Here is a 288,358-nt window from a genome sequence, read left to right on the forward strand (position 1 = left end):
TCAGCGACATATTTTTCTAAAAGCAATTTTTTTACCTTCATTTTACAACTATTTACAATCAAGGAGGGATCATTAAAAAGCTGGCCCTGGTCAATACTTGTTAAAGAGTCTTTCACATATTTCAACCAGGGGATTTGTAGGGCCTTGTCTCTTTGTAAGCAGTCTGTAATTATTTCCCTGGTCAGATTTGCCTCCGGGTTAGTCCAAGTTCTCATCCATGCCATAATTGGCCTTAGTTTAACAATATCACGAATATATGGCATCCCTAATTCATAATGGGCAATTTCAGCAGGGATGGCTTGCGGGACTTTTAAGATTCTCCGAAAGAATTTATCTTCATGCTGTTGAAGTTGCTTACAGTCCCTAAAGCCCCATATCTCAGCACCATAAAAGGCCTTAGCTGTACCGATTGAGGCATATAATGCCATTATCTGTTCTGATTCCGCAGTGTTTTTTAGGGTAAAAGGACATTAGTAATTCAACAACTTAGGATAGTGTAGTGTTTTATGGGGTATTAAGAAAGTGGTAATTCAATGACTTGTGATTCTGTACTTTTGTTTGGGGTATTAGGGCATTAGTAATTCTACGACGTACGATTCTGCAGTGTCGTTTGGGGTACTATAAAATTAGTAATTCAATGACGTATGATTTTGCAGTGTTGTTTGGGGCACCAGGACACTAGTAATTCAATGACCGATGATTGCGCAGGGTTGTTTGAGGTACTAAGACATTAGTAATGTAATGATGTATGATTCTGCAGTATTGTTTGTGGCACTCGGACATTAAAAATTCAATGACGTATGATTCTGCAGGGGTTTTGTGGTACTAAGACATTAGTAATTCAAGGACGTATGATTCTGAAGTGTTGTTTGGAATACTAGTACATTAGTAATTCAAAGATGTATGATTCCGCAGTGTTGTTTGGGGTAAAAGGACATTAGTAATTTAACAACTTAGGATACCGCAGTGTTTTATGGGGTATTAGGAAAGTAGTAATTCAATGACTTGTGATTCTGTAGTTTTGTTTGGGGTATTAGGGCATTAGTAATTCAATGATGTAGGATTCTGCAGTGTTGTTTGTGGTACTAGGACACTAGTAATTCAATTACATGATTCCGCAGTGTCGTTAGGGGTACTATAACATTAGAAATTCAAGAACATATGATTCCGCAGTGTCGTTTGGGGTACTATAACATTAGTAATTCAAGAACATATGATTCTGCAGTGTTATTTGGGATACTAGTCATTAGTAATCCAAACACGTATGATTCCGCGGTGTTGTTTGGGGTAAAAGGACATTAGTAATTCAATGATATTTGATTCTGAGGTACTCCCGAGACTACAGCACCATGTACCCAGTCTTTACAACAGAGTAGCTGGCGTTAAAGTGAGATCCATCAGTCTTGTGTCTGGGCAGATACACTAACGCAACCAACCTTAACCTTTGATCTGCAACACCTACTCAGAGGGTCTGCTGCTCTTCAGAAAATAAAAATACTAGCAGGTCAACAACATGCAAATACAAACAAAAGAAAAATTTAACATTTTAAAACATCTGTAATTGTAAAGGAACTTGAATTTGTAGCCTAACAAACAAGCTGGTATCCCTTTCATTGTGCAGGATGTGCAAATACAGCAATGGGTCCAGCATCGATGATTGGTGACCTCAATCGAAGCAAAGATGTGTAGCAAGGTAATAACACAAAATACAAAATGCTAAGCTAGGGTCCATCATATGACTTAATATTTTCCAATTTAATTTACATTTTGAAGAGTTATAGCATTGCCCTTAAAATTAAAAATTGGATTTTTGCACATGAGTTTGTTTATGAATTAAATACAATAGTTCATATTTGTTGTACTTGTTTAATGTGCATTTGTTCTTATTATTTTGTGTATTGTTTTGAAGTACCAATCATAGTAACTGTGTAGGTGGGATCCACGGTTTCCAGTAGTTAATCTGTAGGGGTTCACAGAAGCCAAAATGTTAGGAACCACTGCTCTGATGCATTGCAGCTCACTGGCCTTGTTGAAGGAACCCCTGTTTGCATGTTACAAAACACATACACAACATAAAATATGTTTTTATTTAGTTTCTAACAAGCAATGTTTTGTTCCTTTTCCGGGGATGTAAACTCCGAACTCATTCTTCAAAAGTATTTCTTCTACAAAATTGTTTAAGTCTGAACGAAAATTAATTATAAAAAAACTTAAACGTTAATTGAAAAAGATTTACAGATACTCGGATTTTTATCAATCCAAAGGTAAGATTGATGTTTTGTTCACAAATTACAAAAAAAGTGTCCTGCTGTGCTCTTATTATAATTTTCATGCAGGGCAATCTTTTTAATTGCTGCCTAGCCTCTGTGCTTATTTTAATTAGAACTATTTAATTCCTGCCAGCTTTGAAGCTCGAAATCAAAGCATTTACATGCAAGCAAGTTTCAGTAATTCATTCTTTGAAACAACCCTTATATTTTGGAGAGACTTGTGTACGATTGTTGATTGAAAGCAGATGATTACCTTCTCTGCTCTTGGTGCTTGTGTGTAAGTATGTGTGTGTACGCGTGTGTGAGTGTTTGTGTGTGTGTGTACGTGCATGTGTGAGCATGGGTATGTGTGCGTGTGTGTGTACGTGCATGTGTGAGCGTGGGTATGTGTGCGTGTGTGTGTGTACGTGTATGTGTGTGTGTTTGTGCATGTGTGTGTGTGTGTGTGCGTGCGAGCGCGTGTGTGTGCGAGTGTGTGTGTGTCTGTGTGTGTGTACGTGCATGTGTGAGCATGGGTATGTGTGCTTGTGTGTGTACGTGCATGTGTTAGCATGTGTGTGTGTGTATGTGTGCGCCTGCACACATGCAGCAGGTTGCTCAGCCTACCTACCTGTGACCTGAAGTTCTCATATTAGATTAATTTTTATGGGAAGTGCACAGGTCTATAAAACAAGTAACATTACAATTAGGGCTAAAAAGTAGTGACAAATAGCTGAATTCCAGGTCTGGCAGCTAACCTTCAGTGGGAATGCACTGGTGGCCCTCAGCATGTTAAACTGGCACAGAACCTAGGCTGGGATTGCGCAGCAACTGGTGGGCGTGCATTCAAAATCTCTCCAAAGAGGTTGGCATAGGTGTGCCAGTCTACAGCATAGTTACTGATTCTCTGATTGGGTTATCTGGAATAACAAAGACCTACCAGGCTACTCTCAATATGCGGCAAACCAAAGAGTCAACTCAAAAGCAGGTCTCCACGTGACAGCAGAAGGATGTTCAGGATGCTGACATGGAATATCCCTTAAGTGTCGGTCCTCTCATATTCACTAACCCATCCCCCCTCACATGCCTCTGAATGAGTTACATATCCACTCCAGAGATACGTCTATAACTTAAATGCAACTCCTGACATAACTGTATATGGTGGTGAGTGACAAAGCTTGTACTCGTCTTCCTTGCTGAATGTGCTTCACATGGAGAGGAAGATTGCAGTTGATGCCTTTTGTGAGTGAGGGAGGTTTGTTTTGCTATTGCCATGCTGTACCTGTTGTGTGAGAAAGCACAGCATGTATTGATGTTGCTGATTTGTGTCTGTCTTGGGCTGCTCTAGCTAGACCAGTCCTCTAAAGGAGGGAAGCTTACACAGATTCTGGCAAAGGTGCATTGGTTCTGACAAGAAGGAGCGTTTCCACTGATATTATTCCATTTTGTAAAACAGCAAAGGATGTGTTAAATGCACTTGATTAACATGCCCCATGAGGCAGAGATTGTCTCACAGTGTTTGATGTGAGATACCTTTAATCCTGAGGAAGGTGCCTGAACTTATACGGAACACCGAAACATGTCAACAGAAAAGAGAGACAAGGTTTGTTGCTTGACCCTCCAGTTTTAGCCTAGACCTTTTGAGTTTTCTAGAATTATATGTATAGTATACCTATTAATAAGGCCTTTCAGCCAGCCCTCTTCTTCCATGGGTCTGTCATTGTTTCCTACACATTTTTATTCTGCACAGTACAGCATAAGGCGGCAGTCCAGCCCACTGTGGCCTCAGATACTGCCTACCTTCTCTGTCAGTGCCATCATTCTGGTTTTTCACACAGAGCACATCCACACAAAGAATAGTGCTAGGAACTATGTTGTAAGATTAAATAATTTCAGTGGCTGAGGTGTAGATAGATGATGAAGGCTTATTGAAGATGTTCTAGATGTAGATAGATAGATATAATGAAGCCGCACAAGGAACAGCTAGCTCCCTTACTGCTCAGCCCATACACCAATGACCCTCATCCACCAGGCATCCCCAACATTCCATTACCTCACCATGCACCAGCATTTCACAACACATCCACTCTGGCTGAGCAGCAAGGCAGAGAACCAGGAAAGATGCATAGCACTGAGAACCAGGTACAACAGACTACTATGTAATCTGTGCTTTTTGAAACCACAATTTCTTTTTTTAGATTGATGAGGGCCCAGCAGCTCCCCAAACAAAGATTTATTAAAAAACAAATGGTTCGTGTACAATGCTAGACCTGTTGCCTTTGCTGAAATTTTTGGGGTTGGGAGATACTGGTAAAACCATGTTTATCTTATCCAAATACAATTTTAATATCAGTCAGACAGTTTCTCAAAGGGAAACTTAAATGTGGATGTAAGGGACATTACCTTAAGCATGGCTAGGAGACAGTGCAACAACAGTAATACTCGAGGATGTATCCCATTACAGGATGTGGAACCCAGTGATGAATCATAACACAATAGGTAGTTGAGGCATCACCTCACTGTAGCAATACACACATGTATGACAGTTCCATAAGAGGTCTGGCTCTTTCTTCAAGGACTGTAGTACTTCTTCTATGTCATGTTTGTTTACAGAAAGCATACTACAGGTCTTCAGCACCTCTCACTACCTCTTTAGTGGATTAGTTACCTGTCCTTTATGTGTGAGAGAATTGTGTGTTGTTCCTTCGGCTACTGCCACAAGTCATTCAGTTATTCTTTGTGTTAGGCAATATAGAGTGAAATATAGAGTGAAATCTCATAAAACTTGCGAGCAGTTTACGTTTGGTTTTACATGTAAAATAAGCTGCGTTTTATTTAAAGGACTAGAAAACTTTGGCAAATTTTAAAACATAGCTGACGAGTAGCTGCATGTCGTGTGTGATATGTTTGGCCAAATCTGGCATTTCTTTGCAACACCATTTTGCATACCAGAGTTTTGAGCCCATCGTGAGTGTGACCGTGAGTAGCATGTGATTCCAGAAGAAATCCAAGGACAACTTCAAATTGAATTAGAAGATTTATTCATCATGGGACCCACGACCAGCACTTCTCAGAAGCAGTGCTATTCCTTGAATGATGCATGCCAGCATTCCCCAACAAAGTATTCTTAACATAGAACATTAAAGATATTAACATTCCTAACATTCCTTAAAGCGCCCTACTAGATAAAACAGCTTACCGTTATTACATATTACACTGTGATAAGCAAAACTACAATCTCCACACTGGCCCATGATTTTGGCTGAAAAGCATGGCAACTATTATCAGAGACAAGACAAGCAAAATCGTTTCTAAGCCTAGTTCGCGATAAATATCGCTACTCGTTGGTAATATACCCCTTAGTTCCTTTTTTGTGCACGTGCTGTCTTGACTGGGAACAGTTCAGTGGCATACATTACCCAGCCGGAGCCGCGGTTCTGAGCTGCCACACCCACCAACCTATTTAATGAATGAAGTCTACACCTAGTGGAGAATTGGGGCACAAGTTGTCAAAAGATAAGCTGAAATTCTAAAGTGTTAATAGCCTTCTCAAGCTCTGAACCTTTGTAAGATTTGTGTTCAATATCTGCTCTGTAGAGTATTAGGATTTAACTGTTTATAAGGGCCGGTACACTGATAACAATCTTTTATACAGCACACCATGCAAAGTGATTTTTAAAACGTAATAATAAGGGGTTCGACCAACCTTTCAACAATGAAAGATTGAATTAAAATCTGCAGCAATTTATGCGTATGCCCCGCAGTTTACATCGAACTGTGACTTGGTGATTATGCTGTAAGGGTTAAGGAGGAGGAGATTTACAACAGGCAGCAGTGGTATACTACAACCTATCATAGACTTGCAATACACTAGACTGCGCCCTGACTTTGTATATGGCAATCTGGTAGCATTCTGCCCAGATTGTGCCAACGGCAGAGCAGAGTACCTCTCCACCTCCTCAGAAGATTGATTTAATTGAATCCAGAACAAAGGCAGTGCAGGCGTGTCCATGCACAACCACACCATCTGGCCCTGCAGATTCTGCACCGGTGTCTCTGACCGACATATCTCATTTAAAGATCCCTGAATCCCTCACTGATCCACCCACACCACTGGACTAAACTTTCTTCAACTCAGTCTGCTTCCAAAGAAGGACAGTGCAGACTGGCCTTTCCTGGCCATCCCAGCTTCCAGAAGGTCTGGCTTTGGTACTTCCTTTGGTCCAGAGAGCCAGGTTCTGTAACCTGTTTGTGACCGAACACTTGACCTACTAGGATGGGAGAAGAGTTCTGCATGTTTCTGGGAAATCGAGACATCCATATACATGTCTACGCAGCACCCCATGCGTAAGTGCAGCCACTGCAGACACACATCAGAGTAACACCGCTCTGCTTCACTCCTGCGTAAGTGCAGTAATAATATCCTTTTGACCAAATTGGAGCATCCCTTCAAACCACTTGCACAACACCTCATGCTGCACCACACTACAAAACCATAGTCTACGGACAATGTACAACAAGGGTATGGCACGCTACTCACGCAGACTTGTGTGATGAATAGTCTAACACTTTCACCTCTTTTGCCCTGTTAGAAATGGGATTTCTGGTTGGCTAAGGCTTGCGCCAAAGCCAGGCAGAAACCACCACTCTAGTCAGGGAAAGGGAGTTACACGCCAACGATAACCCCTGCTCACCCCGTTGGTAGCTTGGCACGAGTAGTCAGGCTTATACTGGAGGCAATGTGTAAAGCGTTTGCACAACACAATCACAGCAGCAACACAATAGGCACACCACAAAAAGGAACTCTACACAAGGTTATATATACAAAATAGCCTTTGTATTACCATAAACACATTAGATCATAATCACACAGATACACTGTGCCAACTGGCAGTGGGCAGTATTTACACGGGATTATTTACACATGACAGGGCCACGTGGGCCACTGTCAGAATCAGCACTTGGTAGAAATAGTACTTAGCACAAAATAAAACTTGTAGGACACAACCAGTAACCACTGGTAAAGGGTAGGAACATGCTACGAAATTCTAATCACCATAGGCATGGATCATGCAGGGACACATAAACTGGCTAGTATAAACTATACTAGGCAAAACAACCTCCTAAGCATGAAAACACAGTCAGAGTTCTAAAACAGCCATAAAGGCATTGCACGCAAAAGTCACATTAGGCATCAATCAGAGTACCCCAAGTAAGGGTATCACACATGAGAAACTGTCCCCAGGGCCAACTGGCCTCTCCCAGGGCCAACGCCCTATGTCCAAATAGTCAGGGCAGGCTGTGCAGGCAGCAAAAAGCAAAGATGCACAAGAGTCTGGGCCTAAATTTGGCAGCAGCCCACTAATTGCTGGGCAGCTGTGAAATCACACAGGTGGGCACTGGTACGCACTGTGCCCAAGAATGCGGCAGCTGCCCTCTCACAAGCGGGGCAGCTGTGAATCGTGGCCACACAACAGGGGAACAGTCTGGACCCCTCTGGGCCCTCAGTATGCCTTCTAAATAAATGGCACCACACGTTGGAGCCACACGGGGCTCAGTAAATAACTAAAGTGCCAAGGGGAGCCGGCTAGGCTCTGAAATAAACTAGGGCCTCGTTGGGGCCCGCAGGCTCTATGAATAATGGTGCCCAAAACGTTGGCGCGGCCCGCTGCCATCTGGGGCCGCTCTGGAGAATGGCACCACTAGGGTGCCTGGGCAAGTGGCGGGACACTGGCCCTTTAAGAATACTCAGGACCAACGATGGGCATAGTGGCGCGCTCACTGAGGGGGCTGTTCAAAGCAAAACAGCAAGTAAGGCTGGCCCCGGTCACGGGACTCGAGATGGGCCCCCTCCCCACCGGTATTACTCACCGGAGTGTTGCTCGCAGGCTTCTCTTCTCGCCGGTACCGCTGCGCTTCCTCAATGCGGCAGGGGGCAGGAACCGACAACGTGCCTCCGCCCCCCTGCGCCGTGAGAATGCCTCACTACTACTGCGGGGCTCTCCCTCAATCTCGGGAGCCCCGCATCACTCCTCGCGCTGACCACCGCTCTCGTGGGGCTTCCCTTCTGTTGCGGACGCCCCGGCAACAAATGCACAGCCTTGCCTGCCTTCCTGGTCGCGCTGGGCAGCGGCCCGGGAGGGATTTGATGTGCGGCTCGGGTCACGTGGTGATTCGAGGGGTAGTCTCCCTCGATAATAATAACAGGAAGTGGGGTGGGCACCTGCCCTCTAAATAAATACAAAAAGAAGGGCAAAGTTGCGGGGTAGGCACCTGCGCAATTCGAATCAAAAGCAAGTGGCCATAAATGGGGGGGCACCCGTAATTTAACAAAGGACACACACATGGCCAGAATGCAGGGTGGGCACCTGCCAGATGTCAAAACAAGGGGGGAATACCCAGGCAGCCTCTCCGCATTGCAGGCCACCAGCAGTCCTCCTGGGCCGAGCACAGTGCTCCTCAGGACAGCAGAGCCCCCTCCTAGGATGAAAAACAAAACGATCCGAGGCGCTATAGGCAAAAGAAGTCCAGGGAAAGTCCTTCAGGGTGCAGGGGGGCAAAGGCTGGGCCCAGGGGCCAGCTCACAGGGCCCTCCAGCAGGGAGGCAGCACCCAGTGACGGTCCTCCTGGCGCCCAGCAGCAGCAGTAGGCCCCCCTCAAGTTTAGGATCAGAGAACCACTTTACAAGTGGTCACAGCCCCTTTTTATACACATTTTCCCTTTGTCTCAGGCTGCAGGGCAGGGGTGAACCAGTTACAACTGGTTCTTGAGCACTTTGTTTTGCTCTGGCCAATCCCAATTCACAGGACAGGCTAGTGACATCAGATGCACCACAGGGGGCGGAGCCAGCATTGTGGAGGGAAGGCCCAGCCCCATTCAGGTCCCAGGTGTACTCCTCCATCCCATCAGCATGCAGATCTCACCATGCACCACCGGGGCAGACCCATCCTGACTCCTGGAGCCAGGCACACCAGCCAGCTCCAGCCAATCACAAGCCAGACATTCAATTCACATTTACCACACAGACATGCCAACTTCTAGAAGTTGCAATTCCACACCAGACACATTAAATCCGCGCACACCATCGCGCAGCATTTAATCTCACGAGTGCACACATACCAAACTTGCCCCTGCACTCCCCACACATCAGGTACTACCATGGACACACACATTCCCCATGCATTCCTCTGGAAGGGCAGGCCAATCTCACCACACGCACTCATACTGCGCATGCACTTTACACTGGGACACAGGGTTAAAGTGTGCAGAAGCAAAAAACAACTAGTATCAGGTCACAATTAAAAGCAAAAAGTCTAGGGGTGAACCTGCCAAAAGGGCCAAGTCCAACATGCCCTATCTGTTGTCCCTGCATGAACCATCCGACTCTTTCAGGCGCATGTTCAACACTTCACTAAAGGTAATCAATAAATAATGTGTCAGATACATTTAGACTCAGCAAAACCCTGTTAAGATATCAGAATGAGCTGATAATCTGGTGAGCCTAAAAAGATATGTGAGACACAGTGTGAATGACTGCAAGTGGACTTTGAAACGGATATGGGTGTGGAGAATGTGTACTGTAGAATACAGTGTTCAACACACCAGATATTGAAAGATAAAAGATGACACATTCTATGTATGGGTCACCCCACACTGAAATCTGCAGAGCTCTACTTATTGCCCCTATATTACTGATACTCGCAGTCAGCAGTGTTGATTGTGTGTGTGTGTGTGACTGTGTGGTAGGATGTAATAGGTTATCCCGCCCTGAAAGGTGCACTACTCTATTTAATGCTCCTATATTACTCATACTAGCAGTCAGCAGTGTTGACTGTGTTTGTGTGTTTGAGACTGTGTGTGTGACTGTGAATGGGTGTCATAGGTTATCCCACCCTGAAAGGTGTTGTGTGTGTGTGTGTGTGTGTGTGTGTGTGTGACTGTGTGTTTGACTGTGAATGTATTGTAGGGTGTGATAGAGTATCCCAATGTGCATTCGTCTGTTTAAAGCTACTACGTTACACATACCCTGAACCAGAGGTGTTGAGTCTGTGTGTGACGTGTGTGACTGTGTATGTGTGGGAGATTGTAACAATGATGAAGCAATAGCACGTCGTTATTCCTTTCAGGATATGATTGTTGCATAGCCACGCACCTATAATTAATGGATGCGAGTGACAAAAGAATCACGGATCGTTCTCACCAAGCACACAAACATTGATAGGTGTGCTAGAAAGCCATTCTGGCTGTATTGTGCCAATACGCTATTTTCATGTATTTGAGCAGCACAATGCACTTAAATAGTCCGCATTAACTCAGTGTGGGATGACTCACAGAGACAGCAGATTTCGTCACTTCACTACGTTGCAGGCACGTAACGAGTTTTCTTGTGACTTATACTCTTTCTCTTTACAGGTAATTTTTTATTCCTAGCGTAACCACCCTCGGGTTACAGCTTCTTTCGCCCTGTAACCATTTTTTGTTACTAGGGAACAAAGGAATGCAGGTATGGCAGGGCGTTAGTGTACCCTGACCACCCATTTCCTTTTTTGGTCCTGAAGAAAAACCGGCATTTTCTATTACGGTTTGAAACATGTAGACCTTCCACTTATATTACAGATACACTTGATCATAATTAAACCTATTATTGTATCTACACACACGTTTTTAATATTGTCCAGTAGTCTTAAGAATAAAAATGTTCTCCTATAAGCCATACCAGGACAATTTTTAACACACTTACCTTTTTTTCTTGCACTCATCACTCATATACCAGCTCCACTGTATTCCAGGTGTCGCAGCACACCTTGATGGCACTCGGCTGTCAAGGTGGCCCCGATGATGAAGCATGTCACCGACTAGGTCGGTGAGTGAGGGGTTTATTAAAACCAAAGAATGACTTTCTTCTTTTTTTCATTAGAAAACCATCCCACCAAAATCGCTTTTTGAGCCTTTTTCTGGTGGTACTCCTCCTTCCTGTACCTCAATCAGCAGTGTTGAGAGTGTGTGTGTGTGTTTGTGATGTAACCTCAAACGCCAAAAATTAAACAGAGATGATTACTTTTGATGTAATAAAAAAAAAGAAGAGTAAAAAAGATAACAATATAGTGGGTGAATTGCACAGCGTGAAACCCGCAAACTTACCCTCATTCTGACTTTCCACTTGTCTAAAGTGTGTGATCCTAGGCAAAAATATTATTTCACCATGCCTCCTTTTTTTTCTTCATTGTAACACAGTGGAGAATCTTCAAATATGTGAGTGCATTGTACAACAACCTCTTATGTTTGATTTAATAGACTACAGTGTTGTTTCGTTTGTAATAGGAACCTCAGCCACAATCAGGGTGCACATGTGAACTGAATTCACTAATGCCATTGTTGTAATGGTGGGGGTGTTGGCAGGGGCGGCCTTAGGCATGTGCAAGCTGTGCACCTGCACAGGGCAACCAAACTCCAGGGGCCACCACGCCAATATATATGTCCTTAATATAATAATCCCCTGAGGATGGATACATAATTGCATGGCGGCCCCTGGCAGGGATTTGGCGGCCTCCGGCTCTGTTCACTTCCAAACACCTGCCCCCCTTCTTCACTGGCCTCCGCGCTCTGCCCCGCCCGGACCCCCTCTTCCGGGGCCTCCTACCTACGCTCCCTGCCCAGGGCCACCATGAGCCTGGTGTTGGCACGAATGTCTCTAAGGTCACGTTTAGGATTATCCCTTTCAATAAAAACCTCTCAGGTAAGTGAGACAACCTGATGTTTTAAGGCCCAAAAAAGCTTCTGCATGTTAGAGAAATGCACTTTTTGAATTAAGAAGAGGCTTTATCATATGTTCACATGATGTTGGTTGCACAATTTACTTGGGTAACATTTTCATGTGTCGGGTCGTACATGGATACTAAGGGGCAGATTTACAAGCCCCTTGCACCTCTTTTACGCCGACTTTGTGCTGCGGGGTATTTACAACATGACGCATCAGGAACGCCTTCTGAAAGTAGCTGAGTGAAATCTACAAGATTTCACTCAGTCACTTTTAAGACCATGCTGAGTCAAAACCCTGCGCCTGCTTAAAGCAGGCGTAAAAATTGACGCAGCATGTTAGGGATAGGGCACCACCGAGCCTTGCTGTACCTGCGTCGCGCTTGCGATGCAACTCCAGCAATGCGCCACCTTTCCGATGGGGGATGCGACACGCATCTGCCCTTCTGTGCACCACGTTGCGCCGCAATGTAAATGCGGCGCACGGATGAGCAGATGCATTGCAACTCTTTGGGTACAACCCTGCTGATTAGCAGAGATGCACCGGAAGTAGAAAATCTGCCCCATGGAGTCAACAAGCCAGACCTTTGGCTTGGCTCCAGCTCCTCTGGCCTTGTTAATTTGAGTGCTCTCACACATGTAGTGTGTATGTGTTTTGTAGGTCAAACCACATTAAAGTGTGCAGTATTCTGGTTAGTGGTGCTGTATCAATCACACATCCACTAGATATCTGTAGGTACCCCCTCAAATGTTGCTTCTATGTCTGTGATAAAGGGGGGAGCAAATCAAAAGTTAAAGTAATGAAAACTCCCACACGACCTATCTTTCTTTGTATAGGTTCACTAAAGCTCTGTGGGGCTGTCCATTGTACAAATTGAACATGCCAACCTTGTACTCATGATAGTATTTGTCTTTTTATTGTATTTCTTACATTATTCTTATTTTTTTTCCCCTTCAATTTTCTAGTGTACAAAAAAGTAAAAAACCTGTTTAGAATTGTAATTGGCTCAGAGATGCAATTATTCTATCTAATAATACACATAACAAATACATTGATGGACTTTAACATTGCAAAGAATGTTACATATATAGAAACATGTAATATGTCCCCCAAACATTATCACACAACCATTCTAACCTCTCCTACCACCACACATTACCACTCTCTCATCACATACATCCACCACCCTGCCAAGATCCACATACACTGTGGAAATCACGGTAAAACAATTCGACAAATGCCTGCGAAAGTGTTGTAGGCTTGGGTATCACAACAGCCAGGTCAACACACCTTTCGGTGGAAATTTTCAAATTGCAACCACTTTCATCAGGACCACCCATAAAAGGTTTAAGAGTGAGTGGTTGGGGAATAACAAATGTCAAAGACAGCAAGTATGAGCTTCCACTCCTTGCAGCCAAGATTGAAGTGTAAGAGAATCTGATCCACTGTTCTCTCAATATGGAATCCAAGAAAAGATAGCCACCAACTTTTTAGAATCTTTTAATCTCTCCTTTTCTGTTTTCAAAGTTTTCTAAGAAGGATTAGTCGAATATATTACTTTGTTACCATGTTTATTTTTAGGAGGTCGACGTCGCAGATAAGTGTACGGGCCGCGTCCTGCACCGCGATCGTATTACAATGACGGGGGACACTCACACATCCAATCAGCGGAGGTCTGGGGCATTGGGTGCACGTCTATGTGTTTTTGTTTTGGTGATTTTGTCTTGCACAACAGATTGTGAAGCATGGTGAAGGAAACAAGTGCAACAACATGTTTACGGATACAGTCTCATAATGAGATTAATTGCTAACACATTATTAAAGCAGTAGTGTTACCTTCCAAAGAGGCGGCCAGGGGAAGAATGTGGAGAATGTAGAGGATGCTCATCATGTCACTCAGTCCTTGTGAAAAGGTGATGCACATAAACAAGCTCCAGCTATGGAAGGCTGCGCGCGCCGCATCTGGGGCGTCTCGTGGCTGCACCATCTGAACCACAGGGAGGCGGAGTGAAGGGCATCATCCCTCGGATCTGTAGAAGCAAAAACACATTATATCCAGGAGTGTGAAAAATACATGCCGTGTGGCCACCAGGACCATGCTCAAAGACTAACCAATAAAGATAACCCTTGCTAAGAAACAAACAAGCACTGACAAAGCCAATAGGTTGGGCGTATATCTGAAAGCACCTCTTACATGATTGGTGGGTTGTGTTTAGAACTGCAGATGATTGATTGGGTACATGTAAGAACGTGCAACACACTAAGCCTATGAACTCCTGGGGGAGGTAACTAGAGGCACGGGGCACTTGGAGCAAGCTGGCCTCCAACCTAGCATGAATATACAAAAAGAAGCTGCTCACAAGTTATAAGTGACCGAAACTGCATGTGACCAAAACTACATGTGGACGCTGGCATCTCACAAAAAATTAAGGACTGTCCTCACACACCACCAGGTGTCATGCTTCATCATCGGCAGTCCTCACTCTCTAAAAACTAGGTTTTACTGAGAGCGGGCCTTCACCTGGAGACCGGGAGGCACTTCTAAAGCTAAGTGGGGGCCCGTCAATTGTGAATAAAGTATTACGAATCAGTATAATTGCCAAATTTATATTTATTCAGAAAGTCAATTATATGATTTAAAAAATAACAGGAACAGTGAAATGAGGGGAGTTACTGCCCCATCACCATAGTGGCTAAATTTGTCGACATGTTTCTGCCTATATGGTCTAAAGGATCCGCGGCATTCATCAGGACCAACATTTAAAGTGGGATCCTTTCTCACCAAATTTACTCAGTATGAAGTTACCACTAGGTAGGCTGACATGTGCCACTCTACCAACAGAAGATTTTCATGAAACCCTATGGTGGTTTCCTACACGCCACATGGGAGGAGAGTGGAGGAGAGACCCCTTACATCAAGGTGCGCCTCTCGCTGTGATCCTGGGTGTGCTTGCTCTCCCTCCCTGACTCTGCACCTTGATGTAAGTTTGACTACAGGGGTCTCTCCTTGACTTGGTTTGGAATTGTGCAGTGATCTTCGAGAAATTAGTATTTACAGTGTGTTCTGGTGTGGGCATGATTAGATTTACTTTTAGAGATAGCTGGGCCTTGAATTCATAGATCCTCTGCAGATTTTTCTATTTCGTGGAGGGTTCACAAATCACAGCACAATGTTGGGAAAAGCTAAAAGGAGAAAGAACTAAAGGAAACATTATGAACTTACTCTGATCCACTGGCCCATGTGCGGGTTGCTAGAAAGGGATCCTTCCTTTTAATAAAACAACAAGGAAAGAAATCATAATAGGATTTGCAAATCCTACTCTGGATTCATGAATTCCGACAATTCCTGGGTTCACAGCTTCCAGAGAGGTTCCAAGATTGGTGAACCAAGCATCGCACAAATGGAAAAGTATTCAGTGCACTACTTTGATGCTTGGCATATGTCCATGTGTGGTTATTTGCCACATGCTGCAGGCTGGAAACAAAACCTGGTCACACTCGAGTCACTGCGGCTAACCCTCACTGTGCACATTTGAAGGCCTTGTGTGGGGGATAGTTACATGCTGTGAACTGGACACTGGGCCTGGCACCTCTGGCCAAACCCTGCAGCTCATGGCCAAAGTATGTGATCGGGGGTGGGGTACCTCTTGTGCAGGGTTCCATGCAGTGTCTGGTCAAAGACCAAGTGTTGCAGTCTGCCATGCACATCCAAAGACCCTGTTGTTTTGTCGGGATTGTGTGAGTGAGTGAGTGAGTGAGTGAGTGAGTGAGTGAGTGAGTCAGAGCATTTCTATGGCTTGGTATATTTCATAATGCATTTGCAGGCATTATAGCTCATGAGCAAATTGACAAAGATTTGTCCTAACAGTTAAACATGAGCTTCTTAAAAGGGACTAATTTGTTATGGTTTTTAGTTCCTGATTTACCATACGTTATGTTATGTTATGTTATGTTATGTTATGTTAATAACATTTATTAGGCGCAACAGCTGCCCCAGCGAAGGGGCGTCCTGGCGCCTGATCATGTGCACAACACAACAGATCAGAGCTGAGAAGTAGGGATATTAGATAGCAGAGATGAACAGGTGGGTTTTGATGGCCCGTCTGAAGAGAGTCAAGTTGTTGAGGGCGCGAATGTGTACAGGAAGGGAATTCCATAGATCAGCCGCCAGAACACGGAAAGAGCGTCCTCCCATCCTGCTAAGCCTGAACCTAGGCTTAATTGCCAGATGCTGAGCTTCGGATCTGAGGGACCGCGTGGGGACATACGAAGAGATAAGGCCCGTCAAGGCCGGGGGAGAAGAAAGCTTCAGAATCTTGAATGTCAGACAGAGAGCCTTAAATTTGATTCTCTGTCTGACCGGAAGCCAGTGTAGAGAGGCCAGGACAGGAGAGACAGAGCATCGTCTCGGAAGACCTACAATGGCCCGTGCAGCGGCGTTCTGCACCCTCTGAAGCCTAGTCGCCTCGGCCTGGTTGACTCCAAGGAGTAAGGCACTCCCGTAGTCTATCCGGGAGAGGATAGAGGCCTGAACCACCAGTTGTCGCGTGGGAGGGTCGAAAAATTTGAGGATTGGTCTAAGACCTCGCAGAATACCATAACAGGTGGCTGCTGTCTTCTATACTAAACCCTTCCGGTATTTGAATGTAAAACTAGGGGTGAAGTTTCCCAGAGTTTAACCCACTTTGCGCTCCTTCTGGAGTGAGGAGTTTTGGAAAAACTCCACAAACCGCTACATGGTGGAGATTTTCTTGTGCACAGCACGTCAACGTTAGGTTGGCGAGCACGTGAAAGAAAAATTGCATGCTAGGTTACGTCCTGGCGCGATTTCTCAACATGGATGATCGAGGCAGGTCGCTATCATTCACGTTGAGAAAGTTTCGCTCAAGTAGAAAATTTCCTAGAGTGACAGAAAGAAACAGTGCCCTCTGGCACGGTGTGTGGTGCCTTTTGTGCTGATTTTACAGTTTGGAATAATCTTCCTGAGCTAAAAATCAACGCAAGCAGCGTAGCATGCCTTATTTCCACCACTTATGGATCTCCATTGAATCTTGCAGTGTTTAATGTAACTCTGTGGAATTCTGCAGAGTAAAACGCAAAGAGTTCCACCCACTCCTATGTACTCCCTCTGAGTCAACAACCCTCACATTTGCTGGCCAATCTGAAATGAAGTTGGTTCAACAGTGTTTTATTAGTTAGCCCTCACTGTTGACCACATTCATAGTAAGTAATAGTTCACTAGGAACTCTGGGGCATGGACCTGAACTATGCAGTGAATCAAACATGGAGATTTAAGCAAAACTCTTTGACTGCCACCTAGTGAAGATAAGCTTTCATGCATGGCCTCTTCCTTAGCACAACAGTTAAATGCAGAGCTGCATGCCGCTGGTTAATGAATTTTCCCAGCAAAACTCTGCAAAGTGAATTGCAACAGTACGTTCTGGAGTTCACTAGAAAAAGAGTGACCACTGCTCATAATGTGTTATGATCTGGTGCATATGGCAGATAAACCTATTGACTAACCTTTGTACTGGACTTCTGAATTCATGGATTCCATACAAACCATCTAGGCAAGGGGTTAATTGAGCTAGTGTTGCTCTTCAGGCCTGTGGGTAGTGTATCCTGCTTGTTAGGCTTATGACAAAGTTAATGCTTACATTTGACTTTTTGAATAGAGACTGCAGGTTGTTCCTTTCACCACCGTTCCTTGATTACTAAATTAAAGGATGGTCAGCAGGGCGTGATGAGACACTGTTAGAGGGGACTACATGTCCTGCTATTTCACTTGTGGGGCACACACAAAAACTGCTATCTGATGGCTGATCCTATATGTTAGGATTCAGAAGCACTTTGCAATGTTAGAAGTTTTAGAAACAGATGTTCAAGGAGCTGAAAGGTTTAGATATGAAAAGACATGATATGTTTGAAGGGGTTTGACTTGTACTGTACTTTGTAGATTGCACGGAAATCTCAGAATGTCTTCTCAACTATGTATACTAGGATAAGTGAGGCATCTTTTACACATGCTTATGAGATAAACACTCATTCCTAGGCAGGGAGAGAAGGCACCGCCATCAAATATGATGTTACGGATGCCCCATGTGGTCAGGCCAGGGCCCCACGTGGGGCCAAATCAGTCTAACACAGTTTTGGGCAGTCATATCCTCACATGAAACCCATACTTTAGAGTATGTGGGGATGTGTGAGGGAAGAATAGCTGTAACAGCTTTGCAGGCACAAGAAAATAATTTGCAATGCCAGACAACCAGAATTTCAGGTCTGATGCACTTGGACTCCTAATGACAGACTGCTGGCCTTCAGCTGATCAAGGACTCCCCTTAGGCCTGGACCCACATGAACACCCTACATTCTGTAGCCAAAATACCATGGCTTGGTCCAGTGGGGACTCTGAAGCAACAGTGAATTTCATTGGCTTTCCCCAGAAGGGAAGCATAATAGGCTTTACTTCTTAAGACTTCCTTGTACAAAAGTCAGTGGATCAATCAAGAAAAGAAAAAGGGTCCAAACTAGAAACCTATTTAAGGCTATTCATAAATAATTAATTGTGAGCTGCGCCTTAGGTTATCCACATCTGATTTTGGTAAAGTGAGAGTTCAGTAAAGGTCTGTACAATTTGACCTCATGTCAGAGACGTCTTTCTGGCTCATTCCATCCTCTCTCTTGAGGATGAGGTAACTCTATCTGAGTCAATTTACAACTGTATTAACCCTGAAACATCCAAGCCTCTTATTGTCTTCGTTGAGGACAACAGGCAGGAGTTCCCTCGCTATCCACAATCTTTAGGATTAGAAAAACAGCAAAGACACAAATAGGGGCATTGTCAGAATGCTCAGGAATTCCTTCCACGTCCTGCCAGGTGGTAAAGTGCTGAGCAGGGCTGTTTGCACCTACTCAGTGCTGTCGCATAAAGTCTGCTGTAAGTGCAAATCAAATATCTATCTAGAAAAAGAATCACATACATTTCATGATTAGGGTTCCATCTAGACACTGACATAATTCATTATCTACAAGCAGTGGATGACTAAAGTGTGCACAAGTGTGGCCTCCAAACATTTATTTAAGATAGTCCATGTTTGATTCTTCATTTGGAAAGTAATCTCAAACCCACAATGGCTCTGGAAGTGTAGATGCAGCTGCCACTTCCAAACCACTCAGCTGTGGGTCTGTACACCCAGTGCCACCCTGCCTGTATGGTCCAGACGGAGACCATGATAAGCTATCGAGAAGCACATTGCACAAGATGCACAACATGAACAAGCATGGATGAGCCTCCACACTGTCAGTGAACTTACACTGCTCTGGTTATTACTATCTCACACCTCACAGGGATAGACAAGTTTCTTGCCAGATGCAAGTCCAGTCCCAGGCTAACAGGTGCTACACTGGAGTTGTAAGATCATCTATTTAAAATGTAAATATTGGGGTTGGGGCTTGACAAATAAGCCTAACTCCCTGGTGGAAGTCAGACACAACAATATCAAAAAGCCACATGCCTGATTGTTAACCATGGACAAAAGGAATGGCTTTGTTTTCAATCAATGGTTGCAAAATATTTACTCATCATGGCCATGTTTGGCTGATTGCCTGGTATGTAGACAAACCCTTATGCACCCTGAGTTCTGCCAAGTAAGAGTTTCCAAAGATGCCATCTGGGCTGTTGACAGCAGAAATAAGAGACACAAGGTTTCCATGTTTTTATTTTTCCACTCTGTTATTCTTCAGTTGTTGAAATGCATGCAATGCAGGTGTGTTACAAAGCCAAATACCATTTAGTATCAAATCAGTGGACTATGGTCTAAATATGTAAAGGTAAATGTGTAAGAACAAGGAGGCTCTTCCACAGATACCCATGATGGGATGGGTTGGGAGAGCATAAAATGCTGGGACTGCCTGGTACAACCACAACTCTGGTTGGTGCATATTTTGAGTTGTGTGGGGATGTCATACCATGCACTTTAAACACCTAAGAGGCACATTATGTGATTGAGAGCTTAAGAATCCCCACATAAAGATTAGATATTTGGGTGCAAAGAACAGCTGCTATGGTTTGGAGAAGAAGGCAATCTATTGGGAGAAGAAAGCAGAATATCCTGCTGCAATGGGCAAAATTTAGGGATACAACTGAAAGCAAGGTATGAAGTAAGCAAAGAGAAACAAGTGAATACATCTGAAGTGATGTGCCCTTCATTAGAACATCCTCATATATGATGTAGTAGGAAGTCACATCACAGGAAGCATCCCTTACTTCACTTGGGATTGAGATCCCTTGACTCTTCTATGCGCTGACTGCCACAATGGAAAGGGCCCTTTATAAGGTATGGCCTCCCCCACTTTCTGGAAATCATGGGGTTTATTTGCAAAGTTAAGAAGAAGCCCATGTTTGGTATTTTACTTCTGGGGTCGCTGCAACGAGCCCATGGTTCCTTGACATTGGCCACATCGGCATTCGGTTGCCATTGACTTCCAGCTGAAAAGTAATGCATGTCAAGTGTCAAGGTAAACTTTTAATGTGTGGGGTTTAAATGTTAAATCAACCAGCTGGGCAGAATGCAACGCATCCTCCACCCATCATACAATTCAAATTTGTGTCACCGGTTTAAGACCTGCAGTGCCCATGGAGACTCTTCTGACACAGGACAGCCATGCCAGAGAGTTAATCATTGGATCGCTTTCACCGAAGGCAGGTGGGTTCAGCCGGTGTCTCTCTAACTCTATAACTGACTAGTGAAAGTTGAACAAGTAGGGGAATCAGCTCTAGGAGCTGGGCTGGGATTGGATCACCCACTGTGCATCTCTATTCTCTCTAGTAGGGATTAAAGCATGACTCTCTCAAGCAAGCTTCACTGAATTTTAGCACATAGAAGAGGCAAGGTGTAATTTGGGGAGGTACAGGAGATGCTTTCTAGAGAGTCTCTGGAGGTATTATCCCTCCACCCCACCAAAAGAATTAGAATATCACTTCTTCAAGACCTTATTTCTTGCAAATAATGAAAGAAGCATTCAAGGCCATTAGACACACAGGGCCCGATTCACAGAACTAACTTAAGACAGAATCCTAAACTTACTACTTTTGGTATTCACAGAAGTTAGGATTTTGTCTTAAGTTTGTCATAAGACAGACTTAAGACAGACTTAAGTTAGGATTTTGTCTTAAGTCTGTCTTAAGTCTGTCTTAAGACAAATTTAAGACAAAATCCTAACTTCTGTGAATACCAAAAGTATCAAGTTTAGGATTTTGTCTTAAGTTAGTTCTGTGAATCGGGCCCACATTGACTTATGACTGTAGATAAATCAAATGGGACTCTACTCTACCTCTTCAGTGTTCATTCAACCAAGTTTACTACACAGCTCAGAATACGTCACAGAAATGCTAGTATTTTGTAACCCTGGGCGGTGAACTCCACTCCGCTGGCAGTTTGCGGTGTTTCCTGCAATCCAAGTGAAACTTTGCTTAGCGCAGCAGAACAGAGTTTTTTCCTTGCTCGCATTCACTAACATCAAGTTGGCGAGCGCAAACGAGGAAAATCCACCTCTCGGCAAGATTTTTCCTACTTCGCGTTCGCCAACATCAAGTTGGCGAGCTTGGAAAAAAACCTCCCGGCAAGGTTTCTCATTCCGAGTGCTCGCATATGCTCTTAACTGCTCGCTTTGAGAAACTGCACCGTCACATTGAAAAAGTTGCAGCTCGAGTAACAAATCTACTAGTGTGGCAGAAAAGGTAAGCTTGTGCTGTGCATGGTGCTGTTTGCATTGACTGTACAGTGCAGACAAGCTTGTGTAGCTTCGCGTAGTGCAACTCAGCGAACTCTGCCCAGGGTTAGTATTTTGCCAGTATTTGCCATACACGGACTTACCAAAGCACGACTTAAACAATGACAAGCAGGAAACAGAATAAAAAATTGAAAAGTCTGAGCCATCAAGAGATGCATTTAGGAAATAGGTAAATTTCAATGCCGAAGTCTCAAAACAATAATGGGAGTTAATTCCATAGTATTCATTATACATATTAAAGGCTGAAGTTCTGTCGATATGTTAGCAAAACTGTTTGGTAATTTTTGGGCAACGTGCACTGGACGAGGACAAGGCAAACCATGCTACTGATTCTTTCCATGCAAACGCCGGTGTCAACTAATTGGAATTCTCCTTGAGGCATAAAGTATGAAAGGGTTATTATCATCAAATCAGTGGAAGATCATTTTAATGATGTGGGTTAAGATGTCTTTCCTCTGGCCAGTAACAGGCCTGGGCCACATGACCCCAAACTAAATTGAGAATCTCAATCGATGTCTATGCCCCTCGAATTTAGTGTGGTCAACTACTTACCCAACTCTCTACTGGCCGGAGAAACTGAGGGGCATATTATCAAGGAACGGCGTTAGAATTATCGCTGCTTTAGCGGCAGGAAACTGCCGCTAAAGCGGCGATAATGGGCTTGATAATACGCCCTTGAGCATTCCAATAGAAGCCTATGTTCTAGGGTTAACATGGGTTTTTATTGGGATTCTCTACGGCATATTAATATCAAACCCACTATCTGCGTTTTAGCTGCAGTTTCCTGCCGCTAAAGCGGCAATCATTTTATAGCTGTTCCTTGATAATATGCCCCTGACATTGTAATTAGAGTCGGTCTCATACTGTAGTGCACCGTAATCAATGCATGCTCTGTAGTAAAACACATCCATGAATCTGTGATCTGCTGTTAGAAATGAAACTCGACCTTCTACTTATCATGTTGGACTAGAGATACTTCTGATTTTGAGATAGGCAGAGCTTGTCCAGAAGTCTACAGATCTGTGCACCTCCCCAGTCCCTCTCGAAGGGGTGGTGGGGTAACACTACGTGTTAAAGCCCACTTGAACCTTAACAAGCTAGCATTCAAAGAATTCACAGTCACAGAATTGTTACCTAGGATTTTCCCTATTGGCAACCAGCGTCCAGACACTGACAGGTCTCATCGGGTATTGTCCAGGGCCTCAGCTGCCAAATTTGATGACTGATTGTTACTGGTATTACTCCACTGCTCTTATCACTCCTTGAATCTCTATTACCAGCCGACTTTAAGATTGGGTGGACCTCTCTTCCAACCTCCAAGCAATGGACCCAATCAATTCTCTTGGTCCCGTAGAGCTTGGTCAATTTGTTACTGGCCACAAACATAAAGATGGCCATGCACTGAGTCAGTTTTTGGTTTTGCTGATTTAGTGACCATAGGAGGTATCTCCCCTCAAGCCTGGACAGATCAATTTTTAGCTCAATTTAGCATACTTCTGGCAGGCAAACATTTACAGTATGGGTCCATAAGAGGCAATTCTATTTCTACTCAGCCATGGACCAAATTGAACCCTGAAGCCCATGAAAAATGTTTAGCCAGTACAACCCCCTCCAACTCCCCCACCACCAGGCAAGCTTCAAAGAGATGCTCATCTGGCAGTCTCTAACCAACGGGTAAAGTCAGCCCTTGACACTGTATGTTCACCTAGTTTGACCATGTAATTGCCTATCAGCTGCATGCTATAATTAATGTCAATGTGAGAGCTGCCAAGAGAGACATGGTACAACTGTTGAGAAACACTGGCGAGCCATGATCCTAAAATTAGGAGCTCAGGACAGCTCCACCAAATTACAAAAAATCTAATTATGTCCACCAAGGCTGACTCCATTGTCAGAGAAATTCTTCAGGCCGTCAACCCTTGTGAAATAGTTTTTTCCACTGCTCGTTCACTGGCAAATCCACGCTGTATGTCACAATCTTTACTTCATATTCAGTTTATCATACTCATTGGCTTTATCCTTTGATGAGATGAGGAGAAATTCATTAATATTGTGAAAAGTTTGTAACAACCAGGAGCCACCTGTCTCCCTTCTTGCATTTTATCAGCTAACCTAGTTGATTTAACTGCTCCTTCATGTGACTTCAGTGAAGCTTCCCCTATGTGCTTGGATTTTGGCCAGGTTAACCCAGAGAGTTTTGTGAAATTGAACATGATTATTTCTTTTGTCTTGACCCTGTTCCTCCTAAAATGCAGCCACAACTAGTGCTTTTGCTAAAAGACCCTCTACTTTCAATGTGTAATTCATCCATTTCCACCAGATCGGCAACACACGAGTGGAAAAAGCTATTTTCATTCCTTTACTTTACAAACCTACATCCAGCCCTTTAGTTCTCAGCGACATTAGGCTAATATCTCTTCTTCCTTTTCAGGTGAAAATCCTTGAAAAATACATCAATAATCTGCTATTGGATTGCTCGGAGAACGCCCTGCTGCTGATCTTGCTCAGTCGCATGTTTTGTCTTTACATGACACATAATCTGCTTTCAGGTTGGCAATGGATGATCTTCCAATGGCGGCTTTGTTAACCTTGATTTATTAGGTCTTTTGGTTGCCTTCGCCATGGTCAGTCATGAGATGTTGCTATCCAGATTTGCAGAAATTGGTATTAGCCATTCTGCACAGAGATGGTGCTGATCCCATTTAGAAAGTCAAAGGCAAGTGATACATGTGCCACCATTTTGATCAGGTTCCAATGCCAGCAGTCAGGTAGTAGCACAGGGCTTATCCCTGAGCCCTACTCTATTTATTATCTACCTCTGACCGCTGGCCCAGATGATCCAAGCCAAGGGATCTCATTTATGAACTATGCACATGATACTCAGTTAATAATCTCAGTGGACCCTGGCCTCTTTTTAATCTCTTCACTCCAATATGAACAACATTACAACTTGGCTGACTCACAATTTCCTTAAATCTTTGACTACTCAGGTCAACACATTGCCATTTTCTTGCTTTGTCTTATTAAGAACCTTACACAAGATACAGCAATTACCTACCACAACATGTAGAGCCAGTAATCATCCAGGCAAAAATCTTGAGCAAACTAGATTATTGAAATTCACTATATTTAGGGGCCCCTGATTTGCTGCTTAATCGCCTTAATACAAACCATGGTGGCTCTCTTGTCTTTTTCTCTTACACCTCTGACCTCATCTTCTACTGCTTTGGGCAGGTTACACTGGCTTCCTGCGCCCAGAAGAGCTGTCTTTAAATCTCTCTGATTGGGTTGTACATTGGTTTGGCCTTATCTACCTCCAAAACAAATTGCTCCGTTATTACCCGGCATAACTGCTGTGCTCAGATGGCTCCAGTAATATTATTATTATTCTTATATCAAATTACAAGTTCACATGCATTGGTGGCAAGTCCTTCACAGTCCAGGCCTCTTGTCTTTGGAATACCTTGCCACCGTCCCTTCGATCTATGTCAGATCTACTGTGATTTTGTAACTCATTGATGATTTGGTTTTATACCCGCTAATAGTGTGAGGCGAGCTAGTCCAATCTCTGCATATTTATTAATAGCACTGGATGACTTTTTAGGTCAGAGTCATGCTTTACAGATAGTTAATATAACATATTTCTCCAGGCTGTCCTAGAAAGAAAATCACACGATGATGTAACATATTGGTCTACAAAAATATGTACCATTTGAACAGGGCATTTTAGCTGACCGACTGCATTAGGTGAATTGAGCGGTGTCCTCATAGAAGAGTCAGAAGATGATGTTTGCATTGTGAGTGGTGAACTCACAAGGCATGAACAGCAAGATATTGAATTGTAGACACTTGGGACAAAAAGCCAGTATTTTCTTGCATCTCTAAAAACCTATGTCTGTGCAAATGCTGACATTGTGAACAAAAAATCTGAAAAATCAGCCATGTTATTATCACAGCAATGTAAAACAAACGAAAATGCAAGTACAATTAGTGGATACCACTGTAGGTGGCTAAGCCTGCAGGAAATGTAAACTACAGACATTTCTATTAAAGATTGGGTTCAGAGTAGTGAAGCAGAGCATATGAAGCCGACTCAGAGGAGGAGGTGTTGCTAGTAACATCAGTCCATTAGAACAAAAAAAAACACTCTATAAATTGTTGTCCAGTCACTGCTCTTTAAAAAAAAAGGAAAATTATTTTATAATACCAACAGTACTAAATACTATGCCCTACATTACAAATGTATGCCTTCAGGTAGATCGAGGTGCCTTACTGGTCATCTTCCTGTCACATTACACCCCTAGTTGGTCTTGTACTTTATAATCTGGATACCCCCACCTACACCAGATGCAACATCACAATATAAGCAAGGACTATTTTAAATAAGGCAGGCCTATTGGCTTTCTCAGGGTGCCACAACTTCGTTGCTATTACCAATAAAGCATTCAAAATCAAAACCTGTGTCTCTAAGACTTTCTTTCATGTTAGTGAAACTGCCATTGCAGTCATAGGACCAACAAAGAACATGTGGAAAAGCACAAGGTCAAGGAGAGCTTGTATATAATAAAAACCTCTCCCAGGTGCAGGGATTCAATTCCCAGGAAGAGATAGAAAGTCTATAAGGAAACACTCCTGGGGGCTGCTGCACTCTTTGCAGCCCCCTACAACACTTGGACATTACGTGGTGCCCCTGCCATTCCTTGAAGTTGAAAGAAGTTGAAAGAAATGTATTGAGCGCTCGATGACCAAGCGGTTTCTTGGCGCTAAGGACAAATGAAAGGGAAGAACTACTCACTCAGCAAAGGCTTGGGAAAATAGCCAGGTTTTCAACAGTTTGCGGAACTCCATGTAATAAGCTGTGGTTCTAATAGTAAGCGGTAAGGAGTTGCAAAACGCAGGGGCCAGATAGGAAAAGCACAGACCGCCATGTTTCTTCCTTTTAAAGCGGGTGGCATGTAGTAGGTTTTTAGTGGAGGAGCGAAGATCACAGGTGGGAATTTAAGGCCTTAAAGGTTAGACAGCCAAGCTTAAACAAAGAGCGTTCAGTGAGGGGTAACCAGTTAAGGGATTTAAGAAGGGGAGTAGTGTGGTGGGATTTAGGAACCTTGAAGACTAGCCGTGCGGCTTGATTTTGAATGAGTTGAAGAAGGCGAAGCTCGTAGGCGGGTTTACCGACATACAGAGCATTCGCATAATCAAGATGCGAGATAACCATAGCTAGCAAGATCAATTTAAGCGCCTCAATAGAAAAAAACGAGATATCTTGCGTATAATACGCACATTAAGAAAACATGAAGACACCACCGCGCTGACTTGGGGATGCATTGAAAGATCACTGCTGATGTTGATGCCTAGACTTTTAACAATGTGGGAAGGGGAAGGGGGAGGCCAGAAAATAGAAGACCAGGGACTAGGGGTACCACCAGTAACCACCTTGGCGCACTAGGAAAAAATATGCACGTTTTGGCTACTTTGTGAGGCCTCATGCATGTTGTGTATATTTAATTAGCAGTTTACCACGGGAGGGGGATCTTTTCATCTGCGGCTTGGCTCTGTGTTCTTAAGTAAGTGTGCAATCTTACGCTGCGCCCCTTTTTTCATTTCTTGATGCCCCACCCTGGGTACTTACATACAACACAGGTTGTCCGGGGCTGCAAGGGTGTCCCATCGCCCCTGCATCCCCAGCTCTCTCCCCTCACTAATCAGGAGCCAGCATCTACTTGGTGCTCCCACTGGGTGGAAGCAGTATTTTCTCTCAGCTCCAGTTTGTAATAGGAGCAATGAAACCCCCCTGCACAAGAGCATGGCAGGTAGGGAGACCAGAGGCCAGCACACCTGCTACCCCCAGACATGGGCATGTGCGGCAGTCAACCCTTCTGGTATTATGTGCCTCGCTTCCGGAGGATGAGGTTCTTGGGTCCTAGATTACATGTGCTGGCCCCTGGGAAGTTGGGGCCCTTCAGTGTGTGACTATACTGAGGGAGAGCGGTCCACACATGGCACCTCCCAACAATAATAATTAAATACAGAAAAACCAACCCCTGGGCCCTGGCCCAACTGAGGGAGTTTCAAGCATCTTGCAGTAGCTGTAAGCGCTCATTTTATTTTCAAGGGGATAAGACTTCAAAGGACTGTTTCTCTTGCCCGTTTTTAAAACTAATTGGACTCATGTTGCTCCTGGTGGCCAATCCCAGCCACCAGTAAACAATTTTTCAGGCTTCCTAACTTCTAAAAGGGTTGTAGTTTTCAGGGCTCCCTGCACCAGTCCTGAACTCTGCTTGGCTTATTTTGCTCTTCTCTTGTTTGTAGGTGCAACTTATGCAGCAACCACCACGCCTGCCAGCAAAACACCCTCTATGCCAAACTTTTCTAGGGTCCAGAGCCCCCTAACTTCTTCTTGAAGAGCACCTGCATGCCAGTGGAGTTAATGGCCAGTGAACAGAGGGTCCTGAAGAACCATCCAGGGTTCGCCAGCAGATCCATTCCACCAACTGTTCCTGAGTGGGCATAAAGGGGTCAGCACCACTGGCCCTGGAGAGACCCACCCTTGTCCTTGGAGTCAGCTGGAGTCAAAGTCCCAAAGTTATTCATTCCTGGGCTTCAGATAGCTTCTCCTGCCAGCTGGGCATTTGTTCACCATTGTTGCTCCATGGTCCAAAGTCTTCTTATTGCCCTCTCTCTTGTGCACAACCTTTTAAGTGAGGGCAGAAATCTCTAAAAGCCAGGCCCCCTTGCCTATCCTAAGAGGCTGCATCAATACTCCACCCCTGTCCCCAACCTTCTGCACAGCATTCTGGTGCAATCCAAAATTTGATTTTAACTTGTCTGTGGAAAGACCTGCCCTGAGAGCCTCAGCTCAATGACTAGGTTCCACAGTTGCCTGATCCCTTCTCACCAAAACCTCAAAGGCAAGCCCCTACCATGTGACTCCATTCCTTCCTCCTTTGTTTCAGTGGGCCTGCAGTAGCCCAGCTCAGCTGCAGTGTGTCAATCTCATTACCAAATGTAGATGTCCTTCCCACTCATTTCTTTCCCAGGAACGGAGTCAAGCACTGTTAATTGCTCTATTATTCACCGCAGCACAGCGGCTCAGATGCCAGCATGGAACATTTCTCTGCGACAGGCTCTGGTTGAACTCCCTTTGATGTCCCCTCTCATATGGCTTGAAGAGAAAATTGGGATATATGTCTTCGATAAGCACCATTCCAGATAGCTGGTCGGCTAAAATGGCGTTGCCAACTTCTACTGGTGTATACCGTGACTTTGTTTTTTTAGTTTATGGATGTACCTTATCTGGGCTTCCTGCTTTTTTTCGTTACAGCGATTGGTACTATGGGCAGATTTGACAATGTTGGTTTCGCCTTACTGGTTGGGTGGTGCAGGGACAATTGCTATTATTTAGTTTGGTTAATTATCAGTTTGGACACAGTCATAAACCACATTGAAGTGTACTGTATGCAGTTTACATTCAAACTCCAACACCAGCATGGCCCAACTAGGTTGCATTAATGGTCCCTCAGATCTATCGTTAATGACATGGAACGTTAGGGGCCTTAATGATAACCGCAAGAAGCACCACATACTTCACTATTTGCTGCACCAAAGAGTAGACATAGCTTTTTTACAAGAGTCACACTTGTCCACATCTGATCCTGCTCACTTCGCTGCCAGCTGGGGCACCCACAGATATTTTGCAAACTTTAGTAGCTATTGGAGAGGCGCCACCATTTTCACCCACAAAAAGGTTCCCTATTGCATGCGCACGATTGTCAGTGACAACGAGGGTAGATACATCATTGTAGTGGGAACATTGATGGCACATGGGGTAGCAGTGGTCTGCGTATATGGCCTGAACACGGACTCCCCCGACTTCTTCCACTCCCTCCTCATCCAACTTCTGAAACTTGGCCCTCTGGCCTTTCTGATAGGTGGAGACTTAACATTGCTCCAGACCTGACCATTGATAGCACCTCAGTTGCCTCAGATCCCAAACCTCACACATGCGCTCACATCCTTATGAGCCATTAGAAGTAATGGGGTAACCAAGTAACCCTCAGAACCTGGGTAAGGAAACTAAACAACAACAATGGTTCTGTTGGGGATCACACTTAAATTGAAAGACGTATTGAATACACAAATAAAACAATATATACAATTAATGATATATGAAGAAACAAACACTGATCACAATAGTAATAAAGGTAAATCTAGTATTAACCTTGTAATGAATCAATTCACAATTCTTTGAGTAGCTGTCCAAAACAAACACAACATATGGACTGGTCTGGTTATACATTGGGTGAGTGAGTCGTGACTGGTGACAAAGTGGTGTAAATTATTGAACGAAGTGCCAAAATAATCATACATATAGACGAAACATTACATTATGAGTGTCCACTTTACAATACGATTGTCTCAAACTGATAAATTATTTCTTTGCTTCGTCGAGACTCTGTGTGGATGGATACATAAACAGTAAGTTGACTAAAAGAAGGTAGGACACCCTTATTAGAGGTGAGTATTTCTTCCTACAGGTCCTTCACCGTGACGGTGGAGAACGTCAGCCGACAAACTCCATGGTCATGTATTTCTTGTTTCTTTTTACGCAAGCTTCAACACCAGCCGGTGGGAAGATCGTGAGAAGCGGTGCCGCCATGGCAATCACAGGTATAGCAGCGAGGACGTCTCAATCCATCTGTGCGTTTCGATGACTGACTGACAACCATTGTTGTTGTTTAGTCACGTACTTATGAGAGCAGTTGTCTCTATTAGATATAGGACGCACGCTCAACCCAGCCCATACAGACTTTACTCATTACACAGGCTGTCACAACACCTGGACCAGGATTGACTTCTGGTTGATCTCCCCATATATTGCCAATTGGTGTCACTCAGTCCTGACTCTCCCTCTGACATATTCTGACCACTCCCCGTGTTGTTGCATCTCAAGATCCCCCCTGCCCTGAGGGATTCGAGAGGCTATGGAGCTTCCCTGGCAGTGCTCTAGAGGATGAATTGTTTCAGCATGAAATTCAGGAACCAATTGAGGACTATTTCCCATTATACACCGGCTCGGTTGATACAATGGCAGTTCTTTGGGAGGGATTCAAAGCATACATACGGGGCATGTGTATTGCTAAGCATGCTGGAGTACTCAGCGATTTGCGCACCACTTTGTCCCGATTTGAATGCGAGCTAACTAATTTAGATGTTTCATTGTGACAAACGCATGACCCAGACATTGAATTTAAGTGTGTGACCCTGCTAGCGGACTACAGAGACACTGCGGAAAGGGAGATCCTATTCATGGAGAAATACCTACAAGCTAGGCAGTACGGAGAAAGTGAGCGACCTCAGAGGGTTCTTGAACATATGCTCAGACCTCCATACAGCAAGGCATACGTTCCTTAGTTACAGTCTTCTACAAGCCAGTGGCTTACAGACACGGCGGAAATTTGGGATGAATTTCTATCCTATTTTAAAACTCTTTATGCCTCCAGAATAGGGAGTGATAACTCCAAGCAGGAATCTTATCTGTCTGAGGTGGCTACTTAGAGAAATATATGCAGGACTTCCTGGTGGAGCCCATCTCTGAACCTGACGTTATTACCGCCATTGATGCTCTTCGGTCATCGTCTGCCCCGGGTCTGGACGGGTTCATGGGCAACTTCTACAAGACATATAAGGACTTACTAGCGCAGCAACTCATCGAAGTCTACGCGGAGGCTCTGGAGAGACAAATACTTCCCCCCACCCTTCACGAAGCAGTCATAATTCTTCTTCCAAAGCCTGGCAAAAATCCACAACTCTGTGGTTCCTAAAGGCACCTATCATTATTAAATTTGGACTATAAAATTCTAGCCAAGATAGTCGCTGGACGGTTGTCCCAATTAATGAAATACATCATCTTGCATGCCCAAACCGGGTTGGTCCCCCACCGTTCCACATCGTTTAATTCAAGAATGCTTTTTTTCCACCCTAAAAAGAATAAATCCAGAAGTACCAGTGGCCCGAATACTGCTTGACACTGAAAAGACCTTCAATTCACTGGAATTGCCCTTTTTCCTGTCAATTATGCGCCGCATGGAATGCCTATGGGATTTGTGGCAAACCCAGTGCTGCTATATCGCTTCCCAATGACTCGACTTAGGTTAAACGGCACGCTGTCCAAACCCTTCATGTTGACACGGGGCATGCAACAAGGCTGCCCGCTGCCGCCTTTATTATTTATTCTTGCTATGGACCCCCTAGTTAGCCACTTCCAAGAAAAGCGCGTACACAGAGGCCTGCAATTTACCATGGGCCCCCTCCTAGTCTCCTTGTATGCAGATGATATTATTCTTAATATTCAGGACCCAAAGGTGAATCTGGACCCTCTCATACTTGAAATACTCCGTTTTGGAGGACATTCGGGCCTGAGCATTAATTGGCACAAGTCCGTGATTTTCCCTCTAACTCCCAGCACAAAGGTTTGGGAGCTCGAGTTCCCACTGGAATGGTGTGAAGAATCTGTCAAGTACCTGGGCATACACATTCATTTAGATGCGGAGCAGATCACCCGCCATTGACACCCTCGAGACCCAAATTGACAAGTGGCTGAGATTGTTCTGTCCATTGCTGGCAATTATTAAGATGGTTGTCCTCCCTAAGTTTTAATATCTCTTCAACAACATTCCGATACCCCTCCCGAATTGCTTCTTTTTGAAGCTCCATTCACGCCTAATAAGGCTGGTCTGGGGGGATAAACGGGACCGTGTCCGCTGGCAGGTCATGACTCTTCCCTATGAAAGGGGTGGATACGGGGTTCTCGATTTACTGTTGCATTATTTAGTCGCTCAGTGCAGCTACGCATATGCCGGGTATCACCCAGACGCCAGGATCCCTTTTCTACGTCCAGAGGCGGACCTTGTCCTACCTGAGCGATAAGCAGCTGTCTTCCCAAGGTCTCCCCCACAACCTGAACAATATCCCGACGGTCTCAACGACTAGTTGGGCTTGGGAAAAACTTTGGCGGGTCACCAACATGACCATCCTGTACTCCACCGCTTTACCACTCCCAAACGCCTGTTGGCTGCCGATTACAGGTGAAAGAGTGGTACAACGCATCTTAACTAAATTTGCCATTACAAAAACCAGTGACTTGTTCCCTGACGGGCACTCCTTTGAGATAGGTGATGACACGCGCTTCCCTAATGCTACCTTCATGGACAGGTTCGTGTTGAGGCAACTTCACTCTGCTATGCACGCCGCATTACCTGGCTTCCCCCTCGAACCAGAGTCCTTCACTCCCCTATCACTAGTCATCGAAAGCAACCGGGGTGTTCATCTTTTCTCCAAACTATATAAAGTTTGTGCAAACCTTGTCCCAATCAATGATGACAAGATTCGCAGGGACTGGGAGGGAGATCTGGGAAGCCCGATAATGGACGATCAGTGGGCAGCCTGCTGCGCAGCCACGAAAAATGGTTCCCTCAATAACAGACACAAGTTAATTCACTTAAAAGTTTTACACAAAATATACATTAACCCGGCCAGAGTCCACAAAATAGACCCCTCCAGGCCCCATAACTGCCATAAATGCAAAGCCCCCCATGCAGGCTTCACTCACATAGCATGGACCTGCCCTCATTTACAATTCCACTGGGAGGCGGTACACAAGACACTGGGAGAAACTTACCAACTGACCCGTTACCTGAGATTGCCCTTTTAGGATATGTGGTTAACTTTCCCAAAAAGGTACGTACGCTTTCTGCCCTGTGTCTACTGTTGGCCAAGAGAGAGGTGGCCATTCACTGGGGCAGTAAGACAGCACCTACAGTTCAGGGCTGGTTGAGCAGCTTGGCATTGTGTAACACTAGGAGTGAGGTGTATGCCACTACATTGCCATCTACATCACGACCCAGGGACTATGGGGCCGCGTAAAAACTTACTTCGCATCCCAGCAGCGAGACTCGGCCTCGCAGTTGACACAGGGCATGGTTCCCACTGGAGTTGGTAAGTGTACCTCTCTTGCGCACTCTACAAACCACATGGTATGAATACATGAGTGGCCTGCTGCATCATTTACCGAATGCCCAAAATTGATGCACTTTGTTTAGGATGTGAAGATTTCACAATACACTAATATGACGCATACCTCTGAGGGTATAATCAGTTAAACAATAAGTATTGTAAAGACAATGGGCTGTTTATTCTTCTGTTATGCATATTCGAACCGAACCAATATATATATTTACAGACCTTTACTTTGGCTAATGTAATTAACTGTGATTATCGGTGCATTCCTGTTAACTATGTGACAAACTGATAAATAAAGTTTTTTAAAAATGCTCTATTATTCAGGGAAGCCTCTGATCTTTCTATTGAGGAGCAGAGTAATTAACTTCCCCTATTATGGATATAAAAGCCTGGAATCTGACCAAGTGCCATGTGGAATTTTAGGAACTGTAAATTCACTCCTGAGGTGCTTCTTTATCCCCAGAGTGGTACTTCACTGGACCCTATAAGCGAAGCAAAACTTTTCTTTCGGACAGATTTTGCTTATAATGTGTAGCACAGTGGAATCACCACAAGCCTTCAGTGAGCACTACAGATCTTAAATATGAATGCCCAACCACATTATAAGACCTGATCCAGGTCAGTACTAATCTCCAAAAATGTCCCATCTATGACAAGCTACCTGTGCGCAGAAACCAGGATGTGCAAGTAAACGCGTTCATGCATGCAGCCGTCTATGCACTTACATACCTGTAACCAGCCCAGAGACTCTTACGCTAGCTGTTTGGCAGCCATCCTCCCTTAAAAGACAGACACTGGCAGTTAGCACTCAGTCCAGTGACCATAAATTTACTGTGAGTGAGACTCAGAATGTAAATCTCAATCACAATAAAATTCCAAAAACCTGGTAATCAATTCCAAAACAATCATGGGAGACTAAAAGGCCAGAAACTATTTGCTACAACTTCCTAAACAAAAAAGTCATAAAACAGCTATTTAAATAGCATTGCTTGAGTAACGTGAATACAAAGCATCAAGGAACACTCAATGGCGCTGACACGTCAATGTTGCATCTACAACCAAAACATGGACTTTGGGGCATATTAGCACCAAATAGCGATAATTATCACTAGATGTGCTTAGCAAATTTTTTTTTATCGCTGGCTATTGCCGAATATTATCCCAGAGATAACGTGCTATTAGCAACTGCCAAAACACTGCCACATCTCCCAGCACCTGCGCACACTCCACTGGCTCCCCGTCGAGGCGAGAATCACCTTTAAGATGCTCACCCACGCACACAAGGCCCTCCACGGCACCGGAACAGCATACCTAAGCAGCCGACTCAAATTCCACGCACCCCAAAGGACCCTACAATCAGCCAGCTATCCTACGCCGAGGTCCCCCGCACCAGTAAGACCAGATCGGGAGGCCGCTCCTTCTCCTTCCTCGCCGGCCAAAGCTTGGAACACCCTTCCGCTCCACCTCAGACAGACAACATCGCTCCAAATCTTCGCAAGAAACCTCAAAACATGGCTCTTCGACAGACCCCCTCCTTGATGGAATGGAAACTGCACCCCCCCCCCCCCCACTCCTCTAGCGTCTTGAGACCCTTACGGGTGAGTAGTTGCGCTTTAACAAACTTCTGGTTGATTGATTGATCTCCGAAGCGATCAAATATCCAGCGATAGCAGCTCAATGCGTGAATATCGCTGGAAATCCAGCGATATTCAGGCATCATCACTAATGGGGACTTAACCTAAATATCCACCTCCCATTGGATATACAGTTTAAGAAGTGGTCTGAGCATGCTTTAGGTTTGGCGATAATCATGCTTAACTCGAGTTTTTTTATCACTTCGCCTGCCTTGCTTATAGGCGATACCTGTGTTAGCGACTGCTTTTAGTCGCTAACAGGTTGGGTCCGCCCACTTTGCATGTCATTAGCGATAAATATCGCTGACATGCAATGCGGGCCCCAAGCCTGAAGGTATCGCCTACAAGATGTCACTAACTGTTGTTAGCGACAGCTTGCAAATAGGGCGATAAAAGCATTGCCGCTTTGGCTGGAAAAAATCCGCTAAAGAGGCAATGTCGCCCTTGCTAATATGCCCCTATTGTAACCCAGCCACCAAAAGCTTAATGAGGAATCAAATGGAAACATGTGACCATCCATCAAATTAAATGGTCTTGAGGAGCAGCCCATCCAACCAATGCCAAAAACTGAATAACACATCATGGGCAATGTTTGACCCATAGCCAATTCTCTCTCTCTTCTCTCTCTCTCTCTCTCCCTCTTTCTTTCTCTCTTTTTCCATCTATGTCTCTGTATCTCTATGTCCCTTTCTCTCTCTCTCTCTCTGTCTATGTCTCTCTATCTTTCTTTCTCTCTCTATCTTCCTCTCTCTCTTCCTCTTTCTCTCTTTCTCTCTCTAGCTCTCGTTCTCTCTATGTCTCTCACTATCTGTCTGTCTGTCTCTCTCGCTGTCGCTTTTTCTCGCTCTATCTCTCTCTCTCACCCCCTTTCTGTTCATCTCACTTCCTCTCTGTCTTATTAGCATTTTTTGAAGAGTTGTTGACACAGATCAACAATGGGAAAAGTTCCTCGAAATGTCTAGATTAATCCTGAGCTGCCACAGCAACAAATAATTGTTAGAATGTAAAAATAGGGAGAACAATATTTTAATTTACGCAAATAATGTGTTTTTTAAAGTATTGTAATTATAGTGAGTGGGCCTAGCCACTGGGCAAAGGAGTACTCCACATAAAACATCTCAGTCTAATATAGAAATATTAGAATTTTAAATAAAACAACATTGATATGTTGCCGGGATCAAAAAGAATGGTTTGAAAAATGAGTTTCTATACCTTTGCAAAAGGCTAATATCTTTGGGTCGCATCTTAAATGATGAGAAATGGACTTCGAAAGTCCTGGAGCAAACCATGAAAAGACCTGTTTGGAAGTTTGTTTATTTTTATTTGTATTTAATTTATTATTTGGGGATTTCGAGGACCAGCCTGCTTCCATTCCTTGTGTTTCCCTGCCCACCCATGAGTTGCATTTTGCCCTTGAGGTAGGAGGGCAGTCAATTTTGAATCTTGAAGTCAAGAGGATTGCTTTAGACAGGTGTGGTAAAGTTGAGATTCTTGGTGCACCCTTGAAAAACCATCTAATCAAGCAAGACAGCAAAAAAGCCCCCTGGTTCAATGATGAACTTAAGAAATCCAGGAAGTTCTGTCGTACTCTCGAGAAAACCTGGAGAAAAAACCCAACCACTGATAACCTAGCCACCTTCAAGAACGCCACCCGCAAACACCACCAACTGATCCGATTCACCAAGAAATCAGCATTCAAGGATCGACTTGACAACAATGCCCAAAACAGCAAGGAACTATTCAACATCGTCAAAGAATTTACTAAGGCCACCGCCGGTACCAGCGACTATTCTCCCTCGCAAGACCTCTGCGACTCTCTATCCTCTTTCTTCCACAACAAAATCGCCGAAATACATAACAGCTTTGAAAACCAGTCCGAAGACACGTCCACTCCACCCATCTCCGAACCAAAACCGCACTCTAACAACCTTTGCACCTGGAACCCAATCACCGCCAAAGCCACCGTCCACCAGATGAACTCCATCCACTCTAGATCGCCAACCGACCCATGTCCCCACCACATTTTCAACAAAGCAGGCTCCATCATAGCACCCCATCTCCGCGATGTCATCAACTGTTCTTTCAACTCCGCTACCTTCCCGGAAATCTGGAAACATGCCAAACTCAGCGACCTTCTGAAGAAACTCACAGCAGACCCCACCGAACTTAAGAACTACCGCCCCGTCTCGCTCCTCCCATTCCCCGCCAAAGTCATTGAGAAAGCCGTCAACAGTCAGCTCGCCGCCTTCCTCGAATCCAACAAATCCCTCGACCCTTCACAGTCCGGCTTCCGAACCAAACACAGCACCGAAACCGCCCTCATCGCAGCAACAGACGACATCCGAACACTACTGGACAACGGAGAAACAGTTGCCCTCATCTTACTTGACCTCTCCGCAGCCTTCGACACAGTCTGCCATAGCACCCTCATACAACGCCTCAGCAACGTCGGAATACAAGGAAAAGCATTGGAATGGATCATATTGTTCCTTGCCGGAAGAACCCAGAGAGTCCGCCTCCCCCCCTTCAAATCAGAGGCCACCTAAGTCATCTGCGGCGTACCACAAGGATCATCCCTTAGTCCCACCCTCTTCAACGTATACATGAGTCCCCTCGCATCCATCGCACGCCAACACAACCTCAACATCATCTCCTACACAGACGACACCCAGTTGATCCTCTCCCTCACCAAAGACCCAAACACCGCCAAAACCAACTTACACAAAGGAATGAAAGAAGTAGCCGAGTGGATGAAGAATAGCCGTTTAAAACTGAACTCGGACAAAACGGAAGTCCTCATCTTAGGGTCATCCCCCTCTGCCTGGGACAACTCATGGTGGCCACCGGCCCTGGGAACCGCCCCCATACCTACAGACCACGCACGCAACCTGGGCTTCATCCTGGACTCCTCCCTCTCGATGACCAGACAAGTCAACGCCGTCTCATCATCATGCTTCAAAATTCTACGCATGCTTAAAAAAATCTTCCGATGGAGCCCCACCGAAACAAGAAAGACGGTCACCCACGCACTGGTCACAAGCCGATTGGACTACGGAAACACCCTTTACGCAGGAACCACAGCCAAACTACAGAAAAAACTCGAACGCATCCAAAATGCCTTCGCCAGACTCATATTGGACATCCCTCGACAAGCTCACATTTCCGGCCACCTGAAAGATCTCCATTGGCTTCCTGTCAACAAGAGAATAACGTTCCTTCTCCTCACCCACGCACACAAAGCCCTCTACGACCTAGGTCCCGAATGCCTCAACACGCGACTATCCTTCTACACCCCCTCCCGCCAGCTACGATCGTCCAATCAAGCCCTCGCCACAATTCCGCGCATTCACAGATCCACCATGGGAGGAAGATCCTTCTCCTACTTAGCAGCCAAAACGTGGAACTCCCTCCCCACTCACCTCCGCCTTACACAGAACCACCTCTCCTTCAGAAAGCAACTAAAAACTTGGATATCCGATAAGAAAAGCACCTCCCTCCCTCAAGCGCCTTGAGACCCTCTGGGTGAGTAGTGCGCTATACAAATCTTGGAACTTGAACTTGAACTCATGGTGCATTGCTTTGAGAGGAGCAGTGCAGGATTTGGAAGGCCTTCCAATGCTGCACTGAACAGCTGAACAGCGCCGACATCCAGGCAACAAGAGAATCCAGTATTTTTAAGGTACCTGCTAGTATGAGCATTGTAGAGGCTTCTATATTGTATTTGAGACAGGATCCAGATTGGTGGAAGTTTAGGAGGATGTTGACTGTGATGTATTTTAGGAGTTCTGTGACAACTAACTGATCTTTCCAAGATAATGTAGTTCAGGAACCGGTCTGAGATTTTAAAGATCACTGGAATATAGTTTTCGTTTCATGAGGAGCAGAGCGATTTGTCCAATTTTCAGAGTCCAGCAATGCGTTGACTGTTTCGACCATGGATGGAGAGCTGCCTTGCTGCTCATTAATGTTAGAGACATTTATTATTATTATTATTATTATATTTCTTATACAGCGCCGGAATCGACCCCCGAAGGGGTATCTCCGCGCTTTCCTTGGGAACCCGTCCTGGCTTTTTCCTGTGAGATAGCCCCTACAGGGCATCCCCAAGGTGAAAGCCAGGCATCCCGCCACGGGGGGCCATTGTGAAGATTAAGCAAGCTTAATGCCCAGAGTTGCAGAGTGTGAACCCATGATTAGGTCAGGCACCGAAGCGAGAATTATCGAGTCCATGGACATTTGAGCTCAAGACCCTGCCGCGTCGGGAATTGAACCATGGTCCCGGGTCTGACCTCTGTTTCAGGGTCTGCCTGCTCTAACCAGTGAGCCACACTTCTCCACTGCACCCTGCGACACACACTGTCCATTACTAAGAGGGAAGCAGCTCAGGAGCCTGCCAACCACGGAAACAATGGAGATCTTTTTATACACACTGATGTTTTAGAATTGACCCATTCTATTTATAGGCATTGACCACCCACTACTAAGATGGTCGCAACAGTTTTATAATGACTTCTATTAAGGATACAAAATCAAGAAGTACTACATATTAAGAGATGCCGGCATTGTGTTGTTTGCGTAGGAAGGTGAGTCGGTGGAGGAGGCAATATGTAAGATATAAGTATGTATGTATTTGGAGTTTTTAAAGCACATCATCATCCCTAAGGGGATTTCAAGGCACTACAGCATACTTTGCTGGTTCTGACTATAGAGTCGCACAACCAGCTTGAATAGTCTTTAGTTTTTACCATACAGTACCCCAGGGCCATTCTGTTCACATCTGAAGCAAGAGAGTCATAATTGTCCCTGCCAGCCCATAGACAGGATGGGGCTAACATTGTCTAGAGAGTCCGCCTCCCCCGTTCAGATCCGAGGCCACCGAAGTCATCTGCGGCGTACCACAAGGATCCTCACTCAGCCCCACCCTCTTCGACGTCTACATGAGCCCCCTTGCAGCCATCGCACACCAACACAACCTTAACATCATCTCCTATGCCGACGACACCCAGCTGATACTCTCCCTCACCAACGACCCCGCCACCGCCAGAGCTAGCCTACACGAAGGAATGAAAGACGTCGCCGAGTGGATGAAGAACAGCCACCTGAAACTGAACTCAGACAAGACGGAAGTCCTCATCCTGGGATCATCCCCCTCCGCCTGGGACGACTCCTGGTGCCCCCTGCCCTGGGTACCACCCCCAAGCCAAAGGACCACGCACGAAACCTGGGCTTCATCCTGGACTCCTCCCTCTCGATAACCAGACAAGTCAACGCTGTCTCGTCATCTTGCTTCAACACCCTGCGTATGCTCCGTAAGATCTTCCGATGGATCCCCACCGAAACCAGGAAGATGGTCACCCAGGCACTTGTCACCTGCCGACTGGACTGCAGGAACACCCTCTACGCGGGAACCACTGCCAAACTACAGAAAAGACTCCAGCACATACAGACCACCTCTGCACAACTCTTTCTGGACATCCCCCGCCACAACCACATCTCCGGCCAACTGAGAGACCTGCACTGGCTCCCCATCAGCAAGAAGATCACATTCAGACTCTTCACCCACGCACACATGGCTCTCCATGACCTGGGCCCCAAGTACCTCAACAACCGCCTCACCTTCTACGCGCCCACCCGCCAACTGCGATCGACCTGCCTCGCTCTCGCAACAGTACTACGCATTCGCAGAGCCACCGCCGGAGGAAGATCCTTCTCCTACCTGGCGGCCAAAACATGGAACTCCCTCCCCATCCACCAACGGCTGACCCACGACCATCTCTCCTTCAGGAAGCAACTCAAGACCTGGCTTTTCGAGCAGTAACGGACCCCTCCCTCCCAGCGCCTTGAGACCCTTCCGGGTGAGTAGCGCGCTATACAAATTGTTTGATTGATTGATTGATTGACTGTAGGAAGGGGGCCAACTGGGACATTCCGCAGCTTTGAAAAGTAAAATAGCGACAGGGCTTAAAATAAACAATTAGCCTCATAAGGAGCTTCCACCTTAAAGCTTACGAGAGGTGATGCAAAGTTTTTTTGATAAAAAATTCACACTTTTTTATGTTATGCTGTTAAGCACCTGCCAAAAATAGATCTCGTGGTCAATGGTTCCTCATTTCAAATGTATAAAAGGCCTGCTTACTCTACAGTTTGTTGACAATCGTACAGTGAACCTTTGAGTCACTACGCGATGGTGCTCCAGGTAAACGGTTTTATTTAGCATTTTTGATTGTGGTTGTAATGCTTCATTGCATTTGGTTATTCATTTTATCTGTCTCTTTCTTTTTCTTTGAATTGCCGTGATATTAAAGTTACTAGATTGCATGTTTTTGTTCCTGACCTGCAAGGTGTTTTTGACACTTGTTACTTACTAGATTGCATAGAGTTATTTTTGATTAATGATGTGTCTTTGACATTTATGGTCTAAATTGTTTGAATAAATAGTGCCACTCTGCCTCAGTTTCTGCATTTCATACGGGTGTCTTGTTATATTAGATAGCACATTTCTGCGGTAAATTATGTGGTAAAAATTCACCTCGAACAGTTTCAATTTCTTTAATGAACTTTCCTCAAGAGTGGGAAACGAGAGAAATGCACTGAAAAGAGTGTGTTATCTTATTCACGGTGCGGAGTGTGTTATCTTATTCACTGTGCATAGTTTGTTATCTTATTGACTGTGCAGAGTGTGTTATCTTACTCTCTGTGCGGATTGTGCTATCTTACTCTCTGTGCAGAGTGTGTTATCTTATTGACTGTGTGGAGTGTATTATCTAATTTACTGTGCAGAGTGTGTTATCTTGTTGACTGTGTGGAGTGTGTTATCTTACTCTCTGTGTGGAGTGTGTTATCTTACTCTCTGTGCGGAGTGTGTTATCTTACTCTCTGTGCACAGTGTGTTATCTTCCTCTCTGTGCGGAGTGTGTTATCTTATTGACTGTGTGGTGTGTGTTATCTTATTCACTGTGCAGAGTGTGTTATCTTATTGGCTGTCTGGAGGTGTTATCTTACTCTCTGTGCGGAGTGTGTTATCTTATTCACTGTGCAGAGTGTGTTATCGTATTGACTGTGTGGAGTGTGTTATCTTACTCTCTGTGCAGAGTGTGTTATCTTACTCTCTGTGCGGAGTGTGTTATCTTACTCTCTGTGCAGAGTGTGTTATCTTACTCTCTGTGCGGAGTGTGTTATCTTACTCTCTGTGCAGAGTGTGTTATCTTACTCTCTGTGCAGAGTGTGTTATCTTACTCTCTGTGCGGACTGTGTTATCTTACTCTCTGTGCAGAGTGTGTTATCTTACTCTCTGTGCGGACTGTGTTATCTTACTCTCTGTGCGGAGTGTGTTATCTTATTGACTGTGTGGAGTGTGTTATCTTACTCTCTGTGCGCAGTGTGTTATCTTCCTCTCTGTGCGGAGTGTGTTATCTTATTGACTGTGTGGTGTGTTATCTTACTCTCTGTGCGGAGTGTGTTATCTTATTGGCTGTCTGGAGTGTGTTATCTTACTCTCTGTGCGGAGTGTGTTATCTTACTCTCTGTGCGGAGTGTGTTATCTTACTCTCTGTGCAGAGTTTGTTATCTTATTCACTGTACGGAGTGTATTATCTTACTCTCTGTTCGGAGTGTGTTATCTTACTCTCTGTGCGGAGTGTGTTATCTTACTCTCTGTGCGGAGTGTGTTATCTTATTCACTGTGTGGAGTGTGTTATCTTACTCTCTGTGCGGAGTGTGTTATCTTACTCTCTGTGCGGAGTGTGTTATCTTACTCTCTGTGCGGAGTGTATTATCTTACTCTCTGTGTGGAGTGTGTTATCTTACTCTCTGTGCGGAGTGTGTTATCTTACTCTCTGTGCGGAGTGTGTTATCTTACTCTCTGTGCGGAGTGTGTTATCTTACTCTCTGTGCAGAGTATGTTATCTTACTCTCTGTGCGGAGTGTGTTATCTTACTCTCTGTGCGGAGTGTGTTATCTTACTCTCTGTGCAGAGTTTGTTATCTTATTCACTGTACGGAGTGTATTATCTTACTCTCTGTGCGGAGTGTGTTATCTTACTCTCTGTGCGGAGTGTGTTATCTTACTCTCTGTGCGGAGTGTGTTATCTTATTCACTGTGCGGAGTGTGTTATCTTACTCTCTGTGCGGAGTGTGTTATCTTACTCTCTGTGCGGAGTGTGTTATCTTACTCTCTGTGCGGAGTGTATTATCTTACTCTCTGTGTGGAGTGTGTTATCTTACTCTCTGTGCGGAGTGTGTTATCTTACTCTCTGTGCGGAGTGTGTTATCTTACTCTCTGTGCGGAGTGTGTTATCTTACTCTCTGTGCGGAGTGTATTATCTTACTCTCTGTGTGGAGTGTGTTATCTTCCTCTCTGTGCAGAGTGTGTTATCTTACTCTCTGTGCGGAGTGTGTTATCTTACTCTCTGTGCAGAGTGTGTTATCTCACTCTCTGTGCAGAGTGTGTTATCTTACTCTCTGTGTGGAGTGTGTTATCTTACTCTCTGTGCGGAGTGTGTTATCTTACTCTCTGTGCAGAGTGTGTTATCTCACTCTCTGTGCGGAGTGTGTTATCTTACTCTCTGTGCGGAGTGTGTTATCTTACTCTCTGTGCGGAGTGTATTATCTTACTCTCTGTGTGGAGTGTGTTATCTTCCTCTCTGTGCAGAGTGTGTTATCTTACTCTCTGTGCGGAGTGTATTATCTTACTCTCTGTGTGGAGTGTGTTATCTTACTCTCTGTGTGGAGTGTGTTATCTTACTCTCTGTGCGGAGTGTGTTATCTTACTCTCTGTGCGGAGTGTGTTATCTTACTCTCTGTGCAGAGTGTGTTATCTTACTCTCTGTGCGGAGTGTGTTATCTTCCTCTCTGTGCAGAGTGTGTTATCTTACTCTCTGTGCGGAGTGTGTTATCTTACTCTCTGTGCAGAGTGTGTTATCTGACTCTCTGTGCAGAGTGTGTTATCTTACTCTCTGTGCAGAGTGTGTTATCTGACTCTCTGTGCAGAGTGTGTTATCTTACTCTCTGTGCGGAGTGTGTTATCTTATTGACTGTGTGGAGTGTGTTATCTTACTCTCTGTGCGCAGTGTGTTATCTTCCTCTCTGTGCGGAGTGTGTTATCTTATTGACTGTGTGGTGTGTTATCTTACTCTCTGTGCGGAGTGTGTTATCTTACTCTCTGTGCGGAGTGTGTTATCTTACTCTCTGTGCAGAGTTTGTTATCTTATTCACTGTACGGAGTGTATTATCTTACTCTCTGTGCGGAGTGTGTTATCTTACTCTCTGTGCGGAGTGTGTTATCTTACTCTCTGTGCGGAGTGTGTTATCTTATTCACTGTGTGGAGTGTGTTATCTTACTCTCTGTGCGGAGTGTGTTATCTTACTCTCTGTGCGGAGTGTGTTATCTTACTCTCTGTGCGGAGTGTATTATCTTACTCTCTGTGTGGAGTGTGTTATCTTACTCTCTGTGCGGAGTGTGTTATCTTACTCTCTGTGCGGAGTGTGTTATCTTACTCTCTGTGCTGGTCAGGGGAAGGAGCAGACACCGCACGGAGTCTTGTCGACAGTAATTTACTCTCATCCTTGCAGCCTCTTATCATGAGTTCACACATCAGAATCAAGACACTGGAGCCCAGCGCATTGATGTGAAACAAGGCAGAGAAGCACTGGTCCTTCTGCCCCAGTGCCCACGCGCAGAGGATCTGAGCTCTGCCTTCCCATGTGCTCTGAGAAGGAAGATGCGCCTGTTCCATCTCTAGAGGATGAGAACAATCGCAGATGGGTTTCTGCTGCGAGGGACCAGTCCGTCTGATCCGGCTGACATGCTCTTAGTGTAATGAAGCTTGAAGGAAGTGAGCAGCAATCAATGACAATCTTATCTCAAGTGTACACAAGTGAGGAAAACACGTCCACGGAAGGAAGCAGAGGCAAGCAAACAATCCCCCTGGTCTCTGATGCTCTAAACAACCCCCGCGCAGCTCTCACGAAATGCTTCCGCCTCAGAAACAAGGCATGGGGGAGCAAGGGAACTCTTTTGGTGGAGCACACACTTTCTTTTTTAAACATGCAGAAGAGAAGACCACAGGGGTTTCAATATAATCTGAGGTAGGTCTTCCTTGAGCATTATTTTTCATGAAAAGCATTTCTTTGTGCAGGTTATGAGGTAAAGCAAACCTCCCCACTACTCTAGTTGTGAACCAGGATTAATTTTTTTACAATAGTACATTTTTAAAATATGGAAGGCAGCAGTCAGCCAGGGCTGGACTGGGGAACCACAGAAGCCCAGGCAAAAATGTTCCAACCAGCCCCACTCCCTTCTGCTGCCTGCTTACTTTCCATCCATCCATCCATCCATCCATCCATCCATCCATCCATCTATAAAGCCAGCCATCCCATCTCCATCCATCCACCCATCCATCCATCCATTTATCCATCCATCCATCCTTCCATCCATTCATCTATCCATCCATCTATACATCCATCCAGCCTTCCTTCAATCCATTCATCCATCCATCCATTCATCTATCCATCCAGCCATCTATCCATCCTTCCATCCATCCATCCCACACAGCCATATGCATCCATCCATCCATCCTTCCATCCATCATCCATCCAGATATCCATCCCACCTACCCATACATCCATCTATCCACCTACCAACCCTTCCTTCCTTCCTTCCTTCCTTCCATCCATCCATCCATCCATCCATCCATCCATCCATCCATCCATCCATCCATCCATCCATCATTCCTTCCTTCCTTCCTTCCTTAGTTCCTTCCTTCCTTCCTTTCATCCATCCATCCCACACAGCCATATCCATCCATCCGTCCTCCCATCAATCATCCATCCACCCGACCATCCATCCTGCCTTCCATCCATTCTTTATTCCTTCGACACACCCAACCATCCATCCATCCACCCACCCATTCTTCCATCCATCTATCCATCCATCCATCCACCCTTCCATTCATCCATCTAGCCGTTCATTCAGCCATCCATCCCACCAATCCATCCACCTACCCACCCACTCACCCATCCATCCATCTTTGATTCCTTCCTTCCATACATTCATCTATCCATCCATCCATCCATACCTCCATCCATCCATTCATCATTCCCTACTTCCTTCTTTCCATCGATCCTTTCATCCATCCATCCCTCCGACAGAGCCATATCCATCCTTCCATCCATCATCCAGCCATCAAACCCTCCACCCACCCACCAACATCCATTCATCCATCCATCCATCCATCCATCCATCCATCCATCCATCCATCCATCCATCCATCCATATTTCCATCCATCCATTCATCATTCCCTACTTCCTTCTTTCCATCCATCCTTTCATCCATCCATCCCTCCCACAGAGCCATATCCATCCTTCCATCCATCATCCAGCCATCAAACCCTCCACCCACCCACCAACATCCATTCATCCATCCATCCATCCATCCATCCATCCATCCATCCATCCATCCATCCATTCACTCATCCATCCATCCATCCATCTATCCTTCCTTCCTTCCTTTCTTCTACCCATCCACCCAGCAATCCATCCATCGACCCACCCATCCTTCCTTCCATCCATCCATCCATCCATCCATCCATCCACCCATTCATCCATCCATCAACCCATCCATCCATCCACTCATCCATCCATCCATCCATCCATCCTTCTTTCCTTTCTTCTACCCACCCACCCATCAATCAATCCATCCATCCATCCACCCATCCACTCATCCTTTCATCCATTTATCCATCCTTCCTTCTATCCATCTATCCATCTTTCCGTCCATCCATCCATCTATCCATCCCTGCATTCATCCATCCCATACACCCATATCAATCCATCCATCCATTCATTCATCCATCCATCAATCGTTCCATCCTTCCTTCAACCCATCCATCTATCTATCCATCCATCCACCCATCCATCCATCCTTCCTCTCATCCATCCAATCATCCATCCCACCCATCCATTCATCCATCCATCCATCCATCCATCCATCCATCCATCCATCAATCCTTCCATCCTTCCTTTTATCCATCCATCATTCCTTCCTTCAACCCATCCATCCATCAATCCATTCACCCATCCATCCATCAATCCATCCTTCCTTTCATCCATCCATTCATCTATCCATCCAGCCATCTATCCATCCTTCCATCCATCCATCCCACACAGCCATATGCTTCCATCCATCCATCCTTCCATCCATCATCCATCCAGATATCCATCCCACCTACCCATACATCCATCTATCCACCTACCAACCCTTCCTTCCTTCCTTCCATCCATCCATCCATCCATCCATCCATCCATCCATCCATCATTCCTTCCTTCCTTCCTTCCTTCCTTAGTTCCTTCCTTCCTTCCTTTCATCCATCCATCCCACACAGCCATATCCATCCATCCGTCCTCCCATCAATCATCCATCCACCCGACCATCCATCCTGCCTTCCATCCATTCTTTATTCCTTCGACACACCCAGCCATCCATCCATCCACCCACCCATCCTTCCATCCATCTATCCACCCATCCATCCACCCTTCCATTCATCCATCTAGCCGTTCATTCAGCCATCCATCCCACCAATCCATCCACCTACCCACCCACTCACCCATCCATCCATCTTTGATTCCTTCCTTCCATACATTCATCTATCCATCCATCCATCCATATCTCCGTCCATCCATTCATCATTCCCTACTTCCTTCTTTCCATCCATCCTTTCATCCATCCATCCCTCCCACAGAGCCATATCCATCCTTCCATCCATCATCCAGCCATCAAACCCTCCACCCACCCAGCAACATCCATTCGTCCATCCATCCATCCATCCATACATCCATCCATCCATCCATCCATTCACTCATCCATCCATCCATCTATCCTTCCTTCCTTCCTTTCTTCTACCCATCCACCCAGCAATCCATCCATCGACCCACCCATCCTTAAATCCATCCATCCATCCATCCATCCACCCATTCATCCATCCATCAACCCATCCGTCCATCCACTCATCCATCCATCCATCCATCCTTCCTTTCTTCTACCCATCCACCCATCAATCAATCCATTCATCCATCCACTCATCCTTTCATCCATTTATCCATCCTTCCTTCTATCCATCTATCCATCTTTCCGTCCATCCATCCATCTATCCATCCCTGCATTCATCCATCCCATACACCCATATCAATCCATCCATCCATTCATTCATCCATCCATCAATCGTTCAATCCTTCCTTCAACCCATCCATCTATCTATCCATCCATCCACCCATCCATCCATCAATCCATCCATCCTTCCTCTCATCCATCCAATCATCCATCCCACCCATCCATCCATCAATCCTTCCATCCTTCCTTTTATCCATCCATCATTCCTTCCTTCAACCCATCCATCCATCAATCCATTCACCCATCCATCCATCAATCCATCCATCCTTCCTTTCATCCATCCAATCATCCATCCTTTCATCCATCCAATCATCCATTCTTCCATCCATCCATCCATCCATCCATCCATCCATCCATCCATCCATCCATCCATCCCTCTAGCCATCCATTATTTCTCTCCCTTTCTTCTTTCACGCTTCTTCCTCTCTAATTGCTTTTTCTCTACCTTCCCTCTCTCGCCCTTCCTCCCTCCCTCTCTTGAAACCTCCCCTGCCCCTGCTTTAATTAACCTCGGGGAGCTTGGGATGTAAGGGACACAAAGTGAGTGGCCCCCATGTCAGCGCTTAATTTGTAAAAAAAACATAAACGCCAGGATCCTGGTCAGGAGGCTCCTGCAGCTTGCACCACCCATTGCCAGCGCTGACAGTATCAATACCGACACAACTACTGACCACCACACTCCTACAGGTGTGACATTTCAGACTGTTCCAGGCCCTTAAACTATAAGAATGGCTTGGGTGGCCAGAATTAGTTGTTTTTAATGAATGTTGAATTAATGATGTCATCGTTACATTACACATACAGCGCCAACCATGTGGCAGCTGTCATAAGTGCTTGTGTTGGCCATTTTAAGTGATGGTGCTGAGCACCAGAAAACACTGGCTCAAATTAAGCACTGCCCTTCGCCCTAAACATTGAACCTCAGGGGTTCCAGCCCACCAAGGATATGCCTGATGAAATAAAAGCACTGTTCAATAACACCAAGGGTGCAGGTAAGCGCAGTGGGGCAGGTGGGATGTCGATAGAGATGACAGAATAGGATTTATTTATTTATTCAATTTTCCCTATTCCGTCATCTCTCGACATCGCCCCGCACACCCCACCGCACTCACCTGCACCGACAGCCGCTGAATTACACCGGTCAGTAGAGCAGCCGTGTGTCAAGGACCCCAGTACAAGAAAAGAAATGAGCCTCCTGGCTGCTGTTTGAATTATAAAATATAGAAATAATCAATGTCCAGTGGGCCCTCAGGACCTTGGACCCTGGTGCTACTGCACATGCTGCACCAATGGAAGCTACACCCCTGAAACTAGTACATAGAAGGGTTGAACGGGTGAAAGTCGCACGGGCACTGAGAACAGCAAGAGTGAAACAAAGAAGGCTGATTACAACGCAGCCTTGGTGAGGGAGGCGTCCCCTGGGTCCTAGAGGCAGTAGGCTCAGTGAACCCTGCTACATAGGCAGGTGAGACCTTTATAAATTAGCATTATGACTCAGCCCTGGTCATTATTCCACAAACTGTTCACAGTCACCAGTGTATCCTGCGTGCCAACACCTTTCTCCAGACATTGGACTAGAGCAGACGAAGGAGACAGATATTTCACTAGCCTAGGACGGAGGAGGGCCAGATATTTCACTACCCTGAGATGGAGGAGCGCCAGATAGTTCACTACCCTGAGACGGAGGAGGGCAAGATATTTCACTTCCCTGAGATGGAGGAGGGCCAGATATTTTACTACCCTAGGATGGAGGAGGACCAGATATTTTACTACCCTACGACCAAGGAGGGCCAGATATTTCACTACCCTGAGATGAAGGAGCGCCAGATAGTTCACTACCCTAGGACGGAGGAGGCCCAGATATTTCACTACCCTAGGACGGAGGAGGGCCAAATATTTCACTACCCTGAGATGGAGGAGCGCCAGATAGTTCACTACCCTGAGACGGGGGAGGGCCAGATATTTCACTACCCTAGGATGGAGGAGGACCAGATATTTCACTACCCTACGACCGAGGAGGGCCAGATATTTCACTACCCTGAGATGGAGGAGCGCCAGATAGTTCACTACCCTAGGACGGAGGAGGGCCAGCTATTTCACTACCCTGAGATGGAGGAGGGACAAATATTTCACTACCCTGAGATGACGGAGGCATGATATTTCACTACCATGGGATGGAGGAGGGCAAGATGTTTCACTACCCTGAGATAGAGGAGCGCCAGACATTTCACTACCCTAGGACGGAGGAGGGCCAGATATTTCACTACCCTGAGATGGAGGAGGGCCAGATATTTCACTACCCTAGGATGAAGGAGGACCAGATATTTCACTATCCTGAGACGGAGGAGCGCCAGATAGTTCACTACCCTAGGATGGAGGAGGACCAGATATTTCACTACCCTACGACCGAGGAGGGCCAGATATTTCACTACCCTGAGATGGAGGAGCGCCAGATAGTTCACTACCCTAGGACGGAGGAGGGCCAGCTATTTCACTACCCTGAGATGGAGGAGGGACAAATATTTCACTACCCTGAGATGACGGAGGCATGATATTTCACTACCATGGGATGGAGGAGGGCAAGATGTTTCACTACCCTGAGATAGAGGAGCGCCAGACATTTCACTACCCTAGGACGGAGGAGGGCCAGATATTTCACTACCCTGAGATGGAGGAGGGCCAGATATTTCACTACCCTAGGACGGAGGAGGGCCAGATATTTCACTATCCTGAGACGGAGGAGCGCCAGATAGTTCACTACCCTAGGACGGAGGAGGGCCAAATATTTCACTACCCTGAGATGACGGAGGCATGATATTTCACTATCATGGGATGGAGGAGGGCAAGATATTTCACTACCCTGAGATGAAGGAGGGTCAGCTATTTCACAACCCTGAGACGGAAGAGGGCCTGATATTTCACTACCCTGAGACAGAGGAGGGCCAGATATTTCACTACCCTGAGACGGAGGAGGGCCAGATATTTCACTACCCTAGGACGGAGGAGGGCCAGATATTTCACTACCCTGAGATGGAGGTGGAGGAGGGCCAGATATGTCTCTACCCTGAGACGGAGAAGGGCTGGTTTAATATGATGTCACTGATTCCCAATACTTGTACTTTTCCATCCCCAGAGATAAGGGTATCTCGGGGCTTGTACGCATACCGCTATGGAACCCTTCCTGGCTTTTCCCTGTGTAGTGCCCACTCCTGAGCACCCCCAAGGTGAAGCCAGGCATCCTAGCATTGTTGGGGCCGTTGTGGAGATTAAGCAAGCTATTGCCCAGAGTTGCAGAGTGGGACCCCTGATTAGAATAGGCACCGAGTCGAGAACTATCAGGTCCGAGGAAATTGAGCCCAAGACCCGCCGAGGCGGTAATTGAACTCTGGTCCCGGGTTAGACCTCTGCATCAGGGTCTGCCGCTCGAACCATTGAGCCACACTACTCCACTCTTTATGTATGCACTCTACAAGTGTCTAACCTATTGTGGCTTACCCAAGCTTTTTTTTTAAATTTCACCTTAAATGAATGGGTAACAGTGCTAATACTCTTACCTTACATGTTTCATGGTCTCAGTATGCAACCTGTCAAATAGTGACCAGTATATCTTAAACAAGCTCGGCTAATTTCCTGGCATTTTCTGCCTGTATACATTGAGATGTGGTGCCACTAAGGAAAGTCATCTTTATCGATAAATGGACACCTAGAAAACTTCCATTGCAAGGAAGGCAGCATCTTATTAAACCAGAAGTTGATTGTGGGCATGAATGTTTGCTTCATCAGTGGGCAATATGTTCTTAGCTGTAACCAGCAGGTGGACAATCATCACCCAGTCTCTGGGGCTGTAGGCTTTCCCATGGGGGCTGAGACCTATAAGAGTAGATTTTGAACTATTTAGTATTTCAGGCCCGATTCTTTTCCTTATTGTGGCCATTTCTTGCCATTATTATGTGATCTTGGGCACTACTACCAGTATGAATTGTGGTTTCCTCTTCCCAAGCAGCCATTTGGACATTTAGTGGAACCCCAGAAACAATGTCCATATCCATTCCAGGGGGAGACCTACATGCCATGATCTTAAGTGCTTATTCTCTTTGTTGTACTGGACAGTATCTTTTCATAGGAACTCGATTACTTTCGACTAGGAATTTGCCTAGTCGCGCTGCGCGAAGCTCCGCAAAATGGTAAGAAATCTCAGCTAGCCACCAGAGTTCTGCAAACACGCGGAATTGCTTGTTCCGCTTGTTTGCAATGCTTTTTTCCTGTTCGCGAATGCTGTTTGCATGCTCGGGGGGAAATATCTTGCAAACACGCATTTGAAAGTTCAAACAAGCAAAAATTCTGCAAAGCCGCGGATCCCAAAATTTGTGGCAATTCTGCATTCTCCGCGTGACACGAAATTACCCAAATTATGCAAATTTCGCGATCGGAACCGAATTTACGGCCCAGGCCTACTTTAACACCACTTCTTCATATAGCCCCATTTAGGTCCCTTTAGCAAGTTATATATTTTGGACTGCTCTGCTTGCTCCATCCAAAGAGGCTTCTGCTTTACTGATTGGGTGCACCCTTCAGTGCCGGAGCTAGTAGCAGGTGAACCAGTGCAGTTGATCCGAAAGCTTGTGTACATTTCTTGAATGTTAGCCTAGACCTTAACATTCTCAGGGGCATATTATCAACACATAGTGATATTTATTGCTATGTAGGCTTAGCGGCAAATTTTTTATCGACGTGCATCGCCGGATTTTATCGTTGAGATAACGTGCTATTAGCAACGTTTATCTCAAAAGCGATAAAAATCCAGGCGATAGTGGCAAAATCTGTCAATATCGCTGCGATATTCACGCATTATCGTTAACAGGGTCTTAGCCAATATATCCACCTCCCATTGGATATAATGGCTAAGAACTGGTCTGAGCAGGCGTTCGTTTTTGGAGATATTCGCGCTTAGCGCGAATATTCCACCCATAATAATATGCCCCTCAGTTTTTTCATGTCTGTCATAGGTACGTTCAGTCATAGAGAGGCTGGATTTAAATGGCCGAATTGATGACGGCTTTCTCCTGAGAGCTCCTTGACCGAGGACGAAGTATCTGTCTGAATCCATGATTACCTCCTTCCACCCCCTCTAACTATCATAAGGACTCAAAACCCGCCAATGCAGATGTCTCCTACCTGCTGTGGCCAGTGTGCACTGTAGTCCTTGATTTCGGAACAGAGTTGAGACAGATTTGGTCCAGAAGCCCTCATTCCTTCGAACCTGGTCACTGGACTTATCTTGACCCCAAACCGTGTAAACATCAGCACCCACATCATCTGGGCTCATACATGAAGCTCTCCTCTGTGCACCAAGCACACTCAGGCTTTGCAATTCTAGGCGGCTCAGGCAGTGGCGGCTGGTGATTGTGGAAAGTGGTGAGGCTTATGTCTTTATAAATTAAACCATGTAAATCACAAGTGATCATTGTAGACACTCAGCACTACCCTGCACAGCAGACCACAAAATAAATGACCTGCTAATGAACAATCATGCCAACAACACTGACAACCTTGCACCATGGTACAAGGATGCCTGCGTTGGTGCTCGCCTGCAAATTTTGTGCCGGCAAAAAAGAACAGGAATGCAGCATAACTTGTAGGTACGGCACTTTCCTGCCCTTTCGAATTGGCGTAGGGCTGCGCAGCAAATTAATTTGTGGTGCTGTCGCACATCAATACTTTGTAAATGAGGTCCCAGTCTGAGGAGGAGTCTGGTCTTTTGTTAAAACCTCCACCCACTCTGTAACTTTTAAGTCGTGTCATAACGTACACTGCCATAATCTCCCTCCACATCTACAGGTCCAGGGGATGAACCTGAAGGCCCACCTTTCAGTGACAGAGTCTAGGGCTACAACAGAGGCAGTGAAATCTTTCAATTGAATGTATTTGTCGCACAAACTACTCACAAACGAAGACCTGCAAAGAGCCGCACAATGCCTGCAAAGCTCCCGCAGATCTCAGTAATAGGGTTTTCCCTATCTGTCTGCCACCAGGCGTACAGAGGTGAGGTAAGGGTGTTGCTTGGGGAGTCATTTAGTCGAGTCCAGGTACCTGGTAGCGTTGAAGGCCGCAAAGAGTTGGGTTTGTGAGGATGTGCTCACCCGCAGGTGCACTTTGGCCTCGCTCACACCAACTGGTTTGGCGGTAGTAAGGAACTGGCCTCGCCCGCCTTTCCATAGAAGTCAGGATGTGCTACAAGCTCTGTGTCCTGACCCATAGGGCCATACATGGACACTCCTTCAAATCTAGCAGGCCCTTCAGCCATCTCAGGAGGATCCAAGGGACTAAAAGGCTGGCTTTTGATAGAGGTACCCTAATGTAAGTCTTCAGTAGCTGGAAAGCAATCCGTTTCTGTCGAGACTGGTACCACACAGAACTCTCTCCCTGTAACCCAGAGAAAGCCATCGCATCTCGCTATGTTAAAGAAGCAGCTCAACACACATCTATTCGGACAACTTCTGGATGGGTGCAAGCAGGGGAATAGCTTGGTCAGCAAGATTGGGGTGGGGTGAGCTTCAATTTCTCTAACAATCACACTGGCACATCATAGTAAAATACATTGTCTGAGAATCAGGGCATGAGTGGGCTTAAAGGGCAGAGGAAAGGAAAAGCAATGCAGATTGTTAAGGTTATGTAAAAGACACAATGTTGTAAAGCAACCAACACTTTTAGAGAACTTCAAAACAGAGAGACGAGATTGTGTGAGTGTACTTTTGTCTGTGTGTGCATGCAAAAAGCCCAGGTGAAATTCAACAGCCACCTCACCATACCCAACTGAGAGCACCTGTTCCCAACTATTTGCTAGAGAATACATTTTTAAGGGGATGTAACACCCCCAAACACCCTCCTGAAGCTATGCCACTGGGTGGTAGCTTATTCCTAAAGATGCATACATCAATATAGACAGTAATATTTTGACATTCACTCTATTTACTCAGCACAAAACATTTTGATTAATAGATCTGTACACACCCCAGGTTCAATAATCATTGTAAATTCATTTGAGTCTTCCCTCTGTTGATATATTCTGTGTAGTAGTAGTGTGGCGGGTGGCATGCCCCTCTGCATCATATGTGCAAACTACATTAAACAATCTGTGTAAATTGGGTGTTTGATACTTCTTCTTTGTCATCTGAATTTGCACATACACCAAACACAAGAAACAGAAAACCGAAGACAAAGGCCCGTGCTAGGCCTGACACCCTAGGTCAGGGGTCTCCAAACCGGTCCCGGCGGGCCGGATCCATGCCAGATTTTTTGGATATCCCCATTGAGATACATGTAGTAATTTTAAAAATCTGGAATGGATCCGCCCCTCCAGGACCGGTTTGGAGACCCCTGCCCTAGGTGGTAGTCCCCCAAACATTTTGCCTTCACCCCTCCTACTTAACTGAATTCGATTTTGTTGGCTTTTGGACTCTGGACAATTTCCACTGCTAACCGGTGCTAAAGTGCTTGCACTCACTCCCTAAGACATGGTAAAATTGGCCTCTACCTAATTGACATGTTTAATTTACTTGTAAGTCCCTAATAAATTGTACTCTCTGTACTTAGGGCCTGCAAATTAAATACTTCTGGTGGGCCTGCAGCATTAATTGTGCAACCCATGAAAGTAGCCTTGTAAAATGTCTCAGACCTGCTACTGAATTTTATCTGGTGAAAAATATTTTTTGCCATGCTTAAACTTTCCATTTTAATACTTATATGTTACCTCTAAGGTAGGCCCTAAAGGCTCATGCAGCAGGGGGAAAGTGTGACATGTGTGTTTAAGATTAATATGTCCTGGGAGTAAACAAAACTCCTAAAGTCATTTTCCCTTTTGCAAGTTTTGGCTCATGGTGACCGTGAACAGGCGGGTGCATACTGAGGCTCTGCTGTCTGTGACGACCACCAATGGGGAGCCCCTGAGACCCCGACTCTTCGGGCTACAATGACGCCTGTGACAACCAGCAACACGCGCTCTGCACTTTGCGCTTGAGCAACGACAGGCAGTGGTGACCTCCAACGCAAGCCCCAGCAGAGACTGTCTGCAACGCATGACCAGATCTTCACCCTACAGTGATGACAGCTTGCGCCACCTGGTCTACTCTATGCGCTACAGCGACGACCATCTGCAATGCTCTCCGTGCTACTTGCAGCGTCCTCTGCCGTGAACTGAACTCTTTGCGAAGGTAACTATCCCAGCGGGACTTACCTGCTCCCTGTATGAAGCTTGTGATCCGTCGCGGTCAGCCTGAACTTGCGACATTCCCCCGTCTAGCACAGCGAGATCACCGTGAAGGGTGCTTTGTACTATTAGGCGCTATATTTACCTACAACTTTGAAATTCCATATCCCTGGTTCTACTGAGTGTGATTTTATTTATTGAAATGTTTCTTGAGCTGTGTTTTCACTTCATAACTCTTTGCGCGCTGCAAAAATAATGTACGCTTTGCCTCCAAGTTAAGCCTGGCTGCTTTTGTGCCGGGTTACAAGAGGGCTCAGCACAGGTTAATAGGTTAATGTATTGACGTTTGTGGTTTACCCTGGCAAGGATTGTGTTTATTATTTGGCTGCGGCGTCCACCCCCCCCCCCCCCCCCGTTAAAAATGTGCCCAGTTTCCTACAGCCCTGTTGCTCTGTGTTCCAGTCTTTGTTCATAGCACGTGACTGGGTTTGCTGCCTGTTTTAATCCGCTTTAGGGGGCACCTGTGTTAAGCAGCACAGACATAGGGTCAGAAGCAACATCTGCTTTGCAGCTGCTAATAAAGGGCGAAGATAAGCTCCGTGGGTGTCCAATGCTCACACAGTGGTTCCTCAGCAAGCAAGTGTTAATTATCAGAAACCATAATTAAGAAAAATAAATCTTAATGCCATTGAGCAAGGATTGCGATTTGTGGCATTTCCAAGGGTAGCTTTAGGGAAGGGTCTATTTATTATCGAACTAACATCCCTAATATGCCCGTCCTTGGACCGCAGGTTTTGGGGGGAGGGACTCCCTCAGTGATGCTTTCTGCATAGTGCACCACGCTTTATGCTTGTGAAGCCGCTGTGTGGAAATCGCAGGAGAAGGAAGTCTTCCGGAAGAGTGACTGATGTCTCCTGGCCAATCATGCGCAAGTAGAGCAGGATTTAAGGACCGCAGTTCATCGCCTCTTTCCGACACCGACCAGCAAGAGCTTACTTTTTTTAAACAGCTCCGCATACTCCAGTTTCAGCTGTTTCTAAGCACTTTACAGAGCAGTAGGTACTTGTGTCCTATTTAGTGGTCCTGAGTTTATCAGCTGCAGCAGGCCTAATTGGTCGTGAGGGTTCCAAGCACGTGACCTCCAGATCACGCCAGATGTCAACAGCAAGCACGTGACCCCTTGAGCCCTCATGCCAGCTGTTAGCAAAGGCTGACATGCATGAGGAAGGGGGACTTGAGGTACTGTGACAACTGACGAGCATCTGGCCATCGAACACCAAGGGTGATGACGTTTTGTGTCACCCTTGACGTCCAACAGGTGAATTTTTGAAACCCTTAGATATTTGGAAAATAAATATTATACATTCAAAAGGATCCCTTTGTGGACAATATGTGTAATGAAAGGAATGCAGTTATTTCTGGTGCCTCATTGTTTTTCCAAGTGAAGTGAATTTTTCAACTTGGTTTTCTCCCAGGGCATCTTTTATGGGGTTTTGGGGAAGGGCAGCACAGTAAGGCACCCTCATGTGCTGCCTTACGCCATGTGAAAGGGCAGGAATGCACTGCTGTGCTTACCCCGTGCACCGGTGAAGTTTCGTCAGCCTAGCTCCAAGGGTGCCTGCGTTGCATGCAGGATTGCGTTTGTGCAGGAAGGGGCACCTTCCTGCACATAAACAGTCCTAAGAGGCGTTTCCCTCTTCCGTGTGTGCTGCAGGATGCGGCACACATGGAAAGCGGGAAACACGAGGATCATGTTTGTTGCCGCTAGAGTCTGGCCTGCCTGGCTGCCATCCACCTTGTACTGACCTTGTACTCCCCCAAATGTGTTTGCTGGATTTCTCTGCATTATGATCGGAACATTGTATACACCCAGTTATTTACAAAATGTTTCACCTCCTTCTACTCCTGCTTATGTTTTTTATTTCTTTGACTATTTTATACTTGTATACAATGTGTTATCCCTGTGAAGCGCTCTGATACCCTAACGGGTCCTGTTTGCGCTCTATAGAACAATAAATAAATAAATAAATAAATAAAATAAAGAAAGACATAGAAATGATTTCTCCTCGTTACCCCTCACTTCGGGAGGCGTACGGAGCTGGTCCTTCCCCAGGTTTACATCACTTTGTAAATCTGAGGCAGCGTCAAACTCCATGGATGTTTTAAGGAAGAAAACACCCACCTTAGCGCCCATGGGACTCCTCCTGGGCGCAGCGTAAAGTGATGCAGTGATTTGCGCTGCGTTGCCTAACTCATGATTTATGAGGCTTTCAAAGCCATGTAGGGAGATTTTGCGTGGCTTCATAAATCGAAATGAGAGCCATGCGTCACGCATGTACCACTTTACGCGGTGCAAAATTGACGTAGGGCTCTCATAAATAATCCCCTGAATCTAGATCACAGGTGACAGAAGGTGCTGACAGATGTTCATGGCCTGGCGCTGGAAGTGTGGGAGGATTTCTTCAGGACCCTTGAGTTTGTGGGTTTGCATCTGAAGTAGGAGAGAAAGAACGTTCAGCACCATGTGCACCCCAAAAAGGCAGTTACCACTCTCATGTAACAATTTGACAAATTCAGAAGGAAGGTGGCACCACGAAAAGCAAAAAACATCAATGGCTTCTTACTAAGTGTCAAAATATCATTCTTAATTATTAAGTACTCTGTCTTTATTTATTTATAAGAACATTTTCTAAAATGTGCTTCATAAATTGTATTCGATTGGACAAATCATCAGGCTTAATTCAAGTGTTTGCACTAAAAAGGATCTCTTTGGAGACAATGATTTGTGAAAAAGCTCCTTGTTACAGACCTGTTTTGGTGCACACGTCACTTTCTCAAAGATGGACCATTTACTCCAATACACAGTGACTCCGATGTGAATGGCAGATATATACTTCTGCGAGGCTCGCTAGTTGGCAGGGAGTTTGCTATTTTAAACACATAGGCACCAAATACAGACAACCCCCCGTTATTCCCGGTCACTCAGTACCTATTATCCAACAAATTGAACGTCCCATACGTATAGATGGGTGACTTTAATTGTGTTTTAGACCCAGTCCTTGATAGACATCCCCCTAAGGCAGGAACAAAACCAAATGCTTTGGCAGGTCATGCAAGAACTTTTGACTGGGTGTGAGTGTTTGATTGATTCAGATGCTCCGTCCATCACCACCCCCTTTTGTACCGCTTTTGGCCGCCATAAGTGTGGCAGGGTATGCTCAGACGTGAGTCCCGTGCTCACTTTACCACTGGATTCAAGCAGGCCGGGCTGAAGATGGCTGGAATGCCAGAAACCGGTCCTCGGAAGCTTGTTTCCGGTCCAGGGAAGACATGGCTTGGCAGTTCGGGCTGGACTGTTCCCATGAAGCACAGGGTCAGACTGATTTGCATATAGCCATGTCTGAACTGGGGTGGCAGAGTGGGCTAAAGAACGGTGATGGATTAAACCCAGATCTTTTGACTGGGTGTGAGTGTTTGATTGGTTCAGATGCTCCGTCCATTACCACCCCCTTTTCTACCGATTTTAAACACATAGGCACCAAATACAGACAACCCTCCGTTATTCCAGGTCACTCAGTACCTATTATCCAACTAATTGAACGTCCCATAGGTAAAGATGGGGGACTTTAACTGTGTTTTAGACCCAGTCCTTGATAGTCATCCCCCTAAGGCAGGAACAAAACCAAATGCTTTGGAAGGTCATGCAAGAACTCGGGCCCGTGATGTGTGGAGGGAGACATCCTAAACGTCCTCTCTTCATATGCCATTCACTTACACACAAAACACAGAGCAGGCTAGATAGCGTTCTGATATTGGGTGTGCCGGCCTTCCCAGACGCAGGGGTGACACTCTTGGTGCATTTTCTATCAGACCATTCCCCTGTACATGGCCTGTTGAAGTGGGGGTCTCCCATACTGGGGCTGAGGTGCTATACAATTATATGTGGCCCGCACACAAAAAACAAGAGAGTCCGTTCACTCAATGATGAATTACATCAATCTGTAATTTTTCAATCTTTATTTCCTTATTTAAATTCTGCAGTAGCCAACGTGTTTCGTCCTTTTGAAGGACTTCTTCAGGGCTGTAAACTCATATATTGGAACGCATATTGAGACGCGATTATTCCGTGGCATCCAGATTGAGTAACGTAGCTGCCCGCAAAGAGTATAAGCAGGCCATCCTCTCAGCAAAATCTGAGCATTTTACCAACAGAATTCTCTCTGCTAATAACAAATCTAGAGAGGTATTTAAGATCTTGAACGAGCTTACCTCAGACGATAGGACCCTCCTAGCTCAAACCCCTACCATAGAGACCTGTGATGCCCTCAATCTTTTTTTCATCGAAAAAATTATCAAAATAAAAGATTCTATTATCTCCCCTTCACAGCCACCACCACCTGACACCTTTTGTAATAACCCATTGTCCTTTATGCAGTTTCCCGCCTTGGATCACATCACCTTAGCAGAACTGGCTACCCAGACAAAATCAGGCTCCCCGAATGACCATTGCCCTCCCTCGGTGCTGCGAGACATCTGTCTAAAATTGCCTGAGTGTATACTACCCCTGCTGAACAGATCTCTCTCTAGTGGCACGCTTCCCAGCTCCTTCAAGGAGGCCATTCTTGTGCCCCTTTTGAAGAAGCCTGGCGTGGACTCTACAGAACTCACCAACTATCGCCCAACATCTCTGTTGCCATACCTGTCTAAACTCATCGAAACTCATGTTACCAGATGTCTCTCTAATTTTATCGAGAGTTCACACTTCCTCGAACCCAATCAGGCGGGCTTTAGACCGGCCCACTCCACGGAAGCTGTAATTCTGGCTGTTCTGGATACCCTGAGGAGGAATGCTGATGCGGGAAGCCCTCAGGCCCTGGTACTCCTGGATCTATCTGCCGCGTTCGACACGGTGGATCACAACATCCTTCTCCACCGTGTCGAACAGGCTGGCATCCAGGGCCCCGCTCTTGGGTGGGTAGAGTCATTTCTTACTGGCAGAACCCAAGCCGTTCGTTTGGGATCATTCACTGCGTCCAAAACCCCCATTACCTGTGGTGTCCCCCAAGGTTCCTCCCTTTCCCCCTTATTATTTAATCTGTACCTCCGCCCCCTCATCCACTCACTTCAAAGATGGGACGTTACAGTTTTCAACTATGCGGACGATCTGCAGATTGTCCTCCCGCTTCATTCTTCACATGCTGTCAATAACTTTCACTCTAGTATGACCCACATTCAGCAGTGGATGAATCATGACCAACTAAAACTTAATCCTGGGAAGACTGAGCTCCTTCTCCCTGGCTCCAGTGTTGCTTACTGGGGTCAGCAGTTCTGGCCCAGTGAGCTTGGCCCCCCTCCTGCTCCTGCCAAGACGGTGAAGAGCCTTGGAGTTACAATCGATGCCGAGCTCTCGCTTAAAGCCCAAGTAGGTGCCACGATCTCTTCGTGTATGTTCCAGCTCCGAAAGATCCGGAAGATCAGGCACCTACTACTACATGCGGCACTGGCCCAGGTTGTCATGTCCCTGGTTCTTTCCCGCCTGGACTTTTCTAACTCCCTCTATCACGGACTCCCATGTTCTCTTGTGGGCCGTCTCCAGGTCGTGCAGAACCAGGCAGCCCGCCTTATTTACAAAGTCCCAAAATGGCAGTCTGCGAAGCCTTTGCTTCATAAGCTCCATTGGTTGCCAGTAGAACAGAGGACGGCCTTCAAGCTGGGCTGTCTTACGTTCAAATCTCTCCACTGCACCAGTCCAGCTTTTCTTAATTCACTGATCACTCCGTATCAACCTGCGCGTAACCTCCGGTCAGCTCATCATCACATACTTGTCACTCCCAAATTCAAAACCAGCAAGGTCGGGGGCCGTCGCGTTGCCCACCTCGCACCTAAATTCTGGAATTCTCTTCCAATGGCCATTAAATCCATTAGTTCCCTACTCCAATTCAGGAAGCTCTTAAAAACGTTTCTGTTCTCCAAAACCGGTTAGTTTCTGCCTTGGGACTCTGTTTTTGTTCTGTCAATTAGCGCCAAGAAACCTCTGGTGTCAGTGCGCTTAAAAAGTGTCATTTAACATAACATAACATAACATAACATTGGGTCCGTCACTTTCCTTTCAACCAAGTTCAATTCACCCCAAAGTGTTGCACAGTTTTCAATGCCCACAGCGGGTCCTCGGCCCATAAAGTATTCAGCCAGCTATGTATACTACGAGCTCCTTCGCAATTGATATATGTTCACTGTCGATCTCTTCCTGTATCGGTAAACAGGTGCCCGTACCAAGTCCTCTAGGCGAGTTTTGTTGGTTTTTTTACCCCAGAGACATTACATTGCATGACCCCAAATAGATCAACCTCCTTCCCCAGGATCCATGAAGAAAGGGACAGCTAGTTGCATTTGGTTTGGGAATGCCGCTAGGTCAATAACTTCTGGTCGGAAGTAGTGGACGGATTAGAGGCAGCAATAATAGACGAGTGCAATTGACACCCATTCACTGCTGGGATAATCCGAAAACCCATAAAGCAAAGTAAAATGGTTTATAGGCTCCAGCAACTACAATTGATGCTAGCCAGGCATAGATTCAGAAAAGGGGGTGGTGAAGGACAGAGTTTCTGAATTAAGCAGAACACTCCTACCCAGTCAACAGATCAGGGCTTGATCCATCACCGTTTTTTAGCTCACTGCACCATCCCAGCTCAGAACCTGGCTACATGCAAATTAGTCTGTCCCTGGCCCAGTGCATCATGGGAACAGGGCAGACCAAACTACCAAGCCAATTCTTTTACTGGAAAGGAAACAAGCTTCCGGGGACCGGTTTCTGGCATTATAGCCGTCTTCGGCCCGGCTTGCTTGAATCCTGACGGTGCAGTGAGCAAGGGACTCACATCTGAGCATACCCTTCCACGCTTATGGTGGACAAAACAATTCAGAAAAGGGGGTGGTGATGGACAGAGTATCTGAATTAAGCAGAACACTCCTACCCAGTCAACAGGTCAGGGCTTGATCCATCACCGTTTTTTAGCTCACTGCATCATCCCAGCTCAGAACCTGGCTACATGCAAATTAGTCTGTCCCTTGCCGAGTGCATCATGGGAACAGGGCAGACCAAACTACCAAGCCAATTCTTTTACTGGAAAGGAAACAAGCTTCCGGGGACCTGTTTCTGGCATTACAGCCGTCTTCGGCCCGGCTTGCTTGAATCCTGATGGTGCAGAGGACAATTGATTACTTTGCAACTCTGCAAAAGGGTTTAAAACATTAGGTTTGTGATTGTCAGCCTTTATTCTTGGAAGCCATCACAGGTTATTCAGTGAAGTGGTGAAAGTACAGAGACTGCATTTCATGTGCAGCAGGTGTTAAAACTCTGGCGCTAGCGGGAAAACATTCCCACTCTTCTGAAACAATGAGGCTTGCTGAAAGCTCCACTGCCTGCCAGAATGAGAGCCGCCCCGGGGTGTGGGCCCAATGTTACAGCATCAAATGTAACCCCAACCACCCGTGGGTACAGTGCGCAGCCGAATAACCTGAATGGGTCTGAACTGGAAGAATGACCAGAAAGCCTCACTGCTGGGCCTTTGTTCCCATGCAGAAGCCAGTCTGTACTGAATAATCTGGTTCCCCAGGAAGTGGCTGGTGTCAAGGCTGTGTATTGTTGTGGTGCATGCAGGTTGCCATCTAAACTGAAGATCAACCTGCTCTGCTCTGAGTTCAAATTCTCCACCACAGTTTATCCAAACAAAAGGAATCACAGATTCTGGGCGAGCTGTGAAGATCTTGCTACTGTCTATATTGTGTTCCGTGGGTGCTGTGTTTGCAGTTTTTTTCGATTGTTTTCTAGCACCTGCTATCGCGTTCCTTTTATCCAGCAATTTCCAGGCACTAAATACACATCAAGATAAGTTTACCCCTGTGATTAATGTTCTTCCTTGAGAGAGAGAGCAGAGTTTTATCTATTTTAGGTTTTGACACACTTTAAAGTAGCACAGAGGATTAATATGCCTGTTCCAAAGAATGTGTTCCATGCAGATTACAAAGTGCATATAATATAAATAGGTCAGTGGGTTAATGCTTTTAAAACAGACATCCTTTTATTATTTGCAATTTATAAGTTAAAATCCAAATATAGCACAGTGAGCTAATAACGTCCATCAAAGAGCTGCATGCACACAGCAAAGTATAGATTAGAGCATAGATTAATATTGCAAAGAGGGATAATTTAGGTAGAAATCGATTCTTATTATTAAAGAGAAACCCTGGCTATGGTGTTCCTCTTTAAATTCGCCTAGAGAGCCATGTTCTCCAGAAACATCTACTAATGGGGGCCATCTTTTCCAGAGACATCTAACAGGGCCCGTCATCTCCAGAGACACCTAATAGGGCCATCTCCTCCAAAGACATCTGCTAAAAGTGCCATCTTCTAAAAAAACATGTCCTACAGGCACCCTCTTTTGCAGAGACATCTCCTAGCAGGGACATGTTCTCCAGAAACATCTGCTAACAGGGGCCATCTTCTCCAGAGATATTTCCTACCAAGGTCATCTTGTCCAGAGACATCACCTACCAGGGGACTATCTTACCCAGAGGCCTATCCTAGCAGTTTAATCTTCTCCAGAGAAATATCCTATCAGTGACCATCTGCTCCAGAGAAGTACTCCACTAGGGATTATCTGCTCCAGAGATATCTTCTGCCTGATGGCCTACTGGGTCATCTCCTGTAGAGACATCTCCTACTGGTGAACTTCTCTCCAGAGATATTTCCTACCAGGCCATCTTCTCTAGAGACACCTCCTATTGGTTCCCTCTTCTCCAGAAATATCTCCTACAGGGGTCCACTTCCTCCTCCTCCCTTCCACTGGGTGTCAATGTGGTCAGAGCTCTGGCTTCGGGTTTGTTCGATGCAAGCGGTGCACACTTGTCTCTCACTTTAGGCCTACACGCCAATCTGCATCTGCATTTTTGGTGCGTGCACTTCACTTGTGTCCTGTGCCGGGACACTCACGAGTATCTGCGTGTGTTTCAAATTAAAATAACATACCAAAACATAAATTCATGCTAAATGTATTTTCCTTCACTGATATCTGTATAATCTTTGAGGTGTCGAGCACTTTAAATACAAGTAGAGATGAACACTTAAAACTAATTGATAAATATATTCCTTATGCGGCTTGCACTTTTAAAAGCACTTTACCAACAATTTGCCCACATTTTGAACCAACCCATCCACACCACAAACAAACTTAACTTTGACTTTTCACCTTTATAAGCAGGACATCGATGCATCACTGGGTGGTAGGTCAGAACAAGCAAGGATCTTTTGGTATATCCTGGACTCCTACAGGCCCAGGTGGCTCAGTGTCTCCACGACAGCCCTCTTGCATCCCCTCAATCTAACACATAATCCTCCCTTGTGAGATCTCAACTCGTATCGGAGCGGGGACAAGATTTTTCACCGGTAGAGGGACTGCCCAGGATTAATAAGGACGCCGCAGCATTATTGATCCTGATACCTGCACACACATTGCAGGAGATTCAGAAGTCCAGTGGCCCAACTGACTAACCATGTCAAATTTTTGCAACTCGCTGATATACTGATCCTCCCTATAAGAAATACCAGGATCCTGCTGGGAATTCCTTCTGTGATATTAGGAATTGATTTGGGAACATACAGCAGCAGTTTGGCGATTCCGGCTCTGTATATACTAGCTCTTTTGATGATCTTAATAGTCCAGTCACAAACATTGCACCTGAAACAAGTGTTCATGCCTTGAGAAAGTCTTACAAAAAGACGAAACACGTGTCAGCAAACCATGTGCTGGGAGTTTTTTACGTTTTCTATATGCAAATGAAGGATTTCTGAAAAACAAGAATATTGACCTATCTGGATCTTTGTTCTCTGATTAGTGTTATTGATTTGTATCAATTGTCCATTAGGGGGTTACTTATAGCCCAAGAAGTGCTGATTATAATGAAGACTGAATAGGGACTTAATGGTGTGCTGCAAAAAGCCTTACTCTGCAATAGGGAAGTGTACCAAGAGTGTTGTGGTGGGTTTTCACACGCAACACCAATGGAGTTTGATGCTTCTCCAGATTTACAAGACTATGTAAACCTCATGAAGTGCCAACACCTTACGACTCCCGAGGTGAGGCATAATGGGGAGAAAAACTTTATTTCGCCACTTTTTTCCTGTTTCTCTGTGCGCTGAAGAAGGAAAAGACCTCTGAGGATTGTTTTTGTGCAATAAGGTGCAATAAATAACAGAGTATGGCACTCTTACAGAGTGTGCCATGATCTAGATGATAATTTATTTGTCTGTCAAGACTTTGAAGTCTGGAGTTGGTAACGGAATAGTTGAGTGACAAAGCATAGCGATCATTTATTTTTTCGTCTCCCAAGAACACTGTACTTTTAAGGGAGAAAACATTGTTTCTCATTTGTTATATCCATTTTTTGCAGTTCCGTCCAGGACCCACTGTATCAAAATACGGCTAGTGGTAAACTTTCTTGCTTGGTTATTTAGTGGTTTATTTTGTTGACACAATAACGGAAGGCTTCCCCTCATCGCCCCAATGCCAATGGGTTTAAAAAACGATCATATCTGGCATGCAGGTTGTAACACTTTGACCCACTGGAAAGGTGATGTCAGATCACCGCCAACCAGCTCACCACCTTCCTTAGCCAGAACCCTCCCACCAACACAACGGACCCCAACGAAGCAGCCCGCAACCTCACACAGTGGCTCACCAACTGCGCCGATGACCTTGCACCACTGAAGAACCCTCCCAGCAGACCCAGCAGCAAGAAAGCCTTGTGGTTCACCAACGACCTCAAAAACTCCAAGAAAACCTGCCGCACCCTCGAGAAAGCCTGGCGCCACGAACCAGACAACAGAAAACATGACAGCCCTCAAGAACGCCACCCGCAAACACCACCCGCTGATCCGCACCACCAAAAGGACAACATTCAAAGAACGACTGGACAACAACACCCACAACAGCAAGGAACTCTTCAGCATCGTTAAAGAGCTCTCCAACCCCAGCGCCTGCAACAACGACATCACACCCTCGCAAGACCTCTGCGACTCACTCGCCTCGTTCTTTCACCGCAAGATCGCCGACATACACAACGGCTTTGGCGCACAGACCACGTACCCAACCACTGAACCAGCGCCCCCACCACCACCCTCTGCACCTGGACCTCGGTCAGCACCGAAGACACCACCCGCAGGATGAACACCATCCACTCCGGCACCCCTATCAACCCATGCCAGCACCATATCTTTAACAAAGCTGACTCCATCATCACACCCCAACTCTGAGACATCATTAACTGCTCCTTCGCATCCGCCACCTTCCCGGAGAGCTGGAAACATGCAGAGCTCAGCGCCCTCCTAAAGAAACCCACCACGGACCCCACGGACCTCAAGAACTTCCGCCCCATCTCGCTCCTCCCTTTTCCTGCCAAAGTAATCGAGAAGACCTTCAACAAACAACTTTACGCCTTCCTTGAGACAAACGGATCCCTCGACCCCTCTCAGTCAGGCTTCCGAGCAAACCACAGCACCGAGACCGCCCTCATCGCAGCTACTGACGACATCAGGTCCCTGCTCGACAACAGGGAAACAGCGGCCCTCATCCTCCTGGATCTCTCAGCAACCTTCGACACCGTATACCACCGCACCCTGATACATCGCCTCAACAACACTGGAATCCAAGGAACGGCCTTGGAGTGGATCATCTCGTTTCTCGCCGGAAGAACCCAGAGAGTCCGCCTCCCCCCATTCCGATCCGCAACCACTGAAGTCATCTGCGGCGTCCCGCAAGGATCCTCGCTCAGCTCCACCTTCTTCAACGTCTACATGAGCCCCCTCGCAGCCATCGCACACCAACACAACATAAACTTCATCTCCTACGCTGACGACACCCAGCTGATCCTCTCCCTCACCAACGACCGCGCCAACGCCAGAGCCAGCCTTCAGGAAGAAATGAAAGACGTTGTGGAATGGATGAAGCTCAGCCGCCTGAAACTGAACTCAGACAAGACGGAAGTCCTCATACTGGGACCATCCTCCGCTGCCTGGGACAACTCCTGGTGGCCCCCTGCTCTGGGCACCGCCCCCAAGCCAACAGACCATGCTCGCAACCTGGGCTTCATCCTGGACTCCTCCCTCACGATGACCAAGCAAGTCAACGCCATCTCGTCAACCTGTTTCAACACCCTACGCATGCTCTGAAAGATCTTCCGGTGGATCCCCACCAAAACCAGGAAGACGGTCACCCAGGCCCTCTTCACCAGCCGACTGGATTTACGGGAACACCCTCTATGCTGGAACCACAGCCAAACCTTAGAAAAGACTCCAATGCATACAGAACGCTTTGGCACGACTCATCCTGGGCATCCCCCGGAAAACATCTAAACCGCCTGTTTTATATGCCCAAATAGACATTGAACCTGAAGCACATCAGCGCACCAGCGCACAGGTTAGGAGATCAACCCCAGAGTAGTATCCCCCCCCCGTGGCATTTCACTAGAAGGAAGGCGAGGAGCGATCAGAGGTGAGAATGTGTGCTTTGACTGTGTGAGCCTATATCTGAAACCACCACTAAAATGTAACGGAGGCAGTAGAAAGCCCTTCTTTGTTTTATCTAATGTGAAATCATGTAAATATGGTATGGAAGAGATGAAGTGCACCAGCAAAGGGTAGACTGGCCAGATAAAGAGAAAATGTCTAAAATGTTGAAATGTCATCTTGAAGTTTACATAATTGTGAAAACCATGAGGGGTAAAATAAATTGCATGTAGTGTATAAGGATAAGAAAAGTCTCTTAAGCATGTTATCCCCACTGATATCTATCTTCTGTATATCCAGATGGATATCCTATATTTTGAAAACGGTGACCCCAAGAACTGTCCTGTCCTGAAGAAGGTGTTATGATATCTATGTTTTTGACACCGAAACGCGTTGACGCACTGGTTTGAAATAGAATCCAAGTAGAGCCCAGGGAACAACAGATATCCATAAATTATTGGTACTGTAGCCCCTACAAACGAATATAGAAAGGCTTTTTTGGATCAAGTAAATACGTAGCAAGAACATTTTGAGCTACTTGTAGAAAGGGGCTTTGTTTGATTAACTGATGTATTGTGATTTTGTGATGATTAGGTTCTCTCTAAGTTTTAAATTATGATTTATTGATGTACTGTGATTTTGTAATGAATAAGTTTCCCAAGTTTTTTTAAAATTTAATCTGTATCCAACCAATGAGATTTTGTGAATATTTGTCCATAAGGTGATGTACTGTAATTGTGACAATGTTTTAATCATGTATGTTTTTAAGAAGCTTTTCTGAATTTTAATTTGTATGTGGAAGATAAAGTTTTCATCCATGTTTCATGACCAAATAAAGAAGAGTGTAAACGTTACATTTTTGTATAGGAATTTAACATTTCTACTTATAACCAGGTTTGTTTTGGATGTGTGTGGTATACAACACATAAGAGAGTGAATAAAAAAAAGTAGTATTTCCAGGGATTCCCCTTTGACTTTGTCATCCCCCGTCACAACCACATCTCTGCCCATCTGAAAGACATCCACTGGCTCCCCGTCAGCAAGAGGATCACGTTCAGACTCCTCACCCACGCACACTAGGCTCTCCACCACATGGGCCCCAAATACCTCAACAGCCGCCTCACTTTCTACACAACCACCCGCCAGCTCCGATCCGCCAGCCTCGCCCTCGCCACAGTCCCACGAATCCACAGAGCCACCACCGGAGGAAGATCCTTCTCCTACCTGGCGGCCAAGACATGGAACTCCCTCCCCACCCACCTACGGCTGACCCAGGACCATCTGTCCTTCAGGAAACAACTCAAGTCCTGGCTGTTCGAGCAGTTGCGACTCCCCTTCCTCCAACGCCTTGAGACCCTAACGGGTGAGTAGCGTGCTATACAAATTTGTTTGATTGATTGATTGATTGAGTGCAATGGCTGTACATTCCTCTGAGCCAGCCATGCGTGGCTTCTCATGATGAGTGAGGAAGGCCTGGCCATGGGAGCCATGAAATGCCTCAGCACCTTCAGATACTTAAATATAGGGGCGGCTACCCGTGGGGCTCATAGCTGGCCTAGGGGGCATTTTATTCATTCCTTTTCGGACTGTCATACCCCCTCACTCCTATTACTGGCCCAGTGGCAAGAAGGTCACAGGACTAATAAGAGGAGGGTGCCATTCTCCAAATTTCTAGGGCACTTTTGTAAAAAGTGTGGCCTTTTTACAAAACTGCACATTTCTCAATTTTTTTGCAAATTGCGAAATCCTGGAGACTCTGTCTAAGGAGACATTGCCTACCAGAACCCACTTCTCCAGAGACATCTGCTAACATGGCCATCTTCTAAAGAGACATGTTCTACCAGCATCCTCTTTTGCAGAGACATCTCCTAGCGGGCCATGTTCTCCTGAAACATCTGCTAACGGGGGCCATCTTCTCAAGAAATATTTCCTACCAAGGTCATTTTGTCCAGATACATGTTCCACCAGGGGGCTATCTTATCCAGAGGTACATCATATCAGTCATTCAAAGCTTATGAGAGGAAATATATATACAAGGTAAATCATATAGTAAGCGCAAAAAGCAAAAAAAGAAGTCCACGTTGCTGTATGTAGCCTTAAGGTGTCTTTATTATAGATGTGCTTGGAGTTTTTTTACACAAATGCATATTGCCTCTAACACGGATCATCATAACGAAGACGGAGACTTGAGGCCTCTCACTAATTGGACTATTAGTGCTTCATTCAAAAGAGGTTAACACCTCTTTCACCCTATGTCCCGACGCGGATTTGAATAAGATGCGGACCTAACTAAACTCCCCTGGCGAGATTACCACATTTTGAAATCACCCTGAAGAAGCCCATGTCTGGGCGAAACGCGTTGGCTGTGGCTATCTACTTATGAAAACCAAGCACATCTATAATAAAGACACTTTAAGGCTACATACAGCAACGTAGACTTCTTTTTTTCACTTTTTGTGCAAACTATATGATTTACCTTGTATATATATTGTATGTATACTTTAAATACACGTAGAGATTAACAGATAACACTAAATGATAAATATATTCCTTATGCGGCTTGCACTTTTAAAAGCACTTTACCAACAATTTGCCCACATATGGAACAAACCCATCCACACCCAAACAAACTTAACTTTGACTTTCCACCTTTAGAAGCAGGACGTCGATGCGTCGCTGGGCGGTAGGTCAGAACAAACAAGGATCTTTTGGGTATATCCCGGACTCCTGCAGGCCCAGGAGGCTCAGTGTCCCCACGGCAGCCCTCCTGCACCCCCTCAATTTAACTTGGGGCCCCCACCGCCAAAGCGCCTAGTGTGAGGGTAATTCTTTGAAGGCGAGCAGCTGTACGAGTATATATCATGCGGCCTCCATCCTCAGAGCAATTCACACGAACACCCCCCCCCCCCTCCACCCCCCGATGTCCAAGCCGAGGGAAGTACACAATGCAGCAGCCAGTGACTGTGAAACGACGGTGCGAGCGAGAGAATAAAAGAGAGCGACGCTTCACGGCGCAGTTCGTGCGAAACTCCTGTCATTTGTCAGATTCCATTCCAGGCCATCACCCCCGGCACCCGCTCAAGCGCACCGAGGCGCGCAGCAGGCGGCGCACGAGTGGCCCCTGGACGGCCCGGACACTCGCAACAGATGCAGCACCGAAGGGATGCAAGCTGGGGTTGAAGGGATGCAAGGGAGCACACTGGGCGGGGGGAGGAATTAAACTGTGTGCATACAACTCCTATCTGAGAACGAATCCTAGAGCCGGCCAACGTGTCACTTATTCCGTGCACGGTGCGGAGTCAACGCGCACCCTCCTTATGTACTTTACATTGAATGCACAGATGCGGGGGGAGAGGTCGTCCACAACACGGCTGTCCCGCCCACGTCCTATCGACGCCAGGTGTTTACTTTAATATCTCTGCCCGGGATGACACAGAGACCGTACATGTACCATCATGAATGTTTTTGCGAATTAAAAAGAACTCTTCACTGTCTTAACCCATTGGAAAACAGGGACGTGCGTGAGATGTGCGTGAGACATGCACACTACAGAAGAAAGGGAGCGCGTGCGCAGCCCCCCGCCCTGCGCGTCCTCAGCAGAGTTGTTCAGTTCCATATGCGGGGACAATGGAGCAGCTGCCGCCGCGCTGACCTACTTAGGGACCCTCTGGATCTGCATCTATCCCTGGCTTGTACTGTACACAGTCTCCAAAGCTGACCTGCACAGGGGAGCCCTGCTGCCTCCCGCCGCCTCGCCACACCCCACACTACTCCTGGCACTCACCTTCAGTCCTTAGAGGCGGCGGAGCCCCTCAGCTGGGCAGTGATGGAGCCATTGTGGCGCGTGCTTCAGCGAGTCTGATGCGAGAGCCTCATGCCTGCGTCCTGCTGCTCCAGACTGAGAGCGATGGATGGCAGAGCATGCCTCTCCGCACAGTGGGCAGCGGGCACTCTCGGCTCTGTGCTCTGTCTAATCCCCCTGAGCCAAAACGCAATCTCTGGCTGAGGCGCGCATATGCACACGCGCACACACACACATACGCACACAAACCTACACCCACAAACACACATGCCCAAACACATACACACACATGCCCACACCTACATACACAAGCGTGCACACACACTCACATCAACACCCACATACACGCATGCACACACCCATGAATGCACACAAACACACAAGCACTCACGCACATATACAAACACACATGCACACACCCATATACACACATGAGCGCACACACACACACACACTTTCAAACCAATTGCATTGTAAATGCTTGTTATAAATATAAGTAACCCCTAAGGGAGACCCTGTCTAACCCACAGGACAGGGTGCAATGTATTTAAAAGGGAGGACATTAACTTTTACGTTTTACATGTCTTGGCAGTGAAAAACTCCCAATCTTGTTTTTCACTACTGCAAGGTCTATCTCTCCCACAGGATAACATTGGGATTACCTTATTACATCTTTTAAGTGTAATTCTCAATTGTGAAGAGATAGACTTTTCAAGTTTGGTGTAAATGGACTCACAATTTACAATCACAATTTATGGTGAAGTTGGATTTTAAATTACATATTAGCAATGGCCATGTTTAGAAAGTTGCCATTTACCTACATTACTCAAAAAGTTGTAGAGAGTGGTCCTACTTACCAAAGGGGCAGGGCACCAATTGACACTATGTCAAGACAAGAATTCCCTTTGGAAAAAGCCATTTGATGCCTGCTGCCTGTTTCTGTTCAGTCTGGATTTGGTGATGGCTGGGCTTAATGTATTCCCTCTAGACACCCACATACAAAGGGAGCTTAGATGTGACTTGATAGGCCTTTCTGGTAGATGGGAGGGAGGAACTGGGCAAAGCTCACACTCACGCTCAAATAGGCTGTGTCCTGTCCCCACACACGGCTGCATTAACCCCTATAGTGAGTCTGAAGCAGGACAGGAAGAGGGGAACTCTGTGCACTTCAAAGCTTTCTTTGTAATCTTCCCCACTTCAAGGGCACCATTAGATATAAGTACTGTATCTCCAACACTATGACTGCAGTACACTTTCGGACCTGTGACCACTGCCAAGAAGAGCAAATGCTGTGCTGCTGAAAGGAGTGCCACTCTGATAGACTGCTGCTTTTCTGCACTCTTTCCTTGCTGTGCTCTTGCCTTGCCGAGCTGCCCTCCTACCTGCTGTTCTCCTGCCTGGATGAGAAGGACTGGGCTTGCATCACTTGAACCCAGAATGACTCTGAGGGCTTGCTGGCTTGCCACCTGTTCCAAGTCTCGGGGACATCAAAGACTTCAACTAACGGCATCTGCATCTGGACTCTATGAACTGTGAGTCTGCCCTGTCAAGTGGTGTCACCCCAGTCCTGGATCCATATCTGACCTGTTACATCTTCACCCTTCATGAGTTGAAACCACCACATCTTTGTTTTTGCCTGGAACAGACTAGGTGCATCGCCTTCCGCAGGAGCAGGAGCCACACATCACATTTGGAACCAGTGTCTCACACTCAAAACTAATGCATCGCCGCAGTTCCATGAAGAAAACCGATGCATCTTGTCCACTGTGTGGCTAGACACCAACTCATCATCTCGGCTGCACTTCACATCTTTGTAGGTGATGACGTATCCCAGGTCAAGGTACTATGGTTTTGCAGCCCAAGTAGGTCCCTGTAGCCACCAGTGACCCATCGTGGTCAGCCTTAACTTTTTACTTTGCCTCGGTCCAGCAGGACCAGGTAACCCATTTAAACGCTTCATCCTTCTAAGCGCTATTTTACATTTATTCTTTGAAAATTCATATCTCAACTTCTACTTACTGCCTTTTTGTCACTGTGGTCTTGTTTTATTTATAAAATGAATTCTCTATTTTTCTTTCCTGGATGGTACTGCTTTTGTGGTGTTTACAGTGTTTTAATGTTTGAAGTGTCGCACAAATACTTTACACATTGCCTCTTAGGTTAAGCTTGACTGCTCTGTGCCACACCACTAGAGGGTGTGCTCAGGATAATTTAGGGTGTTTTGTGACTTACCCTGACTTGGATTGTGGATCCTGCTTCGACAGGGGGCATACTTGTGCCAACCAGAAACCCAATTTTTAACAATATGCATATGCATACACACTTAAGTGTGTTGTGCTCACATATACATATATACATATGTACATGTGTGCAAACATGTTCACACACATACAAACAAGCACAACTGGCATTCAAAAATATGCGTACACATGCACTCAATGACATGCATAAACACAGAGGCACAGACAGATGCACATCCTCACATATACAAGATACACACTTAAGCACACACATGCAGACACAAAGATACAGACGCACACATATACCTATTTAAACCCTCCAATGCTGATGACGAGCTCAGCTCGTCATCTGCCACGGTGCTCGTGTGCTGATGACGAGCTCAGCTCGTCATGGCCATTAGAACGCTCACACGTGGGGCTAATTCCCCTGCTGTGCTGATCGTTCTTAGGAACGGGCGCAACCGTGACGAGCTCATCTCGTCATCAGCACATGAGCACTGTGGCTGATGACGAGCTGAGCTTGTCATCAGCACCGGGGCCCTGTGTGTGCCACCCTCCTCCCCAGCACAGCGGGGGAATAACCCCTGCAGCAAAGGAATTAAAGGGCACCTACACACAGACACACACAAATCACAAACATACATAAACACAAACATGCAAGTATATGTCTGCATACACAGGCTCATGCCAACACATGGACACAACGAGGTACACATAGACACACAGATGCATGTGCTCACAGTAACAGACATACACATTCACATACAGATATGTAGAACCTATTATTATAGGCTGCAATGGGTCTCTCTTTAGTGTACAGCTTTAGATGCCCAGAACAGGAAGAGTATTATAGTGGCAACATAGCAAAGTGCCAATATTTAGTTATTGTGAATGCAGCATACTGAATTGACAATGATTAATATGCTTCGTTTGGAAAAAGATCTGCATTAAATTTATATTCTGGGCCTGATCCAAATTTCTGCTAAAGGGTAAAAATAACATAACATAACAGGTGTATCAAAAGTTTTAGATCTCCTGCCATTTGAAGCTAGACGATTGCTGGTCCAGTCGCTGATCTTGTCGCGGCTGGATTATGCAAATGCCATCTATATGGGGGCCCCACTCGGCACCATAAAAATTCTGCAATCTGTACAGAATTGTGCAGCTCGGCTGCTTATGAAAATCCCCAAAAGATGCTCAGCGAAGGCCGCACTTCAATCTCTCCATTGGCTACCCATCCAGGGAAGGATTATATTTAAAACCCTGTGCTTGGCGCATAAGTCCATCCATAATGCTGGCCCGTCCATTCTTGATCCCCTGTTTCGTCGCCATCTATCAGTGAGATCTCTGAGATCTAACCAGCGGAACTTGCTGGTAGCCCCCAGGGTGAAGTTGGCTCGGATGGGTGGCCGGCGGCTCTCTGTTCACGCAGCCAAAGAATGGAACAAACTCCCAGATGACATCAGGCACGAGCCTAACCATCTTGCTTTCAGGAAGCGATTAAAGACACTCTTGTTCTAATAGTGTCTTTCTATGTCCTCTGGTCTTACAGCGCTGGGATGCTCGAGAGTAGCCATGCGCTATGCAATTCATTTGTATAGCACATGGCTACTTATACATTCATTTATTCATTCATCTGTAAAGCACACGATAACCCGAAGGTGTCCTGGCGCTGAATAACAGATGTTTATTGTTACCCAACTCAATGGTACTCATTATATCGACGTTAAATGGATGAAAGCAGAGTGGACCCGCCGGGATTGGAACCTGTGACCATGAGGTCGAACACAGGCCCCTGCAGTGACTGCTTTAGTCCACTGAGCCACCAGACCTCATTGCAAGTTAACAAGTCTAGCCATAAAGCTCCCAGTTTTTATGGTGTAGCTTGACAGTGTAACTGTCATCAGACAATAATGTGAGCACCATTAGAGTAGGGCTTTGGCTCCGTTCACATGCCGGGAGCCAGGAGTATCTGTTTTGATTGGAAAGAAGTTGTGTGCTTCCACAAAAAATGACTTGCCGTCTAGGCAACGGTGACCAATGTATTTGTTTATCAAGCTGGCTGAGCTTATTCTTTCAGGAGCACACACGTGATATTTTAATGCTTTTAAAGTGTCTTTGATAACTAGATTAATTGATGGTGTTTGACCTTCTCTGGCAAGAGCATTGATGAAAGATGGATAATCATTAACCTACATGGATTTTTAGGTCTAGCTTGGCAGTCCATCTGTCACCCGATGTTTTACCTATGCCAATACTATTCTACAGTTCTTTGCTTCAACACAAATATTCATTGCCATGCTATGTAATTGCAATGCTTCACATTGTTATACGACATCCCTTTAAAGCCAGACCTACATGCATTACCTGCTTGCGTCTGAAAGGTGCCGGTCCTCCCTATGGAGCAGTACCGGCCCAATTAAAGCACTGCCGACGGCGAGTGTGTGTGGGGGGGGGGGGGGGGTAGAAGAGTATATTATGGTGTGGGGGTTGACTGGCCATGACTGTGCCCCCACGAGTTTAGCTGCCCCCCCATCAAGGGAGTTGCTCTTCAGAGTTCGAGCTCCCTGTAGTTGGAATAACACTGTGGCTGGCTCGGCCTTTCCTCCTTCAGGTGAAATGAGAAGCCCCAGGTGGGGCTGCGTAGCTCAGCGTGCGGGGCGCAGGCTGGGCATGACCGCCCAGGTCTGGCAGGTTTTTGTCTCCTCTTCAAAAAACAACAGGTGATGGACAGAATGCAGAACAATGTCATACATTCACCCCAGTACAGAGATCTGGGCCTAAATCCATAGTTTTTTTGCTCACCCTGCCATTCCAGTTTGAACCCAGCCATATGCAAATCAGTCTTGACCCTGTGCCCCATGGGAACAGTCCAGCCCGAACTGCCAAGCCAGGTCCTCCCTGGACTGGAAACAAGCATCCAAGGACCGGTTTCGGGCTTTCAGCCCTCATCAGCCTGAATAGCTTGATTCCAGTGGCATGGAGAGCACAGGACTCACGTCTGAGCATACTCGTCTCACTCGGGGTGACAAATGCAAAAAACAACAGGTGATGGACAGAATGCAGAACAATGTCATACATTCACCCCAGTACAGAGATCTGGGCCTAAATCCATCGTTTTTTTGCTCACCATGCCAATCCAGTTTGAACCCAGACATATGCAAATCAGTCTTGGCCCTGTTCCCCATGGGAACAGTCCAGCCTGAACTGCCAAGCCAGGTCCTCCCTGGACTGGAAACAAGCATCTAAGGACCGGTTTCGGGCTTTCAGCCCTCATCAGCCTGAATAGCTTGATTCCAGTGGCATGGAGAGCACGGGACTCACGTCTGAGCATACCCGTCTCACTCGGGGTGACAAATGCAAAAAACAACAGGTGATGGACAGAATGCAGAACAATGTCATACATTCACCCCAGTACAGAGATCTGGGACTAAATCCATCCATGATGGGTATGCTCAGACGTGAGTCCCATGCTCTCCACACCACTGTCTGAACTAGGGTGGTGTGGAGTGCAAAAAAACGATGGAATTAGGCCCAGAGCTCAGTACTGTGGTGAATGTATGACATTGTTCTGCATTCTGTCCATCAATTGTTGTTTTTGCATTTGTCACCCCTAGTGGGATGGGTATGCTCAGACGTGAGTCCCATGCTCTCCACACCACTGGAGTCAAGCTATACTGGCTGAAGACGGCTGATAGCCAGAAACCGGTCCTAGGATGCTTGATTCCGGTCCAGGAAAGACATGGCTTGGCAGTTCGGGCTGGACTGTTCCCATGAGGCACAGGGTCAAGGCTGATTTGCATTTGGCCATGTCTGAACTGGGGTGGTGTGGAGTGCAAAAAAACTATTGATATAGGCCCAGATCTCTGTACTGGGGTGAATGTATGACATTGTTCTGCATTCTGTCCATCAATTGTTGTTTTTGCTTTTGTCTCCTCTGCCCTGTGAGTGCTTCCTGGCAGACCTCAGTCCCCAACCGACCATGGGGCCCCTCCTGGAGCGGCCGGGCCAGGGGCTCACCAGGCCAGCCTCCCGGCCATATAAATGGCACTTGGGGCAGGGCACCACCGCCTCCATCTGACCCTCCACAAACCCAGGCTGCCTCGTCCTTCAGCTGAGGTAAGACGAAGAGCCCCCTCTACACCAAGATCCCACCTCTGCTGCCCCAAGAGCCCCCTCCTGCCCCAAGAGCCCACCTCTGCTCCCCAAGAGTCCCCTCCTGCACCAAGAGCCCCCCTTTGATCCCAAAGAGCCACCCCTGACCCATGAGCCCCCTATGCGCCCAAAGAGCCCCCTCCTGCCCCAAGAGCCCCTCTGTTCCCCAAGAGCCCTCTCCTTCACCATGAGCCCCCGTCTGCTCCACAAGAGATCCATCCTGACACATGAGCCCCTCTGCTCCCCAAGAGCCCCCTCCTGACCCATGAGCCCCTCTGCTCCCCAAGACCTCCTCTCTGCTCCCCAAGAGCCCCCTCCGGACCCATGAGCCCCTCTGCTCCCCAAGACCCCCCTCTGCTCCCCAAGAGCCCCCTCCGGACCCATGAGCCACCCTCTGCTCCACAAGAGCCCCCTCCTGACCCATGAGCCTCTCTAATCCCCAAGAGCCCACTCCTGCCCTAAGAGCCCCCCTCTGCTCCCCAAGAGCCCCCTCCTGACCCATGAGCCCCCCTCTGCTCCGCAAGAGCCCCCTCCTGCCCCAAGAGCCCCCCTCTGCTCCCCAAGGGCCCCCCTCGGCTCCCCAAGAGCCCCCTCCTGACCCATGAGCCCCCCTCTGCTCCCCAGGAGCCCCCTCCTGTCCCAAAAGCGCCCCTCTTCTCCCCAATAGCCCCCTCCTGAACCATGAGCCCCTCTGCTCCCCAAGAGCCCCCTCCTGACCCATGAGCCTCCCTCTGCTCCCCAAGAGCCCCCTCCTGACCCATGAGCCTTCCTCTGCTCCCCAAGAGCCCCCTCCTGCCCCAAGAGCCCCCCTCTGCTCCCCAAGAGCACCCCTGACCCATGAGCCTCCCTCTTCTCCCCAATAGCCCCCTCCTAAACCATGAGCCCCTCTGCTCCCCAAGAGCACCCTCCTGACCCATGAGATTCCCTCTGCTCCCCAAGATACCCCTCCTGACCCATGAGCCTTCCCGTGCTCCAGAAAGAGCCCCCTCCTGCCCCAAGAGCCCTCTTCCGCTCCCCAAGAGCCACCCCCTGACCCATGAGCCCCCTCTGCTCCCCAAGAGCCCCCTCCTACCCCAAGAGCCCCCCTTTGCTCCACAAGAGTCCCCCTCTGCTCCCCAAGAACCCCCTCCTGCCCCAAGATGCCCCCCTCTACTCCCCAATAGCCCCTCCTGAACCATAAGCCCCTCTGCTCCCCAAGAGCCCCCTCCTGACCCATGAGCCTCCCTCTGCTCCCCAAGAGCCCCCCTCTGCTCCCCAATAGCCCCCTCCTGAACCATGAGCCCATCTGCTCCCCAAGAGCCCCCTCCTGACCCATGAGCCTCCCTCTGCTCCCCAAGAGCCCCCTCCTGACCCATGAGCCTCCCTCTGCTCCCCAAGAGCCCCCCTCTGCTCCCCAATAGCCCCCTCCTGAACCAGGATGCCCCCCTCTACTCCCCAATAGCCCCCTCCTGAACCATGAGCCCCTCTGATCCCCAAAGAGCCCCCTCTTGACCCATGAGCCTCCCTCTGCTCCCCAAGAGCCACCTCCTGACCCATGAGCCCCCCTCTGCTCCTCAAGAACCCGCTCCTGCCCCAATATGCCCCCTCTACTCCCCAATAGCCCCCCCTGAACCATGAGCCCCTCTGCTCACCAAGAGCCCCCTCCTGACCCATGAGCCCCTCTGCTCCCCAAGAGCCCCCTCCTGACCCATGAGCCTCCCTCTGATCCCCAAGAGCCCCTTCTTGACCCATGAGCCTCCCTCTGCTCCCCAAGAGCCACCTCCTGACCCATGAGCCCCCCTCTGCTCCCCAAGAGCCCCCTCTGCTCCCCAATAGCCCCCTCCTGAACCATGAGCCCCTCTGCTCCCCAAGAGCCCCCTCCTGACCCATGAGCCTCCCTCTGATCCCCAAGAGCCCCTTCTTGACCCATGAGCCTCCCTCTGCTCCCCAAGAGCCACCTCCTGACCCATGAGCCCCCCTCTGCTCCCCAAGAGCCCCCTCCAACCCCAAGAGACCCCCTCTGCTCCACAAGAGTCCCCCTCTGCTCCCCAAGAACCCCCTCCAGAAACATGAGCCCCTCTGCTCCCCAAGAGCCCCCTCTTGCCCAAGAGCCCCCTCTGCTCCCCAAGAGCCCCCTCCTGCCCCAAGAGCCCCCCTCTGCTCCCCAAGAGTGCCCTCCTGTCCCAAGAGCCCCCCTCTGCTCCCCAATAGCCCCCTCCTGAACCATGAGCCCCTCTGCTCCCCAAGAACTCCCTCCTGACCCATGAGTCTCCCTCTGCTCCCCAAGAACCCCCTCCAGAAACATGAGCCCCTCTACTCCCGAAGAGCCCCCTCTTGCCCCAAGAGCCCCCTCTGCTCCCCAAGAGCCCCCTCCTGCCCCAAGAGCCCCCCTCTGCTCCTCAAGAGCCCCCTCCTGCCCCAAGAGCCCCCCTCTGCTCCCCAAGAGCGCCCTCCTGCCCCAAGAGCCCCCCTCTGCTCCCCAATAGCCCCCTCCTGAACCATGAGCCCCTCTGCTCCCCAAGAGCCCCCTCCTGACCCATGAGTCTCCCTCTGCTTCCCAAGAGCCCCCCTGGCCCATGAGCCTTCCTCTGCTCCCCAAGAGCCCCCCTCTGCTCGCCAATAGCCCCCTCTGCTCCCCAAGAGCCCCCTCCTGACCCATGAGCCTCCCTCTGCTCCCTAAGAGCCCCCCTCTGCCCACCAATAGCCCCCTCTGTTCCCCAAGAGCCCCCTCCTGACCCATGAGCCTCCCTCTGCTCCCCAAGAGCCCCCTCCTGACCCACATTGGCATCCACAGGGGGGACAAGGAGGGGCACTCGCCCGCCCCGCCCGGATCGCCGGTCCGTCCAGTGCATTGGTACTGGGGGTGACGCTGGCACTCCTGCAGGGGGCATGAATTCGGAGCTGTTATAAGAATGCCTTGTGCTCGGTGCTCTGATTCTAAAGGCAGCGCCTCCATAGCAGACAGGATGGGCCCGATTCACAGAACTAACTTAAGACAAAATCCTAAACTTACTACTTTTGGTATTCACAGAAGTTAGGATTTTTTCTTAAGACAGACTTAAGTTAGTATTTTGTCTTAAGTCTGTCTTAAGTGTGTCTTAAGACAAAATCCTAACTTCTGTGAATACCAAAAGTAGTAAGTTTAGGATTTTGTCTTAAGTTTGTTCTGTGAATCGGGCCCGATTATGTATCATGTATGAATAATGTATCATGTTGTAGACGTTCGGATGCTACTGAACGGAACACTTTGCAGCAAAAATTTGTCGTGAGTTGAATGAAATGCGTGAAACTAGGACATGTTTGGAAGGTACCACTATGCGATGACAGCCAGACTGCACCCCAGGGGCTGAGGGGCGTAGTGTGATAACCCTTCGCTTGTTCAGAGATAGATGCTCAAGTCTGACTGCGACAGCCATGAAAGACAACTCAGGAGGCTCAGTGCGTGCTGTGGGGCCACGTGTATCTTGTAGACCACAGATTTTATAAATGCTTGATAAAGTGACTGCCACTAAGGCACTCCTTATGAACTGGACTGACGTTTCTGCAGATATACCGGGTGCCGGAATCTATCACCATCTGCTATCTCCACATGAAAGTCCGGCTATTACAAATGTTATTTTGCCGAAATAGGGTATGAATGCTCGGACCCTGTCACCCTGAGTTACCAGATGCATAACTGAGAAGTTTTAAAACACTGACACTTTGCAAAGTGTCAGCGGGAGACGGAGTACCTACGCAGTCTTGGGGGCTGAGGCAGGGGATGGGGCCGAGGTGCATGTGCCTGTCTGGGGAGAGCTTTGCTCCCCCCAAAAAGCTGTAGGGGTTGGGGGACCTGACTGGTGTTATCGAGCCTGGAACTATGGTGCCTGGAGGTTTCAAATTCGATTATTCCCCCTTAATTATCACTCCAACTCAAGTATCTCAACTAGTAATGAGAATCTTAATTTGGTAATAAAAGGTTTCGTTGAATCACAAACAGTGGTACATTCCTGCTGTTGAGCACAATATCACACTGCCATCCCGTGAATGATTGGCTGCCGACTGACCCGGCCACCCCTGGCTCCATGACCCAAGCGCGACTCGGCGCTACCGGTAGTATCCGGATTGCGGTACAAACGGAAACTAAGTACTTCGCGTGCTCCGCCCTTGGGCCCGAGAACAACAGTTAATTACTTTCTCCCGCTACTCCATGTCCTCGATACAATCATTCCAAGTCCCTGGCCCTGCTGAATCAAATTCATCTCAAGCTCGTCTGTGAGCTTCTCACCATTACGCTCTTTGGCTAAAGAGGCTTATATTCAAAGGCAATTATTGTTTTGTCCTGATGATGGACCCCATCATTTAGTAGGGGGTCCGTAACGCCGTCGACTTTTTGAGTACCATATACTTGTGTAATGAATCTTTATACAATGCTATGTAATGGTACCTACAAAAATTTCTCTGTATAACTGGATTTCTACAGAGATTGTTGCTCTTGCCTTGCAAGCCCTTTTATGTGTTGTCTGTGTCTATGTATCGCCGTGGTTGGGTACAGGCTTGTGCCCCACGCACGTGAATTGTGAAGGTGAAGGTGTTATTTTGTGTTACAAATTCCTATTCAGTAAAAACTTTGAAGACCCCTGTCCGGCTGGGCATGTCTTCGGCAATATAGAACTGACTGAGTCTATATCTATTTTTCAACTATCCTTTGTCTCCTTGCTTGGGACCATTGTTGTGTTTGTATAATAAGCTCCCCGAGGTCCCTCGCTGATACTATTGGGGCCCCTTGTTGTTTGAAATAGTCCCGTGAATGATGTCACAACAGAGCGTCAAACCTTCACAGACGTCATCCAACCAATGAACATTCTGGCATTCCTGCTGTTGCGGATTATTAGAGGTGCTACTGTGGGTAAACAGGGGTGTTTTTTTCTTCTACTCAGGATGTCTCCTTTAATATTACACAAACATGAAGAACTCTTAGTATAAGAAATAACTTACAATCGTATTCATAAGGCTGTTAAAAAATCTGTCTCAACTGAGCCACCCCTTAGACAAATGCTGTAAAATATACATTTAAAGAAGGTTCGAAGGTTCCTGGGTGCTCAGTGAATTATGAATAGGAGTTGCCAGATTGGGCTGTTTCCCGCAGAAATGGGCAGAATTTTTTCCCATTTGTGCAGGAAAAAACTACCCTGGCAGGATGCGGAAGGTTGGGTGACATTTGGTCATATGTGTGCAAAAATAGTGGATCCTGCGGAGCCCACAGAGAATCTGATATAATCAGGGCCGTCAATCATTCATAACGCGAATGCGCTACTTATGACGGCCCTGCTTCTTGTTGATGGCCTGCCCCCAAGAGAGAATGAACCAATCATCTTGTGAGGGGCAGGCCGGTCATCATTTTTAAAAAAACTTTTCCTTATGCCTCACAGCGTACTCGGAGTGCTGTGGTGTGAATGGAGCTCAAGAGAGGGAGTCACCAGTGTCAAGGCAGGGCTGGATCGCCTACCCTGCAGTCTGCTTCTGTTGCATGTGGGTGTCCCTTGGTGCCCAGCAGGTGTTTTAAGGTGAGATTATGTACAAAGTGTCCACCTTTTCTCCGCTGCTGCTGTCAGCTGCCCCCTCTTCCTTTAATTCTCTCTCTTTCTGTATGTCTCTCGCTCCTCCTTACTTGCTGAAACTAGTGCTTCAATAAACGTCTCTTACCCTCTGTTTCATTCTACTTTCCTTCATCCGTCCCATGTGAAATATATCCCAAAAAAGAAAAAAACACTTTTTGTTGGAAATGCCGTCATTTTCTTACATATTTCTGTTCCAAAGTGAAGCCTCAGTCAGGACCAAGAGAAAAAACAGGTGAAAAATAGGAAAAATAAGTAACTGAATAACACATTACGCAGCAGTTTGCAAAGTGACCAGATTGGCTTTTCAACATAAAACAACGCTAAGTGACTCACCTAAAACTACCTTGCATCCATCCACCTATCGGCCGTGTAACAAACTGAATTTGGAACACTTAGAAACACAACTAACATCCAGTACAAATCTGGAAACCATAAATTCTGTTCAAAATCTATATGAGTGGCGACAGGAAGCTTTTGACACCCTGATACCACTCAAAACCACACAACAGAACAAAAGAAAAAAAGCGCCTTGGAGAAACATCGAAATAAAAGACATAAAACAACAAATTAGAAAGCTGCAACATACCTGGCTCAAAACAAATGCCAAACAAGACAAACTTCACCTACAAAAAATTAGCAGATTATACAAAGTCGGCTGTCAAAAAAACTAAGAAAAGGTACTATTCAGACAGAATTCAAAATGCTAAATGTACAAATAAAGAATTCTATTAAACACTCAATGAATTTCGCAAAGCAAATTGCCTAGAAGGAACTCATCATGTTACTCAAAATTTCACAGACAAACTGGCAAATCATTACACGGACAAAGCAGACACGTTGGACTCGTATTTAAAACAGAAACAAAGCACCAGCACTAACCCCTGTAAAAAACATCAATACAAGAATGCTGTAATCAATCCTCTTTGTTCCTTCCAACACATCTCACATGATGAATTTATGGACCTGGTCAAAGCAAGCAGGCCTGCCGGAAGCCCTTCTGACCCCTGTCCGTCACAAACTTTCTAGACAATTTCTTTTAACAACCTCTGCTGTCACTCCAGTAAGAAGAATCATCAATGATTCCTTAACTACTGGAATATTTCCAGAAGAACTCAAAAAGTCATACAGACGCCCTTTACTGAAGAAAACAAACTTGGACCCGCTGAACCCTGAAAACTACAGACCAATTTCAAAGGACCTTTCCTGGGAAAACTGATAGAAAGAGCAGCGTTCGCCCAGATGTCACAATTCATTGAAGAGAATGATATACTTTCAGACTTCCAAAAAGGATTCCGTCCGGGAAGAGGCACTGAATCTGCCCTCCTTGCCATCTGGGATGATCTAAAGAATACAGTTGACCGCAACAGGGTTGCTGCGCTACTCCTCTTGGACCTCTCAGCTGCCTTTGACACGGTTGACCATGTCATTCTGAAACAAAGACTTTATGAAGCCGGCATAGAGGGAACTGCTCTAGACTGGATCACGTCCTACCTTCGAAACAGAACTAATGTCATCCACACCCCACCTTTCTCGTCCAAACCGTACTCCACAAAAGCAGGGGTCCCTCAAGGTTCTATCATCTTGCTCATTCTTTTCAACATCTACATAAAGTCATTACCAGTACTGATCAATAAATTTCATCTCACGTGCTACAACTATGCAGATGACACGCACATACTCCTTCAACTGGAATGCCCCAAAGACATTAGAAAATAACCATTTTCCAGCTGTCTCAGAGCCGTGAATCAGTGGATGACTTGGAGCCATCTCAAATTGAATGCTTCAAAAACTGAAATACTCACTTGTGGCGATTGGAAAAATTACAACCCGCTTGCCGCATGGCCTGATGAACTGGGATCACTGCCTAAAGTATTGACGGAAGTAAGAAACCTCGGAATGACCATGGACTCCAAGCTGTCGATGAATGCCCAAGTAGATAAACTAGCAAGATCAAGCTTTGCTACTATAAAAATGCTGCAACTAATTTTCCCTCATTTGGGATTTCCACACAAGGTCCAAGCTACCATCTCCCTTATTCTGTCCAAACTTTATTACGCCATTTACCTCTACCACGGATCACCTTTAACAACCATAAAAAGACTATAACGGATTCAGAACTCGGCTGCCAGATTACTCTTGCATATCAAACAGCGAGTCCACATCTCCCCTGCCTTGAAAGCCCTGCATTTGGATACCAGTTGCCAGAAGATCCACGTTCAAGCTGCTTTGTATCACCCACAAAGCAATACTTGGAATAGGACTACTCTTCATCAGGAATAATATCACCAAACACATTCAACAAAGGAACCTCTGCTCTAAAGGAGCATCTCGCCTCAAAATCCCACCATACAAGAAAAAAAACATGGGTGGCACATCCTTCTCTGTTCAAGCAGCCAAACTATGGAACTCTTTACCCATCAACATAAGTACCACTGACAACCACCTAATCTTCAGAAAACTACTCAAGATTTGACTCTTCCTCACATAAGCACCATATGCAAACAGAAATTTACAGCATATCCCTCTGTATATAAGCATTTGTTTTCACTATAGACATATACCTATCTTGGTGTATTAATTTGTATAAACATGTAAAATAATTATGTTGTTAAGAAAGAAAGAAAAAAATATTATAATATTAAATAAATAAAAATCATCTTTGGTCTACATGTACATACTTCCATTGTGCATCTATGTACCTTTCATGTACTTGGATTTGTGTGTCTGTTACTTTTCTCCTGAAAAAGAATATCCAATGCACTACCGTACTTCTCATCCTGTGCCTCTATCAATATCTTTAATCTACATATACTTACTTCCTTTATGTATCTATATACTTTCAAAGTACTTATGGATGTATATACTGATCACTTTCTTCTAATTTAGCATTTCCAATGCACTACCCTATTTCTCAGCCTATACTTCGCTCAATATATCTTCTAGCCCAACCTTCTGACTCATCTCAAACTTCTTATTACTACTCTTTCCAATGTGCTACCCTATCTCTCATTCTATACATCTATCAATATATCCTCTACATCCACTCTCTCATTTGTTCCAAACCCCATACCACTACTATGATCGCCAAAATAACCCTTTCTAGACTCTCTCCTACTCTACCCCTCCTTGCATCATCTGACACCTCTTTTACAATACTGATCCCCTAAAACAAACCATTCTAAACTCTTCCCTCTGACTCCTTTCCTCCAAAACTCCTTTTTACTCCTCCAAAAGCTTCCTCCTACTGCTAAGACCTAAAAAAGAATCCTTCACTCTTTTATCCCTCCACTATCCTTTTCAATCAAAATTAACAGACTAACATGTTCACTTCTCAAATTCCATATTCAACTATACTAATATACTACCCAAATAACTGAATAACATATCTACTACTCAAATTAATTCATATTTATACTGTACTAATTTTCAACACTAATCCTTCCGGAGTGGCGTGCTACTTGCCAGAAAAGCGCTTCAACACCCATCAGGGGTAACAAGTGCTATATGAATGCAAATCTTTACTCCCTTTTTATCCCTCTGCTATCCTTCTCACTCCAAGTAACAGACTAATATCCACCACTGAAATAACTTCATATTTCACCATATTAATTCACCACTAGCCCTTTATAGGCTTCCTGAATAGCGTGCGTCAACAAGCGCTAAATAAATACTACACTTTGTCCTCCTCTATCCTTCTGCTATCATTCCAAATCCAAATAACTGACTAACCTATCCACCACTTAAAATGTACTTGCGTGTTTCACCATACTAATTCAACACTAATCCTTTATGGGTCCCGGAGTGGCGTGCTGCTCGCCAAAAAAGCGCTTCGACGCCTCGTCAGGGGTAGTAAGCGCTATATACATGCAATTACAATTACAATTACAACTCTTTTATAAACAAACCTGAAATTTATCTAGTAGTGGATTGACCAAGATATGCTGAGGTAGCTGAGCAGAAACACAACTTTCAATCACCTTACCTAGGAAGGGAAGTGCTGATGCAGGAAACAGGTGGTTAAGATCTCTGGCATACACCGTCTGGAACATGCATGTGCCTAAGACGAATGATCAAACTCAAAGCCATCCAGCAAGCTGCCATCTGCCAAGTTGATTACTGAGCAATGCTACCAGTAACCACACCAGTCAAGAGCCCGAAGGTTTCACTTTCACAATGATATTGAGCAAGTCACCCGCAGTGATTAGCATTACATCAGACCTAGTTGACTGACCTTTGAAGGTTAGCTTGAGAAAGTCAGACATTTAAGGCAAGGCGCATGCAATCGATTTAACTTCATCATCAAACAAGTGTCTAAGGGTCATTGAGAGTGAAAGCTGATTGGTGGAAAGTTTTACAACTTCACATAGGATTTTAGAATGACTATTGGGAGTGTCCATCAAAAGAGGTTCCCTATCTGATGTGATTTAATGCATTCCTAAGAAGAATTGCAGAGATGCTACAAGGTAAAGTTTGCCTCCTTGCAGTAGATCATTGTTTGGGGAAGCAGAATTTTGGAAATCAAAACAACAAGTTCTTGACATTTTATGGTAGTCGCTGGTCTCAGGTGCTCAGAACAGAAGTCACGTACCCTATAAGTAAAGGCAGACTCATTGTGTGAATATGCAGATTAAGAGTGAATGTGCACGGATGTCATGGGATTGCCATTTCGATCCATTTGTTGATTCTGCTCAGATGCAACCCTGTAAGGTTGATAGTTTACAGGCAGACACCGGCTTCCATTTATCCTTATTAATGTAGAGCATTGCTTGACCTAACTCGGTGAGCATAGGCAGAACTGTGCCAGAGTAGTGTAGAGGCCCAGTACCCCTGCGGTGACCGAACATGGATGAACACGTGGTTGTCAGTGCCCTTCTGCAGAGTTGTAGCTCCGGGAGGAAGAGCAGTGGCTGCTGGGATGGTGCATATTAAGTGAGAGGTTCCTACTGAACCCTTCTGGCCTAGCCATAAGGCCCGTTCCCTTCTATGCCTTACAGCGTGATTTCTTCCATTAGCAGCTACATACCATGGATCCTGATTAATCACTTCTAATAAAAGTATACATTTTCCCACAGGTTTGCATTAGTTCCACTTCTATATGAAATCTCTAAATTAACTACACATTTCAAGGTATATATGAATATATTTTCAGCACTCATAGCATTTCTCTTTATGATTTGTGCGTACTACTTGCACTCAGGTGCACTCATACATTTTGTTCAGTTTGCGCTCTCTCAAGTTCAATGTGCCAGAAGATGCTCCTCTTCTCTCAGATCTCACTCATTTGGACCAAGGAGAGGGTCTGCAATATGGCGGCGCGGTGCCTTGTGCAGCAGACGCGCAGCCATCTCCTTCTCCCGCTGCCCCTCACAGCCACACACATGTGAACCATACTGGAGACACACGACTGAGCTGAAGTCTGCAGGTGGGCAGAACCCTTACTATACACACACAAACATCCACCGCCAAGAGCACAACTAAAGTAAAATGCAGCACTGGAGTGGCAACCTCCCCCCTGACAGTGGCGCGTAGCCTATCTAGAACATGACAGAGCCAACTTTCGTAAGGCCCGCAGGGAATACCAAAATCTCATCCTAAAATGCAAAACTAATTATTTTTCGGATAAAATTTTCAAGGCCCAAAACAAGTCAAAAGAGCTGTTCAATATTGTGGAAAATCTCTGCTCTAGCGACAGAACTTCTCTCCCAATGGTTCCTACCCAAGAGCTTTGTAACACACTTAACTCTTTTTTCTTTGATAAAATCTGCACTATCAAGCAAAGTATTCCCATTACTCAGCCCCCTCTTTTGTTTGCTGACACTTTCTACAACCCTGCCACCCTAGATTCCTACCCCCTCATAGACAATATCAAATTACTCAAACTTTTAACCAAAGTTAAAACTGGCTCCCCTGATGACATTTGCCCTCCTCACATCCTGAAAGAAGTGGGCACCAATCTTCCTGGATGCCTACTCTCTTTATTGAATGGGTCACTCGTACAGGGCAAAGTTCCATGCAACCTGAAAAAAGCTCTTCTCGTTCCCCTCATAAAAAAGGCAGGAGCTAACCCGCTAGATCCCATCAATTATAGACCCATATTGTTGTTGCCATACTGTGCCAAACTGCTGGAATCACATGTTTGTGAAATTATCTCCAGCTTTTTGGAAAAATCTGAGTACTTGGCACCGAATCAAGCAGGGTTCCGTCCTTGCCACTCCACCGAGGCGGTCATCCTCTCGGTGTTAAATACTTTGAGGCGGAATGCAGATGCAGGAATCCATCAGGCGCTTGTGCTACTGGACCTCTCTGCTGCGTTTGACACGGTCGGCCACACCATCTTGGTCGACCGTGTCGAGCAGGCAGGTCTCAGGGGCCCCGCACTGAGCTGGATCCGTTCTTTCATCACGGGCCGTACACAATCGGTCAGATTGGGCTCCTTCTCTGCTCCCACTATACCAACCACCTGCGGGGTACCACAAGGTTCCTCGTTATCCCCCCTTCTTTTTAATGTATACCTACGCCCTCTCTTGCACTCCCTGCGGAATGCTAATGTAACTATCTTTAACTATGCTGATGATTTGCAGCTCATCTTCCCTCTTAACACCATGGACTCAGTGGGCGAATTCCAAAGAACTATGTCCCACATATTGAGTTGGATGAGCTGCAATCATCTGAAGCTCAACCCGGGCAAGACCGAGCTGGTCCTGCCCGGACAGAGCTCACTTAGTTGGAATTCCAACTTTTGGCCTACTAACATGGGAGCGCCCCCTACTAAGTCTTCCGTGGTTAAAAGCCTAGGTATCTTCATCAGCGAGGATCTCTCGCTAAAAAGACAGGTTGGAGCGGTGGTATCTTCCAGTATCTTTCAATTGAAGAAAATAAAAAAAATTGCTCGCTTCTTTTCTTCAGCAGCCCTCACACAGATCGTCCTCTCCTTGGTTCTGTCCAGGCTGGATTTTTCTAACAGTCTTTATCTTGGCCTCCAAACTGGAGAGCTTAAACGTCTCCAGCTTGTTCAGAACCAAGCCGCCAGGCTCCTTCTGAATATACCCAGGAGGCAATCCATCAGATCGGGCCTCAAGCAGCTACATTGGTTGCCAGTCGAGCAACGTGTGGCTCTTAAGGCCGGGTGTATTCTGTTCAGGTCTCTGAATGATTCTGGCCCTTCATTCATCAGAGATCTATTCAAAAAATACTGCCCCTCCCGTCACCTTCGATCCACCTATAAATCACTCCTAATTGTACCTCCATTCAAAAGGAAGCGCCTCGGAGGTAGCTGTTTCGACCACCATGCTGCTGTTCTTTGGAATTCTCTTCCCCTCCATATAAAGCTGAACGATAACATCCTCAGCTTTAGACAATCTCTGAAAACCTGGCTGTTCTCTCAAGCTTATTATTGATAGCACAGCTTCTTTCTTTGACTGCCTTGCCTGGTTCCTCCTGCAGCGCCATGAAGCCTTCGGGCGTACGAGCGCTTAACAAATCCCAACTAACATTAACATTAACATTAACAGGGCAAAGTAACCCCTGTAATGGGTGGGTGAAGCGTTGCATAGGGAGCTTAAGGAGCATAAGATACAGAATAAAGAAAACACAGGCGGTCTCTTGAACATTGAGACTGCTGCTGTTAGAGGAGGCATAGTCATTGTGTGTGGAGTAATAACAGGAATGTCAGTAATGAGGCTGGCTTGTGTGCAACCTGCAAACACATAGCAAAGGTAATATAACCATCATTCTGAACAACAAAAGGAAGGACTGTATTTCCCCATTACCCCATTAAGATAAAAAGGACGGCAGAATGAGTCCACCCACGAAATGAGTGAGTCGATGCCAAAACACCCGTCGCTTCACACTGAGGGCCAAATTAATCAAGGGAGTGCATCACTTTTGCAGCACTCAACATGGTGCAAAAGCAACCCAACCCCAAAGATGCACTTTATCAAGCCACACAAGGCCCCCCCAAGCGTGGCCCTGAGTGGCTGGAGAAATCCGGAGTAGCACAACGCAGTGCAAATCACGGGTTTGCGTTACTCTGTCCCAGAGAGACGTTCCATGGGCATTGCATGGATGTTACCACGCAGCACCCATGGAATTTGACACATTCCGAAATTTACCATTTCTGGCAGATATGGGAATGTGTCAAAATGCTGCGCCTTCCCAGAAGAGGCATAACAAGGAGGAATATCTTTATTTCTCCTCATTACTTTCTATTTCTAACTGTGCTGCGTTCTGCATGACTCATAGAAAGAGGAGTACCTCCCAGGGGATTGTTTTAGTATAGGAATGTGCCCCTTCCCGCCAAAAAACAATCCTTCTAGTGGCACAGGGACCCTTGCACCATGGTGCAAGGGGGCCTGCATCGGCGCTAGCCAGCACACTGTGCGCCATCACTGGAAAAGGCAGGAATGAGCAATATTGAGATACACATGCCACATTTCCGCCCTTTCCCTGTAATGCAGTGCAGAGCAGCAAGTGACTTGCTGCGTTGCTTCACTGTTTGATAAATATGGTCCTGTGTGGACCTGAAAGGCATTGACAGCTCTTTTGGATGACGTGCGCCTGTGTGTCAACCAAAGTATACCTTCTGCACTGATTCTTTTAGACCTGTCAGTGGCATTCCACACCGTGGACCAGAAAACTTACAAAGTAATTTGTAAGTGTTTGATATTGGTGACATGGTGGTGGAATAGTTCCAGAGTCCTTCTGTTTTTTAAAACAGGCCGGTCCAACTTATGGTGGATTCAGGATTTCTAATATTAAAAAAAACTTTCTTGTGGTGCTCCACCGGGAGCCACAGTATCCTTGCTTCCTCTTAACCTGTACATGGCCCCACTGCCCTAATTCAATGGTTTTGCCTGGAGCTGTTCACCTATGTAGAAGAGATGCGGATCATCTTTAAGATGGATGGAGGTTTGCATTGAGAGCTGAGAAACATTTAAATTTTTTCCAAAACGTTGACCTGTGGATCTCTAAGGAGTAACTAAAAATTGGGAAAGTGGAGAACGAATGGACATCCTGGTGCCTTTCATAAGCTCCTTGGTTTTGGACCGCTCTTACTGGCCCACCGCACTGGGCAGAAATCAAACTGTGTCAACAATCTAAGGGTAACATTTGATATCCACCTCCTTCTAAATGATCATATACATATGGTGGTAAAGAGATGCACTTTCCAACAACATACCTTCAAGCCTGGCTTGCACCTGTTCATACAGTCAAAGAGAATTCAGATTCTGAGTGCATTCATCTCTGTAAGAAGAGGCAATCTCCCTGGACCTTCCAGCCTGATGACTGGAAAAACTGCAACCGGTGAGCATTTTGGAATCAAGAGTGACACCGAGTTTGAAATGCAAGGACCCGTCACTCCAGCATCAGAAACATCAGCCTGGCTTCCAGCCAGGGAGAGAATTATGCTTAAATCTCTCTGTTTACAGCACTAGCTTTTATTCAATGTCCTTCCAAATGCATTATCCCAGAGATGCTGTTGTTATAAACCCAAGCGGTATCTCAGCGATGAAAGAGCTTGTTGGTAATCTCCAGCTCTGCCAGCCTCCCTCAGGGGACTGTGTTTCCAGCTGCAGCTGCAAAGCTATGGAATGAGCTTCCCTAATTCTTACCCACTGAAACCTCCTCACTAAGGGTTTGGAAAAATCAAAGAAAAGTGGTGGCTTTTCCCAGCTGGTAAGTAACTTGTTCTTTGGATGCTGTGTGATCTGCTTTTTAAGTCTTTGAGACTAGCACCATGATATATTTGGGTAAACATAACACTCTACAATTGTTATAAAGAAAGAAAGCATGACAGACAGTCCATCGAGCCAATGTGTGACAAGTGTTCGGTCAAATAAGCAGACGGCTAAAGATGGCCTATCTGAATATTAGAAAGCGTGTGTGATTTTGTGTTATATTTTGTGTGTTGTGTGCTGAGATGAAGCCACTTGACAGTTACTGGTGTCTGTAGCCAGACCTAAAAAGGCAAGGACCTTTGAACTTTAAGGGCTCGGCTACATTTTCAGAGTCGAATCCCAGTCTGATGTCTGTCGCCCACCCACCAAGCCACCCCAGCTTGGACCCGGCTGTGTGCAAATCGGGCTTGATGCTGCTTCAATGGGAAACGCCCACCCGAACTGCCAGGCCAGATCCTTTCTGAACCGGAAAAAAAGCCACCCAGGGCTGGTTATGCCCTTATTATGGGTACATCAGCCTAGTACAGCTGATCTGCAAATAGTTAGGTCCAAACTGTGGCGGCATGGTGTGCAAAAAAAAATTAGGATTGGGATGTGGCCCGAGTTATTACCAGTGGCTGTGACTAACCCAGTACATGGGCAATCAGTGTCAGCCACTCATCACCGAATACTGAAGCATCAGCAATTGCAAAAGCGATCTACCAACATTCCTACCGTGGTGATGCAACAAACTCTCCAAATTCAAATTAGGCTTCCTGTAAAAAATGTGACTATTTAGGGCTCACTTTGAGGGTACAACCAGGTGGATGGCATCTACCTGCTCTTTTCAGAGGGTGGACGCCGTCTACCCTGCTAAGAGGTTGGGCCCCACAGAAGTATGGTAACCTTTCCCAGTGTAATGTTCAGGCACTGGGACACATTCAGCAGCACCTGCACATTGTCTGCGCTGTTCCGAGCAGCAAAATGCAGGCAGGGAAGGGGCTTATCAGATTCCAGCTCCGCCCATAACAAAGGCCAAAGTTGAGGGCCATCAGCCCTCCTTCTGTTGGAGTATCCTGGCTGGAAGCTATAAGAAGCCTCACACCTATATGCAAATGCAATGGAGGAGAAACAAAGGCTCCCATGCTATCACTTCACATGTACTTAAGAGAGGAATGCCTTTGACTTTGTTCTGTCCCTGTAAATAAAGAGATAAGCATGCACTGTAAGAATGTCACATGTGTTGGTCTGTTCCTGTATTTACACAAAAACCAATTTAAATGCCACTATTGTTTTTTTTAAGTTTACAGAATAAAATGTATTGAAAATAAAGAGGTGTCAATACAATAAAATAAATGATACAGAAGAGGAGCAAAATAAGCTGGAGAATCATTGCATACATAACCAAAGAAAAAATACAATGAATATGTACATCAGGTGAAAATCAAGTGAAAGCAAATATTAAGAAAGAGAAGAGGAAAAGAATAGTTAATGTGTTATACATGAAAATAATTAGGAACGATAAGGTCAATCAAGGAGGTTTGGGAACGTCTTGCTGAGTTGGTAACAAATGAAACAATTTTTTAGCAGAGGCATCAAGGTACATTGTTATAGGGAGCCATAAAACAGTGCGCTTCATTGCTAATTGAGGATGAAAAACAAAGGCAGTATCTAATCTATGGTTGTGACAAACATTATACCCCCATGCCTTAATCGATAACTTCGTAAAATCTTTCCAATTAGCAGTAATTTGTTGGAATGCAACCGCTATCAGTAAATCAATAATTCGTATATCAAAAGTGACGTGGTCCCAGCACGGAAAGAGACTACCGAGTAAAAGTAAAAGGGATTTGGGTGTGAAAGATATCATTAATTTGAGACCAAATTCGCTCCCAGAAGTCTTGAATAATAGTGCAGGAGAAGAGCATGTGAAACAAAGTAGCAGTAGGAGTAGAGCAAGACCAACAGAGGTCAGGGACAGAGGAGAATCTGTTGTGAAGCAAGTGTGGTGTAAAAAGGAGCCTATTATAAATGAAAAATAGAGTTTGAGTGAGAGTGGCAGCTCTGGAGGACTTACGAAGTTTTACCCAAAGCTTGTCCCAAAGTGAAATGGACCAAGAAGTAGCAAAGTCACTTTCCCATTGCTCCTCTACTTTAGATTTTGGGCGAGGAAGAGATTTAGAGCACAAGAATGCATAGATAAGGGAAGCTTTGGAATAAGTAGTCAGGAAAGAGTGAAGTAGTGAGGTGGGAGTAGGGGCTGAAGAGAGATTATGAGAATGCAGAAACTGGGTATAAATAGGCAAGATTGCTTCTTTCAGTAAGAGATAATTACGAGCAAAGGAGGCAGGTAAATCAAAAGAGAGGCATAGCAAGTGAAAAGACAGAAAGGTGGATTGAGAGAAAAGTTGAGAAACCCAAATCAAACCCCTCTGTCGCCAGGATTTCCAATAGAAAGGTTTGCCATTAATAAGGATAATGTTATTGTGCCAAATAGTAGAGGATAAAAAATCAGCAACAGAGGAAGGGATGGGTGGGGGAGAGGCTAGAAGCAACTTGGTTGTGTATTTATGTATAGGAGTGGATGATATCTGTGGTTTGCGAGAAAAAGATAGAAATTCAGCAAAGATAAAAGGTGAATGAGAAAGACGTTCCACAGTAACCCAAAGAGGACAGGGTTCTTCAGGGTCCTGCAACCAAAAGGAGGCTTGGCGTAAAAGAAAAGCTTTATGGTAAGTAGGAAAATCAGGAAAATTGACACCTCCTTCCGATTTAGGGCGCGTTAATTGGAAAAGAGACATTCGGGGTTTTTTGCCGGACCAAAGAAAAGAAGCAAGAATAGAGTGAATCTTTCTAAAGAATTTCATGGGAATAGAGACAGGAATATTAGAGATGGTATACAAAACAATAGGGGATACCATCATTTTAATAGTATCAAGGCGTCCCCACCAAGAGAGATAAAGTGGGTGCCACTTGGTAGTTAGATCAGTTAACTTCTGGATACATTTACTGAGGCAGAGTGAAACCGTATCTGTGATGGAGGGAGTAACATGTAAACCTAAATACTTGATATGAGAGGAGTTCCAGGTGAAGTTGGAAGCAGCAAAATCAGGTTTGAAAGTAAATTTAGTGAGGGGTAAAATTTGTCATTGTTCAGTTTATATCCAGAAATCAGCGAATATTCATGAACTTCAGAAAATAAGGCAGGGATAGAAACAGTGGGGTTAGAAATAAAGAGCAGAATATCATCAGCGTAAGCAGCAAGCTTAACATGAGACTGTGAAAAGTGAAAGCCGTGAATGTCAGGATTTTGTCTGAGTTTGGAAAGGAAGGGTTCCAGAGCTGAGTTGAAGAGAAAGGGAGATAATGGGCAGCCTTGTCAGACACCTCTGCCCAGGTCAAAGAAAGGGGAAACCAGACCATTTGCACAAACCGCTGCTCTAGGATTGGAATAAAGAAAGGAAATTAAGGACAAAAATTTGGGACCAAAACCAAACCATTTAAGGGCTGAAAAAAGATAGGTCCATTCAACTCTATCAAACGCTTTTTCTGCGTCCAAGGCAATAGCTGCTAGGGAACCTGAAAAGCGTGGAGATTTGGACAAAACATTAAATAAAAGCCTAGTATTATCAGTAATAAAACGACCTTTAACAAAACCAGATTGCTCAGGACCAAGTAAATCAGGTAAAAAGGAGTCCAATCGGGCTGCGAGAGATTTGGCATAAATTTTATAATCAATATCGACAAGGGAAATTGGTCTATAATTCTTACAATATCTAGAATATTTGCCCTCCTTGGGAATAATGCAAATATGTGCATCAGCAAAGGTACCCGAAGACCCACCCAAGGTTACAAAGGAGTCAATAAGAGAATGCAACTTGGGAATCAGTAATGCGGAGAAATGAAGATAGAACTCAACAGTGAACCCATCAGGTCCCGCAGCTTTATCTTTTTTGAGGGAGTTTAGAGCAGATAGTAATTCCTTCTGGGTGACATCCAATTCCAAAGAAGTTAAATCAATAGGGAAATGGTCTGGTTTGCGAATGGTCGAGAAGAAATCAGAGAGTGATTGAGAAGTAGGATGAGTTTCGGAGGAGTAAAGGGTTGAATAGAAATGAGAAAATTCATCCAGAATATCAGCATCTTTGTGTCCAGGGATATCATTTTCATCAAATACAGATTCGATATTGAGCTTGTTGTGCTTAATTTTGAAATAATTAGCTAGAATTTTCCCAGCTTTATTTTTCCCACCATAGAATTTGGAGCTAGATTTCAACAAGTAAAGAGAGGCATCCTCTGTAGATTTCTTGTTAAATTTCAACTTAGCATCAATAAGTGCTGTCAAGCTTTCCTTGGAGTGGGAGGTATAGTAGGAGTACTCCAAACTCTTGATTCTGCGGAGGAGGTCACTATTAGGGTTACGTGCATCTCTCCGTTTTGCAGACACAAAGCGGATGATGAAATCTCTAGCCGTGGCTTTGAAAGCATCCCAGATTGTGTGGGTAGGAATGGAGGGAGTGTCATTCAAAATAAAGTATTCATTAAAGAAAGTCAATAAAAGAGGCGGTAAATTTAGGATCTAAAAGTAGGGAGTTGTTAAAACGCCACCTCTTATGCCCATTAATCTTGGATAGGATATCGATATCAATATGGACAGGAGCATGGTCAAACAAAAGAATAGGGCCCATTTCAGCATAAGTGAGGGATTGTGCAAGGTGATGGGATACAAAAATATAATCAATGCGTGATTGGGAATGATGTGAGGGGGAATAAAAAGTGAATTCTTTGGTTGTTGGATTACATAAGCGCCAGGCATCAATGAGTTTATGCTGTGAAATAGCATGAGTGAAAAGCTTATGAGGCTTGTTTGGGACAAAAGAGGTCTTAGAATTTCGGTCTAGAAAAGGGTCAAGAGGTTGATTGCAGTCTCCCGCTAAGATAAAGTGATCATCTATGAGACTGGTAATGCGAGTAGCCATCTCATGCCAAAAATTTGGATGACCACCTGTGGGAGCATAAATGTTAAGAATGGAGAGTGGAACACCCCTCAGGGAAAGCTTTACAAATGACCATCTACCATCAAAGTCGAAGTCAGTTTCTAAAACAGAATAAGTAAGAGACTTACGAATAAGAATAGCAACTCCATTACGCTTGCCATCTCTGGGAGCAAAATGTACCTCTCCCACCCATCCCCTTCTAAGCTTAACAGATTCTGCTTCAGTTAAGTGAGTTTCTTGTAAGAAAGCGAAATCTACATTCAATTTAGCAAGGTGGGAAAGAATTTGTTGTCTCTTAATGGGAGAGTTTAGACCTTTAACGTTCCATGAAACAATACGTACTGACATTAAGAAAACATGAAAGAGGGGAAATTGCTGCTATAAGGGCTAACAAGTAAAGTATGAAAGATACATGAGAAGGGAAGGTGAAGAAGTAATAAAGATGGTAAAATAGAAAAGAATTGGATAAAAAGAATCTGAAAAAGGAATAGGAAAAGTGACACCTCGGAAAATAGAAAGAGAAAAGAGGGCGAAAGGAAAGAAGAGTTGAGGATAGGATCAAAGATGAACATGTCAATAAGGAAAGGAAATGTACTTACGGGTAGGGAAAATGAGGGAATACAAACAGGAAGGGGAACCAGACGTGTAAGACGGGGGGGGTAGAGCCAACTGGAGGAGACAAGGCGGTCAGGACAAGCGGACCACCCGGCTGGGGAAACATGAAGCACTGGGGATCAACTGTGGAAAAAGAAGGAAATCATTAGGGAAAGAAATATAACAGTACAATCAAATAGACAACGTGAAGGACATATCAATAAAGGCAATATATGTAAAAAGGGGAAAAAGACAGTAAACATACTGAACAGGAAGAGTAACCTGGAAAGAGGAAGTGAAGACATAAGGCATAAGTAACTATGATAAGAGTAATAAACCTATGCAAAAACTTAGTCGAATAACACTGGACTGCAAATAGGAAAAGGTTACATTAGTCACATAAGTCAAGGAGGGAATGCCGACGAGGGACCAGATGTATCCATGGTCGATGCGTGGCAGGAGTTGAGGAAGCTCTGGAGTCATACAGGATCCTCGTAGGTCGTGGTCTTGTTGTTATAAGTGACCCGGAAGAGACAAGGATGGAAAAGACCATAACGGGCACCAATGGAACGAACGCTATTCTCATATCCAAAAAGGCTTTGCGACGATTGGCCGTAGCTCTAGCGTAATCCTGTGCAAAAAACAAGGAGGATCCAGACCAAGTGAGACGAGGAGCGGCTCAGCCTGCTGAAAGAACCTTCAAAAGGTCAGTGTATTGTAGGAAATACATGATGACACCTCTGGGCTTTACCGAAGGATAAGTAGATGAGGGGACTCGACCAAGCCTGTGAGCACTTTGTATGTTAAGTACGGTGTCCTCCGGCAGATGCAGAAGTTTAGGAAGGAAGGACTTGAAGAAAGCTATAGGATCACCTCCCTCGCAACCCTCCACAAGGCCGTAGATTCGCAAAATATTGCGTCTGTTCCTGTTCTCAAGGTCCTCAACCTGCTTTTGAAGAGAGGAGATCTGAGAGTGCATGTGGACAGTTTTAGCAGAAGATTCCTGAAGCGAAGTTACATTATGCTCCACAGATGTGACCCTCGCCTCCATTTAAGCCCAGTTATCGGTTAAGACCTGTAATTTAGCATTGGTTTCTTCCATGAAAGGGCGGAGTGCCCTTATCTCTTCCAATAACAAGTCAATAGAGGCAGACGGAGCCGAAGCATAGGCAGTGGGCGAGGGGGGATCTTTTTTCAGCCGCTTAACTGTATTCTTCCCGTTGGGTTGAGGAAGGGGTTCCATGGCTGACTTCGACATAAGAGCCGGAAATTCCTGAGAAGATTCTAGTTGGGCTAATGCTGAGAAAACCTTCGAATTTTTTATGAAAGTGCGCTTTTAGGTTTTGTCGGCGCAGTTCGTTATAAGTTTGCCCATTAGGTTGGTAAACTACAGCCAAAGCAGCAGCAGGTGACAAAAAGTGGAGGAGACCCTTTACCATCCAGTAGTAGCAGACACCAATATGAGAAAGGGGCTAATACCAACGTCAATAGTGGGTTGAAAAGTTGATATGATGGAGTCACAACGTGTATGGAGAACAGGAAGAGCACTGACAGGAACGAAGAGGAAGGACTGCTAAAATCAGGAAAAGAGGAAATCACCTATACAAGATTGCAATCTTCCAATCGATAATAGCTAATGAGTTCCTGCAATATACAGTGTTGAGACGAAGGATGTAGGTTTACTGCCAATGTAGAGAATAGGGATGAGACAAGCGTCCAACATAGACTAAAATCCGTTATTTTGCATAGATGAGGCAGAATGGGTGTTATTGCGCAAACAGAATTGCGATGAGGGAGCTTGAAGACATCGAGGCATCAAAATGGCCGCTTGCGCACATAGGAAAAAAGTGAAGAAAAATGCCACTGTAAAATATCAACAGGTCGTTTGTGAAGTAGAGAGCAGTCAATTAATTGCAGAATAAGACCCACCATGAGGGAGGAGGATGTTGCCAAGCATAGGAACGAGGTTACTGAAAGCGCCGATTATGTAGCTGTGAGGAGCGCTGCGTGAAGAAGACTTTGCACAAGATGGCGGCCACGGCCTTCACACAGCCGCGATGTTACAGCGTCACCTGTAATATGTTGAAAATGAGCACACAAGCTCATGTGAAGGGCCGCATTGTAGTCAGGACGCACTCCGACGACTAAATCTTGAACTCCGCGAGGCAATGTCCGACGCGGTCCGCTCGTTTACCCCAGCCGCAGCGGAGCGCTCACGCCGGCGCCGCCATCTCCAACGGGCGCTAAGCCACACCCCCGCCACTACTGTTTTTTATTTTCGATGCTGCCGGGTTCCACGTTCTAGACTCACTGTGGAACCCCAGGCGGACGATCTTTGTTACCTGCTTTGTAAGTGTAGAGGGGAGAGAAAATCATTAGCCAATTATACATTACCATTGTCCATGAGCCATTAATATCCACACATTAAATGAGCATTAATATCGAAAACATTCATTATTCATAAATATACTTTTACACAATTATATTTCATCTAAACACGTATAATGACTATTTAATTTCTTTGGTTACCTCAAACAATATCTAACACCTCACTTGCACATTATTACAATTCACTTTCTAATAACCTGATGTTAATACGACAACAGCTTCTTTATGTGGATGCAAACTAACCGTGATTATAATGCACCCCTACAAATGAAAGAGCAAAGTTACGCTCTATCATTTCTTTTATAGCGCTATATTTCTACTCTTAGCTCACTGTGCTACATTAGAAGGATTACAATTCATTGATTGCAAGCAACATAAGGATCTATGTGTTAAAAGCAGCAAACCCACTTACCAATTTACATAAAATAAAAATCAGTCATCTAAGTGTTACATATTGTGCATTGGAGGAGACATATTAACCCTCTATCCTACTTTGATTCACAACTGAGACTAGCTAAAGCCCAGATCTCTCACCCACATATGTTAACCTCTAGAAATATCTTACCATTATTATTATTCCTTGAGATTTAGTTGGCATACAAAGATCTCTGTAGAAGGTGCCTTCACTCCATGAGACATTATAAAATTCAGACTTTGCAAACAATGAAGCAGAACGAGTTTACTGCCACGATTCTCCTTGTTACCATTGCTTTGTGTCAGGGTTTAACAAATAAATGTATAAGTTGAGGCCAGATTTTGAGTTTGCATTGTGTCACTTTTTTTGGCACACCCCATCGCAAAATTTCATTTGTTTAATATTGCAATGCGCTCAAATGTACTCATAATAGACATGGTACATGTTTGTGAGGTCTTAAGTTCTGACGTCACTTCTTATGATGTCACTTCCTGTGTGGTCCGGGGTTGTGATGGGTACACAGACAAAATATCGAGTTTTAAATTTCGATATACAATTATATCGAAGTTTAAATATCGAAGGGACATAATATAGAAGGTAAGTAATATCGACACTCTTAATATCGATATTAGTAATATCGAAGTTTTAAATATCGATGTCAGTAATATCGAAGTAAATAATTTTGATGTTACTAATATCGAATTTTAAATAAATTTTGTGTATATTATACTGTATTTATTATTGTTTATAATTTATATTTAGTGTAATTTAATTAAATGTTGTCTTTTAGTACTGTAGCGGGTTGTGGGTTTATAGGGGAATAGGGTGGGAAGTAATTTAATTATGTTAAATTAATTATTAATTAGTAGGAATTATTAATTAATTAATTGGGAAATATTTTTAATTAATTGATTAATTGATAAATATGTTCTGTAGCGGGTTATGGGTTTATAGGGGAATAAGGTGGGAAGTAATTTAATTATGTTAAATTAATTATTAACTAGTAGGAATTAATAATTAATTAATTGAGAATTATTTTTAATTAATTTTAATTAATTGTTTAATTGATAAATATGTTCTGTTGCGGGTTATGGGTTTATAGGGGAATAGGGTGGGAAGTAATTTAATAATGTTGAAATAATTATTAATTACCAGGAATCATACATTAATTTAAATTAATTGGTAATTACATTTAATTCATTTGGTGATTATTTATAATTAATTGATTAATTGAGAAATATGTTCTGTAGCGGGTTACGGGTTTATAGGGGAATAGGGTGGGAAGTAATGTTATTATGTTGAATTAATAATTAATTAGTAGGAAGCATGCATTAATTTAAATTAATTGGTAATTACACTTAAATATTTTGGTAATTATTTATAATTAATTGATTAATTAATAAATATGTTCTGTAGCGGGTAATGAGTTTATAGGGGAATAGGGTGGGAAGTAATGTCATTATGTTGAATTAATTATTAATTAGTAGGAAGCATACATTAATTTCTATTAATTGGTAATACATTTTAATTAATTGGTAATTAATTTTAAATAATTCATTAATTGATAAATGTGTTCTGTTGCGCGTTGTGTGTTTATAGGGGAATATGGTGGGAACTAATTTAAATGTAATTAAGTAATAATGAATTAAAAATCATTGTTAAGTTAATTTTATAATTGGTAATTATTTAATAATTGGTAATTAAATATTATAAAATGGTATTTTTTAATGATTATTTTTGGTTACATTTATTTAGCTAATCATGTTTTTAATAATTATGTATATGTATTGTAAATGGTTTATATTTATTTAATAGTTCATATTTGTATTATTAAAAAAAAAGAATTTTTTATATGTATGTCATTTTAACCCCTACGCTATCCAACACTTTCCCTACTGTTGCACTCTCTGGAGTGGGAATAGTAATTGTTACCCCTATGCTATCCAACACTTTCCCTACTGTTGCACTCTCTGGAGTTGGAATATAAATTTTTACCCCTACGCTATCCAACACTTTCCCTACTGTTGCACTCTCTGGAGTTGGAACAGTAATTGTTACCCCAACGCTATCCAACACTTTCCCTACTGTTGCACTCTCTGGAGTGGGAATAGTAATGTTTACCCCTACGCTATCCAACACTTTCCCTACTGTTGCACTCTCTGGAGTTGGAATAGTAATTGTTACCCCTACGCTATCCAACACTTTCCCTACTGTTGCACTCTCTGGAGTGAGAATAGTAATTTTTACCCCTACGCTATCCAACAATTTCCCTACTGTTGCTCTCTCTGGAGTTGGAATAGTAATTGTTACCCCTACGCTATCCAACACTTTCCCTACTGTTGCACTCTCTGGAGTTGGAATAGTAATTTTTAACCCTACGCTATCCAACACTTTCCCTACTGTTGCATTCTCTGGAGTGGGAATAGTAATTGTTACCCCTACGCTATCCAACACTTTCCCTACTGTCGCACTCTCTGGAGTGGGAATAGTCATTTTTACTCATACGCTATCTTAGCTTTTTTATTAGTTTTATGTTGTTATTAATTGTTATTTATATGATTATTTTATGTATATAAATGTATTAGTAATTTATTATATTTTTATTTGTTTATAAGTTATGAAAATAATTAATTTAGAGTTATTATTAATGAAAAATATATTATGTATTATATATTTATTAATATTAATTTGTATTACATTGTGTATTAATTATAAATATTATAGTAAATTTTTAAATATGTTTATTACATTTATAAGTATTATTTTGTTAATATTAGATTTTTATTTTATAAAAATAAAACGATATTTTACAAAAAACAATATTTTTGTCATTCTATATTTTTTTCCGATATATTTGTACTTACCTTGTTAGGGATAGGATTCCGATATTTTTGCCATCAATATTTTTGTTCCGATAATTTTGTATATCGATATTTGTGTATTCGATATTTTGTCAGACATTCGTTGTGATGAACTTTCTGTGATTCCATGTGCGATGGAATATGCCGTGATGTCATACATCATCATGTAGCTGGTATACTAGCTAATATGGTTAGTCTCCCCACTTCTTTTTTGAGGACTTGTGCCCTGAGTATATTAGACTAATGAGTTGTAAGAAACCCCCTTTCCTTTGCCTGAGGAGTGGGATCTTACCTTCATATGTGTAATTATTTTACAATGCATGCTGCTCATGTGACGTGATGGAGGCAGAGCCCTTGTGCACCCAGGCAGCCCAGACCACGGTACATATTATATTACTGAGCATGGCCTGCAGTGCTTCTCTACCCGGGCTGCATTCAGCAATGCACAGCAGGGCATAGCTTCAGGGGGTGTTTGGGGGGTTACACCCCCTTAATTAATCTATTCTCTAATAAAAAGAAGAATGCAGGTTCTCAAAGTTGGGTATAGTGAGGTGTTTGTCGTTTTTTACTTGGGATTTCTACACACACAACGATACATACACACACACACACCCACACACACACATACACACACCCACACACACATGCACACACACGCATGCACACACACACACACACGAACACACACACACACACACACACACACAGAAACACACAAACACTTTTGATCTGTTTTGAAGGACTTACAAATTGGTTATTTTGCAATAAACCTTCCCCCTGCTCCTTAAGCCCTATTCCCTGTTTCTCAAGAGTTGTATTTTAACAAGCTATGCCAGCGCGATTGTTGGAAAATCTAACACCCTCCTTAAAATCGTACCACCCAAGCTACGCCCTTGATGCCCAGGTAACATTATAGTTATCTCAAAGTTGTTTAAAACGATGCACCTGCTGTAAGCAGCATGGCTCAGGCCAGGTGAACTCTACAGGTGCAGAGTGTTTATGACAACATTTATACTAGCACTGAATTGTCTTGTGTTGTGGCCCACATCGCAGTGCACAGCACGAGCGCCTAAAGGCATGCTGGGTATAGAGTAAAACAGGTGTGTTCTGAGGAGGCCTCGCAGCCCAGGCCTTGGCCAGATGTGCAGGATATTCACATAGCAGAAAAACACATATTTAATGTAAATGGAGCTGATTACATAGTTTGTTGTTATCCAGAAAATCTGAAATAGATCCAGACCTCCTGATTTCATATTGGACATCTCTGGTTTAAGCTGTAGTGGCACTGGAATTGAAATCACCACAACAACAAAAGGTAAACTAAATAACCTTTTTTTGTTAAAGAAAAAAAAAATCTATAACTTAATATATATATATTTTTTTAAATATATTTTCCAAGTTAATTTTAGAAACATAAATGTTGCATTTTGTTTTCAGTGTTCAGTTTGAGAATGTACAATGGGCAGCTTATGATCTTGGGGGATGCGATACTCTATCACAAACGTGACGGATATTCCATTTGCTGTATTACAAGTTCCATAGGATATAATGGAATTCTAATGTGGCGGATGGGACGGAGTGACCCTGTCCGCCAGTGAATGGAAAAGTATTAAAAAAGGTGTCCTCTTGCCTGCAAGATTACACCACCCCATATTTATCTCATTATATGATCATTGCTCACCTAACAGGCGGCTAGAAAAGGGATTTTGAAAGCCGAGGAGGTGGCTACTTCACTGAGTATTTAGGAGCCATCAACACTTGCAGGTTTATGTCAGGTTCATCCATCTGATTTGGGGTGAGACAGAATAGGGGAGTCTTGCAGTGAAATCTCTTACAGTCAGATTGTCTAGAGAGGAAACTCAGCTGTGCCATTGGGCAATGCCATTCGGATCACTTGTCATCCACACCGTAGGAAAAGCGGCTGGGCAATGTGTGTAATAACGATGCATTTTTATATAGTGCTTCATACCACACGGGTGCTGTTTCACAGCACTGTATATAACTACCCACTACTCAGTTTACTGACTTCAGAAGGATGGAAGGCTGCGTTAGCCCTGCCAGGAATGGAAATAGCATGATCCGCAGACCACCGTAGATGTTGGTAATGCGCATGTAGCTCACTGAGCTATCTTCTCGTCCAAATGCACGTTATTGGCAGAGCTGAAGAGAGCTTGTTTCCAGATCAGCCTCCAGCGTTAATATGCATCAGGGCTTCCATCTGCTCTTGTGTAAGGTCACACATTCTGCTCCATCTGCACTTTGATTTGACCTCAAAAGAGGCATGCTGTCTGCATCCAGCCTCATGTGCTTCTGTGAAGAGGACCAGCCCTTCAAGCTTGGACAAGTGACTTAAAGGGAGTGAGGGCTGGCACAAGGAAACTTGTTCTGAAGGGAAATATTCTGAATAAAATGTGCATTTGGTAACATATCTGAGGGTTTGTGAACTCTTAGTCCTTCGCAGCCTAGTGGTACTTGTTTACTTCACTGTGGAGTAATGTTTGGGTGTCATCACATGCCTTGCCATTGTACTGGGGCACACAGCACCACATCTGGAGCCTATCTAATCATCTCTAATAATAATAATACAATCTAATAATCTCTAATCAATTTTCCTTCGGTCGTTTTACCCCAATAGTTCTATTTTAAATATATTTTTAGCTAATATTCACAATTTTGTATTTATTTGAAATATTGCTTCCACATGATACTCTAGTCAAAGTTATGAAAATCCACCACTTTCACCCTCTCAGATCTGGTGAAAAAAAATGCCTACCTATTCTTTTGGGTTTTATCACTGCACTAATATGAACAAATCCTGCGACCTCTCAATTATTTAATGTGTTGGAAATCACCTTCCTCTGCATGGTACTCCCCCAGATGTTTGCTTTCATTACCCCGTTTTTACTGAATTCGTTTTTGTTGGCTTTAGGACTCTGCACAATGCATTAGCTCTCTCTTCCAAACCTAGTAACATAAATAAATATCTATTTAGTATATTTAATTGACTTTTAAGTCCCTAGTATATGAAATTACCTGTACTCTGGGTCTGTAAACTAAATGCTACTAGTGGGCTGAACCACTCATTGTGCCTTCCACTGAAGCAGAAAGTAAAATAATTTCACATATGTAATTGCAGCCTCTGTGGGCAGTTGTAAAATAGTCCTTTTGCCATGCATAAACCTTCATTTGTATACTTATAAGTCACCCCTAAGGGACGCCCCAAAGGTTCATAAGGCAGGGTGCTTGGTATATAAAAAGTAGGGCATGCGTACTTAAGATTTACATATTCCGGCATTGAATACGGCCCCAAAGTTGTTTTTCGCTGTTGCAAGGCTGGCCTTGCCTAGACTAACACTGGTTTATCTTATTACATTTAATATGTGATGAATTCAGTAATGGAGAAGTTATAAAAATACTTCTGTCACTCAAAAATGTGTAATATAAAATCCTCTCTAATGGTAAAGTCAGATTTTGAATAACCTTTTAGAAAGTTGACATTTTTCTACCTTAGCCAAATGTGACCTTCACCCAATGTCGAGGGCCACATGACTGTCAATGACTCCCCCATGATATTATGTGTATCCTTTCCGACAGTGGAATAAGGGCCTTGAGTGTGGGGAAGGGCATTCCTGTCCTGAGCAGGGCATGGGAGTGGTTGTACCCAGACCTTTCCTGAGCTTCCAGAGTAGACTGAGGACGCCACCCAACCTTTTCCTGACTTTGAAAGATGCCTACCCTGCTACTGGAAAATAGAGCTCACACTTGGACCTGCTTGCTCTATTTTCACTAGACAGACTGGAGCCAAACACAAGATAAAGAAAGGGGAGAACTGACCAGAACCAGTTTTAGGGATGGACAAATGAGTGTCACCTACCACAAGCTGGCACTGTATATAAAGTTAGCATCTGCAGAATCTGAATTCAGAACACTCCTGGACCTGAGAAGATTCAGAAGGACTGCTCTGCTGTCAGAAGAAGGAACAAAGAACATGCTTGCCTTAAACCCAGGACACAAAAGTGACTCCAGGGGTCAATTGGCTGACCTACTGTTTGAGCACTGGGTACGCAACAAGCTTCAAGAGGCCTCTCCTGTTTCTCAGCTAACTAACCCCAACTGGACCGGATGTGTCACCACTGTGGGAGTTATTTGCTGACCCCCTAGTACTGTCCTGAAGGTCCTGCAATCTTGTCTGGAGTCAAAGTTTACTCCTCCATGCTCAACTGAAGGTGTCATTGGATCCGATGCAGCACAGTGCAGAACAGTGCAAGGCCTTGCATCGTGACACCGCTCAGCTCCTGATTGACGACTTCACCGTATCTGATGCAGAATGGTGCTGAATGAAGCACGGTCTTGCATCTCAGCACCTCGCAGCTCCTGATCAGCGAGAGTCTTGCATCTCAGCACCTCGCAGCACCTGATCGGCGACTCCAACGCAGAAACTCACAGTACGATGCAGTACCTCTCTTTACAGCACCATGCAACTCCTTATTGTTGGCTCAATAGACCTGATGCAGCTCAATGCAGAGCCTTGTAACACATAACCACACAGTGCAGCCCTGCACCTAAGACAAAACCTTGAACTCCCAGTGGGCCGCATCTGGTCCTATACATGGCCAGCACTCCATTGCTTGAACATTTACCTTTGTCCAGTCTGGCGCAATCGGATACCCACAGTTGGCCCTTCAAGCCTTTTGGCACTATTTTTACCTAAATGATAATGACATGAGTAAACCCATCATCATGTCACAGGTGCAAGAGACATTGCTAGATCCTGGAAGCACACACTAACCTATCCCCAGGAAGGCGTTAATGATCCGGAAAGATCCTTCACCATTATGCATGTGCAAGGGACATTGTTAGATCCTGGAAGCACACACTGACCTATCCCAGAAAGGCGTTAATGTTCTGGGGAGATCCATCAGCATCCCGCAGGTGCAAGGTACATTGCTAGATCCTGGACCACACATTGGCCCATCACAGGAAGGCATTAATGATCCAGGAAGACCCATCAGCATTCCACAGGCACGAAGGACATGATAGATCCTGGAAGCACATATTGATCTATCACAAGAAGGCATTAATGACCTGGGAAGACACAACAATCAATCAATCAATCAATAAATCAGGGGTTAGTTAAGCCCAGCTACTCACCCAGAAGGGTCTCAAGGAGCTGGAGGGCGCAGCTCCTAGGCACTCCCGGAGTGTCGTTAGAGGCCAAGAGGTCTTCCCTGGCCATCGATGAGCCAGGTCTTGAGGCCCTTCAGGAACTTGAAGAGAGTAGGTGTCTGGCGGAGGTGGAGAGGGAGGGTGTTCAATGCCTTTGCCGCAAGGACGGCGAAGGAACCATCTTCTGTTCTGGTCTTCCTGATGTGTGGTACCGTGGCAAGAGAGAGCCAGGCTGAGCGGAGGGATCTTTGGGGTGCGTGGAATGAGAGGCAGTGGTTCATGTAGGCGGGCTGGTGTTGTGGAGGGCTTTGTGGGTGTGGTTGAGAAATTTGAAGGTGATTCTCACCTCGACGGGGAGCCAATGCACAGTCCGCTGGTGTTGGGTGATATGGCACTGGCGCGGTAGGTTGGGGACTAGTCTGGCTGCGGTGTTCTGGATGTTCTGGAGTTTGCGCGTGAGGTTCTGGTTGATCCCGGCATAGAGTGTGTTGCTGTAGTCCAGTCTGCTGCTGATGAGGGCATGGGCGACGGTTTTTCTATGTTCGAGAGGGATCAAGTTGAACGTTTTTCGTAGGAGACGGATTATGTGAAAACAAGAAGAGGTGACAGCGTTGATCTGGTGGTCCATTTTGAGTTTGGAGTCCAAGATGAATCCGAGGTTGCGAGTGTGGTCAGCGGGTGGGGGTGGGTTCCCGAGAGCTTGGGGCCACCAGGTGTCGTTCCAGGCATCGGGATGTGGGCCTATGATTAGTACTTCGGGTTTGTCTGTGTTCAGTTGTAGGCAGCTGTGCTTCATCCACCTGGCGACTGCTTCCATTCCTTCATGAAGGTTGCGTTTTGAGATATTGGGTTCATTGACTAGTGATAGGATAAGTTGCGTGTCGTCTGTGTATGATACGATGTTGAGTTCGTGTGATCTGACGATGGAGGCAAGAGGGGCCATGTAGACGCTGAACAGAGTAGGGATGATGGGGGATCCTTGGGTGACCATGTAGAGAGATGGCGTGGTCTCCGAGATGAAGGTAGGGAGGCTGACCTGCTGCATTCTACCTGAGATAAATTAGCAAATCCAGTCAAGGGCTTCATTCCAGATTCCTGCATTGAGGAGTCTGCGGGCTAGGGTGCGGTGTGAGACTGTGTTGAGGGCCGCGGAGAGGCCCAGGATGATGAGGGCCATAGTCTCCCCTCTGTCGAGGAGGGAGCGGATGTTGTCTGTGGCGGCGATGAGGGTAGTTTCTGTGCTGTGGTTCTTTCTAAACCCTATTGAATGGGGCATCATTTGTAAATTGTGTGTGTTTCACCCCTCCATCCCATTCTAAGGTGGACATAGTTGAAATTTACAATATGTTTCCAAAATATATTTGCAAAATTATACAACGAAAACCCTGACGGTGTGAGCCCAACTTGTAATCCCATTTCAAGTGCAAAAGTGGTTTTCCCTGGCGGGTGGAAGGTAAATATGAGAGGCTGGAATCTCATCCTCTGCCCCCACAGACAGCTGATTAACCGACCTCAGCATGAGGTGAAGGGTCAAGAAAATCTCCACGCCTTCATAGAAAGTTCCTTCAACAAGGAACAATATGTTTACATTTTCAAAGTTTTTCTGACTTCTTTTATACTCGCAATAACTTGAAAAATTCACCATCCACAAACACAAAAGTGTAAAGAGGAGTGCGACCCCTGAATGGTCTGTTTTTGGATTCAAAAGGGAGTGTAAAAAAGATACAATTGAATGGCATTGGCACCAAACTAGCGCTGTATAATGACGCGTCCAAACTCAGCACACAGCCTGCCCTGAGGGATGATTTGTGCGCCTCACCCCTTCTGCAGCATAGGGGCGCTGCTCGTGCATGGATAAACATATGGAAATGAATGCCTGAGCTGCTAGATTCTCAGTGATTGCACCCTCATTAAACATACACCTTTCTGGTAAATGATGCTCTGCTTTGATAAGAGCACCAGCAATGACCTTGGGGTGACCCTGAACTATCTAAGTGAAGTATCCCTGTCACACCAGCCATGCCATCCTCTCAGGAGGGAGGGCGCCCACGTGATCTTCTGCTGATGAGGGGTTTTCCATAGACCAGGGGAGATCGCCCATGGAGCATTAAACACTGCAACCTCCCCGCAGCTAAGCATTGCTGGCAGCTTTCTACAGCACGGGTCATTTCTGTCAACAGACAGGTTTGTCAGGACGTGTGTGCCTGGGACAGACCTCTGTACATGGACGCCGTCTCTTCTGCAGAAGTGTCAGCATACATCTTATTATCCTAAGACCTTTGAGGTGAAGCCCAGTTCCTTCTTCAAGCAGGAAGGATGCTTTCTGAGCTCTTTGCTAAAAGCATGCGTCTGTTTCAGTACCAGAGGGAGAGCCTTCCCCACCGAGACCACCTCCACCTGCTCCAGAACAAGAGGTAAGTCAGTCTGTCTTTCCTGGTCAGTGGCTCCGATCCCTGGGGTGTGGGGGTGCCGAGCCCCCTCAACCTTGAAAGAATTTAGACGGAGAGCGAACAATGAAGGGCTCTTGTAATGCTTTTCTTCTGGCACCATTGTTGTGTGTTTTCAAATACAGACGGTGAAATATCCCCTATACCTTTAGGGATATATTTATGACACTTGTGGCGCAGAGCAGCGCAGCAACTCTCCTTGATCTGCTGCGTCACAGGGAAAAGGGAGGAAGATGCCATATTTATCCAATCCATGCATCCCTGCCCTCTCTCCCTGCGATGGTACCGTTTGGGCAACCTATAGCAGGCCTCCTTGCACACTGGTGCCAGGGGGCCTCCATTGCAGGCAGGATTGTTTTCCTGCAAAAAGAAGCCTCTTCATGCACAGAAAGCAGTCCTAAGAGGCGTTATCTTCTTTCAACGTCTGCGGCAGAATGCTGGTGGTAAATGTAGGTGCCTCGCGCCAACATAGGCAGGGAAAGATTGCAGAATGCAGATTGCCGCAGACGTAGTAAGGAAAAATAAGGAGAAATAAAGATATGTCTCCTTATTACCCCTCACCTGGGGAGGCTTATCTTTTTGACACATTTCCTGACACTGTGCCCATGGAACGCCTCTTTAAAAAAAAATATATATATATATATATATAGCGCGGATTAGACCAGAGACTTCGGGTATCAGAGCACTATACATGAGCACCACTTTCGTTACAGAAGAACACATTCATTTTTGTTAGGCACAGAGAGATTTAGGGGCAGATTTACAAGCCCCTTGTGCCTCTTTTATGCAGCGGCGGCGCAAAAGATACGCCATGGTGCGGGATACTTACAACGCGACGCATCTGGTAGATGCGTCACGTTGTAAAGCCCTGCGTCAGAAGGAGGCGTTCCTGCGTAGGGGGGGATTCAGGCACAGAAAAGCCTCCTCAACGTGGCTGAGTGAAATCTACAAGATTCACTTTTGGGTCCATGCTGCGTCAAAACCCTGTGCCTGCTTGAAGCAGGCGTAAGGATTGACCCAGCATTGTAAGAATAGGGCCCCCCAGAGCATTGCTGGAGCTGCGTCCGCTTGCGATGCAACTCCAGCAATGCGCCGTTTTTGCCTTATACTGCGCCAGATTGTAAATATGGGGCATCCAGGGTGGCTGAGCTGCGGCCCACAATAACTGGCACATCCCTGCTGATATGCAGGGATGCGCCAGTTATAGTAAATCTGCCCCTAAGTGATTTACCCAGAATCCCAGGATGTTGAGCGTTGCTGCCGAGACTCAAACCCAGTTCCCCAGATTCGAGGTTGGCCGCTCTAGCCGTAAGGCTACATCCTCTCCCTGGTGCAGAGTAATACACTACAGCGATTTGCACTGCATTGCATTATTCTATATTTTTGAAGCCATTTAAAGCCACAAGGTGTGTTTCAAGAGCGACGCAGACCGGGTCATCAATATTGTTCTTAGCGTGGTGCCGTTACTGGTCGGCGCCTCTACTCTAAAAACCGTTCCAGCAACACTGCATTGTTTGGGCTCATGTGATGCTCAAGTTGTTATGACAAGCAGGCAGATTCGCACCTACCCTTTTCATATGAAATCAGATGTCAGTTTTATTTATGAAATTCATGTCACAGAGTTTAAGGTATCGCTGATGACTATGTGCGACACAGAAGGAGGATAAAACCTTTAAAACAGAAATAGGTTTAGCTGCCAGGTGCATTGCAGCATTTTTTTTTTAAATAAAAGCTGATATATTAGTAGTTTCACCAGTCGGTGTCTTTTACAACCAGCTCCAGTACAAGAATTTTCAGAACTCCAGTTGAAAGTGTACTATCGCCAGGGGCGGCTCTAGGCTCATGGCGGCCCTGGGCAGGGAGCGTAGTTAGGGGGCCCCGGAAAAGGGGGTCCGGGAGGGGCAGAGGGCAGAGGCCAGTGAAGAGGGGGGGTCAGGGTGTTTGGAAGTGGAACAGAGCCGGTGGCCGGCAAATCCCTGCCAGGGGCCGCCATGCAAATATGTATCCATCCTCAGAGGATTATTATATTAAGGATATATATTGGTGTGGTGGCCCCTGGGGTTTGGCGGCCCTTTGCAGGTGCACAGCTTGCACATGCCTAAGGCCGCCCCTGCTATCGCCCAATGGCGAGTGTCCTCAAACTTTCTAAAATTGAATCCATCTAGACCAGACTCCTCACTTACGCTTGTGAATCTTGAAGGGTGGGACAATGACCGTCTGCCACAGTGATGGACCACGCCATGCCGGTGCCAACATGCCAAGAAGGCCAGGTCTCTTCATTGGTTCCTCATTTACCCTGTCAAACCAACAAGGTCGCCAGCAGCTGTGTCTTTCATCTTCATATTTTGAAATAAATTCTCCCATTTCTGGATTCCCACCTCCATTTTCCAGCTGTCAATGCCCCACTCCCATCCCTGCAAGACGACAGCAATGCAATCTATCCAGCTTCACCTACTAGACTATTTCAACGCCTCCCAAAGCGGGAGTCTGCTTGTTATGGTGTTGTTCTATGTATGCCTCCTTTAGTAGGAATTCTACATCACTCTCCCCTACCTATTCGTAGTGAGTCATTTTCAATTACTGGGCCTGAACAGCCACGTGATCTCCAAATATTCCCTCTTATTGATTCATAAATCCAGGGCAATAGAACACCTTCTATGACTGCACCCAAGATCCGGAACCCCACAGCCCTGTATTCATGGTCTGATTCTAGACTTCATCCACTTTAAGAAACTGTTGCAAAGTACACTTTCCCTCTGTTAGGCTCTTAAGGCCCAATTCACAAAGGTAAAAGGACAAAGTTTCAGGGGCATATCATCAAGCGACAGCAATAATTATCGCTGGCCAGTGTGAACATTTCTATCGCCGTCTATTGCCGGATCCAATCGCCTGTTAGCGCACTATTAACAACACGCATCGCAGAGGCGATAGAAATCCCGGCAATAGCGGTGAAAAGCGGGAATATTGCTTAATTACCAGTGATAAAGAACAGCTATAGGGAAATCATTGTTGATAGGGAGATGTGGACTTAGCTTTACAATCCACCTCCCAGGATACATATAGGTAAGTCAGAAAATTAGCAGGTGTTAGAAACCGGCGACATGTTCAGTTAGCACAACTTTTTATGTCACTAGGCAGGTTAGTTAAATCCTTGTTGATAGTGAGAAGCTGTGTTAGCGACTATTTTATCTGAATTTCAGTCAGGAACGCCCAGCTTGCATCTCATTAGCGATTCGAGGTGAGGCTCAAAGGAAATGGGCGCTAAGGCATGGATTCACATGCTAGCGTGACCTTGCTGATATTGCGATATATTTATTGCTGCTTTTCGCCCGAAAATGGACGCTAAAGCAGCGATAATTCTATTGGGGGCCCTTGATGATGGGCCCCTCAGTTTACTACTTTCAGCATTCACAAAGGTAGCTTTTGAACAGTAGCTTTAATTCCATACTCAGTGGAGTTTCTGCACTCGCAGTGGAATCTTCGCACTCGGAGTAAAATCTTTCATCTTGACTGTGGAGATTCTGCCCCAGTGCAAACGAGAAGATACTACTCATAACTTACCTTTGTGGATACAGAAAATCAGTAAGGTTAGACCTTTGGTGTCATAAGCCTGAAGACACCCACAAGACCAACACTCTGGCAGGTATCGCTATCACCATCAGATCCACTCTCCCACCCATCACTGCACTGGCAAAGGAGCAAATGACCTGTTATCATGACACCACATCACCTAGTGCTATTTTAATTTTTGGCAAGAGTCTCTCGGTCCTCTCATGATCACCAAATGCTCCTATTGCAAAGGTGTGTGTCTTGGGGCAGCCATTTCATGCACCTTGAGATGGGGGGATGTAAACTTGGCTTCCAGAAGTTGCTCCATATTGACCCTTCACACAAGCTGCGGCTCGTGGCAGCAGAAGGGGAGCTGCCTTTTGTCCCACACTTTCAAACAAAGTGCACAGGATTGGGGCAAATGGGTTCCCTTCGTGCTGATTGTTTTATTGTTTGATTGTGGTTATTGGAGGGCGCCTGCACAGTAAATGCTTTGGAAACATGATTGATGGAGGCTGACTGCTGCACACCAAGGACAGACTCATCCACCACTTCTTTTGCTGCTTTTCATTTGCTCTGGACTAGATTGTGGGGATATAACTTGCTAAAGGGTCCTCTAGAAGGTATATCTGGTCATCTGCATATATTTATTGGCTGGCGCAATAACGTATGGGAACATTTCCTACCAAATCAATGATTTTAGATACACTTGCAATTGTATTTGTTGGTGTCTGCCTGCATTCTGGTGTTCATGAACACTAGAAACACGAACAGTAAAGGCAAGTGACCTAAGTAAGCGATAAAGAACCCCCTGCCGTCCATTATAAGGATATTGCAAGTCACTGAGGAGCTCATTAACCATTGCGGGGGGGGCGGGATTTTGATCGCTATCTTATCACCTTTGATCTAAACCCCGTTCTGGTCGACTGAACCTTTGTTGCCTGTCTTTGAGGAAAGAAGGTGCATCTCTTACCAGGTTAGTTCAATCAATGATGGACTCCGCTCGGAAGAACCACAAACAACTTCTAGCTTTCAAGGATTTATTATAAAGTTAGGGTAAGTTGTAAGTACAAGCATCTCAGCATAATATTCACCAGATACATGGGTACGATTACATACATGTGCTCTCTGAAAACCCTCAGGCGAGCAAAGAAAACTACCAAAACTAGCTCCAATATTAATAGAGCTGCAAGCATGGACACATATTGTGATCTCTCAATCATTTACAGGCGGAGTAAAGGGTCAGGTTAGGCTGTCCCTACCCTGCTCTGGATGGTATCCCTACTTAACAGAATCCCAACCTACCAAAAGGTGTCAGCGGTGAATGACTCCCTAGGGAGATCACCCACTCTTAGTCTCTAGATGAAAACCTATAATCGCCGGTCATGACCCCTCTCTGCCTACCCATCCGCTCTCTAAAGGGTCCTCAGGCGTCTGCTCTAACTCCACCCAGGGGTGCTGTCCCTAATACAAAAACACAATCTCATTTGAGACGCCCCTCGAGAGACGCCCCTCACGTGATGTCGCTTCTGGCTTTTTCCATGGTTTTCTTCATTGAGGCCTCGTGCGTTAGAGTTGACCTTACTTCTCAGACTCTTCTCCGGCCCGCTGATACCCCTCAAACATTCCTAAACCCTCCTCCAGGTCTGGTTCATTTCCCTGAACAACCTTCTATTCATTCTGCGTATAATTGGATCCCCCTTCCCATTTGTAGACAGACATCTGCAGCCAGGATCCCAATTCTCATAAACTTCTAACAGAAGTTTGCAACATTCCGTCTCGGCGCACTTGGCTCATACTAATACGTGTAAATCAAACATGGCTAAACATTTCAGGCCTACAACGTTTCTCATAGTGATTATATTCTTCAAATCCTTCATTAATCAACATCATGTTAATAGTCTGCTTTATGATTATATAAACACATCTATATAATATAAACCTATTGCATACCTAACTACTAAATATCATTTAGTGCAACCCACGTCGTGCAAATTAATACCTTTCCCAAACCCTTTCAGCTCTGGCCCTGAGGCCTACTCCGTTCTGTGTTTACAGCCTGTCATTCTTTCATTTTAGCAGCTACACGACATGGATTCAGGATTAATCACGTCTAATAAGGTTATACATGTGCATACATTTCTGCATTAGTTCCACTTCTACATAAATCTCTGGATTAACTACACATTTCGGAATATAAGTGAATATAATGTTAGCACTCATGGCATTTCTCTTCATGATAGTGCGTACTACGTGTAAGTGTGATGTACTGCTACAATTCGTTCAGTTTGCGCTCTCTCAGTTCCCCCCTTTGATGACCTCCAGGGGTCATCACTAACATTTAAACTGAACTAATTGCTAATGTTCCTCGCTTCTGTGTTTCCAGAGCCCTCAGGCTCCTATACTGATTGTCTTGTATTGCAGCCAATCTCTGTAGCTGCTCTCTCTGGGCTCTCTCCAATCGCTTTGATCTATACCATTTGTATGCCCTCACCAATCCCCACAACATGATCACACAGATCAATATTATGATGATAGGTTTCAGCACATACCATACGAAGCTCTTTCCCAAGTTGGCGAACCAACCTCCAACGTCACCCATTCCATGGCCCACCTTTTCCCAAACATTTTCTCTACTCAGGTCTTCGATCTCCTTGTGGATATTAGTTATATTCATGATAACTTTCTCCAGGGGCTTTGAATTGTCTGGAATGTAGGTACAACATTCCTGGACCTTCAAAGCCTTACAGACTCCGCCCTCCTTTGCTAGCAGGACGTCTAATGCAAGACGGTTTTGGAGTACCATGGCCCTTATCGATTGCATCTCTCCTTCCACCAGCATTAAGGACCTTGCAGTGCTAGCAGACAACCTGTCTACGACTGTTGCCAGTCGTCTAATTTTGACATCATTGAGGATCAGTCCTAAAAGAGGAAATACGGCTCCAAATACATCTCCAACCATTTCCGCATCTCCCAGGTCTCTTCTCCCCCTTACTGAAGCCTTGCCCTCGATGATCTCTAAGTCTTGGGCATGGTATATTTTGGGGAAGATAATTGCCAAATAACATGAGCCATACCAGTTGTCAGGCAGTCTCACGTAAGCATTTCTTCCACACACAAAATATACATTTGGAATCACTTGCATTCCTTTCAAGAAATCTTTGGTATAATATTCTAAATTGAAAGCATGTTCACAACTGACTTCTCCTACGTATACATTTTCATAATACGTTTTGGCTCTGTGAAGACATAACTTTCCTCTCTGCGCTTTATCCAAAGCTATTGGACCACTACTACCCTTTCTCTTGTGTGCCTTCTCTTCCTCGGTCCAATCTGTTTTCCATTGTCCTGATTTTTTCAAAATCTTCTGCCTTCTGTATCGATCATCCACCTGCCCTATAAACTTTTTCTCGACCTCTGACACCTTGCATGTCAAATTATTTCTGCGGGCATGTGAAGTATCTAAGGTAATCCAAGGAATGAAAAACTTGGCCAATCTGTCTTCACTCTTCCAGTAGTCCCATTTATTCATTTGTTTGTAATTTGGGACTTCTGGTAACACTGAATCATAATTGGAGAAATAGTATTCAAAACTATCTCTCCCATAAAATATACTAAGCAACAAGCTACATGTAATGCCATATGTCAGCGGGAGGTGATGGTATCTAATGCCTTCATCTACAGACGCCGGCAACTGCATGCAGACATAGCAGTCCTTAACCTCCATGGCATCCACGTATTCGTACAGAAGTTTAGCATAAGCGTTTGACCTAAAGTCACCTTGGGACTCATCCATATGTAATCTGCGGGCTTCTGCTGCTAATAACGCCTTTTCCTGTATACTTTCTCCTTTCTCACCAGCAACAGTGGGTTTTGGTGTCACCACAGACTTCTCATCTGGTACCCTTGCCTCCCCCTCATGTCCCACTACATATGAAACTGTTACGACTAAAGCTATCAGAAGTATCACTCCTACAATTAGTGTGCCTATTATACATTTGGCCCTATGACTCGGGGTGCCTGCTTCCATCTCGTCAGACGGTAGGATTCTCTTTCTTATTTCAACACAAAGCTCTTTTCTTCTCGTCCCTTTACAGTCTCTTTTGTTCCTTCAGTCTTTCGAACCCCACAACTGGAAGCTGGCAACTCCTTTGCAAAAGTCCTTTAAAGCTTCAACACAGACAACCCTAGCCCTTCTCCGTCAACTTATGGGAAGGTCCCTAAGAATTTCTGCTTCCTAGGCGCTAGGTAATCTTCTTTTTCTTATTTATTTACAAAAGTCTTTAAGCATCCACAATCAGGCTTGGGCCTGCGGCTTGAACGGCATAGTTCAGTATTTCCAGGCGAAGAGTGTGCTCTTCATGGCTTGTTATCTTTGTTCCAAAGTCAGGGAATTGCAATTCTGTGAAAAACATGTGCTTTAACTTGCTGAGGCGGGGAGGGCTGGGGAGTGTGAAAGTTAGTGACCCTTCTGCTTCGACTCCGGGTACTAACAGCTGTACTTCCACTGTGATGATGGGCTCAGAACTGGACACCACCACCGCTCGTATCCTCCCTGTCTCCCGTTCCAAAGACATTTGTCGCCAGATATGTCCACTCGGGGGTGGCGTATCTTCTGCGAGGCACACGTACTCTTCTTGACCTTCTTAGATCTGGTGCTTCAGAGCCCTGCGCACCTTCTTCCTGGTCTGAGTCTTCCGATACCGGAGCAAGGGTTCTCTCTGGAGTTGACCTCAGGCTAGAACTCCATCTTTGTGGCCAAGTAGCTTCTCCACGTACCCTTCTGCTCCTTCTCCTTCTGGTCTGTTCACGCTCCCTTTCAGACTGGTCGGTCTCTGATTCGGTCTCCCAGCTACTTTCTCCTTCAGTAGCGTCGTCTGTTCCGCTGTTGTACTGACCGTCCTCAGCTTTGTCAGACTCGTTCCCTGCTCCTTCAGGCACCTCTACAGCTTGGCTAGCCCCCTCTATGGCTTCTCGGTCCACAGCTGGACTTCTATCCGAGAGAGGAGCTGTTTCTTCCAGAGGTGCTGGAACCCTCCGCGTATGCGACGCGTGGATCCAATTGGGCAGGCCTCCCACCTTCACTGCGGTGTTCGTGATCAGGATGATCTGATAGGGTCCTCGCCAGCGAACATCCAGGCAGCTTCTTCTCACGTGCTTTCGTACAAGCACCCAGTCTCCAGGGTACAGGTCATGGCACGGCTCCTGGCACGACGGAACTTCGGCAGCCTGCACCTGAAGGGACACAGAATGAATGGCGTCAGACAGCCCCTTACAATAGTCCAGGATCATATCATCTGTGATGTTTAACAATGCAGCAGTGGGTACAGATGGCAGCCTCATTGCTCTCCCCATTAACACCTCGTGGGGTGACAATCCCGTTCTTCTGTCTGGGGTACTACGGAGGCTCATAAGGACCAATGGCAGAGCATCAGGCCAACTCAGGGACGTTGATGAACACATCTTAGCAATTCGAGCTTTAATGGTGCTATTTATCTGCTCCACGATTCCTGATGCTTCTGGTCGGTAACTACAATGCAATTTCTGGTCTATATTCAGGGCTGCACAAATCATCTTCACAAGCTCGCTGTTGAAATGCGTCCCCCTATCTGATTCCAAAGAGGCCGGCACCCCGAATCTAGGGATGAGTTCCCTGAGCAGTAACTTGGCTACTGTGAGGGTGTCACACCTACGTGTAGGGTATGCCTCGACCCATCTGGAAAATACGCAAACAACCACCAAAACATAACGTAGGCGGTTGCACCTTGGCAATTCAATGAAATCTAACTGCATCCTATTGAATGGACCTCCAGACCTCCCTATGTGGCTCAGTGCAACTGGTGTTTTCTTCCCTACATTCAGCTGCTGACAGGTCACACAACGTTGGCACACTGCTTCGGCTGCTACTCTAAACTTAGGGTTATACCAGGTCTGCCTGAATACCCTCAGCATAGCGTCTCTCCCTAAGTGTACTGGACCATGGATCTGTCTAGCCATTGGGCTCACCAGCTCATTGGGTAACACTGCCCTTCCATCTGCCGAGACCCAGAAGTGAGCCTCACCCACCACACATCCTGCCTTTTCCCATGTTTGCTTTTCAACCTCGGGTGCGTTATCTTGCATGCACTTCAGCTCATCCCAAGTGTCGACAGTTTCCAATATCATGGCTAATTCAGTTCTTACATTTATTCCACCTACTTCCACTTCTGTGAAAGAGTAGCCTTGCTCCGCGCAGTACCTCGCAACTTCGTCGGCATATCTATTGCCTTGTGACACGAAGTCCATATTTCGAGTATGAGCGGTGCACTTCACAACTGCAATCCCTGCTGGACATTGCAAAGCTTCTAACAGTAGACGCACAAACTCTCCATTTCGAATGGGAGAGCCTGAAGACGTCATGTAACCTCTCTGAGACCATAACTGCCCGTAATCATGAACTACCCCGTAACCGTATTGGCTGTCGGTGTATATGGTGACTCGAATTTGGTTGCTTGCCAGGCAGGCACGCGTTAATGCAATAATCTCGGCTACCTGAGCGGAGTGTACTCCTTCCAGGCATCCAGCTTCCACAATTCAAGAAATCGTACAAACGGCGTAAGCTGCTCTCAACTGCCCAACTTCGTCTCTTACACATGAGCCATCAACAAAGAAAATTTCATCGGGGTCAGTCAGTGGCTCATCCACGATGTCGGGTCTCGGTTTGGTGCATAGTTCAGTCACATCGAGGCAATCATGGTCTGTACATTCATCATCATCGATATCACTTGGGAGAGGCATCAAGGTAGCAGGGTTCAAAACAGAGCATCTCTTGAGGGTCACGTTCTCTGCAGCAAGAATGACTTGCTCATAGCGCGTGAGCCTGCTGTTGGTCAGATGCTGTGTTTTGGTCCTGGTCATCAACAGTTCAACCGAGTGGGGCACATACACCTCTAACGGGTGCCCCATCACGATGTTCTCGCAACGCTCGATACTGACACCTGTTGCAGCAACGGATTTGAGACATCCGGGCAACGCTGCGGCTACTGGGTCTAACGTAGCCGAGAAATAGGCAACTGGTCTACGGGCATTCCCGTGAATTTGGACCAACACAGATAACGCACAACCCTCTCTCTCACAACAGTAAAGCAAGAATGGTTTATCGTAATCAGGCATTCCCAGAGCAGGAGCACGACACAGGTCCTCTCTCAGCTGCAGGAACGCCATCAAACAGTCTTTGTCCCATGGTACCGGATCACTCACCTCCTTGTGCGTCAGTTTTTGCAAGGGTTTTGCTTTCAGTGAAAAGTTTGCGATCCACTGTCGGCAATAACCCACCATCCCTAGAAACATCCTGACTTCTCTCTGTGTCTTTGGCGCATTCATTTTCATGATCGCCTCTATTCTGTCTGGTGACACTTTTCGTTTACCCTTTTCTATTCTGTGCCCCAAGTACTGCACTTCTGTCAAGCAGTACTGCAATTTTCCCGGGGACACCTTGTGCCCATTTACAGCTAGGTGATTTAGCAAAGCAATGGAATCCTCCCTGCAAGCTTCCTCTGTCTCTGACGCAACAAGGAGATCGTCTATGTACTGGACCAGAACTGACTTCTGGGGCAGTACCAGACTTTCAAGATTCTTCTTCAATAGCTGGTTAAAGATCGATGGGCTTTCTGTATACCCCTGGGGGATACGACACCATGTTAATACGCGATTTTCCAGCTTAAAAGCGAAAAGGAAATGGCTATCCTCATCCAATGGGATCGAAAAGAAAGCCTGGCAAAGATCAATCACAGTGAACCACTCAGCTTGGAACGGCATCTGAAACAATATCACGGATGGATTCGGTACCACTGGACAACATGAGACAACTATGTTATTAATCTTTCCCCATTTGGTTTCTGCAAACCCATGATCGGGGAGTTACATGGACTACCCACGATTTCCTTCAGTATTCCCTGCTTAATCATGGATTCGATCACTGGTTTTATGCCTGCAATCGTTTCTGGAGTCAATTTATATTGGGGTGTTCTTGGAAACTCGGCGTGCGGTTTCACTACTTTTTTCACTGGGTCTACTCCCTTGACCAGTCCGATCTCTTCCCCAGTGAAATCCCACACTTCTGGTGCTACGGTCTCTCTCAGATCCCATGGGAGCTCATCCACGGTCAAAGTGGGATACAACTCCACACATATTCTGGAATTTGCGACTTTGAAGTCCGCATCGTCATCATTGGTCAACACCTCCACTCCTTGAGGTGTACAATATATTGTGCAATTCAATTTACACAAAAGGTCTCTTCCTAACAGACATACAGGACTAGAATCGCAAACCACAAACTGATGCTCATCGCTGTATTTCCCTATTTTCACCTGCACTGGTTCTGTCAATTGGCTAGTCATTCTCCTGTTTGCGACCCCCACCACTTGTATAGTCTCTCCAGACATGGGCAGGCCTGGAACTGCGGCTGATCTTATCGTGGATCGGGTGGCTCCTGTGTCCACTAGGAAGGTCGTGGGGCACCCTGCTACTTCTGCCTCCACGTAGGGTCCCCTTTGGTCCACATCTAAGGCTGCCCCGAGGGTGCAGTCTTCTCTTTCTACTCTCTGTCCTGTTAGCGGATCGATGTAATAGCATTCCTCTCCTCCTACAAACAGCGGCATCTGTCTATATGTCTTACCCATGGTCCCTACTCTGGGTGGCTGGGGGAACTGGGCTCGCGGAGGTGGAGTCCCCCCTTTGAGCACCTTTCCTTGGTAGGGTATAACCCCTCTCGCTGGAGTTCTCTGAACCTCTTCCTCCTCTATCTCCTGTTCCCCAATTTCAACGTTGTAGGGACACTCGCGTTTCCAATGCCCCACCTCGTTACACTGGTGGCACCGAGTCGTTTTCTTTAATGCGGCTATATCCACCCTTGGTCTAAAGGTGGAGTTCTCCTCATTGCCCTTGTTCTGGCTATACTGTTTCTTACCCCCAGTTCCCGTTCCCTGCTGCTGTTGCTGCTGTCCACCCTTACCCGCAACCTGCATCTGCACCACCATCAGTTTTTCTTTTAACTTCTTTGCCTTGGAGTCTATCTCATCACAGCAGTACCTGGCATATCTCAGGATTTCATCTAAAGGTTTATTTTGCCAACAAATTAAGTGTTGCTGAATCATTAAGCTAATATCCGGTCTTAGACCCAGGACAAACTTAGACACGAACTGCCCAATGTCTTTCGGGTCCATTACATCCAACCCACTATATTGTTTAAACGCTTTCAGCAATCTCTCATAATATTCATGAACAGTCTCCTTGGGTTCTTGTCTAGTTCGATCTATTTTGACCCAATCTATGTCCTGCATTGGCACCTTGTCCTTCAGCCAAGTCATCACTCTCTCGTATTTTACCATTACCGTCTCGGACGGCCCATTAGTCCTTGTATCCCTTTCTGGTTCTGATGTGGGCCACTCGGCGCTAACCTTACATGCGGTCCACAGATCTCCTGGTACTACTATATCAAATAGTGTATTCAGATCTATCCACAGTACCTTGGAGATTTTCACGAACCTCTCCACTTGCTTATACCACTCAACGGGGTTCTCCCTTAATTTTGGGAAAGAGTTAGTAAAGGCTGCTAAGTCCCCCCTACTCCATGGCACATGCACATAGTTCCCATTTGCAACCTCACGCAAAGGGTATACCTCTACTCTTTGTAATCCTCCTGGTGTCATACCAAGCATGCTTCTCCTGACGGTCCCCTTCTTGGACCACCTTTCCTCCCACTTATCCAGTGCCCTCCACGTCCTTATTCCCGTGATCAGTTCCCTTATGTGTGTTTTCAATCCTATTGTTCTTCTCTCATCTAAGTCTCGATCTGAGTAATGTAGCCTGTGGTTACCCTGTAACGCTTTAGTCCGTGACAGGTCCACCATATATTTGCCTGCTAGTTCAACTAATTTCTCATGGATCGCTCTCGCCTTTCGGGTGATGTCCTTTGCCATGAACAGTATTTCATCCTGCTCATACATCTCCATTCTTTCTAGGGGCAAGATACCATCTACCATGTCATCCAGATCTGACTTTAAGCTGGCGACATCGAGTCTCTTGGCTTTTATCTCTGCTCGCAGTATGTCTTTTGAAGGGGGTTCACTGGCCTCTCTGCCATCCCAACTCCGAGCCCTACGCTTGGGCTCCGGAGAGTTAAGGAGAGCCCTACCTTCCTCCCATCTCTCTAAATCCCACGCTCGGCCATCCTGCCTGGGGAGGTGATGAAACACAGGCCTGTTTCCCCCTATCCCATTTTGTCCATTCTCCTTGGGTCCCCTTCCTTCATGGCAAGGTTCACCGTGGTTCTCTACCCTGCCCTCATTCTCTCGTAGTCTAGTGTCACTCAGTATCTGGTAAGATCCTTCCCGGTTCCCCATATCCCCTGGACTGCGTTCCTGTCCGTAATCACAGGGATCTTGGCGAGACCTCTCGCAACTCCCGTTCTGTCCACTATTCCCAGACACATAGTGGGTGCACTTGAAACTGTTTCTATACTCCTGCGTCCTCCGGTCTCCTTCACTGTGTATTGCGCGAGACACCCCCCCACACTCGGGGCCCCTGTTTTCCAGGTCTGACCTCCCTCTCCTTCTGATAGGGCAAGTGTCCCCTCTCCTGTCCTGTTCCTTCCCGTCCCACTCTGGACTGCTTTCATCAGCCCCACAGTGAGTCCGGGTCCTACTATCCTGGCTTTCCCTACCAGCTTCCGCTGTTATGATGCTCTTGTGAGCCTCTACGGCCTCATCCCACTTCCTCATGTACTCACTTAGCTCCTGGAAGGATTTTCGTCCTGATCCCCTCAGATCCTCCGGCCATCTAGGGCCCCCCGGATCTCCTGTCTGATCTACTGCTGTATTTACTGGGGTGCTCCACTCTCTCGGTCTTGGCAACTGACTTGGGGAGTTGATCGTATCATTCCTCCTTGCCATCCCTGCTCTTTCCCTGTCCCTCCGTACCTGTTCCTCCCCTCTAGCTCTTTCTGGGTCATAAATCGATACTATAGGGCCTATAGTAACAGGTACTTGCAGTGCATCTGGTAGTGCGTAAGATGTGGCACACTCCGTTTCCGGCCGTTGTACCACAAACCTTCCGACCACCTGCTGCACCGGACTAGGTTGGGGCAGGTCCTTCTTTGCAGTGGGATCCCAATCCGTAATGGGAAGCGGTCCATTCTCCCCTATGCTGGCCCCCCCCCACCTTCTGTCCCGTCTTTTCCTGTTTCTTTGTGATGCGGGGGTGGCCTATCTGTCAGTAACCTATTTATTAGGCTGTCATCTGTCTCGCTCTCCTCATCTTCTTCTAATGGACTTTTGTTCCCTGGCATTTCTAACACTGGGTACAGTTTATTTACTTCAATGTTATGCACTCTCCGTCTTTTAGCATCCGCATCCCATTTGGCATCCTGCACTGCTCTTACCGATCGTTTCACCCTTTCTTGTCGTCTATTCAGGTTCCTCTCGTGCGCTGCCCTAATCCATGCATTGAGAGCTTCAAACTGGGTTGGTCTAGGCATGGGTCTTATTGAGGTCATGACTGCTTTCAATCTATGTAGCACCTCTAATCTGAACGTCCCATACTTTGGAAACGTCAGTTCCTCATTTCCCTCTGTAATCTTACTCCACTCTGATATCCACATTATTGTATGGAGCCCAACATTTGCCGCCATATAATAAGCCGGCGTACCCTCCGGCGGGGCTTCTTCCCCTTCATAAGATCTCCGCCTCTCTCTTTTAAACACCGCTCTTAACCATTTAAAACACTTCATGATTATACGCACAATTTCCAGCCTCACTATTCTGTTTACTTCCTGATGACACTCCACCAATCCTAGCGTGGCTTTGCTAGCTGGCCTATCACAGCGCGGTCTTGCTCCGGCCGGCCAATCCCAGCGCGGCACTTCCTGACGTCACTCGTCTCCTCTTTGCAGCAGCACCCCTCCTTTCTCAACTCGTCTCCCGGTCATGCATGCGTCCCATTCATACGCCGAAAAATGACTACTTCCGACCAAGCCGTCACTTCTCTTGACTGTATGTCCACAGTCTATCTGTAATTGTCATACCAATTGACGAAACGTCCTCCGTCTCTCTGATAGGTTGCTTGCACACAGTAACTTCCGACCAGCGTCCGTTACTCACACACTCACTCTTACGTTCCCCCTATCACGGTCCTGCGGGCGATCAATGGTACCTCATGACCCCCTTCACTCTGGTTGACAATTACTCTGGATGTCCGATACACCCGAACCACTTAAGCTCGCCTTGAACTTAAGATTTTCACCGGTTGCGCGCGCTCACAACCTGCTCCACAGTCACTCTACAGGCATTCAACTCCGCCAGACATTACAACATAGATACAGCACAAAAACACCGCAATCTAACACGCATGACCCTTTATACTCACTCTCGACCGATACTGCTGCTTTTCTGTCTTACGTCATCCGGACCTTCTTCGGCGGGCGGTTCTTCCGATCATCGATCTCTAGGGACCTTGGGGTAATCTAACCTGGCCTAGGTCACCTTCCTCAAGAAGACAACCATCCTCTATAGCTACCAACTGCGGGGGCGGGATTTTGATCGCTATCTTATCACCTTTGATCTAAACCCCGTTCTGGTCGACTGAACCTTTGTTGCCTGTCTTTGAGGAAAGAAGGTGCATCTCTTACCAGGTTAGTTCAATCAATGATGGACTCCGCTCGGAAGAACCACAAACAACTTCTAGCTTTCAAGGATTTATTATAAAGTTAGGGTAAGTTGTAAGTACAAGCATCTCAGCATAATATTCACCAGATACATGGGTACGATTACATACATGTGCTCTCTGAAAACCCTCAGGCGAGCAAAGAAAACTACCAAAACTAGCTCCAATATTAATAGAGCTGCAAGCATGGACACATATTGTGATCTCTCAATCATTTACAGGCGGAGTAAAGGGTCAGGTTAGGCTGTCCCTACCCTGCTCTGGATGGTATCCCTACTTAACAGAATCCCAACCTACCAAAAGGTGTCAGCGGTGAATGACTCCCTAGGGAGATCACCCACTCTTAGTCTCTAGATGAAAACCTATAATCGCCGGTCATGACCCCTCTCTGCCTACCCATCCGCTCTCTAAAGGGTCCTCAGGCGTCTGCTCTAACTCCACCCAGGGGTGCTGTCCCTAATACAAAAACACAATCTCATTTGAGACGCCCCTCGAGAGACGCCCCTCACGTGATGTCGCTTCTGGCTTTTTCCATGGTTTTCTTCATTGAGGCCTCGTGCGTTAGAGTTGACCTTGCTTCTCAGACTCTTCTCCGGCCCGCTGATACCCCTCAAACATTCCTAAACCCTCCTCCAGGTCTGGTTCATTTCCCTGAACAACCTTCTATTCATTCCGCGTATAATTGGATCCCCCTTCCCATTTGTAGACAGACATCTGCAGCCAGGATCCCAATTCTCATAAACTTCTAACAGAAGTTTGCAACATTCCGTCTCGGCGCACTTGGCTCATACTAATACGTGTAAATCAAACATGGCTAAACATTTCAGGCCTACAACGTTTCTCATAGTGATTATATTCTTCAAATCCTTCATTAATCAACATCATGTTAATAGTCTGCTTTATGATTATATAAACACATCTATATAATATAAACCTATTGCATACCTAACTACTAAATATCATTTAGTGCAACCCACGTCGTGCAAATTAATACCTTTCCCAAACCCTTTCAGCTCTGGCCCTGAGGCCTACTCCGTTCTGTGTTTACAGCCTGTCATTCTTTCATTTTAGCAGCTACACGACATGGATTCAGGATTAATCACGTCTAATAAGGTTATACATGTGCATACATTTCTGCATTAGTTCCACTTCTACATAAATCTCTGGATTAACTACACATTTCGGAATATAAGTGAATATAATGTTAGCACTCATGGCATTTCTCTTCATGATAGTGCGTACTACGTGTAAGTGTGATGTACTGCTACAATTCGTTCAGTTTGCGCTCTCTCACCATATAGACAAGTAAGATGCACCATGAGACTCCCTTACGGGATGTGATATGTCTGCGCAATACAAATATTCAGACTAGACTAGACTAGACTAAGGGAGAATGGCATGTTCCTTTATAACGTTGTAGAAGTAACTTTGAGGTGACTTGCAATATCCTTATTATGTATGTCAGGGGGTACTTTATTCCTGATAATACATGGTCACACCATCACCTTTCCCACAAACCATTTAAAAGCTTGGTGGGTAGCTCTTTCATATGAAAGTGTGATCATGTTTGAAAACATGAAGAATATAAATAAAAGATCTAGGGGCATATTTACAAGCCCATTGCGCCTCTATGCGCTGCTGATGCATCACTTTTGTGATGCAGTGGTGGCGCAAAAGATGCGCCATGGTGCGGCGTATTAACAACGTGACGCATCTGGGAGATGAGTCACGTTGTAAAGCCCTGCGCCATAAGGGGGCGTTCAGGCGCATGGGGGGTGGCGGGGGCATTCCTGCGCAGGAACGCCTCCTAAAAGTGGCTGAGTGAAATTTTCAAGATTTCACTCAGTCACTTTTTGGTCAATGCTGCGTCAAAACCCTGCGCCTGCTTGAAGCAGGTATAAGGCTTGACGCAGCATTGGAAGAATAGGCCCCCCAGGGCATTGCTGGAGCTGTGTCGCGCTTGCGACGCAACTCCAGCAATGTGCCGCCTTTGCGGCACAGATGCGTGACGTATCTGTGCCGTTTTTGCCCCATGGTGCGCCGCATTATAAATGCGGCGCATCATGGTTGGCGGAGCTGCAGCGCACAGTTGCTGGCGCATCCCTGCTAATTTGCAGGGATGAGCAGTAATTGTAAATCTGACCCATGGTGTAAAATTAAACAAATCAAAAACCTGTCAGATATTTGTTGCAAACAGATGTTACAAACAGTTCAATACAAGTCAGTTAAAAAAAAATAAACTGCACTGGCTCAGAATGTGTAGACATGTAGAAAGATGCTAACCTTTCTTTAACTATCTAGGGAGTGCAACAAATAATCCTGTTCGCTCTGCTTGTCATTGTGAGCTAAAAATAGAGCAGAAGAAAGAAAAGCAATATCCAGTTTTCATTGCTTTAAACCGCTGCTTCAATTATGCTCTGTCATCTGACCTGCCTTCACCACGGCTGCTGGCAGCAAACATTGCAACATCTACTGTAATAACTTATAATAGTCGAGTTCGGACATCTTTTCATTATAATCAGCAACTAGGTACATCACAGGTCTCAGATTATAAAAATGTTAGAGATTCGTGTTTAGATACAATTGATAGAATCTCATATATTATAATAGTGTTTCCCAGTTTTGATTGGAGGTCTGTGATCCGCTAGTTTATGGGGTGTTTATCATGATCTGATAGTGGGTGAGATCAGGACATATTTGCAAACAATTGTTAACCTTCTCAACAGTTCCATGAATCCATGTTTGTGATATTGTGCTTTTGCTTTCATGACTGTGCTGATTGTTGGTAATTGGGTCAATGGTTGAGGGGGGAGTGAAACCCTACTCAAGCTGCAACCACAATCTCTGTCAGGGTGAAACACAAGCAAGCCCTATATAAACCTATGCTTAACCCTCCGGTAGCTTGGCACAGAGCAGTCAGGCTGAACTTGGAGGCAATGTGTGAAGTATTTATGCAGCAATTTGAACAGTAATCAAGTTAAAACAGAGTGCAAGAAAATCCCACATTAATACAGGATAGCTTAATACATTTTATACCACAGTAAAAAAAAAAAAATCAGAAAAACCAAGATATGTAATTTCAAAGATTGAAGTTAAAATAGCGCCAGAAGGCTCAAAGTGACAGCTGTGGTTGTTTGGTTGCACAAAGTCACAAGTTCAGGCTGACTGCGTTGGAGCGAGGGCTGGCTACTGGGACCAACTTAGGGCCGCTGAACAAGAGTATCCTAGCTCCTGGGAGTGGAGCAATGCATAGTCCTGCATCAAGGAAGAGTTGCGGAGCAGAGGTGATGCAATATCATTTTGAGGAACTGTCTTCAGCGACAGCCCTCTGCCTCATCCTGCTAGAGCTTTTCAAATTTCATTTTGGTGACTATGTACGAAAGTAAAAAATCTTCTACCCAAGTCCATATGATGACAAAACTCCCTCTCTACCGATACTCCTGCAGCCTTTCACCCCTGAACTTCTACCTACCCAGACATATTTCTTCAAGAATGTTTCTAAGTCCGAAGGTTAGCACTGACCCGGTCCAATCCACTTTTTGTATCTAAACTGCGATCTATCGGAGCCAGCCTTCAACCTTGACCTGGTCCCACACAACCAGATGTCCATGGTTGGCACTCTGATCTTTTGGGTCTCTAGATTTCAGTAAAAACTTTAAAAATCCTTCACTCCAGTTCTATTGATTGGAATTTTGTTGTCTTAGTGTTAAATAATTTATGACAATGCGCCCTGCTTTTCTAAATTAGGTTGGTTTTTTTTTTGTGTTGTGTTTACACTTTATTACAATTTGTGTGCTGCATAAATACTTTACAGATTGCCTCAAAGTAAAGCCTGACTGCTTTTTGCATTCGTGATGTTCATGTGTGGTAGGTGACAGCTCCTCATCCTCGTTAAGTTAGAATGGCCCATTCTGCCAACATCTATCTCTCCTTTGTCTCTGTCTGGGAGCAACCCACAAAGACCAACTGTTAGCTACACCTAGCCACATGACCCAGGGACAGGCGGCAGACACTAATTAGCTAACACAAGAAACTGCCAATTTCTAAAAGTGGTATTTTCCGGATTGTGATAAAAAATATGACTTTACCATTAAAGAGTACTTTTATTACAACTATTTAGACAACAAACTCATCCTGTTTACCTGCTCCCAATTGAAAATTATTACTAATTAAATGCAATAAGGAAATCCAATGTTATCTTGTGAGAGAGGTAGCTCCCCTTGCAGTATTGAAAATCTAATTTATGAGTTATTCACTACCAAGACATGTAAAACCTAAAACTACATGTCTAACTTTTTTAATACACTGTGTCTTATTAGCTGTTTATGACCAAACCAAGGGGTGACTTAAATTGAGTAAAAAGGAAGGTTTAGATCTGGCAAAAGGTTTGTTTTGCCTGGTCCAACTAGTAGTTAAAAACGGAACTCACAGGCTACAATGGCAGCCCTGGACAAGTTTAAAAGGGCTACTTAAGTGGGAGATAACATTAGTGCTGCAGGCCCTCTAATAGCATTTCATTCACAGGCCCTGGATTCATTTGGCACCATATTACTAGGGATATTTACAAGAACACTAAATGTACCAATTAGGTGTAAGAAAATTCACTATGCTTAAAGGAAAGAGCAAAAGTACTTTTTTTTTGCAAAGTTTTATATAGCGCGAACTTGACCCGAACCGGGTATCAGAGCGCTTTACATAACACCAGTTTGTTACACAAGGACACACATTCATTTTGTTAGGCACGGGGAGATTAAGTGATTTGCCCAGAACTAGTTATCAGGGGTAAAGTACAATGAGTCATAATAGCCAACAAAAACAGGTTCAGGAAACAAGAGGGTTAAGGCAAAACGTTTTGGGATGACCCTGCAGAAAGGGCCAGGTCCAACAACAATGATATCATTGATGGCCATGGGCATTATGTTCCACTAAAAGATTGCATCACACTACCATTTTATTGTATTTTATCATGTTCTATTATTTGAGTCCTGTTTCATAAATACATGTATATGTGTTGATATAGTTTAAAATTGTATGTAATTACAACTCTGGTTGTACTTTCAAAGCTATATCACAACTTTAATAATTTTAGTGCACTGTACTTTGACTCTTCCTTGAGCTAGACTTTAACTGTTTAGTAGGTCTGTTTTAAAGCTTTTACAGAATCACACAAACCTCTCCAAATTTCAACAAAATGTTGTCAAATTATGCACAATTACAAGATACGCAAATCATTTAGCTCTATAATTTATAGAGAAATTAAATTTTTGACATGAGGAGGCATTTTGTGCTAAGAAAAGTGTAAGAAAATCAAGGCACCACAAACAACAGCTCTTCACATTCTGTTGCTCCCATGCATTTATGGTAAATTAACAGCAAATAATGTGTAAGTTTGCAAAGTGGTGTAAATGGGCAATTTGGGAAATTTTGCATTACAAGCATAATGCAAAATCCACAAATAACTCAGTGGTCAGCGTCCTAGTAAGCACTTCATTAGGACTGCCCTGGTAATTCTGATGATGCCAGGAACTGTAATTACCACCATCATCGGAATCAAAAGTTTAATGTTAATACCACAGATGCATTTAATTGCACTTAGAAATCTCAACTGTTGAAAGCTGCTAAAATCTGAGGCTAAATCTCCAGGTGAAAATTAGGAATTGCCATGAGACTCATGGAAGGATTTTCTGTTTTCCTCTGTAAATCCTCATTTCTATGAGAAATGCCATGGCTTCACCTGCAATCCCTAGTAATTGTGCACCCTCAGAGTTACCAATATGCCTGTTATAATTAATTCCATGGGTGTGGAATTATCACCATCAAATATGGATAAGTTATACAGGGGTCCCTAGTAGGGGACATGAGTCCTCTCAACTTTGATAGTGATTGGTTATCACTGCACCTGCGTGGGCATCATAACATCTTTGACGTGTTTTATGATTATGGCAGCGTCGGCCCATGCAGGTTAGAATGGTGGGGCTAGGTTGGGAGGGGGAATTTGACAGAAGACCACAAGGGACAATTAAATAAATAATTAATGTTCCAACGTTGTTGTCTGTCCAAATCCGCCCAACTTGACCCCACTGCCCCCACTGGCTCGTCTATTGAAAGGGCAATATTATGGTATTTTTAGCATAGGCAAATTTGAATATAGAAATCCGAGGGGGATATGAATTATTTTCCTTTGAATATCATGCCAAAGCATTCTGCAGGAGATTCTAAGTTTAGACTTCAAGTTCAAAGTTAGAATTCAGGTCTAAAGTTATGCTTCAGGTCTATTCCTGACTTCAGGTCTAAGTTTAGCTTTGTGAATCTGGCCCTCAAATCAAATCAAAAGAAGCTTTATTCGATTGTAAAATTGTGCAATCATAAAATCAGTACATGTATCGATATAATCAAAATGACAACAAAAAAAATGTAACTCCATTGGTATCAATCATATATGAAAGTTAAAAAGATAGTCGGGATAACAGACTTGACATCCACATTTAATTAAAACACTACGCTCTTCTTATAGGCAACCATCCTTTTCAAAAACATCGCAACTTTCCACATCATATCAGCATTGTCCAGGGATTGCAGTGCAATATACGCAGGTCGACAAGTCCTAAGTCCCATCATTTTTAACATTGGTCGAATCCACACTTTTCTAATTTCAGAGTAAAAACCGCAAAAAAAGATAACATGGTCGGTGGATTGACATGAGCAATCGTCGCAAGGACAAGGTATCAGAGTGCAACTCCAATTGTTCATATTAGGAAAGCTAGTGAGTTTGTGAAATATACTGAGTCGAAATCTTGTTAGTAAGAACCTATTGGACCCTACTGGAACTATGGCTAGATAGGGCTGTATTTTAAAAACACTTAACATCGTTTGGTTAACTAGTACCGAGGGTTTAAGACTTTCCATTTTCAGCCTGATCATTTCCAGCATAGCAATACCTTATTTTTTCAGTTCCTTCCTGCTTACTGAGTGCAACGATGCAGGGTCAGTAAAATACTCAAGATGACCCAGATTATGCATAAAATTAGAAACATAATGAATCCAGGGAATCCTTTTTCCAATTTGAAAATATCCTTTAAAACATCCCTATTTAATGTGGGTTCTTCTTTGGCCCTCAGATTTAAGAGTAACCCTGCTCTCTAATTTACTGACTTAAGACAAGGATACATGGTTTAAAATGCGCTTCTTCTGAGCATCTGAAAGCCTTCACCCCAGTAAGACCCTTCTTGGTCCTCATTCTCAGTAAAGGTCCCCCTTCTTTGTGTTGCAGGATATGCGACTCACCTCTTCTTCTAGCCGCAAAGGAGAATGACGTGAGAGCCATCAACAAATTACTCCAATGCAGATCCACTGATGTATATGAAAAGGGTAAGTTGGGAGGATGTAGCGTTTAGATGAGAGCATCTTGGAAAAAAGTGCTGTGTCTTATTCTGTGCATTGCCTCAGATTGAAAGGACTACACACTACATAACAGAATGACAAATCAATTCAAGGAAGGAAATACCACTGAGAAAGAAAACAGTCTATTCCCTTATATAAATCTTTTCTTACACTTTTAAAATGTTTCAATATTTTTCCACTATAATTCAAGCATTGCCATAAACAAACAAAATGAGACTTTCTGTCTGAACCCTAAGGGTATAACACTACATGGGAAATGTCAGCAGAAAATCACATTACACTTTTGATTCCTCTGGAAAGGATACCTTAAGGCAAGATGGGTGCTCCTGAATTCCAGATGTGCTAACTCAGCTCTCAAACACGTCTGCACTAAATAGAAGGGAAGTCCTAACTGTAAAAATAGCCGGTGCCTTATATAACACTGTGTACAACACTTCTGCTGTTCTGAGCAATGTACGCAGTGGCTCTCAATTTACCAATGCTGGAGACAACATTTCAGGATTCAAATGTGTGATCCACAGATGAAGGCTGCCGAATGTGAATCTTGAATACCATTTCTTCAAGTAAAAATGCATTTCTGTCTCTGTAGTTGGAACTAAACCTACGTTTCAACTAGTTAGGTATTAACATTGAATCCGAGGAGAACTTCTACAAATCTAACCCAATCATAAACGTCGAGGAATACCCTTACTTTCAAAAAATTACTCTTGCCAATTTTTTCATCTAATTGAAAATTACCAGGAGTGGCTCTTATGTCTATTTGTACATTTATTTATTTTTTTCTTCAAAGGCAAAATATGATTTCCTTAGAGCTTCGTGTAATATAGAAGTGTTTCCCTCCTTGAAAAACCCTACATCTTAATAGAAATAGTTTTATATGTGTTTGTATTCAACGAACATGCAAAATGGTTGTGAATGCCCACAAACAGACAACTTTCTGGGGTTTTGAGTTGGTGAATTTTAATTGGTCGACCTTCCTAGTTAATCTTTTCTAGCCCTAAATGTAAAGTAACAATGCTGAAAAATCCACTCTACTGGAGAATGTCTTGCTGTTGAAGGTGCACTACCCCTGAATCTTTAAATTGCAAAATAACATTTCAAATCATCAATACCTTAATTGCACCCGCGTTACACACATGAGCTGAACATCTTTTGCGAACAAAGCTGAGGCCACTGTAAATAGACGCTTTGGTCTGAGCTTTGGAGAGGTTTAATAAAAGGAACCATGAGATGGCAAAGGGAGCATTCCAGTGGGAAAATGCTAAATTTACAATATAGAAACTGAGGGGCAGATCTATGGGATTTCGGCATAAGACAGTGCAGCGAGACACCTTGCGGCAACAAAAACCCTACACCAAAGGGATAGGCCAGGAATGCTGGCACCGTTTCGGCAGCCTAGTGCCAATGTAGGCTCCCTTGCACCATTCATGATTGTTATTGTGCAGGAAGGGGCATCTTCCTGCACAAAAACAATCCTATTAGTCTTTTTCCTCTGTCTGTGTGTGCCGCAGAGTGGGAGGCGTAAACATTTGCATAAGTTTGACAATCTGAGACAGCATCAAATTGCATGGGTGTTGCATGGGGAAACCCACTTCAATGTCCAAGTAACACCTTCCTGGAGCAGACTAAGGCGATGCAGTGATGTGCGCTGCGTCATTTTGCTCAAGATTTATGGGGCCACTCAAAGCTACGCAAAGTGGCTTTGTGTGGCTTCATAAATCAAAATGAGAGCCCTGCGTCATATATGTAGGATAGGATAGGATAGGATGTGGATTTATAGAGCGCGAATTGCTGCCCGGAGGCGTCCAAGCGCTAGGAATACCGACACACAACACTTATAAATAGGCTCCCGAGTGGCAGGACCATGAATTACCAGGTGTACAATTACTATTGTCTTAAATAGAATCCTTTTCTGGGTGGGGAGCCAATGCATTTGTTTAAGAACCGAGGAGATTGGGTGTGATATTGAGTACCAGTGATCAGGTGCACAGATGGGGTTTGAACTGACTGCAAATGCTTCCAAAATGGATCTGGACCTCCTAAATAGCAGGCGATCTTAGATGACTACGTGGAAAATGAGCCAACTTATCCTTTTTTGGGTTCCGGAGTAACGTGCTACTCACTGAAAAGCGTTTTGACTCCTTGTCAGGGGTAGTAAGTGCTAAATAAATACAATTACAATGTCAGCACAATAGACATATGATGGCTGTTATCAACATAAAGAGAGATCTTTCTCATCGTTTACAGTTGCCAGAAGCAGATGCTGGCAAAAAATGTTTCGGAAAAATATTGTTTTCTGGCTCGTTTTTAAAGTCTCTCACCCAAGTGCAGAGAGTCCGCTCCAAATGTGGAAACTACGCTCGGGTGCGGAGGTTCCAGCCCGACTGCAGACGTAAAGCTAATACTCGTAACTTACGTTTATGACTATTGAAGGTCATAAATTTAGACTTTTGGTCTAAGTTTACCATGTTGAATGCTGAAAGTTGTGAACTTAGACTTGTGAAGTAGGCCCATAATTTCTTCTGTCAATATTTTGTTATTTGAGGGACTAAGCTTCAAGACAGATGTATGTCGTTACAACGCATACTTTTACAACGCATTTTTTACACCGCAACATCCATTACAAGGCATTCCATTACAACGCATGCCATCACAACGAATTCTTTGAAACTACCTTTACAACGCATTCCACTACAACGCATACTACATTTACAACGCATACCATTACAACGCATACCATTACATTGCATGTTTGGTAAGTATTGGATAGTGTAGGGGTAAAAATTACTATTCTAACTCCAGGGTGTGCAGCAGTAGGGTAAGTGTTGGATAGTGTAGGGGTAAAAATTACTATTCTAACTCCAGGGGGTGCAACTGTAGGGTAAGTATTGGATAGTGTAGGGGTAAAAATTACTATTCTAACTCCAGGGGGTGCAACAGTAGGGTAAGTGTTGGATAGTGTAGGTATGCGTTGAATTGGTATGCGTTGTAATGACTGCGTTGTAATGACATGCGTTGTAGGGGTATGCATTGTAGTGACATGAGTTGAAATAGTTGCGTTGTAATGGTATGCGTTGTAATGGATGTTGCGTTGTAAAAGTTTCGTTGTAAAGGTAGTGCGTTGTAAAAGTTGCGTTGTAAGTGTTGTTTCCCCTTCAAGACATTGCTGGACTTCTAGTGACACACAGTAGTGCAAATGATTACCAACATAGAGTGAGCAGAAGTGGAGGCAGTTTTAGGGTGATTTGACTGCTAAGGTTTGAAAATAAAATGCATTTTGCAGCTTTTGGTGACTTCCAAATGATGACAATGTGATTGGTTACTGGCAGAGGATGTTTGGCCTCTGTTCCTTGCTGGTGATGGAAGTGTGCCCAGCAGGTCTAGTGTTTCTCCTAGACCCCTGTTGGCCCATAGTTGGTGTCAATGACCTATCTAAGCACATATAAAGGCCTAATCCACAGTTTGAGCAGAGCTAGCTGAGACGTACAACTTCCTTTATAGGAAAATCCCAGTCCATTTTCTCACCAATATCATTTAACATTCTGTATTGCTTGCTTAACACATATTTCACATGGACCATTTCTAGGGGTGTGCAAAGTCACATGAGCACATTCTCGCAGAGTTATCGATTGCTTGCTTACCCATTTTTTCTACACCTGCACATTTGTAATTTTCCTTGCAAGTTTTTGCTGGTGCCATGCGCTTGTAAGCAGCTTGTATTCAAGGGCATGCCTTATTTAGCTTTTCCTAGCATGAACTCCCAAGCCAATGCAAAGTGACTAGAAAGTACATTTTTTGTGTGGAAGTACATGATTAGAATTTTGTAACCTTCCCATACTTTCTATATTTTTTCAGAAACGCAGCATCAAAAAACCTTAAACAATATCAACAATTATGCACATGAATGTAGTAAGCGGTCAGTGCTGAATTTGAGCTGGTTATTTCTGGTGCTCTGCACTGGCTCTTAATTGTCAATACCAGTGCTTGTGACAGTCTGCCACAAGGTGGCGCTGTCTGGCTAATTTAGAGCAGAGGCCAATAACCACTATTTATGAATTCAATATATATTAAAAAAATGACTATTACCTGCCGCCCAAGCCATTCTTATCGCTTTGGGGCCCTAGAATAGTCCGAATGGTAGGCATGTTATGGTTAGTAGTTGTGTTGTTGCTATCATTGGCAGCATGGACGGGTCAATGTGTGGTGCAAGCTGCAGTGCCCTTCCGAAAAGAACCCTGGCACTTATTAGTATACAAATTAAGCACTGGATAAACTGTGATCTCACTAGTACTTTGTACTGCAATGTCTCCATCTTCTGTCTTTTCAGGTGCAATGGGGGAGACGGCGCTCCATGTTGCTGCTATGTATGGGCACGTTGATGCTGTTAAGGCCCTGCTCCTTGCGGCACCAGATCTAGTCAATGACCCAATGACATCACAAGTGTATGAGGGTAAAGTGTGCATGTGTGTCAGTGCAGATGTGACAAATGCAAACAACAGATAGTCTGAGGAGGTGCAAGGGTGCCTCCATTGCAGGCAAGATTGTTTTTGTGCAGGAAGGGGCACAAAAGCAATAGATAGAGCCATTTTGTCTTTCTATGTGTGCTGCACAATGCTTTATTACAAAATAGGTCACCTTACACCCTCCGAAGTCTCACTGTAATCACAAAAAGAGTAAAGTAACTAATAAAGGAAAAGAAGATAAAGGGAAGAGTAATATATTTCCAAATCTTTGGGGCAACAATCATACTTCCAGAATATGGATGTTAAGCTACGAACCTAAGCCCTCTTTGTGGAAGAAGAAACCTTACACACATAATAGTGTCATGCGTCATCATCTGTATCCACTCCCCACCCTGGTAGGATAGTGCCACCAGGGTCTACTCAACGTCCTCGGAGACTAAACGGTAGGAGGGAGTTCACAGATGAAAACTACTGGATAAGGCATGATCCAGACAAACTAAAAATACCCCAGGATTCTTCTGCAGTTCACCTGTATTGGCGAAGACTATAGGTATGTCTAAAAACAATGACAAGTGGGTACACAGAGGGCAATGACTCTGACCCGTCACATATCAACCAACATGTTTCGGTCTGCAATTAGTAGCCCAACAGGTCTGGGGCATTCTTCAGGGCTATAGGATCCCTGTATATACGTTAATATATTTACTCTAAACTTGGGGGGCTTCCTGGTCAAGGATGCTGATGATGTACTTTGTAGTCGCACATTCATCAAAAGGTCCATCACTCTGGAGTACCTATGTGTGTTCGCTCCTGACCGCTGGTACAAATGCACAATGCAACACACATGGAAAGAGGAAAAAACTAGGAGAAATAAAGATATTTCTCCTAGATACGCCTACCTTGTAAGGATTACAGTTTTGTTGCATTCCCAGGTTTACAGATCCTTGTAAATCTGGGAATGCATCACGACCTGCGGGTGATGCATAGGAACACCCATTTCAGCCTTGCGTTTCCTTACACCTTATCTATAAAGCCATGAAAAGCCATGCAAAGTGGCTTTGCATGGCCTCGTAGGTCCATATTCTACACCGCAGGAGCGTCATGAAAGGTGACACCAGTGGTGTGACATAGGGCCCTTCAGCCCCGCGGTGAGGGGGGGGGGCAAGCACCAGGGGCCCCCTCAGCACAGTAAGAGCTCCTGACTGACTCCGGAGAGAGGCCTCCATATGTACTTTGCAGGGGGCCCCTCAACATTCATTACACCAATGAGTGGTGCACCTGTGGCACAAGCAGCCACAGGTCCTGTGGCCCCCAGTGCCGATAGATTGCTGGGGTATGACAAAATGTCAGAGCAAGAGGATCAGGCCTTACCACACTCTTCCCTTGTACTTTCAGGACAAACTGCTCTTCACATCGCTGTTGCCCAACAAAACGTGGACCTGGTGAAGGAGCTGGTGAAGATGGGAGCTGCTGTTTCATCACCAAGAGCAACTGGCTCCGCCTTCCAGCTCACTGAGGACGCGCTGTATTATTATGGCAAGTGTACTGAGGTGGACGTGGACGTCCTTCAATAATATGACATGGAAAGAGGCCAATAAAGGGAGGCTCTTTATATGAAGCCGATTATTTCTGTATGTTAAATATCAAACGGTTGCCTAGCTCAGTAGTCACCTAACATTGGAGCACAGCAGTAAAAGCCCTCATATTTTAAATATTTGTCCCTGGTCATTTAGCGCCATGAAACCTTCGGGTGTACGTGCGTTCTATAAATAAATATTAACATAACATAACATAACATAGTCCTTTCTTCATAAAGTGTACCCTCACTCTGAAGACTGGTAAGTCAGGGTATGCAGACAAATGAGCCTATTCATAAACAGCATTTGTAGTGTAAGAGTAGACCTACAGTCGTACGACTCATGCACTACAAAATTCTATTCACAAATATCCATGCACAGACATCTGCCTCTCCGATCGTTTCTTTGTGGGGATCTTTCATAAAGCAAGAGTTTCACTAGATAATGTGGGGGGACCGCTTGGGGGTGGGGGGTTTAGTAAAAGAATGAAGAATACTTACTCCTAAATGGAAGAAATTTCAGAGAATATAAGGAGGGGTTTAGGGGGAACATGCTAACGAACTTCCACCCACAAAAGAGTAGGATCATTGTTAAGCACAAACCACACTTTTAAAGTTACAGCAACCACAAATGTGTCAACACAGGTGCATATGTACTACAGCATGGTGCAAGGGTGCCTGCGGCAGCGCATGGCTGCAGTTTATGCACCAGCGTAGGGGGAAGCACAGAGATACAACATATTCTTGTAAATATGTTGCATCCCTTTGCTTCAAAAGTGCCGTAGCGTGGCACAGCCAAAGGGCAGCGCAGCACTTCCTCGTAGATCTGCCCCAAAATTTCACGAGAACAGCACTAAGACATCAGCATTTACCAACAACTTGTAAGGTCCAATGCCCAGGCAGTGTAGTGAGAGGAGAGAGGTGGCTCTGAGAGTCTCTGTCACCCATCCATGATGCCATTCAGTGCCGGACGTCATCATCTGGCAACAGTTTTTCAAGCTTAGGAGTTTATCGACTAGGTTATTGTGAGTGACTCGGCCATGGCTGTCATAGTCCCCATGGAGGACACCATGCAGACACTCGCAGTGGTTAATTTATAAGCAATAAGTGCCAGGTGCCTCTTCAGGAGACCACTGAATCTTGCACTTTCCATGGTCCCTGCCAGAGCTGCCAATGACAAACCCAGAACAACAACTAACCATGACACTCCTACAAGTGTGACAACTCAGACTAGTGTAGGCCACCGAAAGCTATAGGAATGGTTGGGTGGCAGGTATCAGTCAATATTGAGGTACATAAATGACTCTGTTGTTGTGCTCATCTCAAAATTGGACAACATCACCCCCATGTGGCGAACTGTAAAAAGTGCAGGTGTTGGCATTGAAATGCTCCAATTAAACACTGGGTATTATTGCTCTGCATTTGCAGCAGTGCACCATCAGCTCCTGAGGAAGTACCAACATGACCTCATCCGCAGAGCTCTCTGGTCGTTATTAGACGGCTCTTGCACTCGTTGAAGTGGCCCCTTGTGGCTTAGTACAAAAAATAAAGCCATTTCATATTTCAAAATGGAGAAATTATATGTCGTAAGGATGCCACATATTTACTACCCTACCACTGTGAAAGATACATTGTGAGCACCCCATAAGGGAGCACTGCTCAAATTACTTGTTTTCTATTACCCTGTGAAGATTATTTTCAGAGTAAACAAGGTCATGTGAGGTCTTTGTAAGAAGCATAGAGAAGAAATAAATGAATTATTTGGATGTGGCAGTCAGATATGCCATCACACTCTGGGGCATATTATCAAGAAACAGCGTTAAAATTATCGCTGCTTTAGTGGCAGGAAACTGCAGCTAAAGTGGCGATAATGGCCTTTAAAATACACCCTTGTGAATTCCCATAGAAGCCCATCTTCTGTTGCGAACATGGGCTTCTATGGGAATTCTCAAGGGCGTATTATCAAGCCCATTATTACCGCTTTAGCAGCAGTTTCCTGCAGTTAAAGCAGCGATAATGTTAACGCCTTTCTTGATAAACTGCTCTTGTGAATTCCCATAGAAGCCCATGTTCTGGTGTGAACCTGAGCTTCTATTGGAATTCTCTTGGGCGTATTATCAAGCCCATTATCGCTGCTTTAGCTGCAGTTTCCTGCTGTTAAAGCGACGATCATTTTAACACCGTTCTTGATAGTTTGCCCCTCTGTTCTTTCTTTGAGTTACTGTCTTAAAGTCTCCATCACTGTTTTGCCAACATCGCCATTATGTCTTCTTCTCAACAGGCGAGCATGTCTTGTCTTTCGCTGCGTGTGTGGGAAATACTGAAATTGTGCGATTCCTCATCGACCATGGGGCCAGCGTCCAAGCACAGGACTCACTGGGTAGGTGATTAAATATCCGCTTAAAAACACTGGGGTAGGGTTTAAAGCTTTCATTTTACACATTAGTAGTTTTATTTCCTCTTGTGAACTGTGCGTCTAACTTTTTGGCGTGTGACGTTGGTGACGCTTCTTAATCAGGTCAGATAACGAGTGATGTACTGGACAATTATCTCCCTGGATCGCAGGTCTCATTTGGCAAAATGACCCTTATGTCAGGCTGGAGTTACCCCAACATGGGTTTTAGCGTGTGCTTATAGGACAACAAAGCATGTGTGCACACATCTGCAGATTGGCTGCAGCTATTTGCAGCACACATAGACGAAGCAAAAAGCCATTCATGGTTTTTTTTGTGCAGGAAGGTGTGTCTTCCTGCACATAAACGATGATTAATGACGATTTGCAACTTCTATTTGTGCAGCATTCATGTGCTGCACAATGCAGCACATATTGAAGTAACAAATAGCCATTAAGGATTGTTTATGTGCATAAACAAACATTTCCTTCAACGCAGACACCCTTGCACTATGGTGCAAGCATGCATGCATTGGCGCTAGGCAGCTACATTTAGCACCAGCGCTAGGGAAAATTCAGGGGTGCGCCGTATTGTAGTAAATACAGCGCATTGCTACATTTTGAAAATGTCGGAGCCTGGTGCAGCTACATTTGACTCATCTCTGCAACATTTTCTAGTAAATATGCCCCTAAGTGGTAGATTAGGAGAGACTAAGAAGGGATCTACAAGACTTAGGCATATTTTACAAGGGGATATTGCCATTAGAACGTCACTGTTAGCAACTTTCTGGTGGCAATATCCCCTTCTCCTTATTTGCAAAGCAACCAAATTACAAAGCCATTTCATGTGGCTTAATGCTGCATTGTAAGTCCCCATTTCACGGTTCACTTAGCATGAAAGGGGCGTGCAATGGGTGAATACGAGGAGAAGTTATTAATTTCTCCTTGTTTTTTGCTCTTTCCACTACAACGCATGCTTTTACATCGCATGCCTTTACAGCGCGGTTTTTACCACGCAGTCCATTACAATGCATAATGCTTTTAGGCGCTGGATAGTGAATTATTTAATTTACTATTCCAACTCCAGTCCCCGTGGATAGCAGGGAAGGTGTTGGATAGTAAATTAAATATATTCCCTATCCTAGAGCGCCCCCCAGCGCAATGCGTTGTAATGGTATGCGTTGTAATGGTTGCGATGTAATGGTAGTGCGTTGTAAAAAATGCGTTGTAAGTGATGTACCCCAGCAGCACACATAGAAAGAACCAATCGCCTTTCAAGATTGTTTATGTGCAGGAATGTGCGCCTTCCTGCATATAAGCAATCTGCACTTAAACAATCGCCCCTGCAGTGCTTGTGCTGGCGATAGGCAGCTATATTAGCGCCATGGCTAATGAAAACCCAGGGATGCGCCAGATTTTTGTAAATACGGTGCATCCCTGCATTTTAAAAATGTTGGAGTGCGGCATAACCCATGTTGGTGGTACACCGTGCTCCAATGTTTTGTTGTAAATATCCCCCTATGTTTCAAGATGTGCGCTCGCATGACACACTGAACAGCTCACTGGCACAAAACCGCAAGTACCAAAAGCACCACACATAGAAAGAGCATGGATTTATGAAAAGAACACGCAATTCTCAGACCAGCACTGCTCACACTCACTCACCTACAACCAGGTTTAATCATGGCATGCACTCCCTTCACTCAACTAATACTAAGCTGCCAGTGATACCCACAACTCACTGCGACATCCGAGGTGGCCTGTACTTCGCCAGCTCTGGAACAGCCTTCCCCGCACCATGCTACTGACTGTGAGAGTGAAAGCACAGGCATGAATGGGATTTTTTGCTGAGTTCACCTCACAGCCTTCACTCAAAGCCTCCATCATACCTAATCCTGTGCTTACAACCGGAGCCGTCCCTGCTCACTCTTTTACTCCACAGCCCTAGAGTCAACATGTACTTCTCAGACACTTCCAAAACCTCTGGAAGGTACAACTAAGATGTGCCGCACGGTACTAATGCAGACAAGATGCCCCACTGCTTTAGCCATTTGGGGCCATATGTATCAAAATCTTCATTTGCGATTTTCAAATAGCGTTTTTTGCGAATCGCTATTTGAGAATCGCATAATGCTATGTTTGTAGGATTTGCAATAAATTTTGCGAATCCTACATATTCCTTAATTGCGAATCTCAAATTGCGATTCACAATTAAGGAATACCTCCCTATTCATTCCTATGGGCATAGAGGCTCATAGGAATGAATGGGAAGATATTTTCAATTTGCGATTAGCAATTAGAGAATCGCAAATTGAGAATGCAATTTCAAGGGTGCAAGGGTGTCAAAAGGACGCCGTGTTGCGCCCCTGAAATAAGCATGGGTGCACACTTGGCGCACATACATGCCCTAAGGGCATGCATTTGCTTAACATTGCACTTTGAAAAATGCAAAAAAGTGCATTTTTCAAAGAAATCGCAAATTACCACCATCTTGAAGTTGGTGATAATTTGTGATTTCACTTTTTTGGTGCTTCTTACATTGCATTTAAGGAATCGCAAAAATTAAGATTCCTTAAATGCAATTGCAAAATAAGGAATCGCAAGTATTGGGATTCCTTATTTTGCATGCAGATTTGCCTCATACATACCACTTAGCAAAATTGTGATCGCAAACGCCAAAATTCTGCGAATTTCAGCATTTGTGATCACAATTTTGCTTGATACATATGGCCCTTGGTTTGTAAATGAACATGAAAATGGGCAGAAGGTCAAGACTTCCTCCAGCTCACATGTCGGATGCCTGGGCATGACTCTATAACATGTTTACTTGCACGTGAAGGCAACAGTTTCCATTCATCATTGGGAAAATAAGAGCAGTGATATAAAATAGCCATTATAGCTTACACACCTATACGAGAATGAATGAGCACAAGAACTCTAGTGGTAGGTTCTTTACTTCTCGGAGCAGAAAAGCATACTAAATACTTTAACTCCATAAGAAGTATGTCCTGTTTCACCATGCCCTTACTGCTAAAGTCTCCCATCTGCTGCTTGTAAGAAATTGGGTTCCTGGTTGAGGTGGGTGATCAGGCGGGCAACTAGAGATAAATTGTGGGGGGGGCTGAAAAATATTTTGTGGGGGTTAATTCTTCCAACCATAAACAGGGTGACTGTAAGAAGGGGTGAAAACACAACAACAGCCTAATTTGCAAGAAAATGGTCTCCGTCCGGGCTGACACACACGACAGGGGGGCTGAAGCCCCGTGAGCCCAATTGGTGTTGCAACCACAATTCTTATCACAGTGAAGCCACAAGCAAGCCTAATTTAACCTGTGCTCAACCCCCGGGTCGCTTGGCACAGAGCAGTCAGGCTTAACTCTGAGGAAATGTGTAAAGCATTTGTGCAATACTTCAAACAATAATACAGTGAAGAAACAGATCCTCTGAACCGATTTGTAAACGTAGAGTCATTTTTAATAAATAAAAGAAGATCAAAACAGTTGTGTGAAAATGGCCCCCCGCGGTGCAGCGTGTTGCATGGATTCTGCACATGCACAGACATATGTGCAGGAATATGGGACCTCGGTGTATAGGGGCTAAGCATTCTACCACCTTAGTGGCCACAAACCCAGGACTGACTAGCTAAAGTGTCTCACTTCCTCTCCTACACACTCATGAAGAAGCAAATGATCAGACACCCCAGAAAGCAACACTCCCGGATCACTCAGGAATCGTAGTAACAAGACGCATCTTTTTGCTCACTCTCTCGTACATGTCCACAATAATAACTGACCCAAACACATATATAGTTTAAAATGTTTATTTTAACTACTGTGCTCTAAAACGCAGTATACAAGCCACAACCAGCAGTACAATGCATAAAACGAATACAGTTAGCATTGCAGCAAGGCCATATATCATAAAGGGAGATGCCATCATATAAAGACATTGGATAAAGGAATATAAGGCCTAACCACCCTCCCCATGGTAAGAAGAAGTATTATTATATAACAGAAGATCTCTGGGCATTGTCAGCAGACCCCATACCCTAGTGCCTAGATGGTATATCTACATCATAGGAACCACATTGCTCTTCTCTCTGGAAAGCTCCCTCTCCAAGTGGGTGTTACCTAAAGATGCATCCCCATGATATCAAAGTATGAGTTTCCAGCAGCAGCTGTCTTAGCATGTTTTGTCTAGGTGTTAATGACTGATCAGTACAGAATAACAAGGTGCATTGTTTATCGACCTTGCACTCCGTGTTCGGACTAAACTCCAGTAACAGGCAGAGAATGAGCCCAGCAGAGAGTTCTCATGTGAAAGGCATAAACAGAGTCTTGCGAAAATAAGGCCATGTAGTAAAGCACACAAAAGCAGCATCATGGTTGCTGGGCTCATGCTAACTTAGCAATGTTGAAAATGTTCTATAGGCCACTTGACAGTGGGACCACACGCTCCAGGGGCCCCCATCAGGACTGTGCATGGGTCGTGGTCTGAGAGATCCGGTGTCCGGAGATTGAGGACCACCTCTATGTAGTTTGCAGAGGGCCACCCTCAAGGTTTGTTATGCCACTGGACCAAAACAACAAAACTACAATCAGTAGAAATGGAGATATGCTACTGTTATGATGTTAATGAAGATAGTGACAAAAAGCACAAAGTGTCAACTGTGGGTATATGGTGGTGCTAGACCGGGACAAAGTTACAAGTTCAGATTGATTGCGACGGAGAGGACGGCCTGGCTCCAGGGACCCAGTTAGTTTCACTGAGCAAAGTACCTTAAATCCTGGTTTGAGGAGTTTTGCGAGAAGCTACATCAAAGATGATAGACACAGCTGCAGTGATGAATTGTTTTGTAAGCGCAGAGAGGCTGCAAAGAGTGGTCCTGCATCAGGGATGTTGCGCAGTTGGGGTGATGCATCAGTTCTGAAGAGCTTTGAGGCAGTGATGCTGAGTCTGGAGTAGTCATCGAAGCTGCCGTTGATGAGGGATGTGAGAGTCTATTCCGAAGATGCATGGCACAGCAGAGGTTCCATAGAAGCTGCATAAGAGATGTGGGTCTTTGTGACTGATCCAATCTGCATAGCAGCAGTGATGCGCTGGTTCTGCTCTGTGTTGTGCTGTGCAGGAGAGGAGATGCAATGGTTCGGCTGGCTCAACAGACACTGACAGAGCACGTTAGGCCCATTTCAAAGGGTCCAAGTCTGGGGTGGCACCACTTAGCAAGGCAGACTCATAGATGGCAGAGTCCAGGTGCTGGGTTCAAGGTTGTTGGAGCTTTCGGTCCCTGAGGCTTTAGTCAGGAGGCAAGTAAGTAGCCCTTGGAGTGCATTTGGAGTCCGAACAACTTTTTTCAATAATAGTGTACATTATATTTTGTAAGAGTCTTGCTTTTTTTTTTTTTACGAAACTAGATATGTTTGAAGTAGATATTTTTTTTATACTTATCCAGTCACTGATATAAGGTGTTTGGAAATATATTCCTGCTTCAATTTGTAAATCACCAAAATAAATAGAAAGCACTAAATCAACGGATAAGATAAGAAAACTATGAAAATGATCAAGTAACAAACCAATCTATATCTACAAAACCTCTCCAAGCCACACCTATTTCATAATCCTTTGGACTGGACATGGAAAACGTACATACTGAGGAGGATTGATATGTTTTCCCAACATTTACCAATGAATTATTCTTTTCTAGAAAATCTCAAAAATGTTGCTACCCATTGAATGTGACTATTAATGGTGAGGAGAATCCTCGCTGAACCCATCTTTTAGAACCTAATTAGGGCGACAGACAGCTGGTGGGTCCTTGTCATGTGCCACTAGTCTAATTTTACGCAGGCCGTTTTACTTTAGTTTGGGGTGAATGTTGGAGCTTAACGGGCAACACAAAGGAATGGAATGGAAAGTAATGGCTTAACACTTTAAAAATAAATGTATTAAACGCCACACATGACAACATCAACTGGCAGCGCGTTTGTAGTAGTCACTTTTCACTCTAATCCTTGATCTCTCGCTTGTTTCTATTCTCTTTGAATTAATCATCTCTTCTAAGGTCTGGTGTGTTACTACTCATTTTAGTTTTTCCTTTGTTTAGGTAACACCATTCTCCACATCTTAACACTACAACCCAACCAGAAAATGGCGTGTGTTATGTACGACCTCATCCTGTCCCGTGACACTAAAGAAAGTGGGATGGGCTTGGAATCAATCCAAAACACAAAAGGGCTAACACCCTTCAAGATGGCCGCCGTGGAGGGGAATTCTGTGGTAAGTATATGGATACTAAAGAGAAAGCAATGCCTATAGCTGTTGTAGCAAGCAGCATGCCTGGAAACAGCCCGTACATTTGATGAACATTTTAACTCAACAATTTTCACATGAGTGCCCTATTAATGTTGCTATAAAGTACATATAAGTTACTAGTGGGATAAAACCAGCCCGTCACCATAAATGTTCCCTGTTCCGCATACATTTCTAATAGGAAAGATGTTAAATGGGCAGAGACACAGGGTCGCCTTACTTGCATTCCAGCTTTGGTACAGCTCTGTGGTACATAATTTGAAACAGGAAGAAGCCTTAGTGAGTTAAGCGCTCGCTGCTGACTTCAGATAACTTGTGGTAATCAGGTCATGATGCTATATCCTGGCAAGGACAACTCATTATGCCTTTTTTTCTGACATAGTTACAGTGAGTATTATAAAAGTTGGAAGGATAAATTCCTTCATTTACAGTACTCAGAAGCACCATAACTTAGGTTTTAAGAGCTATATAAAGATTTATCATTAGAGTGACGTGAACAACTAATGTTTGTGTCAGCTTGAAAACAGCAAACGAGGAGCATGACTGCCAAATATATCCCCATTTTTGGAAGAGAGGTGAAAATGCTGTGTTTCCGCCCTTTGCAAGCCTAGCACATAGATTGAAAAGGTTCTGCATATTTAGGCTGTAGAACATGACTTTCCAAACCCTAGACCGAGACACAGACTACTACAATCATTAACACAACAAAAGAGCTTCTGAAAACTCTAGACCATGGCTTTAGCTTCTTGATGTTTAATGGGGTTTCTATGTTGTATATCTCACTATTTATCCTTGCCAGAGAGCCAATTAATGCAAAATATAAAATAAGTCAGGCAAAGGCGTGCACGTAAAGGCTCATTCACTTCAAGGGTTTCCATTCATAGTAGGGTTGTGTAAAGGTGTCAAGCCAGATGCTTAACAGATGCATATTGTCTATGGCAAACGAGTTGCACTTAATTGCAGGGGTTAATGTTGTGTTCCTGTTAATTGCAAGCATATGCCATGAATCAAAAAACAAAAAAGAATATGGCCACTTAAGCTTGGCTGCCTTCTGCTTGCATTAGAAATGCATTCGTTCCCGTGACTAATTTTGCTAATGATGTTTCCTTTAAATAACAAGCCTTGCAGCTGCATCAAGCATTTTTTTTGTTATTTGTAAAGGAGCCAAAAATAAATCACAACCTAAGCAATCATTTAATATCACAGTCTGCTACATTGTTACTCAACCACTATATATTTTTTAAAGGAGACTGAAAATAATGAAATTAAATTAAATTAATGAAATTAAATTAAATTTGGATTTATATAATGCGCTAATACCCCAGGTTGTCTAGGCGCGGTTCATCCTGATGTGTGAGCCTGTGCGGGGAGTACTGGGAGACGGGACAGCTATTTGTTAAACAGCGGAGGTTTTAAGGTTTTGTGGAAGGCCAGGAGGTTGCTTTCTGTCTTCAGTCCAATTGGGAGTGAATTCCACAGTCTGGCTGTGCCTGCAACGAACGAAGCACCCCCCCCCCATGATGCCATTTTGGTCCTGTGGACTACAAGATCCGCAGATGTTGCAGAGCGAAGCTCCATCTCTGGAAGATACCACTCGAACTTGTTTGCCAGGAAGACCGGGCCGATTGCATTAAGTGCCTCAAAGGCGATGCAGAGTGCCTTGAATTCGATCCTTCTTTTCACCGGGAGCCAATGTAAGGTTGGTAAGGCATCTGCTACTGATTGATGTTTCAGAATGTCAAGCAGAAGGCTGGCTGCTGCATTATGCAGGATTTGCAGAAACAGCCCACTACAATAATCCAGTCTGGACAATATGATCGCTGTTACCACCGCTTTCTGGAGCTCTAATGGGATGAAAGGAAGAATCTTTCTGATGGTTTTGATCATGAAAAACCAGGAAGAGGTGATTGCATTGATTTGCCCCTCGAAGGATAGCTTGAGATCAAAAGAAACTTTGAGGTTTTTAAGAAGAGAGTGGGAATTACGCCCATTTCCTGAGGCCACCAGCTTGGTTGCCAGAAAGAAGGTGTCATGGCGAAATAGGAGCACCTCTGTTTTCCCTGCATTTAGCTTGAGGCAATTTTGGGATATCCAGCGTCCGACTTTGTGCAGACTGTCTTGGAACTGAAGGGGGTAAAATACAGGTTGAAAAGTGCTGGGCTCAGTGAAGAGCTCTGTGGCACCCCACAAGGCAGGGTAAACCAGAATGACCTATGCCCGTCAAAAGTCCTCCTCTTGTTCTCTGTCCAAGAGAAAGGACTTTAGAAGGGCCTGAGCGTTGCCCCTTATCCCCACCGAAGAGAGGCCGCTAACAAGTCAATTTGTGGTCAACATGTCGAAGGCCGCCGAGAGGCCCAAAAGGATCAGAGCTGACTCCCCCCCTTTATCCAGGACCTCTCTGATTTCTTCTGACACATTGATTATGGCCAGTTCAGTGCCATATTGACTTCTGAAGCCATAATGCGAGCAGTCTAGTAACTTATTGTCTTCCATGATCTTGGTGAGTTCTATATTCATGGCCTTCTCAATGATCTTAGCGGGCCGGGGAAGACAGGAGATCGGCCTGTAGCTGATCGCATCGAGACTATCTAACCTTCTTCGAGGCAATCGGAAAGTATCCAACTGAGAACATCTGATTGAAAACCCCGGTAAGGAAATGGGCCACAGCCGCTGGGGCCAGGTGGTGGATTTAGTGGGAGAGGGGTCCCAGGGTGATCCTGATCTCATCTGACAAAGCATAGTCATAACCTGCGTTGCCAAGGTGTTGCTAAAATTGTGGAGGCAGGGGATCGTGTCTACTGAGAGACTCTATTTGCATAAGACCTCCATCTTAGTGGTGGAGTAACCGTGGGGTTGCCCTCCTCCTACTCCCTGAATGGGGATAAAGGAGTCCGAGACCGCTTTTACTTTTGTTTGAAAGAAGAGTGCTAACTGGTTACAGAAATCTTGGTTTATACCTGCATTTTTCTGGGCAGGGAGTTTACTCAGTTTCAGTACTCTAGAGAAGAGTTATTTGGAGGAGTTGAAGAAGCACTCATTTTGATAGAAAAATATTGTTTTATATAAGACAAGAAATTTATTTTGTCGTCTACCAGGGCTCTTTTGTATGTCAGCTTGTCGTCTGTTTCAAAACTAGAGTGTCACTTCCTTTCCAGCCTTTAATAGACTTGCTTCTGTTGTCTAAGGCATTCACCAAACCATGGTTCAGAGGGGGAGGACCTTTTAACAGTTGCATACTTAAAGGGGACTACGGAGTCAAGATTGTTGGTCATCCAATTATGGTAAGTTTTCTGCAGCCTCATCCAAGTCCACAGACAGACCTGGTCTCGAAGAGTCCAGGTGTTGCATAAGACTTTCTGGAGTAATTGTGTGCCAGCGGCATTTCACTAATTTGGTTAGGTGAGGGGCCCCTGGCTCAGCTGCTCTTTCTGGACAAATACTGAACATCACTGCTGAATGATCGGACCAGGCAAGGGAATGATAGAGGAGAATTTGAGAAATGGATTGTCCGAGAAGATCCCATCTAAGGCATGGCGGCGAAAGGGTAGGCCTGTCCACAAGCTGGACCAGGCCCATGCTACCAATAAGATGGGTGAGGACAACTGCATCATTTTCAAGATGAAGGATGAAGTCCCCTAAAATGGTGAAGTCTGGAAAGAGCACTTCAATATCCAGTAACTGACTACTGTTGTGAAGAAAGGTTGCACTAGGCCCAGGAGGTCTATAAGGCAGTACTCCATTGAATGAGTACCAGATGGTCAAGGTGATTTAGAAGACCAATCTTCACAGTTAGAGGCGGTTTGACGGAGCTTAAAGGAGGTTTCTAGGTGTTCCTGTGCAATAATAGCTAATTCTCTGCCCTTTTTTGGGGAGGTCTAATCTAGAGATGGTAAAGCCCGGAGGAGAGGCCATATTAAGATCTGGGTCTGACCCGGCATCTGCCCAGATTTCTGTAACGAACGCTAGGCCCAGACCCTGAGAGTCAACCAATTCTGCAAAAAACACTGCATTTTTAATTAGTGACCTTCTGTTGATAAGTGCTGCTTTAAAGCACCTAGCACTTGTCTTTGAGTATGTTGAATCCGAAATAATGGGCTTGGGCTCTGACTGGGCTTCGGGGGTCATGCTGAGGGGTAACGCCTTGATTTTTTGACTAGTCAGAGTAAGATGACAGAGAGGGCAGGGCCTCAGGGTCAGGGGATATGGAGGATTTAAAGTTGGCCCAGGACAATGGGAGTCTGTATCTCTTATCTGCACTTAACACGGGAATATTGCTGGTGTTCCGCCGTCAAATTGGCAGAACGGCTGGCTCTGAGTGCGGTCCGAGCGTGGACAGGTGCAGACGGACTCCCCCTGGTGCGACTTTGGCGTGTCAGCTGCGCGCACGCTGCGCATACCCACTGCACGTGTCCACTGCGCATCCACTGCACGTCAGCGGTGGCAGCACGAGTTCATGGCTACCCTGGGGACAGTGTGTACATTCTAATATGCTGCTCTTTCCCTGTTTGCGCAGGGTGCACCTTTTGAAAGGTGAGCTGCGGTGCAATCGATGAAAGTGTGCCGTTTTCATTGTAATTCCCCAGATGTCTTGTCCCTCACCCACTCAGTGGAAGCTGCATCCTTCTGGCAGCTGTTACTGTTTGGACTATGGCTGCTCCGCAGGGGATACTGCAGTGTTGACATGTTACCACTTAGGGCTAACACCAGTCCAGCTGGTGAGACGAGAAAACTGTTCCCATAGCTATGAGTCCCACCCTACTAAGACCAGACACCCCCTGAAGAGAATCAGCCATGTTTAGAATTTTACAAAGTTGCCTACTCCATCTAAAGAAAAAGGCTTTTTTTCACGAATAAAACCAAAAGTAAACTCTGCTCACATATTTTGTTAGGGTTCACTCTTTTACTCACATCATGCATTAAAACAAACATTGGCATTGTGGATTAATTTATTTCCTATGTGTAGAGGAAAGTTTTATACCAATCTTCTCAATAAAGGTACAGCATGGGCAGCAGCTGCGCAACCTTCTCTAACACAAATACAGGGGTGCCCAGTGCAACAATCTCTTGGCACCCGTCCATTTACCTGCTTCTCTACAGACGGCATCACTGCCGCCATCCAACAGCGCCCCTCATCTCTCCATGGCCCTCTCTCACATGCATATTATTTGTTTTCTAGCGCTACTCATACCAGTGTAGTATATAAGAGCACTTTACATCACACACACAAACACACACTAAACTGAGACAATGTTTGTAAATCAGTCTACAGGAAATGTACATAAGACAAAGAGGATCATCAGGTGTAGGAATCCGTGCCATCCATACTCTTATGCAGTATAGGTTAAGAGTATCTTCCCTGGAGAAGCACAAACTGTGCATACCTCAGTGGGTAGGGTTGCTTTTACTAATAAGAAGGCATTTCCACCTAAACTAACCCTTTTTAGCTAAAGTAGGATAATGACAGACTGGTGATAAATATAACATTCTAACCGATACCACGCAGTTTGCATGCAGCTTTTTGATGACTGTGATTAATGTGTTATATTAGGATTTTAACTTATGAACTACAAGTAACCCCCACATCTCCAGCGCCATGAGACCCTCATGGGTGAGTAGCGCGCTTACAATTCCCTGATTGATTGGTTGATTGATTGATTGATTGGACTAACAAAAGTATTTCTGTGACACAAGCAGAAACCCACTGAGCTATTGGCTGTGATCTGGATTGTATACGTTATTTGCAGCAGGCCTATTAGTCTTCTACGATGCTGTGGGATGAGTCAAAACTCCCACCAGACAAAGCTCTAATCTCTCTCCAGCAGGAAAATTCATCATCCGAGTTATCTTTGCGTTTTTGCTGTTGCCTGAAACCGCTGGACATACGAGAAACTGTGCAGCAGGTGCTTTTACACCTTTGTTATTTCTAAACACAGCCCCAAAGTCAGCATCAGGTGTGATTGCACCGTTTGCAATGCCCTATAGCTGACCCTGAACAAAGAATATGTTTAAGACGTGACAGAATCAGAAAGAATGTCACACTGTTCTCTTACACATACAGGACAGGGTATAGAGACAAAATATCGACTCCAAAATATCGACTGGACATAATATCGAGTTTTAAATATAGACTGGACAAAATATCGACTGGACATAATATCGACTACAAAAATATCGTTTTTCAGGTAAGTGAAGTAATATCGACTGTGTAAAATATAGATAGCAAAAATATCGATTTTTTAATAATATATAATATTTTATAGTGTATTTTTATGTAATAATATGTGTGAATAGTGTGTATTAATGTTATAAAATATTTTATTACATGAATTTTGTTTTGTTAATAATTGCGTAATGTAATTCTGTAGCGGGTTGTGGGTTTATAGGGGAATAGGGTTGGAAGTAATTTAATAATAATTAATTAATTAATATATGTGTGTTCATATTTTGAATTAATAATTAATTGATAATTAATTAATATTAATTAGTTAATTAATTAATATAATTTTGAATATATTTTGTATTAGTAAATAATTGTTAATTAATTAATTGTAATTAGTTAATTACATTAATTAGAGTACATTTTTAATATATATAATTTTGTGTTATTTTTAAGTAATTAATTTTGAAAAAATAATATTAATTATTACAATAATTACACCTAATGTTCTAATATATTTATTTTATTGTTATTGTTAATTAATAATTAATTGGTAATTAAATAATATTGATAAATTTTGGGTAAAGGAGCATTTTTAGGGTTCAGGGTCAGTTTTCAGTTCATGGGTAAAGGGGTATTTTTAGGGTTCAGGGTCAGTTTTCAGTTCATGGGTAAAGGGGTATTTTTAGGGTTCAGGGTCAGTTTTCAGTTCATGGGTAAAGGGGTATTTTTAGGGTTCAGGGTCAGTTTTCAGTTCATGGGTAAAGGGGTATTTTTAGGGTTCAGGGTCAGTTTTCAGTTCATGGGTAAAGGGGTATTTTTAGGGTTCAGGGTCAGTTTTCAGTTCATGGGTAAAGGGGTATTTTTAGGGTTCAGGGTCAGTTTTCAGTTCATGGGTAAAGGGGTATTTTTAGGGTTCAGGGTCAGTTTTCAGTTCATGGGTAAAGGGGTATTTTTAGGGTTCAGGGTCAGTTTTCAGTTTTTGGGTAAAGGGGTATTTTTAGGGTTCAGGGTCAGTTTTCAGTTTTTGGGTAAAGGGGCATTTTTAGGGTTCAGGGTCAGTTTTCAGTTTTTGGGTAAAGGGGTATTTTTAGGGTTCAGGGTCAGTTTGGGGTTTTTGGGTAAAGGGGTATTTTTAGGGTTCAGGGTCAGTTTTGGGTTTTTGGGTAAAGGGGTATTTTTAGGGTTCAGGGTCAACAAATAAGATTTTAAAAAATTATTTTTATTATTTTCATTTATTATTTAATTATTATAATTTAATTTAAGTCGTTTTAAGTATATTTTAGTAATTAAAATTTAATATTAATTTAATTTAACACTGTTTTTAATAAAGTCGATATTTTTTACATCTATATTTTTGTTAACGATATTTTGTACTCGATATTTTTGTACTTACCTGTTTGTAGATACAAACTCGATATTTTGACTGTCGATATTTTGTCCACGATATTTTGGCAAGTCGATCTTTTGTCAGTCGATATTATTTCAGTGATCCACAGGACAGGTACAACACAGGTAGCAAGCACACTAAAGAGTGAGGAAGTCACAGGCGCAAAAGGACAGATGTATTATTTTCATATAGTATCAAACTTGTGGTCCCTATGGGGTGAGTGTAGCCTTGGACTTCCGCGGCAATAGTATCATCATCAAGGAAAATCTTTTACTACATTTTCTTAGCTTAAGCAATCAATACATTTATTATAGTAATTGATGACACATTATTTACTAAAAGGAAAAGATGCTCCAATATAGTGACAGCGCAGTGAAAGTGACTCAGGTGATGAAAGAAGTGCGCTTGTGCTAGATACAAATATATATCCCCTAGATTCATCAAAGTCCCGTTTTGCGAGTCCTTAATACCGATTATTAAGGAATCGCTATTAAGGACTTGCAAAACGGGATTCATGTAGGAATCGCTAAATAAATTGCGATTCCTACACATTCCTTATTTGCGATTAGCAAATTGCTAATCGCAAATAAGGAATAACTCCCCATTCATTCCTATGGGCCTAAAGGCCTATAGGAATGAATGGGGAGTTATTCCTTATTTGCGATTAGCAATTTGCTAATCGCAAATAAGGATGCGATTTCAAGGGTGCTAGGGGTGTCCAAAGGATACCCTGTAGCACCCCTGAAATGTAATCTACATTGGTGTTGCGCACACACATGTCCAAAGGACATGTGTGTGTGCAACATGCAACTTAGAAAAATGCATTTAAAAGCATTTTTGTAATTTTTCTCTAGTTTGACCTTGCGGTAAATAGCGGCCCAAAATTGAGATTTCGCAATTTAAAAATGGTTAATGAATTGCATTTAAGGAATTTCAAATACAGATTCCTTAAATGTAATTCCTCGCAATTTAGCAAATTCGCAATTACAGATTTTTGCATTTGGGATGATGAATCCCAAATGCAAAAATTGCGCTCGCAAAGGGCCAGATTCTCAGAATCTGGCCCTTTGCGAGCCGATTTTTCGATGATGAATCTACCTGTATATCTTTTTATTTTTATGGATAGAACTGCATGATCTATTTACATAAAAGTGGTTATTGTGGTCATTGTGCTGTGCGCATCCTGAACAATTTAAGTTGCTCTCAAATGTTTTGGTCATGGAAAAGGAGGCCCAATGAAGAAAAGTAATTGCCAAGGGTCACACTGTTTGGTCAAGTTTGAAAGCTGGAATTGAAAGAAGTCTCCCCTATTATACTTTGTGCAATTTAGATCCTGTGTGGATATTGTACTCTTTCTCTCTTCAGCCTAGAAGGAAAAGTTATTAGGGACCCAGAGGCAAGAACGTTGTCTTATGCCTTCGACAATGAGGCCCTTACTTTTGTCATAGATGGAGCAATATTAAGGTCTATAAAACCGCAAAAAGAGAGTTTTGTATACAGAGTATATCCTGAACTACGTTATTTCAAGTAGCTCTCAAATGTGATAATTGTGAACCGGAAGTAGAGCAAAGTGAAGGAACTACCCCGGTCACACAGTTTGGTCAAGCTGGGACATTGTGATTGAAACCGGTGTCTCTGGGTCAGGACACCACAGCTAGACTTGCTCTGGGACCAGTAAACGCTTGTGACTGGCCTCTGCATTTTATGCCTGGGCATCCAAATGATCCTGTTTTATGAGAAAGGGAAAGAGCAGTGGAAACACCCCTATTCCAAGAACAGCTGCACCTTGGGTAGAGACAGTGGAAGCATCCCTCCTTCAAAGGAGTGGTGCAGCTGGGGTGGCAACAGCATAACCCGGGGCAAAGTGGCCAACAGCAGTGCACGCTTTAGCTCCTCAGGGCAGCATGGCAAAAGCAAAGCAGGCTGCCCTCCCATTACAGAAGGTAGTAGCAATCTTTCATGTCATCAGAACAAATATAGCGTTACAGAGTGTTACAAACATTCAATGCTGACAGAAGATGATGGGAGAGGATGTAGCCTCACGGCTAGAGTGGTAAACATTGAAGCTGGGGAACCGGGTTTGAGTCTCGGCGATGACGCTCAACATCCTGTGATTCTGGGCAAATCACTTATTCTCCCCATGCCTAAAAAAATGAATGTGTCCTCATGTAACGAAACTGGTGCTCATGTAAAGCGCTCTGATACCCCATATATCGGGTCTAGTTCGCTCTATATAAAACGCAAAAAAAAACCTGAAACGGTTCAGGCATGAGTGACAGAGAGGTTATAGACAGATGTTTGGTGTAGGTGCTTAACTCACCAAGAGGAATGTATAGGTGGGTGAGTGAGTGCATATGCAATTTCTGACACTATTCTCAGGTGATATTCCATGTCAGCACCCTGGAAATCCTGCTTCTGTCCCTCTAAGACCTGCTTTTATTGATCTCTGTTTTTCCACATATTAAGACATTGCAGAAACCTAGTAGGCCACGCTCTCGAAAATTATGCTATAGACAGGCACACACATGTCAGGTTTTTAAAAAAGTGCATGTATCAAGCTTTGTGCAATCTCAGCTTCAGTGCTGCACTCTGTTTAAAATGTTTTACGGCGTGAGGAGCGGGCGGGACCTTGAATGGGGCGGGCGTAAGTTCAGAGCGCAGTCCAAGGCTCTTTAAATTCACAGCCTCCCCCACTAACAAAAGCAAGCTTCTGTGGCCACCGCTGATGTCCTGCGGAGGGTTTACGCCCTGAAATACACACCGGCTGCGCAGAACCTCCAGACAATTAGCTGGACACCTGCTCCCTACAGGCATTGCAGCTAACTGTGTGACACCTTGTGATTGCACCTTCTCACAAGGTGACTGTGTGAAGGGAGCCCAAATTGTGTGACATATTGTAGCAGCGCGTGAGTTGATGGGTCTGCACCATAAAATGGTAAATGCAGGGCACATTAGAGGTACCACAAACATTAAAATCAGGGAATCAGACACAAAAGTGTCCGCTGCTGACATCTGCTGTAACCTGCAGGTCTTACGTGTGGTTTGAGGCAATGCTGATCATTTAAACTCAATCCAATTAAACTAGGCAGTAGCAGCACTTTTTATTTACAGCACTGCGAAACTGTGGCACAAAGAGATATGCAAGGGAAGGAAGGGAGAGAGAGAGACACCGCCGCCCCTGCGCCTACAAGCCCCACTGCTCACCAGCTTCGGCCGGTGTGTCCACCAGTAGGCACACCACATGCCTGTGCAAACCCCAAGCCCTGGTCCCGCCACCATGGCATAGTCCACATCATCCGGGCCGCCCCACGGCCCAGCAGGTCCCACACATGACGCTGAGTCCTGAGCCATCGATAGCGGAGACCACATCAGTGCACACGTCATCACCGCAGGCTGCACACCGGCTCAGCTAGTCCAGTGCCACTAACCCTGTGCAACGCAAGGCAGCTCCACATGGTGGTAGGCCCTTGACGGCCGCAAGGCCTCGGGTGCCACTAACACTGTGCGCAACATCTGAAATGAAATGAAATGAAAAGTGGTATTTATAAAGCGCGCGGCTACTCCAACAGAGTGTCCCAGAGCTACGGGACCAATTAAAGACAAAAAAATCAGAGCTCACACCAATCGCACTACAGCAGACATGGGTGGAAAAGCCAAGTTTTTAACTGTCTCCTGAACGTAAGCAGGTCTTGAACTAACCTAAGATGAAGGGGTAACCTATTCCATAGGCGGGCGGCCAACTCTTGAAAAGAGCGTCCGCCTGCCCGTGAGCAGGAAAATTTAGGAGTAAGTATCAAGGCTTGTCCAGAGGACCTCAGGGTATGATGTGGCACATAATGTTGTACCCATCTTCTAAGGTAAGCGGCACCCGAGCCGTGAAAGGCCCGAAACGCCAAGATCAATGCCTTAACCTGGATCCTTCTGCGTATTGGGAGCCAGTGCAGAGTTTTCAGATGAGTGGACATGTGTGCTCTGGGCCCCACCATAAGAATAGCTCTGGCCCAGCATTCTGAGCCACCTGCAAGCAGTTCAGTAAGTATTGTGGAAGACCCTAGTACAGCACATTGGCATAGTCAAGCCTGGAGGTGACCAAGGCTTGCACTACTGTCTTCTGGTGCTCAACAGGCAGCAAAGAGAGGAAGTTTTTTTAATTTTCAATATGCCGAAGCACATACCAACAACAGTCTGAATTTGGGCTTTAATGGTTAAGGTGACATCTAACTTTACCCCTAGGGTTTTCACAACACTAACAGGGGCCGCTGCAGGAGACATGTCACCAGGCCACCAATTGAGCCATGATTCACAAGGAGGACAGCCAAAGAAGATGATCTCTGATTTCTCAAACTTGCATTTCAGTTGATTGAGCCACATCCAAGAGAAAACTTTCAACAGACACTATTAAAATCACAACCTTTATCACGCATGAATAACAGTTGAGTATCATCAGCGTAAGATACTATCTAAGCACTGTGTGACTCTGCTAAAAGAGCAAGAGGGGCCATATACATGTTGCCTCCGCATTTGTGCCATCTCACGGCTGGAGTCGCCGGAACCAGTCTGTGCGGACAGGTGTTCTTCCCTCTGCGTCATGACTCCAGTTATGTCAGTCAGGGCTCATTGGAGACCATGGAGTGGGTGTGGGTGTCCATTAGGGACTAGCGCTGTTCCCTCGTGGGACCTAGCCACCGATGGATTGCGTCCAGTTTGGTAGCCATGAGGCGGAACCCCACCTGCAACTGCTCAGCCGTCTCCCTCTGGCCCTCCAGTGCACGGCGTTGGAAGGCCATGGTTTGTTCCTTGGGGTTTTGGGAGACTACCGGGGCTATGGGTGCCTCCTGCTGGGTGGTTTGGATAGTGGCTGGGGTCTCCTCGATGCAGCTGGGCTGCCCTGATCCTGGAGGTGAGTTGCGGATCATGTCCATGATGTTTTGGAGGGTTTGGGTGTCGATGCTGGGGTTGTCCTCCTCATCATCAGTGAAGAGTGCCTGGGACTGCTGTGCAGGGGGTGTTGACGGTACCCCTGTATTGTCAAAGGAAGATGGTGTATTACAATGTGTCCACATGAATGTGGCCACATGGAACATGTTGACATTCAGACAGCATGGCATTGTACATTGTGACAGTGTGTAGATCAGGGACATGACCCACAGTCATTGTGGGTGTGTACTGTGCTCTGCTTGTTTGTGCATTTGTGCCATTGTGGGCCTCCCCACCCATCCCCACAGTACCTGGTGGTCACTCACCCTGTTGCAGTTTTGTTGTGTCCTGTAATGCAGTGTCCGATCCTCCGACTCCAGCCACAGTCTCCACACTAATGACTGTCGATAGCAGCTCCTCAATGTCATCCAGCTCCAGCTGTGGCGCTGGGCTCCCACCTCCAGTCTGCATTGCTGCTGTCTTGTTGGCTGCAAGTTACTCCTTGGTCTTCCGCTTGACATCATCCCATCGCCTCTTGGCCTCGTCCATTGAACTCTTGTGCTCTCCGACGGAATTCACCTTGTCTACGATGTCCTGCCATATCCCGTTTTTGGTGCACAATGACACGTTGGAGGTGACTAACAGTTGTTGTGAAACAACAGATGCCCCACCCTCTCAAGACCTCTGCAACAGACTCAGCACATTCTTCCACCATAGCATTAAGATGATCTATGACAACTTTGATAACCAAGACCACCTCAGCACACTAGCTCCTCCCTCATGCAATGCCACCCAAAAGACCCTGATGAAATGGATCTCTCTCACAACAGAAAAACCCTTGAAGACCACAAAAAGCATCCACTCTGGAGCACTGTCAGACTCCTGCCCACACCACATCATCCACAGAGCCGCCTCTGCCAGCATACCAAAACTACGTTAGACAATCAACTGCTCCTTTGTAACCACCACCTTCCCGACACATAGAAACACATCAAGTCAAGTCAAGTCAAAATTTGTATAGCGCACTACTCAACCAGAGGGTCTCAAGGCGCTGGGGGGAGGGGGGTTTCGTTATTTATCAAACAGCCAGGTTTTGAGTTGTTTTCTGAAGGAGAGATGGTTCTGTGCAAGGCGGAGGTGGGTGGGGAGAGAATTACAGGTTTTAGCCGCTAAGTAGGAGAATGAACTTCCTCCCATGGTGGCTCTTCGGATTCGTGGGATCGTGGCGAGGGCTTGATTGGATGATCGTAGTTGGTGGGTGGGGGTGTAAAAGGTCTGGCGCGTGTTGAGGTAACCGGGTCCTAGGTCGTAGAGGGCCTTGTGTGCGTGGGTGAGGAGACGGAATTTGATTCTCTTGTTGACGGGGAGCCAGTGAAGGTCTCTCGGGTGAACGGAGATGTGATTGTGGCGGGGTATGTCTAGGATGAGTCGGGCGGAGGCGTTCTGAATGCGTTGGAGTTTTTTCTGCAGTTTGGTTGTGGTTCCGGCGTATAGGGTGTTTCTGTAGTCCAGTCGGCTTGTGACAAGTGCTTGGGTGACCGTCTTTCTTGTTTCGGTGGGGATCCATCGGAAGATCTTTCGGAGCATGCGTAAAATGTTGAAGCATGATGACGAGACGGTGTTGACTTGTCTAGTCATTGAGAGGGAGGAGTCTAGGATAAATCCCAGGTTGCGAGCGTGGTCCGTTGGTTTGGGCGCGCTGCCAAGGGCCGGTGGCCACCATGAGTCGTCCCATGCAGAGGGGGATGATCCTAGGATGAGGACTTCCGTCTTGTCAGAATTCAGTTTTAGGCGGCTCTTCTTCATCCACTCGGCTACGTCTTTCATCCCTTCGTGTAGGTTGGTTTTGGCGGTGTTTGGGTCTTTTGTGAGGGAGAGGATCAGCTGTTGTCATCAGCGTAGGAGATGATGTTAAGGTTGTGCTGGCATGCGATGGAAGTGAGGGGGCTCATGTAGACGTTGAAGAGGGTGGGGCTCAGGGATGATCCTTGTGATACTCCACAGATGACTTCGGTGGCCTCTGATCTGAAGGGGGGAGGCGGACTCTCTGGGTTCTTCCGGCGAGGAACGAGATGATCCAGTCCAGTGCTTTTTCTTGTATTCCGGCTTTGCTGAGGCGTTGTACAAGGGTGCTATGGCAGACCGTGTCAAATGCTGCGGAGAGGTCCAGGAGGATGAGGGCAGCTGTTTCCCCGTTGTCGAGTAGTGTTCGGAGGTCACCTGTGGCTGCGATGAGGGCGGTTTCGGTGCTGTGTTTGGCTCAAAAGCCTGATTGTGAGGGGTCGAGGGAGCTGTTAGACTCAAGGAAGGCGGCGAGCTGGTTGTTGACAGTTTTCTCTATGACTTTGGCAGGGAATGGGAGGAGTGAGATGGGGCGGTAGTTCTTAAGTTCGGTGGGGTCTGCATAAGGTTTCTTCAGGAGGGCATTGAGTTCGGCATGTTTCCAGCTTTCCAGGAAGGTAGCGGTTAAGAGGGAGCAGTTGATGATATCTCGAAGTTGGGGTGCGATGATGGAGTCGGCCTTGTTGAAGGTGTGGTGGGGGCATGGGTCGGTTGGTGATCCGGAGTGGATGAAGTTCATCAAGCGGATGGTGTCTTTGGTGCTGATCGGGGACCAGGCACAGAGGGTGGTGGTGGGGGTCTTCAGTTCGGTGGTGAGGGGAGTGAGTTGTTCGCTGAAGCTGTTATGTATGTCAGCGATCTTGCTGTGGAAGAACGAGGCTAGAGAGTCCCAGAGGTCTTGAGAGGGAGTGATGTCGTTGGTGCCGGCGCTTGGGTTGGTAAGCTCTTTGACAATGCTGAAGAGTTCCTTGCTGTTGTGGGCGTTGTTGTCGAGTCGATCCTTGAATGCTGATTTCTTGGTGGATCAGATCAGTTGGTGGTGTTTACGGGTGGAGTCCTTGAGGGCGGTCATGTTGTCTGTGTAGGGTTTTTTCGCCAGGCTTTCTCGAGGGTGCAGCATTTTTTTGGGAGTTTTTGAGGTCGTCATTGAACCAGTTGGCTCTTTTGCTTCCTGGCTTGTTGTGATGGTTTTTCAAGGTAGCTAATTCATCAGCACAACGGGTGAGCCATTGTGCGAAATTGATGGCTGCATGGTTTGGGTCCGATACTCTGGCGGGGAGGTTTTGGTTTAAGGATGTGGTGATCTGGTCGGTGGTAATTTTGTTCCAGTTTCTGCGGGGGACTTGTGGGTGGTGGTGTGTCGTGGTTTTTCGGAAGTTGAAGTGGGCGCAGCTGTGGTCCGTCCAGTGGAGTCTTGTGGCGTGATTGAAGGAGATGTGCTTGCTGGAGGAGAAGATTGCGTCGAGCGTGTGTCCGGCGTAATGGGTGAAGGTATTTACCAGTTGTTTGAGTCCGAGATTGGCGAGGTTGTTCCGAAGGGTGGTGGTGTTGCTATTGTTGTTCTTTTCCAGGTGGAAGTTGAGGTCCCAAAGGAGAATGTAGTCCTCGGAAGGGAGGGCGTGTGGGCTGATAAAGTCACTGATGTCTTCGCAGAATTGTGTGCGGGGTCCTGGGGGTATGTAGACGAGGGTGCCTCTAAGTGTTGTCTTGGGGTCGGTGTCAATCTGGAAGTGAAGATGTTCGGCGGCTGTGAGGGTGTCGTCGGCGCTGGTCGTGATGCGGATGGAGTTCAACCCTTCCTGAAGAAACCCTGCGCAGATCCGATGGACCTCAAGAGATCCAGGCCCATATCCCGGGTTCCATTCACAGTCAAAGTCATCGAAAAAGCTGTCTACCCCAGCTAGCAAAACTCATCAAAGCTAACATCCTCGACATCTCCCAATCTGGATTCTTGTGCAACCACAGCACCGAGACCACCCTGCTTGCAGCTACCGGCGACATCCGATCCCTCCTCGACCGGGGCAAAACAGCAGCCCTTGTCCTCCTGAACCTCTCTGCTGCATTCAAAACCAACTACCATCGTACCCTAGCCACCAGACTCCATGATGTCAGCATCCGCAGCAAGGCCCTCAACTGGATACGTTCCTTCCTCACTGGCAGAACTCAGCGGGTCAGACTTCCTCCCTACCTCTCGTAACTGAGAGAGACCAACGGTGGTGTGCCCCAGGGCTCCTCGCTCAGCTCCACCCTTTTCAACGTCTACATGGCCCCCCTTTCAACCATTGTCTAGAAGCAGGGTCTCAACATCGTCTCTTATGCTGAAAATGCCCAGCTGATCCTCTCCCTCACCAACAAACCCAACATCACCAAAAACAACTTTTCAAGAAGGAATGATAGCCGTCACCACCTGGATGAAGAAAAGCTGCCTGAAACTCACCTCAGAAAGTCCTCATCCTTAGCTCCACCCCCTCCATATGGGATGACTCCTGGTGGCCCTCGGAAATCCCCCCACCAAACGGACCATGCACAAAACCTCAGGATCATACTAGACTTATTGCTCACAATGAACCGCCAATCCTCGACCTGCTTCAACACCCTCTGCATGCTTCGAAAGACTTTCAGCTGGATCCCAACCGAATCCTGAAAAACTGTCATGCCTGCACTCATCAGCAGCAGACTGGACTACGGCAACACTCTCTACACCGGAATCAACAAGAAACTACTTCGCAAACTACAGACTGTCCAGAATGCCACAGCCTGATTGATCCTCGACATCCCCCATTGCAGTCACATCGCCCTAAACCTCTGCGACCTCCACTGGCTTCCAGTTGAAAGAATAATAACCTTCAAACTCCTCACCCACGCATAGAAGGCCCTTCACCACACCGGACCAGCATACCTATACAGCTGCCTCTCCTTCCACGCACCTAAAAGACACCTCAGTTCAGCCCAGCTCTCTCTGGCCACCGTCCCACGTATCAACAAGACCTGAAAGGGAGGAAAGTCCTTCTCCTACCTTCCAGCCAAAGCCTAGAACAACCCCTCCTCCACCTCCGACAGCTTCCACATTGCCCCAGTTGAGCAAGGACTTTAAGACCTAGCTCTTCGGAGGACCCCAGCAGTCAACAGAGCCGCCCCAGCGCTTTGAGACCCTCACAAGTGAGTAGTTGTGTTTTACCAACCCTGATTGATTAACTGTAGGTAAAGCCCATATGATTAGTATTCCTTTCAAGTAGTGTAATAGTATAAATAAATACTACTTTATAAAGTTTATTAATTTGGTATTTACATATATTTACATTTTAAATTATGCAACTACTATTTTATATACATAGATGTATGTTTTGCAGCTATTCCATTGGAGGTGTTGTATTTTGGAGCATGTGCTTTCTTTTACTTTGGAAGGAGGAAAAGCATAAATTGAATTTAAATGTTTATTTGTTGGTAGTTTCTAGAGATTTAGGTCATTAGGTTTATTATTTTCGCTATTGAACATGCACATCTTATCTGCTCAGTTTAAGACATAGATTGACACATACCTCTTAAATTTAGAGATCAGAAGCGATGGAGCTGAGCCACAGACAACTTTTTGGACAAGTGCCTACACCTGGGTTTAATGCAGTTTCTGACTGGCAACTAGTCGACAGATTGTATTATGTTTCCTAATGACAAGTAACAGACAAGCTGTACTCTGACTTTGTCTGGCAACCAGCAGATGATCTGTTCTCTATTTTCCACTGGCAGCCAATAGGCGAACTGAACTTGTTTCCGACTGGCAGCCAGTAAATGAACTGCACTCTGTGTCCAATTGGCTTCTGATAGAGGAACTGTACTCTGTTTCTGATTGGCAACTAGCAGATAAATGGAACTCTGTTTCTGAATGGTAACCAGTAGGTGAACTGTACTCTGTTTCTGATTTGCAAGCATGAGACACATTGTACTCTGTTTGTTACTCTCAAGAACCAGACAGAGTGGGACGAGTTGAGGGTTATGAAATGTGATCATATTTCATGGGCTCTCCAGCAACCGTGCAGCCGAACTATGAACTAATTTTAACTGGGACAGGTTTTTGTTAGGGGACTCAATGCCAGTGGTATTTCCATAGACAAAACATACCTGAATGAGTGCACTCACCACTGTAACTTGAAGTTAAAATTCGAAATATTGAGAATTCTTTTCAATATGTTTACTTAGTAAAAGCAAACACTCACCATAGGATTAAGAACAATAATAAATTGTGCTCAAAATCCAGGAAAATATTTGTAACTGCTTAGGATGGAAGTGGGAGCTGTCTCATCAATACAGATCAAACACGTGATGGCCTCCTACATCTGGGAATTATGGTTAATCAAGCAGCACCTCTGTTTTTGAGATGTTTAACTTTAAGCATCGTCCAACCTTCACCATCTGATGTTAGAAGGGCCATTGGTTGGAATGGTGAACCCAGAATCAAATATAATCTTACCCTCGATAGACCTGCCTGTTAGTAGGGACATGAACTGGGCATCGTTAGCCTCAACTTGATGTCTCATATTAATAAAGCGCGTCATCAAATCGATCATTGAGGAACTCTAGTTCATCACTGAGTGCATGATTCACAAAGGTAAACTTACAATTTCGAGTAAGTTGCCAATTCACAAAGCAATTTCAAGAGTAGTATCTTTACTGCTGCCTGTCTTCTTTTTTTCAGAGCCTTTGCCAGAGGAGACTCCGCAGTCATAAATATACTACTCATAAGAGTCCTTTGTGAATTGCAAAAAAATTGTAACCTTACACAAAAATGTACATTTATCTTTGTGAACCTGGCTCTGAATCTCAAAGTTGAATATTGGGAGCTGGGCATGCAGGCAATGTATTGTCTTAAAACACCTGAAAGAGTATACAGCAGTTCTCTTAAACCTGTGAGAGAAATAAAGCGTTTTGAAATTCCTATGTTTTAATAAATAAACTCGAAGCATGTCGTTTCTGATCACACAAGGCCTATATGATGGTGGAATAGTGAATAAGAAAGACATTTATTCCTTAAATATAAGTTTATTTTCCTGTAGGAAATTACCCATGCTGAAAGATACTCCTAACCCAGTTCCCAAAGCTAACTTACTCATGCTGTAAAGTGCCGAAATACTTTGCCCAACATTCCTACGCTACCATCATCTTCATCACTTACCTCAAGGGGCATCTATTTCAGCTACTCAAAACCGTGCATGCCATTGCTGTTCCTTTTCACCCTGGGATGGACTCCTGCAAGCAAAGTCTGAAATCTGCTTGCCACTGCCAGCTCTCAATGACAAATTAGTGAATTGTATTTGTATTATGCAGACAGAAGGCCATGTTCTTCTTGATTCATGACTGCGTCTCATTGGTATTATAATTTGTGTCGTTTATTCATTGGGAGGCCTGCAGGCCCCATTGTGATCTTGGGGCTCTGGATAGCTATAGTCTCTACACAGGATTCACTAAGGCTTGATTTCCTCTCTGTAAGACTGTACGGTACTCTTTGTCACTCCTTGAGAGACACAATGGCCCACATGCATCAATATCGGCATTTGCGAATTCTTATTTGCGAAAAATAGCGAATCGCAAATAAGAATTCGCAAAAGCCTATGCATCATTTTTCTCGCAAATTTTATGCGATTCGGTAAAAATCGCAATTTTTACTGATTTGCATGAAATTTGCGATTTTTCTATTGCAAATTCGCAATTCCCATTCATTCCTATGTGCTAAAAGGCCCATAGGAATCAATGGGAATTGCGAATTCGCAATTGAAAAATCGCAATTCATGAATGCATTTCAAGGGTGGAGAGGGGGGTCCAATGTCCCCCCCTGCACCCATGAAATGTACTTTTCAGTACAAGTTACATACACACATGTCCTTAGGACATGTGTGTCTGTAATTGAACAGTTTAAAAAAAGCAATTTTAAGCTTATTTAAACCATTTCGCAAATTACCACGAGGTTCAACCTCGTGGTAATTTGCACTTCAAGTTTCAAATATCGCAATTTTTTTTAAAATGATGCATTGCTTTTAAGAAATCGCAAATTTGCAATTCCTTAATAGCAATCGCATTTTTGGAATTCGGTAAAAATACCGAATTACTCAAAATGCTTGCTGCATCCCAAAAACATATTTAGGAAGTGCAAACGGCCGAATTTACCGATTCGCACCGTTTGCACTTCCTAAACACGTTGATGCATGTGGCCCTTTATTCCCTTTATAAGGCCAATCTATATTCAGTCTATACCCATAGGCTCCTGTCTTCTAACTCCTCAATGGACCTTATGGAGCGTTTACTCTGGCTAGCAGTAGCCTGCACTCCTGTGGAACTCTGGCTAGCAGTAGCCTGCACTCCTGTGGGACTCTGGTAAGCAGTAGCCTGCACTCCTGTGGGACTCTGGCTACCAGTAGCCTGCACTCCTGTGGGACTCTGCTAGCAGTAGCCTGCACTCCTGTGGGACTCTGGTAAACAGTAGCCTTCACTCCTGTGGGACTCTGGCTAGCAGTAGCGTGCACTCCTGTGGGACTCTGGTTAGCATTAGCCTGCACTCATGTGGGACTCTGGCTAGCAGTAGCCTGCACTCCTGTGGGACTCTGGTAAACAGTAGCCTGCACTTCTGTGGGACTCTGGTAAACTGTAGCCTGCACTCCTGTGGGACTCTGGCTAGCAGTAGCGTGCACTCCTGTGGGACTCTGGTTAGCATTAGCCTGCACTCATGTGGGACTCTGGCTAGCAGTAGCCTGCACTCCTGTGGGACTCTGGTAAACAGTAGCCTGCACTCCTGTGGGACTCTGGTAAACTGTAGCCTGCACTCCTGTGGGACTCTGGCTAGCAGTAGCGTGCACTCCTGTGGGACTCTGGTTAGCATTAGCCTGCACTCATGTGGGACTCTGGCTAGCAGTAGCCTGCACTCCTGTGGAACTCTGGCTAGCAGTAGCCTGCACTCCTGTGGGACTCTGGTAAGCAGTAGCCTGCACTCCTGTGGGACTCTGGCTACCAGTAGCCTGCACTCCTGTGGGACTCTGCTAGCAGTAGCCTGCACTCCTGTGGGACTCTGGTAAACAGTAGCCTTCACTCCTGTGGGACTCTGGCTAGCAGTAGCGTGCACTCCTGTGGGACTCTGGTTAGCATTAGCCTGCACTCATGTGGGACTCTGGCTAGCAGTAGCCTGCACTCCTGTGGGACTCTGGTAAACTGTAGCCTGCACTCCTGTGGGACTCTGGCTAGCAGTAGCGTGCACTCCTGTGGGACTCTGGTTAGCATTAGCCTGCACTCATGTGGGACTCTGGCTAGCAGTAGCCTGCACTCCTGTGGGACTCTGGCTAGCAGTAGCCTGCACTCCTGTGGACTCTGGCTAGCAGTAGCCTGCACTCCTGTGGGACTCTGGTAAACAGTAGCCTGCACTCCTGTGGGACTCTGGTAAACAGTAGCCTTCACTCCTGTGGGACTCTGGCTAGCAGTAGCCTGCACTCCTGTGGGGCTCTGGCTAGCAGTAGCCTGCACTCCTGTGGGACTCTGGCTAGCAGTAGCCTGCACTCCTGTGGGACTCTGGTAAACAGTAGCCTTCACTCCTGTGGGACTCTGGCTAGCAGTAGCCTGCACTCCTGTGGGACTCTGGCTAGCAGTAGCCTGCACTCCTGTGGGGCTCTGGCTAACAGTAGCCTGCACTCCTGTGGGACTCTGGCAAACAGTAGCCTGCACTCCTGTGGGACTCTGGCTAGCAGTAGCTGCACTTCTGTGGGACTCTGGCAAACAGTAGCCTGCACTCCTGTGGGACTCTGGTAAACAGTAGCCTTCAATCCTGTGGGACTCTGGCTAGCAGTAGCCTGCACTCCTGTGGGACTCTGGCTAGCAGTAGCCTGCACTCCTGTGGGACTCTGGCAAACAGTAGCCTGCACTCCTGTGGGACTCTGGCTAGCAGTAGCTGCACTCCTGTGGGACTCTGCTAGCAGTAGCCTGCACTCCTGTGGGACTCTGGTAAACAGTAGCCTTCACTCCTGTGGGACTCTGGCTAGCAGTAGCCTGCACTCCTGTGGGACTCTGGCTAGCAGTAGCCTGCACTCCTGTGGGACTCTGGCAAACAGTAGCCTGCACTCCTGTGGGACTCTGGCTAGCAGTAGCTGCACTTCTGTGGGACTCTGGCAAACAGTAGCCTGCACTCCTGTGGGACTCTGGTAAACAGTAGCCTTCAATCCTGTGGGACTCTGGCTAGCAGTAGCCTGCACTCCTGTGGGACTCTGGCTAGCAGTAGCCTGCACTCCTGTGGGACTCTGGCAAACAGTAGCCTGCACTCCTTTGAGACTCTGGCTAGCAGTAGCTTGCACTCCTGTGGGACTCTGGCTAGCAGTAGCTGCACTTCTGTGGGACTCTGGCAAACTGTAGCCTGCACTCCTGTGGGACTCTGGCTAGCAGTAGCGTGCACTCCTGTGGGACTCTGGTTAGCATTAGCCTGCACTCATGTGGGACTCTGGCTAGCAGTAGCCTGCACTCCTGTGGGACTCTGGCTAGCAGTAGCCTGCACTCCTGTGGACTCTGGCTAGCAGTAGCCTGCACTCCTGTGGGACTCTGGTAAACAGTAGCCTTCACTCCTGTGGGACTCTGGCTAGCAGTAGCCTGCACTCCTGTGGGGCTCTGGCTAGCAGTAGCCTGCACTCCTGTGGGACTCTGGCTAGCAGTAGCCTGCACTCCTGTGGGACTCTGGTAAACAGTAGCCTTCACTCCTGTGGGACTCTGGCTAGCAGTAGCCTGCACTCCTGTGGGACTCTGGCTAGCAGTAGCCTGCACTCCTGTGGGACTCTGGCAAACAGTAGCCTGCACTCCTGTGGGACTCTGGCTATCAGTAGCTGCACTTCTGTGGGACTCTGGCAAACTGTAGCCTGCACTCCTGTGGGACTCTGGCTAGCAGTAGCCTGCACTCCTGTGGGACTCTGGCTAGCAGTAGCCTGCACTCCTGTGGGGCTCTGGCTAGCAGTAGCCTGCACTCCTGTGGGACTCTGGCAAACAGTAGCCTGCACTCCTGTGGGACTCTGGCTAGCAGTAGCTGCACTCCTGTGGGACTCTGGCTAGCAGTAGCCTGCACTCCTGTGGGGCTCTGGCTAGCAGTAGCCTGCACTCCTGTGGGACTCTGGCAAACAGTAGCCTGCACTCCTGTGGGACTCTGGCTAGCAGTAGCTGCACTTCTGTGGGACTCTGGCAAACTGTAGCCTGCACTCCTGTGGGACTCTGGCTAGCAGTAGCCTGCACTCCTGTGGGACTCTGGCTAGCAGTAGCCTGCACTCCTGTGGGACTCTGGCTAGCAGTAGCCTTCACTCCTGTGGGACTCTGGTAAACAGTAGCCTTCACTCCTGTGGGACTCTGGCTAGCAGTAGCCTGCACTCCTGTGGGGCTCTGGCTAGCAGTAGCCTGCACTCCTGTGGGACTCTGCTAGCAGTAGCCTGCACTCCTGTGGGACTCTGGTAAACAGTAGCCTTCACTCCTGTGGGACTCTGGCTAGCAGTAGCCTGCACTCCTGTGGGACTCTGGCTAGCAGTAGCCTGCACTCCTGTGGGACTCTGGCAAACAGTAGCCTGCACTCCTGTGGGACTCTGGCTAGCAGTAGCTGCACTTCTGTGGGACTCTGGCAAACTGTAGCCTGCACTCCTGTGGGACTCTGGCTAGCAGTAGCCTGCACTCCTGTGGGACTCTGGCTAGCAGTAGACTGCACTCCTGTGGGTTGCCCATGTGTTGCTCTAGGTTAGCACATGTGGCAACGACTCTCCTGTTCACAGCGGCGGGTAACTCATTTTGAATACTGGATGGACCTGAATCATTTGCATTGTCTTTCTACATCCAGTCCTTGCCTGTGTTGCTGTCCTGACAAACCAGATGAACCCCGTAGAGTATTATTCTAGCTGAGTGTAACCACTGCTCTCCTGTAAGATGCTTTGCTGTCACCAAAGGAAGTCCCTAAAGAGCTTCTACTATAGCTGGTGTCTCCTGTGCACATCTATAGGTTACTCCTCATTCTGACCGAATAGACACGGGTCATATATTGTATCTGTCGTTATACAGTGCATGTTGGCCGATTGGTCACCTGCTGCACTCTCTGGATTATGTGGACCATCTGCTACATCTGTGTGTATGCAGAGCTTGCTTTGCGTTGCCCCTCTGTTGCTCCTGGATTGATCCAATAAAAACCCATTGAGGAGCAAAAGCAATTTAATTTGAAGGGTTTGTGTTCTTTTTATTATTCCTCTGCCAAGCAGTGCACACCTGAATTAGACACTCTATAAATGTAATTACGAAACAAATAACTCTGAGTCTGACCCAAACACACCTTTGCCCGTCCTCCTCCTCCCATCATAATCTTACTCCAAGCCCTACTCAACTATGCCCCCTTCAACATCTACTATTGACCTTCACACATGCTATTCTGAAGCTTTACATTAATTGTAACACCGACCTTAGTGCTAATGCAACCTGCTACTATCACCCTAACTACTAGAGAATATGCTAACATTTTAAATTAACAATTGTATTTAAAATTTGAAAGGCTTTACGGTTCATCGAATGGTGTATCAAACTTTTGCTTTCATACTGTTGATCATTCTAATGTTTTTATTTGAAGCTTTAGCCCAATGATGCCTAGTTCCCGATACAAACCTCAAAAGCTCAGAAGATACTTAGTGCCAAAAGTACAAACACATTTCCTGTTACAACCCCTGCTATTCAGTCAATCACAGGCTTTGGTACAGGGAAACGTTGTTTTTCAAATGTATTAAACCCATATGAATATTGTTTAAGATGTTACAAAATCACTAAACGGGTTTAGGAAACTGTTAGGAACTGATATTTGAAATGGGTGTGTTAAGGTATCCCTTCCAAACTGCAGGCCCGATGCACAGAACTAACTTAAGACAAAATCCTAAACTTACTACCATTTTTATATTCACAGAAGGCACTTACTCATTAATGAGTAAGTGCCTTCTTTGATTATCAAAATGAGTAACATACTCATTTTGAGTAACTTACTCATTTTGAGTAACTTACTCATTTTGGTATTCACAGAAGGGACTTTCTCATTGATGAGTAAGTTCTGTGAGTCGGGCCCAGTGATTCCTTATGGTATGTATTATTGTTTTGCAATCGAGAGCCAGTTGAAAAACATTAACATTTCATCAACTACTGAAAGGTAGTGATAACCCGTTCGCAGTGCACGAGAGGACCCCAAGAGTCCTCTTCCCCTTTGTGAATTGTCAAAACACATTTTTACAGTGGGCAGTAGTCCATGACACTTCGTACTCTTAAGAAATGGTTTAGAAATGTTTCTTTCTTTTTAAACACGTCCTATTTTCCTTTGAGGAAAACAAATAATAACATTTCAAAAACATTTGGAAAAATGTTTTGATTATTTAAAAACAATCACAGACATGGTGGTTTGCTGACCTCAGCCAGCTGCTTTCACTGTGAGGGCAGCAAATGTCAGTGGGCTGCAATTTGTGACCAACCTCATTAATATTCATGAGGTAGATTTCATTGTGACCCTTTGCAATTCGGTATTGTATGAACCAACCTATTAGTACATAGGACGTCTTTAAAATAACATAAGATTTGCGTAAACAAGGAGGATGAGTCAATGAGGTAACAAGGATACTAAAGAATAGTGGTATGATAGAGAAGAAAATGGTGCTCAGTACAGCCTATCCAGCGGGGGAACCAGCCATTACATTGCATTCATAACAATGCATGCGATTACAACTCGGTCGTTACAACGACTGAGTTGTTACAACGCAGTACCATTACAACGACTTGCTGTAGGGGGCACTCTAAGCTAACAAATAGTATAATTTACTATTCCAACACCTTCCCTACTGTTGCACACATGGGAGGATACTATTCTTTAGTAACAGAGCGCGTTATAAAAGCCTTTAATAATAATAATAATAATAATAATAATAGGAAATTATACTATTCCAACATCCAGCACCCCCTACAGCAAGTTGTTGTAACAACTTGCGATGTAATGGTACTGCGATGTAACAACGCGGTTGCTGTAACAACCGCGTTGTAATCGCATGTATTGTAAATGCATGCGATGTAGTGGTATATTCATCCAGCGGTAGAGATGCAGAAGATGTATGGTCAACTAAAAATCAAAAACTCTGGCCATAATGGAAGAGAAGGAGCAAAAAGGAAGAAGACTATGAATTGTGGGAAAGGGTTAAAGAGATACTGATACTCAAGACTGGATAGACGATAATAGGGTAAAGAATATAGAAAACATTCTCAGACTGGGACAAGTGAAGCTAAGGGACAATATATAAATAGGAAAATAAAAGAATGGAATAAATGAGGGGCATAAGGTATCTAACCCAGTCAAGCAAAGTCTACTGATAAGTTTCAGACTCAAGGAATAAAGACAGCTTTAGAAAGCATTATTGATTGGAAAAAGGACTAAAAAGGCTTTAGTGAAGGAAGAGAAAGAGATTAAAAACTGTATGGCATGAAACCTCAAGACACAGAGAAGGCTGTAAGTCAAGCAGATCGATTGTTCAGTGGGACATGTTTGGCTAAGTCAAAAATCCTCAACTGAGGGAAACTCACCTGCCCTCTTGCCAAAGACAAAAGTCTGTCAAAAGAAACAAAGATCACAGCTCTTTCCCCTCCTTTTCGCTCTTACTTTAGAGCCTAGAGCCTGCATGTTCCACGACAACCCAACCATCAAGAGCTTCACGGCAGCGGGATCCCTGATAATGGAGGAAAGTAAATTACTGTATGCAGACAAAATTCTTTTGTACTTCATTCAACCTCAGGTTTCAATTTCCGCAATGTTTCAGACATTTGAGAACTATGGTGTTCATTTGGGATACCTTAGTAACTGGAATAAAGCAGTACTATACTCGGTGACTGACCATGCTGCTTTGAATGGCCTTTCTGGGTGACTGGGGGTGACTGGAGAAGGTTTCTGGTATTTAGGCATTTACTCAATGCTAAACCCTTTCTGTGTGAGCTGCAGAAAAAGGAAACAATGAAGAGAAACAAAAATATTTGTCCTTTTTTTAGTAGTACAAAGCTTTATTTCGATATAAAATATCTTAAAAAGCACATCTACAATTAAAATCACATGATATTTCTCCTTGTTTTGCCTCACCTAGGGAGGCATAGCATTACGATGAATTCCCAGGTCCACCACTAAAACCCACAATCCACCCATGAAATGCCTCCCTGGGACAGAGTAACGCAAGACAGGAATTAGCCATGCAGGGCAATTTAAGGTAAATCTGACTTTAGTGTTGTGTCACCCATGCGCCTCCTCCCCATCGGCCTCACAACACTGTGATGAATCTGGCCCTGGATTCTTCAAAAATATGTTCATTTTAGGAAATGTAGTTTTAGTGAAATGTGATGTTATGTTGATCATTTAAAGTATTTTAAGATATATGGTCCTTAATTGATAAGGGTTGGTACTGAAACTGATTTATTTTAGTTTTTGTTGCATGGCCTGTGCCACCATTGTATAATAGTCACATTTTGTTTTTCATATGGTTTTAAGTACCTTCCAATAACAATTTATATGGTCCTTCTATAAGCTTTAATTTTTCTTTTGACAGATGTTCCATCACCTTGTGATGAAGAAGCAGGTGACGCTGTGCCCGACTGGTGCTACAACATCTGTTCTCTTCGACCTTACTGGCATTGACTCCTGGGGAGATGACCAGTCGATTCTGGAGCTCTTGGTGTCTACAAGGAAGAGAGCGGTCAGACTGCAGTTGTCTATCTATCTATCTATCTATCTATCTATCTATCTATCTATCTATCTATCTATCTATCTATCTATCTATCTATCTATCTATCTATCTATCTATCCATCTCTCTAGATATTTGTCTGTCTGACTGTGAGGAACTAGCTTACTAGTTGACTGGGGTGAGCCCTGATCAAGCAGCGACCTCAATCCCTGTCATGGTGAGCCAAGACCAAACACTAAATTAACCTGTGGTTAACCCTCAGTTAACTTTGAACAGAGCAGTCAGGCTTAACTTAGAGGCAATGTGTAGAGTATTTATGCAACACTTCCAACAGTAAGACTGTAAAAACACCGCACAAAACATTCACATCAGATTAGAACAATTGAGCTGAATTTAATGAATCAAAACAAGACAAATATGACAAAAATTCAACCAGTAGAACCGGACAAATTGTGCTTAAACGCATAAAGCGTCAACCACAGCTATCTGGTCGCTTTGTATTGATCGAAGTCAAAAGTTCAGGCTGACCAAAATGGAGTGCTGGTCAGATATAGTCTCAAATTAGCTCCACAAAAGTTTTACCTTCCCAAGTTTTGTGCCAAGAGACCTGTGCCTGTTGGAGAAGGTCGCTGGGAGCACGGTGAGTGTTGTTGGCAGTTGTTGGCATGGAACAAAGCGCAGGCCAGGCATTGTGGAGGGCAGGCTGGAGCTCTGCATTCACAGTCCCCCATGGACTGTAAAGGGCAGTGTGTGAAGAGATGGGCTGGCAGTGACTCTCGCAGATTTTCAGTGCAAGAGGCATGGTCTCGATGCAGAAAGGATGGTTGCAGTCACAAAGAGCCCAAAAGCTTGATGGAAGAGTCAGTTAGCCACACCAAGGATCCAGGACTTATAAGCACCACTTGGGTGTCTGTAACTCACAGCAGCTGGCTCCAGCAGATGGTTGTGGAGCCTTTTATGTCCCTGAGGCTAAGATCAGGAGGCCAGCAGACTAGCCCTATGAGGCACTCTGTGGTCTGGGTTCAAGATGAAGTTGCAGGTCCTGTTCTTCTTCAGGCAAGAGAGCAGTAGGCATTAGCTAAGCACAGCAGGGCAGCAGTTCTTTTAGAGCAGCAGTCCAGCAGAGTGGCAATCCTTGTAGCAGCAATGCAGTCCTTTGTCCTGGCAGTGTATCTACAGGTCAAGAAGTGTACCGAAGTGGTGGTGTCTGAGTTCTAGTATTTGTACACAGTTGTGCCGTTGAAGTGGGGAGAAGCTGCTGGAGGGAGGCCTTTGAAGTGACTTGGTACCCTGCCTTCCTGGCCCTGTCTCCACACTACAGAGGGTATGCAACCCTTTGTGTGGAGGCAAGACGAAGCCTATTCAAGTGTATGTGTGGCTGGGCCCAACTCCTACCACCCATCCTGCAGTAATGGCCCATCTAGTCACTCCTAAGCTCCCCAGTGTGCATGCCTATCGAGGAGGAATACACAAAGCCCAACTGTCCGCTACACCCAGGCATGTGACCCAGAAACAGGTAGTGGGCACCAAATGGTAAAGGCAAGTAAATGTCAACTTTCTTAAAATGATTCAGAAAAGGGGGTGGTGATGAACAGAGCATCCGAACTAAGCAGAATACTCCTACCCAGTCAACAGATCAGGGCTTGATCCATCACCGTTTTTTAGCTCACTGCACCATCCCAGCTCAGAACCTGGCTACATGCAAATTAGTCTGTCCCTGACCCAGTGCATCATGGGAACAGGGCAGACCAAATTACCAAGCCAATTCTTTAACTGGAAAGGAAACAAGCTTCCGAGGACCGGTTTCTGGCATTACAGCCGTCTTCGGCCCGGCTTGCTTGAATCCTGATGGAGCAGTGAGCAAGGGACTCACATCTGAGCATACCCTTCCACGCTTGTGGTGGACAAAACGATTCAGAAAAGGGGGTGGTGATGGACAGAGCATCCGAACTAAGCAGAATACTCCTACCCAGTCAACAGATCAGGGCTTGATCCATCACCGTTTTTTAGCTCACTGCACCATCCCAGCTCAGAACCTGGCTAAATGCAAATTAGTCTGTCCCTGGCCCAGTGCATCATGGGAACAGGGCAGACCAAACTACCAAGCCAATTCATTAACTGGAAAGGAAACAAGCTTCCAGGGACCGGTTTCTGGCATTACAGCCGTCTCCGGCCCGGCTAGCTTGAATCCTGATGGTGCAGTGAGCAAGGGACTCACATCTGAGCATACCCTTCCACGCTTGTGGTGGACAAAACGATTCAGAAAAGGGGGTGGTGATGGACAGAGCATCCAAACTAAGCAGAATACTCCTACCCAGTCAAAAGATCAGGGCTTTATCCATCACCGTTTTTTAGCTCACTGCACCATCCCAGCTCAGAACCTGGCTACATGCAAATTAGTCTGTCCCTGGCCCAGTGCATCATGGCAACAGGGCAGACCAAACAACCAAGCCAATTCATTAACTGGAAAGGAAACAAGCTTCCGGGGACCGGTTTCTGGCATTACAGCCATCTTCGGCCCGGCTTGCTTGAATCCTGATGGTGCAGTGAGCAAGGGACTCACATCTGAGCATACCCTTCCACGCTTGTGGTGGACAAAACGTTTCAGAAAAGGGTTTCGTGATGTACAGAGCATCCGAACTAAGCAGAATACTCCGACCCAGTCAACAGATCAGGGCTTGATCCATCACCGTTTTTTAGCTCACTGCACCATCCCAGCTCAGAACCTGGCTACATGCAAATTAGTCTGTCCCTGGCCCAGTGCATCATGGGAACAGGGCAGACCAAACTACCAAGCCAATTCTTTAACTGGAAAGGAAACAAGCTTCCGGGGACCGGTTTCTGGCATTACAGCCGTCTTCGGCCCGGCTTGCTTGAATCCTGATGGTGCAGTGAGCAAGGGACTCACATCTGAGCATACCCTTCCACGCTTGTGGTGGACAAAACGATTCAGAAAAGGGGGTGGTGATGGACAGAGCATCCGAACTAAGCAGAATATTCCTACCCAGTCAACATATCAGGGCTTGATCCATCACCGTTTTTTACCTCACTGCACCATCCCAGCTCAGAACCTGGCTACATGCAAATTAGTCTGTTCCTGGCCCAGTGCATCATGGGAACAGGGCAGACCAAACTACCAAGCCAATTCTTTAACTGGAAAGGAAACAAGCTTCCGGGGACCGGTTTCTGGCATTAAAGCTGTCTTCGGCCCGGCTTGCTTGAATCCTGATGGTGCAGTGAGCAAGGGACTCACATCTGAGCATACCCTTCCATGCTTGTGGTGGACAAAGCGATTCAGAAAAGGGAAAGCTTGTTTCCTTCCCAGTAAAAGAATTCGCTTGGTAGTTTGGTCTGCCCTGTTCCCATGATGCACTGGGCCAGGGACAGACTAATTTGCATGTAGCCAGGTTCTGAGCTGGGATGGTGCAGTGAGCTAAAAAACGGTGATGGATCAAGCCCTGATCTGTTGACTGGGTACGAGTGTTCTGCTTAATTCAGATACTCTGTCCATCACCACCCCCTTTTCTGAATCGTTTTGTCCACCATAAGTGTGGAAGGGTATGCTCAGACATGAGTCCCTTGCTCATTGCACCATCAGGATTCAAGCAAGCCGGGCCGAAGACAGCTGTAATGCCAGAAACCGGTCCCCGGAAGCTTGTTTCCTTAACAGTAAAAGAATTGGCTTGGTAGTTTGGTCTGCCCTGTTCCCATGATGCACTGGGCCAAGGACAGACTAATTTGCATGTAGCCAGGTTCTGAGCTGGGATGGTGCAGTGAGCTAAAAAACGGTGATGGATCAAGCCCTGATCTGTTGACTGGGTACGAGTGTTCTGCTTAATTCAGATACTCTGTCCATCACCACCCCCTTTTCTGAATCGTTTCGTCTACCGTAAGCGTGGAAGGGTATGCTCAGACATGAATCCCTTGCCCATTGCACCATCAGGATTCAAGCAAGCCGGGCCGAAGACGGCTGTAATGCCAGAAACCAGTCCCTGGAAGCTTGTTTCCTTCCCAGTAAAAGAATTGGCTTGGTAGTTTGGTCTGCCCTGTTCCCATGATGCACTGGGCCAGGGACAGACTAATTTGCATGTAGCCAGGTTCTGAGCTGGGATGGTGCAGTGAGCTAAAAAACGGTGATGGATCAAGCCCTGATCTGTTGACTGGGTACGAGTGTTCTGCTTAATTCAGATACTCTGTCCATCACCACCCCCTTTTCTGAATCGTTTTGTCCACCATAAGCGTGGAAGGGTATGCTCAGACATGAGTCCCATGCTCATTGCACCATCAGGATTCAAGCAAGCCGGGCCGAAGACGGCTGTAATACCAGAAACCGGTCCCCGGAAGCTTGTTTCCTTCCCAGTAAAAGAATTGGCTTGGTAGTTTGGTCTGCCCTGTTCCCATGATGCACTGGGCCAGGGACAGACTAATTTACATGTAGCCAGGCTCTGAGCTGGGATGGTGCAGTGAGCTAAAAAACGGTGATGGATCAAGCCCTGATTTGTTGACTGGGTACGAATGTCTGCTTAATTCAGATACTCTGTCCATCACCACCCCCTTTTCTGAATCGTTTTGTCCACCATAAGCGTGGAAGGGTATGCTCAGACATGAGTCCTTTGCTCATTGCACCATCAGGATTCAAGCAAGCCGGGCCGAAGACGGCTGTAATGCCAGAAACCGGTCCCCGGAAACTTGTTTCCTTCCCAGTAAAAGAATTGGCTTGGTAGTTTGGTCTGCCCTGTTCCCATGATGCACTGGGCCAGGGACAGACTAATTTGCATGTAGCCAGGTTCTGAGCTGGGATGGTGCAGTGAGCTAAAAAACGGTGATGGATCAAGCCCTGATCTGTTGACTGGGTACGAGTGTTCTGCTTAATTCAGATACTCTGTCCATCACCACCCCCTTTTCTGAATCGTTTTGTCCACCATAAGCGTGGAAGGGTATGCTCAGACATGAGTCCCTTGCTCATTGCACCATCAGAATTCAAGCAAGCCGGGCCGAAGACGGCTGTAATGCCAGAAACCGGTCCCCGGAAGCTTGTTTTCTTCCCAGTAAAAGAATTGGCTTGGTAGTTTGGTCTGCCCCTTTCCCATGATGCACTGGGCCAAGGACAGACTAATTTGCATGTAGCCAGGTTCTGAGATGGGATGGTGCAGTGAGCTAAAAAACGGTGATGGATCAAGCCCTGATCTGTTGACTGGGTACAAGTGTTCTGCTTAATTCAGATACTCTGTCCATCACCACCCCCTTTTCTGAATCGTTTTGTCCACCATATGCATGGAAGGGTATGCTCAGACATGAGTCCCTTGCTCATTGCACCATCAGGATTCTAGCAAGCCGGGCCGAAGACGGCTGTAATGCCAGAAACCGGTCCCCGGAAACTTGTTTCCTTCCCAGTAAAAGAATTGGCTTGGTAGTTTGGTCTGCCCTGTTCCCATGAAGCACTGGGCCAGGGACAGACTAATTTGCATGTAGCCATGTTCTGAGCTGGGATGGTGCAGTGAGCTAAAAAACGGCGATGGATCAATCCCTGATCTGTTGACTGGGTACGAGTGTTCTGCTTAATTCAGATACTCTGTCCATCACCACCCCCTTTTCTGAATAACTTTCTAAAAATGGCATTTTCAGAATTAAAATTTAAAATCTGGCGTCTCCATAAGTTGGGATTTTAAATTGTGAATCCAGAGATACCAACCATGAACTGGGTATCCCTCACCATTTGGAAATAACACCTATGACATGTAATAAGGTAACTCCAGTGTTATACTATGGGAGAGATAGGCCTTGCAGTAGTAATAAAATTAATGTAAGTGTTCTCCTCCAAGACTCTTAGCACTTTACCCCTGCTATCCAGTGCTAAAGTGCTCTCTCCTCTAAACACAGCAACATTGGCTTATACCCAGTTGCCTATATATTCCTAGTACAATGTACTACATGCTCACATGGCCTGTGAATGAAATCCTACTAGTTGCCCTGCAGCACTGATTGTGTCACCCACTTAAGTAGCCCTTTAAACATGTCTCAGGCCTGCCACTGCTGAGCCTGTGTGGGCAGTTTATACTGTCATGTCGACATGGCATTTAAAATCCCTTGTCAAGCCTTAGACTCCTCTTTTAGTAAATATATGTCACCCCTAAGGTAGGCCCTAGTGGCCCATAGGTCATGGTGCTGTGTAATCATAAGCTAGGATATGTACTTTTAAGTTTTGCATGTCCTGGTAGAGAAAAACACCCACATTTGATTTTCACTACTGTGAGGCCTACCCCACTCATAGGTTAACATTTAGAATCCCTTCTTACACCATATATTTGGTAATTCCTGATTGAGAAGGGGTATATCTGTCATGTCTCATTTCACTGAAATGGTAATGATAAATCCTTTTTGGTGATAAAGTTGGATTAATCATTACCCTTTAAAAATGCCACTTTTAGAATGATGGCAATCAATAAAGGGTTCTGTCCCTTAATCAGTAAGGCTATGCCAATCTATAATCCAAAACACTGCTATAGTGCCAATGCTGATGTCATTCATCAAGTTATTTCCAGCAATCACACGTGACACTGATAGTGATTGAAACACATTTAATTAGAAAATATTTTATTTCTTTTGATATTCAATGTATCTTTCTTCTTTTAGGACAAATGTTTTAATGAATACATTATTATCATAACTATCCAAACATTTAGTGGACCATACAAAGACAATATTTACAATTTCACAGTGACACAAACATTATATAACAATACAAAATACATTATATACACCTAATTTGAGCATGCTCAAGTTCCCTAAAAAATAAAAAGTAGATAAGAAGAAAGTTAGAAAAAACCAAGGGAAAGTTTAAAGAATTAACACAATTATGAAGGAATGAAAACTATCCCAGGGAGTGTTGGCCAAACAGTGCGGTGTTCAGGGTAAACAACCAAAGGATTAATCAATGCTACATTATCTGTTAGCCTGACACCACCTTTTTATTATCATGACTTATTTGGACACAACAACAAGGTCTACGCGTTACAAACCCAGTAATATTTTGCGGGTTATCCTCAGGACCTGGAAAAATTAGCTTAATCTTACTGTATGGCGGCACCCATGGTGCTCCACAGCTGATTCTATTTCACAGGTATTTATTTATTTATTTAGATTTATATAGCGCATTATCACCCCGGGGTCTCTAAGCGCTTGTTCAGGTACACACCAAAGTTCATAGGGCCAGTCATCGAATTACAGCACGCCCCAGGCTTCCCGGAAGAGCACAGTTTTTAGCATCCTGCGAAAAGGCAGCAGGTTGGGTTCCTTACGAAGTTCGATTGGTAGGTTGTTCCAGGCTGCCGGAAAAACGTTAGAAAAGGCGCGCCTATAGTGGCCAATCAGAAGCGTGGTCGGGCCAGGAGGGTAGCCTCAGATGAACGTAACACCCTTCTAGGGCTGTATGGGACCACGCAGGCTTTCATATAGCTTGGTCCGTTGCCATATAGGGCTTTGTGCGTGATACAGGTATTCAAATGACTTGATAAAACCAAGTGTTGGCCCAGTTTGAAAATTCCTATCGCGGGCTGCAGCGGACACGGCAAATACTGGCACTAATAATAATAATAAAAACATTTATTAAGCGCCTGAATACACTAAGAACAGTGAGTCTCCGCGCTAGGATGCATTCCAACATGAATTCAAACAAAGATCAATCCAAGCTGAGGGGAAGTGACTGGACTTAATGCTAGACTACGGGAAACAAATAGGTCTTAAGTTTCTGCCGGAACCTTGTTTCCGACGGTTCCATACGAAGTTCGACTGGGAGTTTGTTCCATTGTTTGCTATCTAGGAACCTAAAGGAACGCCCACTCATCCATGCCTTATAGATGCGGGGTACCGAGAACAGCATACTGCCCATAGATCTCAGAAGGCATTTAGGACGATAGATGTTTAACATCCTATGGACGTAAGCCGGGCCCTTGCCGTGTGCAATCCGATGACTGATGCACATGGTCTTGAACCGGATGCGTTCCCGCATGGGGAGCCATTGCAAGATCTGTCACGCACGTTTCCCCGAAGACTTCCTCAGCAACTTTAGAACAAGCCTGGCCGCCGCATTTTGAACATATTGCAGCTGGTTCAGGCCCTTTTTACTGAGGCCACAGAGCAGGGAGTTCCCATAGTCAAGATGGGATGTGACCAAGGCATGTACTCATGTTTTCCTAGCTGTAATAGGTAGGAGATCCATGATTTTACGCAGGACCTTCAGTATGCCATAACATTTCCCGCCATCTTGCCAATATGTTGGGAATATGAGAGTTTGGTATCCCAGAGAACACCCAAATTCTTCACTGTATCTGAGGGGGTGGGTATAGGACCCAAATCCGTGGGCCACCAGGCAGATGTCCAAATTGAGGGAGAGGAACCAATCACAAGAAGTTCGGTCTTATTACCATTAAGGTGGATACAGTTGCTCTTCATCCATGCTGCAAGTGCTGCAAGACAAGCAGAAAAATTATCAGCCGTCTCAACTGGGTTGTGGGATAGAGTAACCACCAGTTGCGTATCATCCGCATATGATACGATATCCACCCCATACGATTCCACCATCCTAGCCAGGGGTTCCATATACAAATTAAACAACGTAGGGCTCAGAATAGACAATGTATTTGGAATTTTCTGTCCGCCAGAAAAGAGACCATTCATTCATAGGCTGGCCCGGCAACCCCCGTCTCGCTCAAGCGAGCAAGAAGTCTAGAGTGCGACACTGTATCAAATGCCGCACTCAAGTCCAGCAATATTAGAGCGGCGGTCTGTCCTTCATCAACTTTCTGACGGAGCAGTTCTGTGGAGAAGAGAAGGGTGGTCTCTGTGGAATGCTTCGCCCTAAATCCAAAATGGGAGGAGTGCAAAAGATGATTATCCTCCACAAACTTAACCAACTGGTTATTAACCAATTTTTCCACCACTTTGGCACGAATTGGTAGAAGAGAAATGGGGCGGAGGTTATTCAGTTGGGGAATACTCAGGTTAACCTTCTTTTTGATAGGAACTACCTGTGCAAGTTTCCATTTCTCAACGATTCAGAAAAGGGGGTGGTGATGAACAGAGTGTCACATAACTTTCTTGGAAGGAAAGGGTAGCCAAATTTCCTATGTAGTTCCACAGGAGGTGAACATGATTCCTGAGAATTTTTGGCGGATCAGCGTCCGTAGGGGATCCTGACTGGATACTCATAATTAACTTTATCATTTCCTCCCTCGGAGGCACCATGAATTCCTTGAGGCAGGCTTTCTTAATAGGTTTTTGGCAGGTGTCCCTCACCAAAATTTCTTCGGCTGGACCCTGCTGAAAAGACACGTATATCTGCTCCACTTTGTTTACAAAATAATCGGCGATGGATTCGCATATCTCAGTGGAGTAATGGTCTTTAGTCACTATCCTCATGAGTGCCGTGAGCTCCTTATAAATTGAAAAGAGCTCTTTGGAGGAATTTTCAGAAAATTCAATTCTCTCTTTATTCTTTTAGCCTTATTAATCCACCCATGGTACTCCTTCAGACTATTCCTATATGACTCTTTCCGGGCCGTGTCATAGTCTTTGCGCCACAGGCGTTCCAGTCTTTTGCATCTGGCTTTGGCTGCACGCAATTCCTCCACTAAATGGAACCGTTTTCTTTCTCCAAGCTGTCACATATCTTTGTCCTATGTACTTTGAATAGTCCGGATCGTATCTAAATGATGCAGTTTAAAGCGCTGTGCTGTATCCTTCCAATGTCGGATAACCGGAGTTAGTCTTTAGATTCCTTGTTGTCGCCGCCACATGCCGTCTCTCTCTCACAAGCTTCCAGGGAATGGTTGGCCAACACTCCCTGGGATAGTTTTCATTCCTTCATAATTGTGCTACTTCTTTAAACTTTCCCTTGTTTTTTTCTAACTTTTTTCTTTTCTTCTTTTTATTTTTGAGGGAATTTTGGCATGCTTAAATTAGGTGCATTTAATGTATTTTGGATTGTTATATATTGTTTTTGACATTGTGAAATTGTAAATATTGTCTTTGTATGGTCCACTAAATGTTTGGATAGTTATGATAATCAAGTATTAATTAAAACATACTTCTTAAAAGAAAAAAGATAAATTGAATATCAAAAGAAATAATATAATTTCTAATTAATTTTTATCAATTACTATGAGTGTCACGTGTGATTGCTGGAAATAACTTAATGAACGACATCAGTATTGGCACTATCGCGGTGTTTTGGACTTTTAGAATGAAGGCATTTTTCTGCTCTTGTGCATGCAGCCTGTCTCCAATACACGTCTGGCTGGATGACAGCTGGACTTTGTGCATTCCCTCTAGACAGCCACACTCAAAGGGAGCTTAGGTGTGACTGGTGAGCCATCCACATCCTTATGGGTCACCCTGGGCAGGATTGTAGGGAGGAGTTAACACTTATGCCTGAAGAGGCTATGTCCTGTCCCCACAAAAAGGGCTTCATAAACCGCTGTAGTGAGTCTGGAGCCAGGGAATGAAGAAAGGACCTCTGTGCACTTCAATGACCCTTCTTTGAAATCACCTCTATCTCAAATACACCACTGAGTGTAAGAACTGGACACATGTTGCAACTGGCAGATTTACACAATCATACATATTTTGACTTGTTGGTTTCTGAAAATGTGAAAGTTTTATAATCATAATTGCTAGGTATTTTTAAAATAAAGTATGTTCTAAGTAAATTCACCACAGCCTGTGGCATTTGCTTTATGGCCATGCTCCTTATTCAGAAAGATCTGAAGATTTCTGCACTCTCTTTACGGTGGTGTACTGTGTGCTGCCTAGAGCCAACTTTATGGGAAGGATTGTTTTTGTGCAGGAAGGGATATGAGTACTACAGAATGCAGCACACATAGAAAGTGAAGTAATGAGGAGAAATACAACTGTTTCTCCTTGTTACACCTCAATTGGGTAGGCTCATTGTAAATCTTTGTATGGTCAAAATACATGGGCGGGTGCATTTGAACGCCGGTGCTCTACCAATGGAATATCTACACAGTTCAAAGTAATGCATGGCATCACCATGCTCTGGATTACTTTATATTTAACATGGTTTTGCGTGGCTCAGTAGATGCCAAAAAGGTTTTTGTGGTGGGGCTGTACCACAATAGTAATGCAACTTCAATACAAAATGATAGAAAATCTAGCCCCTTGAGTATAATGGTGACTTGTCTCATATTTAATCCATATTTGCTATGTTCATGTTATCCTCAACATTCTCTTCCTCTCTCACTCTAGGCACGACAGATCCTGGACATGACACCAATCAAGGAGTTAGTAAGACTGAAGTGGAGCAACTATGGCCGCCCCTATTTCTGCGTGGTAGCCGTGCTCTATGTCTTATACATGACGTGCTTCACCATATGCTGCGTTTATAGACCTCTGAAACCTCGAACAACAGAGACTAACAACAGCCGAGACATTACCCTTCTAATCGAGAGAACACTATCGGTATGTCCTTTTCTATGTTACTTAGAAAAAGAAGCATTGGCAAGGTAAGACACAGAGAAGAGGCACAACATGGCAGAAGCAGCACATGCTTTCCTTGGTCCCTTAGTGCAGAAGACAAAAGGAGCACATCAGCTGTGTAAACTTTACTCGCACATACACTACTGGCACTACGTGTGTATCAGCAGTGCAAGCTTCCTTCTTGTACAGACTTCATACAGCAAGGATATCTGAAGTGCGTGCTTGCCTAACACACACATAGGGCATTATCAGGATGGCAGGCGGACTTTGTCCACCCGCCCGCCATCCTTTCGTGGAATGGGACCACCCACCATTGGTGTGGGGGTCCCGTTTGTGACATTAGGATGCGCCCGCCACACTGGCAGGAGCATCCTGCATACTTGACATTGCGACAGGCAGTGCTCTCAGCGCCGCCTGCCGTAATGCCAAGAAGGCATGTCGTGCAGTTCCGTGCACAACGTGGCAGGCACCACGCGGTGCCTGCCATGTTGTGCATGAAACTGCAGTGGGGTGCCATAGGTACCTCCCATGTGCACCCTCCACCCCTCAGAATCCCTGGGGGCTCGCTACGGGCCCCCAATTGTGAGAACCGCCTGCCTTCCACCACGGAAAGGCATGTCCCCACAGATATGCTAAGTCTCCCAGACACCACCACCATGTTAACAGCTTTTCCAGCTTCTCTTAGACCGGGCGGAAAACCGGCGGACGATGTTTCCTTCCGCCTGGGTCCCTCCCGCCATGGTAATTTGGCGGGGGGAGATTTCTATGTGGGCGGTGGTTTTTGCCAATCCGCCCACTATCCTAATGACCCCCATAGTTGGTAAAACGCGGGCATCTGCTATGCGAACTGAGTTAGATATACACAGAACGGGAAAGACATGGGATGCCACAATCAAATTTTCCCTGTCACATAAAACACAGGCACCGCCTCGATCTGTCGAAAGGCTGTAATAGAAAGGATGAGCCTTAGGAGTCCAGGGCGCTATGCGATGGAGGTCTCTGACCGCTAACCTTAGAGCTCATCGAAACCACTTATGTTTCAGAAAGCTTTTGGAGGCTAAACTTGCAAAGTTGCCTCCAATTGGTCTTTCCTAGTAGCAACAGAATCACAAAAGGACGTTGGACATGGTTTTGCTTTCAAGTCAGAGTGTAATGACTTTTACAAAGGCCCATGGCCGACTTCTTTTCAAAACATTCAGAATTCTGATGTCAATGTTTATAGCCATGCTGACAGTGACGTAATAAAACTTGAGAGGTCAACCCCCACAAAGTACATGGAGGCCCCCTCCAGACCCAGTCAGGAGCTCTCAAGCCAGTATCCCGCCGCCTGTGCACCTTGAGTGCTGCGGGGGCTAATGTTATGCCACTGCATGCAGAACTCCATAATACTCGAAAATATATGACTGAACAAGCCATGCCTTTCTTGGCTCCCCCCACTATATGACTGTGGAATATTAGGACCTTATGTCGCTTTGAACTTCAGTTGGGGACCAAACCGGCTGGTTTTACTCTTGACTTTCAATGGCTATGAAGTCCGAGCACAGGTGGCTTATTCTAGGAGATAGTTGGGCAGGTTTGGAACCCATAGTTACAATCCTACTACAGGGCAGTTAATTTTATATACTGCAAAGTAAGCAGAAAGTTCCAGTATTGTCATGTTTGAGAAATAACCCCAAAATAATTTCTAATAATAAGAAGCTCTAAAGACACGATTTAGAAATACAGGTAAAAGTGTGGTTATGTCTAACCAGAATAGGATTCAGAGATGCACCTCATTAGCACAGCTTTCCGTTCACACTATTAGAAAGGATTTAGACAGGCGTCCCGATATTACTCTAATTAACAAGCTGCTATCATCTATTTCTCCTGATATGGTACACCTGGGTCTGTGTTTCAATGACTAATGCAGCACAAGGTTCAAGCACTAGAATCCAGTGTCCTGATAATGAACAATATGCAGTAAGCCACACATACTCATTGTACGGCCCGCGGGCCGCCAGCGGCCCAGCAAACCTTCCTTGGCGGCCGCGGACCTTGCAGACATCTTACCTGGGTTGTTTTAAACATTTTAAAGAGTGTCCGCAACCACTGCCAGTTGCAGCAGTGCGGACTCTGCTCTATGGGGGTCGGGCGATTCCAGTGATTGTCAGAGTGGAGCTGCTTGGGCGCTAATAAGAGGTGAAATACAACAAAGCCTCATTAAAAAGTAAATGCTCTTTTAAAGACCTGTGAAATACTCCGGTGTGGCTGTGTGTGTGCGCCAGGGAAGCTGTCTCAGCCTGGGCTGAGGGCTGACACACACACCGGGTGAGGTGACGAAGGGTGACAGAGGGAAGGAGATGGAGGGAGACAGAGGTTGAGGGAGGTAGACAGGGGTGACAGAGAGACGGAGACAGCGAGAGGGAGACAGAGGGAGACAGTCAGGGGTGACAGAGGGAGGGAGACAGAGGGAGGGAGACAGAGGGAGGGAGACAGGAGGGCAGGAGAGGGAGGGAGAAAGGGCGGGAGACTGGGGGTGACAGAGTGAGGGAGAGGGAGGTAGAGGGCGGGAGACAGGGGGAGGCAGAGAGGGAGGGAGACAGAGGGAAGGAGAGGGATGGAGACAGAGGGAGGGAGACAGTGGGAAAGAGACAGAGGGAGAGGGAGACAGAGGGAGAGGGAGGGAGACAGGGAAGGAGAGGGAGGGAGACAGAGGGAGGGAAAGGGAGCGGGAGGGAGAGGGAGGGAGGGAGAGGGTGACAGAGGGAGAGGAAGGGAGACATTGAGAGAGACAGAGAGAGGGAGACAGAGAGAGGGAGGCAGAGAGGGAAGGAGAGAGGGAGGGAGACAGAGGGAGGGAGAGGGAATGAGGTAGAGGGAGACCGGGGGAGGGAGACAGACGGAGGGAGAGGGAGGGAAACAGAGAGAAGGAGACAGACAAAGATGTTTGCTTACTGAGTAAGTAAACATCTTTGTGTGAACTGTGCCCCTAGTGACAGAAGAGGGGTACTGCTAGCTACATCAGCTTCACTGGGCATCTTTGGTAGTCCATTGATTTCCAGGTATTGGAGGCCAGGGAAGTGGTGTGACCTTGTACACCTCTGTGAGCAATGTGGCCATCTTCACATTCACTTTTATGATTTTGAAAACAAAAAGTGTAGACTTTAAAAATAATAAATTAGAATCTGCCTAAAGAACAGCCACAGCGCCTTGAAAAAAGCAAACCCAACAGGGGACATGCGCGGCATGCGGAATCTCAGAGTGCTATTAGAATCACAGTAAAACCTGATCTGCTGCAGTAATCAGTACTTGTTGACACTGAGAGACAGACATCCTCAGCCTGCAGAACTCAGTTTGAAAATGCATTTCCTTTACAATAGTAAACAAAAGGTCTCAAATCACCATGACAGAGACTTTTTCTGCAAAAAGGAAGGAGGTATCATTCCAAATCTAAACGCAAATTAAATTATCGTCAGCCATGGAGATATAATTTCTAGAAAAACACTTTATAAATTTAGAGAACTGAGGACTGACTGGGAAGTGGTCATTTTGGTCCTGTTTCCCTTGGTTAGTCATCATTTACCCCCAGTAAAAGAGGATCACTCGAACTACCAGGAGGGACACCTTCGGATTCAAATAATCTTTGGTGGGACAAATATTTCATGATAAAGTTTGTAGTAAGAAAGAAAAAAAACATCTCACTGGTGTTAATTTAATAGGAAATAAATGTCCCTGGTGTAATCGGTCGGAGTCCTAGACCCCCATGCAAACAAAGCAATGAACCCAACACAGTAGTATAGTATCTAGAACTAACCAGGGAACGAGCACCCGGCTCCTTTCATTGGCATTGCTGCATTACTGCATATCCCAAACACAGCATCATTTTTTGCAGAATCTCATGCTTGTAGCTTTAGATACACTTTAATCACAGGAGCACAGGCATGTTGCTCTAGTCCTGATGGGAGATTGGACAGCTTGAACCCGAGAGGGGAGCTTGGAATCCCACAAGATTGTGACTGTTGTGGTTGATCTTGCCAGACTTTAGGCGACCATTTTGTGGTCAAACTCTGCTAATCCAGAAAGTGATACCTAACCCAATTCAGCACCATGTTCAGATCAGGCTTGTATTTGAATCTAGACAAAAGCATTAAAATGCCTCCTGTGGTGACAAAAAATAAATGAAGAAAGAAAGAACCATGCACTGTTAAGAATGCATGCGTGACACAAATGACTGAAAGCCATGACGATTGAGTGTAATATTCAGATGCAAAGAAGCCCATAATAAACTGCAATGGAAATACCTCTTTTGGCAGATTGATTCACTAGACAGAAGACAGCATGAGGTGGGAGATGAACAATCCTGCAGGCTGGTCAGAAATGAGACTGGCTCCAGTGGGAAGTATGAAGGGCAGCCTAAAGCTGTGCTCTCAATCTAGACCTCACACAGGCACCAAGGGTTTTTGCCCATTGATTCACTGGATCCTTCCATGGACAAGCCCTAGGATGCCCCGAGCATGTTGTTATCAAGGGAGGAGATTGCTAACTTTTTACCAGCTGGGTGAGTTGCATCAGGGATTTATTTTCAGCTCTAGAAAATAGACGTGGGCAAAGGCGTCTTTGGCTGTCCTTGGAGTTACTCACCAAATACATCTTTTCTGCCTGCATTATTTTTTACTTACTTTGCTAATAACTTTGGTTATCAAACTATCTAGTACAGCATTTGTGTTAATAGAGAAGTGTGACTCCCTGGTTAGAGCGGCAGACTCTGAAGCAGAGATCAGGCCTGGGACCAGGGTTCAAGTCCTGACGCGGCACGGTCTTGGGCTCAATGTCCGCTGACTCGATAATTCTTGCCTTGGTGCTTATTCTAATCATGGGTCCTACGCTGCAACTCTGGGCAATAGCTTGCCTAATCTCCACAACGGCCCCTAAAACACTGGGATGCCTGGCTTCACCTTGGGGGTGCCCAGTAGGGGCATCTCATAGGGAAAGCCAGGAAGGGTTCCACAGCGTTATACAGCGCCGGGACGCCCCGTTGGGGCAGCTGTGCGCTTTACAAATACACTACATACTACAGAATGGCAGCGTAGGAGAATACAACAAGTGTGTGGTTGGTAATACATAACAGGAGTATAATTTCATGGATTTTCCCTTACTTACCCACCATACCCCACTGACCACTCTCCAGCATATGTGTTTTATCTTCGATGGTTTCTTGTTTTAGGAGTCATATGCCACCGACACAGATGCGCTGCGACTCATAGGGGAGCTGGTGAGCGTGATTGGAGCTCTACTTATAATAGTTATAGAGGTAAGCGGATGCCCATACATGCAACCTTAGTTCTTCATGCTACGGTGTCTCTCTTAACATGTGCTCTTGTGTCAGCTTCCAGACATTGCACGTTTTGGGGCTGCCAGCTACTTTGGGCGAACCGTGTTGGGAGGACCTTTTCATGTCATCATGTAAGAAAGCTTCCTTTTCACTAATCATTTTGTCATTTCTTTTCTTGTGTGTCCATAGACTTTCATAGACATATTTCTATATTTTTTCTTGTCCAGTCCAACAGTGCAAACAAATATTAGGCATTCATCGCCACCGTTAGGTTATTCTTCAGGTTTCGACTTTTGTGCCGTGTCAGCATCAGCAAGCCCATTGACAAATGCAGAGCCTGTGTAGTGGTTGGCAAGTAGCAGGACTTAGAAGTAACTCACCTGGCTGATCTTCCCAAGGTGACTGTGGAAAATGAGGTGTCCTGCCTGGAGGTATCGCCCTGAATGAAGACTCTCGAAGCACAATCATTTTAATGGTTCTGCCCAAATGTTAGGAAAGCCCTGCATATTTGGATGGCTGACCTATTTTTAGAGCAGAGACTACCTTCTGAACAAAGGTCCTCATTGCAAGCGTCTAACCGGCACCTTTGCGGTTAACGGACTGGCCAACGGGTAGTCAGCAGTCCTGACTGCCAAATTAGGATCCGATCGCCATGGAGGCAGTCAGAAGCATGTCTCTTTGCATTGAGGCTTCTGCTACAGACTGGAAAAGGGCTGCAGCACATTCCCCAATGCAAAAGGCATATTTTGTAACATCCATGCACCCTGTGGCAAGCACCTCACGGTGTCTACCACATGGGGCTTGGATGTTTGTGGGGGCACCTTTGGTGCCCGCCTCGCCTCATAGCGGAGGCCACAGAGGAACAGAGGTCCTAATACGGGCCCCCACAGTCAGTTTCTGACAGCCTTTCAATTGGGCTCGGACTGCCATTAAAAGGCAGTGGAAATGAGCATTGTGATCCCGACGGCGGTGCCTGAGCATGCACCGCCCTCAATTTAGGGATTACATTCTGACCGGTGGGCCGATGGGCTACCTGAGCTCGTCGGATCCGCAGCGATTGGTCCCTCGCCCATGCTTTCAGACCGACTGCATCATAATGCGGCGGTCTGACTGCTGCTTCAGATGGCGGTGGGACCGACACCAATGACACATCGGTATCGGTCCCACCGACATCGTAATGAGGTCCAAAGTCCATGCTTTCACCAACAGCTAATATGTCCAGGAATCCTGAAGACCAAGAATCTCAGCTCCCAAAGACGCTTTAACACCTAGAACTCAAACGCTAGTGGACATAGATTCAGGAACGTTTTCTGTTTTGGAAAAAAAACATTAAAAAGTGTGAGGCAACCCCACAAAGCAAATACAGATCCTCTCAGAGTATATGAATGCCGTGGTGGCCCCCAACTGAAACATTCAGAGTGGGTAAAGCTGTGAAAAATGTAAAGCTTAAGTTACTACAGCAAAAAGGGAGCAGTAGTGTGTTCTAAACCACAGGTGGCCAATCACTGATACTGCAATACCTCCCATTGGAAATAATGGAGGAAGGGACGTAAAATAAAATCATATATGAAATCGTGCTAAATTATATTAAAATTTTAAATGAGATAAAACATAAATACATTTAATGTAATATTCAACAATTTAAACAAAATAAAACATATTTTTCATTTAATTTGATAATATTTTAATAAAAAAATTCCTAAAAATCTGTGTAACATTTTGGGGCTCATTAGGATCCCTGGTTTAAAGTCCGAGCGCCTAATTGCAATGTAGGTGGCCGGAGTTTAAACTGGCCGGTCGGATCAAGGAGCCCATCCACCAGTCGGAGAACGCACATAATCCCCTATGGAGAAATGCCCTTGTGATTATGATGTCAATTTCTCACAGGCTTTGCATGTTGGGCTTTCTGGCATGAAATGCATGTTGGAAAGCGTCTTTGGGGGCCCTTAGCTATCCCCCCCATGCCTCTGCAGCCTCCAGTTAGGGGCCATGGGAACACCTGTGGTGCTGCTCTGTAAATCCCTGCACCATGTGGCAGACACCGTGAGGTGCCTGCCACGCGTTGCAAGGATTAACAGGAACTCCCATTTCTCTACGGGACCTTGTGCTGTGACCGGTTTCCGAGTGCTGCACAACTCTTGTAGGGAAATGGGAATTTCTGACCACGCCTTGTGCCCACTCAACATCCAAGTAGGACCTACGTTGTATTAAAATATAATTCAATTACTTTTAATACATGTTATGTGTCACTTTTAATAGATATTAATATATAATAAAAATATAGATTTGTACTTTAGGTGGGAATTATGTTTCAAATCTAGCCTTCTAAAAATAATTTCAATTTAATTTAATATATTCAAATAATATATTTAAAAAAAATAGAATTAAGTTAATAGAGCTCTAGAACTTTTTTGTATTTTGTTCAATTTACATAAAATTGATTTAGATTAACATTTAACATAAACATATTTTTAACTGATCATTTAAAAAATGTAATAAACATATTTTTCTTGTCCCCATACCTTACTACAGTGAGTAGCTTACTACAGTGAGAATTCCACTACTGAGGCTGAGTATACATATTTGTTATGTTAAATATTAGTGTAAATTATTTTGGTATATTTATATCTTTATTTTAACAAGATAAAAATGGTGCAGCACTATGAACTTATTTTTGAATTAAATGTTGAACTAATTTATAGTATTTAAGTTAAATTAGCATTATTTTAAAAAGATCTGTTAAAAATCCCACCTAAAGTAAACAGTTTATATTTATTTTTATGTAATAAATATTGCAAATATATATATATATATATATATATATATATTCACAAAAAGACAACGCTTCTTCCGGAGTGCTGGGACCCGAGAAAGTTGGCGCAAATACCGGCGAAGCAAACCGGTTGGTTAGTTCATCCAAAGAAACACAACGCGTTTCAGCTCAGCAGCCTTGTTCACGTGAACAAGGCTGCTGAGCTGAAACGCTTTGTGTAAATAAACTGCAAACCCGATATTTTGGATTCCCTTGCCTTTTTGCCTGAGAGCGCATGACGAACTGTGTTTCTTTATATATATATATATATATATATATATATATATACATATATATATATATATATATATATATATATATATATATATATATATATATATATATGTATATATATATATAATTAATTTCAATCTATTTAATTTAAAAACATGATGCAATTATGTTTAAATTTTAAAAAGTATTGAAATATCTTTTTTTTCATAAAATGACGTTCATTTTTGATCATAATAAACAATTTCGTATTTAAATCAAGTTTATACCTATATATTTAAAAATTTTAAATAATTTAATTTAACATTATTTTGTATGGGATTCTATTCTAGCTCCATGCCTCCATTACTTTCTATCTGAGGATGTTTGCGTATTAATGGTAGGCCATGTCGGATGCTGGACATACCACTGCTCAGTTTTTGCAGCGTCTTTTCTGTATTGATCCTGCGCTGCCTTATACCGTCTTATATTCTCCCTCTTTTCACACTTACCTTCCCCCTTGCTACCACACGTCTGCTTCCCAGCCATCATTACATGTTACCTTTTCAGAATATATATATATATATCTCAATGCAATGCCCTTGTACATTTTACATAAAGCTCAACAACATTTTGCCAGTAATATTATTTTGTGCATGATTTGCCTTGATTTTCCATTGATGCAGCCCTTGAAAGTCTCCGTCCTTGAAGATGAATACTGCAGGTGATAGGTAGTGTTTGTTTCTCAACAGTATCGCCTACGCCTTTCTGGTCCTGATGACACTGGTCCTGCGTGTGACTGAGGCTGATGGAGAGGCCACGCCTATGGCTTTTGCAATGGTGCTTGGCTGGTGCTATGTGATGTACTTTGCACGTGGATTCGAGTCAGTGGGTCCGCTGACCATTATGATACAAAAGGTAGGGCTCTGTTGACCCTACAATTTATAAGATGTGAAAATGATAATAATTGTCACCTCAGTGTAAATAGTTTCAATGTGAACTATATTTTTGGACAAGTTTGCAAACACATTTCTCTGTTACATATCTATCTTCTTTCCTTAGCTCAAAAATTGCACTTATCATTGATAAATGGCCGGAATCAGCTTGTGCTCAAGTGATGTCATCTCATGAAAATCACTGGGGCAGTGGAAGTGACATCACACACATTACCAATTACCCAATGAAGGGATAGGGAAGACACTGGAGAGAGGCAGTGCTTAAGTTGTAGAAATGGAACTGCCATGGCTCAAGGGGGCATATTATCAAGAGACATATCGCCGTTTTTTCGGCACATAGAGCCGAAAAAGCAGGGATTTTTTTAACTCACTATTTACAAGGGCTCGCTAACAAGGTTTAGTGCGAGTTTCCTTGAGTTAGCTGCCTTTTTCTTTCTACTTTGCATGTCAGCGATATTTATCGCTAATCACATGCAGAGTATGCGTTTCTCACCTAATCCTCATGGAATCCGTCGCCAACACAACATCGCCCTTTCATCAATGCGGGTCAAGCGATACAAAAAGCTGTGCTAACCGCGGTTATCGCCGGAAATTAACACCTGCTTCAAACTTTACTAAGCTATATTCACAATGGGAGGTGGATTGACATGTTAAGTCCACACTCCCTTATCAGCAAGGTTTTCAATAGCGCTATTTTCACACAAATGCCGATTATCGCCGTCTATCGCTGGGGTGTACATTGCCATTGTGCAAAGCGTTGCTAATACGCCGTTAACACGGAGATGTACTCCAGCGATAGACGGCGATAATGAAAATTTCGCTAAGCACGACTTGCGATAGTTATCGCATGTCCTCGATAATATGCCCCAAGGTCTTTCACTGCACCTGGCACCACCCACTATTCCTGTTACTGCTCCCAAATGCCAAATGCTAATACAAACTTTACTTACTAATGAACACTTTGAACCCAGTGTGAAGGTTTGGACATTTCCAGGACTCATAAACCTTTAGGGAAGGCCTAGAAGTACTACTTCTGAGAATATTTTTTCGTATGCTCACAAATTGTCAGTGGTCACTACCTTGTAGGGACCTCTCATAAGTGGTGCTGTTGAAAATTAAGTGTGAAAGTCGAGGACTGACAAACACCATCACAAATTAGGAAATGGAGAGAGCAAAACCAACCTCCCTTGTTGACAAGGAATATTATGGACTGTGCAGCTGTTAGTAAAATTGCCACCTGACAGGTGGGCAACAGATGGTCTCAGAGGAAGCGTATCTACAGGAAGAACTAATACTATCTTTTGTGATGCAAGAACAACGCAAAGGCTTCAGTAATATTTACATGGCAATGCAGGAGGTGCTTTCCTCCGCTTTGAGGGGATTTGTAAAGGAATGTTACACAACTCAGCTGCTTTGACTGCGTTACATTACATTTCAAGCTGGAATGCATTCCATGGTTTGAGCATGGGCTTTCCCATGCATCCACCCAGGGAAGGTGCATCAAAATCCTACACCTTACCCAGTGAGGCATAGCGAGGTGAAATATCTATTTATCTTAATTATTTCTACTTTCTATGTGTGCTGCATTGTGCAGTACATACAGAAAGAGGAAGAAATGCCTGTAAGGATTTCAGTTGGTGCAGGAAGGTGTCCCTTCTGCACAAAAACAATTCTGCCAGTAACTTAGGCACCCGGAGCTATGGTGTATGTTTGAAAATGTGATGTAGTTCTGCTCTTTGCCTTTCACGCAATGCAGCTCAGCAAGTTTGCTTGCTGCCCTGTAGGAAACATTGGTAAATATGCCCTCTAATGTGTGTAACAGTCAAATGCACCACTTCTACTAATGCACATACATGTAGCCTGCAAGCCCTGAATGTATCACTTATTATTATTTGTTTTAATTAACTACTTGCATGCTCATGACGGAACCATTCCGTCACAAGCCACGGTGGTGGTGTGCTGGTGACGGAATGGTTCCCTCACGGTCCGGCCGCCGCGCCAGCGCCGCACTGATTATGCGCCTGCGCGGCGTATTTTATTGAGCGGGCGGGGCCGTGACGGAACCATTCCGTCACAAGCACAACGCGCCCGCGGGTCATGACGGAGTGGTTCAGTCATGAGCATGGTGGCGCCGTGCGGCCCCCCTTACCCCCCCGCGCTGCGGCGGAATTACCGCCGCAGCCAAGGGGTTAAGAGTTCACATATTGGACGCAAGTTTCCAAATAGTTAGAAGTTAATTTTAGAAAGGGTAAAAATACAAAAAGTTTTGTAATGGTGCGGTGAGAGAAATGTGATTATAAACTGCTGTAAATTAATTCATGCAAGGGCCATGGCCTTTTTAAGCCTCTCTGAGCTGCCTAATTTAATGTTGCTTTAGAAGATGGTTATATAAAGGACAGAGCTGGTTTCTTTAAATGGGAAGCTTTAAAGAGTGCCACTTATGTTCGCACATACTGAAAAACAAAAAATGTTATGCACCAGATTAACTTAATTAGTTTTTAAACCACAGAGTACAGTAGAAGTGCTAACTGGGCCTACCTGAACCCTTGGCTCCCATAGGTCTCTCCCTAAAGCAGACCACCACATTCGCCTACTGAGCAGCAATAAGTTGTGAATCGATTTCTGAGAATCTCAATCCATTTGAAAATGTGTTTCTTCACATCTCCATGCATCCCTACCTCAAACACAACTGACTCAGCTTTGTCCTGAGAGACGTTCCCAACTATGATTCACTCTAACTGTTACAGAATGACCACCCTATCTGCGTCTTCTCCATCAAACTGTTTTCTTCAACTTGCCTTGAAACTCTCAACAGCACCGTAAAAGTTCTATTAAAAAGTTTAAAAAATCTCAAACAAATTTAAAAATATTCTCACAATCGCTTATTCTACCCAGAACTACCGGTAGACAACAAGGGCCAGATGTATGTACCCTTAGAATAAAGAATCGCTATTTGGCAATCGGAATTCTATTAAATGTTTATCTGTTAATTCGCGAATCTTAGTGGGTCACGATTGACCGACCTCATGAATATTAATGAGGTAGATCACAATGTGTGACCTATTAGGAATCACAGCCATCTCAAGTCCATGTTCCTCCAGAAAGACAAACACAAGAAGGGGAAGAAAAGCATGCACTAGCTAAAGAATAAGGAGTAAGAAATGAAAGTGGCAATGAATCCAATCCATTGTAAGCAATGGGTGGGCTTTAAGACTGCCAAAAGTAAACAAACAATACGGATGTATGACGGTACAACGCGTGGTATTACCACGTGTACCGCTACAACGCGTCTTTTACAACGCAAGTCGTTACCACGACTTGCGCTGTAGGGGTGAGGACTTAGGAATAGTTAAATGTACTATTCCAACACCAGCCTACGTACAGTAGGGAAGGTGTTGGAATAGTAAATCTACTATTCCTTATCCTTGAGCGCCCTCCAGCGCAAGTCGTGGTTACGACTTGCATTGTAAAAGACGCATCGTAACTGCACTGTGGGGTAACATCCGCGTTATAAAGGATGTTCCCCAACAATACACATGCGCTGTCCGGCCATCGAGAACTAAAAAGAACACATTGTGTTCCTTAGAGCATGCTTTAATAAACAAAATAATACAAGTAATAACATAAAGCACTGCTAAATAACATAAAGCAACACCAGATACAAAACAAAAAACCTTGGCAATGTAAATAGGTCTAACCTTAATGTTGTAATGCATGGAACAAATGCATGCTGAAGTGCTGCTTGCTTGCATGGCAGTCATTAATAATATTTTGTACATTATAGTTGTCCTCAGATGTTGTAAGTAGTTGAAGAACTGAAGCAGCACTATTTCCCCCCTTCATTTACACTGTTTTAAATGACTTCTTGACAAAGGAATTTGGAAGACATGCCCTGCTTTGAACTTGAAATGTTGCAGTATATGCTGACACATGTAAAGTAAACACAGAACATAACACAACATATCCAAAGCAACACAACAACACAATCATATCAGGGTATATTAGAGTAAAGCAGGCAAAAGAAAACACAACACAACAACTGAAGTACAAGACTATACATTCCAAAACTGCAGCACAAAAAACAAAGGAACACATCACTAGCACAGGGAAATACCACACAACAAATAGTTACAAATGTGTTTGTGGTGCTTTGCTTCCTCCTGAACCCTGTTTGATGTAACAATGGTAAAAGGTGATGGAAGCAAGCAGTACATTCATTTACCACCAAGGCATGTAATGGCACCAGTCAAAATGTTTTGTGAAGGAACATTTGTGAGCATTGATAAGTGCAGTTTCGAAATGTCAAGAATGTTTTTTCTCCTTTTTTCTTTGTTTCCTCTTTTATTCCCTTTGTCAACAGAGATAACTTATTATTCCTTGATGTCATTGCTTGGTTTGGTATTTACTGCCATATGTATTGCAAGTAAGATGAAATATTGTGATGGAACAGCTGAAAATAAGGCTTGGTGCTTGATGCATGAATATGTGAACATTCAAAAGATGCGAATTTACACCATGCCACAGATGACAGGATCTCCCACGCCTTCTCCTCAGATGCTGTTCTGCGATGTCCTGCAGTTCTGTGGACTCATGGCAGTGGTCATCCTGGGCTTTGCTGGAGGTAAGGTAATCTGATGTTACACAACACTTCACTAAAGAGCCAATCCTGGTGCACCGCTGAACAAGGTCACTGCCCTTCAGCTCACCAGGAACATTGAGCGCTTCCAGATGGGATTGGTGAAAAAGAGCAAAAGCAACATTAAATTGTCAAAACTTCAACATCCACATACTTTGATCCACACGTATCACGCCACTGATGCATGGTTATACACTTGCATCAGCCAGACACGCTCCTCACACTCGATCATTCAATCATTCAGTACCACAGAGATCAACAGTGCTTACACCAGTGTTACCACAGCACCGCCTTGCTCTAAATGATCACGTGTTCTGTCTCAGGGCTTACAGCCGTTGTCACTAGGTATTTTGAACTATCTAGGCCTGGGCACTACATCTTTTTTCTTTTTTGGGGAGTTTTATATATAGCGCGTACTAGACTCAAAGATGTCAGAGCACTTTACATGAGCACCAATTGCGTTACAGAGGGACACATTCATGTGTTTTCGTGAGGCACGGGGACATCTCACTGACACCTGGGAGTTAAAGGCTGTGTCTTGTGCTGATGACACCCAGCTGATATTTTCGTTTAAGGATCAGTCAAAGGACCCATTTGCCATGTTAAGGAGCTGCCTGAAAGACATCACTAGCTGGATTAACAATAACAAATTGAAATTAAATGCAGACAAGACAGAGATCATGTTCTTTGGTCAGCCCTCCCCCCCATCCGCAGGACTCTGGTGGCCTGCCGAGATGGGTACCCCACCACGTCCGTACCCCGCCAAGTCAGCTAGAAATCTTGGCTTTAAGTGGGATTCAGATCTATATATCGAAACCCACTTACGCCATATATCATCAACCTGCTTTGGCAAATTAAAAACTGTAAAATAATTCTTGCACCTCCTGCCAGGGGAGAGCAAGAGGAGGGTGGTTCACGCAGCGGTAACATCCCATCTGGACTATGCTAACGGTTTATTCCTAGGACTGCCCAGTTATCTGATTCACAGACTTCAGTTGATTCAGAATACGGCTGTGAGGCTTATTCACAGAGTGCCCTTCCCCCAGCACATCTCCCCTCACATCAGGCACCTCCATTGACTCCTGGTTGCAAAACGCATCGAATTTAAGGCCTTGACCCTGGCTGTTCAGGCAATCCACAAAATAGGACAGAGTTACCTCAAATACTCTTCACCACACACCATCATAGTAGGGTCTGACATCAGACAAACAGTTGTTCTAGCAAGCTCCTAGAATGAACAATACCGTGTACCATTGTCACTTGTTCTTCACCGGATCCTGTGTTCTTTTGTGTGCAGTCACTGTTACCTTGTCTTTGCACTTTCCTATAGGTTTTCCATGACATAGAGGTGTTATGTTTCCATGCACCTCCAGTAGCTGACCCCGTTGGAGGTTTACTCACTTTATAAAGTATTTGCTCATATTACCCTTTTGTATCCTTCCCAGCCCTGAAGAAGTCACAGGATACTTCCCATGTGTGACGAAACACGCGTTGGCTGGTTGTGTTCGTAAAAAGCAATTAAATACTTGAAAGAACAATTGTGTGGATACTAAATTATCAGACCTTGCAAAATACAAGTAACTTTATTGACAATAATGATTTTACCTAGCTTACGTGTGCCCGGGACTTTGGTTTGGTTTTACCCCAGAAAGAGACTGCTCCCATACCAATCGACCCGCACTCTGAGATCCAACTCTAATCTCCTATTGTGTGCTCCCAGGTTTGTCAAAGTCAGAAAGGGAGGCAGGGCTTTCTCGGTCAAAACAGCTATGCTATGGAATGGAATGCATCTCCGCATGCTGAGTACTGAATCCGAGTTCTGAAAGCAGCTGAAGACAAGGCCCTTTGACTAGGCCAAGTATTGTCCTCTTCTTCTCCTGACTGCCGCTAAGCGCCGGTACGCCTCTGTTTGAGGTAGCTGTTTCAGCTATTTTAAGTAACACTATTATTATTATTATTATTATTATTATTATTATTAAGTGATTTACCGAGAATCACAGGATGTTGAGCGTCCCTGCCAAGACTTGAACCCAGTTCCCCAGCTTAAAGATCGACCGCTCTAGCCATCCACAGCCATACAAAACACATCATTAAGTGACACAAAATACACCTGCAGCATATTTCCTCATCCCATGCTACACAGACATGAGCACGCACACAGACAAACATAAAACAATTCACAAACCTTGGGGCACATATCCAAAGCATTACCGCAGCACGGCAATTGAAGTTGCTGCACAGCATTGCGTCAATGAGAGAGAGCAGAACTGCCCCAGACCTTTGAGGAAGTGGTGCAGTTCTGTTATCTCCATGCACTGGCGCTCTTGTGGCTGCCTCGTGCTAATGTGCCACCCTGGCGCTCCATAGTGCAAGGGTGTCTTCGTTAAGGTCATGATAGTTTTTCTGTGGCAAGGGTGGCTTTCCTGCACAAAACTACCCTTTGAGCAGATTTCCTCTTTCCATGTGTACTGCAGAATGAGTAAATAACAAGGAGAAATAAATATATTTCTCCTTGTTACACTGGCCTCAAGCAAGTGCAACATTTCGGCGAATATATATGTCTACAAGTTTGTCCCTAAGGGTTTGTGTCAAAATCCATGGGTGGAGGCAGGGGAATGCCCACACACCACCAATAAAACATTTATTGTGTCTCTGCATTTCTTTTATTTTTACAAAGCAATGCATATAACAATTTCTGCTGCTTCATAAATACCACACAGGATTTTGCGTCAAGTCTGCATCAAAAGTAATGCAAACCCCGATGCAAAAACTTTGTTTATCTTCAACATACCCAACAGGTCACATATTGTGACCTGCCTCATGAATATTGATGAGACAGGTAACGTGCAACCCATTGGGAATTGCTAAATATGTCTGAGACACATTAGTACATTCCGTTTTTGCGAGTCGCATAAAATCACAATTTGCGACCCTCAAAACGAAATGGTCACACATCTGGCCCTGAGTCTGCTCTCCCAGAGGACATTTTTAAAGATAAAAAAAATAATGCAGTCAGATGATGTTCTTTAGCAAATCTACATTCATGCAGCAGCTCGGCTAGGACGTGCTCACTGTTAGTCTTGGTGGTGAAGCACATACCTGTACGTGTACATCAACAATCCCTAAAGCGGAATGGAGACACAGACACAGACACAGAGACACACACAAAAAGGACGTATTACAAACTCCCCACCAAAAATATGAATGTCATTATTTGTTGATTAGCAAGAAATTGAAAGAGTAAGAACAGCAGTCATTGACCATTACACAAATCTTGAGTGTGCCTTGGCAATGCAATGAGGTATCCGCAGCTCCTTTAGATGCACTGAATGACAAATAAGTCATCAGAGAGAAGTGTCATCAGCTGCGGCTCCTCTGCTAATGCAGCGGAGCGTTACCCCAGTGCTTTTCAGCAGTGCAAACAAGGAAAAATAGATTGATAATAACATGATGTTATTACCATTTTATTTATCCATGCTGAAGCTAGTTTGGAACTGTTGGGTCTTGGCTGTCATCACAGTCAACAAGGAGAGGAGTGCTTGGTGCACTTCTTTGTGCATGATGGTTTGGGTGGCCGCCTTGGGCAGGGAAAATAGTCATGCGCACTTAGCCTGTTCTCTATCTGGCTGTATTGCACATCCTGGGTGGAGAACATACACAGGCTCCCACTCCCTGTCTGAGCGCCAAACCAGGCCTCTCAGACCAATCATGACACTGCTGTGATACTGGTGCTGTCACACTGGTGACCGCAGCGTTGTGATTGGCTAAGGGAGTCTTGGAGCCTGTGTGCTTCAGTTTCATGCTGCTGGGAAGAAAAGAGGATGGAAGAGACCATCCGGCAGGTAAGTTACATGTTTTTCCTTATTTTTCCCCCTCAGTACCACTAATGCCCTGGAGCATGTACCCCTGGTTTTAATCGAAGGATTTCTTAGACTATGTATCCTAATGTATTCTCCACTGAACGCATGTGTTTTAATGCTGTCAATTCCAGATGTTTTCTTCATTTTCTTGATTCATTTTCTAGCTTTTTTCGTCACTTTCCAAACTGAGGATCCCAGTGAGCTGGGGCATTTCTTCAGCTACCCCATGTCCCTCTTCAGCACCTTTGAACTCTACCTGACGATCATTGATGGGCCTGCCAACTACAGCGTTGACCTTCCGCTCATGTATCACGTGTTGTATTCTGCATTTGCGATCCTTGCCGCCCTTCTCATGCTCAACATGATCATTGCCATGATGGCCGACACCTTCATGCACGTCGTGCGTGAGCGAGATGAGATCTGGAGAGCCCAGGTACCAAAAGAAGGAATCTATCTATCTATCTATCTATCTATCTATCTATCTATCTATCTATCTATCTATCTATCTATCTATCTATCTATCTATCTATCTATCTATCTATCTATCTATCTATCTATCTATCTATCTATCTATCTATCTATCTATCTATCTATCTATCTATCTATCTATCTATCTATCTATCTATCCATCTTATAAAATATCCTTCCTATACGTTCTGAAGGTGAAACCATATTTATTTTGAGCAAATATTGTTGCTGTTCTCCTATGCCATCCCAATCTGAATGCCCACCTATTTGGCTACTAGGTACTATATCTCTGTGTTCATCGTTACTACAATCAAAGTGACTCCTTGAAGAAGCTTGAGTAACCGTACTTGAACTTTGATTTAAATTGCATTTTAAAGTTTACTGTACTGAATATGCATGCAGGGATGTTGTGAAAGGGAACTGAGATTTTGTAAATACTTCTAATTCACTGCTGATAGTGCTTCAGTTGAACCTCAGGTGTAGGCCCAGTACACCTCCACATTGAAGGTGAACCAGGGAAATGAGAAGCCTTTGTTGCATTCTTTCCTTTAACTGAACATGGAATGACCACCATGGTGTCTTGCCAGCTCTGGCAAAGTGAATCAGTAAATTGCAGTGTCAGAACCATTTGGTCTTTTGCTTTATTGCCAGTGTCATTATCCTACCCAATGTAAATGAGTCTACATGACATCATTCTGTGTTTAGAAAGTCAGGCAGTGGGAGTGATGGCACTTTACCTTTTTATGTAGGTGAAATTTCAGTAGCTTGCTTTCAATATTGATTTCTTTCACTATTGTGACTGCTTCTGTTCAATTTAAGGGGGTTTGCTCGCAGGGCAGCTGGCCGCACACCCTAACCGACTCCACTCCCGCCACAGCCCCTCCTAGTACCAAAAAAGAGACTGAGTCAGCCATCTTTGCATTGCAGTTTCCTTTTAGTGCTGTTTTGACAGTAGATAAAGTAGCCTAGCTAGTAACTTCACTGCAAGTGAAGACCCAGAGCCTAGGCATTCACAAAGAGAGAGAAGGTCTGGTATTCTCCCCTCCGATCCTTGATGGCGGTATACAACTCCTGGCCACAGCGAACAAATGTCACTGGGAAGTCAGGTACCGCCCCATCCCCTCCGCCTTTCATCAGCAAGGTACATCCTGGAACCGGATTCAGGGGAGTACCTACATTCCACTCAGAGGCCTGAGAGAGCCTAGAGGAGAGGATGTGGCCTTACGGCTAGAGTGGTCAAACTTGAAGCTGGGTAACTGGTTTCTAGTCTCGGTAACGCTACTCAACATCCTGTAATTCTGGGCAAATCACTTATTCTCCCTGTGCCTAACAAAAAAAGAATGTGTCCTTGTGTAATGCAACGGGTGCTCATGTAATGCGCTCTGATATCTTCGGGTCTAGTTTGCGCTATTTAAAACTTTTTTTTAAACAAGCATGTCAATGTTAGATTTGAATTCTGTGTATGAAAGCAAACATATTGCCTCTTCAAGCACGGCCCCTGGTTTTCGGTGGTATGCCCAGCTATGTTGCTTTCTATGTTGCCTTGTTTTTCCACCTATTTAAAAAGTGTAATACTCATGGGCATGAGCAGGTCTGGCAAACAAGCTCCCAAAAACATTCTGGTATATATTCAGAAGGGCTTGAATTTTTTAATTGCAGCTCAACTGCAAATTAAAAAGGACATTGCCAGTGCAGGTAAGAGCAGAGGGATAGGGAGCATTCGACATATGACGACAATGGAACCTTAAATAAAAAAAGAAAACCATGGTTTTCTTTTTTATTTAAGTTTTCGTCATCATCGTATGTCGAATTCCCTCCGCCCTGACCGCTCTTACCTGCACAGGCTGCACCTGAATATAAATATACATTTTCAACATTAAGGTCTCCAAAATTATTGAAGAAATGTACATCAAATAAGACTTTCTGTGTAAAGATCCAGCTTTCTGCCAAATTTGGTAATTCTGTTCAGCCATTTTGGCTGCAGTGCTGTCTAAAATTCCCTATGGAATGGAAATTGTATTGTGAAAAAGCATTTTGAGACCCTGACCCTTTGTATCAGCCCCCGGATTCCCTACTCAGCCTGTTCTCTTTGTAATGAGGGACACATCTGGCTTTGGCTGAAGTTTAACAAACTATTGCCTCAGGAATGCCTTGGACTAACAGCAATCTGACATAGGACAGTGCAAGACTGGACAAGTGCTACTCTGGTGACAAATAGCCATCTGTGTAGCTACCACATGGACCCGTGCCATGTGCAACACCGTCAGGCAGCCTGTGGGTTTTTTGCAAAGAGTACATTGCTGACTGGGACACCTAGATTCACTTTTAACATCTTGTGTGTTGGACCCGGCCCTTTTGGCAGGTTCACCACAAGACTTTTTGCTTTTTCCTAGCCTGTTTCTGTGACCTGGTGTTGGTGATTTTAGGCCTCTGCGCACTTTTTCACTGTGGTACAGTGTAAAGTGCGTGAGCTCTCTGTGTATGTGTGGTGAGTGACCTGCCCTCCCTTAGGAATGAATGGGGAATATGGTAGTTCCTGATGTGTGGGGAGTGCAGGGTCGAGTTTGGTATGTGCGAACTCGTGAGACTGAATGCTGCGCAATGGTATATGCGGCATGATTGTGTCTAGTGGTGAAGTGCCACTTTTAGAAGTTTACAACAAGGGGTGGTGAGGGACAGAGTCTCTGAATTAAGCAGAAAGCTCTCACCCAGTCAAGAGATCCGGGCTAGATCCAACACCGTTTTTTAGCTCACTGCACCATCCCAGTTTCAGAACCTAATGGTGCAATGAGCAAGGGACTCATGTCTGAGTATACCCTTCCACGCTTAGGGTGGACAAAAATATTTACAACAAGGGGTGGTGAGGGACAGAGTCTCTGAATTAAGCAGAAAGCTCTCACCCAGTCAAGAGATCCGGGCTAGATCCAACACCGTTTTTTAGCTCACTGCACCATCCCAGTTTCAGAACCCTTTTAGAAGTTGGCATATTTGTGTAATTTGTGTCTGGCGTGTGATTGGCTGAGGCTGGCTGGTGAGCCTGGCTCCAAGAGTCTGGGAGGGTCTGCCCCGGTGGTGAATGGAGTGTTTAGCATGCTGATTTGAGGGGAGGAGTGAGCCTGGGTCTGCTTGTGGATTGACCGTCTGGTTTGAGGATCCTGAATTAGGCTGGGTTTTCCCCTCACAATGCTGGCTCCACCCCCTGGGGTGCGTCTGATGTCCCTAGCCTGGCCAGTGAAAGGAATTCCCTATAACCAGTTCTAGCTGGTTCTCACACTGCCTGCACCCTGCTAGACAAAGGATTTCTCTGTATAAAAAGGGGCTGTGTCCCCTTCCAAAATGTTCTTGTTTCTGACTTGAATCCTGCCAGGGGCGTGCTGCTGCTTGGGCTCAGGGGAAGGCTTGCCTCCCTGAGCCCTGCCCAGCCCCTGGATACCTGGAGGATTTCTGGGGGACCCCTCTGGACCCCTCTGGGGGACTATTCTTTGCCCTGGATACCTGATGGACTTGTCCTGGATACTAAATAACTTTGTTGGGTCTGGACTTTGCAGCTAGCGCTGGGGAGCGCTTTCTCTGGACCCTCTTGACCCTACTAGCGCTGGGAGCGCTTTACTTTTTCCCCTAGTGCTTCTTAGTGCTGTATTTCACTCCTAACCCCTTGGAGCGCGTTCCGTTGCTCTAGCGCTTGAGGGCGCCTTTATTTTTCCCAAGCGGCTGCCATGATTTATTTAATTAATTAAAGCGGGTGCCTACCCCGCGTTTCGCCTGTGAAATCACCGCGGCGGCACCAGGGCCGAGGAGAAGCCGAAGGAGCAGCCGCTGACGTCACCGGGGAGCCGCGCTGCCATTGGTTGAGGCTGCGGGAAGCTCACCGGGTGACCTACACAGTGATTGGCTGCCCAAAGGAAATGCAGAAATCAGGAAGCGGTCGGGAGGCCGCCCCTCGCTCCTTCGGAGAGAAGAAGGAAACACTGTCCCCCTGTGAGGATCCCCTGAGGAGGGAGCCCTGCCGCCCAGGAGAACAGAGCCCAGCCGCGAGAACCGCGAGGCCCCGCCGCCCAAGAGAGAGAGGAGCCTCCGCCTGAGAGCCCGGTGAGTGTACTCGGGCAGGGGGAGAGCTCTGGTCGTATTGCATTGGTGTTCGAGCCCCAAGCGGCTCAAAGGGCATGGTTGTCTCGAGTCCACAGAGGACTCCAATGCTCCAGGCATTGTGTTTCTTGCCCACAAGGGCTCAGGGGGCATAATTATTTCTTGAGTCCCCCGAGAGGGATTCCAGCGTTCTAAAGGGCATTAAGGGTGGAAGAGCGGCCCCAGTTGGCAGCGGGCCGCTCCCCCTGGTGTGGTGCATTTCTTCGAGCCCACGAAGCTCCCAGCCCCATTTGTTCTAGAGCCCAGGAGAGGCTCAGTGGCATTTCTGGAAAGCCCACAAGGGCAAAGGGGGCATTGCCTGATCACGAGTCCCCAGAGGGGGGACTCCAAAACGAGGCATCACCTTGTTGAGAGCCCAAGAAGCTCAGAAGCGCCACATTTGGTTTGAGAGCCCAGAGAGGCTTTAGGGGGCATTTCCTTTTGTTCAGAGCCTGTATGGCTCCCACGTGGCCCAATCATTATTGATGTCCTAGCTGCCGAGCAATTAGTGGGCAGTTGTACTGTTTAGGCCCCTGACTTTTGGACACAGGGCGTCCTAGCCCCAACAAGGCCAGTTGGCCTAGGGACTGCCACAGGTAGTTGCTTATGTAAGTTTTGCGCAATGTGATGTGGTGCTTGGAAATGTAATGCATTTATTATGATTACGCACCTTGATCTTTCACCTCTGAATGTTTTTAGGCATCATGTGTTTTTGCGCTATTGAGTTATGGTCTGGCACCTCTGATTTTTTTATGCATCATGTGTCTTCTTTGATTTTACACCTCTGAATGTGTTAGTTTATGCATCATGTGTTTTTCCTTCCCTGCACCTCTGAATGTGTTTTGATGCATCATGTGCCTTGTTCTTAAACCGCTGAATGTATGTTTTATGCATCATGTGTTTTCCTTCCCTGCACCTCTGAATGTTGTGATGCATATTGTGTAATGTGTTCTTGTTTATACCCCTAACTGTATTGTGATACTTAGGTGGTTGTTCTTTTTAGTACAGGTGGTCCTAGTGAGGTCCTGGTTCCCTGCGTGACATTCTCCTAAGGTGTTTTAGGGTTGCGTAGGTGGTACTTACCTGTTACCAGTAGTTACCGGTTGTGATTTATATTTGCTAATTTGTGCTACAGTGATTTTATATCCTATATTCTGTTTTCTACTAAGTGCTGATTCTGACAGGCGCCCACGTGGCCCTGTCCTGTGTAAATAATCCCTTTGTGAATATTGCCCATGCCAGTTGGCACAATGTACATGTGTGATTCTATCTGATGTGTTTTGACAATACAGAAGTTATTTTTATATAACCTTGTGCGGAGTTCCTTTTGTGGTGTGCCTAGGATGTTGTTGCTGTTGTGTGCTGGCGCAAATGCTTTACACATTGCCTCTGGGATAAGCCTGTCTGCTCGTGCCAAGCTACCAAGGGGGTGAGCAGGGGTTATCTTGGCATGTGACTCCCTTGCCCTGACTAGAATGGTGGTTTCTGCCTAGCTCTGGCGTCAGCCTTAGCCAACCAGAAAGAGCCAGTTCTAACAATGTGTAATACTTATTATCTCAAAAATTGCAGTATCAAATGTGCCTTGGCTATGCAGCCTGGAGTCAGTGCAGTTATCAAAAATGGCAAAGGTACACTTTGCAGCTATACATTTATTATGCATGGCACTCATAGAGAACCTCAATTGTTTATTTCAGTTTCAGAAAGTCATAACTCCTTGCTATGACATGACAACAGTTGATGACAAATTTGCTATCAACTGATGTCATGCCATTTATGCTTCCCAGGTTGCAGGGTTCTCTGAGAGCCTTTCAGCACGGTTCTCCTTCTCTGCTTTGACTGAAAACATAAAGCACAGTTGCAGGAGGTGGGAGGACGGCAGGTAACGTAGTGGGTTTAGTAAAGGATAGACAGCAAGATATTTATTTTTCACATTTGCATCAGGGAAGAGAGGGCATGCCATGTATAGCTCTCCCATTATCCCCTGCCCCTGCACAGTAGTTGAAGGCAGTGACATATGATTTTTGGGGCAATATATAACCTAAAAATATAAATGTGTAAAAATTGAATCATGGGGATGTTTTTTGACTCAGGGCTCTTAGTGACATCACAGACAACTTGTGATTCGCTCTCGTTGTCTATTTGATGTCAATCAGAACCCCTTTGTGAAAAACACCCTATAATTCAATGTTACACATCTATATTCTATATGATAATGCTAGTAATGAGGGGCTCTGAGAATGCTGGTTAAATGTGTTGCTGTGTGTGTGGACCAAACAAAAATAAGAACACAGACACCACAGACAATCTCACACATTCACGCACCTTATGCTCCCACACAAGATTTTAAGCCATTATTTTCAAGAAATCGTCTCATGTAGATAATTCCAAAGTTGTGTTGACTCTTCACATACATCTCTTTACGTGCTTCTAGCCAAGTGTAGAAAAACATACAAACAAGTGCAACGAATGCCGAACTATTCTCTGTACATTAAGTAAAACACCCACATAGAACGCAGACAATCTATACATTTCTGCTTCGAGTGTTTAATGAAATGCTGATTGTGTAAGAGCTTTGAGGTTCATAACTATTCAAACAAGTGTGATGTAGTCATGTATTACATTGTCTGTGAAGCAAACACAACCTCTGCAGGGTGTGGGCGGTGCTCATCTGGCTGTGCACACAGAGAAGGCTGGAAGCTAACTAAGACAAGAAGGTTTGTACAGCTGTCATTTCCCTGTGGAGGCAAGCACACAACATCCATGCTCACCCACGCCTACACAAACCCACATATACTCAACAACAAGCACTGGCAAAACAAATAGTTCACGTTTATAAGCAAAAACAGAAGCCAGAACAATTGACTTTGCCAATTATTAGTTCTAGTACAATTGTTATAACTAAACATAGCAAATATATACAAAACAGAAGGGGTTAAACGTGTGCATCAATGTAAATTTGCAGTGCTTAGGTCTTGTCAGAACTGTGCTAGATGTTTTTTCTGTAAGCTGATTTTAAATGGAACCTGTGAGACATGTAGGTCCTTCTCTTTGTAAAGTACACTTCCTTTTGGAATAAATCCTGGTGGATCCACACCTTGGGTCCCCTCCCCCCACCATTACCCAATGTCAGGAACCTTGGGGTAGTCTTTGATGCTGAGCTATCTTTTATGGATCAGATCTCATCTTGTTTCTTTTTGTTGAGAACGTTGGGGACGGGCACTGCCTTTTATCACTTTTGATTTAACAAACTGGGTAGTCATTCCATTGGTGCTATCCAGACTTGATTATTGCAATACCCTCTATCTCAGTGTCTCACAACTCTTTTTAACCCCTTGGCCGCGGCGGTAATTCCGCCGCGGCGCTGGGGGAGAGGGGGGACCGTGCGGCGCCGCCATGGTCGTGAAGGAACCACTCCGTCAAGAGCCACGGGCGCGCTGTGCTTGTGACGGAGTGGTTCTGTCACGGCCCCACCCGCTCAATAGAACGCGCCGCGGAGGTGGGCGGCCGGGCCGTGACGGAACCATTTAGTCACCAGCACAGCGCGTATGTAGCTGGTGACGGAGCGGTTCCGTCACCAGCACGCAAGGAGGTAAACAAGATCCAACTGTTGCAGAATACAGTCAGTCATCTTCTGAAGAAGATACCAAAATTCAAACTGGTCTTGGCTGTCCTGATGGAGCTTTACTGGCTCCCAATTAAAAAAAAAGAGTGGTCTTTAAGGCTTTATATTTGGCACATAAAACTATGCATTTTCTCAGACCAGACTACTTGAAAAGGAAATTTGAATGGTATACTCCGAATAGACTGCTGCGATCGGCAGGCTCCAAATCAGTCATTGTTCCAAAAACCAAGAAAGCTTCATGTAGTTGTAGAGTCTTTGTCCACGCCACCTGCCAACTTTGGTACAAAATGCCTATGCACCTTAAAAGACAGGCCAATTTGGTGAGTTTCAGGACACAAGTGATAACCTGGCCGTTCTCCCCCAGCTGCTGCTAACAGGTCAAAATTGGATGAATATCAACAACAAAACTCCTTCGGGCATTCATGTGCTCCAGAAATCTGAGGATCAATCAATTGAGTTTCCTCAAGTCATTTAAGTTGAAATGTGGTGATTACATGGGATTTGACCTTTGCACTGTAGTAATAAATGAATGACTGAGTATTTACAAATACCTTATGTTGTCCAGCTACATTTATTTCCACTAGCATGGTATACAAGTATATATTTGTAAATATTATTATAAATACCTAAATAATTGTGTCCCAAGTTAGTGGAAGGAAATAAAGAGAATACAGATGAATGTACAAATAAGGATAAATGTGTTCCTACAGTGAAAGGTTAATCCTTTGTGGGGTACAGCTTCGTTAAAGTCAGAAAACACAATTTAATCCCCCACAGATTTCATTCTGCAGCCACGTTATGGAGAAAACTACAGATAACATCCTCAAAGTGTGTTTATTCTTATCTCAGTACACAGATTTAAACCTTATTTTGATATTAGGTACATTGGGTTATTACATGCAAGAGCACGGCACAAATCATTCATGCAACCTGCAGAGAGTAGTATGCTATTTATTATGATATTCGAGAGTGAGGAGAGGCCTGGTGCCCTTCCTGAGGCATCGCCTTTTCCTGAGTAAGACCTTTCCTCTCACTTCAGTTTTGATGGAAACACATGCATTTTATTTGCTGTGCTTTGAAGGAAATATTGAAAAGCTGTCATGCAAATAATGTTTTTGTGGGACAATTGTGATGAAAAAACAGAAATGTAGAGATAGCCTCTAAATTGTGTACCTCAAATCTCTATCAGATTAATTAGAGAATATCGCGTTCCATGCAGGTCGTTGCAGCCACCATTAAGCTGGAGCGGAAACTGCCCCGCAGCCTCTGGCCTCGATCTGGGATCAGCGGAAAGGTCTATGGGCTGGGAGACAACCAGTACCTCAGGTAGGAGCAGGGTGGAGGGTGTGTTTATGTTGAGTGGCCTAGAGCAGCCTGGGTGTTGAGCATATGAACGGACAGACTATCAGCAGGTCAATTTTTAGCTCTTTGTCCATTCAAAAGAACTTGGGGCATATTACCTAGAAGTGCTTTAGAAAACGCACAACGCACATTCCCATATCGCACATTAGCACATGAAAACAAACATTGTTTTCATGCGCTAAAAACAAACCTTGTTTTCATGTGCTAATGTGTGCATTGATAACATGGGTGGGTGGAATCAGTGTTATGATCCACACCCCCATGTTATCAATGCCCTAACACCTGGTCGGAGCAGACATCGTGAGACCTGCGATAAACGAGTTTATTGCAGGTCTGCCTCTCCCAACGCCTACCTTGGTAATAGGGTGTTCCCACCTCCAACCACATTTTACATGTGGTTGGACGTGGGAACGCCCACTTTGCATGTTATTAGTGATGTTTGTCTCCGACATGCAAAGTGGGCTTGAGCCAGGTGTTAAAATGCTCTTTGTGGATAGGGCCCTAGAAGTATTGCCGCTTTCTCGGCACAATTCCCCGAAAAAGCGGCGATACTTCCCCTTGCTAATATGCCCCCTTGTGCTTTGAGGCGCTCAGATCTGGGTGACGTGGAGTGGCGGCCTGGAAGGCCTATATGACATCACAACAGTTAATAACTTGTTTTGTTGATTACAGACTGCCTTGTGCCGTCTCTCTGACCCCTGTTGTTGAACTTCCATGGTCAGTGCATGTATTAAGGGATGGGGATGACCTGGTCACAAAGGGGCAAATTACCAAGCAATAGCGATAATTATCGCTATTGCTTGGTTAGAGACAAATATTTACCGCTGAGCTGCGGCGATTTTTATCGCAGATAAACCTTGGTATTACCAAGGTTTATCGCAAATGGGATAAAAATCGGTCCCAATGCATGAATATCGCTGAAAAGTCAGCGATATTCATGCATTACCGAGCTAAAGCTCTTAGCCATGTTATCCACCTCCCATTGGATAACATGGCTAAGAACTGCTCAGGGCAGGTGTTAGCTTTTGGAGATATTCGGGCTTAGCGCGAATATCTCCAAAAGTTGGTAATAGGAGATAGCGATGTTAGCGACTGTTTCCAACGCTAACATCTTGGCACACCCACTTTGCATGTCATTAGTGATAAATATCACTGACATGCAAAGTGGGGCCCAAGATGGTGGCTATCTCCTACTAGCTGTCGCTAACTAGTGTTAGCGACAGCTAGGTAATAGGGAGATAATTTTGTCTCCGCTTTCTTGGCTTTTAAAGCCAAAAAGGCAGAGATAAACCCCCTTGATAATATGCCCCAAAGTGCTGTAAATTGAGAAATTGTTGACCATGTACTTGCAAAAAGTTCAAGAAAGCACGGATGTTATTGTTTGCTATTTATATATTTACGTAGCCACGAATATAGACTAAACAGTGTCAACATTTGAGAACATGTAAAGCAGAATTTTCAAGAAAAAATTGGGACATTTAATTGTCTTTTAAAAGTAGAGCAGTTTGAAATGAAGATATCTAAAATATTATTTCTGGCATTGACAGCAATGGGATCCTACTGGTGTTAGTCTCTTGATATACTGTGGGACCCCTAGGCATGTCCTGCATGTCTGTGGAGTGCTGAACACAGCACTACACTCTAGTGAGCCATACACAGAATGTGTGAGCCTCGCTTCACAGCATGGAATAGGGAGTGCTCAGCAGGTAAACTCTTGCCTTTGTGTCTAATTAATGCAGGCTGATAAAGGCACAGTGAATCTGGCATCATTAGGCGCACAATCAGTTGCTTAAGGCAGATCATACCCACTGTGAGGTGTTACATTCTCAGAAAGTGCCACATAATATTGACCCTTATGTACTATTGTTTCATTCACAATAACTGATGGCTAATTGCATACTCAAGTTTTGCAAAGGCGATAGTATATTCCAAACTGATCTATGTACAAATAGGTGGGTTCACAAAAATACTGAATCACAGGGAATCTCAGAACAACCTGCCTATTTATTATTCATTAGGCCAACCAAAACATGCAATACCGCATGAAAGACCACAATCACAGGGATGGTAGCCTGCAATGGGCAGCAGACCACCTTGTCTTTGATTTGGTTTAAATAAAAACAAAGTTTTGTCTTTCCTATTTCGTGGCCATTTTTTTTAAAGGAAGCAGGACTGAGTTTTAACCCCTTGCATGCTGCCGCGATTCCGTGCCTGTGCGACAAAATCACGAGTGGGCGGGTTTATGACGGCCCGAGCCGTCATCAGCACACGAGCGCCGTAGTGCATTACGGATGGGGGCCGTCATCAGCATGCAAGGGGTTAAGGAAAAAAAGTTTCAAAAGGTTTCACTTAGATTTGGCAATGGTCCAATGGACCACTGCCAACTCTTCCTGGAATTGATTTCAAGATTTACAAAAGGGAAGGGACTTAAAGAAAATTAGTTATTTACCCAAATTAGGAATCCGAAATTTTGCAAATTTTTGCAAAAGGATTCCAGTCTCCAAACATTGATACATTATAGATAGAACGGCTATTTTGAATGGACACCCAAAACACTTCCATTCCAAATACTAATTCTAAAACAATTTTTAAACTCATTTAACGAATGAGAGACATTAAAAGAAATAGAATTCAAAATGTATAATACATATTTATATTGTCAACCAAAATAAATTGAGTTGTCTCTTTGTGGATTATGGAAGAAATTGGATCATCCTGACACCCCCTATCCTCTCAGAATTTGCTTCAATATTTGCCTTAGCATGCTCTCGAAATTCTCTATACATAGTAAGTATCTACTCATCCCCTTAGGTTTGGTATTTTATTGTACTGAATGTGTCTAATCACACATTCACATTAGGGGTGTGTCAAATTTGTGTAATTTGCTTTCACGTAATTGAGAATTTTTGCATTTTTTGCAAAACAAACTCCTTTATTTAGTGTTATATTTTAGAATGCAATACACCATCATGTCAATTTTTTGGGAAACATATTGCACAAAAATCACAAATTGCTCGAGAGACAGACATTTGCGTTCTGGCCATCCGCGGAGAACTCACGTGCTTGACTTTTTTGCGTAAGAAGCTTAATGCTCAAATCCTGAATTCAAGAAAAAAACGCCAGTGTAATTACAATGTACTTTTAAGTAAAACAAAAAGAGGTCTAAAAGTGAAAGTAGGCTGTGCATTTACAGAACAAGGAATATAAGGATGTGGTATACTGACTTTTCTATTATTAATATTGAACGCAGGCTGAGATACAATAAATAACTGAGTTGAACTGCCTTTCCCACAGGGTGGAGATCCTACAAAGTGGAGCAGCACAGACCCCGGAGTGCAGCGAGGTGGCGACGAGTCAACCTCAGAAGGACCCGTGTGGGTACGGCCCGGAAGGTGCGCGTCCAGAGGCGCCGGAGGGATGGGTGCAAAGTCAGGAGTGACACACGAACAACGGATCTCAGGGCACTGCGCGTGAACGCATAAAAAAAGAGCTGTGGACAAGATTGGTGGAGGGCTTGGATTAACTATTGTGGTTACATATAACTCAGATCAGTAAAAATGGACCTCAAGTTGTAATCGCTGTGTGCAGCTTTGTAAGAGAACACACACTTTGAAAGATTGTACATTGTCTACAAACATGCAACAACTGAGGTGACATTCAGTGTAATTCTTCATTTCCCAGTGAGTAGCAGCTGCCCCACCAGTGAGGTGACGGCACAAGTCAGAGGCCTAGATTTAATCAATGATTTGATCAGGCAGAGCCTTCAGTATAAAAACAACCTTGTTGTTTATTAAATGATTTCTTGTTGACGCCTGATGTGAACCGTTCAAAGATATTTGCTTTCTGAGACTCCCAATAGTTATAAAAAGTGCATTGTGTATTGAGAATGTTAACTACTCTCACAACATTAGGTCAGTAGGAAGTAACACTCCGGCCAGGCGAAGGGGGACCAGGTACCCTGCGGTCAGCCATTGCCTCCTACCAGTGCACATGCCTCTCCATGGGACGTCACCAAATGTCTAAAAAAGCATTGGCATTTTTACTTCTGATGGCCCTTCACAACTGCCCGTTCAGCCAGATGGCTCGTACCCGACACCAGCAGCGTTGTCGGCACAACCTTGCACTCTTTCCACAAATAATTTGACGCTTCAACAAGAGAAGGTTTTAAAGTCAATGTGCGGACATATTGGTCAGATTTTTTAACATTTCACATAACGCAGTGTAGCAAGACTGCTGTCTGTGCTGCATTGCATGATAGGAAGAGGGCAGAAATGTGTCATATCTACTAAAATGTGGTGCTCTCTCATAGCGCTGACGCGCTTCAAACAGCCTAGCGCCAACACTGGGAAACTTGCACCATGGTGTAAGGGTGCCGACATTACAAAGAGAATTGTTTTTGTGCAGAAAGGGGCACCTTCCAGGACAAAAACTACCCCTCAAGGCATTTTCCTCTTTCTATGTGTGCTGTAGACTGCACCACACATTGAAAGAGCAAATAACTAAGAGATAACAGGTTACAGACCTTTGTAACATTTCTTTGAAAGGCCAAGCAAGGCAGCACAAATAGCCCCTTGCATGGCCCTGTAAATATCTAAGAGCATTTTGTGTCATGCTGGCACTATAAGAATGGCACAACTATGACACAAAATGTTAGTTATTCTGGTCAAATGTCAATGTGCCAGTACACTGCAACTACTGACGTGCTTTATAGAGCACCGCATCCGAAGAGAATGTCCAAGCTGATCTGTAATCTCCAGAAACATTGATAACTCTTTGAAATGCAGAGGCTGGAGTTCCTGGGTTGAATGTGGCCAATCAATTTACAAACCCCTGCCATAAAACTCCCAATAAACAATGGCTTATTGCTGCCCACTCTTAATATGTAAGATGGCAATCAACTGCTGGCCAAATAAGGAATCAGTGTGCACAGATAGTTAAATAACCTCCTGTCATGCTGATGGTCAGCTTACCTTCCCTCTGTGACATCTGTGGACAGCTGAGCTACCTGCATGCGGGCAATCTTTGTCCAAATGTTGCATGGCTGTGCTTTGTTGTTGAAAGAGGTCACGTGATGTCAGCTTCCTGCTGACTCTCCAGCATGAACATCACTCCAGCAGGTATCAAAGTCTCAGACTCACTTGGGGAACACTGAGCTATTGAGCAAGTCAATACTGTGCCAACCTGTGAATCTTCCATCGCCATTGGCAAGCCCATGTGATTGATGGTAGAGAGCTACCGTACCCATGACGTCATAAATGTGAGCACACAGTAAGCTCGCGTGATCACAGTTATAATCCCCAATCAATAACACCGCCACCATGAACATGTTGATTGTGGTCACACGTGTGTCCAACACTAGGATGGAAGCCTTCACCTGCAATCTTGCATCTTAATAAACAAGATAAAGGCAGAGATTTCCAGAAAACGACCACATAATTTCAATTCATTGTTAAACGAAAAGTAAAAGTCCTCGTTGACATGCGCACACGGTGGACTCCAGCCACCGGCTTACTGGGCACGTGGCCTTTAGTCACTTTAGGTTGACGGTCAGTGTCCTGAAGTACAGACTACCTGCACACACGAGGCCACCCATCATGGAACAAACCTTCTCTCACTAGCTGCTATCATACCAATGACCTAAAGTGGACCTGCTTCCACTGAGATGTTTTCGAATCAGATTGACTTTAGAAATGTTGAGATATGAATCATAATTTTTTATAAAAAGGAGAGATAAATATTGCAGGTATTTACAAGTGCATCAATCAATGGATCATTAATTGGAAATAGAAGATGGGTCCAGTAGGTTCCTAATGGGATCCATACACTATTCACTCAAATGTAAAAGAGACATGGGGGGGGGGGTGGAGTCCCAAAGACCTCACAGGGGCCTCTGTGTTTCTAGCATGCAGATGTGAGCCGGATCTGACCTGATCCTAGCAAAGGCATAAGTTAGGTCTTTCATGCACAGAGATGAGTGGGCATCACAGCAGGGGGCAGAAAACAGCAGAAGAGAATCATGAAGTCAAATGCAACTACCACAACTTAAAGAATGAAATGTAAATAATGTTTGACGGATTAGAATGTGTACAGGCAAATGCACCTATGATGGTTTGAAACTCAGTCACTGTGAAATCGCACAGAAGGAGATGGTTCTCATGTGACATTTTAATGCCTACATCTCAAGTAAAAATATAACAAAATATAACCTTTGCTCCATCATCATAGAGTACATTTCTATTTTAAATATGCTTTTATTTTTTTATGAAATAATTTGCAGATTTTGAAAATAAATGGCAAATATTATTCAAATGGTGAAAGATAATTCAGTTATGTGTTCACTCTTAATGGATGAATGATTTAACACAAAATAAAGCGATGAAGACTCCCCATTGAGAGCCTCTGAAATGTGTCAATTCATGTGATGAGTAAAAGATTGGATGACGCCTTCTTGCTCTACCGGATGTTGGCTGAGGTCTTTGACTTAAAGTTAATCAAAGGTTTTCTAGAAAATCGATCATTTGTAAAGATAATTAAGGAGATTGTGCAGTGGCGGCTCCTCCGCTAAGGAGGAGGAGCGTCGCAGCACTGCTTTGAAGCAGTGAAAGAAAGGAACAATAATTGATAATAACATCATGGTATTATCATTGTATTTTGTCCTGCTGCAGCAGCTTTGTGAGACGGGGCGGGGCTTCTTTGCTCACAGAGCAGGGCAGGGGAGGAGTGCTAGCACCCTCCAAAGTGCACAGTGACTGCTTGGACAGTCCTCTCAGGCTGGCAAACAGTCATGCGCACTTCCCATGTTCTCCATGCAGGCTACATTACAGCCTGCATGGAGAACATGCCCAGGCCCGCAGTCCCTGGCTGAGCACCAACTCGTGGCACTCAGACCAATCACAATGCTGAACTGCAGCATTGTGATTCGTCAGGGGAGCCTGGTTGCTTACCAATTGCAACGCTGCATTGCAGTATTGTGATTGGTCAGGGAGCATGGCTGCCTGCATCCTCTTCCATTCTCGAAGAGAGACAACGGAGAAACGTGGCGGTAGGGACGTTTTTTTCCTTTTTATTATAATCCCCTCACCCGCCCTATAACCACACCCTTTATCCCTACCCTGCCACTCCCATTGTGTGGCGGCCGCTACTGTTGTATTGTATTGTAATTGGATGATATCGTTCCTGTGGTCATCAGTTATTATTGTATGTTGACTCTAGTATATTCATGAAGGGGACATATACATTTTAATCATGGTGTGCTTCAGAGAGGGACAATGGAACCACGTCGCTGTACGTCAAATGTTTACCTATTTGAGATTTTGTGACATATACAGTACAACACAGGTGAAATTCCATGTGATTCTAGTGGGCGTGCACTATTTGCATCCCGCTGACCTCACAGGGTGCAGAGTTTGAAGGATCTGCACATGCAGTCATTGTTTAGTCGATGGACTTCATTGCCTTGTCATGAAGTCTTAGACACTCATCATCAGTGGATGTTTTCAGAGTCCTACTGTTGGACATGGCCCTCCCTGCAGGGTCATCCCTAGACTTTGCCATCACCACTCCTGTTTTGCGGAATTTGTTTTTGTTGGCTTTAGGACTCTGTGCACTTTACCACTGCTAACCAGTGCTAAAGTGCTCAAGTCGCTCATTAAAACATGGTAAAATTGGCCTAAACCTAATTGATACATTGAATTAACTTGTAAGTCTGTAGTATATGGGCCTGTAAACTAATTTCGACCGGTAGTCCTGCAGCACCCATTGTGCCACCCACTAAAGAAGCACTTTAATGCACATCTCAGGCCTGCCATTGCAGCTTGTGTTCAATTTTAAACTGAAATTTTGACCTGGCAAAACAAACTTTTGCATGGCCTAAATCTTCCTTTTTGATACCAATAAGTCGCCCCAAGGTAGACCCTAACAGCTCTTAGGACAAAGTACTTTGTATTGTAAAAGTAGAACATGTGTGCTCACGTTTAACAAGTCCTACCAGTGAAAAACACCTAAAGTCATTTTTCACTATTGTATGACTTATCTCTCCTTTTGACTAACATTCTGGTTACCTTAATACATTTGATAACATTGGATTGGGAGGAGATAGAGATATGCTGTTTACTCTCAAATGAATTGGTATTTAAACCCCTCTTTAATGATGGAGTCGGATTGTAGGTTATAAATCTAAAAATACCGCTTTTAAAAAGTTGTCATTTTCTTGTCCTAACCATTTGTGCCTTCTGCCAGTATCCCGGGTCTCATGCCTGTGAATGGCTCTACTTCCTTCCAGACAGTGAAACAATGGGGGCTGTGGTGTATATAGGATAGGCCATCCTGGTAGGATGACTGGGGAGGGGCTGTACCCGACCCCACTTGCACTTCAATGGGTGCTGCCTCAAACACACAAAAAGGATTCTGACACTAAGCCTGCCTGCTTTTTGTCACTCTCACAGAGTTTGGAGTCTTGACAGAGGAAAGAGAGGTACTTTCCAGAATGAGATGTAGCGGTAGGATAGGGAGTCTCCACACACAAATGCTGGCATCAGGTATAACTATTGGACCTCTTGAACCACTCATCAGAACACTCCTGGACCTGTGGTAGTTACAAGAAGGACGGCCTTGCTGCTAGAGGACTGTCCAGCTGACCTGCTGCACTGTGCCTGCCTGGATCTGCAAACTGGACTTGAGTGATCTCTCCTGGGCTCTGCTGGAGTAGGTCTCTGATCCTTAAGATGTGCTCCCTTAGATCCTGGATTGTTGGCTGGCATCAGAGAGGACTCTTCTTTGTCTCACTGAAGGTAACCAATCCAGTGCAAAGTGGTCCAAACCCCATAACCGCCTCGCCGCACAGCTGAGAGCTTCATCGGAACCAACGCTGGGTGACACACAGTCCAGCAAAGCCTCACCATCCAGCTGAAAGCATCATCCCAACCAACGCAGATAGATGAAAAGCATTACTGCACAGCTAAAAGCTTCATTGGAACCAACGATCAATGATGCAAAGCCCAACAAAGCCCGGTCACATGGCTTAAACCCCATTCGTCAACAACACTGATCGACACGGAGCCTCGCAAACCAAAACCACATAGACCTCCAACCAAGGACATAAGGTACAACTTCCAGCAGCCAGACTTGGTCCTGTACCTGGCTGGCTCTCTGTCGTGGTTGGTTTAAACCTGTGACTTTGTCCCGGTCTAGCACGACCAGATACCCACATTTAGCGCTTTCTTCTTCCTCACACTATTTTTTCTCAAATTTTTATTCTTATTCTACTGATTGGATATTTTTTGCTCTGGTACCATCATATTTATTTAAGACTAGCAGCCCGTCCCAACATTGTCCGGGTATGAATTGCTGCCGGCCAGTAGTATATTGTTTTGTAGGATTTCATTTTGATAACATTTCTTATCTGTGACAGGCCTATGAAACGCTCCGATTCACAGTGCACTGCTGATGCACTTAAGAGTGTGCGTTCAGTAGTGTGTGAACTCGAGTTTCCCTACTTTATTTTTCCTTGCAATATTATATAGCGCGAACTCGACAACATGGCATGAGCACAATTTACATTACAGAAGAACACATTCATTTGTGGTAGGCACGGGGAGACAAAGCGATTTGCCTGGAATAACAGGATGTTGAGCTGATGCCGAGATTCGAACATAGCTCCCCAGCTCTAAAGTTCGCAATTCTAGAAGTTGTGGCGGGAGGTGTGTCTAAAAGTGTATGTCGGTGCTGGCCATCAATGAGAGAGACCTGTGCATTTTTCTAATGGGTGGTGAAAAAATATGAGTATGTTGCTGGAGATGTGGGCCGCCATGCCACCAATGTACTTACCGGGGGAGGGTAAACACCCATTATTGCGCAACTTTCTTTCCGCATACCATCACTCCAAATACTTTCATTACGAAAGTACCATGACGCCGCAATGTCATTATAACGCATGGCATTACATTTTATATGCTTTTACCACGCATACATTTACAAGGAAATTTGTTGTAAATGCATGAATGGTGAAAGCATGTTTTTTTTAATGTTTGGATAAGGTAAGTATGGGTATAGGGGTATATGTTTTGGGGTACTGAGGTATATGTTTTGGGGTGTTTGGGTGTTTTAAGTGTTCAGATATAGTTTTGGGTTATGGGGTACAGGGGTAGTTTTAGGGTTTAGGCATAGGTATGGGTTTTGGGGTACAGGTGTATTTTTAGGGTTCAGGGCTAGGTTTGGGTTTTGGGGTATAGGGGTATTTTTAGGGTTCAAGGGTAGGTTTGGGTTTTGGGATACAGGGGTATTAAAAGGGTTCAGGGCTAGGTTTGGGTTTTGGGGTACAGGGGCATTTTTAGGGATCAGGGCTAGTTTTGGGGTTTGGGGTACAGGGGTATTTTAGTGTTCAGGGGTAGGTTTAGGTTTTGGGGTACAGGGGTATTTTTAGGGTTCAAGGGTAGGTTTGGGTTTTGGGTACAGGGGTATTTTTAGGGTTCAGGGGTAGGTTTGGGTTTTGGGGTACAGGGGTATTTTAAGGGTTCAGGGCTAAGTTTGGGTTTTGGGTACAGGCGTATTTTAGGGTTCAGGAGTAGATTGGGTTTTGGGGTACAGTGGTATTTTTAGGGTTCAGGGCTAGGTTTGGGTTTCGGGGTACAGGGGTATTTTGGGTGTTCAGGGGTAGGTTTGGGTTTTGGGGTACAGGGTATATTTATAGGGTTAAGATGGGTTAGTTTTTAAGGGTGTTGGGGTATTTTAAGGAGTAAGGGTGGGTTATGATTATGGGGTGCAGGGGTATTTAAAGGGTGCAGGGTGGGAGTAGTTTTTAGGGTATAAAAGGTAATAAAATAAAATAATGAAATATTAGGCACAACGCTCGCTTTTTTTTCAGTAATCCTGTGCCCTGCACAAGCCCACGCCCCCAGCACACGCCCACAGCACAGGATATGAGACATGGCATGAAGGGCGGAACGTACCACACGCCCCCAGTGTTTGTCACGCCCCCAACACACGCCCACAGCACAAAGCAGACACGCTCACATGGGACTACTTGCTGGCACGGTTCTTTTACCTTTTAAATGTATATGGTGGGCGTCTGCATAGCCTATGTCAGTGGCGGCGGGTGGAATTTGAACCTGGTGGGGCATATGAAGTGGGCATCAACGAACGGGAGCGAGCGAGCGAAGCGAGCGAGCCCGACAGACAATAAGGGGGTTCGGGGGGGGTTCTACCCCCGTGAAGAAATGTTAAAAAAATTGGCATTTTTTGGGGCAATTTTTCGCACTATTTCTGTGATAAATGGACTGAAAAATCAGTTCTTCTAGGCATTCATAAAAGAAAACTCATACATTATTTCAGAGAATTTATGTGTTGCCAAGCAAGACTGACTTCTGAAGAGGGCCAGGGTACTAAGCCAGGTTGCAGATCCACAAAGAAACACACTTGTAATTTTGTTCCTACCAAAAATGACGGCTGGCCACTTCCTTTTCTGCATCAGCTATTCAACGTTGATTGCCCAGTAATCTTTATGACATATTAAATAGCTACATGTATAAGAAATATCAATATGAAACAAACATTTAATTTTTAGGAAGTCAGCAAAAGCTTTGCATTTTTGAACAAGGCAATTTTGCAAAATAATTAAGTAAATATTGTATTTAAAATAGTTCATATAGCGCTCTGAAGCCCTTGGGTCTATCAGTATTTTAGAAAACCACTAAATAAAAATAAGTTAAGAAATGAGTGTAATATGCATTGCTTACAAGTATAAGAAATATCCATTAAAATCTTTCATTTATTTAAGAAAGAAAGAACAAAAACGTATATGCATAAGCAGGCAAGGTAAAAATGTTTTGCTTTACTTTTAAATACTTTCCATGCCACTCTCAGTCCCTTGTGGTAGTCAGTATAGTAGAAAATGGCTACATAAAAATAAAATATGAGAATAAATAAATGTATATTTTAAGAAATATCCCTTCAAATCCAATATGATGTTTGTAAACACAAACAAAATTATTTTAAACAATACTATGTAAATTGTTTGAATGCCACTCTCAGGTCCTTGTGCCCTTCAGCCAGCACAGCAGAAAAAGTTAAACAAAAAGAAATTATGGAAATAAATAAGTGTACATTTTAAGAACTTTCAAAACCAATATGATATTTTTAAACACAATTGACAAAATAAAAATAATATTTAAATACTTTGCATGTCAATCTCAGGTAGAAGGGTTTCTGTCCCTGTCAGTACAGTGGAAAACGGTTAAATAAAAATAAATTAGGAAAATAACTAAATGTTGTACATATAAAGATATATACCCTCAAAACACTAACAACAAAAATATTTTAAATAATATTAAAATATGAAAACAAATATATATAAATTCACAGATACATAAGCACACATATATAAATACATATCAACTGTACAGGAGTTGTATGAATATTAAATGGAATGAGAACATTTCCAACAGTACTTCCTAATGTTATCAAACAAAACAAACTGAGCTATAAACACCTGAAAGTATGATCACACATCAGATTCATATTTTCTATTTATATAGAAAGTTTGCTCGTCGAAATTTAATATGAACAAACTTTTCGATTGTTCTTTTGTTGAATTCTGGTATTTCCTTTATTAGCTCTTTTTCCATTGACAGCATAGCCAAAGCATTAAGTCTAGCTTGAGTCATAGTGTTTCGCAAAAACGTTTTTACCCTCTTTAGTGTGGAAAAACATTGCTCAGATTCTGCTGTTGTCATGGGTGTAGTAATGACAACTCTAAAGAGCTTTATGGTCTCAGAAAAGGATTTCTCTAAGTTGTTTTCACATAAAAAGCTAAATAAAGCCATGGCACCACCAGTAGTTTGACGGCAGTCTCGTCTTCCATACAGGACCGAAAGTTCTGTACTCACTCTGGCTTTGTCTAACATAGGATAGGCTTCTACCGTTTCTGCGAGTGCCTCAGCTGGGAAAGATTTGTCATGGCTTTCAAAAAGGTCACTTCGCAATAGTGTTGCACTTACAAGATGCTTTGTGAAAGCAAAGCGCTCTCTGGCATGGACCACAATAATGTCACAGACTTCTTTTGCTTCTTGGGTCAATGTATTTATTTGCAGTCTCCGGTTTACAAATGTACATTCTTGTGGCAGTGTAGAATCCAAACTGTCAATGGATTCTCGTACTTTGGTGATGCTTGTCACAAAGTCTGTAGTAGATTTCTGGACATACACAGTGTCAAAGCCTCGCTTTTGCAATTGATTATATAAAATGTTTACCTGGGGCATTATTTAAAAAAAAAGAAACAGAAAGAATATAAACTCTCTATCATCTAATGTTCTACTAAACCCCTTAGCTTCACATATAGTATTCGACTCAAAATCACCACTGTTTGGAATGGTTGACATGCATTCAAGAAGATCTTCTCTGAATTTATAAATTAGCAATATTGCTCGAATATTGAAGTTCCAGCGAGTTGCAGACCCTCTTGGAAGTCTTCTTGAAACTATTTGTTCAAGAATTTCCGTCCTTTTCGGGGAATGTGCAAAAAATGCTGTTAAACCACCAATCTCTGAAAAGAAAATTTTAACTCTAGATATTTTGGAGGAAGCCTGTTCCATAATTAGGTTAAGTTGGTGGGCATAGCAGTGAATATAATGTGCATTTGGGTAAACATCCCTGATTTTCTTTTGCACCCCACCTGTTGCACCACGCATGACGCTGGCACCATCGTAGCTTTGAGCAATTACTTTTCCTTTAGCACATTGCTCTGGGAAAACAATGTTTAATTCATTAAGAATGGCTGAGGCAAATGTTTCTGCAGATGAGTCTTTTAGCTACCTTGCAAGTACCTTGCATCAATGTAGCGGAAGACCAGAACTGACTGTGTCTTAGTAGAGACATCAGTTGTATCATCAGCTTGGATAGCTACATAATCAGTGGTTCTCAACTGCTGTATAATATAGTCTCATTACTTCCAGCATACAGTCCAGCAATTCATTTTGAATAGTTTTAGAAGTGCCTTTAAACACAGTGGTTGTTTTTAAATGTGTTTCCATAGCACTGTCAATGCTGGAGACAAAATCAACAAGGCCCCTGAATACGCCAGGATTTAGAGACTCTTCAGTTTCATCATGGCCTCGTAATGCCAATTCAAAGGCACCACAAAATCGAATACAGTCAATCAATTTTGATAAAATGTATCGGTTTCTATCCACTTCTGCATTATGTTTTCTTACTCCCACACGGTATGCTTCGTTTAATTGCTGTACAATATCCGATTTTCCAAAAAGAGATCATTTCAACATATTTGTCAAATGGTATTTACTTGAATCATGTTTTTTTATTTTTTCAGCCAGATGCTTTAGGTCAGTGACTCCTGTTTTTGTCCAGGTAACTTCAACTCCAAAGAGTAAGCATGGGAAACAGAATAAAGCATTTTTAAAAGCGCTACCAGTAAGCCATTCAATCCTATCATACCATGTACTGGTAAAGCGACGTTTGTACCCCTTTCCCCTATCTTTTGTAGACTGCTCAATTTTAATTTGAGGTTTATCAGCTCCTAATGTTTTCACTTGCAGTCTATCTGCATGTGTCAAACCCAAAAATGGGTTTATGAGTAAACTGTCAACTCTGTTCATTGTGTCCAGCAATATATCAGATTGGAAATAGAAAACCTATCCTGTTTTTTAAAATTCCCTTGGTTGAAGACACAAAAACGATATTACACAAAATACTAAATAAACACTAATATAAATTGTCATGCACACACAAGTAACAGCAATTATTCATCCACATCCATCTTCAGTCTGGCAGGAATGAATGCAACTGAGACACACAATTACTTACCTTAACCACTTTTACCAAGTATATGCCTTTACCACGCATGTCTTTGCCTTGTAAAGGTATATGCATGGTAAAAGTGTGCTTTGCAATGGTAATGCGTTGTAACAGCACTTATGTTGTTACAACCGCGTTATAATGGCATTCTTTGTGTTGGCATGCGATATAACGTCATATATTCCCTGAGAGACCTTCACTTGCTACCTTTCAACAAAAGAATTACCTTAGCTCAAGCGCCTCACGCATGCCTACAAATCCCTCCACAACGGCAGACATACATAGCTCAACCACCACTTCTGCTTCTACACTCTCCCTTGACATCTCCACTCTGCCCAACTGGCACAGGCCACCATCACACATCTGTAGACCAGTGCTGGAGAAAGATCCTTGTCTAAACTTCTGGAACGTCCTGCCTCTGCACCTCAGGCAATCACCATCACGTCCGCAATTAAGGAAGGACCTCAAGACTTGGCTAGTCAAATCAATCGTAGATCCCCTCCCCTCAACACCCCACACACAGCACCTCGAGACCCTACGGGTGAGTAGTCTTGCTCTAAATAGTAATTGAAGCAATGGAGCAGAAAGAAAGGCTTAAAGCTTATCACATCATAAGACGCTTGCTTTTGAATTTGTATTTGCAAACATTTTAAATTTAAATACCACTATTTTGTTTTTATTTCTTTTTATAGTGCTACTCATCCACATGTAGGGTGTCAAAGCGCTTTAGATCACATGTACACATATATTGGCAATAAATGAAGAGTGTAGATCAATGTACAGGTTGTGTTACAAAAGTAAGTGAGGGTTACAAGGTTGAAGAGTTGCATGCTGTTTATAGCTCACTGTGCTATATGGGAAGGATTAAAATGTATGGACTGTACATAACCAAATGAGCTCTGTATTAAAAGCAGTAACCCACTTATCTAGTTTCATAAATAAAAATCTGTCATCTGCATATTACATAGCATTTTGCATGAAGTGCACTGCATGAGACACATTAACCCTTGCAAGTTTATTTAAATGCACTCATGAGTCATGATACTAGACTAGAGTGTGTGACTAGAGTGTTCAAATAATAACAAAGTAGTATATTTAAATAATGGAAATATTGCAAAAATAATTTAAAAGAACAATTATTAATACTTCACACTTACCCCAGTTATCAGGCAGCTTCTGTCTTGGTCAGTCAGCCGGTTGATGCTAGTTGCTGACTGGCTGTGCTTCTCCTTTTGTTGTCCAGCAGCTACTGGTTCAGAGAGAGCTGAAACAGTAAAGCTTTCACTTTCAGGATGAAAGTGAAAGCTCTACTCTGTGCAGCATGTGATGGATGTATGTTGATACCACGCATACTTTTACCACGCATACCATTAGCATGCATTTTTTACAACGCAGGATACCTTACAACGCATACCTTTACAACGCAATACACTACAACGCAGCTACTATTACAACGCATACCATTACAACGTAAGTATAGGAAAGTATATACTTTTTTAAAATAATGTAATTAATAATTTTTTAATTATTTAATTATTTAAATTACATTTTAATAAAGAATTTGTTAATATATATCTAAAAAATACCCCTGTACCCCAAAACCCAAACCCAACCCTGAAACTTAAAAATACCCCTATACCCCAAAACCCAAACCCAGCCCTGAAACCTAAAAATACCCCTGTACCCGAAAAACCAAACCCAGCCCTGAAACATAAAAATACCCCTGTACCCCAAAACCCAACCCCAACCCTGAAACCTAAAAATACCCCTCTACCCAAAACCCTAACCCAACCCTGAAACCTAAAAATACCCCTGTACCCAAAAACCCAAACCCAACCCTGAAACCTAAAAATACCCCTGTACCCCAAAACCCAAACCCAACCCTGAAACCTAAAAATACCCCTGTACCCCAAAACCCAAACCCAACCCTAAAACCTAAAAATACCCCTCTACCCCAAAACCCAAACCTAACCCTGAAACATAAAAATACCCCTGTACCCCAAAACCCAAACCCAACCCTAAAACCTAAAAATACCCCTGTACCCCAAAACCCAAACCCAGCCCTGAAACCTAAAAATACCCCTGTACCCCAAAACCCAAACCCAACCCTGAAACCTAAAAATACCCCTGTACCCAAAAACCCAAACCCAGCCCTGAAACCTAAAAATACCCCTGAACCCCAAAACCCAAACCCAACCCTGAAACCTAAAAATACCCCTGTACCCCAAAACCCAAACCCAACCCTGAAACCTAAAAATACCCCTGTACCCCAAAACCCAAACCCAACCCTGAAACCTAAAAATACCCCCTGTACCCCAAAACCCACACCCAACCCTGAAACCTAAAAATACCCCTGTACCCCAAAACCCAAACCCAGCCCTCAAACCTAAAAATACCCCTGTACCCCAAAACCCAAACCCAACCCTCAAACCTAAAAATACCCCTGTACCCCAAAACCCAAACCCAGCCCTGAACCCTAAAAGGTTAAATAAATTGATATACTTACCTATACTTATACTTACGTTGTAATGGTATGCGTTGTAATAGTAGCTGCGTTGTAATGTCTTGCGTTGTAAAGGTATGCACTGTAAACGATCCAGCGTTGTAAAGGTATGCGTGGTAATGGTATGCGTGGTAAAAGATGTGTGGTAACAGTTACATACCGCATGTGATACCACGTCACAGGGTCATGAGTTAAGTCTCATGACTCTGTGACATAAATAAAATGGTTACAGCGTTTTCTTTTTTTTTTTTAAATAAAGTTAAAAGTTTATATACAATAATCATTCAGTGGAATGATTATTGTAATTTAAAAAATGACCTTTCCCAAATGAGTCGTTTTTGAGAGATAGCTGGGGTCAGTTATGCATGACCCCACCCCCTCCAGTGACGACTGATCAAAGGGTGGGGTGAGGGTGTATTCGTCATCATGCCCCAGCCTTCATGTACACTAGACTTCAATGCAGCCTCGGGCTTACACTGTACCCGCCCGAGGCTGCTGTAAATTTATGATGCTGCCTTGCGTCATTTCTATGCGGACCCCAAAAGGGCCATTCTTTATATTTCCGGGCTGGCACCTAATGCGCCCGGTGTTTACACTCCGGCAGTCTTTAGCCTTAAATTGTGACACATGCGCAAAGCGCATTTGTCACAAATCACCCCACACGCTGCCTCCATTTCCTGCCTGGCCTGCCTGCTGCTGCAGTGACGCTCGCTCGAGTGCGTCCTAAACTGATGGCAGGCAGGCAGACAGCAGGATGTCATGGCCCGGGGCTTTGATCGGCAGTGCGGCTCGGGATTTTAAATGGTAAGTAACATTGCTGTTACTTAGCATTTTAAATCCCTGGCTTGCTCTATGCCGGCCGAGTCGATAGGGAGGGTGTAGCCCCGCCGCCCTTGAAAGAAAACCGCCCTTCTGCTGCAACTGCCCTTTCCAACGCTGTATTGGGTGTTGTGTTTGGTGCTGTGGTTCATGAGATTACTTGCCTCAAAGGTTTGGGCTCTCTCTTCATTATATTAGTATAGATTATTCTTTTTTTCTTCAGGGTCATACTGCTTTGAAATAAAAAATGCCATCTTAGCACCATGATTGGTGGTGGAGTTGTGCATGCTCTCTTTTCCACCCGCACTTTATGCTGATTGAACAACAGCATTTCTATATGGCGCTGGTCGAAATAAAATAGCTTGATGAACAAACTAGTCTGCAGGGTTTTCCTGAAGAAAGTAAGCAAGGTTTCCTGCCTTATGACAGGCAAAAGTGTGTTTTATAGCAGGAGAGCTTGAACAAGGAAAGAACATGGGACCAGGGTGGAACAGCAGAATTACAGCCCTGTAAGTAAAACCTCTTTCTTGCTACAGAGTCCCTTGTTGGTAACATAGGTTGATGGTTTGGATGCTAAATATAATGGTGTTCAGTGGTTTAACGAAACTATCTCAAATGTAATTTGTACTACCACTGGTAACCACTGTAGGTATATTTGAGAGACGAGACCATGGTCCTGTCTGCTCAGGCCAAGGACTGATCTGATTGCTGCATTGTGGGCCTCTGGAACATGGCAATTAGAGAGATTGCAGGAAGAAACACCAAGAGCATTCCAATTTGTTCCAGTCTTGAATTAAGGAGGGCACTCACAACTAATGCCTCATTTTTCTGATAGTGAAGGTAAAATGGGTTTGAATTGGCTGTCTTTAAATGCAGGAAACAGCTCTTGAGAGCTAATCTAATTTGTGGATATATGAAAACAACCTGTACATGAAAGAATGTGAGCAAGAATTTTGAGGAAGTTTGTAAAGTCAGAAGGAAACGATTGGGGGTTCGTTTGGAAGTCTGTGTCCTTTTTTTTCCAGCAAAAATTTCCTTTAAGATATAACTCTTATGCTAGTCTGTTTACAGTGTCCATAGTTACAGACATGTAATACTGATGTGATAGGGAAAGAGAAGGAGATGAGTTATGTACAAGCCCCTTGCGCCACCAGTGCGGTGCAAGGGGATGTAAGTAAACCATGAAAACTATTCATTCACATTCCATACTGGGTCTCTGATGCTGCACCCTCTTGATTCGTCTCTGGCCTCTGTTATGCTTCTGTTAAAAGGTATGGCCGATGTCGAACAAGAACCTTTAAGTATTGCCCAGCGTTAGCCGCCTCTCATACCACTCAAAATGATCAAACAAAGAGACAGGCGCTGGAGACTGGAAGGCAGGAAACGGGAGTTTATTCCGACGGAGCAGAACACGTCAAATCAGACAACGGGGTATCTTCTCGAGGTGCTCTAAACGCATCTCTGAGGCCTGGCCTCTTATACACAGGTTTATGATCTTTATTACAGTTTATTACATGTGGCACATTCCTGCAAACACTTTGAAGTACGGAAAGACATCCTCGGAATCCCTGCTTCAAGCCCGTTCCCACATACATTTACAGTAGAAGTCCCCACCCCGATCTCAATAGGTGAAGACCGTCGCGCAGCTGGACATTCCACCGGTTCCTGGTAGGTGTGCGGCTGATCGGATCTCATAGGTTGGGGGCTTTGATCAGTTGTAGATTCCTTTGAAGAGAGAGGCATCCGCAGGGCCAGGTGGTGGCCTGGGAACAAGCAGGACAATCAGGTACAGAGGAAAAAGGGGGTTCATCAAAGGGTGTAAGATCATGAAAGGGATGGAGGGAGGTGTTGGCTGGGTGCGGGATGTGGCTCCGGGGCAGGGTCGCGCTGAAAGGGAGGTTTATGGCCCAAGCATGTGAGAGTGGGGGCTGTCAGCGTGCGGGGTGATGCTTGCGAGGTTAGAGGGAGAGAGAGAGAGAGAGACGCGCTGGCTATCGGCAGTGGGCTGAGAGGCCATGGCATTCAAAATGGCTGCTACTTACGGGCACATATGAGCCTGAAAAGGGACAAGATGGCGCCGATAATGTTGATGTCGGAAGCTAGATTTTAACAGTCCTCCCTTTTCAACATATCTAGCCAACTTGTCAATTTATGTCTATCCCCATTATATTACGAACTTCGACTTCGTACATAGCTCTCATGTGTACAGCTTCAAAGTCCAAAGTCTTAGGGCAGATACTGTTTGCACAAAGTGAGCACAGGGGCGGCAGGCATTGAATACCCAGGCAGAATCCACATATTATGACAATCGGTCTCAATATGATGATAAACAACCTCCACCCCCAGTTCTTTACAGTACTCCAGAATCAACTCCCAAGCGACCATTCTTCTTGTTCCTGATGAACTTCTGAGGAAAGGCTGTGGAGGTGTTCAATGGCTTTTTACACTGAGGGTGAATTGTCCGGTATGTAGGTGCAACAGCTGGACCCAATGATACGCCATGCTCCTCCACGATCCGCTAAAACCACATCTAGAACAAGGCGGTTCTGAAGAGCCACCAGGCGGACCGCCTGAAGCTCGGCTGTATTGTTTGTGAAGATGCCAGCTGTAATGTTCATTGTCGTTTCAACTGCCTGGGTCAAATGTCGGATGGCACGGCTGTTCGCCATCGGACCCCAGAGTGGAACAAGTCCCTTCATTGCGTCCAGGAACTGTGCTCCGGTGGAGTCGGCTTGCTCAATGTCCTTTGCTTGCTTTTGTCGGTGATGGTTTGCTGGAGCCACATAGGTCGGAGGAAGGATGAAGGCAATGTAACAGGTACCCCCCCAGCCTTTGGGGAGCCAAGTGTAGGCTTTCGTTCCACAAACAAAGTACATATTCGGAGAAGTGACAAAAGAGGGTGGATCAGTTGAGTCCAAAGTTCTGGTAATGCGGCAAGCGCTGTGGCCTACCAGCTGTGTCCCAAGGCCTTCGATGCATACAAGGCCCGAGACATTGACGACAGATAGGGCCACTGTCAGAGTGGCAGCTGTTCGTTTCCGGAGGTAGGAGAAGGTGGGTCTGGCTGGGTTGTTGAACACCTGCATTTCAATCCGTTCTTTGGCAGGTATGTCCAAATGAATAGAGTCGTTGGATTTCAGAGGGCAAAAGGGGGCAGCAGTTGTTCCTGTTTTGTTCTGCTAGACCCCATGATAGAAGTGTGCCATAGTTCTGCTTGAAGTGGCATTATCCCTGTAGCTTTCTTGCAAGAGGATCAGCCAAGCATGGCAGGAGCCGTGAACGGAGAAAGGTGAAGGAATGAAAGGGATAGAATTTCCAGTGGCGTGGCGTAACAACCCACAGATCCAGCAGTTTGTGGCATTGGCGGCAAGGTTGTGTTGGTGCAGCAGCTGCATGAAGGAGTTGTTCCAAAACTCCTTACGTCTTTCTCAGAGTTGTGGTGAAAGAGAGATCAGGTAGTGTTATTTCATTGTGGTAGGCTGTGCAGTAGTTAGAAATGTCTTATGAGCTGGTGCGCTCTCTTCCACGATCCAAAGGGTGGTCATGAGGAGGAGGCAAAAGAGAAGAGTGATAAAGAGTGCAATATTCTTTGAGCTGTGTATTTTGTCAGTCTTTTGGTTTCTGTAGCGGGTCTTCGGATGTCCGGTTGCTTCCATCATCTTCGTGTCGGGGGCTTCCATCATCTTCATATCGGGCGCTTCCATCATCTTCAAGGGGCTCGGTAGCTGGCAGAACCACAAACTTTGTTTGGCTTCTCTCCTGGTAGCCTTAGTAGTGTTAGGCCACCGCTCTGAGAATTGTAACTTAGTCAGTGGTCTGCTTAGGCGAAGCTCCCTTCTTTTGTCGCAGGTTATACCCTTCTCTGGATGGCACAGTGGGATCGGGAAATTCTGTCAGTTCAAGTGTCTCTTTATCAGGGTAATAGCTCAGGGATGGTCGATCTTTGTTCAGGAGCTCCTCTTGTTTGGCCATGTCTTCGGTCGTCGTCAGAGTTGAGGGGATCTTTTTGCAGTGGTGCCCTTTTATCCAGTTCCGTTTACCTTCCACTCGAAGAGCTGTACGAGTGGTGATCAAGACTTTCCAGGGGCCCATCCACTGAGGTTTCAGACTCTTTGCACGCTGGAAATTGCGTATCAAAATGTAATCACCGGGTTGGATATCGTGTCCGGGGCCCCTGGAAGCATCAGGAATGGCATGCAGCACCTGTTGATGGATAACAGAGTGTCTTAGTAAGATTGTACAAATAATCAGACATTAGGAGGTACGGGACGTCGTGTATAGAAGTTGGTTTTGGCGCAGACCAGACGCTCATGGGTCGGCCAAAAACGACCTCGTAAGGTGTCAAATGTTGTTTGGTGGGGGTGGAACACATTGATAGCAATGCCAGTGGGAGAGCGTCTGGCCATTTCAGTCCTATGGTGCCACTATCTAGGCTAGTTTGAGCTTCCGTGTGGCATTATGTCGCTCAACTAGGCCAGCAGATTGGGGGTGGAAGACTGCATGAAATTTTTGTTTTACACCCAACCCCTTCAAGATGAGTTGGATAACTTCGGCTACGAAGTGGTGGCCATTGTCGCTCCACAAAATTTGACAAAGGCCGTAGCGAAGGAAGAATTCTTTCAGTAGTACCTTAGCAGTGGCAATGGCAGTGTTGGCGCGAGTTGGATAGGCTTCCACTCATTTGCTAAATGCGCACACGACAACAAGCACATATTTCAGACCTTGGCATCTTTCTAGTTGGATGTAGTCCATCTGCAGGACTTCAAATGCATGATTGGGGACCCCAAACCCTCCCCGGGGTACTACAGTTCCTTTCCAGTGGAGTGGTGTGGCTCACTGGTGTGGCTCACTGGTTAGAGGTGGCAGACCCGGAAGCAGAGAATGGCCCGGGACCAGGGTTCAATTCCCGACGCGGCAGGGTTGTGGACCAGGGTCAGCGGACTCGATAATTCTCGCCTCGGTGCCTACTCTAACCAGGGATCACACTCGGCAACTCTGGGCATTAGCTTGCCTCATCTCTACAACGGCCCCCCACATTCGCCGGGGATGCCTGGTTTCACCTTGGAGATACCCAGTAGGGACCATCGCAAAGGGATAGCCAGGACGGGTTCCCCAGCGGTCTACAGCGCCACAACGCCTCAGGGCAGCAGTGCGCTTTACAAGACACATACATTTACATTTACATTTCCCAGGGTTGTGTTGCAGGCATATCAGACATTGTTGGACCAGACGTTCAGCAGAGTCTGTGATCTTGTCATTGTGCCAAACTTTGGAGACAAGTTCGGTCATAGGGGCAGATCCTATATGTGCAGGGGAGTGTGCCATGGTCAGTAGGGGGATCAGGTATGAGTTGGGCAGCAGCCATTTGTTTGTGTCTTTTGTCCGCCAGCAGCCTTCATCGTCTTTCAATCCCACCGTGCCCATTCAGTCAATTCGTGTGGCGAGCTGGCCATCTGGATGTCCCTAATAGTCTCCCTAGCGTCCATCCATTTTTCTGCTTGTGACCTGGTCACATACATGCGTGTCGTTGTCCTATTCTCGGCTGTGGTTCGGGCAGTGTTGTCGGCCAGTGCATATCCCTGCCCAATGATGTCGGTCACCCTTTTGTGTGCCTGGCACTTGATTACTGCAAGTTGCTTGGGAAGGAGGACCGCTTCAGTCAGGGTGGAGACTAGATCTCCAAGTAGGATGGGTGTGCCGTGTGAGGTCAGGAATCCCCTCTCCTTCCACAAGAGCCCGAAATGATGAACCACCCCGAAGGCATACTGGCTGTTGGTGTAAATGTTTGCTGTGGTTCCTGTTGCAAGGATACATGCTCGTGTGAGGGCAATCAGTTCTGCTGCCTGTGCAGATCGTTGTGTGATGCGGGCTGTCTCTACTACAGTTCGGGCTGTGGTGACCTCATAAGCAGCTGAGGTGGTGCCATCGGGGAGCTTGATGCAAGAGCCATCCACCCACAGCTCTCCGTCAGGGTCTGGGAAGGCAGTGTCTCGGAGGTCAACCCTACTCCTGGTCTGTTCGTCCGTGAGGGTCACGCAGTCATGTATAGGGGACACATTGAGGTCGTTCTCAGGTAGGGGCAACAAAGTGGCTGGATTCAGCGTGGTACATCTTTTCAACGTGATGTGGGGTGCAAGCAGAGTCAGTTCGTACCAGTCAGTTGTGCACTAGTCAGATGTTTTGTCTTGGTCTGGTTCAGGAGGGTGTCGACCGCATGGGGTCCTAACACCGTGAGGGGGTTCGAGAGCACGATCCCCCCACTTTGTCGGATAGAGATAGCAGCGGCAGCTACAGCTCGAAGGCAGGCAGGCAAAGCTCTGGCTACGGGGTCAAGAGTGGCAGAGAAGTAAGCGCATGGGCATTGCTTGGGACCGATGGACTGAGTCAGGACAGACAAAGCACACCCTCCCTTTCGTGAGTGTAGATGGAGAAGGGCTTTGTGTAATTGGGGGTTCCTAGGACGGGGGCTGAGCAGAGGGCATCTCGTAGTTCTTTGAAGGAGGATTGGCATTCAGGGGTCCAAGGTAGCGGGAAGGGGACATCTTTAGCCAGTAAGGAAAGCAGTGGTTTCACAATGAGGCTGAAATTTGGCAACCATTGTCGGCAGAAGGAGGTGAGGCCTAGCAGGGAGCGGACTTGTTTCTGAGTCTTTGGGACAGGGGTCTCTAGAATGGTCTGAATTCGAATGGGTGTAAGCTTTCTCCCATCTTTGGACAAGAGGTGGCCTAGATAAGTGACTTGGGGTAAGCAGAATTGCAACTTCTTCTTGGAGACCTTGTGGCCATATTCTGCGAGGAAGTGCCGGAGTTAAATGGTGGCTGTGACTGCAAGTGGTGTGGTGTCGGCTGCTAAAAGGATATCATCGACGTACTGTATCAACACCACTCCATCCGGTAACTGGACTGCGTCCAGTTGTCTCTTGAAGGCCTGGCTATAGATGCTGGGACTTTCAGTGTAGCCTTGGGGTGCTCGACAGAATCTATATGACCGGGCTTTTAGAGTGAAGCCGAGGAGGTATCGGCTGTCTGGGTGGATGGGGATAGAGAAGAAAGCGTTCTTGAGGTCAATGACAGTGAAGGTGGTGGCAGTGGAAGGAATTAGAGTCAGAATAGTGGTGATGTCTGAGACTACGGGGTACTGAGGTACAACTACTTTGTTAACCTCTCTTAGGTCGATGATGAAGCGGTACGCTTTCTCATCTCCCTCACCTTGCTTCTTTATAATGGGTAGGATAGGGCTGTTGCAAACGTTGCTAACTACTTCCTCTACCACTCCTGCATCTATCAGGGACTGGATAATCTTTACCAATGCCTTCTCGCCCTCGGGCGATATCCGATATTGTGGAAGTTTTGGGAGTATTGCGTCTTGTCGAACAGTTATGTGCACTGGGTCGATCATCATGCGTCCTGCGTCCGAGTCAGTCTTGGCCCACAGATATGGAGGTAGAGAGTCAAGTAGGGACAAGTCAGCATCAGTGATGGAAAACATGCGTCGGGTGGGACAAAGTCTGAGCAGAGTCGGGTTATCGTACAAAAAGACTCGAACTCCTTCTTGCGAACACCTAATAGTAGCTCGGAAATGCTTCAGTAAGTCAAGTCCCATAATGGCATCAGGGGTGTTGGATGAGAGCAAAAACGTTGTGTCAGTGGTGTTATTTTCTAAGTCAAAGGAGATCGGTGTGGACAAGGGATTAGTGGAGGGCGTTCCATCGAAACCTATCGATGTTACAAGTGAGCCAGACAAGGGTGCCCTTGGAATCAGTCGTTTAGATAACGCACTACGTGTTGCGCCAGTGTCTACCAGAAATGGAGACTTCATACCCAGGACCTTAGCGGTGACATAAGGACCTTGCTGGTCAACATAGAGCTCGACTGGATCCCTCCGTTGCCCTTGGCAGTCCTATGCAAAGTCGTGAGTGTCGTCGCAGTCCGAATGCTGGTACTGGTTCTGTCAGGGACGGTCAAATGTGTTCGGTCTGCCTGGCCTGTCGTTGTTGGCGTTGTTCGTGGACCCTCGTCCCTGTCCTCTATTTCTAGGCCCACCCGCTACATCTCTTGTGTCCCTATTCTTATTCATTTCTAACAGGACCGGACACTGGGATTTCCAATGGCCAAATCCCTTGCAAAATGCACACTGGTTCTCGTCAATGTCTTTATGTCCAGCATAGGGTGCGGGTGTACGGTCTTTAGGGGGTGGGCTTCTAGGAGCATTCGACTGGTAATTTACCTTGTACTGCTCTCGTCCTATAGTCACCCCCTGCAACTGTGCGATCATCACCCTTTCCTTCAGGTCCTTTTTCTTTTTCTCGGTCGCCCTATCATTCTCGTTCTTCTGATGCTCATAATACTGGGCCATCTGGAGGATAGCCGCAGGTTTGGAGGCCGCCCAACTACTCTCGCTAGCCTGTAGTTTCTGAGAGACCTCCTGTGACAGACCTTTAACATAGTTCTGGACAAACAGATGATGTCCGGTTGCAGTGGTCATGTCCTGGCCGCTATAATCGGAAAACACTGTTTCAAATCGGGAGAAGTATTCTGATACGTCTTCCTGGGGTTTCTGGCGGCAGGCCGTTACTATCGACCAGTCCACCTTCTTTTCTGGGATCAGGGTTTTCAGTTTCTGCACGATCTTGTATGGGAGTTCTAAAATGGATTTTAAAGGTTTCTGTCCAGGCTCTCGTTGTCTGTCTATGCCATCAAGTTGTGACCAGGTATGTCCGAACAGCTCAAGGTGGTCGACTTTCCGGATTTGCTTCCACACATCAGCTGGCAGACATAACCCGAAAAACAAATCGATGTCAGCTAGGGTCATAATCGTTGAACCTAGGGCTGTACCTAATTCAGTGTAAAAGGCAGTGGGGGTTTTCCGTAAATCGGGTAGAGATTTTTGGAACGTCAGGATATCTTGTCGATCCCATGGTTGGTAGACCCAGTTATACACTACCCTCCCTCTCGCATCTTGGTGGTTAACGTCATCGTGCGTTCCCAGACCACGTGGGGGAACCCAGTAGGGAGCGGCCTCCCTTATATGCATCATTGTATTAGTATGTTCTATTCGGGGTTCGGTCGCTACAGGAGTCGTAGTTTTAGCTTCCGACCTCTGTTCAGTGAGGTGGCGGAAAACTTCAAGCGTACGTGTGAAGAGGTCCGTCACGTCGCACTCGCCCTCATCCCCAATGTCAACTTTTCTATACAGAGTCGTTAGGTTCTCGGGACCTTTGTCTCGGTATCGGCCCTCATAAGTATTGAGGGTGTAATAACAAAACTGCACGACAATGTGTCGTCTGTTGCTATCGGCATATGAATTGTACATATCCATTACGTACTCCTCACTCTCTTTCCGTTCCACCAGTGTCTTTACTATCTTATCGATCCCTGCTCGCTCATCCTTGCTCAACCTGTTCATTCTAGTGGAATCTTTCTTTCGGGTCTCAGGGTTGTCTAATGATGCTGCTTGCGCTGCGCTGAGTACGAGGGGTTCGGCCGGCGCGGAGGCCATGAGGACCGAGGCCCTGGTACTATTCTCATCTGTGCTTGGGGGCTGCGGGTGCTGTACTAAGGGTTCGGAAGGGGCATATGGAGGGGGCATGTAGATGATTGGAGGACCTAGTAATAGATCATCGTTCGCTCGCTGTTTCGAGGGTAACTCGGGGTAGAGTGTAGAGGGTGTTCTAACGGGACACTGACTCGATGTTTCGGACTCTAGTTTCTGTTTGGCTTCCTCTTTCTACTTTATCTCTTCCTCTAACTTTCTGGCAGCTAGGTGAGCTGCTTTTCATAGCTCTTTCTCTAATCTGACTTCGTTTCTCTATTTCCGTTGTTCTGCTTCTTTGCGCCACATGCCGAGACTATCAAGCATAGTGGGCGTTGTCTTATTGTTATGAAGGGCTGTTTCTAGCGCACTTATTTTATCCTCATCGAAGGATCCTATCAGTGGCCACTGACTTTTCTGATCCTTTTTCGTATATTTGTGCCATAGCTTGCTATAGGCTATAGCGACTTCATGCTACATGAACATGTCCTTATTAGGGGTGCCTTCCAGTGGAGCTGGATGGTTCATCTCTAATAAGCGGTCCGGGCTGAACCAACTTCCAATCAGTGGGGAGAAGATAGGCATGACAGATTACAGCGGGGGACAAAGGTCCGCACTACCTATCCTTCACTATCTGCAAGGAAAGAGAGAATATTTCTATTCTACGTTATTTGCAAACAGAGAATATCTCAAAGAACCAACTTCGAACAATCAATGTTCGGACAATCAATCAATCAGTGGGTAGAAAAATAGGCACAACAGATTACAATGGGGGACAAATGTCAGCGTTACCTACCCTTCACTATCTGCAAAGAAAGAGAGAATATTTCTATTCTTCCCCGTTTGCAGGCAGAAAATAGCTCAAAAACAATCAATAAGGAATACTAGTATTCTTTTCAAACAATCAAACAATCGTTTCGTAATTTTGTCGTGCTACACGACCTTACCCGGACCTCATGGACAGTTTCTCGTCTTCCGCTTCCAGCGCCCGATCGTCCTCTATTCTCCGTAACTGATGCGGCACTCCTGATGGTTCCCAGTCAGGACCATAGATCACTCGAGAGAGGTCTGCTCGGAACTGGTGAAGTTCGGATGATCGGCTGCCAGACGAGGGTCTATCGGGCAGGTGCACTTCCCGATCGTTGCAGTAGTTCACTCTGTCGTCAGGACCTCTCCCACTGGATCCACGTGTCGTTGATGGGCCCCACGTTTGGGACGCCAATTGTTAAAAGGTAGGGCCGATGTCGACCAAGAACCTTTAAGTATTGCCCGGCGTTAGCCGCCTCTCATACCACTCGAAATTATCAAACAAAGAGGCAGGCGCTAGAGACTGGAAGGCAGGAAACGGGAGTTTATTCCGACGGAGCAGAACACGTCAAATCAGACAACGGGGTATCTTCTCGAGGTGCTCTATACGCATCTCTGAGGCCTGGCCTCTTATACACAGGTTTATGGTCTTTATTACAGTTTATTACATGTGGCACATTCCTGCAAACACTTTGAAGTACGGAAAGACATCCTCGGAATCCCTGCTTCAAGCCCGTTCCCACATACATTTACAGTAGAAGTCCCCACCCCGATCTCAGTAGGTGATGACCGACGCGCAGATGGACATTCTGCCGGTTCCTGGTAGGGGTGCGGCTGATCGGATCTCATGGGTTGGGGGCTTTGATCAGTTGTAGATTCCTTTGAAGAGAGAGGCTTCCTACTGTATGGGGGCAATAAACTGCATCTGCAGGGCCAGGTGGTGGCCTGGGAACGAGCAGGACAATCGGGTTCAGAGGAAAAAGGGGGTTCATCAAAGGGTGTAAGATCATGAAAGGGATGGATGGAGGTGTTGGCTGGGTGCGGGATGTGGCTCCGAGGCAGGGTCGCGCTGAAAAGGAGGTTTATGGCCCAAGCATGTGAGAGCGGGGTCTGTCAGCGTGCGGGGGTATGCTTGCGAGGTTAGAGGGAGAGAGAGAGAGAGAGATGCGCTGGCTATCGGCAGTGGGCAGAGAGGCCATGGCATTCAAAATGGCTGCTACTTACGCGCACATATGAGCCTGAAAATGGACAAGATGGCGCTGATAATGTTGATGTCGCAAGCTAGATTTTAACACTTCTGCACAGGAACCTGGTGCAGGAATGGAGGAGTCTGTTTGCAGGATTTTAAAAAACAATAAAACAATGTGGGCCTGAACCCCTCCTGGGTTCCCTCCTTTCCAAGGTTAAGAGAAAAATGCATGCATGATCTGACCTCGAACATCTGAAACGTTCAGTGGTCTTCTTTGTCATGGGTGATCAAAATCTTTATCTACTAAAATCAGCAAAATATTTGCGTAAATTGGAGTTTCAAAGAAGGCCACTGAACTTTTCTGATGTTCGAAGTCAGATCATGCATTTCTACTTAAAACTTTACACATTTATATCTCTGGTTCCCTTATTGGATTTTAGTCATTTTGTTTATTACATGTTATACTTTATTTCTAATATGTTTTGGAATTTTATTATTTGACACTTTGAATTTATTTCTGTTTTGATAATGCTTAAATACTTTGCAAATTGCCTTAAGTTGAGCATGTTTGCTCTGTACTATCGCTATCGGGGGTTCAGCTCAGATTAGTTTAGTGACTTCGAGGGTTCACCATGACAAGGGTTGTGAATATTCCTTGAGGTGGGCAGATAGCCACCTAATAATAATCCAATTTCTTGCAATGCCTCTTCCAATTGCAAGTTATTAATTACTAATAAACACATTTTGCAATAGAGAAAAGGTTTTGTGAATAGAAAATTTGGCTTGGAGCATAACGGAAAATTATTTCGTGCATTTAAAACCTGTAATTTAGTCACATAGTACATGTAGCCCAATTTGAAAATGGGTGAGTGTTATTTTCTATACTTCAAAATTGCTGCCACTTTACATCATTACAAAATGTGAGAAAATTGTTGCAAGTATATTTTTGTACTTCCAACATGGCTGTCAAGTTTCATAATGCAATATGGCATGAAAGTAGGGGGGAAACGAGCACTTAAGTGTAAAATAGCATTCCAAAATGCTGAATATTATTTTCTATACGTCCAAAATGGCTGTTACTTTGCGTCTACACACAACGTGAAAGCCATCTTGGAAGTACATAAATTAGACCTACAAAATTGCCGTCAATCACTATTGTCTTTTCCAATGTTGGATCAATTTAACAAGCATTATCAAAGGTTTGCCAAAGAATTTGTCAATCATTCATCCACCGGCACATGTATCAAAGTTTTAAATGTATCACAATGATAGTAATGATCGTGAACACTCTCCATCATTGCGATAAATTAAGAACAACAAGCGTGCCTCACTTCATTTACAGATGGGATAAGGCGGTAAGCATCCCCCTGGTTACAGTTGTTTGAATCCAGCATAAGGCGGCCACCAGCCTGGGCTCAGAGATAAGTGACCGAAGCCACACCCCCTTGAAGGATAGAAGGTGGGTTGACTTCATGAAGATGGTCCCTGGGAGTCGATTTGGAAGGTTCCTTCCACTGGGAGCCCCTGGGTTTTCCCACACTGTAACAGCACCTGGGACATTCAGGGGACAAACAATGGTGGAATGGGGCATCTGGGTAAAGAGCTGTGGACAGACTCTGCTAAAGGGCATGAACCAATTGCTAGATGGCGATAGTCATGCTGCCTGAGTGAGCATGTGTGCTCTGGGCAAAGGACCTTTGGCTCATGTTTCTGGTGCAGATGTAAGATCCTTATGGGATACAGGCTTGATTGAGTCTGCATGCTAAACTAGACAGGATGCTCGCCCATAGAAAAATCATAGATAGATCTGAGTGGGGTGGTGGCCCCCCGAATGTAGCAAAGACCCCTATACATTTTAATAGGATGCTGATTAGGTTTCAGCACCCTATATAGCGAAATACATATCATTGCCGTGTGGTAATCATAATAGCCCCTGCTAGATTGCAATGTAAGCACATGTTTGCTTGACCGGTAAAAAGAAGTAATATGGTTCCTTGTTTCCCCATCCACTGAGCAGAGATCTTCACGTTGATAACACATTTCACACTGATGCATGTGTTTCTAGTCTGTCTGCTTGTTTGGTCTGTCTGCATGCTGCATCATTTATGTCATTCTGTGTTCATGTTTAGTTGCCGAATATTGTTTCCTTACAATTCTGTTTTAATATTTCACAAATTCTTTCTCTCAATAAACCAGTTCTACCTCCCTTTTGGTTCCCCTTTCCCCTCTCTAGTTTATTATCAGCTCTTTCCTTCTTCTAAACCTTTCCAGGTACTTTTACCTTCTACATTCCTTTTGTGTTTGCTCTATTCCTTTCTTTCCCCACCTTTACACGAACTACTACTGAGCAGTGCTGGGTTCTCTGTTTCATGCTCTCCCTTCTCTAACACAATTCTTCTCCCCTGCTCCCCTCTAACTCTCTGTTTCACAGCTCTATTTCACTGTCTCCTCTCCTACTTTATCCCCACTAACCCCCACTGCGCATCCTTTTTCACCCTCACTCCATGTCGGTCATCCACTATCTTCCTCTTGTTCTCTTTCCTCTGACCCCATCCCCTTGGTACCCCACTGTTACCACCCTGTCTCTCTCTCTCTCCTTTCTCCCATTCTTCCATGTCACCCTTCTCTGCAATGGGCCAGGGGGAAGTCTCTCTCAGACACTTGCAGTGACTTAAGCAAGGGCGAAAGCCCCCCGCTCTTCCATTCGTTTGCCATGGGGTGGCAATTGCGGGAAAATTGCCAGCACCCCCAGCCCCCCCGCCTTAAGGCCGCCTCAGGCGCCAAGGCAGGGACGGCAAAGTGGCTAGCTATGCCACTGTACACTTGTAGGATAATCACCTGGGATGGGTCCTGTGGGCAGCCTACCATGCCTGAATGTATTCTCTTCCACTCGTTGGCTTCTAGAAAGGAGCTGGAGGAGCTGGACTGAGCTCTGTCTGGAGGTGGGTGCAAAGAGAGCTGGGACTCACCTAACACAGTGGGAAAGTGGAGATGCAACAAGTGTCCCCGGCCATGGCAAACCTGTGGGACTGCGCATTCTGTATATCCTTCTGGCCACCGCTTCTGCCCTTGGCCATATACCTAGATTTTATTCAACCAAATTATAAAATGGATGTACGCTCACAGTGGCTGTGCATGCGGTGCATGTGGAAGTGCTACAGGCACGCAGCGAACTCTTCTAATCTCTCGTCTTAAATATACAAGAGATCATGCTGAGCCATTGACCTTTCTGAGTCTTCACTGTGGGGAATGCAGTTTAAATTATAAACAGTGTCCACCTTATTACTGGGATACAGGAGGAAGGTAAATGTGTTAAGAAATACAAAGCCAAGCCTCCACATAGACCTCTTGTGCTAGCTTACCAGGTACTGGAAATAGACAATTGTCCTCCCATTGCTGAATAAACCGTCCACAGACTCTTCAATACTCGATAACTACAGGCCGATCTCCCTACTACTATTTCCAGCCAAGGTTTTAGAGAAAGTCATCAACAAACGGCTGACCATATACTTCAACCAACACCAACTCCTCAACACCACTCAGTCTGAATTCAGACCCATGACCCAGACTGGACTCGAAGACACCACAGATGACATCTGCATGACTTTGGATGGAGGAATGACAGCATCCCTCATCCTCTGCAGCTTTTGACATGGTCTCCCTCCTCATCCTCATCCAATGCATCAACAACATTGGAATCCAAGAACACGCACTCTGATGAATCTACTTTTTCCTGACTGGTAGCACCAAGTCAGTCAGCCTTGCACCATGCACCTCGGACTCCCGGAACCTCATCTGTGGATTACCACAAGGATCCTCCCTGAACACGACCCTCTTCAATGCATACATGATCCCACTAGCCGCCATCATCTACTTTCACTACAGAAAATTCCTCTCCTATTCTGATGATGCGCAACTCATTCTCCAATGAAGGACAAGAAACCTAGTACCCAGATCAAGTTCAAGGTCTGCATGGCTGAAATCACCCACTGAATGAAGATCAACTGTCTGAAGCTGAATACGGACAAGACTGAGATTGTGATCTTCAGGAAGAGCACATCGCCTTCGGACTCCACCTAGTGGCAAACTGAGCTAGGACCCAAACCCACCCCCACCAACCATGCCAAGATCCTTTGGATCCCATACCCTGAAGATACTGAGAAAGGTTTTCGGACAGCTCCAAATCAGCATTTGGAAAATCATTATGCACGCCCTCATCACAGGCAAGATTGACTATGGAAACACCCGCTATGCCAGAATCAACAAAACACTCACTAGAAGGCTGCACACTATTCGGACTCAATGGCCAGAATCACTCTCAACCTCCAATCCGCCCTCACATCACACCACACCTGAAGGAGCCACTACACATAAGAGCCGCCTCACTTCTTGAGTTCTGCATGAAGCTGAAGACCTGCATTCTTAAGTGGTACCAACTAGGACCTAGGTTTGGCTAGACGTACTTATGCTCATTGCTGCAATACCCTGCTGGGTGATAGAGCGTGCAACAAATCTTCATAACATAGCATAACATAACACATAAATCCAAAAATGTGCAGACGAGCACAAAATCTTGGCTTTCAGCAGAGGAAGGTGGATCTTATACAATGGACTGCATTGAAAGAGACCAGGCACAGCCACACCTGGAAAACATGTCTGTAAAACAAAACATGGCCTAGGAAAGTCAGGGGCTTATTTACAAGCCCTGTGCACCTCCTGAACATTACTTTTTGTGACGTTCCGGTGGCGAACAGGGCTTAGCCAGATCTCCAAGGCAACTTGAAGTCACTGCATTGCCTCACACTACGATGGGGAGGAATGCCGTTGGCAGTTTGGAGGGTGTTCTCACTTAACACCCATGACATTTTGATACATTCCGAGATTTACAATATTCTATAAACCTGGGAATTTTTCAAATGCAGCAACAAGGACATTATTTCTCCTAGTTGTTTCCTATTTAAAAACAATCATTAGAATGCAGTGACATTGCCTGCATTGGCGCATGGCAGCCATTCGAGCACCAGTGCAGTGACAAGGACAGGAATGTTCAGTATCTCGTAGATACAGTGCATTCCTGCTCTTTTCTTTTGAAGTAGGGCAGCTCAGCAGGAGGGCTTGCGGTGCTGCCCTATGCGAAAGAGTTTGTAAATGAGGCCCTGAGTGTGGTGGGCCTTTGGTGGCGGTATGCCAATAAAGGGAGGGATCAGAAGACGAGGTGCCGTCATTATATTCTTGACAAGAGGATGGTGATGTAGAACCTGCGCGCGTCTCTTTGCATGACAGGAGAGCTTAGGACTGGCTTGGAGAAGTCACATGCCCCCTCTCATCTTTGAACCTTCCACATATTTCTTGCAGGTGATTGAAGATGTTATACATCATTATGGTAGTTTGTTCCATAATTTCTACCAGTTGCATTTATGTATTTGTATTCATTGAAAGTGCTTGATTGCAGTCGATTTTGCAAAACTCTTACTCAATAGGGAAAGTGCAGATGTGTTTGTTTCCCTCTGTGTTCTCTTGTAGAGATGTCCTCCATCCATCTATGGCTTGCACAGTTCCATGCACAAAGATGCCCTTAGAATCTAAAGTCTTTGACACAGAAATCTTGCTAGAGCATGAAAATTCAAAGGGACAGAGCACGTGACTTTCACTCTGAGGACAGTGAACCGGATGCTGCAGTGTTATTTCTGCACCTGACCCTCCACACGTCTGAGCCTGAGAAGGACCTCTATGAAACTCTGTCAGAGCCAGCCAGACGGAAAGGAAAAATGATGTCTAGTATTCCACAGTTTGACAACTGAAAATGTGAGCACAGAGTACTGCCATACCTGTGATAAAGGGCTCAGTCACTTTGTAATGAAGTGACCAGGGAGACCTGGCACTCAGAAATGTCTTTGTTTAAGAAGAAGCCTTATTCCTTTTCTATTTCAGGCCATCAGTCAATTAATGACTTAAAGTCGAAGGTCTTTGTTGAAACCAGCAGGAGTCCCGGCCACCCGGGGTGTACAGTGGGGTGGTCTCTATACCCCACATGCAGTGGCAGGGATGGCTGCCCACACAACCTTTAACCCTGGTATCCTACTTCATACCCACACAGTCAGCGATCACCCAGCCGCACTTCACTGGTGTTAGGCTAAGTTGGGGGACTTTCAACCTGAAGACAGCGCCTAGAAGAGAAAGGTTTAGCGATGTCTTACTTGGCGTCGAGTCACTTGCTAACTGGAGAGTAGGTGGGAGTTTATCCAAAAAGCATCGGCAAAGCCAATAGGTTTCAGCAATCTGAGAGCTATGGGTGTTGTCAATATCAATGGTTTTTAGCCATGTTGAATAGCAGCAGGGCCGGCACTGGTTTCTGAACTCCTTCCTTTTTAAGCGCTGTCCTGTGTGATAATAAAGATAAGGTTTTGCTGAAATAAAATATTTGGGCAAGAGCATGCTGTGGTGTATTCTGAATTACATATTTGAAAGTGCTATCATGTGCTATTATGAAGAAAATGGTTTTGGTGAAATAAGTACCTGGTCCATGCTCTGGGGGAGGGCCAAAGCCAGGAAGAGGCATGGCACATTCATTCCATGGAAAAACAGGAATAAAGGATATGCAAGTGACGATAGAGCAACCAAATGGTAAGCCGATGGATGGGCTGAAGTGCACTGCATTGTAAACAACATGTCTCTTCCAGACAGCGCATGCGCTGCCTGGCCAAGACCTAACATGTCTAACAGCCTTTATTTATATCCTGATGTCATCCCCTGCACCAGGGTTCTGGAATGCATTATGGCGTGAATGCCGGCGTGCAATCTACAGAAGACAAGTGACATGGACTCATATTAAGATGTGTGGTTATGCTGATTATAGGTTCATTCGTTAAATTATGTGTTGTAAACGAAAATAACGTGTTAGTAAAGATTAAAAGAATGCACAATGTCACTGTACCTCAATGAAAATAAAAACAAAGGTTTTTATAAATTATGTTATTTTTAAGTGTTTATTTACTTTTGCTGGTACTGTTTCCTATTGTAAAACATGCAAGATTTTATTTAAATTTTTTATAACACAAATAGAAAGTGATGGGATACTTTGTGGGTTTTGTGGGTGCGAGACCCACCACAAAGCCCGAATTGAAACCACTGAGCAGCACAAAGGCACTTAATTCACTTTAAAAAATATGCGTTGACATTTCAAACCAAACTATCTTTCACAAAGTCTGTTTGATCTGATCAACAGAGGGGTCTTTAATTGTTCCTCCCTTTTTAAATGAAGCCGTTGTGCTCAGTTTCCCAATACGCGCTTTGTTTGTAATGAAACCTGGGATGAGCAGACGGCATCCTTCCCAGCTAGCCACATGTTATATCATGGTAAGATGCTGTGGCAGTGTTTTAATGCTGAGGTACCTAGGCACTGATTTTCCTCTTGAAATATACAAGCATGCCTACCTTTCAGAATGCATCCATATGCCCAAACAGAAGAAACAAATGTGTGCGTTAGACAGTGCGAGTGAAAACACGAGCACTCGTGGTGAGCTCTGAAAAAAAAAAAGTAGCTCCTAAAATGGTAGTATTGGATGGATACAAGTACTTGGTCCATGCTCTGTGGGAGGGCCAAACACAGGAAGAAGCATAACAGATTCATGCTATGGACAAATGGGAATGAAGGATACAAAGAGCGACAATGGAGTGAACAAATGATAAGCCTATGGACAACCATTGCTGGAGCCCACTGAAATGTAAACATATGTCTTCGAGACAGCGCATGAGCTGTCTAGCCGGGACCTAAAAACTGCCTGAGCCTGATGTTTAACTTTAAGACAGCCAAGTGCCTGGTTTATGCTCCTGCAGGGTGTAAATGGAATTATTTTAAACTGGTTTTTCTGTAAGTTATTGCTTTATTTCCAGACGGCACAGCTCAGAGAGAGTCAACCCTTGCTTGCTTTTTCCGAGCTGTAGTACCTGAAAATACAGAACTGACTCAGAAATATTTGGTGTAATGCATATGCTTTTTAGAGAGCAAAGGCATAAATCATCTGTTGGCTGTGCCAGGAAAGGTCCACTTCCTTCTTGTGGCAAGAGAAGTGTCTGTGGAGAGCCGGAAGTGAGACACACTCACAAGGATGTTGTGTCCTAGAAAAAGAAACATTACTTGTCTTCCCCCTACAAAAATCAGAGATATCAGTGTGTCTTATTCCCCCAGCGACAGAGGGATTGATTTGGTCAAGGCTCTGTCCTGGTTTGCCTTTGGTTCTCCCCCAGGCATGGCCCTGGGTTCACGCTGCCTGCTCTACAGATCACTGCACATGACTGCTGTCCTTTACAACACCATGCCTTCTGTCATGGCTGAAAGCACAACCTGTGCACATACAATTGGACCCTCCACAAGGTTGTTGAACACTGTAGAGCCAACGCAACATTTCACAAAAGTGTGATGACAACGGTGGCATTTAAAGTTTCAAAAGATGTTCAGAAAAGCTGTGGGCAGCAGTTTTTATTATTACCAATTTCAGGGCCTGCAATTCACAAACCAGGAACTAAATAAAATCATGGCAAAAATCTTGAAACTGAAATATTTTGCTCAGTTTCCATCTTAAGTAGCAAACAAAAAACCTGCGAAAGTTGATTATGAATCCACGTCCAGATAAAAGGAAGCTTCCTGGCTCCTGTTCTGATGCATACCCACCTTTAAGCCTCATTGGTCCCTTTTTCTGCTGTATAATGTACTCTACTCTGTTAGTTAAGATGGTCCTCTGTCTTGTGGGGAGAGGAGTTTTGGTGGGGTGGTGGGGCTGGTAAATGTGATGTATGTTGTGTTGTGAACAGATGAAAATGGACATACAACACATTACAACCTCTAGTATTTTCCGTCCTACACTAGGAATTCATTACTGAATACTATTAGTAAATGGTTTTTAGAAAGTCACATAAATAAATTGTCTGGTTAACTACTACAACGTTCTAGGGGCCCGATTCACAGAACTAACTTAAGACAAAATCCTAAAATTACTACCATTTTGGTATTCACAGAAGGCACTTACTCAATTTGGTATTCACAGAAGGCACTTACTCATTTTGGTATTCACAGAAGACACTTACTGATTTTGGTATTCAGAGAAGGCACTTGCTCATTTTCGTATTCACAGAAGACTCGTACTCATTTTGGTATTCACAGAAGGCACTTTCTGATTTTGGTGATCACAGAAGGCACTGACTCATTGATGAGTAAGTGCATTCTCTGAATGCCAAAATGGTAGTAAATTTAGAATTTTATCTTAATTTAGTTCTGTGAATCGGGCCCACTGTTTGTGTGCTTGAAAAGTAAGAAGGGTGTGGGAGTCACCTAACATGTTTGTGATTCACCAATTAAATGACTGTCAATCATTAGTGGTAATTGAGATATAGCGCAAATAGGCGACAAGATGATATAGCCATTTTTAAATACAAATACTAAATTAACATTTTACAGAAAAAAAACCTGTTTAGCCGGCTAAAATACAAAAATGTACAATGTGTTGTAATGTACCTTTTACTCAATGCACGCTCCCTGCAGAAGTTCTCTCCCTTGCTGCTCAGCCTATGACGAGGTCAGATAGAATGTTGATTGTGTTTGGATTGGAAGAGAGAATCAGTTGGTGTGGATGGGCTGAGCAGTGAGGAGCCTGCTCCTGGTGGGGCACTTTAATCGATCTACCTAACATCTTGTAACCTGTAACCGAGAAGTGATCTTGTGAATAAAGCTGTGATCCTGTTCTACATCACCTGGTCTTCTCATCATTCATCTTTGTAACACAATGTAGAGTAAATATTGTTTAGTAAAAGGTATGTATTGCATTTTCACCAAATGGCCACTAGATGGCAAACTTTCCTTTTATAATGGCTGAAACCTCAAGGAGAATAGAGTGGGTTAATTTCAGGAGGTGATCAGTGATTTGACGTGTGTCTTGTGACATTCATTGTCTTCAACCCTCCCCCTTCTAAATTCAGTAGAGCAACATTGTCATGTTGTCTCTAATATCGAGTTGCAAAGACACAAAAAAACGCAAACAAATAGCATTCTTTCTGGGAGCTATAATGTTCAGTTTTGGCACAGAGATAGATCTAGCTGCCTGCAAGAGTCTTGTAATAAAGAAAAGAATAACACGTAAAGACACATAGTCTTTGTCAGTCGGGGAGATATCATCACTTTCGATCAGCCCCAGACCGCTGCTGTGGGCCGAATTCACAAAGGGAGCTGTACGGGTGCACATAGGGGCTTATTCACAAAAGCATTTTGGAGTACATAAAAAAATAATCCTGTATTACTTTTTTACACCCTCAGAAATGTCTTTATGAATTATACGGAAAGTATCTAAAATTGCAATAAAATAGGAATATTAATATACAATTAGTACTAATAGAAAGGTCCGTGCACTCTTTGCACTTTTAATGAAAGGTGGATGGATGTTTCAGGATCCATTTAAGAGTATGTAAAAGGGTTCAACAGGATTACGTTTTTACATACTCCAAAAAGTGTTCGGAATTAGGTCCCATATATTGACATTTACGCTTGGGTATAATTTTTTGCCAAGATGGAATTTGCTATATCTGAGTAGAGATTTACGTGTATTAGTAGGAGTACACGTCCCCAACTCCTTACATCAGGCCCGGCTTCAGGAATTTTTATTTGGGTGGGCCAAGGGTGCATTTGGGTGGGCCAGTGTGGGCCAAATTTGTTGCTTCTTTTGGTAGCCTACAAGCCCTCAATTACATTATATCTACTTGCAAACAGTCACCATGATACAACGGATCGATTCTGTGTGTATACAGAGCATGTGGAGAGTTATTTGAAAGTAAGAGCAATGTCTGGACCTGAGTCCAAACACTCAAATTCCAGCAGGCCAGGCTTCAAAGCAAGTACTTCCAGGCCCAATAATCCACTTTTCTACCATCCCTCTCCTGTGCACGCTGAATGCGCCATGTTACATCGCATGCCAATCCAAAGGGGTCATTAAAATTACTGTGTTGTAACATTGCATACCATTACAACGCAAGTCATTTTAACGACTTGCTGTAGGGAGGGCGCTGGATTTTAAAATAGTATAATTTGCTATTTCAACTCCAGTCTCTGCAACAGTAAGGAATGTGTTGGATTTTAAATCCAACACTTTCTGCCCCCTACAGCAAGTCATTGTAACGACTTACGTAGCAATGGTATGCGATGTAACAATGCGGTTGTTGTAATGACCGCGTTCTAATGGCATGTATTGCATCGCATGCGTGGTAATCGATTTTTACCGTGCATCTTATCTCACAGCTGACCTTGGGCCCCAGCCCCATATTAGCCACCATCCAGCTCTACTTTCATTATTCCCATAAAAAGCATTAGCAAAATCTCCTTCAAACTTAAAACATTGAATATAGCAGTAAATATAATTAGCCCGCACTCTAATTGCCCTAATGACCTGACTGCTAATTAAATATAAACAGAAAGGCCATGACAGGGCTAGAGTGAACGTTTTTTTTGGCTCCGACAAACGACCTCTTTCTCCGCAGTTACCATTACTACCACCCTCCAACAGTGCCCTTCATCTCTCCGTAGCCCTTCCCTCATATGCATTTCATTTGTTGTGTAGCACTACTCATACCAGTGTAGGGTGTCACAGTACTTTACATCACGCATCTTTGATGACAGTTCATTGGTTACTGTCCTATGTTAGTATTGTAACTTCTGACTGCAAGTAACACAAAAATCTCTGTGACAAAGGCAGTAACCCACTGAGCTATCCAAATAAAATACAGCTTATGTCCATTTCATAACTACCAGCAGGACCATTCATCTCCAGCTATCTGGACATTTTTATTGTTGTCTTGCATGCATGGCAATGATAGTGATAAATACAAATAATTTAAATGAAGCATACCAAAGTATGTGCCTTGCTGGACCTGTGCAGGTTTTAGAAATAACAACAAATAGTAACACCTTCTCTTACCTACTCTGTTAGTCAAACTTTGTGTCACAGCCTGATCTGATAAGCAGCTGCAGGGGTCGGGAAAAGATGAAACGGAATAAACAAAGTTATTTTTCCCAGTGTTGAACAGAAAAGGAAATATCGGCACAGGGTGGTAGGCAAAAGTTACTCGGTGCCAAATAAAGAATGTGTCCCCTTCGCCATGCCCCTATTGTACCTGCAGACACAGCCCACCTTTCTAAAAGGAGCTAGGTGATTGCGGATGTCTGCGAGAAAGAGCCCAAGCTAACCACGCAACTCCCAGAATAGGAAGAAAAACAACGTTCGGAGGTATGTTTTAAATTATAATGCCCATTTTCTATTGGCCTTCATGTCCTCACTGCGAGTGCCAAGCAGTGGCGGTGCGTCCATTAGGGGCGTTGGGGCGTTGCCCCACTAGCCATGTACGACCGCACACTGCAGGAAGTAAATAAATACTACTAGGCTTCAAAAAATAAATTATCCGGTTTACTAAGCGGCGCACGCGCACTCGCAGCAGTTTGCGGAAGAGAGAGCTGAGCAGGATAAGCCCGACAGAATCGGAATCGCGGAAGGCAGTGGGGGCGGGGCTGAGGGAGGCAATGAGTGACAGCACAGACATAGGTAGCGCAGCAGGCACTGTGTGTGTGTGCGCATGTTGTACTAGTGATTTTTTAGACTGGCCCACGCATGCGCACACCCAGTGGTACCTTCCCTCCTCCTCCTCCCCTACAGCACGCAAACAGGCAGGGACCCGGCTCCCCCGGGTCTCATAATGGGCAGTAATAGCCCTGCTCTGTAGCCAATCCTGGCGCAGTGGCGCTGGTAATGCTGCGCCAGGATTGGCTGAGACACTGCGGAGACTTTAGCACTGGTGCCGCGCGTGGGTGGTGGAAGTTTGCTAAATTCTGCACTGTAATGGCCAATCACATGTGGCTTATGTCAAGCCATGCAGTGGTGATTGGCCAGATTTCCCCATGCACGTCACCGCGCCTGGCGTGCACTGCAGTCCACAACACACGACTAGGACTGGAGTGAGAGAGTCACGAGGAGAGTTTGTAGTATTTACTACTCTCTGTGTCATGGACATGTACCCCACAGTACCCGCCTTGTGACTCGTGCGTGCCTGCTGCGCTGCAGTTTCCACACAGTCAGTCGAGACTAGTGTCGATGTCGAGTGAGTCAATCACGTCACCTCACAAAAAGTACGTTTTTTTTACAGTACAACAATCTCCAGTACAGAAGTGCGTCGATGACTGACCTATGTGTATGTATGTTGGTGAGTCTGGTGGTGACTGCTTGAACCCATGTGCGTGCGTGCCTATGTGTGTGAGTGCGAGACTGCTGTAACTGAACTCGCATCTCCCATGTATGTTGTGTTGTTTTTTGTGGCTGCCGCTGTGTGTCTGTGCTCGCCCGGGCCCCTTGCAGTTATTAAAAAAATACTGGCAAAGGCTGACTTGACTTCGTCGTTCTCTCTCGATCTGATAGTCTTTAGCTCACTTTACCCGCTTTATGGGCCACACGCATCAGTTTCACTTTCTCTACAGATGGGGTTCACATCACACGTCTTACCTGCAATCATCAGGGAAACAGTGCTTCAACATTACCAGCAGTGACCTCAACTTCCGATCGGCAGTCGGCACCCCACTGTTCCCCAACAGTAAGCGGCGGAACTAATTGCCACAGGTATTTGCACTGAGCAAGTGTGCAGTGTGCACATTTGATTTTTCTTCCTTCTAGACTTTAGAAAATATGTAAATAACCCTTCTATTCACTCGCCATTGCGTCTTGTCATTTACCCTGAACGCGTTCAGATTCCGAAAGGGTCATCATATTTAGCGCGCAACAAATTGTGCAATTGAAAAAAGTAAGTAAAGGCTTCTCCACAGGATGTGTTGTGTTGTTTTTTTGTGGCTGCCGCTCTGTGTGTGTGGCAGGTGGAGGAGAGCGCCAGGTCGGAAGAGAGAGGACAGCGGGAGGGAAGGAGACGAGAGAGAGGTTGGTACAGTGACAACTGTGTTAGTGTGTTTAATTCTGAATATTAAAGATAACGGGGGAGATGGCGCTCCCTCTGAGGAGGCCGTGCCGGCGCGAGCAGGTCTTTGCTGTCACCCCAGTTCAGGCTGAGAAAAAGGCTTTTTCAGCACGTGTTTGAACCTCGCATTTTATTGCAATTCTTGAACAGCCCGTTTCATTCTTAAGAGGGCGGAGAAACGCACGCTGCAGTTTTCAGTTTCACAAACTAATTTCAATAACATATTGATAATGGCATGCTGCTGTGTAGCAATATAGTGTGTAACAATTGTATTGTGTTTTTATGTTGATGACTGTTTTATTCTTTGTATTAATCCATTCCAAATAAAGGTTATTTGAACTAGCAGATAGACTTCACCTTTATGTAAATGTTCAGAACGTCATGTCCGATTTGTAGGGTCGATGTCTCAGTGCTCATTTTTAAGCTGAAGTAGCACATGGCTTTGATTAGTATATTGGTCTTGGAAAAACCTTTCAGCGTTTTTTTTCTATGGCATTGAATGACTTTATTCTGGATGGGTAGGTTGGCAATAGGCCTGAGAATCTGTAAATCAACCATGTTGAAGGTTTTTTTTTTTTTTAAAGTAATTGTGTGACTCGACCCAGCTTGAGAGAAGAAGGAACTATGCCTACGTTCAGACAAGTGTTTACTACTTTGAGGAGGAGGCTAGAGATTATATCCATACATATTTGGACAGGTGCATAAATCGTTTAACTGAGTCGATTGTGGTGTAAGAGAATCCGTGTCCTGTACTCTGCTGTCTGCTAATCATCTACCATTAATTTAGGCTTATTGCCAGTCAGTTTCCAAATATTATTTTGCCGTTTTACAGGTGCCCTCTAATTTAATGTGTTTTACTTATTTCTATTGTGTAGGGGTGTTCGTTTTCCTCGTTGCATTACTGTCCGCACTTCATCTCAGTAAATGGAATGTTTACTTGTATGTATGCTTCATTAACTAACCAGGCTGCATGGGGCTGATTCTGGGCCTTTCTTGTGTATTCATTTTGTTCAATTTTTTCTTCTGAGTTGTTGTGTTGACATAAGATCTGGCACTACTAAAGCTGCCATCTGCGCAGTCCAAAGTAAACTTCAGAACCCCAGGTTTTGCTGCCCTTTGTTGCAAGTGTCTTCACTGGCGCCATTGCGACCCCCATGTAGGCAAAAGCTTTCCTTTCAGTGTGACTTACAGTACCGTATTTACGCCCCACCACTTTCAAATGTCACCAGCCGCCACTGGTGCCAAGGCTCATGTTTGGGTGGGCCTGGCCCACCCGCTAGAACCGGGCCAGCCTTACATTATGGTGCGCCAACAGGTGCAACCTCAGAATGCGTCCCTAATGTCAAGTGACCGGTTTCCTGTAGTAACAGGCAGTTACAACATACGGCACATAACATGAACATGCTTTACCCTCATACAGACGATATAAACAGAATAACAAGTAAACAAGTGTGCTTCAAACCTACCTTGTTCATAGGTAATATAAAAGATCCTTGCGGTGGGAGGGTGCAATCCCCTTTTGCATGTACCTCCCCATTTGTCAACATTTTGCACCACTGCAAAAGTGCAAGTGTGCTGTACTGTACAGAACTCATTCAAAATGTGAAAGTAGGTATGTGTTGGCATAGTGCTTTGTAATGGAATTGTACACTTCAAGTATAAAACTTATGCTGTTCACTATCTAGTGAATGTTGCATTAAAAATGGCCACCACATCTGATACGTCACTCAACAGGGTTCCATACCAGTGAGACAGCTCACTGAAGTAGTAACCCCTAGATGCATCAACGTTGTCATTTGCGATTCCTTAATTGCGAAAAATAAGGAATCGCAATTAAGGATTCGCAAATGGCAATGCATCATTAATTTCGCTATTTTATTGAAATTCGGTAAAAATCGTAATTTTTACCGAATTCCAATAAAATTGCGAGTTCCAAATAGCGAATCCGATATTCCCATTCATTCCTATGGGCTGAAATGCCCATAGGAATGAATGGGAATTGCGAATTCGCAATTTCAAATCGGAATGCATCAAAGCCTTTCAAGGGTGGAGAGGGGGGTCCAAAGGACCCCCCCCTGCACCCATGAAATGCAGTTTTACATGTGAGTTACATACACACATGTCCTAAGGACATGTGTGCCTGTAACGTACACGTTTAAAAAATGCATTTTTATGCGTTTTTAAACATTTTTGCAAATTACCACGAAGTTCAACTTCGTGCTAATTTGCATTTGCAATTTTTAAAATCGCAAATGTTTTGAGGATGATGCATTGCTGTTAAGGAATCGCAAATTTGCGATTCCTTAACAGCAATCGCATTTTTTGGAACTCGCAAAAAAAAGCGATTTCCAAAAAATGCTTGATGCATCCCAGTAACCAACAGCCTGATTCATGTACATACCGTTTTGCGTGTCCCTAATAGCGATTCATAGCGAATCGCTATTGAGGACACGCAAAACGGCATTCATGTAGGAATTGCTACTTAAATAGCGATTCCTACATGTTCTTTATTTGCGAGTAGCAATTTGCTACTCGCAAATACTCCCCAATCATTCCTATGGGCCAAGAGGCCCATTGGAATGAATGGGGATTTGCGAGTAGCAATTTGCTACTCGCAACTGAGATAGCGATTTTAAGGGTGCCAGGGGTGTCCAAAGGACGCCCTGTAGCACCCCTAAAATGCACTTTTGGACAGGTGTTGCGCACACACATGTCCAAAGGACATGTGTGTGCTACATGCAACTTTGAATGATGCTTTTAAAAGCATTTTTCTGAGTTTTTGCTATTTACCGACAGGTCTGACCTGTCGGTAAATAGCGGCCCCAAAAGTCCAAAATCGCAATTTTGTTGTGTGTCATGAATAGCATTTGAGGAATCTCTATTAGAGATTCCTTAAATGCCATTCCACGCAAATATGCGAATTCTTACATAGCGATTTTTGCATTTGGTATCATGAATACCAAATGCAAAAATCGCACTCGGTAAGGGCCAGATTCTGAGAATCTGGCCCTTTGCGAGTGCAATTTGCCAACATGAATCAGGCTGTAAGTCTTTAGAGGGAGGAGCTTTGCGAAGTGAAGTGAATGGCCAGGGGGGAGGGGCATAGCTCTGCCTGAGAGACTTGCTACAGGGGCCAGAGAGAAGGCGTCTCTCTCCAAGCACTCATCACTAGCGCCTAGACCTCAGTGCAGCAGAGCACAAATGGAGTGTGCATCCCTGGGCATCATTGTCTTTGCGCTTCTTTCATGTAAGTCACTGGCAGGACTCTATATGTGGGCAATAAAGTGGTTGGAGGCTGCTTCGGCTTGCTCCGGGCAGCCCGGAAGGTACTCCCTCTCCTTCCGTTTCAATCTAGAAAGCTGTTAATCCAGGGCCTGATCTTGTCCAAACTGGATTATGGTAACTCCCTTTTCCTTGCAGCCCCTCTTGCCACCATTAAGACCCTTCAGCGAGCTCAGAATGCCGCAGCCAGGTTGCTGATGGGGGCGCCGAGACGGGCCTCAGCCAAACCATTGCTGAGTGCCCTGCACTGGCTCCCCATCCAAGAGCGGGTCTCGTTCAAGTCTCTTTGTATTGCACATAAGACCCTGCAAGGTAAAGGCCCTCCAGCCCTGAGAGGTTTGATCCGACCTTACAAGTCGACCAGGGCCCTTCGCTCGGATGGAGAAAATCTGGCCATTGTCCCACGAGCGAGGAAAGCACGAACAGGAGGCCGACGGTTCTCTCTGAATGTGTCAAATAAATGGAATGCTCTCCCTAGAGAGCTCCGATTGGAACCGGATCACTTGAAATTCAGAAGAGCACTTAAAACCTTTTTGTTCCCGACCACCCTCTAACCTCGCTTTGCTTGAGTTCACCAGGTTCAGATTAGGATTAGCGCTGGGACGCTCCAGGGCAGCCATGCGCTCTACAAGTCCAAATCAAATCAAATCAAATCAAATCAATCAAATCAATAATTGTTTATTGTTGTTTGTATTGCTTGTTTTTTGTTTTTTAGGCACCAGCTCTCAGACCACCAGCTCTCAGACCATTACCCAAAAACCTGCATCATTAGTGGGAAAAAGGGGGGACCCGGCTTCCCTGATCTGCTCTGTGAAAGGGACCTCCAACCCCAACCTGTACTGGTACAGACAGACTCTAGGCGCTAGCCTCCAGCTCCTTTCGTACTCCATATCAACCGGCTCTGTGGCAGAACACACACTGGAACACTTCACAACTAGGAGACCAGAGGACCTTACCTTCACCCTGGAGACAGACAGGCTGATGCTGAATGACTCTGCGGTGTACTTCTGTGCCTGGAGCAGCACACTGACATGCCCTGGTGAAGACCCCCTACAAAAACTGAAGGCGGAGGGAAGTGAGGCTGCGAGGGGGGCCATGTCTCCCCAGAGGCCCACTCACTCACCAAGCCTTTACCATGAGTATGGGTGAAGTACTTCTCGAAATTCAGTAGTAAGTCAGACCCACTCATAGTAAAGTCTCAGACACTCAGTCGTTGTCTGCGTAAATGAAGCTGAAACATGTTGAATAACAGGCCATGTGCAATCTGTTATCCATATTCAGTCTCCTGCCCAAAGAGACAATCCTCAGAAGCAAAGCATGTTCGACACAAGGGGCAGATGATGGTTTTAAGGTGCGCTGTTCCTTCTCTCTTTCAGACACCCTCTCTCAAAGGATTGTCCAGAACCCCAGGTCACTGGTGAACCTTGCAGGCGCCGCGGCTGCCCTGGAGTGCACCGTGGAGGGGGTCTCCACACCTTACATGTACTGGTATAAACAGCAGCCCACACGACCTTTAACCCTGCTTTCCTACTCTGTAACCACACAGTCAGTGGAAGAAAACCTCCTGCCACACTTCACTGGTGTGAGGCCGACTGGTCAAGCTTTCAACCTGAAGACAGAGCGCCTAGAAGCGAATGACACGGCGGTGTATTTCTGCGCGTGGAGCCACACACTGAGTGAGGCGGGGGTGGGAGCTCAGCAAAAACCTTCTTAAGGCTTCAGTGAAGTACATTAGCAGGTGCACTTCCGTTGTGGTGAGACAGGTGTCAGACGCACGGCGACCATGGTGTGTGAATATGTGTCAGGTGCCTTCAAAATAGGGTGCCCGACCTTCCAAGAAACGTCTGTTATCTTCAGGATCACTGCTCTTACTTAGGAATGTGCCTGAAAAAGGCAGAAGTGTTCAAGTGGAACATACCTTTCATGATCTGGAGGGTTGGAGGTTGTCACTTCTGTGAGCATAAGTAATCAAGCATTGGTAAAGCCAATACACCTTGCATTTTGAATCCAGATTAAAACATGAAAACACTGCTGCAGTTGAGAATAAAGTGTCGCTTTGCGTATACAATGTTTATATAAGATAAGTAATTTAATGTGTGACAGGTCAGTCTGCTTTAGGGCTGTAAAATAGTTCCTCAAGCATTGCAATGCAAGTATTCGTAGGAGGTAGAATGATACACCAAACATATAATAGCATGAAGTAAGAGACAGATACTTCTCTGTGAGGAACAAAATCCAATTTTGCAAATTTTAGGGACTTGTTAACAATAGGTCATGCAGGGTGGTGCACTATTGTGTCAGACCTGACAGCACTTCTGTCTTTTAGGGATGATATTACATTGTATAACATATATTTTTAAAACCTCTTCTGAGATGTTGGCCCTCTTTGCAGAATGGGTGGTAATACTAGACAGCTAGCACTGCAGGCCAAAGAGCGCTGGTGATTGTGCGGCGCTAATTCGGTGCTCATTCGACGGTCGCGGGGTACGGGCAGAGCGCGAGAAAAATAAGAACGCAGTGGAATCTGTCTCAACATCTACATCAAAATCATATGGAGGTAAAAGTTACCACTGTGGGTAAATGCTCCACCGATGGAAAATGAGACACCATTCAGATTGTTATTTCAGCAATATCTTAACTTATTTGTCTGTATATCTACCCTACGATTAAGGCAGTAGTAGTGTGGAGAAGCACATGATGACACGAGGCATAGCGAGGAAGGACAGCAGGCCAAGGATCTGACCCATGTGATGCAGCAGGGTGCATGGAAGAGGGGTCGGTTCATGGCAGAGTGAATGCAGATTCGGTGCTTCAATTGCCCAGGCATTTAAAGATGGCCCCTGTATGCCCAAGAGTGTTCCAGTGCAGTGACCACCCCTCCAGGTCCAAGAGTGTGTCAGTGCAGTGACCACCCCTCCAGGTCCAAGAGTGTGTCAGTGCAGTGACCACCCCTCCAGGTCCAAGAGTGTGTCAGTGCAGTGACCACCCCTCCAGGTCCAAGAGTGTGCCAGTGGAGTGACCACCCCTCCAGGTCCAAGAGTGTGTCAGTGCAGTGACCACCCCTCCAGGTCCAAGAGTGTGTCAGTGCAGTGACCACCCCTCCAGGTCCAAGAGTGTGTCAGTGCAGTGACCACCCCTCCAGGTCCAAGAGTGTGCCAGTGGAGTGACCACCCCTCCAGGTCCAAGAGTGTGCCAGTGCAGTGACCACCCCTCCAGGTCCAAGAGTGTGCCAGTGGAGTGACCACCCCTCCAGGTCCAAGAGTGTGTCAGTGCAGTGACCACCCCTCCAGGTCCAAGAGTGTGTCAGTGCAGTGACCACCCCTCCAGGTCCAAGAGTGTGTCAGTGCAGTGACCACCCCTCCAGGTCCAAGAGTGTGTCAGTGCAGTGACCACCCCTCCAGGTCCAAGAGTGTGCCAGTGGAGTGACCACCCCTCCAGGTCCAAGAGTGTGCCAGTGCAGTGACCACCCCTCCAGGTCCAAGAGTGTGCCAGTGGAGTGACCACCCCTCCAGGTCCAAGAGTGTGTCAGTGCAGTGACCACCCCTCCAGGTCCAAGAGTGTGTCAGTGCAGTGACCACCCCTCCAGGTCCAAGAGTGTGTCAGTGCAGTGACCACCCCTCCAGGTCCAAGAGTGTGTCAGTGCAGTGACCACCCCTCCAGGTCCAAGAGTGTGTCAGTGCAGTGACCACCCCTCCAGGTCCAAGAGTGTGCCAGTGGAGTGACCACCCCTCCAGGTCCAAGAGTGTGCCAGTGCAGTGACCACCCCTCCAGGTCCAAGAGTGTGTCAGTGCAGTGACCACCCCTCCAGGTCCAAGAGTGTGTCAGTGCAGTGACCACCCCTCCAGGTCCAAGAGTGTGTCAGTGCAGTGACCACCCCTCCAGGTCCAAGAGTGTGTCAGTGCAGTGACCACCCCTCCAGGTCCAAGAGTGTGCCAGTGGAGTGACCACCCCTCCAGGTCCAAGAGTGTGCCAGTGCAGTGACCACCCCTCCAGGTCCAAGAGTTTGCCAGTGGAGTGACCATCCCTCCAGGTCCAAGAGTGTGTCAGTGCAGTGACCACCCCTCCAGGTCCAAGAGTGTGTCAGTGCAGTGACCACCCCTCCAGGTCCAAGAGTGTGCCAGTGGAGTGACCACCCCTCCAGGTCCAAGAGTGTGTCAGTGCAGTGACCCCCCGCTCTGTATACAAGAGTGTGTCAGCCCAGTGACCACCCTCTCTGTATACAAGAGTGTATCAGTGCAGTGACCACCCGCTCTGTATACAAGAGTTTGTCAGCACAGTGACCACCCCTCCAGATCTAAGAGTTTGTCAGCACAGTGATCACCCCTCCAGATCCAAGAGTGTGTTGACACAGTGACCACCCCTTCTGGATAAAAGAGTGTGTCAGTGCAGTGACCACCCCCTCTGCACACAAGAGTGTGTCAGCACCATGACCACCCCTCCAGGTCCAAAAGTGTGTCAGTGCAATGACCATCCCTCCATGTTCAAGAGTTTGCCAGAGCAGAGACCACCCACTCAGTATACAAGAGTGTGTCAGTGCAGTGACCACCCCTCCAGGTCCAAGAGTATGTCAGTGCAGTGACCACCCCCTCCAGGTCCAGGAATGTGTCGGAACAGCGACTATCCCCTCTGCACACAAGAGTGTGTCAGTGCAGTGACCACCCGCTCTGTATACAAAAGTGTGTAAGTGCGCTGACCACCCCCTCCAGGTCCAACAGTTTGTTACAACAATGACCATCCCCTCTGGAGCCAAGAGTTTATCACCGCAGTGACCACCCCTCTGGATCCAAGAGTGTGTCAGTGCAGTGACCAACCCTCCAAGTCCAGGAGTGTGTCAGAACAGTGACCACCCCTCTTGATCAAAGAGTGTGTCAGTACAGTGACCACCCCTTCCTTCTGGATACAAGAGTGTGCCAACACTGTAAGCACCCCTCCAGGTCCAAGAGTCTGTCAGCACTGTGACCACCCCCTCCAAGTCTAAGATTGTCTCAGCAAAGTGACCACCCCTCTGGAGCCAAGAGTTTCTCAGCATAGTGACCATCCCTCTGGAGCCAAGAGTTTGTCAGAACAGTGGCCACCCCTCTGGATCCAAGCAGGTGCCAGTATAGCGACCATCCTTCCAGATACAAGAGTGTGGCAGAATAGTGACCACCCCCTCCGGATCCAAGAGTGTGCCAGCACAGTGGCCACATACTCTGACACCAAGAGTGTGTCAGCACAGTGACCACCCCCTCTTGATCCAAGAGTGTGTCAGCACAGTGACCACCCCTTCCGAATCCAAGAGTGTGTCAGCACAGTGACAACCTCTTCTGGATCCAAGAGTGTTGCAGTGCAGTGACAACCTCCTTTGGAACCAAGAGTGTGTCAGCACAGTGACCACCCCCTCGAGAACCGAACCAAGAGTGGGTCAGCACAGTGACCACCCCCTCTGAATCCAAGTGTGGGTTAGCAAAGTGACCACCCCCTCCAGGTTCAAGAGTGCGTTTGAGCAGTGACCACCCCCTCCGGAACCAAGAGTGTGCCAGCACAGTGACCACCCCCTTCAGAAACAAGAGTGTATCAGCACAGTGACCACCTCCTCTGGAACCAAGAGTGTGTCAGAGCAGTGACCACCCCCTAGGTATCCAAGCATGTGTCAGCACAGTGACTACCCCTCTGGATCCATGGGTGTGTCAGAAAAGTGACCACCCACTCTGGAACCAAGAGTGTGTCAGCGCAGTGACCACTCCCTCCAGAACCAAGAGTGTGTCAGCGCAGTGACCAATCCTGTAGTGTAGTTCCTATATTCCCAATAGGCTCTGCGCATTGGAATAATATAAACAGCAGTGTAGATGTAGGACTGAGGTCGACTAGGTCTCTACTGACTATATTAGACTTAATTAGTTTCGCAAGCTAGCTCAGAGGTCACTAGAAACTTTCTCGAATGTTCAGGAAAGAGTTTCCTCTCTGGATTAGACAAGAAGGGATTAGCTTCTGACAACCGTACAAACATGACAACTTTGCTCCCTCAGAATAGAGTGTATCTCTAGAGTCGTGTGAAAACAATAGGCAGCTATTTCACTCAGTCAATCATGCATACTTAGTTTCACCAGAGTGCAGATAAATAGAGAGACGGGCGTTTTCAATAAAAAGGTGTTATTTTATTGAGCAGTCTTCTTTCTCATGCAAGAGAATTGAATTGCCACAATTGCAATACTTATTATGAAGTAAAGTGCGTACAGTAAAAGTAGTATTATGAAATAATACTGAAAAAGCATAGATATGGTTTCTTAGCCATATGATACTTTAAAATAGATAAAAAATATATATATATACATAAAACCATTGACTAACGTACTCAACTGGTGCTTCTAACTACGCTTACCCCGATGTACCTGACCTAAGCCTAATACTTCAGAAGGAGTAAGTAAGTAGCAGTTTAAGTTAAGTTGGTTAAGATTGTTTTTGCCAAGGATCTGAATCAAGAATTCTCTTTAAGGGTTTAGTCAGCTCCGTACCATAGTAATAGAATGTGGGAGGTCTGGTATCTCTTTCTTCAGGACTTGATCTCCCAGCAACCTGAAGGGTGACTCGGGAACACCGGAGCTGGATTTTCTCGGTGTGAGAAAAAGTAGCTTCTCCAGCGCGTCCAAGAGGAGGGGCGGCTTCCGTGGGCTCTCACATCAGCTGGGCTCTCGGGCAAGTAGATAGCCGCTCTGCTCCAAATCACAGTGTGTTTGCTTAAGGCAACTGTTGGTATTTTATACCTGAAAGGTGCTGGGTTTGACGTAAGGTTGAACATAAGACGTCACTAAGAACTAACAGTTCTTTCTGGACTCCAGGAGTTCTTGTTCAAATCAAAACAAAAGCAGGGGGGGAATTTCCGGGGCTGCTGGCGGCTTGGTTTGTTTAAAGAACGTGTTGTGCTTTCTAGGAGTCGATGGGAGTAGCTGTGCTGTGCTTTGGACTGCATGGGCTATTACTGAATATGAATATGATTCTTATGCCTTTATAAGGATTTTATTGATTATAACCGCACAAGGGCATGAATCGGGAATATCGAATTAGGGTCCTAGATAGAAATACAGCACCCACTCCATGGATTAATGTCATTACTAAAAACTAAGCAATAATTAAGCATGAGCGTAAAATCCGTTCCGCTCGCGGATTTTGCGGATTTTCGGTAAATCCGCAATCCGCGAACTCTCGCGGATTTACTGAAAATCCGCGCGCTGCGGATTTTTTGCTTGTGTTTGCACTGCTCGCGGCCCACGGCGCGGGCAGCAACAATCTCGCACTCGCGAAATTACAAAAATTACAATTCTGCACATGAATTGAAAACCACCAGCAGGCACCATAATTAATTGCAAGGAGTCCATTTTGTGGGGGGGGTGGGGGGTGGGGGGGGTGAAGGAAGTGCCCCAGTCACCAAGTTCTTCCTGTTCCTGTCCAGCAAGCTCCTCCCATTGCTTTGTCCATTTTGAATTTGATCTTTACTGGGAAGGATTACTTATTGTGGATGCTGCTGGATATTTGGATTTGAGGCCTTTTTGACTTTCTTTGGATTACTTTTGGATTAGAAATTTGATTTCACAAGTAAGTTGATAAGTTGATGTTTGTTTGGGGCATTAGCTACAATTTTGGAACCAATGAGCAGGTGCAAAAGTTCAAGCTCATCATTTGTAACCATTCCCTGTAGTGCTTCCTGAAGGGGCCCTCCAGAATTCGGTTGCCTACTTGCAACAATTGTGTGACCCTGCTCTGACAGTCACAGAATAGTTACAAGTATGCCATTGCCAACAAAGATCCTGTTAAAAAAAATTACATTGCAAAACAAAGTAAAGGGAGCAGACAAGCAGGTGCCAGCCTTCATTAATGTCAGTTGGGGCAGGGCAGGTGTTGTTGTAATTTAATTTTGCAAAACTTAAAGCACTTAGCAGGTGTGCTTTGCTTTGCCACAATAATGTACACTCACTGGTCAACCAGAGGGTGCTGTGTTGACACCGAGGGTGGCATGGGTGTGCCAGCCAGAGGGTGGCATGGGTGAACCAGAGTGCCAGTGTTGACAGAGGATGGCAGTGCTTTGCTTTCCCCCAATAATGTACACTGGTGAACCAGAGGGTGCTGTGATGACACAGAGGGTGACATGGGTGAGCCAGAGGGTGGCATGGGTGAACAAAGAGAGTGCCAGTGGTGACAGAAGGTGGCAGTGATGAAGAAAGGCTTGCAAACAGGCTGGGCACGTAGAAACAACAAGTTCGCAAAACTGGCGACCCGACAAGTAAGTTCGTAATTTGCGAAATTGTACGAAACCCTCGCGAACTTGCAGAAACCCGTGCGAACAAAAAAAAAAATCCACAAAATCCCGAGAATTCGCGGATTTTGCGGATTTTCGCAATCCACAAATTCGCAAATCCGCAAATTCGCGGATTGCGAATCCGCAAAATCCGCTCATGCCTAGCAATAATAAACATGTAAGAAATGCATGTGTGTTTTCCAACCACCCCAAAATATATATTTCGCATTTGAAATGGTATATGGTAAATACATGAAAATGAGTATTGGTACTGTACGCTTTTCAAGCAGTGTCATCATTCATTAAAATGCATATATATATTAGCTGAATGATTTGCGAAAATTACACATGAAATGGCTCTGAATACAGAAAAGAAGGTCGAGACCATTCCATCACATATTTATACAAAATGCTGTATGTGCTAGAGGCTGAGGTAACATATTGTCTCTAGTATCCTAAAAATAGAAGCTCTGTCCTCTGCCAAAAAAAAGGTAAATATTTTGGAGATGGAAAAAATAATTTCGCTTTCAGGGGAAAAAATAGTTCCAAATGTTTTCAGTAGCTTTGTTTATCAAAACTGATGGCCGAATTCAGAGTTCAGGGAACACTGTGTGATCATTGTTTTTTAAGAGTTATTCTCGTTGACTGGAGAGAACATCATATCAGACAGACTCGCAAAAAAATGGTCTACAACATCAGGTGAAAGTTCGACCAAGTTCGAAAATGCTGCGACAGTGCAGTTTGGAGCGTGATTGCTATCACCGATGTTTGGATCAGCAATGATCACAGAAGGTTGTACCTGTATGGTGCTGCTTTCCTCTCGTACCTCACCACCACCTACTCATAGTGGTGAAGTCTCAACGAATGCTGTCATCAGAATAGGTAGCCGCTGGGAACAACACGATGCATGAGTCGTTGCTGGACCTAGCAAAGTATCGATATCCTTTGGTACTGCTGATGGTAGTGTAAGACAGATGTCTAACACGCATTCTTCTCCGCATTGCAGACATCGAAGCACAGGTAAGATGCAATCCTGCCAGATTGGTCTGAATGAAAGAAACCTGGTTGTACTTAGATCTCTTCGCTGGGCCAATCCGAGGACCTTAGTGATACGGTCTCGGTATCGTATTGCTAGGATTGTATCTTCCATCGTTGCTAGAGTCTTGTCTGTGGATTGGCTTGCCATATCGGAGCAGAAGGAACAAAAATAAAATTCCTGCCACGAGTCCCAAGATTAAGGGTAGGCCGCCAAAGACAGAATGGACAAAATTTGGGAAGATGCCCAGAACTGTTTCAAAGGGTGCTAACAGTCCCGAAAAAACTGTCTTAAATACATGTGCGATGCCACTGGTATCAGACATGTTTAAGATTTGGCTTAACATTTCTACGAAATGCACGGGGCAATTTGTCGATAAAAGAGACTGTATCTCTGCCGATGTCCTTGCCACTTGCAGATCATACGTTTCTTTGGATGACGTTAGAGGCACAGTTGTCTGTAAAAGAATAGACTTCATTCTGCTTAAAGTATCAATTCGAATAGAAGAGATATTCCACGAAGGCCATAAGGCCGCCCCCATATCTGGATTGCTGTGTGGATACAATACTTGCATACAGCAAACAACCCTGGAAGTTACCGTCACGGGATAAGCTTTCCCTGACACCATCCCACAACAGCTGTGGTCACTTATTAAAATGTAACTCCCGTTACTAAGTTGTTTGAAAAATGGCTCTATCTGTTTTGCAGGCGTGCCATGCAGGTGACATGAAAGGTTATTTGAAGACCCTTCGCAGGCTCCATACAAGTTAATACCTTGACACAGAAGTGCACCGCTTAGTGATTTTTTACATTTGTTACCACTAAGGAATACATCCCTTTTCCCTTCACTATAACATCTGTGTGTATGGGGTAAATCCCATGTTGATTTGATGTATTCTTTACCCAACTTTTCATACTGGCCTGCAGGTAAATACTCTTGGAAGTATTTAAACTGGAAAATTGTTATCGGAATTGAAATTGTTTCGTGTATTATCCATTCAATGACAGGTCTCTCTGACATTGTAAATGGTAATCTCTCAAGTTTTTCAATGCTCAGAATCGTATAATCTGCTCCTTTTTGTGCCAAACTGATTTGTTTATCAGTAAGGTTAAAGATACTGAATAATGACGTTGTGTTGATTAAACTCCATGGTACGTAGCCTGAACGCAGATTTTGCAACGTCCAACCAAGCTGTACAATAGAACGTAATTGAGACTGCCCATGTTGTAACATTAGTAAGTCCTGTTCTATTATATCAATAGCAGATGATACAATGCTGTCCAATCCAATTAATATATTCTGGTGGACAGAGTCGTTAACCCATTGTCCACTACAGAAATTTTTTCCAAATTAATACAATCAATTTACCGTATTTTTTCTGCTGTTTCAATTTGCATTACTTTCCAAGCTTCGTTGTACGCCGGTGTATATACCGGCCGCTATGAAACGTTTTTGACGCTGTTTGCGTGGTCCCATTATGAAATCACGCAAGTCAGCACCGTCTTTAAGTAAAGTCAAGTGTTGCTTAATTTCAGCCATTGTGGATTTCTCTAGCCACTCAAGGCATCGTTTCCCTACACTGTATGTTGTAACTATCCCTGGATGTTGTCTCTTGGAGTATCTTGGGTCGGGCCTGGTCATTTTGAACCCCTTTGTTTTGTTCAGGAATCTATCTTGACAGTTATTTGTGTCTGATGGCCAGACCAACCACTTTTTCCAATCAGGATGTGTTCTGTTTTGGTTAAAAATATGGGATATGTCTATCTCCACATCTGTGATACTATCACTATCAGTTATGGGTTTCGGAATAGACGGTGTATTTAAGTCTTTTATCTTAGCTAAGCCAAGACAAGTAGTTTGTTGAATTGTGTCATTCAAAAATATCATTTGTTCTGGGATCATGCAGGCCCTAAATAATGCTTCTAGGCCTTGTACTTGCCATTCTTTGGTACCCCCAGGTCCTTTATGTTTCAATGTTGTTTTTCCAAAATTCGAAACCAAATGTAGACATTTGGTGATAACATTTTTCAGAATAAATCAATTTAGTATTTGTCAACATTGTTTTCATTCCTGTCCTATTTAACATTTTAAAATAAAACGTTTTTGGATCACTGTTGTTAAACCCTGAGAAATACTGGACTTTCTCATAAAATGTTTTCGAGCTGCCTTTTGGCGGTGTTGGACAGTGTTCCCATTGGTTATGAGATAAAACATTTCTAGGCTGTGCAGTTTTATGCAAATAGTGATCACCAAAGTGCTTATAACAGTATAACTCTTCATAATTCGATGAACCCTGTAAGTAATCATGTTCAGTAAATTTGGCTCACATTACTAAATCTGACATCATATTATTAATGTTTTCAAAGTCCCATTCAACAGAGAAAGTACTTGGTGTCACAAAGTTACTTAATGAAACCTTGAACTGATGTGTACATTTCAAGAGTTCAACCGGGCCAAAAATGTCATAATCAGTTCTGTCCCATGCTACCCCACCGGGTATTGGATTGGCTGAGATGTTTACTGATGATAGTTCTCTTTTCTCGATGTGGGAGGATGTGTGAGGCTTTAGGACCAAGTTGATGTTCTGACTTGCTGTGTCCATTGTACTATATCAATCCATGGTGAAATCAGATATGTTTCTTTCAGTTGGAGAGAAAGTTCAATAATTTTTTCTTTGAGAGTTTTTGTTGCAGGCGTTTCTTCATGCTCACTTGGATCTTCTGAGATGTTATCGAAGTTGATGAAGTAGCCAGATGCAGTTCTGTCAATTGTTGGAATAATTTCCGGATTTTCATTTGCTTTTGCATTTTTCTTTATTTCATTAGAATAGTCAGAGGCTACATCATTGTAGATTGGTGTTCCTTGATGAACTGTTGCAATTTCGGTTTCAAGAGGCACAAGTTCCATGGCATTATTGCATAGTCCTTTTTTATTCACTGCAGGTTCATCAGATTTGATTAGTCTCTCAGCATGAGCCTCTTGGATTGTAGCAAATTTTGGTATTCTGCTATTTCTTGGGAGTCCACTGGGCCTACTACTTATTCTTGGCCACATGATTGTGGTTTTACCAGGTCAATGCATACAACTCGGTTCTCCTTTTTACCAGCAAGGGGCGGTAGTACAACTGATCTCGTTCCGCTGATTGTATTGTATTGTATTGTATTGTGATTTATAAAGCGCGATTGCTGCCCAATGGGCGTCCAAGCGCTAAAGCATAAAAAACAGAACTGCGGGGTAGTGGAAACTAAGCTTTAGGTTGACCTGGCAAGCAAATAAGTTTTCAATTGTTTACGGAATGAGAGTAGGTTAGGATTGGACCTGATTTGTAGCGGGAGTGTGTTCCACATCTTCGCGGCGTTTAAGGAGAACATCCTTCCTCCGGTCCTGGCTCTCCGCACTCTTGGGACTACGGCCAGAAAGGCTTCCGTGGATCGAAGGGTTCTGTTGGGATGGTATTGAGTAACCAGTTTGTTAATGATCGCTGGACCTGACTTCCAGAAAGCTCGGTGGGCGATACATAGTGCCTTAAATGCCACTCTCTGTTTTACTGGGAGCCAATGTAGGGCGATCAGTGCGGGTTTAGCAGACTGCGTCCTCGGAATCTGTAACAAGGCGCGGGCTGCGCAGTTCTGGACCACCTGAAGTTTTCGCATGGACAACTCTGGGGCCCCAGGTACAGCTTTTCTGTAAGAAGGCCCAAATTCCTTCTTCACTGCAATCTTCTCTCTGACCAGATCCCCGATCTTTGGAATCCAGACAGGTCTTGCTGGGACAGGTGGTTTTTCTTCAGTGGTTGTCGGCTGTTGTTTCAATTTTATGTTACTCAGGCTTTTTCTTGTTTCATTTAAATCCTGTAAAACAGCCAAACGGTCTTTGATATCAAAGCATTTTTCTTCTACCACTGAAGTGTGACAGTCAAGATCCTGAATTAGCATTCTAGTACCAAACAATAGTTCGTATGGAGTAAGACCTTTTAGAGAATTTCTTGGCAGATTATTAAGACTACGTTGGACACTTGTTAAATGTTTGACCCACCCATCACCCGAACCTAATACCCTTGCCGTTATAAATTGCTTTATGTCCCGTTTTTTTCTTTCCACTACTGCATTTCCCTCAGGATGGAAAGGAGAAGAGTACCGCAATGCAATGCCCATGCTGTTCATGGCCTCTTTGTAAGCTCGAGAGCTAAACGCAGGACCCTGATCAGAATGTAGCATGCCAATTGCGTATATGCCGATAAAGACTCGCAAATATTTTTATAACAGTTCTGGCGTCAGCCACGTGCTGCTGGTCTACATATTCAAGTTAATTTGTCTTAATAATTATTGGGACGCATTTCTCTGGTTGGATTTCTGTATTATAGATAGCCTGAAGCTTTCTAAAAAAGATGTCCGGGCAATAGTCTGGTCCGGTTCACAGCTGCGATCTCTGTTGCACTATGGACAATCCATTGCAAATTTGTAAATTTGCACGCTCATTCCCGGCCACCAGTACTCTGAATGTAATTCTATTAAAGATTTCAAGATCTGCTGGTGCCTCGGACCCAGTCCCTTGTGTGCGCTTTCAATCAAGAAAACTCTCCGGTTAGTTTTTGGAATTACTCTATCCCCCACTCCAGGGATTTGAGCAAACGGAACGGAGTTTGCATCAATTATGTATGTATTACTGAGTGGATAGTTGAGAGGTAATGCTGCATAATTGCCTTTTAATGAGGCTTTTAACGCCAGCATGGTTTCCCCATCTATGTGTTTTTCTGAACGCTTTTCAGTGGCTACGGAAGCGGGTTGAACCGCTTCCGCTGTGGCTGTGTTAGCCAATGAATTCCCTGCAACGTGAACGCCATCACATTGATGACTCAGTGCGTGTATCACGTGAGTCTTCTGTAGTTCTTTCTTTAAAAGAACGACTTGTTCCCAAAGCGTTTTATGCTTTATTGTGGCACCTGTGTCATCTTTAAAGATCTTATTTCAGCTCACTGAGCTGAACAGTTTCTGAGTGATTCTGTTTTGGTAATCATCGGTTTGAATTTACCAGAGCACCAGCGACCTTTAACAATCGCGCACGCTGCTTTGTAAGATTTTTCCCCTACATCGTAGTGTTGTGCAAATCTGTCCATGTAGATTACACATGTGTACTGTTCTACAGGCAGAATTTCGATTAGCAGAGGATATTCTTGTTTGTATTCTAGATCATCTAGTTTCTTCAGTTTCGGGTCAAAATAGTATTTCACGTCATCTGCAGCAAGAGAATTTTCCCATTGTATCCATTCCGGATCTAATGCCACAGCATTTAAATTGCGTCGGCTTGTTGATGCCTCAAGGGCTGATTCTGCTGTAAAAACAGTTATCCTTCTGCCCTGGGCTTGGGCTCTTTCTTTTGCTACAGCAGTTTGAACTGCTATCAGAATTTTTTCTGTAGAACTGGATTTCGTTTCAGCTTTAGTGTACAAATGTGATTTGTAAGCTATAGGTATCGTTTCTCCCTCATTAGAGGTCAAGTATGTTAATCCGCATCTTCCTGGGATGACTCGGATTACAAGATTGCGTGTGTTTTCACAAGTCTGCAATTTTGTTTTAGTTAACATGTCTGTTTGTAGTGATCTTAAAATTTCTGTGTGTTTCTGAGTCCAATTTATTGGTTTGAAATCAGGTCTTATTAATTCATATAGAGGTTTAACCACATCTCTGCTGTTGATATTTTCCCCCTGTGCTGGGCCCCAATGATAATGGGTGTGGTCGTGACGGAACCATTCCGTCATCAGCACAGCTCAACTGTGACTGATGACGGAATGGTTCCGTCACCAGCATCGAAGGGGTTAACTCTCCCTGCATAATTTAGTATGTATGTTCTTCCGAAATTCAGGAAACCCAGTATTGATTGTAAATTCTTCAGCTTTTTCGGTGCTTGGAGTACAGCACATTTCTCTAAGAAATTGTCTGCTAGGCTCTTGCCTTCACTTGATAATTCATATCCTACAAATAGGACAGTTAGATGGGCAATTCGTGACTTTTTAAAGTTGAATTTGTAACCCTCTGAAGCGAACTCAAGTATTATGGTGTTCACTCTTTTTAAGTGAGTCTCCAGGTCATCATCTGTGAGATAGATGTCATCGACATAGGATAATACCTCATCGTCGTATATTTGTAGTAACTCTGTTACCCTTGCTGAGAATAATCCTGGGCTTTCTTGAATCCCTGTGGGAGTCGACAGAAGGGTTTTTGGGACCCCATTATTGAGATAGCGGTCAAACACCTGCTTTCAGATGCAATGTTTTGACAAAAGAATCCATTAGAGATATCTAATGTCGTTTTATATTTTTTGCGCACAATGTTATTCATTAGTGCTGCACTGTGTGAGTTTTGTACTGCAAATGTTTTACAACAGGAGTTAAGGTGTCTGTAGTCCAAAACTAGACAATATGAATCGTCTGGTTTGGAGACAGGAAACAAAGGATTGTTCATTTGTGAGGTGCATGTTTCAATCACCCCTTGATATTCAAGTTGATCTAAAATCTCCATGACTTGCTTTTTGGATTCTTGTTTAACTGGGTACTGTCTTTGTGCAGTGGGTTGATTTTTTAACTGTATTTTATGGTGAGGTGAATCCTCATCCGTCCTACATGGTTTTATATAAAGCTGGAGCTTGGGCTACTGCCCATTTTCTTGCAAGTGTATATTTTTTATGAATTGGTATATGATTAGAGAAGGCAGGCATAATTATTTTTTCGCAATGAGGGCACTCCCTGACAAACTCTGGTGGCCAGTCTTTTTCAGCTAACAGGATGTCATAGCCTTTCGAAAGGTTATCCCAAAAGGGACCCCTTACTTTCCTCGTCTTGTCCCCCTCTATGCGTAATGTTATTTTGTATATTTTATGGGGTTTGCTAACCCTGGTATCTGCAGTTTCCACCTGAATGTATTCATTCGTGTCCACTGTCTCCAGATGATTCATCAGGATCTTGCGAGCTATGGTCACTTCTGCTGTGCTGTCTAGCATTGTCTGGGCCCACTCTCCATTTTTCAGCTGTGTCCTCAGAATCCTCGGCATGTTTAATCTTAATACTTACATGTTTTGTATTTGTGATGAGCGAGACGGAGCAGGCAAGCAGGCAAGCAGGAGCAGGCAAGCAGGAGCAAGCAAGCGGGCAGGCACGGCACTGAGGCGGATCGCGTGCAGACTGTTTGGGACTGTTTGGGTCTGCAGTGAGCCGCGCATAAGCCAGCGGCGGCCTCCCGCGACCCCTGTGACCCCCGCGATCAAGTCCGCGAGTGCAGGCGCTTAAGCGACAGAGGCGGCTGGTCTACGCGGTCCCCGGCTGCTAGTGGACAGAACTGCGGGAATAGTGACCTGAATTTTTTTGCACCAACTTGAAGGTCCGGGATGAGGTCACAGTTTGCCTACCTCCGGAGTGCGAGTGGAACGCTGCTGCTCCTACTCCCGCCATCACCGCCGGCTGTCAAGAGAGTGATTCAGTGAGCCGGCCAGAGTGCGAGTGGACTGCTGCAGCTGTTGCTCCCGCTCCCGCCATTGCCGGGAGCGGCCTGCGGTTTCGCGGCTTGACTGTTCCCCGCGGCTGGGGCTGCTCGTTGTCCCGGGCTAATTGCTCAGCCACTGCCACCTGGAGTGCCGGTCTTCTTGGCACCACCGTTCACGGAGAACCTGTAGCAGAGTAGAGCGGAGCTAGAGAGCGGAGCGGAGAGGAGAGGGAGCGTTAACCTGAACCCGAAAGCCGAAGCAGCCGCAGCGCCACAGCGCCGAGGGGAGCGAAGGCGGCGGTGGAAAAGCGGCAGCATTAAGCGGTTTTGTAGTGCAACCTGTGCGGTCTTAGAGCAGCAGAGAGCAGAGCAGAGGCAGTGCAGAGGCGAGACGCGGCGCGGTGTTGCCGGAGCTGCCTGGGGTGGGGGAACGCGAGAATCAGAGAGCCGCGGCCGAGATGAAGGCACCCGCGGCAGGTAACAGCAAGCGGCAGCAAGTGGCCAGCAAACGTGCCAACCCCCCCCGAGCAAACAATTTAGAATTTCAGGAGCCAACTAAGGAACCGCTGGGGAGCCGCAAGGGAGCTGTGAGAGCTGGGAAGAGCCGCCGTAAGGAGCTTGTCGGTTGAGCACGCCTCACCGCCCGCTCGTGTGGCAGCCGGTACCCACATTCTGCACCCAAAACTACACCCACACCTGTATTTGCACCCGCACTTGAGTGGAGGCCGGAGGACCCGAGGAGTAGAGGAGCAGAGGAGCTAGGAGCCAGGAGCCCAGATTTCCATATAAACCCCGAAGACTGAAACCCGCCCTCCCCCCATGGTGTCAGAGGCATTGGAAGTGGCGAGGTTTTCGGAGAGACTTCGGAGAGACTTGGAGAAACAGCAGTTGGGCGACAGACAGCCGGATTGCAGTCTCAGCAGCGGAAATCATCTGAGCAGCGGCAAAAGACGTGAGTAATCTTAGCCGCAATGCAGCAAAGAGGCCATAAATAATCTATAAACACGCATAGTATTCAAGAAAAGCGCGTCATAGAGCGTCACAGAGCAAAACAGAGGGGGTAGGGCAGCTAGAGGTGGTGAGAAGCCACAAGAAGCCCCCGCCTTTACCATTTAGACGTTATATTGGAGTAAGGGAGCAAAAAGGAGGCGCTGTCGAGCTAGTGCCCCGGTAGCATTATAGTTTTGAACTGCAATCCTCCCCAAATGAGGAGTACCTACTCCAGGCGCCAGGACTTACCGAAACATTTGGAACATTTGAGAAATTGGCAGCATAGGTCAGCCAATCAGAAGGAACCAGATTGACAATACAAACCAGGACTATGCGGTCAGGCAAAATTCGACAAGCACCAATATATAAAAACAAGAAAAGAGGGGTAAAAAAAGACCAAATCAAGGGTCCAAATAAGAAAACAAAGGAGACTTCAAGCACAGAGCAAAAGAACTTGATCCCAGTCCCCACGCCAGAACCATTTAAGTTTGGGGAGAGCACTTCAAGGCATAAATTTCAGTTCCTAAAAAAACCCATGGAGGTAATCTTTGCGACAACGGAAGAAGAAAAAAGCTTACAAAGCCCAATAAAACCAATAAACTTAATTACACCAAACAAAATGGAAGGAAAAACCTAGGCACAATGGGATTCGTTGAAAGAAAAACCACACTATTCACAACAACCACAATTGCAAAATAAAAACTTGAAAAGAACAGGAGGGCAACACTGGATCATTGTCGCAAGAAAAATTAGCAATTAAGAATTGGTTGTTAAAAACTACAGCACAGATTCATGCACCCATTGGCCAACTTATGTCCACACCAGACAAGGCGAATAAAGAAGTAAATGAGAAAAGTCTGACTTTAAAAAACGATCAAAGTCAAATCGGATGTCAAGTGAAATGTCAGGGAAGCGTACAAAAGACAGTCTGGTCAAGATCTTTCTCAATTTCTGAGGAAGAGGAGCTCATGAAGGTGTTAGAAATAACACACACAAAATGATGAGGAGAAATTGGGGATAAATAGAAAATTGGAAAACATAGATATAGACTTACCGGGAAAAAGGAATGATGGTGAAAAACAGGAAGTTATTTTAACCCCCATAAAATTTACTCCGAGCCCAACCCGATGGAATGGACACAAAAATGAAAAAAGAGGCCACACCCAAGGAAACATAAAAAAAACAATCGCCAATCACAATTTCTTCCGCCAGTGGTTTTGATTCTATGACAGGGGCACCGACGCAACCAAATTCAACACAGTCAGTTCCCTGGAGTGAATTGTTATTAAAAAGTTTACAGCAAGCAATCGATGTTTTGAACTTTCAATCGAATAAACTAGATGTCCTGGTGGATTTAATGAATTTAATCGCAACACATATAGTGGGAATAAACACCAAACTGGATACAATTTCAGCCCACATTTTAAAAGGAATAAACAATGAAAATGAATCAAAAAAGAAATTAATTGATCAACACTGTGTTTGCGGGAAGATAATAGACAAACTGGCTTCACTACCAGAAATACTGTCAGAAATCCTATGTGTTACTCGCACAATAAGGTCACCTGGTGGAATCCTCACCCAAGAAAATAAGGGTGAAGTCTTAAAGATTGAAAAGCATAACAGAACAAGTTCAACTATCGGTTTGGAAACTAGTACAAACTTGGCGGAGTGAAATAAAAGAAAACGGACAAGGTGAAGGAAATACATTCATGTCAACAGATAAAATAGAAACGCAAACTAAAAACAGCGGAAACGAGCACGGAAAGCCAGAAAGAATATTATTAGAACCAAACATGAAAGTCAAACTTATGCCATATTTTCTCAAAAGAGGAAAAAAAGTACAATTGACCAGATAGAAGAAATTGATCAAACAGAAACAAATAACCAAGAGGCATTCACATCAGAAAATACGGGATCACTGAGAAACATTAGCCACAAAACGACACCGTTAAACATTATACGCAAATCAAAATATGAAGACCAAGCAGGAATAAAAGAAATAAATAAAATAAAAAGCATATTGGAGGAACCAGTAAACAATCAGAAGGTATTAGACCACAAGCAGCAAATATCACCCGAAAATGATCAAACACAAAAAACCCGAGATGTTTTAAAAATGCCAGATCAAGCAAAATCAACTGCAGGTGGAAATGATGAAATACAACGTAACCAACCTAAAAAAGAAATCAGCCTCAAGACTGAAGCAGAACAACGCATAAATATGAACACCACTTTAAAAATTAAAGTAGGAAAAAATGGAAGGACATGTAATGCACTGTCAGGAAATACACAAACGGACATGGGGAGATCCATCACGAGTCTCAGAACAGTTGATCCAGAAACATGGCACTATAAGGAAGAGGGGATTACACCGGGGTCTAGCCCTTTAGAAGCACCCTTTGTCAAATGCTTAAGACAAAACAACCCTTGGAATAAAGTAGAGGAAAAAAGTTAACCTAGGCAGAACCAGAAAAATCAAATGACTCCAATAGAGTCGGGTTGTAAATTATTATTCAAACCAGAATATCAGACAAAAGGAAAGATGGACACACTGAACTGGGGTAACATATTGCGGCTATTTAAAGAGATTCCAGAATTAAGGGAAATAACATTGTATGATCTCATAGCAGTAGAATTTGTTCAAATGAATAAAGATACAGACTGGGAAACGAGTAGTACAACTTGGGCATCAAAAGAGATAACCCACCTCATCTTCTCAACAAGATCAGTTTTTGCAACATGGGGTATAATATTGGCATACCCAATGCCCACAAAGTACCCATATCCACTGTTGAACAACGTGGCACCCAAAGTCTCAAATGTAAAAGGGTAAAAGGAAAAACATCCTCTATTTTAATAGGAGCAAGAAGCAGGTCAATAAATCGGCAAATTAGCAGGGAATCCAGGCTCAACAGTTCAAAAGGACAACTAAACAATCAGTCCAAGGAAGATCAGGATTGGTCTTGGATACCTCACGCACTGAACCCATACCGATCCTGATGGAAAAATCGGGTCCGAAAAGAGTAAAGTGAGAAACATCCATGTACAATTGAAATGCAAAAGAAAAATAATAATCTGCTCCTGGAATGTCCATGGTTTCAAAGAAATGGAACAAGATCAAGAAACCATTACCTTTCTGTGTAATTATGATATAATCCTTCTGCAGGAAACATGGAATATCACCCCAAGACATATTGTTGGATATGAGGAACATCATGTAATGGCGGAAAAGATATCCAAGTACGGTCATCCAAGGGGGGGTTTATCTACATATATAACAAATGAATTCAATTGGAAGACAGAGACAATGGACGCTGGAGTAAACTGGATACAAGTTATGAAATTAGAAAATAATTGGCCTATAAATGGAGTTGGGTGGAATTTGTTGGTTCTAAACGTACACATACACCCTGAGAAGCATACAAAAGTCAAAAAACTATCAGAACTAGTAAACATAACAAAAACACTACAAATAACACATCAACATCACGAGATGCTCATCACAGGTGACTTCAATTGCAATCTGACAAGTATCAAGGGAAATAAAAGCAATATCCAAATGTCATGGAACGATTTAGAATCGCTGGGATTAGTGACACTAAATGGAAACATGAAGGGAGATCAACCTGCAAGTACCACCTTTTCGCGTGGAAATAAAACCTCCACAATAGATTATACACTAATCAGCAAAGAGCTCATAAAGCTAACCGATCAGTTCAGCATTGTATTACGACCGGAGAGCGACCATTTTCCTCAAGAAACCATACTAAATTTAAACACCCATCAAAAAATTACTACAGCATCACTGGTTACAATCCCAGAAGTATTCAACCTAAGGAAACTAAAATGGAAAGGAACCATAATTAATGAGATAATGGGAACAGTGTATATGTACGTAGAGAATACAGCGTGCCTGGATCACCATTCACTGGTAAAAGATTGGGAGAATTTACATACATTGGTGCTAGACAAATTCCCTGCAAAGTCAGTAGAGACCCGTGCACCCGATTCCAACAAAGAGGCATGGTATACCTACAAGCTGAGAGACAAAAAAAGGAATATCGCTAAAGAATTGAGACAAAAGGCCGCATTAAACAGAATGGGAAAAGAATTTGACAATAGTGAGATACAAAAAATGAGAAAAGAATATAAAGACGAATGCAGAAAAGCAAAAAGGGTACACACAGAAAAACTATGGGAAGACCTGCTATGGACAAGTAAATTACCAAATAGCAGTGAATTTTGGGGCATAGTCAATAAATTATCAAAAGGAACAGGAGTGCGGCAGAATATAGGAATTAGTAAAACAACATGGCTACAATACATCGATAGCCTGTATAATACTCACACGGACCAATTCCCAAGCAAAGAAGCAGGAAAAGACACTCCATTGGGAAAAGAATTAAGAAGCGCAGTAACCTTCAACAAAAAAACAAATGAAGGGGAAGAAGAAACAACAAGCTGGGACCTGGAAGACCAATTTCTATTAACAACAGTGAAACAAACACTCTCTTTGATTAAAAAAACTGAAAGCCGGGGGCACCGCAGGCCCAAATGGGCTACCAAATGCCCTATTTAAACAAGATCCTGAATTCTGGCCAAGTTATCTCACACCACTCTTTAACCAACTGTTTCGGGACAATAAGATGCCACGGTCCTGGAGTGGAAACCTTTTTCACCCAATATACAAAAATGGGT

General features: G+C 45.0%; 2 protein-coding genes across 2 annotated transcripts in view; one reads left to right on the forward strand and one right to left on the reverse strand.

Moving 5' to 3' along the window:
* The window catches only part of LOC147700600 (ephrin type-B receptor 5-like), a 276,679-nt gene extending 262,675 nt beyond the window's left edge, over positions 1-14,004 (reverse strand). The window contains exon 1 of the mRNA XM_086929705.1: positions 13,843-14,004. Coding sequence (XP_086785831.1) covers positions 13,843-13,993 — 151 coding nt within the window. The 5' untranslated portion in view covers positions 13,994-14,004. The remainder of the gene's footprint in view (positions 1-13,842) is intronic.
* Positions 14,005-62,042: 48,038 nt separating this feature from the next.
* On the forward strand, positions 62,043-210,815 carry LOC147700601 (transient receptor potential cation channel subfamily V member 6-like). The gene is made up of 15 exons (XM_086929142.1): positions 62,043-62,243; positions 113,595-113,650; positions 137,202-137,299; positions 141,660-141,782; positions 143,191-143,331; positions 145,653-145,751; positions 151,867-152,039; positions 179,965-180,111; positions 191,363-191,575; positions 196,797-196,883; positions 196,959-197,035; positions 200,679-200,844; positions 205,437-205,503; positions 209,543-209,811; positions 210,666-210,815. Exons 1-15 carry the CDS (start codon positions 62,043-62,045, stop codon positions 210,813-210,815), a joined length of 2,067 nt encoding a protein of 688 aa, XP_086785268.1.
* The last annotated feature ends 77,543 nt before the right edge of the window (positions 210,816-288,358 follow it).

Source organism: Lissotriton vulgaris, chromosome 7, assembly GCF_964263255.1.
Source record: "Lissotriton vulgaris chromosome 7, aLisVul1.2, whole genome shotgun sequence".
NCBI classification, from domain to species: domain Eukaryota; kingdom Metazoa; phylum Chordata; class Amphibia; order Caudata; family Salamandridae; genus Lissotriton; species Lissotriton vulgaris.

What these genes read in the sequence shown, in the direction of transcription:
- LOC147700601 (XM_086929142.1), top strand. Translation starts at nt 62,043, where the DNA reads ATGACCCACATTCAGCAGTGGATGAATCATGACCAACTAAAACTTAAT. An exon ending in CACTGATGTATATGAAAAGG is followed by an intron (nt 137,300 to 141,659) that starts GTAAGTTGGGAG and finishes CTGTCTTTTCAG; the next exon opens with GTGCAATGGGGGAGACGGCG. An exon ending in GGACGCGCTGTATTATTATG is followed by an intron (nt 143,332 to 145,652) that starts GCAAGTGTACTG and finishes TCTTCTCAACAG; the next exon opens with GCGAGCATGTCTTGTCTTTC.